This window comes from Oncorhynchus mykiss, chromosome 11 (assembly GCF_013265735.2).
Source record: "Oncorhynchus mykiss isolate Arlee chromosome 11, USDA_OmykA_1.1, whole genome shotgun sequence".
NCBI lineage: Eukaryota > Metazoa > Chordata > Actinopteri > Salmoniformes > Salmonidae > Oncorhynchus > Oncorhynchus mykiss.
In genome coordinates this window covers 84,501,094-84,789,451 of record NC_048575.1, presented here as the reverse complement: position 1 = coordinate 84,789,451, position 288,358 = coordinate 84,501,094, and the positions used below count along the sequence as shown (strand labels likewise).

Genomic DNA, 288,358 nt, shown 5'->3' with positions numbered 1-288,358 from the left:
GTTGGAGTAGCCAGGCGGAAGGCATGGCCAGCCGTTGAGAAATGCTTGTTGAAGTTTTCGATAATCATGGATTTATCGGTGGTGATACCCTAATACTATAGGGTTACTGTAGGGTTACTATAGAGTTACTGTAGAGTTACTATAGAGTTACTATAGAGTTACTGTAGGGTTACTATAGGGTTACGTGAACACAAAGGAACTTGAAACTCTCATCCCGCTCCACTGCAGCCCCGTCGATGTGAATGGGGGACCTCCTTTTTCTGTAGTCCACGATCAGCTCCTTTATCTTGCTCACATTGAGGGAGAGGTTGTTGTCCTGGCACCACACCTCCAGGTCTCTGACCTCCTCCCAATAGGCTGTCTCATCGTTGTTGGTGATCAGGCCTACCACTGTTGTGTCATCAGCATACTTAATGACGGTGTTGGAGTTGTGCTTGGCCACGCAGTCGTGGGTGAATGAACAGTATTCTCACGTATGTGTTCCTTTTGTCCAGGTGGGAAAGGGCAGTGTGGAATGAGATTGAGATTGCGTCATCTGTGGATCTGTTGTGGCAGTATACGAATTGGAGTGGGTCTAGGGTTCCCGGGATGACGGTGTTTATGTGAGCCATGACCAGCCTTTCAAAGCACTTTATTACGGACTCTGTTAGGGAAGTTTGAAAATGTCAGTGAAGACACTTGCCAGTTGGTTGCGCATGCTCTGTGAATACGTCCTGGTAATCCGTGTGAATGTTGACCTGTTTAAAGGTCTTGCTCACATCGTCTGCAGAGAGCGTGATCACACAGTCATCCGAAACAGCTGGTGCTCTCATGCGTGCTTGTTTATTGCCTCGAAGCGAACATAAAAGTTATTTTGCTCATCTGGTAGGCTCGCGTCCCTGGGCAGCTCGCGGCTGGGTTTCCCTTCGTAGTTCGTAATGGTTTACAAGCCCTAACACATCGGACAAGCGTAATAGTTTCCATCCCCATGTAGGGTTATGTGCATGTTAGTTTCCATCTCCCATGTTGGGTTTTCCACAAACACTTCCAAATTAAAGTCCATTGATATGTGTGTTTGATATGTGTGTTTATGCAACTTAAAAAATGATTCCACCAATCTTTTAACCCCTCGAGTTTATAAGTGAAAGAAACTCTTCTATGAAAGTGTGTTTTGAACACTCAAATATCTCGGAACAGCAGATCTTCAAAGTACGTGACTAGAGCAACGACCACACTCATGGGAAATTAGATCTCGAACGAGCCCCCTTTTTAGTTGCGTTCCCGAGCAAGAAAACCTAAATTGTCGCTAAAACTGGTGTGGGAACTAACAAAGAGTCACTGACAACAACCAAAATGAAACAGGTGAGGTTTTAGGAGGGGTTCTGAAAGACACTCATTGGTGTGTCCACTGAAAGTTAAATATCAACAACAAGTGGGACCTAAAAGACACACACCATGAACTTCCACTAAATTTACTTACTAAGAGGAAAACAAAAGAGAAACCCACACCAAACTTAAAGACAGGAAGCAAATCAAAAAGTTGAGCACAACAAAAACAGGGAAGATCAGACAAAATAATGTTTCCTGAAATCTAAATACGGAGAGACAACTAACATGCGTGCTAATGTGTTATACGTGCTAAAGTCCAACCTTAAAAAATAAATGGAAAAACCAAATACTGAACACAGCACCATACCACTGGAACGGCCTTTACCTGAACAAAGCACCACACCACTGAAATTACCTTTACCTAAACACACTTTACCTGAACACAGCACCACACCACTAGAACGACCTTTACCTGAACACAGCACCACACCACTGGAACAAACTTTACCTGAACAAACTTTACCTGAACAACCTTTACCTGAACACAGCACCACACCACTAGAACGACCTTTACCTGAACACAGCACTACACCACTAGAACAACCTTTACCTGAACAAACTTTACCTGAACACAGCACCACACCACAGGAACAAACTTTACCTGAACACACTTTACCTGAACACAGCACCACACCACTGAACAACCTTTACCTGAACACAGCACCACACCACTAGAACAACCTTTACCTGAAACCAGCACAACACCACTGGAACAACCTTTACCTGAACAAACTTTACCTGAACACAGCACCACACCACTAGAACATCCTTTACCTGAACACAGCACCACACCACTAGAACAACCTTTACCTGAAACCAGCACAACAGCACTGGAACAACCTTTACCTGAACAAACTTTACCTGAACACAGCACCACACCACTAGAACAACCTTTACCTGAACAAACTTTACCTGAACACAGCACAACAGCACTGGAACAACCTTTACCTGAACACACTTTACCTGAACACAGCACCACACCACTAGAACAACCTTTACCTTAACAAACTTTACCTGAACACAGCACCACACCACTAGAACAACCTTTACCTGAACACAGCACAACACCACTGGAACAACCTTTACCTGAACACAGCACTACACCACTAGAACAACCTTTACCTGAACAAACTTTACCTGAACACAGCACCACACCACTGGAACAACCTTTACCTGAACGACCTGAACACCACACCATTGGCATGCCCCTATACTGACACCACACCATTGGAACAACCCTATACTGACACCACACCATTGGAACGACCCTATACTGACACCACACCATTGGCACGCCCCTATACTGACACCACACCATTGGAACGACCCTATACTGACACCACACCATTGGCACGCCCCTATACTGGCACCACACCACTACCTGCAAAGCCACATTATTGTTTTTGTTCGAGACATAATTTAAATTAATTTTTCTCTAGCTCTTCTCCTTCTCCAAAAGTATCACTTTTAACTGATTGTCATAGCTTTTAGAATGAAACCTGATCAGTCTGTCTGTGAGGTCATGTGTTGATTTATGTCATTGGCTTTTTGCATTATGATGTCATGACTATGTCATCTTCAGAACATGCAGCGTTCTAGAGATGCCAGACTTTATCCCTGTATTAACCCCCTCTTCCTCCTCTCACCTCCCTCCACGTCCCTCCTCTCTCCTCCCCCTCTCCCACCACTCCTCCAAACTCCCTCCTCTCTCCTCCCTTCCCCCTCTCTCCTCTCTCCTCCCTCCCTCCCTTCCTCCTCCTCCCCCCCTCTTCTCCCTCCTCTCTCCTCCCTCCCCCTCTCTTCTTTCCTCTCTCCTCCCTCCTCTCACCTCCCTCCCCCTCTCTTCTCTCCCCTCTCTCTTTCCATCCCCCTCCCTCCTCCTCCCCCCTCTCCTCCCTCCTCTCTCCTCCCTCCAGTCCTCCCTCCCCCTCTCTTCTTTCCTCTCTCCTCCCTACCCCTCTCTCCTCCCTCCTCTCTCCTCCCTCCCCCTCTCTCCTCTCTCTTTCCACACCCCTCCCTCATCCTCTCTCCTTCCTCCCCCTCTCTTCTTTCCTCTCTCCTCCCTACCCCTCTCTCCTCCCTCCTCTCTCCTCCCTCCCCCTCTCTCCTCTCTCTTTCCACACCCCTCCCTCATCCTCTCTCCTTCCTCCCCCTCTCTTCTTTCCTCTCTCCTCCCTCCCCCTCTCTCCTCTCTTTCCACACCCCTCCCTCCTCCTCTCTCCTTCCTCCCTCCTCCTCTCTCCTTCCTCCCCCTCTCTTCTTTCCTCTCTCCACCCTCCCCCTCTCCTCCCTCCCTCCCCCTCCTCCCATTCTCTCCTGTCTCCTCTCTCCTCCCTCCATCCCTCCCTCCTCCTCTCTCCTCCCTCCATCCCCCCTCCCTCCTTCTCTCCTCCCTCCCTCCCTCCCCCCTTTCTCCTCTCTCCTCCTTCCCCCTCTCCCCTCTTTCCTCTCACCTCTCTGCCTGACTGCTTTCCAGATAACCGCAGGGAATACTGTGGTAGAAAGTGTTTTGCCATTCAGGCAAGTATGAACAAATGAAATATCTGTGTATTAATCTGTGTTGTTGTAACAGGACATTGTTGGGCAAATGTCCAAGTGCAATTGTATCAAAGCTTTAATACACAACTCTGCAACCACAGATTGGATTGAGCCATCTGTGTCCTTCTATCTAGCCTTGACACAGTGTATTGTTGTAACAGTGTTATGCTTTACTCATAGATCATGCTATGGTTGGTGAGGTTCAATGGTGGCTTAAATCCTCTTTGGACAGACTGGAATATCAGGTGTTACACTGAGCTGAGGGTTTTAGGCTGGGTTTCTGTACAGCACTTTGAGATATCAGCTGATGCAAGAAGGGCTATATAAACACGTTTGATTTGATTTGATTTACATTGAGCTGAGTATTTTAGGCTGGCCAGCTTCTGTTTCTTTGACAAGGGGAGTGTCGGTGTATGAAAACTATTATCTTTAGAAACACAGGTTGCAGTTGTGTTGATACAACAGTTTCTTTAATTAGGAATGCGTGTTTGCCATCAAACAGAGGAAACTGGTCTGTGTTGGATAGAGGCTATGTTCCTCTATCTTGCTTGTGTATATGTCAATACTGTCTAAGCTTTACAGGTTTTTCCCTCCATGTTTGGCTAACAGTAGGTCTACTCTGTTGCTGCTGCTTGTTGGTAAATACGCATTAATAAAGCCTCCAGCAGATTTCCCTGTATTGGGGTGATGTGGTTAAAAGTGTGTGATTTGAAGTCATACGTATGATATGACATAGATATTTCTGTTTAGAGCTGGTGTGAGTAGCTTCCCGCTCAATATCACTGCTGACACAAGGGCTGATGTCTCGAGGACTGATGTCTCGAGGGCTGATGCGGTAGGAGTGAAAATACTGGTTACACGCTTCTGTGACAGCTTTCATTATTAATACCACAAAACCATTAGGGAAAGCAGGAGGGACGAGGGGGAGGGGTGATGAGGGGGGAGGAGGAGGAAGACAGGAGGAGGGGAAAGAGGAAGATGGGAGGAGGAGGAAGAGGAAGGGAGGAGGAGGAGGAAAGATAAACTCTCTCTCTCCCATCTCATTCATCGTAAACTAAGCCATAGTGAAGGTATCTGCATCATACTTTATAGCAATAAAGCCTCTGAAACCAGAGCTGAGTTCTTGCTAACTTCCCCCATTAGTCAAGGGCCCATTTTTCAGCATTAGCTGAGCAGCCCAGGGGGAGTGATTGTAGCAGGGACTGTAGGGACTGTAAGCCTGCTGGATCACTGCAGCTCTTAACTTTAACAGCGTTTGTTTAGGCATCATTTAGAAGGCGGTGTCATGTCTCTGGATCAGCCTCTACATTCCAGGCTTTGTGTCTGAGGCCCGGATGGCTGAGTGATCTCAGGGTTAGGATTAGACACTAAGACAGGTTTAGAAACGCACAGTGCATTGGAAAGGTTACTGTATGTTTTTAAAGGTCTAATGGTTACCTCCAGAAGTATTTAATTGTTACGTTGATGCTTGTCTATTTTCTCTGTGGGTATAATGCTCTGTGTAGAACTATCCGGTTTCTATGTAACGGAGGGGGTGAGACTCTACAAGGAAACACGTCGCTAGAAGACCACTTAAGATGTGTGGTGATATTTTCTGAAAGCTTAATCGTTATGGTGATATTTGATAGATGCTTAATCGTTATTCGTTAAATGGCGCCTGCTTAAGAACCTGGTTAGATTGGGTTGCATGTCGTTGTGACGACAGTCTGCAGTGGAGTGAACTAATATGGTTTTTGAACGCTAAATCATTTTACATTCATGACTTTTTCAAAACAATCTACATTCGCCACTATGGGACCAGCCCCTCAGGATGGCTGTAAGCCATTATTTGACATTCAACACCACACTTTATTCCCTTCCATGCTGAAAGGGAACCATTCCCATTGCACTTACGTCTGTAAGCTGCTGAGAAACAAGCTAACCATAACATACGGTCCATTTCTCTAGTGTGGTTTTCAACAGAACCTACATAATATCCTGTTAGAGTAAAGCACTGAGGGCTCATAATACATTCCTGTTCAACTGGATGGTAATGTTGCTATTGCTCGTATGTACAGGTACAGTATATGGTATGTCTCGTATGTACAGGTACAGTATATATGGTATGTCTCGTATGTACAGGTACAGTATATATGGTATGTCTCGTATGTACAGGTACAGTATATATGGTATGTCTCGTATGTACAGGTACAGTATATATGGTATGTCTCGTATGTACAGGTACAGTATATATGGTATGTCTCGTATATATGGTATGTCTCGTATGTACAGGTACAGTATATGGTATGTCTCGTATGTACAGGTACAGTATATATGGTATGTCTCATGTACAGGTACAGTATATATGGTATGTCTCGTATGTACAGGTACAGTATATGGTATGTCTCATGTACAGGTACAGTATATATGGTATGTCTCATGTACAGGTACAGTATATATGGTATGTCTCGTATGTACAGGTACAGTATATGGTATGTCTCATATGTACAGGTACAGTATATGGTATGTCTCGTATGTACAGGTACAGTATATATGGTAAGTCTCGTATGTACAGGTACAGTATATATGGTATGTCTCGTATGTACAGGTACAGTATATATGGTATGTCTCATATGTACAGATACAATATATGAGGTATGTTTCGTATATACAGGTACAGTATATATGGTATGTCTCGTATGTACAGGTACAGTATATATGGTATGTCTCTTATGTACAGGTACAGTATATAAGGTATGTCTCGTATATACAGGTACAGTATATATGGTATGTCTCGTATGTACAGGTACAGTATATACTTGGAAGGCAGCCACGGTGTGTCCTTTATTTAAAGGGGGAGATCAAGCTGATCCTAACTGTTATAGGCCTATTTCTATTTTGCCTTTTTATCAATCAATTGACTGGCTTTCTTGATGTCTATAGTATTCTCTCTGCTATCCAATCTGGTTTCCACTCAGGTTATGGATATGTCACTGCAACCTTAAAGGTCCTCAATGATGTCACCTTTGCCCTTGATTCTAAGCAATGTTGTGCTGCTATTTTTATTGACTTGGCCAAAGTTTTTGATACGGTAGACCATTCCATTCTTGTGGGTCGGCTAAGGAGTATTTGTGTCTCTGAGGGGTCTTTGGCCTGGTTTGCTAACTACGTCTCTCAATAAAGTGAAGTGTATAAAGTCAGAACATCTGCTGTCTCAGCCACTGCCTGTCACCAAGGGAGTACCCCAAGGCTCGAACCTAGGCCCCTCGCTCTTCTCAATTTACATAAACAACATAGCTGAGGCAGTAGGAAGCTCTCTCTCATCCATTTATATGTAGATGATACAGTCTTATACTCAGCTGGCCCCTCCCAGGATTTTGTCTTAAATGCTCTACTACAACAAAGCTTTCTTAGTGTCCAACCAGCTTTCTCTACCCTTAACCTTGTTCTGAACACCTCCAAAACAAAGGAAATGTGGTTTAGTAAGAAGAATGCCCCTCTCCCCACGGGTGTGATTACTACCTCTGAGGGTTTAGAGCTTGAGGTAGTCACCTCACACAAGTACTAGACGGTACACTGAATGGCTTGACGGTACACTGTCCTTTTCCCAGCACATATCAAATCTGCAGGTTAAAGTTAAATTTAGACTTGGTTTCCTGTATTGTAATCGCTCTTCTTTCACCCAAGCTGCAAATCTCACCCTGAACAGTCTATGAATTTAGTGACTGGAGTCTTTGACCATTTTTTGGGCCTTCCTCTGACACCGCCTGGTATATAGGTCCTGGATGTCAGGAAGATTGGCCACAATGATGTACTGGGCCTTATGCACTACCCTGTGTAGCGTCTTATGGTCGGATGCCGAGCAGTTGCCATACAAGGCTGTGATGCAACCAGATGGTGCAGCTGTAGAACTTTTTGAGGATTTGGGCACCCATGCCAAATCTTTTCAGTCTCTTGAGGGAGAAAATGTGTTGTTGGGCACTCTTTACGACTGTCTTGGTGTGTTTGCACCATGATAGTTTGTTGGTGTGGAAACTCTCGATCCGCTCCACTACAGCCCCATCGATGTGAATGGGGGTGTGTTCGGCCCTCCGTTTCCTGTAGTCCACGATCAGCTCCTTTGTCTTGCTCACGTTGAGGGAGAGGTTGTTGTCGTGGAACCACACAACCAGGTCTCTGACCACCTCCCTATAGGCTGTCTCATCATTGTCGGTGATCAGGCCTACCACTGTTGTGTCATCAGCAAACTTAATGATGGTGTTGGAGTCGTGCTTGGCTATGCAGTAGTGAGTGAACAGGGTGTACAGCAGGGGACTAAGCCGCACCCCTGAGGGGACCTAGCGTTGAGGATTAGCGTGGCAGATGTGTTGTTGCCTACCCTTACCACCTGGGGGGTGGCCCGTCAGGAAGTCCAGGATCCAGTTGCAGAGGGAGGTGTTGAAATTGTGTCGTCTGTGGATCTGTGGGGTAGTATGCGAATTGGAGTGGGTCTAGCGTTTCCGGTTTGATGCAAGCCATGACCAACCTTTCAAATCACTTTATCAGCTGTCACGGCCGTCGTCGTGGAAATGACCAGACCAAGGTGAGCGCCGTGAGCATACATTTTCCTTTATTTATGTAAATGTCGCCAACAAAACAAGAAACAAAGAAACAACCGTGAAGCTTCCTAGGGCAAGAGTGCCACTAACCAAGATAATTACCCACAAAATACAAAGGCAAAGAGGCTGCCTAAGTATGATTCCCAATCAGACACAACGATAGACAGCTGTCCCTGATTGAGAACCATATCCGGCCAAAACATAGAAACAGAAAACATAGAAATTAAGAAACTAGAATGCCCACCCTAGTCACACCCTGGCCTACCCAAAATAGAGAATAAAAGCCTCTCTATGGCCAGGGCATGACACTACCGACATGTGTGCTACGGGGCAGTAGTCATTTAGGCAGGTTACCTTCACTTTCTTGGGCACAGGGACTATGGTGGCCTGCTTGAAACATGTTGGCATTACACACATGCTCAGGGAGAGGTTAAAAATGTCGATGAAGACACTTGCCAGTTGTTCCACGAATGCTCTGAGTACATTTATTATTTTTTGTTATTTCAACTTTATTTAACCAGGTAGGCTGGTTGAGAACAACAGTCATGTGTGGCCTTTTCCAGGCCTTTTCCAGGCCTTTCCCACAATCTAAGGACCCTCTCTGGTTGAATGTTTACTTCTAGATTTGAATAATTTTTATTCAGATAAAGGTTACCCACATTACAATGATTTGATGATCTTATAATATATGTATACTACAGTGCCTTGCGAAAGTATTCGGCCCCCTTGAACTTTGCAACCTTTTGCCACATTTCAGGCTTCAAACATAAAGATATAAAACTGTATTTTTTGGTGAAGAATCAACAACAAGTGGGACACAATCATGAAGTGGAACTACATTTATTGGATATTTCAAACTTTTTTAACAAATCAAAAACTGAAAAATTGGGCGTGCAAAATTATTCAGCAAACTCTCTCCAGAAGTTCAGTGAGGATCTCTGAATGATCCAATGTTGACCTAAATGACTAATGATGATAAATACAATCCACCTGTGTGTAATCAAGTCTCCGTATAAATGCACCTGCACTGTGATAGTCTCAGAGGTCCGTCAAAAGCGCAGAGAGCATCATGAAGAACAAGGAACACACCAGGCAGGTCCGAGATACTGTTGTGAAGAAGTTTAAAGCCGGATTTGGATACAAAAAGATTTCCCAAGCTTTAAACATCCCAAGGTGCACTGTGCAAGCGATAATATTGAAATGGAAGGAGTATCAGACCACTGCAAATCTACCATGACCTGGCCGTCCCTCTAAACTTTCAGCTCATACAAGTAGAAGACTGATCAGAGATGCAGCCAAGAGGCCCATGATCACTCTGGATGAACTGCAGAGATCTACAGCTGAGGTGGGAGACTCTGTCCGTAGGACAACAATCAGTCGTATATTGCACAAATCTGGCCTTTATGGAAGAGTGGCAAGAAGAAAGCCATTTCTTAAAGATATCCATAAAAAGTGTAGTTTAAAGTTTGCCACAAGCCACCTGGGAGACACACCAAACATGTGGAAGAAGGTGCTCTGGTCAGATGAAACCAAAATTGAACTTTTTGGCAACAATGCAAAACTTTATGTTTGGCATAAAAGTAACACAGCTGAACACACCATCCCCACTGTCAAACATGGTGGTGGCAGCATCATGGTTTGGGCCTGCTTTTCTTCAGCAGGGACAGGGAAGATGGTTAAAAATGAATGGGAAGATGGATGGAGCCAAATACAGGACCATTCTGGAAGAAAACCTGATGGAGTCTGCAAAAGACCTGAGACTGGGACGGAGATTTGTCTTCCAACAAGACAATGATCCAAAACATAAAGCAAAATCTACAATGGAATGGTTCAAAAATAAACATATCCAGGTGTTAGAATGGCCAAGTCAAAGTCCAGACCTGAATCCAATCGAGAATCTGTGGAAAGAACTGAAAACTGCTGTTCACAAATGCTCTCCATCCAACCTCACTGAGCTCGAGCTGTTTTGCAAGGAGGAATGGGAAAAAATGTCAGTCTCTCGATGTGCAAAACTGATAGAGACATACCCCAAGCGACTTACAGCTGTAATCGCAGCAAAAGGTGGCGCTACAAAAAATAAAAATTCAGGGGCTGAATAATTTTGCACGCCCAATTTTTCAGTTTTTGATTTGTTAAAAAAGTTTGAAATATCCAATAAATGTCGTTCCACTTCATGATTGTGTCCCACTTGTTGTTGATTCTTCACAAAAAAATACAGTTTTAGATCTTTATGTTTGAAGCCTGAAATGTGGCAAACGGTCACAAAGTTCAAGGGGGCCGAATACTTTCGCAAGGCACTGTATTCCTAACTTCCTTGAAAAGTTGCACATCACGGGGGCTATTCGATGCTAATGCAGAACGCCACAGGATGTTTTTGTGCTGGTCAAGGGCAGTCAGGTCTGGAGTGAACAAAGGACTATGTGTATTCCTAGTTCTACATTGTTTTGAATGGGGCATGCTTTTTAAGATGGCAAAGAAGGCACTTTTAAAGAATTACCAGGCATCATTTACTGACGGGATGAGGTCAATGTCATTCCAGGATACCCCGGCCAGGTCGATTACAAAGGTTCACAGAAGTGTTAGAAGTGTTAGTGTGTAAGTATGGAGTAATTCTCTCTATTCTAGTGTTAGTGTGTAAGTATGGAGTAATTCTCTCTATTCTAGTGTTAGTGTGTAAGTATGGAGTAATTCTCTCTATTCTAGTGTTAGTGTGTAAGTATGGAGTCATTTAAATCAAGTAAAATTTTATTTGTTACATGCACTGAAGAAGGTGTGTAGGTGTGTCCACATTTTTTGGCTGGTACTATATATATGTATATATTTCTTTTTACCAGGATTTTGGAAATTCTCCACGACCCCATTTTCATATCAGGCACCGAAGGCCTTGAGGCCGATACGTAAAGCTTAATAAAGAGCGGGTTTCTTATTTTTTTTCAAATCAGGCAATCCCACATGGGGTCGCAACAACTAGATTGGGAACCGCTGGTTTAGAGAGTTAGTGTTAGGAATCTTTATATGGTTACAGGTAACCAGAAAGAGAGAGACAGCACTACAGAGGAAAAAAAAGAGAGAGAGAGAGAGAGAGAGAGAGAAACAAGGCTTGTAGTTTGGCAGATGCTCTGTCCTGTGGGATGAGGGAACAATGTCGACAGTGTTAAAGTAAGTGAATACCTTTCAACAAGGCTGGAACGGGAAAATATGAACATTAAAACATTGCTACTCAGGTCAGAGAGCGAGAGAGAGATAGAGAGAGTAGTGATTGTGTAGGAGGCTGATGTGAATGAAGCGTTGCTCTCCCTCCCTCCACCCGGCCAGCTAGTAGCAGCTTGTTGATGGGCAGCAGGAGAAGAGGTGAGGTTGAGGGCGAAGTGTGAAGATGGGGGGTGTGAAAGAGTAATCAATGTGACAGGAACAAAAGATTAATGTTAAGAGTAAACTTTGCTTTTCCTTTCAGCAGGTAGCCACCTGTGTAGAGGGTTATGTTTAGACAGGGTAGTGTAGAGGGTTAGGGTTAGACAGGATAGTGTAGAGGGTTATGTTTAGACAGGGTAGTGTAGAGGGTTAGGGATAGACAGGATAGTGTAGAGGGTTATGTTTAGACAGGGTAGTGTAGAGGGTTAGGGATAGACAGGATAGTGTAGAGGGTTATGTTTAGACAGGGTAGTGTAGAGGGTTATGTTTAGACAGGGTAGTGTAGAGGGTTAGGGTTAGACAGGATAGTGTAGAGGGTTAGGGTTAGACAGGATAGTGTAGAGGGTTATGTTTAGACAGGGTAGTGTAGAGGGTTAGGGTTAGACAGGGTAGTGTAGAGGGTTAGGGTTAGACAGGGTAGTGTAGAGGGTTAGGGTTAGACAGGATAGTGTAGAGGGTTATGTTTAGACAGGGTAGTGTAGAGGGTTATGTTTAGACAGGGTAGTGTAGAGGGTTAGGGTTAGACAGGATAGTGTAGAGGGTTAGGGTTAGACAGGATAGTGTAGAGGGTTTTGTTTAGACAGGATAGTGTAGAGGGTTTTGTTTAGACAGGGTAGTGTAGAGGGTTAGGGTTAGACAGGATAGTGTAGAGGGTTAGGGTTAGACAGGATAGTGTAGAGGGTTAGGGTTAGACAGGATAGTGTAGAGGGTTATGTTTAGACAGGGTAGTGTAGAGGGTTATGTTTAGACAGGGTAGTGTAGAGGGTTAGACAGGATAGTGTAGAGGGTTAGGGTTAGACAGGATAGTGTAGAGGGTTAGGGTTAGACAGGATAGTGTAGAAGGTTAGGGTTAGACAGGATAGTGTAAAGGGTTAGGGCTAGACAGGATAGTGTAGAGGGTTAGACAGGATAGTGTAAAGGGTTAGGTTTAGACAGGATAGTGTAGCGGGTTAGGGTTAGACAGGATAGTGTAGAGGGTTAGACAGGATAGTGTAGAGGGTTAGGTTTAGACAGGATAGTGTAAAGGGTTAGGGCTAGACAGGATAGTGTAGCGGGTTAGACAGGATAGTGTAGAGGGTTAGACAGGATAGTGTAGAGGGTTAGGGTTAGACAGAATAGTGTAGAGGGTTAGACAGGATAGTGTAGAAGGTTAGGGTTAGACAGGATAGTGTAGAGGGTTAGGGTTAGACAGGATAGTGTAGAGGGTTAGGTTTAGACAGGATAGTGTAAAGGGTTAGGGCTAGACAGGATAGTGTAGCGGGTTAGGGTTAGACAGGATAGTGTAGAGGGTTAGACAGGATAGTGTAGAGGGTTAGGTTTAGACAGGATAGTGTAGAGGGTTAGGTTTAGACAGGATAGTGTAGCGGGTTAGGGTTAGACAGGATAGTGTAGAGGGTTAGACAGGATAGTGTAGAGGGTTAGGGCTAGACAGGATAGTGTAGCGGGTTAGACAGGATAGTGTAGAGGGTTAGACAGGATAGTGTAGAGGGTTAGGGTTAGACAGAATAGTGTAGAGGGTTAGACAGGATAGTGTAGAAGGTTAGGGTTAGACAGAATAGTGTAGAGGGTTAGACAGGATAGTGTAGAGGGTTAGGGTTAGACAGAATAGTGTAGAGGGTTAGACAGGATAGTGTAGAAGGTTAGGGTTAGACAGGATAGTGTAGAGGGTTAGGGTTAGACAGGATAGTGTAGATGGTTAGGGCTAGACAGGATATTGTAAAGGGTTAGGGTTAGACAGGATAGTGTAGAGGGTCAGGATTAGACAGGATAGTGTAGATGGTTAGACAGAATATTGTAAAGGGTTAGGGTTAGACAGGATAGTGTAGCGGTTTAGGGTTAGACAGGATAGTGTAGATGGTTAGGGTTAGACAGGATATTGTAAAGGGTTAGGGTTAGACAGGATAGTGTAGAGGGTCAGGATTAGACAGGATAGTGTAAAGGGTTAGGGTTAGACAGGATCGTGCAGATGGTTAGACAGGATAGTGTAGATGGTTAGACAGGATATTGTAGCGGGTTAGGGTTAGACAGGATATTGTAGCGGGTTAGACAGGATAGTGTAGAGGGTTAGACAGGATAGTGTAGAAGGTTGGAGTTAGACAGGATAGTGTAGAGGGTTAGGGTTAGACAGGATAGTGTAGAGGGTTATGTTTAGACAGGGTAGTGTAGAGGGTTAGGGTTAGACAGGGTAGTGTAGAGGGTTATGTTTAGACAGGGTAGTGTAGAGGGTTAGACAGGATAGTGTAGAGGGTTAGGGTTAGACAGGATAGTGTAGAGGGTTAGGGTTAGACAGGATAGTGTAGAGGGTTATGTTTAGACAGGGTAGTGTAGAGGGTTATGTTTAGACAGGGTAGTGTAGAGGGTTATGTTTAGACAGGGTAGTGTAGAGGGTTATGTTAAGACAGGGTAGTGTAGAGGGTTGTGTTTAGACAGGGTAGTGTAGAGGGTTATGTTAAGACAGGGTAGTGTAGAGGGTTAGGGTTAGACAGGATAGTGTAGAGGGTTTTGTTTAGACAGGGTAGTGTAGAGGGTTATGTTTAGACAGGGTAGTGTAGAGGGTTATGTTTAGACAGGGTAGTGTAGAGGGTTATGTTTAGACAGGGTAGTGTAGAGGGTTAGGGTTAGACAGGATAGTGTAGAGGGTTATGTTTAGACAGGGTAGTGTAGAGGGTTATGTTTAGACAGGGTAGTGTAGAGGGTTAGACAGGGTAGTGTAGAGGGTTAGACAGGATAGTGTAGAGGGTTATGTTTAGACAGGGTAGTGTAGAGGGTTATGTTTAGACAGGGTAGTGTAGAGGGTTAGACAGGGTAGTGTAGAGGGTTAGACAGGATAGTGTAGAGGGTTAGGGTTAGACAGGATAGTGTAGAGGGTTAGGGTTAGACAGGATAGTGTAGAAGGTTAGGGTTAGACAGGATAGTGTAAAGGGTTAGGGCTAGACAGGATAGTGTAGAGGGTTAGACAGGATAGTGTAGAGGGTTAGACAGGATAGTGTAAAGGGTTAGGTTTAGACAGGATAGTGTAGAGGGTTAGACAGGATAGTGTAGAGGGTTAGGTTTAGACAGGATAGTGTAAAGGGTTAGGGCTAGACAGGATAGTGTAGCGGGTTAGGGTTAGACAGGATAGTGTAGAGGGTTAGACAGGATAGTGTAGAGGGTTAGGTTTAGACAGGATAGTGTAAAGGGTTAGGGCTAGATAGGATAGTGTAGCGGGTTAGGGTTAGACAGGATAGTGTCGAGGGTTAGACAGGATAGTGTAGAGGGTTAGGGTTAGACAGAATAGTGTAGAGGGTTAGACAGGATAGTGTAGAAGGTTAGGGTTAGACAGGATAGTGTAGAGGGTTAGGGTTAGACAGAATAGTGTAGAGGGTTAGACAGGATAGTGTAGAGGGTTAGGGTTAGACAGAATAGTGTAGAGGGTTAGACAGGATAGTTTAGAAGGTTAGGGTTAGACAGGATAGTGTAGAGGGTTAGGGTTAGACAGAATAGTGTAGAGGGTTAGACAGGATAGTGTAGAGGGTTATAGTTAGACAGGATAGTGTAGATGGTTAGGGCTAGACAGGATATTGTAAAGGGTTAGGGTTAGACAGGATAGTGTAGAGGGTCAGGATTAGACAGGATAGTGTAGATGGTTAGACAGGATAGTGTAGAAGGTTAGGGTTAGACAGGATAGTGTAGAAGGTTGGGGTTAGACAGGATAGTGTAGAAGGTTAGGGTTAGACAGGATATTGTAAAGGGTTAGACAGGATATTGTAGCGGGTTAGGGTTAGACAGGATAGTGTAGAGGGTTAGACAGGATAGTGTAGAGGGTTAGACAGGATAGTGTAGAGGGTTAGACAGGATAGTGTAGAGGGTTAGACAGGATAGTGTAGAGGGTTAGACAGGATAGTGTAGAGGGTTAGACAGGATAGTGTAGAAGGTTAGGGTTAGACAGGATAGTGTAGAAGGTTAGGGTTAGACAGGATAGTGTAAAGGGTTAGGGCTAGACAGGATAGTGTAGATAGTTAGGGTTAGACAGGATAGTGTAAAGGGTTAGGGTTAGGGTTAGACAGGATAGTGTAGATAGTTAGGGTTAGACAGGATAGTGTAAAGGGTTAGGGTTAGACAGGATAGTGTAGATAGTTAGGGTTAGACAGGATATTGTAAAGGGTTAGGGTTAGGGTTAGACAGGATAGTGTAGAGGGTTATGTTTAGACAGGGTAGTGTAGAGGGTTATGTTTAGACAGGGTAGTGTAGAGGGTTAGGGTTAGACAGGATATTGTAAAGGGTTAGACAGGATAGTGTAGAGGGTTAGGGTTAGACAGGATATTGTAGAGGGTTAGGGCTAGACAGGATAGTGTAGAGGGTTAGGGTTAGACAGCATAGTGTAGAGGGTTAGGGTTAGACAGGATAGTGTAGAGGGTTAGGGTTAGACAGGATATTGTAAAGGGTTAGACAGGATAGTGTAGAGGGTTAGGGTTAGACAGGATATTGTAAAGGGTTAGGCAGGATAGTGTAGAGGGTTGGGGTTAGACAGGATAGTGTAGAGGGTTAGACAGGATAGTGTAGATGGTTAGACAGGATAGTGTAAAGGGTTAGGTTTAGACAGGATAGTGTAGCGGGTTAGGGTTAGACAGGATAGTGTAGAGGGTTAGACAGGATAGTGTAGAGGGTTAGGGTTAGACAGAATAGTGTAGATGGTTAGACAGGATAGTGTAGATGGTTAGACAGGATAGTGTAAAGGGTTAGGTTTAGACAGGATAGTGTAGCGGGTTAGGGTTAGACAGGATAGTGTAGAGGGTTAGACAGGATAGTGTAGAGTGTTAGGGTTAGACAGAATAGTGTAGAGGGTTAGACAGGATTGTGTAGAGGGTTAGACAGGATAGTGAAGCAGGTTAAGGTTAGACAGGATAGTGTAGAAGGTTAGGGTTAGACAGGATAGTGTAGAAGGTTAGGGCTAGACAGGATAGTGTAGAGTGTTAGACAGGATAGTGTAGCGGGTTAGGGTTAGACAGGATAGTGTAGAGGGTTAGGGTTAGACAGAATAGTGTAGAGGGTTAGACAGGATAGTGTAGAGGGTTAGGGTTAGACAGAATAGTGTAGAGGGTTAGACAGGATAGTTTAGAAGGTTAGGGTTAGACAGGATAGTGTAGAGGGTTAGGGTTAGACAGAATAGTGTAGAGGGTTAGACAGGATAGTGTAGAGGGTTATAGTTAGACAGGATAGTGTAGATGGTTAGGGCTAGACAGGATATTGTAAAGGGTTAGGGTTAGACAGGATAGTGTAGAGGGTCAGGATTAGACAGGATAGTGTAGATGGTTAGACAGAATATTGTAAAGGGTTAGGGTTAGACAGGATAGTGTAGCGGGTTAGGGTTAGACAGGATAGTGTAGATGGTTAGGGTTAGACAGGATATTGAAAAGGGTTAGGGTTAGACAGGATAGTGTAGAGGGTCAGGATTAGACAGGATAGTGTAAAGGGTTAGGGTTAGACAGGATCGTGCAGATGGTTAGACAGGATAGTGTAGATGGTTAGACAGGATAGTGTAGAAGGTTAGGGTTAGACAGGATAGTGTAGAAGGTTGGGGTTAGACAGGATAGTGTAGAAGGTTAGGGTTAGACAGGATATTGTAAAGGGTTAGACAGGATATTGTAGCGGGTTAGGGTTAGACAGGATAGTGTAGAGGGTTAGACAGGATAGTGTAGAGGGTTAGACAGGATAGTGTAGAGGGTTAGACAGGATAGTGTAGAGGGTTAGACAGGATAGTGTAGAGGGTTAGACAGGATAGTGTAGAGGGTTAGACAGGATAGTGTAGAAGGTTAGGGTTAGACAGGATAGTGTAGAAGGTTAGGGTTAGACAGGATAGTGTAAAGGGTTAGGGCTAGACAGGATAGTGTAGATAGTTAGGGTTAGACAGGATAGTGTAAAGGGTTAGGGTTAGGGTTAGACAGGATAGTGTAGATAGTTAGGGTTAGACAGGATAGTGTAAAGGGTTAGGGTTAGGGTTAGACAGGATAGTGTAGATAGTTAGGGTTAGACAGGATATTGTAAAGGGTTAGGGTTAGGGTTAGACAGGATAGTGTAGAGGGTTATGTTTAGACAGGGTAGTGTAGAGGGTTATGTTTAGACAGGGTAGTGTAGAGGGTTAGGGTTAGACAGGATATTGTAAAGGGTTAGACAGGATAGTGTAGAGGGTTAGGGTTAGACAGGATATTGTAGAGGGTTAGGGCTAGACAGGATAGTGTAGAGGGTTAGGGTTAGACAGCATAGTGTAGAGGGTTAGGGTTAGACAGGATAGTGTAGAGGGTTAGGGTTAGACAGGATATTGTAAAGGGTTAGACAGGATAGTGTAGAGGGTTAGGGTTAGACAGGATATTGTAAAGGGTTAGGCAGGATAGTGTAGAGGGTTGGGGTTAGACAGGATAGTGTAGAGGGTTAGACAGGATAGTGTAGATGGTTAGACAGGATAGTGTAAAGGGTTAGGTTTAGACAGGATAGTGTAGCGGGTTAGGGTTAGACAGGATAGTGTAGAGGGTTAGACAGGATAGTGTAGAGGGTTAGGGTTAGACAGAATAGTGTAGATGGTTAGACAGGATAGTGTAGATGGTTAGACAGGATAGTGTAAAGGGTTAGGTTTAGACAGGATAGTGTAGCGGGTTAGGGTTAGACAGGATAGTGTAGAGGGTTAGACAGGATAGTGTAGAGTGTTAGGGTTAGACAGAATAGTGTAGAGGGTTAGACAGGATTGTGTAGAGGGTTAGACAGGATAGTGAAGCAGGTTAAGGTTAGACAGGATAGTGTAGAAGGTTAGGGTTAGACAGGATAGTGTAGAAGGTTAGGGCTAGACAGGATAGTGTAGAGTGTTAGACAGGATAGTGTAGCGGGTTAGAGTTAGACAGGTATAGTGTAGAGGGTTTGACAGGATAGTGTAGAGGGTTAGGGTTAGACAGGATCGTGCAGATGGTTAGATAGGATAGTGTAGATGGTTAGACAGGATAGTGTAGATGGTTAGACAGGATAGTGTAAAGGGTTAGGGTTAGACAGGATATTGTAGCGGGTTAGGGTTAGACAGGATAGTGTAGAGGGTTAGACAGGATTGTGTAGAGGGTTAGACAGGATTGTGTAGAGGGTTAGACAGGATAGTGTAGAAGGTTAGGGTTAGACAGGATAGTGTAAAGGGTTAGGGCTAGACAGGATAGTGTAGATGGTTGGGGTTAGACAGGATATTGTAAAGGGTTAGGGTTAGGGTTAGACAGGAAAGTGTAGATAGTTAGGGTTAGACAGGATATTGTAAAGGGTTAGGGTTAGGGTTAGACAGGATAGTGTAGATGGTTAGACAGGATAGTGTAGATGGTTAGACAGGATAGTGTAAAGGGTTTGACAGGATAATGTAGAGGGTTAGGGTTAGACAGGATCGTGTAGATGGTTAGACAGGATAGTGTAGATGGTTAGACAGGATAGTGTAGAGGGTTAGGTTTAGACAGGATAGTGTAGAGTGTTAGACATGATAGTGTAGAGGGTTAGGGTTAGACAGTGTAGCGGGTTAGACAGGATAGTGTAGAGGGTTAGACAGGATAGTGTAGAGGGTTAGACAGGATAGTGTAGAGGGTTAGACAGGATAGTGTAGAGGGTTAGACAGGATAGTGTAGAGGGTTAGACAGGATAGTGTAGAAGGTTAGGGTTAGACAGGATAGTGTAGTAGGTTAGGGTTAGACAGGATAGTGTAGAGGGTTAGACAGAATAGTGTAGAGGTTTAGATAGTATGGTGTAGAGCGTTAGGGTTAGACAGTATGGTGTAGAGGGTTAGACAGGATTGTGTAGAGGATTAGACAGGATATTGTAGAGGGTTAGGGCTAGACAGGATAGTGTAGAGGGTTAGACAGCATTGTGTAGAGGGTTAGACAGGATAGTGTAGAGGGTTAGACAGAATAGTGTAGAGCGTTAGACAGGATATTGTAAAGGGTTAGACAGGATAGTGTAGAGGGTTAGGGTTAGACAGGATATTGTAAAGGGTTAGACAGGATTGTGTAGAGGGTTAGGGTTAGACAGGATAGTGTAGAAGGTTAGGGTTAGACAGGATATTGTAAAGGGTTAGGCAGGATAGTGTAGAGGGTTGGGGTTAGACAGGATAGTGTAGAGGGTTAGACAGGATAGTGTAGAAGGTTAGGGTTAGACAGGATAGTGTAGAGGGTTAGGGTTAGACAGAATAGTGTAGATGGTTAGACAGGATAGTGTAGATGGTTAGACAGGATAGTGTAAAGGGTTAGGTTTAGACAGGATAGTGTAGCGGGTTAGGGTTAGACAGGATAGTGTAGAGGGTTAGACAGGATAGTGTAGAGGGTTAGGGTTAGACAGAATAGTGTAGAGGGTTAGACAGGATTGTGTAGAGGGTTAGACAGGATAGTGAAGCAGGTTAAGGTTAGACAGGATAGTGTAGAAGGTTAGGGTTAGACAGGATAGTGTAGAAGGTTAGGGCTAGACATGATAGTGTAGCGGGTTAGAGTTAGACAGGTATAGTGTAGAGGGTTTGACAGGATAGTGTAGAGGGTTAGGGTTAGACAGGATCGTGCAGATGGTTAGATAGGATAGTGTAGATGGTTAGACAGGATAGTGTAAAGGGTTAGGGTTAGACAGGATATTGTAGCGGGTTAGGGTTAGACAGGATAGTGTAGAGGGTTAGACAGGATTGTGTAGAGGGTTAGACAGGATTGTGTAGAGGGTTAGACAGGATAGTGTAGAAGGTTAGGGTTAGACAGGATAGTGTAGAAGGTTAGGGTTAGACAGGATAGTGTAAAGGGTTAGGGCTAGACAGGATAGTGTAGATGGTTGGGGTTAGACAGGATATTGTAAAGGGTTAGGGTTAGACAGGAAAGTGTAGATAGTTAGGGTTAGACAGGATATTGTAAAGGGTTAGGGTTAGGGTTAGACAGGATAGTGTAGATGGTTAGACAGGATAGTGTAGATGGTTAGACAGGATAGTGTAAAGGGTTTGACAGGATAATGTAGAGGGTTAGGGTTAGACAGGATCGTGTAGATGGTTAGACAGGATAGTGTAGATGGTTAGACAGGATAGTGTAGAGGGTTAGGTTTAGACAGGATAGTGTAGAGTGTTAGACATGATAGTGTAGAGGGTTAGGGTTAGACAGTGTAGCGGGTTAGACAGGATAGTGTAGAGGGTTAGACAGGATAGTGTAGAGGGTTAGACAGGATAGTGTAGAGGGTTAGACAGGATAGTGTAGAGGGTTAGACAGGATAGTGTAGAAGGTTAGGGTTAGACAGGATAGTGTAGTAGGTTAGGGTTAGACAGGATAGTGTAGAGGGTTAGACAGAATAGTGTAGAGGTTTAGATAGTATGGTGTAGAGCGTTAGGGTTAGACAGTATGGTGTAGAGGGTTAGACAGGATTGTGTAGAGGATTAGACAGGATATTGTAGAGGGTTAGGGCTAGACAGGATAGTGTAGAGGGTTAGACAGCATTGTGTAGAGGGTTAGACAGGATAGTGTAGAGGGTTAGACAGAATAGTGTAGAGCGTTAGACAGGATATTGTAAAGGGTTAGGGTTAGACAGGATAGTGTAGAGGGTTAGACAGGATAGTGTAGAGGGTTAGGTTTAGACAGGATCGTGCAGATGGTTAGACAGGATAGTGTAGAGGGTCAGGAGTAGACAGGATAGTGTAGAAGGTAAGGGTTAGACAGGATAGTGTAAAGGGTTAGGGTTAGACAGGATATTGTAGCGGGTTAGGGTTAGACAGGATAGTGTAGAAGGTTAGGGTTAGACAGGATAGTGTAGAAGGTTAGGGTTAGACAGGATAGTGTAGATGGTTAGGGTTAGACAGGATAGTGTAAAGGGTTAGGGCTAGACAGGATAGTGTAGATGGTTGGGGTTAGACAGGATATTGTAAAGGGTTAGGGTTAGGGTTAGACAGGATAGTGTAGATGGTTGGCGTTAGACAGGATATTGTAAAGGGTTAGGGTTAGACAGGATAGTGTAGATGGTTAGACAGGATTGTGTAGATGGTTAGACAGGATAGTGTAGATTGTTAGGGTTAGACAGGATAGTGTAGAGGGTTAGACATGATAGTGTAGAGGGTTAGGGTTAGACAGGATAGTGTAGAGGGTCAGGATTAGACAGGATAGTGTAGCGGGTTAGGGTTAGACAGGATAGTGTAGAGGGTTAGACAGGATAGTGTAGAGGGTTAGGGTTAGACAGGATAGTGTAGAGGGTCAGGATTAGACAGGATAGTGTAAAGGGTTAGGGCTAGACAGGATAGTGTAGCGGGTTTGTCAGGATAGTGTAGAGGGTTAGGTTTAGACAGGATCGTGCAGATGGTTAGACAGGATAGTGTAAAGGGTTAGGGTTAGACAGGATATTGTAGCGGGTTAGGGTTAGACAGGATTGTGTAGAGGGTTAGACAGGATAGTGTAGAAGGTTAGAGTTAGACAGGATAGTGTAGAAGGTTAGGGTTAGACAGGATAGTGTAAAGGGTTAGGGCTAGACAGGATAGTGTAGATGGTTGGGGTTAGACAGGATATTGTAAAGGGCTAGTGTTAGGGTTAGACAGGATCGTGCAGATGGTTAGACAGGATCGTGCAGATGGTTAGACAGGATAGTGTAAAGGGTTAGGGTTAGACAGGATAGTGTAGCGGGTTAGGGTTAGACAGGATAGTGTAGAGGGTTAGACATGATAGTGTAGAGGGTTAGACAGGATTGTGTAGAAGGTTAGGGTTAGACAGGATAGTGTAGAAGGTTAGGGTTAGACAGGATAGTGTAGCGGGTTAGACAGGATAGTGTAGAGGGTTAGACAGGATTGTGTAGAGGGTTAGACAGGATTGTGTAGAAGGTTAGGGTTAGACAGGATAGTGTAGAAGGTTAGGGTTAGACAGGATAGTGTAAAGGGTTAGGGTTAGACAGGATAGTGTAGAAGGTTAGGGTTAGACAGGATAGTGTAGAGGGTTAGACAGGATAGTGTAGAGGTTTGGACAGGATATTGTAGAGGGTTAGGGCTAGACAGGATAGTGTAGAGGGTTAGACATCATTGTGTAGAGGGTTAGACAGGATAGTGTAGAGCGTTAGACAGTATGGTATAGAGTGTTGGGGTTAGACAGAATAGTGTAGAGCGTTAGACAGGATAGTGTAAAGGGTTAGGGCTAGACAGGATAGTGTAAAGGGTTAGGGTTAGACAGGATAGTGTAGAGGGTTAGACAGGATAGTGTAGAGGGTTAGGGTTGGACAGGATAATGTACAAGGTTAGGGTTAGACAGGATATTGTAAAGGGTTAGACAGGATAGTGTAGAGGGTTAGGGTTAGACAGGATAGTGTAGAGGGTTAGACAGGATAGTGTAAAGGGTTAGGGCTAGACAGGATAGTGTAGCGGGTTAGACAGGATAGTGTAGATGGTTAGACAGGATAGTGTAGATGGTTAGACAGGATAGTGTAAAGGGTTAGGGTTAGACAGGATAGTGTAGCGGGTTAGGGTTAGACAGGATAGTTTAGAGGGTTAGGGTTAGACAGGATTGTGTAGAGGGTTAGACAGGATAGTGTTGAAGGTTAGGGTTAGAAAAGGATAGTGTTGAAGGTTAGGGTTAGACAGGATAGTGTAAATGGTTAGGGCTAGACAGGATAGTGTAGATGGTTAGGGTTAGACAGGATATTGTAAAGGGTTAGGGTTAGGATTAGACAGGATAGTGTAGAGGGTTAGGGTTAGACAGGATAGTGTAGAAGGTTAGGGTTAGACAGGATATTGTAAAGGGTTAGACAGGATAGTGTAGAGGATTAGGGTTAGACAGGATAGTGTAGAGGGTTAGACAGGATTGTGTAGAGGGTTAGACAGGATAGTGTAGCAGGTTAAGGTTAGACAGGATAGTGTAGAAGGTTAGGGCTAGACAGAATATTGTAAAGGGTTAGGGTTAGGGTTAGACAGGATAGTGTAGATGGTTAGGGTTAGACAGGATAATGTAAAGGGTTAGACAGGATAGTGTAAAGGGTTAGGGCTAGACAGGATAGTGTAGAGGGTTAGGGCTAGACAGGATAGTGTAGAGGGTCAGGATTAGACAGGATAGTGTAAAGGGTTAGTGCTAGACAGGATAGTGTAGCGGGTTAATTTTAAACAGGATAGTATAGAGGGTTAGGGTTAGACAGGATTGTGTAGATGATTAGACAGGATTGTGTAGATGATTAGACAGGATAGTGTACATGGTTAGACAGGATAGTGTAGAGGGTTTGACAGGATAGTGTAGAGGGTTAGGGTTAGACAGGATCGTGTAGATGATTAGACAGGACAGTGTAGATGGTTAGACAGGATAGTGTAAAGGGTTAGGGTTAGACAGGATATTGTAGCGGGTTAATTTTAGACAGGATAGTGTAGAGGGTTAGGGTTAGACAGGATAGTGTAGAGGGTTAGACAGGATAGTGTAGAGGGTTAGACAGGATAGTGTAGAAGGTTAGGGTTAGACAGGATAGTGTAGAGGGTTAGGGCTAGACAGGATAGTGTAAAGGGTTAGGGTTAGACAGGATAGTGTAAAGGGTTAGGGTTAGACAGGATAGTGTAGAGGGTTAGACAGGATAGTGTAGAGGGTTAGGGTTGGACAGGATAGTGTACAAGGTTAGGGTTAGACAGGATATTGTAAAGGGTTAGACAGGATAGTGTAGAGGGTTAGGGTTAGACAGGATAGTGTAGAGGGTTAGACAGGATAGTGTAAAGGGTTAGGGCTAGACAGGATAGTGTAGCGGGTTAGACAGGATAGTGTAGATGGTTAGACAGGATAGTGTAGATGGTTACACAGGATAGTGTAAAGGGTTAGGGTTAGACAGGATAGTGTAGCGGGTTAGGGTTAGACAGGATAGTGTAGAGGGTTAGGGTTAGACAGGATTGTGTAGAGGGTTAGACAGGATAGTGTTGAAGGTTAGGGTTAGAAAAGGATAGTGTTGAAGGTTAGGGTTAGACAGGATAGTGTAAATGGTTAGGTCTAGACAGGATAGTGTAGATGGTTAGGGTTAGACAGGATATTGTAAAGGGTTAGGGTTAGGATTAGACAGGATAGTGTAGAGGGTTAGGGTTAGACAGGATAGTGTAGAAGGTTAGGGTTAGACAGGATATTGTAAAGGGTTAGACAGGATAGTGTAGAGGATTAGGGTTAGACAGGACAGTGTAGAGGGTTAGACAGGATTGTGTAGAGGGTTAGACAGGATAGTGTAGCAGGTTAAGGTTAGACAGGATAGTGTAGAAGGTTAGGGCTAGACAGAATATTGTAAAGGGTTAGGGTTAGGGTTAGACAGGATAGTGTAGATGGTTAGGGTTAGACAGGATATTGTAAAGGGTTAGACAGGATAGTGTAAAGGGTTAGGGCTAGACAGGATAGTGTAGAGGGTTAGGGCTAGACAGGATAGTGTAGAGGGTCAGGATTAGACAGGATAGTGTAAAGGGTTAGTGCTAGACAGGATAGTGTAGCGGGTTAATTTTAAACATGATAGTGTAGAGGGTTAGGGTTAGACAGGATTGTGTAGATGATTAGACAGGATTGTGTAGATGATTAGACAGGATAGTGTAGATGGTTAGACAGGATAGTGTAGAGGGTTTGACAGGATAGTGTAGAGGGTTAGGGTTAGACAGGATCGTGTAGATGATTAGACAGGACAGTGTAGATGGTTAGACAGGATAGTGTAAAGGGTTAGGGTTAGACAGGATATTGTAGCGGGTTAATTTTAGACAGGATAGTGTAGAGGGTTAGTGTTAGACAGGATTGTGTAGAGGGTTAGACAGGATAGTGTAGAGGGTTAGACAGGATAGTGTAGAAGGTTAGGGTTAGACAGGATAGTGTAGAGGGTTAGGGCTAGACAGGATAGTGTAAAGGGTTAGGGTTAGACAGGATAGTGTAGATGGTTAGACAGGATAGTGTAGAGGGTTAGGTTTAGACAGGATCGCGTAGATGGTTAGACAGGATCGTGTAGATGGTTAGACAGGATAGTGTAGAGTGTTATGGTTAGACAGGATAGTGTAGAGGGTTAGGGTTAGACAGGGTAGTGTAGAGGGTTAGGGTTAGACAGGATCGTGTAGATGGTTAGACAGGATCGTGTAGATGGTTAGACAGGAGAGTGTTAGGGTTAGACAGGATAGTGTAGAGGGTTAGACAGGATAGTGTAGAGGGTTAGGTTTAGACAGGATCGCGTAGATGGTTAGACAGGATCGTGTAGATGGTTAGACAGGATAGTGTAGATTGTTAGGGTTAGACAGGATAGTGTAGAGGTTTAGGGTTAGACAGGGTAGTGTAGAGGGTTAGGGTTAGACAGGATTGTGTAGATGGTTAGACAGGATCGTGTAGATGGTTAGACAGGATAGTGTAGAGTGTTAGGGTTAGACAGGATAGTGTGGAGGGTTAGGGTTAGACAGGATAGTGTAGATGGTTAGACAGGATAGTGTAGAGTGTTAGGGTTAGACAGGATAGTGTAGAGGGTTAGGGTTAGACAGGGTAGTGTAGAGGGTTAGGGTTAGACAGGATCGTGTAGATGGTTAGACAGGATCGTGTAGATGGTTAGACAGGATAGTGTAGAGTGTTAGGGTTAGACAGGATAGTGTGGAGGGTTAGGGTTAGACAGGATAGTGTAGATGGTTAGGGTTAGAGAGGATCGTGTTAAGGGTTAGGGCTAGACAGGATAGTGTAGAGGGTCAGGATTAGACAGGATAGTGTAAAGGGTTAGGGCTAGACAGGATAGTGTAAAGGGTTAGGGCTAGACAGGATAGTGTAAAGGGTTAGGGTTAGACAGGATAGTGTAGAGGGTTAGGATTAGACAGGATAGTGTAAAGGGTTAGGATTAGACAGGATAGTGTAAAGGGTTAGGGTTAGACAGGATAGTGTAGCGGGTTAGGATTAGACAGGATAGTGTAGAGGGTTAGGATTAGACAGGATAGTGTAAAGGGTTAGGGTTAGACAGGATAGTGTAAAGGGTTAGGATTAGACAGGATAGTGTAAAGGGTTAGGGTTAGACAGGATAGTGTAAAGGGTTAGGATTAGACAGGATAGTGTAAAGGGTTAGGATTAGACAGGATAGTGTAGAGGGTTTGACAGGATAGTGTAGAGGGTTAGGGTTAGACAGGATCGTGTAGATGATTAGACAGGATAGTGTAGATGGTTAGACAGGATAGTGTAAAGGGTTAGGGTTAGACAGGATATTGTAGCGGGTTAGGTTTAGACAGGATAGTGTAGAGGGTTAGGGTTAGACAGGATAGTGTAGAGTGTTAGACAGGATAGTGTAGAGGGTTAGACAGGATAGTGTAGAGGGTTAGACAGGATAGTGTAGAAGGTTAGGGTTAGACAGGATAGTGTAGAAGGTTAGGGTTAGACAGGATAGTGTAAAGGGTTAGGCCAAACAGGATAGTGTAGATGTTTGGGGTTAGACAGGATATTGTAAAGGGTTAGGGTTAGGGTTTGACAGGATAGTGTAGAGGGTCAGGATTAGACAGGATAGTGTAAAGGGTTAGGGCTAGACAGGATTGTTTAGAGGGTTAGGGTTAGAAAGGATAGTGTAAAGGGTTAGGGTTAGACAGGATAGTTTAGAGGGTTAGACAGGATAGTGTAGAGGGTTAGGGTTAGACAGGATCGCGTAGATGGTTAGACAGGATCGTGTAGATGGTTAGACAGGATAGTGTAGAGTGTTAGGGTTAGACAGGATAGTGTAGAGGGTTAGGGTTAGACAGGGTAGTGTAGATGGTTAGACAGGATCGTGTAGATGGTTAGACAGGATAGTGTAGAGTGTTAGGGTTAGACAGAATAGTGTGGAGGGTTAGGGTTAGACAGGATAGTGTAGATGGTTAGGGTTAGAGAGGATCGTGTAGAGGGTTAGGGTTAGACAGGATAGTGTAGATGGTTAGGGTTAGAGAGGATCGTATAGAGGGTTAGACAGGATAGTGTAGAGGGCTATGGTTAGTCTGGATAGTGTAGAGGGCTATGGTTAGTCTGGATAGTGTAGAGGGTTAGACAGGATAGTGTAGAGGGTTAGGGTTAGACAGGATAGTGTAGATGGTTAGGATTAGAGAGGATCGTGTAGAGGGTTAGACAGGATAGTGTAGATGGTTAGGGTTAGAGAGGATCGTGTTAAGGGTTAGGGTTAGACAGGATAGTGTAGAGGGTCAGGATTAGACAGGATAGTGTAAAGGGTTAGGGCTAGACAGGATAGTGTAAAGGGTTAGGGCTAGACAGGATAGTGTAAAGGGTTAGGGTTAGACAGGATAGTGTAGAGGGTTAGGATTAGACAGGATAGTGTAAAGGGTTAGGATTAGACAGGATAGTGTAAAGGGTTAGGGTTAGACAGGATAGTGTAAAGGGTTAGGATTAGACAGGATAGTGTAAAGGGTTAGGGTTAGACAGGATAGTGTAAAGGGTTAGGATTAGACAGGATAGTGTAAAGGGTTAGGATTAGACAGGATAGTGTAGAGGGTTAGGGTTAGACAGGATCGTGTAGATGATTAGACAGGATAGTGTAGATGGTTAGACAGGATAGTGTAAAGGGTTAGGGTTAGACAGGATATTGTAGCGGGTTAGGTTTAGACAGGATAGTGTAGAGGGTTAGGGTTAGACAGGATAGTGTAGAGTGTTAGACAGGATTGTGTAGAGGGTTAGACAGGATAGTGTAGAGGGTTAGACAGGATAGTGTAGAAGGTTAGGGTTAGACAGGATAGTGTAGAAGGTTAGGGTTAGACAGGATAGTGTAAAGGGTTAGGGCTAGACAGGATAGTGTAGATGTTTGGGGTTAGACAGGATATTGTAAAGGGTTAGGGTTAGGGTTAGACAGGATAGTGTAGAGGGTCAGGATTAGACAGGATAGTGTAAAGGGTTAGGGCTAGACAGGATTGTTTAGAGGGTTAGGGTTAGACAGGATAGTGTAAAGGGTTAGGGTTAGACAGGATAGTTTAGAGGGTTATACAGGATAGTGTAGAGGGTTAGGGTTAGACAGGATCGCGTAGATGGTTAGACAGGATCGTGTAGATGGTTAGACAGGATAGTGTAGAGTGTTAGGGTTAGACAGGATAGTGTAGAGGGTTAGGGTTAGACAGGGTAGTGTAGATGGTTAGACAGGATCGTGTAGATGGTTAGACAGGATAGTGTAGAGTGTTAGGGTTAGACAGAATAGTGTGGAGGGTTAGGGTGAGACAGGATAGTGTAGATGGTTAGGGTTAGAGAGGATCGTGTAGAGGGTTAGGGTTAGACAGGATAGTGTAGATGGTTAGGGTTAGAGAGGATCGTATAGAGGGTTAGACAGGATAGTGTAGAGGGCTATGGTTAGTCTGGATAGTGTAGAGGGCTATGGTTAGTCTGGATAGTGTAGAGGGTTAGACAGGATAGTGTAGAGGGTTAGGGTTAGACAGGATAGTGTAGATGGTTAGGATTAGAGAGGATCGTGTAGAGGGTTAGACAGGATAGTGTAGATGGTTAGGGTTAGAGAGGATCGTGTTAAGGGTTAGGGCTAGACAGGATAGTGTAGAGGGTCAGGATTAGACAGGATAGTGTAAAGGGTTAGGGCTAGACAGGATAGTGTAAAGGGTTAGGGCTAGACAGGATAGTGTAAAGGGTTAGGGTTAGACAGGATAGTGTAGAGGGTTAGGATTAGACAGGATAGTGTAAAGGGTTAGGATTAGACAGGATAGTGTAAAGGGTTAGAGTTAGACAGGATAGTGTAAAGGGTTAGGATTAGACAGGATAGTGTAAAGGGTTAGGGTTAGACAGGATAGTGTAAAGGGTTAGGATTAGACAGGATGGTGTAAAGGGTTAGGATTAGACAGGATAGTGTAGAGGTTTTGACAGGATAGTGTAGAGGGTTAGGGTTAGACAGGATCGTGTAGATGATTAGACAGGATAGTGTAGATGGTTAGACAGGATAGTGTAAAGGGTTAGGGTTAGACAGGATATTGTAGCGGGTTAGGTTTAGACAGGATAGTGTAGAGGGTTAGGGTTAGACAGGATAGTGTAGAGTGTTAGACAGGATTGTGTAGAGGGTTAGACAGGATAGTGTAGAGGGTTAGACAGGATAGTGTAGAAGGTTAGGGTTAGACAGGATAGTGTAGAAGGTTAGGGTTAGACAGGATAGTGTAAAGGGTTAGGGCTAGACAGGATAGTGTAGATGTTTGGGGTTAGACAGGATATTGTAAAGGGTTAGGGTTAGGGTTAGACAGGATAGTGTAGAGGGTCAGGATTAGACAGGATAGTGTAAAGGGTTAGGGCTAGACAGGATTGTTTAGAGGGTTAGGGTTAGACAGGATAGTGTAAAGGGTTAGGGTTAGACAGGATAGTTTAGAGGGTTATACAGGATAGTGTAGAGGGTTAGGGTTAGACAGGATCGCGTAGATGGTTAGACAGGATCGTGTAGATGGTTAGACAGGATAGTGTAGAGTGTTAGGGTTAGACAGGATAGTGTAGAGGGTTAGGGTTAGACAGGGTAGTGTAGATGGTTAGACAGGATCGTGTAGATGGTTAGACAGGATAGTGTAGAGTGTTAGGGTTAGACAGAATAGTGTGGAGGGTTAGGGTTAGACAGGATAGTGTAGATGGTTAGGGTTAGAGAGGATCGTGTAGAGGGTTAGGGTTAGACAGGATAGTGTAGATGGTTAGGGTTAGAGAGGATCGTATAGAGGGTTAGACAGGATAGTGTAGAGGGCTATGGTTAGTCTGGATGGTGTAGAGGGTTAGGGTTAGACAGGATAGTGTAGAGGGTTAGGGTTAGACAGGATAGTGTAGAGGGTTAGGGTCAGGGTTAAACCTCATAGTGTAAATATCCGAAATATCGGGGTACACCAGGCCTGTTTTTCATAGCGGATTTTGAAATGCTTTTGATAAAGTACTATTGGAGTCTATATATAAATCCCTAGAATATTTCAATTTTGGGGAATCTCTTATAAAATGGGTTTAAGTTTTGCATAGTATCCCTAAGTGTAAAATAATAAATAATGGCTACATCTCTGAAAGTTTTAAACTCTCTAGACGAGTAAAATAAGGTTGTCCACTATCGGCATGTCTATTTATTATTGCCATCGAAATGTTAGCTGTTAAGATTAGATCAACCAATAATATTAAGGGATTAGAAATCCTTGGCTTTAAAACTAAGGTGTCATTTTACCCTGATTCATGTTTTCTTTTAAAACCACAATTAGAGTCTCTCCAATAAATGTTTATAGAAAGTTAGCAAAAATAGATAAGATCTTGCTACCATGGAAAGGAAAATACCTGTGTATTTGTGGAAAAATCACCCTGATTAACTCTTTAGTCATAACAAAGTTTACCTATTTGCTTATGGTTTTGTCTACAGCTAGTGACCTGCTTTTTAAATTATATGAACATAAAATATTCAATTTTATTTGGAACGGCAAACCAGATAAGATTAAAAGGGCCTATTTATATAACGAATATGAATTCAGAGGGCAGAAATTATGAAATATTAAAGCATTAGACCTCTCACAAAAGGCATCAGTCATACAAAAGTTATACTTAAATCCAAACTGGTTCTCCAGTAAATTGGTACGAATGTCTCATCCTATGTTCAAGAATGGCCTTTTTCCCTTTATTCAGATTACACCTGCCCACTTTCGATTGTTTGAAAAGGAAATAATCTCCAAAATATCTTTAGTTTTTAAACAAGCCTTAGAAAGTTGGTTGCAATTTCAGTTTAGTCCACCTGAAAAGACAGAACAAATAATACAACAAATATTGTGGTAAAATTCAAATATACTAATTGATAAAAAAAAAACTGTATTTGTCGAAGAAATTTTAAAAAAGGTATAATTTTTGTGAATGATATCATAAATAGGACTGGTGGAGTTATGTCACACATGCAGCTAACACAGACATATGGAAATGTCTGCTCTACCCAAAATTCCAACCAATTAATTGCAGCATTACCACAAAAATGGAAGAGGCAAGTAGAAGGGGAAAAAAGTAAGGAACTTGTATGTCGGCCCTGTATTATAGAACATAAATGGTTAAAGAAAAGTGTGATAAATAAAAACATATACCAATTTCATTTAAGGACCAAAAAACTGACAGCTGTGCCATATAAATTGCAAAATAGTTGGGAAGAGATTTTCGATGTACCCATTCCATGGCACGTGGTTTATGAATTGATACGCAAAACAACGCAGGATTCAAAACTTCAACTTTTTCAATATAAATTACTATACAAAAATATCCAAAATGGATGATGTTGAGAGAGATGGGAGGGGTTGAATGGAGCTGAAGGGTGGGACTGGATGATGTTGAGCGATAGATGGGAGGGGTTGAATGGAGGTGAAGGGTGGGACTGGATGATGTTGAGAGATAGATGGGAGGGGTTGAATGGAGCTGAAGGGTGGGACTGGATGATGTTGAGAGATAGATGGGAGGGGTTGAATGGAGCTGAAGGGTGGGACTGGATGATGTTGAGAGATAGATGGGAGGGGTTGAATGGAGCTGAAGGGTGGGACTGGATGATGTTGAGAGATAGATGGGAGGGGTTGAATGGAGCTGAAGGGTGGGACTGGATGATGTTGAGAGATAGATGGGAGGGGTTGAATGGAGCTGAAGGGTGGGACTGGATGATGTTGAGAGATAGATGGGAGGGGTTGAATGGAGGTGAAAGGTGGGACTGGATGATGTTGAGAGATAGATGGGAGGGGTTGAATGGAGCTGAAGGGTGGGACTGGATGATGTTGAGAGATAGATGGGAGGGGTTGAATGGAGCTGAAGGGTGGGACTGGATGATGTTGAGAGATAGATGGGAGGGGTTGAATGGAGCTGAAGGGTGGGACTGGATGATGTTGAGAGATAGATGGGAGGGGTTGAATGGAGTTGAAGGGTGGGACTGGATGATGTTGAGAGATAGATGGGAGGGGTTGAATGGAGCTGAAGGGTGGGACTGGATGATGTTGAGAGATAGATGGGAGGGGTTGAATGGAGCTGAAGGGTGGGACTGGATGATGTTGAGAGATAGATGGGAGGGGTTGAATGGAGCTGAAGGGTGGGACTGGATGATGTTGAGAGATAGATGGGAGGGGTTGAATGGAGCTGAAGGGTGGGACTGGATGATGTTGAGAGATAGATGGGAGGGGTTGAATGGAGCTGAAGGGTGGGACTGGATGGTGTTGAGAGATAGATGGGAGGGGTTGAATGGAGCTGAAGGGTGGGACTGGATGATGTTGAGAGATAGATGGGAGGGGTTGAATGGAGCTGAAGGGTGGGACTGGATGATGTTGAGAGATAGATGGGAGGGGTTGAATGGAGCTGAAGGGTGGGACTGGATGATGTTGAGAGATAGATGGGAGGGGTTGAATGGAGCTGAAGGGTGGGACTGGATGATGTTGAGAGATAGATGGGAGGGGTTGAATGGAGCTGAAGGGTGGGACTGGATGATGTTGAGAGATAGATGGGAGGGGTTGAATGGAGCTGAAGGGTGGGACTGGATGATGTTGAGAGATAGATGGGAGGGGTTGAATGGAGCTGAAGGGTGGGACTGGATGATGTTGAGAGATAGATGGGAGGGGTTGAATGGAGCTGAAGGGTGGGACTGGATGATGTTGAGAGATAGATGGGAGGGGTTGAATGGAGCTGAAGGGTGGGACTGGATGATGTTGAGAGATAGATGGGAGGGGTTGAATGGAGCTGAAGGGTGGGACTGGATGATGTTGAGAGATAGATGGGAGGGGTTGAATGGAGCTGAAGGGTGGGACTGGATGATGTTGAGAGATAGATGGGAGGGGTTGAATGGAGCTGAAGGGTGGGACTGGATGATGTTGAGAGATAGATGGGAGGGGTTGAATGGAGCTGAAGGGTGGGACTGGATGATGTTGAGAGATAGATGGGAGGGGTTGAATGGAGCTGAAGGGTGGGACTGGATGATGTTGAGAGATAGATGGGAGGGGTTGAATGGAGCTGAAGGGTGGGACTGGATGATGTTGAGAGATAGATGGGAGGGGTTGAATGGAGCTGAAGGGTGGGACTGGATGATGTTGAGAGATAGATGGGAGGGGTTGAATGGAGCTGAAGGGTGGGACTGGATGATGTTGAGAGATAGATGGGAGGGGTTGAATGGAGCTGAAGGGTGGGACTGGATGGTGTTGAGAGATAGATGGGAGGGGTTGAATGGAGCTGAAGGGTGGGACTGGATGATGTTGAGAGATAGATGGGAGGGGTTGAATGGAGCTGAAGGGTGGGACTGGATGATGTCGAGAGATAGATGGGAGGGGTTGAATGGAGCTGAAGGGTGGGACTGGATGATGTCGAGAGATAGATGGGAGGGGTTGAATGGAGCTGAAGGGTGGGACTGGATGGTGTCGAGAGATAGATGGGAGGGGTTGAATGGAGCTGAAGGGTGGGACTGGATGATGTCGAGAGATAGATGGGAGGGGTTGAATGGAGCTGAAGGGTGGGACTGGATGATGTCGAGAGATAGATGGGAGGGGTTGAATGGAGCTGAAGGGTGGGACTGGATGATGTCGAGAGATAGATGGGAGGGGTTGAATGGAGCTGAAGGGTGGGACTGGATGATGTCGAGAGATAGATGGGAGGGGTTGAATGGAGCTGAAGGGTGGGACTGGATGGTGTCGAGAGATAGATGGGAGGGGTTGAATGGAGCTGAAGGGTGGGACTGGATGATGTCGAGAGATAGATGGGAGGGGTTGAATGGAGCTGAAGGGTGGGACTGGATGATGTTGAGAGATAGATGGGAGGGGTTGAATGGAGCTGAAGGGTGGGACTGGATGTTGAGAGATAGATGGGAGGGGTTGAATGGAGCTGAAGGGTGGGACTGGATGATGTTGAGAGATAGATGGGAGGGGTTGAATGGAGCTGAAGGGTGGGACTGGATGATGTTGAGAGATAGATGGGAGGGGTTGAATGGAGCTGAAGGGTGGGACTGGATGATGTTGAGAGATAGATGGGAGGGGTTGAATGGAGCTGAAGGGTGGGACTGGATGATGTTGAGAGATAGATGGGCGGGGTTGAATGGAGCTGAAGGGTGGGACTGGATGATGTTGAGAGATAGATGGGAGGGGTTGAATGGAGCTGAAGGGTGGGACTGGATGATGTTGAGAGATAGATGGGAGGGGTTGAATGGAGCTGAAGGGTGGGACTGGATGATGTTGAGAGATAGATGGGAGGGGTTGAATGGAGCTGAAGGGTGGGACTGGATGATGTTGAGAGATAGATGGGAGGGGTTGAATGGAGCTGAAGGGTGGGACTGGATGATGTTGAGAGATAGATGGGAGGGGTTGAATGGAGCTGAAGGGTGGGACTGGATGATGTTGAGAGATAGATGGGAGGGGTTGAATGGAGCTGAAGGGTGGGACTGGATGATGTTGAGAGATAGATGGGAGGGGTTGAATGGAGCTGAAGGGTGGGACTGGATGGTGTTGAGAGATAGATGGGAGGGGTTGAATGGAGCTGAAGGGTGGGACTGGATGATGTTGAGAGATAGATGGGAGGGGTTGAATGGAGCTGAAGGGTGGGACTGGATGATGTTGAGAGATAGATGGGAGGGGTTGAATGGAGCTGAAGGGTGGGACTGGATGATGTTGAGAGATAGATGGGAGGGGTTGAATGGAGCTGAAGGGTGGGACTGGATGATGTTGAGAGATAGATGGGAGGGGTTGAATGGAGCTGAAGGGTGGGACTGGATGATGTTGAGAGATAGATGGGAGGGGTTGAATGGAGCTGAAGGGTGGGACTGGATGATGTTGAGAGATAGATGGGAGGGGTTGAATGGAGCTGAAGGGTGGGACTGGATGATGTTGAGAGATAGATGGGAGGGGTTGAATGGAGCTGAAGGGTGGGACTGGATGATGTTGAGAGATAGATGGGAGGGGTTGAATGGAGCTGAAGGGTGGGACTGGATGATGTTGAGAGATAGATGGGAGGGGTTGAATGGAGCTGAAGGGTGGGACTGGATGATGTTGAGAGATAGATGGGAGGGGTTGAATGGAGCTGAAGGGTGGGACTGGATGATGTTGAGAGATAGATGGGAGGGGTTGAATGGAGCTGAAGGGTGGGACTGGATGATGTTGAGAGATAGATGGGAGGGGTTGAATGGAGCTGAAGGGTGGGACTGGATGATGTTGAGAGATAGATGGGAGGGGTTGAATGGAGCTGAAGGGTGGGACTGGATGATGTTGAGAGATAGATGGGAGGGGTTGAATGGAGCTGAAGGGTGGGACTGGATGATGTTGAGAGATAGATGGGAGGGGTTGAATGGAGCTGAAGGGTGGGACTGGATGATGTTGAGAGATAGATGGGAGGGGTTGAATGGAGCTGAAGGGTGGGACTGGATGATGTTGAGAGATAGATGGGAGGGGTTGAATGGAGCTGAAGGGTGGGACTGGATGGTGTTGAGAGATAGATGGGAGGGGTTGAATGGAGCTGAAGGGTGGGACTGGATGATGTTGAGAGATAGATGGGAGGGGTTGAATGGAGCTGAAGGGTGGGACTGGATGATGTCGAGAGATAGATGGGAGGGGTTGAATGGAGCTGAAGGGTGGGACTGGATGATGTCGAGAGATAGATGGGAGGGGTTGAATGGAGCTGAAGGGTGGGACTGGATGGTGTCGAGAGATAGATGGGAGGGGTTGAATGGAGCTGAAGGGTGGGACTGGATGATGTCGAGAGATAGATGGGAGGGGTTGAATGGAGCTGAAGGGTGGGACTGGATGATGTCGAGAGATAGATGGGAGGGGTTGAATGGAGCTGAAGGGTGGGACTGGATGATGTCGAGAGATAGATGGGAGGGGTTGAATGGAGCTGAAGGGTGGGACTGGATGATGTCGAGAGATAGATGGGAGGGGTTGAATGGAGCTGAAGGGTGGGACTGGATGGTGTCGAGAGATAGATGGGAGGGGTTGAATGGAGCTGAAGGGTGGGACTGGATGATGTCGAGAGATAGATGGGAGGGGTTGAATGGAGCTGAAGGGTGGGACTGGATGATGTCGAGAGATAGATGGGAGGGGTTGAATGGAGCTGAAGGGTGGGACTGGATGATGTCGAGAGATAGATGGGAGGGGTTGAATGGAGCTGAAGGGTGGGACTGGATGATGTCGAGAGATAGATGGGAGGGGTTGAATGGAGCTGAAGGGTGGGACTGGATGGTGTCGAGAGATAGATGGGAGGGGTTGAATGGAGCTGAAGGGTGGGACTGGATGATGTCGAGAGATAGATGGGAGGGGTTGAATGGAGCTGAAGGGTGGGACTGGATGATGTTGAGAGATAGATGGGAGGGGTTGAATGGAGCTGAAGGGTGGGACTGGATGTTGAGAGATAGATGGGAGGGGTTGAATGGAGCTGAAGGGTGGGACTGGATGATGTTGAGAGATAGATGGGAGGGGTTGAATGGAGCTGAAGGGTGGGACTGGATGATGTTGAGAGATAGATGGGAGGGGTTGAATGGAGCTGAAGGGTGGGACTGGATGATGTTGAGAGATAGATGGGAGGGGTTGAATGGAGCTGAAGGGTGGGACTGGATGATGTTGAGAGATAGATGGGCGGGGTTGAATGGAGCTGAAGGGTGGGACTGGATGATGTTGAGAGATAGATGGGAGGGGTTGAATGGAGCTGAAGGGTGGGACTGGATGATGTTGAGAGATAGATGGGAGGGGTTGAATGGAGCTGAAGGGTGGGACTGGATGATGTTGAGAGATAGATGGGAGGGGTTGAATGGAGCTGAAGGGTGGGACTGGATGATGTTGAGAGATAGATGGGAGGGGTTGAATGGAGCTGAAGGGTGGGACTGGATGGTGTTGAGAGATAGATGGGAGGGGTTGAATGGAGCTGAAGGGTGGGACTGGATGATGTTGAGAGATAGATGGGAGGGGTTGAATGGAGCTGAAGGGTGGGACTGGATGATGTTGAGAGATAGATGGGAGGGGTTGAATGGAGCTGAAGGGTGGGACTGGATGATGTTGAGAGATAGATGGGAGGGGTTGAATGGAGCTGAAGGGTGGGACTGGATGATGTTGAGAGATAGATGGGAGGGGTTGAATGGAGCTGAAGGGTGGGACTGGATGATGTTGAGAGATAGATGGGAGGGGTTGAATGGAGCTGAAGGGTGGGACTGGATGATGTTGAGAGATAGATGGGAGGGGTTGAATGGAGCTGAAGGGTGGGACTGGATGATGTTGAGAGATAGATGGGAGGGGTTGAATGGAGCTGAAGGGTGGGACTGGATGATGTTGAGAGATAGATGGGAGGGGTTGAATGGAGCTGAAGGGTGGGACTGGATGATGTTGAGAGATAGATGGGAGGGGTTGAATGGAGCTGAAGGGTGGGACTGGATGATGTTGAGAGATAGATGGGAGGGGTTGAATGGAGCTGAAGGGTGGGACTGGATGGTGTTGGGAGATAGATGGGAGGGGTTGAATGGAGCTGAAGGGTGGGACTGGATGGTGTTGAGAGATAGATGGGAGGGGTTGAATGGAGCTGAAGGGTGGGACTGGATGGTGTTGAGAGATAGATGGGAGGGGTTGAATGGAGCTGAAGGGTGGGACTGGATGATGTTGAGAGATAGATGGGAGGGGTTGAATGGAGCTGAAGGGTGGGACTGGATGATGTTGAGAGATAGATGGGAGGGGTTGAATGGAGCTGAAGGGTGGGACTGGATGATGTTGAGAGATAGATGGGAGGGGTTGAATGGAGCTGAAGGGTGGGACTGGATGATGTTGAGAGATAGATGGGAGGGGTTGAATGGAGCTGAAGGGTGGGACTGGATGGTGTTGAGAGATAGATGGGAGGGGTTGAATGGAGCTGAAGGGTGGGACTGGATGATGTTGAGAGATAGATGGGAGGGGTTGAATGGAGCTGAAGGGTGGGACTGGATGTTGAGAGATAGATGGGAGGGGTTGAATGGAGCTGAAGGGTGGGACTGGATGATGTTGAGAGATAGATGGGAGGGGTTGAATGGAGCTGAAGGGTGGGACTGGATGATGTTGAGAGATAGATGGGAGGGGTTGAATGGAGCTGAAGGGTGGGACTGGATGATGTTGAGAGATAGATGGGAGGGGTTGAATGGAGCTGAAGGGTGGGACTGGATGATGTTGAGAGATAGATGGGAGGGGTTGAATGGAGCTGAAGGGTGGGACTGGATGATGTTGAGAGATAGATGGGAGGGGTTGAATGGAGCTGAAGGGTGGGACTGGATGATGTTGAGAGATAGATGGGAGGGGTTGAATGGAGCTGAAGGGTGGGACTGGATGATGTTGAGAGATAGATGGGAGGGGTTGAATGGAGCTGAAGGGTGGGACTGGATGATGTTGAGAGATAGATGGGAGGGGTTGAATGGAGCTGAAGGGTGGGACTGGATGATGTTGAGAGATAGATGGGAGGGGTTGAATGGAGCTGAAGGGTGGGACTGGATGATGTTGAGAGATAGATGGGAGGGGTTGAATGGAGCTGAAGGGTGGGACTGGATGATGTTGAGAGATAGATGGGAGGGGTTGAATGGAGCTGAAGGGTGGGACTGGATGATGTTGAGAGATAGATGGGAGGGGTTGAATGGAGCTGAAGGGTGGGACTGGATGATGTTGAGAGATAGATGGGAGGGGTTGAATGGAGCTGAAGGGTGGGACTGGATGATGTTGAGAGATAGATGGGAGGGGTTGAATGGAGCTGAAGGGTGGGACTGGATGATGTTGAGAGATAGATGGGAGGGGTTGAATGGAGCTGAAGGGTGGGACTGGATGATGTTGAGAGATAGATGGGAGGGGTTGAATGGAGCTGAAGGGTGGGACTGGATGATGTTGAGAGATAGATGGGAGGGGTTGAATGGAGCTGAAGGGTGGGGCTGGATGGTGTTGAGAGATAGATGGGAGGGGTTGAATGGAGCTGAAGGGTGGGGCTGGATGATGTTGAGAGATAGATGGGAGGGGTTGAATGGAGCTGAAGGGTGGGACTGGATGATGTTGAGAGATAGATGGGAGGGGTTGAATGGAGCTGAAGGGTGGGACTGGATGATGTTGAGAGATAGATGGGAGGGGTTGAATGGAGCTGAAGGGTGGGACTGGATGATGTTGAGAGATAGATGGGAGGGGTTGAATGGAGCTGAAGGGTGGGACTGGATGATGTTGAGAGATAGATGGGAGGGGTTGAATGGAGCTGAAGGGTGGGACTGGATGATGTTGAGAGATAGATGGGAGGGGTTGAATGGAGCTGAAGGGTGGGACTGGATGATGTTGAGAGATAGATGGGAGGGGTTGAATGGAGCTGAAGGGTGGGACTGGATGATGTTGAGAGATAGATGGGAGGGGTTGAATGGAGCTGAAGGGTGGGACTGGATGATGTTGAGAGATAGATGGGAGGGGTTGAATGGAGCTGAAGGGTGGGACTGGATGATGTTGAGAGATAGATGGGAGGGGTTGAATGGAGCTGAAGGGTGGGACTGGATGATGTTGAGAGATAGATGGGAGGGGTTGAATGGAGCTGAAGGGTGGGACTGGATGATGTTGAGAGAAAGATGGGAGGGGTTGAATGGAGCTGAAGGGTGGGACTGGATGATGTTGAGAGATAGATGGGAGGGGTTGAATGGAGCTGAAGGGTGGGACTGGATGGTGTTGAGAGATAGATGGGAGGGGTTGAATGGAGCTGAAGGGTGGGACTGGATGATGTTGAGAGATAGATGGGAGGGGTTGAATGGAGCTGAAGGGTGGGACTGGATGATGTTGAGAGATAGATGGGAGGGGTTGAATGGAGCTGAAGGGTGGGACTGGATGATGTTGAGAGATAGATGGGAGAGGTTGAATGGAGCTGAAGGGTGGGACTGGATGATGTTGAGAGATAGATGGGAGGGGTTGAATGGAGCTGAAGGGTGGGCCTGGATGATGTTGAGAGATAGATGGGAGGGGTTGAATGGAGCTGAAGGGTGGGACTGGATGATGTTGAGAGATAGATGGGAGGGGTTGAATGGAGCTGAAGGGTGGGACTGGATGATGTTGAGAGATAGATGGGAGGGGTTGAATGGAGCTGAAGGGTGGGACTGGATGGTGTCGAGAGATAGATGGGAGGGGTTGAATGGAGCTGAAGGGTGGGACTGGATGATGTCGAGAGATAGATGGGAGGGGTTGAATGGAGCTGAAGGGTGGGACTGGATGGTGTCGAGAGATAGATGGGAGGGGTTGAATGGAGCTGAAGGGTGGGACTGGATGATGTCGAGAGATAGATGGGAGGGGTTGAATGGAGCTGAAGGGTGGGACTGGATGATGTCGAGAGATAGATGGGAGGGGTTGAATGGAGCTGAAGGGTGGGACTGGATGATGTCGAGAGATAGATGGGAGGGGTTGAATGGAGCTGAAGGGTGGGACTGGATGATGTCGAGAGATAGATGGGAGGGGTTGAATGGAGCTGAAGGGTGGGACTGGATGATGTCGAGAGATAGATGGGAGGGGTTGAATGGAGCTGAAGGGTGGGACTGGATGTTGAGAGATAGATGGGAGGGGTTGAATGGAGCTGAAGGGTGGGACTGGATGATGTTGAGAGATAGATGGGAGGGGTTGAATGGAGCTGAAGGGTGGGACTGGATGATGTTGAGAGATAGATGGGAGGGGTTGAATGGAGCTGAAGGGTGGGACTGGATGATGTTGAGAGATAGATGGGAGGGGTTGAATGGAGCTGAAGGGTGGGACTGGATGATGTTGAGAGATAGATGGGAGGGGTTGAATGGAGCTGAAGGGTGGGACTGGATGATGTTGAGAGATAGATGGGAGGGGTTGAATGGAGCTGAAGGGTGGGACTGGATGGTGTTGAGAGATAGATGGGAGGGGTTGAATGGAGCTGAAGGGTGGGACTGGATGATGTTGAGAGATAGATGGGAGGGGTTGAATGGAGCTGAAGGGTGGGACTGGATGATGTCGAGAGATAGATGGGAGGGGTTGAATGGAGCTGAAGGGTGGGACTGGATGATGTCGAGAGATAGATGGGAGGGGTTGAATGGAGCTGAAGGGTGGGACTGGATGATGTCGAGAGATAGATGGGAGGGGTTGAATGGAGCTGAAGGGTGGGACTGGATGGTGTCGAGAGATAGATGGGAGGGGTTGAATGGAGCTGAAGGGTGGGACTGGATGATGTCGAGAGATAGATGGGAGGGGTTGAATGGAGCTGAAGGGTGGGACTGGATGATGTCGAGAGATAGATGGGAGGGGTTGAATGGAGCTGAAGGGTGGGACTGGATGATGTCGAGAGATAGATGGGAGGGGTTGAATGGAGCTGAAGGGTGGGACTGGATGATGTCGAGAGATAGATGGGAGGGGTTGAATGGAGCTGAAGGGTGGGACTGGATGATGTCGAGAGATAGATGGGAGGGGTTGAATGGAGCTGAAGGGTGGGACTGGATGATGTCGAGAGATAGATGGGAGGGGTTGAATGGAGCTGAAGGGTGGGACTGGATGATGTCGAGAGATAGATGGGAGGGGTTGAATGGAGCTGAAGGGTGGGACTGGATGATGTTGAGAGATAGATGGGAGGGGTTGAATGGAGCTGAAGGGTGGGACTGGATGATGTTGAGAGATAGATGGGAGGGGTTGAATGGAGCTGAAGGGTGGGACTGGATGATGTTGAGAGATAGATGGGAGGGGTTGAATGGAGCTGAAGGGTGGGACTGGATGATGTTGAGAGATAGATGGGAGGGGTTGAATGGAGCTGAAGGGTGGGACTGGATGATGTTGAGAGATAGATGGGAGGGGTTGAATGGAGCTGAAGGGTGGGACTGGATGATGTTGAGAGATAGATGGGAGGGGTTGAATGGAGCTGAAGGGTGGGACTGGATGATGTTGAGAGATAGATGGGAGGGGTTGAATGGAGCTGAAGGGTGGGACTGGATGGTGTTGAGAGATAGATGGGAGGGGTTGAATGGAGCTGAAGGGTGGGACTGGATGATGTTGAGAGATAGATGGGAGGGGTTGAATGGAGCTGAAGGGTGGGACTGGATGATGTTGAGAGATAGATGGGAGGGGTTGAATGGAGCTGAAGGGTGGGACTGGATGATGTTGAGAGATAGATGGGAGGGGTTGAATGGAGCTGAAGGGTGGGACTGGATGATGTTGAGAGATAGATGGGAGGGGTTGAATGGAGCTGACGGGTGGGACTGGATGATGTTGAGAGATAGATGGGAGGGGTTGAATGGAGCTGAAGGGTGGGACTGGATGATGTTGAGAGATAGATGGGAGGGGTTGAATGGAGCTGAAGGGTGGGACTGGATGATGTTGAGAGATAGATGGGAGGGGTTGAATGGAGCTGAAGGGTGGGACTGGATGATGTTGAGAGATAGATGGGAGGGGTTGAATGGAGCTGAAGGGTGGGACTGGATGATGTTGAGAGATAGATGGGAGGGGTTGAATGGAGCTGAAGGGTGGGACTGGATGATGTTGAGAGATAGATGGGAAGGGTTGAATGGAGCTGAAGGGTGGGACTGGATGATGTTGAGAGATAGATGGGGGGGGGTTGAATGGAGCTGAAGGGTGGGACTGGATGATGTTGAGAGATAGATGGGAGGGGTTGAATGGAGCTGAAGGGTGGGACTGGATGATGTTGAGAGATAGATGGGAGGGGTTGAATGGAGCTGAAGGGTGGGACTGGATGATGTTGAGAGATAGATGGGAGGGGTTGAATGGAGCTGAAGGGTGGGACTGGATGATGTTGAGAGATAGATGGGAGGGGTTGAATGGAGCTGAAGGGTGGGACTGGATGATGTTGAGAGATAGATGGGAGGGGTTGAATGGAGCTGAAGGGTGGGACTGGATGATGTTGAGAGATAGATGGGAGGGGTTGAATGGAGCTGAAGGGTGGGACTGGATGGTGTTGAGAGATAGATGGGAGGGGTTGAATGGAGCTGAAGGGTGGGACTGGATGATGTTGAGAGATAGATGGGAGGGGTTGAATGGAGCTGAAGGGTGGGACTGGATGGTGTTGAGAGATAGATGGGAGGGGTTGAATGGAGCTGAAGGGTGGGACTGGATGATGTTGAGAGATAGATGGGAGGGGTTGAATGGAGCTGAAGGGTGGGACTGGATGATGTTGAGAGATAGATGGGAGGGGTTGAATGGAGCTGAAGGGTGGGACTGGATGATGTTGAGAGATAGATGGGAGGGGTTGAATGGAGCTGAAGGGTGGGACTGGATGGTGTTGAGAGATAGATGGGAGGGGTTGAATGGAGCTGAAGGGTGGGACTGGATGATGTTGAGAGATAGATGGGAGGGGTTGAATGGAGCTGAAGGGTGGGACTGGATGATGTTGAGAGATAGATGGGAGGGGTTGAATGGAGCTGAAGGGTGGGACTGGATGATGTTGAGAGATAGATGGGAGGGGTTGAATGGAGCTGAAGGGTGGGACTGGATGATGTTGAGAGATAGATGGGAGGGGTTGAATGGAGCTGAAGGGTGGGACTGGATGGTGTTGAGAGATAGATGGGAGGGGTTGAATGGAGCTGAAGGGTGGGACTGGATGATGAGAGATAGATGGGAGGGGTTGAATGGAGCTGAAGGGTGGGACTGGATGTTGAGAGATAGATGGGAGGGGTTGAATGGAGCTGAAGGGTGGGACTGGATGATGTTGAGAGATAGATGGGAGGGGTTGAATGGAGCTGAAGGGTGGGACTGGATGATGTTGAGAGATAGATGGGAGGGGTTGAATGGAGCTGAAGGGTGGGACTGGATGATGTTGAGAGATAGATGGGAGGGGTTGAATGGAGCTGAAGGGTGGGACTGGATGATGTTGAGAGATAGATGGGAGGGGTTGAATGGAGCTGAAGGGTGGGACTGGATGATGTTGAGAGATAGATGGGAGGGGTTGAATGGAGCTGAAGGGTGGGACTGGATGATGTTGAGAGATAGATGGGAGGGGTTGAATGGAGCTGAAGGGTGGGACTGGATGATGTTGAGAGATAGATGGGAGGGGTTGAATGGAGCTGAAGGGTGGGACTGGATGATGTTGAGAGATAGATGGGAGGGGTTGAATGGAGCTGAAGGGTGGGACTGGATGATGTTGAGAGATAGATGGGAGGGGTTGAATGGAGCTGAAGGGTGGGACTGGATGATGTTGAGAGATAGATGGGAGGGGTTGAATGGAGCTGAAGGGTGGGACTGGATGATGTTGAGAGATAGATGGGAGGGGTTGAATGGAGCTGAAGGGTGGGACTGGATGATGTTGAGAGATAGATGGGAGGGGTTGAATGGAGCTGAAGGGTGGGACTGGATGATGTTGAGAGATAGATGGGAGAGGTTGAATGGAGCTGAAGGGTGGGACTGGATGATGTTGAGAGATAGATGGGAGAGGTTGAATGGAGGTGAAGGGTGGGACTGGATGATGTTGAGAGATAGATGGGAGGGGTTGAATGGAGGTGAAGGGTGGGACTGGATGATGTTGAGAGATAGATGGGAGGGGTTGAATGGAGGTGAAGGGTCTAATAGCAAGATAAAACATGTAGAATATACGGGGTCTGTAAAATGTATATATTTTCAGAACTTTTGTGAAATAGCACAGTTACAAATAGAAATCAAACTGGATGGACATCAGAAATAGAGGAAGGACTAAAAACAAACAAGAGAGAACTATTGTAAAATATACTGTGTCTGTAAAATGTGTATAAGATGTATAAATTGAAGGTAGAAGCCTAAGTGTTTATTAGTTTACTCCAATTGGGGGATTGTAGGGTTTGGGGAATAATAATAAAGGTATATTCTTTTTAAAAAGTATGTAAGTCTATATAGGTATGTGTATGTATATATGTGTACATGTATGCATGTGTGTATGGATATATATATTTACCCAAAAAATATATGGGGGATTGGAAATGATGCAGACAATTACATTGATGGAACCAATATTCTTTCCGCAATATTTAGCTGATCCAACCCTTACATTTTTATTTATTTTCCTTTGCGGTACCTCAAACTGACGTGATTACCAGCGGAAATAAACTTTTATGAGTATATTTTACTCCTGGCTCAGAGTTTGTCTGGGCAATGTATCCAAGCTGTATCACAACCGGCTGTGATTGGGAGTCACATAGGGCGGCGCACAATTGGCCCAGCGCCGTCCAGGTTTGGCCGGTGTAGGCTGTTATTGTAAATAATAATTTGTTCTAAACTGACTTGCCGAGTTAAATAATGAAGAATTAAAGAGTCTTAACATCATCCTAAAACTTAAACTGGGAGTCTTAGTTCTGTTTAAACTGGGAGTCTTAGTCCTGTCTAAACTGGGAGTCTTAGTCCTGTCTAAACTGGGAGTCGTAGTCCTGTCTAAACTGGGAGTCTAAGTCCTGTCTAAACTGGGAGTCTTAGTCCTGTCTAAACTGGGAGTCTTAGTTCTGTTTAAACTGGGAGTCTTAGTCCTGTCTAAACTGGGAGTCTTAGTCCTGTCTAAACTGGGAGTCTTAGTCCTGTCTAAACTGGGAGTCTTAGTCCTGTCTAAACTGGGAGTCTTAGTCCTGTCTAAACTATCTTCATATATACTTCCATACATTTTTTAAACTGGTACCGGGGACCTTCAGATGAGTCTTGTGAGGAGCAAAACAGAGAACACCAGCGTGTTCGTGAGTACTTCAGCTTTCAATAGAGTGGACATAATAGTTTGTAGGACAAACCGTTCTCACAACTCAATCGTTGGTTGAAAACTGTTTTCTGCCCCTCCCAAAATATAGAATTTGTAGATAATTGGCCCAATTTCTGGGACTCATCCAAAAATAGGACTAAGCCTGGCCTGCTGAGGAGTGAATGACTCCATCCTAGCTGGAAGGGTGCTCTCATCTTATCTATGAACATAGACAGGGCTATAACTATAACTATAGCTAGCAGGCCAGCTTGCCAGCTTAGTGGAGTCTGCCACTAGCAGTCTGTGTAGTCAGCTCAGCTATTCCCATTGAAACCGTGTCTATGCCTTGATCTAGGCTGAGCAAAACTTAACATGGTGGTGTTAGTACCAACCCCGACATGTGGCTACAGCCGCAGGACGACGCCGGCGAGGGCGATGAGAGGGCCAGTCTGGACGGAGAAGGTGGAAATAATGTTTGATGTTGATCCAGAATGTCCTCCACCGGAACCCAACACTGCTTCTCTGGACCGTACACCTCCCAGTCCACCAGGTACTGGAGCCGACCCCCACGACATCGGGAGCCCAGTAGGGATCCGATGGCATAGGCGGGACCACTCTTGACGTCCAGGGGAGGTGGTGGACTGTTATGATTCACCAACTACTTTGCAGACAGAGTTCAGTGTGTCAAATCGGATGGCATGTTGTCCGGTCCTCTGGCAGTCTCTATGGGGGTGCCACAGGGTTCAATTCTCGGACCGACTCTTTTCTCTGTATATATCAATGATGTTGCTCTTGTTGCGGGCGATTCCCTGATCCACCTCTATGCAGACGACACCATTCTGTATACTTCTGGCCCTACCTTGGACACTGTGCTATCTAACCTCCAAATGAGCTTCAATGACATACAACACTCCTTCCGTGGCCTCCAACTGCTCTTAAACGCTAGTAAAACCAAAGGCATGCTTTTCAACCGTTCACTGCCTGCACCCGCACCCCCGACTAGCATCACCACCCTGGATGGTTCCGACCTAGAATATGTGGACATCTATAAGTACCTAGGTATCTTGCAAGACTGTAAACTCTCCTTCCAGACTCATATCAAACATCTCCAATCTAAAATCAAATCTAGAGTCTATTCTATTATGCAACAAAGCCTCCTTCACTCATGCCGCCAAACTTACCCTAGTAAAACTGACTATCATACCGATCCTCGACTTCGGCAATGTCATCTACAAAATAGCTTCCAATACTTTACTCAGCAAACTGGATGCAGTTTATCCCAGTGCCATCCGTTTTGTTACTAAAGCACCTTATACCACCCACCACTGCGACCTGTATGCTCTCGTCGGCTGGTCCTAGCTACATATTGGTCGCCAGACCCACTGGCTCCAGGTCATCAATCAAATCAAATGTATTTATATAGCCCTTCGTACATCAGCTGATATCTCAAAGTGCTGTACAGAAACCCAGCCTAAAACCCCAAACAGCAAGCAATGCAGGTGTAGAAGCACGGTGGCTAGGAAAAACTCCCTAGAAAGGCCAAAACCTAGGAAGAAACCTAGAGAGGAACCAGGCTATGTGGGGTGGCCAGTCCTCTTCTGGCTGTGCCGGGTGGAGATTATAACAGAACATGGCCAAGATGTTCAAATGTTCATAAAGGACCAGCATGGTCAAATAATAATAAGGCAGAACAGTTGAAACTGGAGCAGCAGCACAGCCAGGTGGACTGGGGACAGCAAGGAGTCAACATGTCAGGTAGTCCTGAGGCATGGTCCTAACACTAGCACTAACTGAAGTTTTTGGGGCTTTACCATATTTCATTGAAATGTACAGCTGTGTGTCATCCGCATAGCAGTGAAAGTTAACATTATGTTTTCGATTGACATCCCCAAGAGGTAAAATATATAGTGAAAACAATAGTGGTCCTAAAACGGAACCTTGAGGAACACCGAAATTTACAGTTGATTTGTCAGAGGACAAACCATTCACAGAGACAAACTGATATTTTTCCGACAGATAAGATCTAAACCACGCCAAAACTTGTCTGTGTAGACCAATTTGGGTTTCCAATCTCTCCAAAAGAATGTGGTGATCGATGGTATCAAAAGCAGCACTAAGGTCTAGGAGCACGAGGACAGATGCAGAGCCTCGGTCTGATGCCATTAAAAGGTAATTTACAAGTCCATGCTAGGTAAAGCTCCGCCTTATCTCAGTTCACTGGTCATGATGGCAACACGCACGCGCTCCAGCAGGTGTCATCCCTAAAGCCAATACCTCATTTGGCCGCCTTTCCTTCCAGTTCTCTGCTGCCTGTGACTGGAACGAATTGCAAAAATTGCTGAAGTTGGAGACTTTTATCTCCCTCACCAACTTTAAACATCTGCTATCTGAGCAGCTAACCGATCGCTGCAGCTGTACATTGTCCATCGGTAAATAGCCCACCCAATTTACCTACCTCATCCCCACACTGTTTTTATTTATTTACTTTTCTGCTCTTTTGCACACCAGTATCTCTACCTGCATATGACCATCTGATCATTTATCACTCCACTGTTAAGGAGTGTTGTAAATTGTAATTATTCGCCTACCTCCTCATGCCTTTTGCACACAATGTATATTGACTCTTTTTTTTCTTTGTTTCCTACTGTGTTATTGACTTGTTAATTGTTTACTCCATGTGTAACTCTGTGTTGTTGTCTGTTCACACTGCTATGCTTTATCTTGGCCAGGTCGCAGTTGTAAATGAGAACTTGTTCTCAACTTGCCTACCTGGTTAAATAAGGTGAAATAAAAAATTAATAAATGGGGCACAGCCTCAGCCAGGGGACCAGGAACCACCGGCCTGGGAAGAGAGACATGAAAGGAAGGTGAGATACGGTAGTCACCAGGGAACTGTACTCTATACGTCACCTCGTTGACCCTCCGGAGAACCTTGAACGGCCCCACAAACCGGGGACAGGCAGAGGAGTGGGACAGGTAGGCGGAGTGGGAGGTTCCTGGTGGAGAGCCAGACGCGATCACCAGGATGGAACACGGTGGACGGAGTGCTGGAGTCTCACATGGACATCGCTCCACACTTCTGCGCGCCTGAACCCATCCACCACTGGAGCTTCGTTCTGGCCCGGGGTCCACGGAGCCAGGGCCGACTGATTACCTAGAAGACACTGGAAGGATTCAGCCCAGTGGAGGAGTGACTTAATGAATTCTGGGCGTATTCTGGGCGTACTCCACCCCTGGAAGGAATCAGGCCCACTTTCCCTGCTGGTCCTCCCCAGCTCATGGTTCATCCTCTCCACCTGCCCGTTGGACTGAGGTCTATACCCGGTAGTGAGGCTGACCATGACCCCGAGCTTCTCCATAAAGGCTCTCCATACCCGTGATGTGAATTGGGGGCCATGGTCAGAGACGATGTCCTCCAGAAGACCATAATGCCAGAAGACCAGCTGGAACAGTGCCTCTGTGACCTGGAGAGCAGTAGGGAGACCAGAGAGAGGGATTAAACAACAGGTTTTTGAAAATCTATCCACAACCACCAAAATGGTGGTGAAACCATCAGAGGAGGGGAGATCAGTGACAAAATCAATGGATAGATGAGACCAGGGACGCTGAGGCACGGGACGGGGAAGGAGTTTCCCTGCTGGAGCGTGCCGCAGGGACTTAGTTTGGGCACACACAGAACAGGAGTTGATGTAGTAATGACCTGTGCCACGGTGGACCACCAATAGTTTTCGGAGAGAGACTCGAGAGGGAGCGGGAAAGCAGGTCCTCCGGCATTCGGGTGACCAGTGACCATTCGGGTGACCAGTGACCATTCGGGTGATTCTCATCCTCGACCATGAGATGGTGGGGTTATGGTGTTGGAGCCATGGGAGGCCGAAGATGATCTTGTGAGCTGGTGCACTAGTGATGAAGAAGAGACTGTTTTCCTGATGAATGGACTACACGGTGAGGGTGGTGTGGTGTGGTAATATGTGTGATGGTTCCGGCTCTTAGCGGCATCCGCTGGATGCTGCTACTGTCTGGAAGGTGAGCGTATACTCGCCAGCGGTCTGGTCATCCTGCCCAGTTGGAATAGATACTCACCCCTCTCTCTGCCCCCCAGTGGATGATCGAAGATACCTCTGAACAGAGCCATGAACCCCTCAGACGAAACCAGATCCTCCTCACCTCTCTCCCAGACAGCTGTAGCCCACTCCAACTCCTGTCCAGTCAGCAGAGAAACAACCGTGGCAACCTTGGACCTCTCGGTGGTGGGGGCTCCCATCGTGTGTGCAAAATAGAGGGAACGCTGGAGTAGGAAGCCACAGCATTTAGATGGTGTTCCGTCATATTTATCCAGGAGTGACAAACGGGTATCACTGACCTGGGCGGACTGTTGAATGGACTGGTGTGCTGGGTTGACTGGTGGCAGAGTATCCTCCGCTAGTTGAAGGTAATGCCTCTCAGGTATGTTCGAGACATTGAAGACTGCTAAGAACCTCTTCCATTGCTGTCCCGAGTTGCGTCAGCTGGTCGTGGTGTTGACGAAGCAGGAATCCCTGTTCATCGACCGCCTGGAGATGTCCTGATTTCCTGCTGCTTCCATTTTTCGAGGCAGTATGCTGTAACGGAGACGCTGGGAGTCGAGAAGCAGGGCAGGTGGTGAGTTTAATAATATAATGAACATGGATATCGGGGAGGTAATCAGTGAAGTGATGGAGTCCAGGTGGGTCTCATAATGAGGATCATATTCTTCCAGTGCTAGTCTCTCTACACTGGCTTCCTGTTAAGGCTTGGGCTGATTTCAAGGTTTTACTGCTAACCTACAAAGCACTACATGGGCTTGCTCCTACCAATCTCTCTGATTTGGTCCTGCCGTACCAACCTACACTACAGTCACAAACCCCAGGCCTCCTTATTGTCCCTAGAACTTCTAAGCAAACAGCTGGAGGCAGGGCTTTCTCCTACAGAGCTACATTTTTATGGAATGATCTGCCTATCCATGTGAGAGACGCAGACTCGGTCTCGATCTTTAAGTCTACTAAGGACTCATCACTTCAGTAGGTCCTATGATTGAGTGTAGTCTGGCCAAGGGGTGCGAAGGTGAATGGCAAGGCACTGGAGCATTGAACGGCCGGCTCCCCTCTCTCCACTGGGATTTTCTGCCTATGACCCAACTACAGGGGTTGAGTCGCTTGTTTATTAGTGCTCTTCCATGCCGTCTCCATGAAGGGTGCGTCACTTGAGTGGGTTGAGTCACAGACGTGGTCTTCCTGTCCGGTGTTGCACCCCCTCGGGCTTCTGCGGTGGAGGAGATCTTCGTGGGCTATACTCAGCCTTGTCTCAGGCTAGTAAATTGGTGGTCTGTTGATATCCCTCTAGGGGTGTGGGGGCTGTGCTTTGGCAAAGTGGGTGGGGTTATATCCTGTCTGGATGGCCCTGTCCAGTGTCCACAGTGTCCCCGTCTCAGTCTCCAGTATCTATGCTGCAATAGTCTATGTGCTGGGGGGCTACGGTCAGTCCGTTATATTCTCCTGTCTTATCTGGAGTCCTGTGTGAATTTAAGTATGCTCCTTCTAATTCTCCCTCTCTCCCTTCCCTCCCGGAGGACCTGAGTCCTAGGACCATGCCTCATTACTACCTGGCCTGTTGACTCCTGGCTGTCCCCAGTCCACCTGGTCGTGCTGCTGCTCCAGTTTCAACCGGACAGGAAGACCACGTCTGTGACTAACCTGTTGCAACCTCTACAACCACTGTGATTATTATTTGACCCTGCTGGTCATCTATGAACGTTTGAACATCTTGAAGACCAATATAGCCTTAAATGGCCATGTTCTGTTATAATCTCCACCCAGCACAGCCAGAAGATGTCACCCCTCAGAGCCTGGTTCCTCTCTAGGTTTCTTCCTAGGTTCCTGCCTTTCTAGGGAGTTTGTCCTAGCCACTGTGCTTCAACACCTGCATTGCTTGCTGTTTGGGGTTTTAGGCTGGGTTTCTGTATAGCGCTTTGCGACATCTGCTGATGTAAAAATGGCTTTAGAAATAAATGTGATTGATTGATTTCATCTACCTAGTCCTAGTATAATAGCCCTACCTCTATACTCATACTATAATAGTCCTATGCCTATCTAGTCATACTATAATAGTCCTATCTCTATCTAGTCACACTATAATAGTCCTATCCCATTCTAGTCATACTATAATAGTCCTATCTCTATACTCATACTATAATAGTCCTATCTCTACCTAGTCATACTATAATAGTCCTATCTCTACGTAGTCCTACTATAATAGCCCTACCTCTATACTCATACTATAATAGTCCTATCTAGTCATACTATAATAGTCCTATCTCTACCTAGTCCTACTATAATAGCCCTACCTCTATACTCATACTATAATAGTCCTATCTCTACCTAGTCCTACTATAATAGCCCTACCTCTATACTCATACTATAATATTCCTATCTCTATCTAGTCCTACTATAATAGTACTATCTCCACCCTGTCCTTCTATAATAGTACTATCTCCACCTAGTCCTTCTATAATAGCACTATCTCCACCTAGTCCTACTATAATAGTCCTATGTCTACCTAGTCCTACTATAATAGTCCTACCTCTAGCTAGTCATACTATAATAGTACTATCTCCACCTAGTTCTACTATAATAGTACTATCTCCAACTAGTCCTACTATAATAGTCCTATCTCCACCTAGTCATACTATAATAGTACTATCTCCACCCTGTCCTACTATAATAGTACTATATCCACCTAGTCTTACTACAATAGTACTATCTCCACCTAGTCCTACTATGATAGCCCTACCTCTATACTCATACTATAATAGTCCTATCCCTATCTAGTCATACTATAATAGTCCTATCTCTATTTAGTCATACTATAATAGTCCTATCTCTACCTAGTCCTTCTATAATAGTACTATCTCCACCTAGTCCTACTATAATAGCCCTACCTCTATACTCATACTATAATAGTCCTATCCCTATCTAGTCATACTATAATAGTCCTATCTCTAGCTAGTCATACTATAATAGTACTATCTCCACCTAGTTCTACTATAATAGTACTATCTCCAACTAGTCCTACTATAATAGTCCTATCTCCACCTAGTCATACTATAATAGTACTATCTCCACCCTGTCCTACTATAATAGTACTATATCCACCTAGTCTTACGACAATAGTACTATCTCCACCTAGTCCTACTATAATAGCCCTACCTCTATACTCATACTATAATAGTCCTATCCCTATCTAGTCATACTATAATAGTCCTATCTCTATTTAGTCATACTATAATAGTCCTATCTCTACCTAGTCCTTCTATACTAGTACTATCTCTACCCTGTCCTTCTATAATAGTACTATCTCCACCTAGTCCTTCTATAATAGCACTATCTCCACCTAGTCCTACTATAATAGCCCTACCTCTATACTCATACTATAATAGTCCTATCCCTATCTAGTCATACTATAATAGTCCTATCCCTATCTAGTCATACTATAATAGTCCTATCTCTATTTAGTCATACTATAATAGTCCTATCCCTATCTAGTCATACTATAATAGTCCTATCTCTACGTAGTCCTACTATAATAGTCCTATCTCTATCTAGTCATACTATAATAGTCCTATCTCCACCTAGTCCTTCTATAATAGTCCTATCCCTATCTAGTCATACTATAATAGTCCTATCCCTATCTAGTCATACTATAATAGTCCTATCTCTATCTAGTCATACTATAATAGTCCTATCTCTACCTAGTCCTTCTATAATAGTACTATCTCCACCTAGTCCTACTATAATAGTACAATCTCCACCTAGTCCTACTATAATAGCCCTACCTCTATACTCATACTATAATAGTCCTATCCCTATCTAGTCATACTATAATAGTCCTATCCCTATCTAGTCATACTATAATAGTCCTATCCCTATCTAGTCATACTATAATAGTCCTATCCCTATCTAGTCATACTATAATAGTCCTATCCCTATCTAGTCATACTATAATAGTCCTATCTCTATCTAGTCATACTATAATAGTACTATCTCCACCTAGTCCTTCTATAATAGTACTATCTCCACCTAGTCCTTCTATAATAGCACTATCTCCACCTAGTCCTACTATAATAGTCCTATGTCTACCTAGTCCTACTATAATAGTCCTATCTCTAGCTAGTCATACTATAATAGTACTATCTCCACCTAGTCCAACTATAATAGTCCTACCTCCAATTAGTCCTACTATAATAGTCCTATCTCCACCCTGTCCTACTATAATAGTACTATCTCCACCTAGTCCTACTATAATAGTCCTATCTCTACTTAGTCCTACTATAATAGTACAATCTCTTCCTAGTCCTACTATAATAGTACTATCTCCACCTAGTCCTACTATAATAGTACTATCTCTACTTAGTCCTACTATAATAGTACTATCTCCACCTAGTCCTACTATAATAGTACTATCTCCACCTAGTCCTACTATAATAGTACTATCTCTACTTAGTCCTACTATAATAGTACTATCTCCACCTAGTCCTACTATAATAGTCCTATCTCCACCTAGTCATACTATAATAGTACTATCTCTACATAGTCCTACATTATAGTGCTACTCTCTCTACCTTGAACTACATTATTGTTTTACCATCTCTACCTAGTACAAATACACTACCTATAAAAAATTGGTCTAGTTATACCCTCCCTATAGATCCTAACTATAACTCTGGTCTAGTTATATCCTCCCTATAGATCCTAACTATAACTCTGGTCTAGTTATATCCTCCCTATAGATCCTAACTATAACTCTGGTCTAGTTATATCCTCCCTATAGATCCTAACTATAACTCTGGTCCTGGTCTAGTTATATCCTCCCTATAGATCCTAACTATAACTCTGGCTCTTTGGTCGTGGGCTACCAGATATCAGGTTGGTAGTAATATTGAGCGGAGAGAGCAGCTCCAGTCCTGTTTCCTATTGGCCTAGCTATAGCTATAGTAATATTGAGCGGAGAGAGCAGCTCCAGTCCTGTTTCCTATAGGCCTAGCTATAGCTATAGTAATATTGAGCAGAGAGAGCAGCTCCGATCCTGTTTCCTATTGGCCTAGCTATAGCTATAGTAATATTGAGCGGAGAGAGCAGCTCCGATCCTGTTTCCTATTGGCCTAGCTATAGCTATAGTAATATTGAGCGGAGAGAGCAGCTCCGATCCTGTTTCCTATTGGCCTAGCTATAGCTATAGTAATATTGAGCGGAGAGAGCAGCTCCGATCCTGTTTCCTATTGGCCTAGCTATAGCTATAGTAATATTGAGCAGAGAGCAGCTCCGATCCTGTTTCCTATTGGCCTAGCTATAGTAATATTGAGCGGAGAGAGCAGCTCCGATCCTGTTTCCTATTGGCCTAGCTATAGCTATAGTAATATTGAGCGGAGAGAGCAGCTCCAGTCCTGTTTCCTATAGGCCTAGCTATAGCTATAGTAATATTGAGCAGAGAGAGCAGCGAGTTTAACAATGAGTGGCAGAGCACCTGCAACAAAGAGAACTACAAAGCGGCTCTCTGACAGCGCTTCCTCTCCCACCCGTTCCCCCAGCCTCCTCCGTGACCCCGCACCATCTTGGAAAAAGATTCCGTGCTGCTTGTCTCGATCAGATGGCGCTCCCGGGAGACCAGTGAAAAGAGCCTCTTGCAAATTGAGCATCAGCGGGTCAAGTGATGGAGGGTATGGTGCACCTGCCCGTAAATCAAAACGAGTTCCCCTTTCATGAGGAAGACTTGAAGAGCGGAAATAAATAATAAACAGCGGTCAGGGGGCCATGAGGTGAAACGGGATGAGAGGTGCAGGGAGCAGCGGATTGGCCATCAGGGATGTTTAGGAAACTGTTTATTGGGACGAGGAGGCCAAGCGGACACCTCGGAGATCACAGTCACCGTCCAGCAGCATACATACTGAACAGGTGACATTGTGGCTTTGGTTTCCTTTATAAGCTCCAATAGCTTATTGCATTATAACCTATAATGATTGTCTTAAAATAGTATAATTTCAAGATAATTCAAATGAATAATGCCGGGCTGTTCAATAGGCTATAAGATAAAGACTGGCCTGCTTGTTTTTGTCATATGTTATATATACACTGTATATAATAAAGGCTGGTGAATGATCTTGTTATTAGTAGGTCCTATTATTTTTATTATTATTGTTATTTTTATTATTATTATTATTATTATTATGCATTGTGATACTTATTGTTATTATTGTGATTGTTATTGACTTATTATCTGAACTGCAAAAAACATCTAGTTAGTTTATTCAACTTCTTAGTCAAAGTGTTACCGCTTAGCTCCAACGTGAGAAAACGTTGTCAAAAATTCAGTCAATTGAAAATGATGTGTTTGCTCAACTTGTCTCATATATTCCTTCAACTATAGATGATTATTTGGGCATCTTAACTAAAGAAAAGGCTGTGCAATTGGTTACAGTGTTTAAGGATCAGCCCCTTTTTTTCAAAATTACATGCCCAAATCTAACTGCTCAGGCCCTGAAGGAAGGATATGCATATTCTTGGTACCATTTAAAAGGAAACACTTTGAAGTTTATGGAAATGTGAAAGGAATGTAGTACAATATAACACAATAGATCTAGTAAAAGATAATACAAAGAAAAAAACAACTGTTTGTCACGGTCGTCGTAAGGAGCGGACCAAAATGCAGCGTGGTATCTGTTCATGATGATTTTTTTATTTAAAGAAAACACTGAACACTGAATACAAACTATACAAAACAATAAATGAATAACGACCGTGAAGCTATAATGAGAACTGTGCTGACACAAGCAACTAACATAGACAATCACCCACAAACAAACAGTGAAACCCAGGCTACCTAAGTATGATTCTCAATCAGAGACAACTAATGACACCTGCCTCTGATTGAGAACCATACTAGGACGAAACATAGAAATCCCCAAATCATAGAAAAACAAACATAGACTGCCCACCCCAACTCACGCCCTGACCATACTAAATAACGACAAAACAAAGGAAGTAAAGGTCAGAACGTAACACCGTTCTTTTGTATTTTTTTTGTACCATTCTCTTTGAAATGCAAGAGACAGGACATAATGTATTATTCCAGCCCAGGTCCAATTTAGATTTTGGCCACGAGATGGCATCAGTGTATGTGCTGATGCCGGACTGATCCAATGAACCATTGCATTTCTGTTCAAAATGTATCAAGACAACCCAAATGTGCCTAATTTGTTTATTAATCATTTTTCATGTTCAAAATTGTGCACTCTCCTCAAACAATAGCATGGTGTTCTTTCACTGTAATAGCTACTGTAAATTGGAAAGTGCAGTTAGATTAACAAGAAGTTAAGCTTTCTGCCAATATCAGATATGTCTATGTCCTGGGACATTTTCTTGTTACTTACAACCATGTACTAATCGCATTAGCCTACGTTAGCTCAACCGTCCCGTGGAAGGGACATCCCGAAGAAGTTTTTAACTGACTTGCATAGTTAAATAAAGGTCACATATTTTGTTTAAAGTTCAATCACATAGGCTGGTCTGAGTGCATCTCCTCAGTTTCATTCAGTATTATGACACAATTCATACTACATTTTCAACCTTCAAAGCCATACAGCACTCCTTCCGTGGCCTCCAATTGCTCTTAAACCCTATAAAACCAAAAGCATGCTTTTGACCCGTTCGCTGCCCCACTGCATCACTACTCTGGACGGTTCTGACATGTGGACAACTACAAATACCTAGGTGTCTGGTTAGACTGTAAACTCTCCTTCCAGACTCATACTAAACATCTCCAATCCAAAATGAAATCTTGAATCAGCTTCCTATTTCGAAACAAAGCCTCCTTCACTCATGCTGCCAAACATACCCTCATAAAACTGACTATCCCACCAATCCTCAACTTCGCCGATGTCATTTACAAAATAGCTTCCAATACTCTACTCAGCAAACTGGATGCAGTCTATCACAGTGCCATCCGTTTTGTCACCAAAGCCCCTTATACCACCCACCACTGCGACCTGTATGCTCTCGTTGTCTGGCCCTCGCTACATATTCGTCGCCAGACCCACTGGCTCCGGGTCATCTATAAGTCTTTGCTAGGTAATGCTCCGCCTTATCTCAGCTCACTGGCACGCACTCCAGCAGGTATATCTCACTGGTCATCCCCAAAGCCAACTCCTCGTTTGGCCGCCTTTCCTTCCAGTTCTCTGCTGCCAATGACTGGAACGAATTGCAAAAATCACTGAAGCTGGAGACTTATATTTCCCTCACTAACTTCAAAACATCAGCTGTCTGAGCAGCTAACTGATCGCTGCAGCTGTACATAGCCCATCTGTAAATAGCCCACCCAATCTACCTACCTCATCCCCATGTTGTTTTTATTTACTTTTCTGCTCTTTTTCACAACAGTATTTCTACTTGCACATCATCTGCTCATCTATCACTCCAGTGTTAATTTGCTAAATTGTAATTATTTTGCTACTATGGCCTATTTATTGCCTTACCTCTTTACTCCATTTCCACACACTGTATAGACATTTTTTTGTATTGTGTTATTGACTGTACGTTTGTTTATTCCATGTGTAACTCTGTGTTGTTGTTTGTGTCGCACTGCTTTGCTTTATCTTGGCCAGGTCGCAGTTGTAAATGAGAACTTGTTCTCAACTAGCCTACCTGGTTAAATAAAGGTGAAATAATGTTTTTTTTTAAAATATTTTTATTTTTATTTTTATCATGGGCACAGTGGGAATTTATATCTGTAATGTTTAAAGGTTGTCATACCCCCAGACATCACTTCCAGCAGATCTCCTGGCTGAGGGTGGTGTTACTCCTACTGCTTCTCGTGGAGTGATACTGATGTTCTGCATGTCAGCCAGTGGTTAGAGCGTTGGACTAGTAACCGGAAGGTTGCAAGTTCAAACCCCCGAGCTGACAAGGGACAGATCTGTTGTTCTTCCCCTGAACAGGCAGTTAACCCACTGTTCCTAGACCAGTTAACCCACTGTTCCTAGACCAGTTAACCCACTGTTCCTAGGCCAGTTAACCCACTGTTCCTAGACCAGTTAACCCACTGTTCCTAGGCCAGTTAACCCACTGTTCCTAGGCCAGTCAACCCACTGTTCCTAGACCAGTTAACCCACTGTTCCTAACCCACTGTTCCTAGACCAGTTAACCCACTGTTCCTAGACCAGTTAACCCACTGTTCCTAGACCAGTTAACCCACTGTTCCTAACCCACTGTTCCTAGACCAGTTAACCCACTGTTCCTAGACCAGTTAACCCACTGTTCCTAGACCAGTTAACCCACTGTTCCTAGACCAGTTAACCCACTGTTCCTAGACCATCATTGAAAATAACTGACTTGCCTGGTTAAATAAAGGTAAAATAAAAGGCCTCTTGTCTATAAATGGGAGAAAGGGGACATGAAGTAAAAATGTCAAAGCATCTACAAATTCTATGACAACCTTTAAACATATTATATTTAATGAGTTACTGACCGTCCACAGGCTCGTCCACTGAAACCTTTTGTAATTTCCACGACAGGTTCCAAGCGATATTACAATGTCTGTCATTTTGATATTAATCCGATTATTTAAACCTTTGGTAAGCCAAACACCATACACATACAGTAGCACTGTAGACAAACTAACTTTTCTGAAAGAAGCAGATTTTCGTCTCACCTTAGTTATTTTACCATTCAAATATATATTATTGTTACCCTTTCTTTTAATGTCCTGTTTTGTTAAATTTGTGTCTTTATTGATGCTTTACCTCAACTGACTGTTATGATGCAATATGGTGTACCGTTTTGTTGTGATTATATGATATTTGAAAAAATATTTAGATTATATAATACTATCATATGCTCAATGTATAGTAGCAGTCATCTGGCCTCATCAATCTACACACAAAAACCCATGTTGTTGATGTAAAGAATATTTGCTGGTCTGTGGTGTGTAATGAGGAGCAACCAGACGCTGCACTTATCACATTTATGAAATGCTTATTGCAGTTACTGATTAACTGAATATAAAGAAGAAGAATCTATACTATGAAACAAAGATAACGATATGGAGAATGATAGTAAAAAGTTCTGGAGCACCTGATATTGATTTTGCCAACTACTTTAATGATTTTTTCATTGGACAGATTAGCAAACTGAGGCATGACATGCCAGCAACAAACACTGACACTACACATCCAAGTATATCTGACCACATTATGGAAGACTAGCACTGTTATTTAGAATTCTGTAAAGTGAGTGTGGAAGAGGTAAAGAAATGATTGTTGTCTATCAACAATAACAAGCCTCTGAGGTCTGACAATTTGGATGGAAAATCACTGAGGATAATAGCGGACGATTTTGCCACATCTTCATTCTAAGACTACTAGAGAGCGTCCCCTCAGGCCTGGAGGGAAGCTAAAGTAATTCTGCTACCTAAGAATAGTAAAGCCCCGGCTCAAACTGGCTCAAATATCTGACCAATCAGCCTGTTACCAACCCTTAGTAAACTTCTGGAAAAAATTGTGTTTGACCAGATACAGTGCTATTTTACAGTAAACAAATTGACCGCTGACTTTCAGCATGCTTATAGGGAAGGACTTTCAACATGCACCGCACTTACACAAATGACTGATGACTGACTGAGGTACATTTTTGTTACTTTACAGCTTTATTCTAAAATTGATTCAATAGTTTCTTACCCTCATCAATCGCCACACAATACCCCATAACGAAGCAAAAACAAGCTTTTAGACATTTTTGCAAATAAGGTATTTCTGATTACTTATTTTAATAAATTAGCAGAAAATTCTAAAACCAGTCTTCGCTTTGTTATTATTGTGGGTATTGTGTGTAGATTGCTGAACAATGTACAAATGTAATTCATTTTAGAATAAGGCTGTAATGTAACAACATTTTGAAAAAGTCAAGGGGTTTGAATACTTTCAGAAAGCACTGGAGGTTTATAGGTCTATAGGTCTAGTAACCTGCAAGTCTATAAGTCTAGTAGCCTGTAGGTCTATAGGTCTAGTATACTGTAAGTATATAGGTCTATAGGTCTAGTAGCCTGTAGGTCTATAGGTCTAGTATACTGCAAGTCTATAGGTCTATAGGTCTAGTAGCCTGTAGGTCTATAGGTCTAGTATATCGTAAGTCTATAGGTCTATAGGTCTAGTAGCCTGGAAGTCTATAGGTCTATAATCCTGTAGGTCTATAGGTCTAGTAGCCTGTAAGTCTATAGGTCTAGTAGCCTGTAAATCTATAGGTTTAAAGGGCTAGTATACTGTAAGTCTATAGGTCTATAGGTCTAGTAGCCTGTAAGTCTATAGGTCTATAGGTCTCGTAGCCTGTAAGTCTATAGGTCTATAGGTCTAGTAGCCTGTAAGTCTATAGGTCTGTAGGTCTAGTAAGCCTGTAAGTCTATAGGTCTATAATCCTGTAGGTCTATAGGTCTAGTAGCCTGTAAGTCTAAAGGTCTAGTAGCCTGTAAGTCTAAAGGTCTAGTAGCCTGTAAGTCTATAGGTCTATAGGTCTAGTAGCCTGTAAGTATATAGGTCTATAATCCTGTAGGTCTATAGGTCTAGTAGCCTGTAAGTCTATAGGTCTAGTAGCCTGTAAATCTATAGGTCTAGTAGCCTGTAAGTCTATATGTCTAGTAGCCTGTAAGTCTATAGGTCTAGTAGCCTGTAGGTCTATAGGTCTATAAGCCTGTAGGTCTATAGGTCTATAGGTCTAGAAGCCTGTAAGTATATAGGTCTAGTAGCCTGTAAGTCTATAGGTCTATAAGCCTGTAAGTATATAGGTCTAGTAGCCTGTAAGTCTATAGGTCTAGAAGCCTGTAAGTCTATAGGTCTATAGGTCTAGTATACTGTAAGTCTATAGGTCTAGTAGCCTGTAGGTCTATAGGTCTAGATGCCTGTAGGTCTATAGGTCTAGTATACTGTAAGTCTATAGGTCTATAGGTCTAGTAGCCTGTAAGTCTATAGGTCTAGTATACTGTAAGTCTATAGGTCTATAGGTCTAGTTGCCTGTAAGTCTATAGGTCTAGTAGCCTGTAAGTTTATAGGTCTAGTAGCCTGTAGGTCTATAGGTCTTAATGATAGTTGTGACTGCTTTTCATTATGTATTGTTGTCTCTACCTTCTTGCCATTTGTGCTGTTGTCTGTGCCCAATAATGTTTGGACCATGTTTTCTGCTGCTACCATGTTGTGCTGCTACCATGTTGTTGTCATGTTGTGTTGCTACCATGTTGTGATTCTACCATGTTGTGCTGATACCATGTTGTTGTCATGTTGTGTTGCTACCATGTTATGTTGCTACCATGTTGTGGTCATGTTGTTTTGCTACCATGATGTGCTGCTACCATGTTGTTGTCATGTTGTATTGCTACCATGTTGTGTTGCTACCATGTTGTTGTCATGTTGTGTTGCTACCATGTGGTGATGCTACCATGTTGTTGTCATGTTGTGTTGCTACCATGTTGTTGTCATGTTGTGTTGCTACCATGTTGTGCTACTGCCATGTTGTGTTGCTACCATGTTGTTGTCATGTTGTGTTGCTACCATGTTGTGTTGCTACCACGTTGTGTTGCTACCATGCTGTGTTGCTACCATGTTGTGCTACTGCCATTTTGTGCTGCTACCCTGTTGCTGTAGTGTTGTGTTGTTACCATGCTATTTGGTTGTCTTAGGTCTCTCTTTATGTAGTGTTATGGTGTCTCTCTTGTTGTGATGTGTGTTTTGTCCTATATTTATATATTTTTAATTTTTAATCCCAGCCCCTGTCTCCGCAGGAGGCCCTTTGCCTTCTGGTAGGCCGTCGTTGTAAATAAGAATTTGTTCTGAACTGACTTACCTAGTTAAATAAAGGTTAAATAAAATAAATAAAAAATAAAGAAGTCTGTAGGTATGTAGGTCAATAGGTCTGTCATGTTTAATGTGCCATCGCTTGCCCAATTAATTTTAATAGGGTCAATGGACTTTGAATAATTTCATGGAAGAGTCCTTAGCCCTTCACCGGGTTTCAAGGTGAATGGGAACCACAACCATTAATCTTTTTACTGTCAAAGGACTGTGGGCTAGACTCTTCCTGGTCGGTCCTGGACCAAACCTCTGAAGCAGTGGATTAACATTTTCACAAGGCTGTTTATTTGATTGCATTTACATTCAGGAACCTGGAGTACATCCTGGTCTATTAGATCAATATATAAAAGGATGAGGTTAGGGTTAGATATGAGAAAGGGTGTTGTCAGACAGGGATGTCCTAGTAAGTTTAGCCATGGGTTTTGCTTATTTACTTGTCTGGTTTATTATTCAAATGTTCGTAGATGCCCTGAGTGTCTGGGGTGTGATGGGATTCTTAAGGTCAACGGAGTAGTTATAGTAGTACTCTATATAATATATATCGATGTCATTATCTTGCTGAGTCCTCCATCATAAACTAAGAAAATCAAGAAAGTTAGGCTCGGCTATACATCTAAGCACCATTCTTTAATTTGTTTAATTCTACTCAAAATATCCCAGCAGAGATTGCTGTGTATTGTAGTCTAAATACATGAACACTGTATAACAGGAAATCTGTTACTAGGATTATAACCTACTGCTAAATGAAAACTACCTTTATTCATGATGAGCCATGTGATAGCATTTGTTTTGTGTATTTCTTCATCCATAATCTCATCTGAAATCATATTTATAAAGCTCAGATATCCATAGATAAATAATGAAGAATGAAAGCAAGACTGAGCACCTGTTCTTTTCTGGTTTAACTGATATGGAAATTGTGAAAGCTTAATTCTCACTTCAAAGTGATTAAAATAAAGAGATTCGGAGATAAGTACAAGGGACAGATTTATTCAAGTGTGTCTCGTTCACTACTCCCAAGAAGAGCATTGGATTAGTATTGGCATGGGATAGCTAGACTAGAAGAAGTTTCCATGTACCAATAATTTCCTTTCAGGTCCATGAAGGAAAGTGAACAAGAGATCACTGGGACACATTCCAGATCATATTATGACTCAAGTTTGATCACAATTTCTGGTGATGTCAGACAGCCCCGCCCTTTCCTCCTGCTGTACGCGGGACTTTAGAAAACAGATGACAAAAGCTCAAGTGGAGGAAGAATGGCGCCAAGCTCAAACTTATGACTCCCAAATATAGAATATAATTTTTTTATTTGACCTTTATTTAACTAGGAAAGTCAGTTAAAAACAAATTCTTATTTTCAATGACAGCCTTGTAAGAGTGGGTTAACTGTTACAGAGGGAGGTGTTTAGTCCAGGATCCTTAGCTCAGCGTTCAACACTATGGTGATGAAAGCTGAGCTGTAGTCAATGGACAGCATTCTAACGTGCTGCTTTAGTGGGGCAGTAGGTAGCCTAGTGGTTAGAGTGGTGGACTTCCCTGAGCTGACAAGGTACAAATCTGTTCTGCCTCTGAACAAGGCAGTTAACCCACTGTTCCTAAACTGTCATTTAAAATAAGAATTTGTTCTTAACTGACTTGTTAAATAAAAAAAATTAGTCCAGGTGGGAAAGGGCAGTGTGGAGTGCAATAGAGAGTGTGTCATCTGTGGTTCTAGGGTATCCGGGAGGATGCTGTTGATGTGAGCCATGACAAGCACTTCATTGCTACTGATGTGAGTGCTACGAGGCAGTAATCATTTAGGCAGGTTACCTTTGCTTTCTTGGGCACAGGGGGTCTGTTTGCAAAAAGTAGGTATTACAGACTTGGTCAGTCAGAGCATGAAAATGTCAGTGAAGACCCAGTTGGTACGCGCATGCTTTGAGTCCTGGTAACCCATCTGGTCCCACAGCTAAGTGAATGCTGACCTTGCTTCAGTGTTGCTTGCCTCCAAGCGAGCCTAAAAAGCATTTCACTTGTCTGGTAGGCTCACGTCACTGGGCAGCTCGCCGTTACATTTCCCTTTGTAGTCTGTAATAGTTTTTAAACCCATTTCCTGAAGTCCACAATCATCTCCTTTGTTTTGTTGACGTTAAGTGTGAGGTTATTTTCCTGACACCACACTCTGAGGGCCCTCACCTCCTCCCTGTAGGCAGACTCATCGTTGTTGGTAATCCAGCCTACCACTGTTGTGCCGTTTGCAAAATTGATGATTGAGTTGGAGGCGTGCATGGCCACGCAGTCATGGGTGAACAGGGAATACAGGAGGGGGCTGAGAGCCCACCTGGGGGCGGCCCGTCAGAAAGTCCAGGACCCAGTTGCACAGGGCGGGGTCGAGACCCAGGGTCTCGAGTTTAATGACGAGTTTGGAGGGTACTATGGTGTTAAATGCTGAGCTGTAGTCAATGAACATCATTCTTACATAGGTATTCCTCTGGTCCAGATGGGTTAGGGCAGTGTGCAGCGTGATGGTGATTTTGTCGTCTGTTGACCTATTGGGGTGGTAAGCAAATTGGAGTGGGTCTAGGGTGTCAGGTAGGGTGGAGGTGATATGGTCCTTGACTAGTCTCTCAAAGCACTTCATGATGACGGAAGTGAGTGCTATGGGGCGATAGTCGTTTAGCTCAGTTACCTTAGCTTTCTTAGGGTGGTCCTCTTGAAGCATGTAGGAACAGCAGACTGGGATAGGGATTGATCGAATATGTCCGTAAACACACCAGCCAGCTGTTCTACGCATGCTCTGATGGACGCGGATAGGGAACCATCTGGGCCAGCAGACTGGCGAGGGTTAATACGTTTAAATTAATTAGGGTCAGATTTGCCAAATGGAGGGTGAGGGAGAGCTTTGAATGTGTGTCTGTGTGTCTGTGTGTGAAATAAAGGTGGTCTAGAGTTTTTTTCCTCTGGTTGCACATGTGACATGCAGGTAGAAATGAGGTAAAATGCATTTAAGTTTTCCTGCATTAAAGTCCCCAGCCACTAGGAGAGCAGCTTCTGGATGAGCATTTTCTTGTTTGCTTATGACCTTATACAGCTCATTGAGTGTGGTCAAAAATCGGTTTTTGGTGGTAAATAGATGGCTATGAAAAATATTGATGAGAACTCTCTTGGTAGATAGTCTACAGGTCTACAGATGGTCTACAGGTTATTATGAGGTACTCTACCTCAGGTGAGCAATACCTCGAGACTTCTTAATATTAGACATTGCGCACCAGCAGTTATTGACAAATAGACACACACCCCCTCCCCTCGTTTTACCAGACGTAGCTGGTAAACTCTGCTCTGTCCTGCCGATGCACGGAGAAGCAAGCCAGCTCTATATTATCTGTGTCGTCGTTCAGCCACGTCACGGTGAAACATAAGATACTACAGTTTTTAATGTCCCGTTGGTAGGATAGTCTTAATTGTAGATCGTTCAGTTTGTTTTCCAATGATTGCACGTTGGCCAATAATACGGTGGGAAGTGGTGGCTTATCTACTCGTCTGCAACACCACCCTCCTTCCCCTTTTCATTCTTCTTCTCTTCACGGAGAAGACAGGGATTTTGGCCTTGTTTTGACAAAACAGTACATAATTCCCGTTGGACTCATTAAACAAAAAATCTTTGTCCAGTTTGAGGTGAGTAATTGCTGTTCTGATGTCCAGAAGCTATTTTCCATCATAAGAGATTATGAACAAAATGAGTTACAAACAATTCGACACAACAAACAAAATAGCACAGTTGGTTAGGAGCCCATTAAATGGCAGCCATCCCCTCCGGCACAATTATAATAGATCTGAGCCAAGGAAAGCCTCCCGGCCAAACCCTCCCCTAACCTGGACGGTGCTGGGCCAATTGTGCGCCGCCCTTTGGGGCTCCCGGTCACGGCAGGTTGTGACACAGCCTGTGATGCAGTGCCTTAGACCACTGCACTATTCAGGAGGCCTGTCATATTGTACTGTTTCAACATTTTCGGGTATGTGGACCAAATATTAAACCACAGTAAAAAGGTGAGAATCTGTTGTTTATCTTCTGAGACATGGACAATACTGCAAACTTGAAGTATTTTTTACTCTGTTAAATATCTGTAATATATAATAATATCTATAATATATTTCAATGTGGGCATGGTCAAGTAAATGTAAAACTGCATATTTAATAAAGATAGGTACATTTTTTTGTTTGCTTTTCAAGTTTAACCATATAAATCACCTGTGAAGACAGCTGTGTGTTTGTGTGACATCATCAACAAAGTTTCTGATGTCAGGGAATGCAAATGTGAGCGACCCTGTTGATGGGCTATTTGCATCTCCTGCCTTTTAGCTTCTCATTAGGCTGAATGAGATTTAAATGGTCGTTTCAATGCATCACTCTAAACATGACATGTTGGTTTAGAGCTTACAGTTCTCTGGTTGCTCTCTCTACTGTCCAACATGGCAGGCAGGTAGGTAGGGAGGAGGGGAAGGTAGGTTGGCAAGTAGGTAGGGAGACAGGGAGGGAGGTAGGTAGGGAGGGAGGCAGGGATAGAGGTAGGGAGGCAGGTAGGCAGGGAAGCAGGTGAGGAGGGAGGAAGACAGGCAGGTAGGTAGGGAGGCAAGTAGGTAGGTAGGTAGGTAGGTAGGTAGGTAGGTAGGTAGGTCAATAGGCAGGCAGGTAGGGAGGGAGGGAGGCAGGTAGGAAGGGAAGCAGGCAGGCAGACACAGGTGGGAAGGTAGTTAGGGAGGCAGCAGATGGACTAACTTACAGGCTGGAAGGGAGGCAGGTAGGTAGGGGGATAGGGAGGGAGGGAAGGAGGAAGGTAGGTTGGTAGGTTGGGAGGCAGGTAGGGAGGGAGGCAGGGATAGAGGTAGGGAGGCAGGTAGGCAGACACAGGTGGGAAGGTAGTTAGGGAGGCAGCAGCTGGACTAACTTACAGGCTGTTTATGGTGTGGTGGCTACTTGTTGTAATTGGTGAAATTCCCTCCTAGCCTGCTGTAGCCTCGTGTGTGCCCAACTCTGATGCTAAAGTTCCAGGTAAATGTTAGCCAATGTTGCCCTCTAGTGGTTTTATGTGGTAGAGCAGCTATATTGTAATTTCACTTCTAACAAATTTGTGCTCATCTACAGATGGTCACTGGTTTGCTCTCTATAGCAGGCCTATCTATCCAGGAGTTAACCCTCATCAGGTCTACAGACCTTCACTCTATAGCAGGCCTATCTATCCAGGAGTTAACCCTCATCAGGTCTACAGACCTTCACTCTATAGCAGGCCTATCTATCCAGGAGTTAACCCTCATCAGGTCTACAGACCGTCACTCTATTACAGGCCTATCTATCCAGGAGTTAACCCTCATCAGGATCTACAGACCTTCACTCTATAGCAGGCCTATCTATCCAGGAGTTAACCCTCATCAGGTCTACAGACCTTCACTCTATAGCAGGCCTATCTATCCAGGAGTTAACCCTCATCAGGTCTACAGACTGTCACTCTACAGCAGGCCTATCTATCCAGGAGTTAACCCTCATCAGGTCTACAGACCGTCACTCTATAGCAGGCCTATCTATCCAGGAGTTAACCCTCATCAGGTCTACAGACCGTCACTCTATAGCAGGCCTATCTATCCAGGAGTTAACTCTCATCAGGTCTACAGACCTTCACTCTATAGCAGGCCTATCTATCCAGGAGTTAACCCTCATCAGGTCTATAGACCATCACTCTATAACAGGCCTATCTATCCAGGAGTTAACCCTCATCAGGTCATGTGGTTAGGAAAAACTCCTGGCTCTAGATATTCTATCAGATGTTTTGTTTATATTAACGAAAACTAAACACCAGATAATCACAGTAGGCCTACTATAATGCTGTTCTGGCATGTTCACCATTTGCCACATAATCACATTAATTTCCTATTTAATCAAATATTTGAATGTTGGGAAATGTAGTTTTACAACAAGAAACAACAACAGAAAGATGTCTAGACTTACATATAATTATCAGTGGCTTTTGTAATGGTACATATGCACACAGCACAGCTCCTTCGGGAAAGTCAAGGAATAGACAAAGCTACACAGCCTTTGTGAATAGTGAATGATGTGGTTCGAGAGGAGCACGTTTTCAATTTAATTTCGATGTATTTATTTGGCATGTTTTGTAACATTACGTTGGAAACTTTGTCAGAGCGGGCACTGTAATAACGAGTTTTCCACACGCACGAAGACACTTTTTTTCTCAGTGATTTCTGAACATTAGTCCCGCCTTAGAACGGAGAAAGTAATAACTGATGTATTCTTTAACCAATCATTTTACAGTTTAGTGGTATTTTCATGCGGTCTCGGCAAATCAAAAGAGCCTGAACTTGAGACGTCAAAAAAACAGAGAGGGAGGGACCGTACAGATAGCAGTCATATTTTAAAGCAGAAATATATATATATATATATATATATTTTAGACTGAATTCCGTTTAGTCTACCGTAAGGTAAATAGAGTTCAAGTTTACTGTATTTGACAAATAGTTATACCGAATGTTTATTGGCCGTTACGTTGCTAGCTAGCTTGTTATTAGTAGGTTACAGTACATTTGATTTGAAGTTGGTGGCATGCTTTTGCTAGCTAGCTAACTTAGCTAGCTACTGTTAACTACCGTTAGCCACTATTCGTTCTGTTGAATTATCCGTTTTTTATATCATGAGTTGGGGTGTTAAAAAAAACTGCTTAGTAAATCCTAATAAATGTCATTTATTCTGCGTGATCACATTTCACATGTCAACTTTTATTTCCCGTCCCTGACGGTTTATTTTGGTTGATAGCAACGGCCACCATATTAGAAGTTAAGCAGAGAAACGGTCGTTCAGGGAAGGAGTGATCCAATCAGCGCTGCTCGTCCCCCAACATCTGTACACGATTTGATCAATTTTTTAGCAAGAACGTAAATGCTTTGCCATCATTTCATGCATCCACGTATTAACATAGACACTTTTTTTTAGCGAGTTGAGATGACAAATGTTTATGAAATAAATAGCTACTTTGCAACAGCGTTGACAGACCTGCAAAAGTTGAGGCCTGCTTTCAGATTACATTTTTGGTCAGGAAGTGACAGCTCAGCTCGACCGTCCTCGTTTTCAACTGTGATAAATAACATGCCAAACCGTTATCTTCGCCATTTGTATTGTCTTGTGTAAAGCCTCTACGTTGTTTAAGTGATTTAGACGTATGCGTACTCTGGTTTGCTTCACTAAGCTACTAAACAAAACATTTTTGGTTGGAATTGACGAAACTATGCGCCATTAAAGCTCACACATTCGATAATCCAGTTATGCGGGTAATATGCGTAGCTACAGTAAATTAAATAAAGATATTTATCTAACTACACCTTCCCTTGATCCTAATGAAACACTTCGCATATGCACGTGTTGACAGGTCAGTCAGCTGGGAGGAGGCGTGTTGGGTTAAATCAGGACATTTTTATGCAAATGTAGACGCTCCGCTGCTCTGCTTCGGCTGTTTCAAACCCTGTTTTCCTTCCCGTTTTTTATCACAGGGACATTCCACGATAACAGAATGATGTAAACAAAACCAATGATTGCAAAGTTAAACAAACTATACCAGTGTATGCACAAGGACTACTTTTAACAGTTTCCAGTGCACATTTTCCAAAAACACATTTACTTGAACACCGCTCGGGGCTTAGTCTGACCCCAAACTACTACATGGGGTCAGTTCACTTCCATGAAACGTTTGCTATGTTGTGTTACGGTTTGTACTGAACTGAACTCGTTTCCCTAAAATGTTGTTCAACGTTCTTGAACAGACTTTGAGTTACATTTGCTCCATTTGGAAACAGAATTATGGCACTACTTTTACAGTGGAAATTGTTAAATGTAATCCTTGTGCATAGAGTTGTATGGTTTGTTTAACGTTGCAATTGTTTGACATACATTTAAAGTGAAAAATCTGAGTTTCAGCATCATTCTGTTACTGTGGAATTGCCCCACACTGTTTAGTCGTATCATCTAAAAATTCACACTTATTTTATTAGAAATACTCATCCTATGATGTGTAGTGACCTATTTTGATGTATAGCCTATTATTTGATGTCTATTCGCAATTACCAATAATGATTAGTGTCTGAAATATCAAGCTGACTTACAAAAAGTAAAAAACATTTATATGTGGTTTATCAATAATAAACAAATCAATAACAACAAAATGATGAAATAAATGTAATGACTAAACTTCCTCCTCTCCGGTGTAGTACAGTCAGTCAGCCAGCCAGTAGATCAGTAGATGTCCACTCCTACGGAGCATGCGGGTGGTATGTCCCAGCCCCACCCGGGTCCCTCTCCGTGCCCAGGCCGGTCCCCAGGACCAGGCCCCTCCCCTAGCTCCGGACCCCCCAGCGGACCCCCCAGCCTACAGGGGCAGGGGGCTGGGGACTACCTTCAGGACACCATGCTCCCCATGCACCAGGTAACCCTCAACACTACAACACACCCACAGTGCTGAAGTTGCTGTATGATACAGTATATAAAATATGCCACAGATATCCTATTGAATGACTATATGTAATTGTATAATATGTGCGCTATGCACTTCACTAAAGGCGAGCCACAGTATCCCAGGTTGATGTGAATGTGTTTCCAGCCGATGGAGGGCGTTGATGAGAAGGGGATGGGAGATGAGACGAACTATGGCCAGATGAAGGGAGTTGGGATGAGGGCGCTACACAGCGGAATGGGCCCTTCACAGAGCCCTCTGGACCAGCACATCAACCAAGGTAACACAGCGACAAAACACAGCACAGCAAATACAGTAATGTAGAAAGCTATATACACTGAGCGTACAAAGCATTAGGAACACCTTCCTAATATGGAGTTGCACCCCCTTTTGCCCTCAGAACAGCATCAATTTGTTCTACAAGGTGTCGAAAGCATTTCATATGGATGCTGACCCATGTTGACTCCAATGCTTCCCACAGTTGTCAAGTTTACTGTATGTCATTTGGGTGGTGGACCATTCTTGATACACAAAGGAAACTGTTGAGAGTGAAAAACCCAGCAGCGTTGCAGTTCTTGACACACTCAAACCGGTGCGCCCCCCTTTTGCCGTTCAAAGGCAGGTACATCTTTTTTCTTGCCCATTCTCTGAATGGCACACAAACAATCCATGTTGTTTTATCTGTGTGTTTGTTTTTAGGATTTTACTGCTAGCTTGGGTTATCTTATGTGGAAGACAGTTCCATGTAGTCATGGCTCTGTGTAGTACTGATTTTACTGCTATCTTGGGTAACTGATGTGGAAGAGACTTCTATGTAGTCATGGCGCTGTGTAGTACTGTGTGCTTCCCAAAGTCTGTTCTGGACTTGGGGACTGTGAAGAGACATCTAGTGGCATGTCTTGGGTGTCTGAGTGTGTGTTAGCTGTTTGAACAGAGAGTTTGGTGTTTTCAACACATCAATACCTCTCAAAGACAAGTCATGATGCAGTCAATCTCTCGACTTTGAGTCAGGTAGATTTATCCCATGTAGAAACCTTTTTCGTGACTTTGAGTCAGGAGAGATTGACATGCATGCTATTGATATTAGCCCTCTGTGTACATTTAAGGGTCAGCTGTGCTGCTCTGTTCTGGTCCAACTGTAATTTACCTATGTTTATCTTTATGTCCCTGGGCAGTAGTCCAGGTGTGATGAAACTAAGGCCTATAGGACTTATTTAATTGATTGTGATGTCAAGAAAGCAGAGCAGCACTTTATTACAGACAGACTTCTCCCTATTTTAGCTACCATTGCATCAATATGTTTTGACAATTTACAGTCCAGTGTTACACCAAGCAGTTTAGTCTCCTCTATTTGCTCTGTTGCCTCATTTACTATCACCAACACATTGATCCACGTCCTTATTTATATTTTCTAATATTTAGCTCACATATCTGAGGTCTAATGTTTAACACACATATAGCACACATACCTGATGTATGACACACATACCTGATGTATAATCTACGGTTTAAAACACATACCTGATGTATAACACACATACCTGATGTATAATCTACGGTTTAAAACACATACCTGATGTATAACACACATACCTGATGTATAATCTACAGTATAAAACACATACCTGATGTATAATCTACAGTACAAAACACATACCTGATGTATAACACACATACCTGATGTATAATCTACAGTATAAAACACATACCTGATGTATAATCTACAGTACAAAACACATACCTGATGTATAACACACATACCTGATGTATAATCTACAGTACAAAACACATACCTGATGTATAATCTACAGTACAAAACACATACCTGATGTATAATCTACAGTTTAAAACACATACCTGCTGTATAATCTATAAAACACATACCTGATGTATAACACACATACCTGATGTATAATCTACAGTACAAAACACATACCTGATGTATAATCTATAAAACACATACCTGATGTATAATCTACAGTACAAAACACATACCTGATGTATAATCTATAAAACACATACCTGATGTATAATCTACAGTTTAAACACATACCAGATGTATAATCTACAGTTTAAAACACGTACCTGATGTATAATCTATTAAACACATACCTGATGTATAATCTACAGTACAAAACACATACCTGATGTATAATCTATAAAACACATACCTGATGTATAATCTACAGTACAAAACACATACCTGATGTATAATCTATAAAACACATACCTGATGTATAATCTACAGTTTAAACACATACCAGATGTATAATCTACAGTTTAAAACACGTACCTGATGTATAATCTATTAAACACATACCTGATGTATAATCTACAGTATAAAACACATACCTGATGTATAATCTACGGTTTAAAACACATACCTGATGTATAACACACATACCTGATGTATAATCTACAGTACAAAACGCATACCTGATGTATAATCTATAAAACACATACCTGATGTATAATCTACAGTTTAAAACACGTACCTGATGTATAATCTATAAAATACATACCTGATGTATAATCTACAGTATAAAACACATACCTGATGTATAATCTACGGTTTAAAACACATACCTGATGTATAACACACATACCTGATGTATAATCTACAGTACAAAACGCATACCTGATGTATAATCTACAGTACAAAACACATACCTGATGTATAACACACATACCTGATGTATAACACACATACCTGATGTATAATCTACGGTTTAAAACACATACCTGATGTATAACACACATACCTGATGTATAATCTACAGTACAAAACACATACCTGATGTATAATCTACAGTTTAAAAGACATACCTGATGTATAATCTATAAAACACATACCTGATGTATAATCTACAGTATAAAACACATACCTGATGTATAACACACATACCTGATGTATAATCTACAGTACAAAACACATACCTGATATATAATCTACAGTACAAAACACATACCTGATGTATAATCTATAAAACACATACCTGATGTATAATCTACAGTACAAAACACATACCTGATGTATAATCTATAAAACACATACCTGATGTATAATCTACAGTTTAAAACACATACCTGATGCATAATCTATAAAACACATACCTGATGTATAATCTACAGTACAAAACACATACCTGATGTATAACACACATACCTGATGTATAATCTACAGTACAAAACACATACCTGATGTATAATCTACGGTTTAAAACACATACCTGATGTATAACACACATACCTGATGTATAATCTACAGTACAAAACACATACCTGATGTATAATCTACAGTTTAAAACACATACCTGATGTATAATCTATAAAACACATACCTGATGTATAATCTACAGTACAAAACACATACCTGATGTATAACACACATACCTGATGTATAATCTACAGTACAAAACACATACCTGATGTATAATCTATAAAACACATACCTGATGTATAATCTACAGTATAAAACACATACCTGATGTATAATCTACAGTACAAAACACATACCTGATGTATAACACACATACCTGATGTATAATCTACAGTACAAAACACATACCTGATATATAATCTACAGTACAAAACACATACCTGATGTATAATCTACGGTTTAAAACACATACCTGATGTATAACACACATACCTGATGTATAATCTACAGTACAAAACACATACCTGATGTATAATCTACGGTTTAAAACACATACCTGATGTATAACACACATACCTGATGTATAATCTACAGTACAAAACACATACCTGATGTATAATCTACAGTACAAAACACATACCTGATGTATAATCTACGGTTTAAAACACATACCTGATGTATAACACACATACCTGATGTATAATCTACAGTACAAAACACATACCTGATATATAATCTACAGTACAAAACACATACCTGATGTATAATCTACAGTACAAAACACATACCTGATGTATAATCTACAGTACAAAACACATACCTGATGTATAATCTACAGTACAAAACACATACCTGATGTATAATCTACAGTACAAAACACATACCTGATGTATAATCTACATACTGTTGTCTCTCCTGTAGGCTACATGCCCCCACAACCCTCCCCCCTGGGTGTCCCAGAGCACGCTTCCAGCCCCCTATCCAGGGGCGGCCCTACGCCTCCCATGCCCCCTCAGATGTCCCCCGTCCCGTCGGGCTCCATGATACCCCAGATGGACCCCCAGTCAGCCATGGGTCCACAGGGGCCTCTTGGTCGTGGCTGCTCCTCCTTCAGCCCTGTCCAATTACAGCAACTCCGGGCCCAGATCCTGGCCTATAAGATTCTGGGGCGGGGCCAACCGCTTCCTGAAAACCTCCAGCTGGCGGTCCAGGGCAAGAGGAGTCTGCCCACCATGCAGCAACAACAGCAGCAGCAGCCGAGCACTGGCAGCCCCTACAGCAGGCCTCCTGGTAGGTGACACTTAGGGCCAATTCCAAATGGAGCCCTAGACCCTATGCACTTGTGGAGATCTGAGAGGTATTGACAGGTGTTCGTAATATAGCAACAGCTCCACCTAGACCTCTTGACAGGCTAGGTGGAAGTTTCACCATATTGCTTAGGCTAATCAAATCCACTCAGATCATCACAAGGGGTCCTACTAATCACCCCAAACAACCCTAAACAACACCAAACAGGTACCCCAAAGTAGCCAACACAACCTCAAACAGGTACCCCAAACAGGTACCCCAAAGTACTCCAAACAGGTACCCAAACAACCCCAAACAGGTACCCAAACAACCCCAAAGCACCCCAAACAACCCCGAACAGGTACTCCAAACAGGTATCCAAACAGGTACCCAAACAACCTCAAATCACCCCAAACAGGTACCCAAACAACCCCAAAACTCCCCAAACAGGGTACCCAAACAACCCCAAAGCACCCCAAACAGGTACCCAAACAACCCCAAAGCACCCCAAACAGGTACCCAAACAACCTCAAAGCACCCCAAACAGGTACCCAAACAACCCCAAAGCACCCCAAACAGGTACCCAAACAACCTCAAAGCACCCCAAACAGGTACCCAAACAACCCCAAAGCACCCCAAACAGGTACCCAAACAACCTCAAAGCACCCCAAACAGGTACCCAAACAACCCCAAAGCACCCCAAACAGGTACCCAAACAACCCCAAAGCACTCCAAACAGGTACTCCAAACAGGTACCCAAACAGGTACCCAAACAACCCTAAAGTACTCCAAACAGGTACACCAGACAACCCCAAAGCACCCCAAACAGGTACCCAAACAACCCCAAAGCACCCTAAACAGGTACTCCAAACAGGTACCCAAACAACCCCAAAGCACCCCAAACAGGTACTCCAAACAGGTACCCAAACAACCCCAAAGCACCCTAAACAGGTACTCCAAACAGGTACCCAAACAGGTACCCAGACAACCCCAAAGTACTCCAAACAGGTACACCAGACAACCCCAAAGTACTCCAAACAGGTACCCAAACAACCCCAAACAGGTACTCTAAACAGGTACACCAGACAACCCCAAAGTACTCCAAACAGGTACCCAAACAACCCCAAAGTACTCCAAACAGGTACACCAGACAACCCCAAAAAGGTACCCCAAAGGGGAAGCCTGGCTTGCAACCTTTTGGTTAGTTACTCCAGGTAGTGGTGGAAAACACTGCCAAAGTACCCCAAACAGGTACCCGAATGTACCCCAAACTTTTAAAGATCTGACCCAGGAGAATGCAGCCCAGTAGTGAAAATACAGGTTGGATTCACATAGTTGGCAGAATATAATCTTAAAGGGGAAGTTCACCTAAAACCACTTCTGGGCCCTTTTGATCACTAAATTATTCCATGTGTTATTTCATAGTTTTGATGTCTTCACTATTATTCTACAATGTAGAAAATAGTAAAAATAAAGAAAAACCCTTGAAAAACCCTTGGTGTTCTAAAACTTTTGACTGGTGGTGTATATAAAAACGTATGTGGACACACCTTTAAATTAGTCGGTTCTGCTGTTTCAGCCACACCCATTGCTGACAGGTCTATACAATCTAGCACCCAGCCATGCAATCTCCATAGAAAAACATTGGCTGTAGAATGACCTTACTGAAAAGCTCAGTGACTTTTTTTACTCTGTTTAAGTTTTGAACATACACACACACAGACAAGACAAAGAAATATAAATAATATACTCAACTAGAAAAAAAAAATAATAATAAAAAATAGCTTTAAACATACCATACTTTAGACAAGTTAAACACACCAGGCAGAAGGCTACAGAGGTTAAAGGGCAATCTATAGTACAGGGACAGAGCAAACACCTCACCATTGTTCCTGTAAACAGTCAAGGGATAAGGGTGGAGAAATGCAACCACTCACAGAGAGTCATGGCCACAGACCGACCAGCCACTGGACAAAAAAAAAGTTTACAATGCTTTAAAATAAAAAAATAAAATGATTATTCATGTAGGCGTGAACAAAATGTAAAAATAACTGGGAAAAACAAGCTCACACTTCAGTCTCTGCCTGGGCAAGATGAACAAGGCATCTGCGGACCACAATCAATAAGCACATGGACCTTAATGCCCCCCCCAGCAAAAACACAGAGAGGAGCTCCTCCAACCCTTAAGTCACAGACTTATTTTAGTATTAATTGGAATGCCATCAGAGGATGGACTGTTTAAAGTAAGACAGGAATGGAGCCCAAGCCTCATCAAACAGTTTGGGGTTCCCACGTGAATTGAATTGAATTTTTTCTAGTTTCAGAGAGCACAACACATCCCTCACCCAATATTTCTAAGATGGGGGAGCTGCCATCTTCCAGTTCTGTAGTATTAGCCGTCTAGCTAAAAGAGTTGTATAAGCAACAGTGTCCGACTGGATTCTTGATAGGGGGGTACCCATGGGCAGTACTCCAAAAAGGGCTGTAAGGGGAGACGGATCTATAACAGTGTCATATATATCAGAGAAACATTTAAATATTATTTCCCAGAAACCTGACAGTTTATGACAGCCCCAAAACATATGCAACAGTATGGCTGGTTCCACCTTACATCTGACACAGGTAGGATCAAAATCAGAGAATATTCTTTCAAGTTTGGTCCCCGACCAGTGGATACGGTGAACCACCTTGAATTGAATGAGGCTGTGTCTAGTGCTAAAAGAGGACGAGTGCACCCCGTGCAGCACAGATTCCCAGGCGTCTTCCCCAAGTTCCTCCCCCAAATCCTTTTCCCATCGAGTCTTTAAAGGCACCAAAGAAGGGTTCTGTAAGTCATGAATGATTGCATATACATCTGAAATTGCGCCCCTAGGATGCTTGTTCAGCTCCAAGATGCTCTCTATAGCTGTATTCGCAGGCCTATTGGGAAATCCAGGTGGTTTAGCCCTGACAAAGTTTCTAGTCTGGAGATAGCGGAAAAAGTGGGATTGGGGGAGATTGAACTTTTCCTGCAGCTGAGAAAAAGAGGCAAATGTATCATCAAATAATAATTGGGCTAGCGAGGAAAGGCCTAGTGAGTGCCAAATGCCAAAAGCCCCGTCATTCAAAGATGGAGGAAATAAAATGTTCTGATTGATTGGGCCTGATAGAGAAAAGCCTCGGAGGCTAAAGGCTAAACGGAACTGATTCCAAATTTTAAGAGACTGCTTTACAATTGGGTTGGCACACCTTTTGCCTAGGGACACTGGGAGAGACGAGCACAGCACAGAGGAAAGTGCTGCAGGTTTACACGATTCAGACTCCATCTGGACCCAGAGTGGTCTAGGGCCAGTAGGATCAGTCCAGTAGTATGTCTGAAAATTTGGTAGAGCTAAACCCCCCAATGACCTAGGCTTCTGTAAATGTTTTCTACCAATCCGTGGTACCTTGCCATCCCAAATAAAATGCATGAATGTTTGATCCAGTGAAATAAAAAAAGATTTTGGAATAAAAATGGGTAAACATTGAAATAAATATAAAAATTTGGGCAACACATTCATTTTAATGACATTAATCCTTCCGATAAGAGAAAGGGGTAGCGAATTCCAAAAAGTAAAAGATTGTTTCAATCTGTCTGCTAGAGCAACAAAGTTTTCCTGAAATGAATATTTCCTTGTCACTTTTACTCCCAAGTAAGTGAATTGATCCCGGACAATCCTAAACTGAGAACTTGTGAAAGAGCACATTAAAGCAGCCTTGTTTACCGGAAAAAGCTCACTCTTGCCTAGATTCAGCTTGTACCCTGAGATAGATCCAAACTTTTTAAGAACAGATAGGGCACGTGGCAATGAGGGGTTGGAGATAAACAAAAGGAGGTCGTCAGCATATAGCGAGACTTTCTGCTCCCAGCCCGCCCTGATTATGCCTTGAATGGCATCATTAGAGCGTAGTGCAATGGCGAGAGGCTCGATTGCCAAAGCAAACAACAAGGGGGAGAGTGGGCAACCCTGTCTGGATCCACGGTGCAAGTCCGTACCGAAGCCATGGGGGAAAAATAAAGAATCTTTATCCACGCAATGAATTTGGGGCCAAAGCCAAATCTATAAAGGGCAGCTGTTAGGTAATCCCACTCAACGCGGTCAAACGCTTTTTCGGCATCAAGTGAGACCACCACCTCCGGGTCCTCCGACGCTGGGGAGTACAGTATATTCATAAGGCGCCTAATATTGAAAAATAAATGCCTATTTCTCACAAAGCCAGTCTGGTCAGAGTGTATTACTTGGTGCAGCAAGCCTTCCATACGGATGGCTAAAAGCTTAGCTAGGATTTTGTAATCACAGTTTAAAAGCGAGATTGGGCGATAGGATCCACATTCCAGGGGTCTTTGTTTTTCTTTAGTAGTAATGAAATTGAAGCCTGATAAAGACTAGGCGGTAGCTTTGAAGTATTGAGGCACTCTGCAAATAGTCGAGACAAGAATGGGCAAAGCAGACCAGAAAACGTCCTGTAAAATTTGTTTGGAAAACCGTCCGGACCCGGTGATTTACCACTTTTCATTGCGGACACTGCTGTTGCAATCTCCTCAAGCGTAAATTCTTCTTCTAGACAGTCATGGGAGTCTGTATCAATTGAAGGCATATTCAAGCCATTAAAGAAGGAGTCAATCAACAAGGGGTCTTGAGGGGATTCAGAGGTGTATAGCGCAGAGTAAAATTGTTTAAATTGATCATTGATCTCTTTATATATAACTGTGGTGGCACCAGACGGGGTCCTTATTTGTGGGATTAAACGTGAGGCCTCAGATTTACGGATCTGATACGCAAGGAGTTGTTCATAGACTTTGTATCGAGCTCGCAAGAGTATCAGTTCAGCTTGCCTGGTAGAAAGCTCATCAAATTCAGATTGGAGTAGTTGGCGCTCTTTATGCAGATCAGAGGAAGGATCCGTAGCATACTTCTCATCCAATGTGGCTATGGACTCGCTCAGGTCCCGAAGTCGCTGGGAGCGAACTCTGTTTTGGTTGGCTGTATAAGAAATCATTTGGCCACGTATGTATGCTTTGAGAGACTCCCATATGGTAGAGCAGGACATACCTGGTGTTGAATTAGTTTCTAGGAATAAGGTAATTTCAGAAGAAATTAAATTGACAAACTCCTTATCTGAGAGTAAAATGGGGTTGAGACGCCATTGATAACACCTAGGAGGTCGCTGGCGAAACTCTAGTTCAAGCACTAATAGTGAATGGTCAGAGATAACAATACTCTCGTAAGTACACTGCCGAAGGTTAGGCAGAAGTTTTTTGTCCAAAAAGAAGTAATCAATCCGGGAGTATGTTTGATGAACATGAGAATAAAAGGAATACTGTCTATCTGTAGGATGTAGGAAACGCCAGGCCTCAAACATAGCATATTTCTGAAGAAAGGATTGAATAAGTAGGGCACATTTAGATGGGCCTGTATTTGTTTGTGAGGACTTGTCAAGAACTGGGGACATTTTACAGTTGAAATCCCCCCCTAAAATCAACAAATGAGAATCTAAATTGGGAATAGCAGACAGAAAGGAAGAAATGAAACTTGTGTCATCCCAATTGGGAGCATAAACACTAGCCAAAACAAGAGGGGTAGAAAACAGTTCACCGGTTACTATGACGTATCGTCCCTTAGGATCAGCAATAACCTCAGAAGCTACAAAGGGAGTAGCTTTATCAACCAGAATAGCAGCACCTCTTGATTTACTATGAAAGTTTGAGTGGAACACTTGACTAACCCAGTCCTTACGCATCCTAGAAATGCTCACCAGTCCTCAAGTGAGTCTCTTGTAGAAATGCAATATTTGCATTCAAACCCTTTAAGTGTGTCAACACCCTCTTACGCTTCACCGGGTTGTTAACTCCTTTGGTATTCCAAGAAATGTACTTGATCGTATTATTTCGGCCCCTCTGGGCATTCCCGTTATTCAACCCTGTCATTAGAGCATAGAATGGAAAAGCAATGAGCGCCCAAAACCACCCGAGAATAACTTGTCTCAGAGTAATAATGTACGGTGGTAAAAAAAATCAGAAAAAAAACTAAAAAGACAGAATGACAACATTAGAACTGAACAATTCAACCTGCCCCCCCACCCCCTCCCCCCATCCCAGACAATACCTCCCCAAACGAGGTACAAGCCTAAATAGAACATGTTCTCTTCGCACAGTATGTCTGTGAGAGTGCGGTCTTAAACCTAAACCCACAGTCCCGCTCTTTAAAGTCGTGTTTTGTTAGTGGATCAAGCAGCAAAAAGAAAGATTTGTATGTATTTTTTCAAATAAAAAAAAGGCGAATCCCCTGTGCAAACGGAATGACAAAAGCACCACTTGTAGATGTATATAATTGTATTCCCAGTCTTATAACAGGCATTGAGAGAGCAAATAAATAAAATGTATAAAGGCTCTCAGCCAAAAATCTAATTTGAAGTAAGGAAATCGTAGTAAGACAATCAAAAATAATAGTAATTATAATAGTAGTCTAGTTGAAGCTGAGACAGCTTACAACCAATACCAAAAAACTACGTGTGCGCAACGTTGAACGTTTGCTGGGCATAAATGACGTTCAAAACTTTTAAAATTAAAGTGAGGCCCCAGGGTCAATGCAAACGGATGCAGTAAACAAATAACCAAAAATATTTTGAGTCACTGAGACAATGTGTAAACAAACTAAATAGGTGAGCGAGATAAGGCACGCACACTAGATGATCAAAACATTAGATCACATCAAATAAGCCTGAATAGTTTCACCAACTATACAAGACTAGCCTGTTATATCTAAACATAATTGTACCACAAGTGGGGTACTTACTATCCACAGTTCGCAAGCAACAGTTGCTGAACTGTGAGCAAATTCAAGACTTCTTGATGTGACGTTGAATGTGAGCCATAGCCTCATCCGGAGATTCAAATGTGTAGTCTTTACCCTCATGAGATATCCATAAACGGGCCGGGAATCGCAGTCCATACTTCACACTTGGATGGTCCCGAAGTACTCGTTTGGCCTGTCCGAAAGCTGCGCGCTGCCTGGAAACAGTGGGGGAGTAGTCCTGGTAGATTGAAAAGCTCTGTCCTTGAAAGCTCAGACTGGTATTGCGGGCTCGTCGGAGGATCTCCATCTTCTCATGAAAAAAGTGCACTCGAAGAATTATGTCACGGGGCCTCTACCCATCCCGGGGCTTTGGGCGCAACGACCGGTGGGCTCGATCAATCAGGGGCTTTTCATCTAAGGCAAGAACATCCTTCAGCAGCCCTGAAACGAAATCCGTGGCGCGATGCATTTCCGCGGACTCTGGGACTGATACAAGTCTCAGATTATTGCGGCGAGAGAATCCCTCTAAACTCACACAGCTCTCCCTCACCTTTTTCAAATCCGCAGCTAGGCGTTTAACTTCAGCCTCCAGGGATGTAGTTAAATCGGAGACATTAGTAGCGGAGGTCTCCAGTGCTGCAATCGTTGTAGTGTGTGACGCAGTTGTTGTTTTGAGTAATGTGATTGCTCGCACAGTCTCGTTCCGCAGGATGGTTAAATCTGCTTTTAAAGTATCAGAAACCTCCTGTTTTCATTTCAACTATCTCAGAGCGTAGTAGTTTGATGGCCTCGAGAATGTTCATTTCAGCGCCGCCAGGCCAAGCCGCGCCCCCGGGTAAAGTGTGCGTCCCCGGGCCCTCAGACTCAGGAGAGGGCGGTGATGAGAGCGGGTCTTGTAGGCCGGGTTTTCTCAAAGTCATGCTCTTGGCCTTATGTTTGGTCGACATGCTGACATTCGGAAGCAAAGTAGTCTTGGTTTTTATGGAAAGGGATCACCAAATTAATATTTGAAAATAAATACGGTTCTGCTGCAGAATTCACATAAACTTTAAGAATACCACGGGAGCAAACGGAGAACACGTCAGTCGCACATGGCGTCCCCTACCATCCCTGAAAAGCTCAGTGACTTTCAACGTGGCACCGTCATAGGATGCCACCTTTCCAACAACTCAGTTCTTCACATTTCTGCTCTGCTAGAGATGCCCCGGTCAACTGTAAGTGCTGTTATTGGGAAATGGATACGTCTAGGAGCAACAATGCCTCAGCCATGAAGTGGTAGACCACACAAACTCACAGAACAGGACCGCCGAGTGTTGAAGCACATAGTGCGGAAAAATCATCTGTCCTCGGTTGCAACACTCACTACCGAGTTCCAAACTGCCTCTGGAAGCAATGTTAGCACAAGAACTGTTAGTCACACAGCCATTGAACTCTGGAGCAGTGAAAACGCATTCTCTGGAGTGATGAATCACGCTTCACCATCTGGCAGTTCGAAGGAAGAATCTGCATTTGGTGGATTTTAGGAGAACACTACCTGTCCCAATGCATAGTGCCAACTGTAAAGTCTGGTGGAGGAGGAATAATGGTCTGGGGCTGTTTTGTCATGGTTCGGGCCCCTTAATTCCAGTGAAGGGAAATCTTAACGCTACAGCATACAATGACATTCTGGACAATTCTGTGCTTCCAACTTTGTGGCAACAGTTTGTGGAAGACCCTTTCTGTTTCAGCATGACAATGCCCCTGTGCCCAAAGCGATGTCCATACAGAAATGGTTTGTCGAGATTGGTGTGAAAGAACTTGACTGGCCTGCACAGAGCTCTGACCTCAACCCCATCGAACACCTTTGGGATGAATTGGATGCCGACTGGGAGCCAGGCCTAATCATCAAAAAAGCTCCTGCAGGATTTTTTTGTTGCTATAAATCACAACTCACACGTGCTCATAATTAACTTTTCAGTTCATACAGATCTGTTTTTAGGCACAAATGTGAGTAAAATGGTCACACTGTCGAGCCCTGAAACTCACTCACAGAGACAGTGAAGGAGCATCATACTCTCCCTTTCCGCTGTGTAAAGAAATTAACCAACCACACTGCCCACAGGTTCCTGGGAGGCGGAACAACAGAAGACTGTCAAACCAGCAGTTTCCCTGTCATCGCTCGCTTTGTGACTGACAGGTGCCTGAAGAGTAGCCTAGTTATTTTAAGTGGAAAAAGTTGCCGGTTTAATATTAGTCCGTAATCTGCTGTTGCGCTAGTGGAAAACATTGTTTGGGGTGATTATGAGGATCCATCACAAGTGCATAGGGCGTAGGATCTAGGGGACTGGTCGATGATCTAGGGGACTGGTTGATGATCTAAGTGACTGGTCGATGATCTAGGGGACTGGTCGATGATCTAGTGGACTGGTCGATGATCTAGGGGACTGGTCGATGGTCTAAGTGACTGGTCGATGATCTAGGGGACTGGTCGATGATCTAGGGGACTGGTCGATGATCTAGGGGACTGGTCGATGATCTAGGGGACTGGTCGATGATCTAAGTGACTGGTCGATGATCTAAGTGACTGGTCGATGATCTAAGTGACTGGTTGATGATCTAAGTGACTGGTCGATGATCTAGTGGACTGGTCGATGATCTAGGGGACTGGTCGATGATCTAAGTGATTGGTCGATTTTGTATTGGGCCTTGGAATCTATTTACTTGTCATCCATCATCTTAACTGTTTTTACAAGTGGTACCAGGTGTTGACACAATGACATTGTCAAACTCTGACTTGCAAGTTATACCCATTATTTAACTGTTGTGTTGCCAGTTATGCTCATTATTTAACTGTGTTGTGTTGTCAGGTATGTCATCTATGTCTGGCCCTCAGTCAGGCCCTGGTCCCACCATCACTATGCCAGGACAAAATCAGACACACGGACCCAAACCCTGGCCTGAAGGTTAGTCTGACTCAGTTAATCTTAAACCAGACCCTGGTCTGAAGGTTAGTCTGGCACATCTGACTCAATTCCTCATCAATGTAGCCTTAACAGTTCTAACAGTCAGTTTCTTAACAGGTGCATGTTTATCCATAACTGGAAGAAGAAATGTAATAAATGATTTAAGTGCAGCGTCTGGATGCTCCTCATTAATCACATAAAACCAACAAATATTTTTAACATCATCTGCAGAGTCACAACAAAATCTGTTATTTGATCTCTTATACACTATTTTAGGCCCAGCTGTTGGAACTTTGTCTTTCCTGGATATAGCCACTATTTTGTGATCACTGCATCCAATGGGTTCTGCAGTCAGTATTAGTAAAAATGTGATCAATACATGTGGATTATCTTGTTCCTGTATAGTTTGTAAACACCCTGTTAGGTTGATTGATAACCTGAACCAGATTACAGGCACTGGTTACAGTTGGAAGCTTCCTCTTGAGTGGACAGCTTGAAAACCAGTCAATATTCAGGCCCCCAAGAAAGTAGACTTATCTGTTTACATCACATACACTATCAAACATTTCACACATTACTTACAGTGCATTCGGAAAGTATTCAGACCCCTTGACTTTTTCCACATTTTGCTACGTTCTAGCCTTATTCTAAAATGTATTAAATAGTTTGATTCCCTCGTCAATCTACACACAAAACCCTATAATGACAAAGCAAAAATCAAATACAATTAAAAAATCGAAATATGACATTTACGTAAGTATTCAGACGTTTTACTCAGCACTTTGTTGAAGCACCTTTGGCAGTGATTACAGCCTCGAATCTTCTTGGGTGTGACGCTACAAGCTTGGCACACCTGTATTTGGGGAGTTTCTCCCATTCTTCTGCAGATCCTCTCAAGCTCTGTCAGGTTGGATGGGAAGTGTCGCTGCACAGCTATTTTCAGGTCTATCCAGAGATGTTAAATCGGGATCATGTCCGGGCCACTCAAGGACATTCAGAGACTTGTTCCGAAGCCACTCCTGCTTTCTCTTGGCTGTGTGCTTAGGGTCGTTGTCCTGTTGGAAGGTGAACCTTCACCCCATTCTGAGGTCCTGAGTGCTCTGGAGAGGATTTTCATCAAGGATCTCGCTGTACTTTGCTCCACTGAGGAGTGGCTTCCATCTGGCCACTCTACCATAAAGGCTTGATTGGTGGAGTGCTGCAGAGATGGTTGTCCTTCTGGAAGGTTCTCCCATCTCCACAGAGAAACTCTGAAGCTCTGTCAGAGTGACCATTGGGTTCTTGGTCACCTTTGTGACCAAGGCCCTTCTCCCCCGATTTCTCAGTTTAGCCGGATGGCCAGCTCTAGGAAGAGTCTTGGTGGTTCCCAACTTCATCCATTTAAGAATGATTGAGCCACTCTGTTCTTGGGGACCGTTAATGCTGCAGACATTTTTTGGTACCCATCTCCAGATCTGTGTCTCGACACAATCCTGTCTCTGAGCTCTTAATCAAATAAAATTGTATTTGTCACATGCCCCGAATACAGGTAATACCTTACAGTGAAATGCTTACTTACAAGCCCTTAACCAACGATGCAGTTTTAAGATACCTAAATACAGAGAAAAAAGAAGAAGAAATAGAGTAACAATAATTAAAGAGCAGCAGTAAAATACCAAGCGACGCTATATACAGGGTGTTACGGTACAGAGTCAATGTGGAGGCTATATACAGGGTGTTACGGTACAGAGTCAATGTGGAGGCTATATACAGGGTGTTACGGTACAGAGTCAATGTGGAGGCTATATACAGGGTGTTACGGTACAGAGTCAATGTGGAGGCTATATACAGGGTGTTACGGTACAGAGTCAATGTGGAGGCTATATACAGGGTGTTACGGTACAGAGTCAATGTGGAGGCTATATACAGGGTGTTACGGTACAGAGTCAATGTGGAGGCTATATACAGGGTGTTACGGTACAGAGTCAATGTGGAGGCTATATACAGGGTGTTACGGTACAGAGTCAATGTGGAGGCTATATACAGGGTGTTACGGTACAGAGTCAATGTGGAGGCTATATACAGGGTGTTACGGTACAGAGTCAATGTGGAGGCTATATACAGGGTATTAAGGTACAGAGTCAATGTGCAGGTATATACAGGGTATTACGGTACAGAGTCAATGTGGAGGGTATATGCACGGGGTACCGGTACAGAGTCAATGTGGAGGCTATATACAGGGGGTACTGGTACAGAGTCAATGTGGAGGCTATATACAGGGGGTTCTGGTACAGAGTCAATGTGGAGGCTATATACAGGGGGTGCCGGTACAGAGTCAATGTGGAGGCTATATACAGGGGGTACCGGTACAGAGTCAGTGTGGAGGCTATATACAGGGGGTACCGGTACAGAGTCAGTGTGCGGGGGCACCGGTTAGTCAAGGTAATTGAGGTAATATATACAGTTGAAGTCATACATTTACATACACTTAGGTTGAAGTTATTAAAACTCGTTTTTCAACCACTCCACAAATTTATTGTTACCAAACTATAGTTTTGGCAAGTACTTTGTGCATGACACAAGTCATTTTTCCAACAATAGTTTACATACAGATTATTTCACTTATAATTCACTGTATCACAATTCCAGTGGGTCAAAAGTTTACATACACTAAGTTGACTGTGCCTTTAAACAGCTTGGACAATTCCAGAAAATTATGTAATGGCTTTAGAAGCTTCTGATAGCCTAATTGACAACATTTGAGTCAATTGGAGTGGTACCTGTGGATGCATTTCAAAGCCTACCTTCAAACTCAGTGCCTTTTTGCTTGACATCATGGGAAAATCAAAAGAAATCAGCCAAGAACTCAGAAAAAAAATTGTAGACCTCCACATGTCTGGTTCAACCTTGGGAGCAAATTCCAAACGTCTAAAGGTACCACGTCCATCTGTACAAACAATAGTACGCAAGTCTAAACACCATGGGACCACGCAGCTGTCATACGCATTCTGTATCCTAGAGACTTACATACTTTGGTGGGAAAGTGCAAATCAATCCCAGAACAACAGCAAATGACCTTGTGTAGATGCTGGAGGAAACGGGTACAAAAGTATCTATATCCACAGTAAAACGAGTCCTATATCGACATAACCTGAAAGGCCGCTCAGCAAGGAAGAAGCCACTGCTCCAAAACTGCCATAAAAAAACCAGACTACGGTTTGCAACTGCACATGGGGACAAAGATCGTACTTTTTGGAGAAATGTCCTCTGGTCTGATGAAACAAAAATAAAACTGTTTGGCCATAATGACCATCGTTATGTTAGGAGGAGAAACGGGGAGGCTTGCGAGCCGAAAAACACCATCCCGACTGTGAAGCTTGGGGGTGGCAGCATCATGTTGTGGGGGCAACATCTCAAAACATCAGTCAGGAAGTTAAAGTTTGGTCGCAAATGGGTCTTCCAAATGGACAATGACCCCAAGCATACTTCCAAACTTGTGGCAAAATGGACAACAAAGTCAAGGTATTGGACAACTTCCTGACCTCAATCCTATAGAAAATTTGTGGGCAGAACTGAAAAGGCGTGTGCGAGCAAGGAGGCCTACAAACCTGACTCAGTTACACCAGCTCTGTCAGGAGGAATGGTTCAAAATTCAACCAATTTATTGTGGGAATCTTGTGGAAGGCCAACTGAAACGTTTGACCCAAGTTAAACAATGTAAAGGCAATGCTACCAAATACTAATTGAGTGTATATAAACTTCTGACCCGCTGTGAATGTGATGAAAGAAAGAAAAGCTGAAATAAATCATTCTCTCTACTATTATTCTGACATTTCACATTCTTAAAATAAAGTGGTGATCCTAACTGATTTAAGACAGGAATTTTTACTAGGATTAAATGTCAGGAATTGTGAAAAACTGAGTTTAAATGTATTTGGCTCAGGTATGTAAACTTCTGACCTCAACTGAACATGTGGGTAGAGTTATTAAAATGAGTTATGCATAGATAATAAGAGAGTAGCAGCAGTGTAAAAGTTGGGGGGCCAATGCAAGTAATCTGGGTAGCCATTATTTTATCAGTTTAACTTGTCAAAATAAAGTTTACTTAAACTCTAATCTTACAATTGTTTATTCTCTCTCTCATTTTTACTACACTGTGTTTTTATTTAAGCTATTTGCAAACTTTCTGAGATGGTACATCTTTACGCCTATACATTCATTCGATTGTTGATCATGAGTAGGCTGTGCCTAGGCCAACAAATTACCTTCAAATTCAAATGGGCATTAGGGAGATTAAAGGGAAATTAAGATATTAAAATAATGAGAGGGGAGGGGAAAAAACATGACATTTGTTGCTTTCCACTCTTTCTACAATCTTAATTGTTATCTTACACTATGTTAATAGTCTAACTACCACATATGCATAGAAAAATCTTGCAATGGCGATTAGAGAAAAGGCCATTTGGCATGTCGCCGTGCTGTGTGCTCTGTTGTGCACTGCTAGATTCCAGCGATGCAGTTAAGTTAAAATATGCTAAACCATCGTTTGGGACATCGACGATGGCTGTCAACAATCGTCGATAGATGATGCAATCGTAAAATCGCCCAATCCTACCATGGCCTTAAGTTTAACCTGGGTGTACACACTAGGCACAGCCTAACCTGGGACCATGCCTCAGGACTGCCTGGCCTGATGACTCTTTGCTATTCCCAGTCCACCTGGTTGTGCCTGCGCTCCCGTTTCAACTGTTCTGCCTGCCGCTGTGGAACCCTGACCTGTTCACCGGACATGCTACTTTGTCCCAGACCTGCTGTTTTCAACTCTCTAGAGACAGCAGGAGTGGTAGAGATACTCTGAATGATCGGCTATGAAAAGCCAACTGACATTTACTCCTGAGGTGCTGACTTGTTGCACCCTCGACAACTACTGTGATTATTATTATTTGACCATGCTGGTCATCTATAAACGTTTGAACATCTTGGCCATGTACTCTTATAATCTCCACCCGGCACAGCCAGAAGAGGACTGGCCACCCCTCAGAGCCTGGTTCCTCTCTAGGTTTCTTACTAGGTTCCTGCCTTTCTAGGGAGTTTTTCCTAGCCACCGTGATTCTACATCTGCATTGCTTGCTGTTTGGGGATTTAGTCTGGGTTTCTGTACAGCACTTTGTGACATCGGCTGATGTAAAAAGGGCTTCATAAATACATTTGATTGATTGATACACTACACAATTTTGGCCTCAATTTAGATGTCCCAGACAAGTTTTTGAGATCGGAAACAAAATCCTCATGTGAGCGGGTCCGACGCAATCTGAGGGCTACCGATCCTGTCTTTGAGCAGTACCAGACATCCCAACTTTTTTTCAAGTATGTTTTATTTAATCGGCACAAAATCTGCAATGTACTTTTATTGTGAGATGTGCAACGACAAGTTTTTAGATCGGTGATCAGCATTAGCCAATGAGAGCTCACAAGAGAAAAAGCCAGTGAGATGATGACGTTGTTTCGCACAGAATGTGTAGACTGTCGAACAGGAGCCATGACTACTACTAGTGTGCATTTGTACTTGCCTTTAACCAAAGCCAATGTGTTCAATTATTACAGGTCTGAAGTTCACAATCAATGTTATTCAATTAAAAATGTTGGCTAGATATTTTAGCTCTGAATGGCAGGTGTGAATGTCTGACTGTTAGCTTTTGAGGCTACTTTGTTCTAGCTATGTTAACAATCTAATCACATCATTGTTTTCGCCAGACAGCGTGATGGCATGGAAAATCCTCACGACCAAGTGAAGAATCTTGTGGTGTGTAACCTCCGTCTGTGCCACATCGTTTTAGTTGTGTTTACCACTATGTTGGCAATACAGAAAAACTACAGGAAAGACAGTCGTTTAATGTGAGAGGCTCAGCGATTTTGAAAGTCGTGCAATGTATACCCTTTAGTCTGGCTCAATTAATCCTAACCCAGACCTTGGCCTGAAGGTTAGTCTGGCTCAGTTAATCCTAACCCAGACCCTGGCCTGAAGGTTAGTCTGGCTCAGTTAATCCTAACCCAGACCCTGGCCTAAAGGTTAGTCTAGCTCAGTTAATCCTAACCCAGACCCTGGCCTGAAGGTTAGTCTGGCTCAGTTAATCCTAACCCAGACCCTGGCCTGAAGGTTAGTCTGGCTCAGTTAATCCTAACCCAGACCCTGGTTTGAAGGTTAGTCTGGCTCAATTAATCCTAACCCAGACACTTGTTTGAAGGTTAGTCTGGCTCAGTTAATCCTAACCCAGACCCTGGTTTGAAGGTTAGTCTGGTTCAGTTAATCCTAACCCAGACCCTGGTTTGAAGGTTAGTCTGGTTCAGTTAATCCTAACCCAGACCCTGGCCTGAAGGTTAGTCTGGCTCAGTTAATCCTAACCCAGACCCTGGTTTGAAGGTTAGTCTGGCTCAGTTAATCCTAACCCAGGCCCTGGCTCAGTTTAATTTGGATAGTCTAATTGGTTGATTTATGTAATGTGATTGACCACAGATATTTGTGCTCTTCCTGTTTCAGGCCAAGGTGGTGATACTCCCAGCAACCCCCAGAAGCTTCTAGCTCCGCCCCCCAGTGGTAGACCCTCACCTGCCCCACCCCAGGCCCCTCCTCCTGGACCCATGTCCGGCCCCTCTATTACCCATCAGCCCCAGGGACAGCAGCCGTCGCCCGTCATCACACTGCAACAGAAACAGAACCGCGTTACGCCCATCCAGAAACCACAGGGCCTGGACCCCACAGAGATACTGCAGGAGAGAGAGTACAGGTAACCCTTGACCTCTAACCCCTGACCTCTAATCGTGACCTGTTTAGAATCCACAGGGCCTGGACCCAACAGAGATACTGCAGGAGAGAGAGTACAGGTAACCCCAAACCAATCCAGAAACCACAGGGCCTGGACCCCACAGAGATCCTGCAGGATACCAACAACACGAGTGACCGACACAACACAAATGATGTCATCAGAGTGCCAGCTAAACACTATGCTGAAAACACTTGGTTTGCTGTTTTTGATTTAAACATAACCAATATTCGCCAGAGTGGGGCTGCGTTCTAAGGCACTGCATCTCAGTGCTAAAGGCATCACTACAGACCCTGGTTCGATTCCAGGCTGTATCACAACCGGCCGTGACTGAATAACCATAGGGCGGTGCACAATTGGCCCAGCGTTGTCCGGGTTACACAAAACTCAAACCGGCTGCGTGTGTACGCCATACATTTATTTTGTCCCCCCACACCAAACGCGATCACAACACGCAGGTTAAAATATCAAAACAAACTCTGAACCAATTACATTAATTTGGGGACAGGTTGAAAAGCATTAAACATTCATGGCAATTTAGCTAGCACTTGTTAGCTAATTTGTCCTATTTATCTAGCTTGCTGTTGCCAGCTAATTTGTCCTGGGATATAAACATTGAGTTGTAATTTTACCTGAAATGCACAAGGTCCTCTACTCTGACAATTAATCCACAAATAAAACGGTCAACCGAAACGTTTCTAGTCATCTCTCCTCCTTCTAGGCTTTTTCTTCTCTGGACTTTATATTGCGATTGGCAACTTTCATAAATTAGGTGCATTACCGCCACTGACCTTGTTCGTTCGTTCTTTCAGTCACCCACGTGGGTATAACCAATGAGGAGATGGAGGAGGCAGGACTTGCACCGCGATCTGCGTCAGAAATAGAACTGACTTCTATTTTAGCCCTTGGCAACGTAGACGCTCATTGGCGCGCGCAATAATTGAATAACATAAATTTCTACATTTATTTTGGTGTAGTCAGCCTGTTAGCAGTAGGCCGTCATTGTATATAAAAAATGTGTTCTTAACTGACTTGCCTAGTTAAATAAAGGTTAAATAATTTTTTTAAATAAAAGTCCCTGATGAGTTTTGCAATGGAGCACTCTTTGGAGAAATGAATGAACAGTTCAAAACGCTGTAGGAGCTGTATCTACTACGCTTTGTTTCGGGACAAACAGGATCACTTTGAGTTCCAATGCGGCAATTGTTTGCTTGCCGAGGATTATAGGCTTGAGGTGGCTTCCTTGATCACACAGGTCGCCAGCCTACTGGGGAAAATGCAGAGTGGAATGTTTTCTAAACCGGTGGCTGGACGGCGTTCGTGCATTTTGGATCCGTCCAATCTGGTGGATTCCTGATGGATTCCTGAAGTCTTGTCGTTTGTCTGACTGGCCCATGTTTCCCGGAGTTCGCCCATCTCGTAGCTGAGTTGAAGGAGCACAGCAAGAGGAGCATGGCAATCAATGATGGTCAAATGTCACGAGCCGTGGAAGCTGAAGACCACGGCCTCCCGCAAGGCAGTCTACACTCCCAGCGGGAGGCCCGGAGAGGACACAAACAATGTATAGTTTCGCCATCCTGGAGCCTGATCTTCCTGCATCTTCGTCTATGGGGGAACTTGTGTCTTCAGCCGCAGTGTCTACTCTTACGATTTCAAAGTGGACGTCTGCAACCTTCTTTCCCTGCTCTGGATCGAGAGGGACTTCAACATCTGTCGGAGGCCTGCACCAGGCGCCCCGGGAGCAACGGGCTCAGGTTATCCTGCCTCTCGCTCGTCCATAAAGGGTTCTCCAAATCCTGTGAAGCGTGGGAGTGGTCCTTCTCGCCAGCCATGATTTTGGGCAGCTCGATGGTAAGAAATGTGACCGTTCCTGGTGCAAAAACCACATCCTATCCCAGAGTTCGAGTAAATGACATCCCTAAGCTGCTCCTGAATGTACTACAACAGGACATGGACATTGATTCTATTGTAGTCTATGTGGGGTTTAATGACATTATGAATGACAGCTCTGAACAGTTGAAACTGGATTTCAAAGAGCTGATTGACTCTGCTAGACACTAATAAAATACCCATCACATCTGACCCTGTGCCCTTCTCTGAATCGTGGCATTGAACGCTTTAGCAGGATTCTTTCTCTTCACAACTGGCTACGTGATTATTGCAGCTCAATGGGTAAAACTTTTGTTGACAATTTTGATACCTTTTGGAAAAAGGTACACGTTTTATAAGGATGGGATCCACTCAAATCACTTGGGTTCCTGGATCCTTTCACAGTATTATAAGGAGGATGGGATCCACCCAAATCACTTGGGTTCCTGGATCCTTTCACAGTATTATAAGGAGCATGGGATTCACCCAAATCACTTGGGTTCCTGGATCCTTTCACAGTATTATAAGGAGGATGGGATCCACCCAAATCACTTGGGTTCCTGGATCCTTTCACAGTATTATAACGAGGATGGGATCCACCCAAATCACTTGGGTTCCTGGATCCTTACACAGTATTGTAAGGAGGATGGGATCCACCCAAATCACTTGGGTTCCTGGATCCTTACACAGTATTGTAAGGAGGATGGGATCCACCCAAATCACTTGGGTTCCTGGATTCTTTCACAGCATTATAAGGCTGCGTTGATGACTTATCAATGACCCAAGTCTAGCTCATTTAATCAAATCAAATTTTATTGGTCACATACACATGTTTAGCAGATGCTATTGCGGGTGTAGCGAAATGCGTGCGCTTCTAGTTCCTACAGTGCAGCAATATGTTGCAATTCTCGGGCCGACTCTTTTCTCTGTATACATGAATGATGTCGCTCTTGCTGCTGGTGATTCTCCGATCCACCTCTACGCAGACGACACCATTTTGTAGACTTTGGCCCTTTTTTGGACACTGTGTTAACTAACCTCCAGACGAGCTTCAATGCTCAGTGGCCTCCAACTGCTCTTAAATGCAAGTAAAACTAAATGCATGCCCTTCAACCGATCGCTACCAGCACCTGCCCGCCTGTCCAGCATCACTACTTTGGACGGTTCTGACATAGAATATGTGGACAACTACAAATACCTAGGTGTCTGGCTGGACTGTAAACTCTCCTTCCAGACTCATACTAAACATCTCCAATCCAAAATTAAATCTAGAATCGGCTTCCTATTTCACAACAAAGCATCCTTCACTCATGCTGCCAAACATACCCTCGTAAAACTGATTATCCTACAGATCCTCGACTTCAGCGATGTAATTTACAAAATAGCCTCCAACACTAATCAGCAAATTGGATGCAGTATATTACAGTGCCATCAGTTTTCTCACCAAAGGCCCATATACTATCCACCACTGCGACCTGTATGCTCTCGTTGGCTGGCCCTCGCTTCATATTCGTTGCCAAACCCACTTGCTCCAGGTCATCGATAAGTCTTTGCTAGGTAAAGCTCCGCCTTCTCTCAGCTCACTGGTCACCATAGGAGCACCCACCCGTAGCACGCGCTCCTGCAGGTTTATTTCGCTGTTCACCCCCAAAGCCAATTCCTCTTTGGCAGCCTTTCCTTCCAGTTCCCTGCTGCCAATGACTGGAACGAATTGCAAAAATCACTGAAGCTGGAGACTCATATTTCCCTCACTATCTTTAAGCACCAGCTGTCAGAGCAGCTCACATATCACTGCACCTGTACATAGCCCATCTGTAAATAGCCCATCCAACTACCTCATCCCCATACTGTTATTATTATTTATTTTTTTGCTCCTTTGCACCCCAGTATATCTCCTTACACATTCATCATCTGCTCATCTATCATTCCAGTGTTTAATTGCTATATTGTAATTATTTTGCCACTATGGCCTATTTATTGTCTTACCTCCCTTATCTTACCTCATTTGTGCACACTGTTATTTATTTATTTGTATTGTGTTATTGACTGTTCGCTGTGTTCCATGTGTAACTCTGTGTTATTGTGTGTGTCGCACTGCTTTGCTTTATTAAGAATTAAGAATATATAAATAAATGGATGAGCAATGTCAGAGCGGCATAGACTAAGATACTGTAGATAGTATACAATACAGTATATACATATGAGATGAGTCGTGCAAGATATGTAATTATTATTAAAGTGGCCAATGATTTCAAGTCGCTGTATGTAGGCAGCAGCTTCTTTGTGCTGGTGGTGGCTGTTTAACAGTCTGATGGCCTTGATAGTAGCTGTTTTTCAGTCTCTCTGTCTCAGCTTCGATGCACCTGTACTGACCTCGCCTTCTGGATGATAGCGGGGTGAACAGGCAGTGGCTCGGGTGGTTGTTGTCCTTGATGATCTTTTTGGCCTTCCTGTGACATCGGGTGGTGTAGGTGTCCTGGACTGGAGGGCAGGTAGTTTGCCCCCGGTGATGCGTTGTGCAGACCGCACTACCCTCTGGAGACCCCTGCGGTTGTGAGCGGTGCATTTGCCGTACCAGGCTGTGATACAGCCCGACAGGATGCTCTCAATTGTGCGTCTGTAAAAGTTTGTGAAGGTTTTAGCTGACAAGGCAAATTTCTTCAACCTCCTGAGGTGTGCCTTCTTCACCACGCTGTCTGTGTGGGTGGACCATTTCAGTTTGTTAGTGATATGTACACAGCGGAACTTAAAACTTACTACCCTCTCCACTGCTGTCCTGTCGATGGGGGGGTGCGCCCTCTGCTGTTTCCTGAAGTCCAAGCTCCTTTGTTTTTGTAATCAAGCCTACTACTACTGCAAACTTGATGTTTGAGTTGGAGGCGTGCATGGCCACTAAGTCATGGGTGAACAGGGAGTACAGGAGGGGGCTGAGCACGCAAACTTGTGGGGCACCAGTGTTGAGAGGTGTTGTTTCCTACTTTCACCACCTGGGGGCGGCCCGTCAGGAAGTCCAGGACCCAGTTGCACAGGGTGTGGTTTTTGACCCAGGTCCCTGAGTGTGATGACCTCATCCTACCAATCTCCCCATGTGCACTACCTCATCATCATCCTACCACTTTCCTCATGGGCACTACCTCATTATCATCCTACCACATTCCTCATGGACACTACCTCATCATTCTCTCTTCCCCAGGCTGCAGGCTCGTATCGCTCACCGGATCCGGGAGCTGGAGAGTCTACCTGGAGCTCTGCCTCCGGACCTGAGGAGTAAAGCCACGGTGGAACTCAAGGCTTTGAGACTTCTCAACTTCCAACGACAGGTATGACGTCATCTCAGCATAAACTGTACGCTTCATGAACACTTCTAACGACATGTAGGCTACACTAACATCTAGACCCAGACAAACAACACTATCATCACCCAATTGAAAGACACCAGCCCATCATTGACATGTATTGGATAGTTATTGTAGCTGGTTACCGTTTTCCTAATTTCATACATATTCCACCTCTCCTCCTATAGCTGCGTCAGGATGTGGTCCAGTGTATGCGTAGAGACACCACCCTGGAGACAGCCCTGAACTCCAAGGCTTACAAGAGGAGCAAGCGCCAGACGCTGAGGGAGGCTCGCATGACAGAGAAACTGGAGAAACAGCAGAAGATGGAACAGGAGAGGAAACGCAGACAGAAACACCAGGTGAGTGAACTCTCTGGACCATTACCTGTTCCATCTTCTGCTTAACAAACTCTGTTCAAACAGCTAACACACACAGACACACAAGACATGCCACCAGAGGTCTCTTCACAGTCCCCAAGTCCAGAACAGACTCTGGGAAGCACACAGTACTACAAGTCTCTTTCACATCAGATAACCCAAGATAGCAGTCAAATCTGATTAATACCACACACACACACTCCTCAATGCCATAGGATGAATCTCGGAACATATTCCAGTTGGTGCAAAACAGAAGTACAGCGGCAGTGGTTTGGGCCCATCGCTTCTGCAGGAATTCCTTTTCTTGGCAGATGGTGGTGGACTCACTCCATCGTTCCAGTCATCTTCTCCCCCATTTGCAGTAGCACGACCACCCCAGCCTCCCCATGCCACCATACATTTCTTGTCTCCTTCAAATCATCCTCTTGCCTCTGTATCTCGAATCCAGGAGAGAAAACCTGCACAAAAAGGTATTTTATTGTCGGTAGGCTGTAATTGTCCTTGTGCACACTGGACATCTTCTTTTTGAGGCTTTGTGTTAGGTCGGTGTTGTTGATGAAGTCGGGCTTTAGCAGATCTCCCATCAGTAACTGGAGCCCAGAAGTGACGAGACGGTGATGTAACTCTCACCAGAGAGAACATCAGTGGAGTCAGCCATAGGCTTCACTGAGGAGACGGTGATGTAACTCTCACCAGAGAGAACATCAGTGGAGTCAGCCATAGGCTTCACTGACGAGACGGTGATGTAACTCTCACCAGAGAGAACATCAGTGGAGTCAGCCATAGGCTTCTGACGAGACAGTGATGTAACTCTCACCAGAGACAGGGTTCGCACAAAGTGCTTGAGGTGCTTAAAGTCCTTGAATTTGGCACTCAAAAGTCGTGGAATACCTTGAAAATCTGGAAATGAGCTCATTCCACCCACACTGCCACGCAGCCAGGCAAGTACAGAACTGACTGATTAGGCGCTGTGGAACGTCACATTGATAGCAAAAATTCTGGGCAAATGTATATTCCATCCTGCTTTTTGTGCATATGGAAAATGTCTAGGATCTTTTATTTCAGCTCATGAAACATGGGACCAACACTTTTTAAATGTTGCATTTTATAATTTTGTTCAGTACAGTTTACCCACCTTTTTACCGCTACATCTCTGGACCCAACCAACCCACACCAACCCCTAAAAAATGCATCAGACTTTGACATTTTGAGCATGGGTGAATCGGCCCTGAAGAGCCACATGAAGGGAGAAAGACCCAACTATGGATCCTGATGGCACCAGTTCTACATTATGAAGGGGGAAAGACCCAACTCTGGATCCTGATTGCACCAGTTCTACATTATGAAGGGAGAAAGACCCAACGCTGGATCCTGATGGCACCAGTTCTACATTATGAAGGGAGAAAGACCCAACGCTGGATCCTGATGGCACCAGTTCTACATTATGAAGGGAGAAAGACCCAACTCTGGATCCTGATGGCACCAGTTCTACATTATGAAGGGAGAAAGACCCAACGCTGGATCCTGATGGCACCAGTTCTACATTATGAAGGGAGAAAGACCCAACGCTGGATCCTGATGGCACCAGTTCTACATTATGAAGAGAGAAAGACCCAATGCTGGATCCTGATGGCACCAGTTCTACATTATGAAGGGAGAAAGACCCAACGCTGGATCCTGATGGCACCAGTTCTACATTATGAAAGGAGAAAGACCCAACGCTGGATCCTGATGGCACCAGTTTTACATTATGAAGGGAGAAAGACCCAACGCTGGATCCTGATGGCACCAGTTCTACATTATGAAGGGAGAAAGACCCAACGCTGGATCCTGATGGCACCAGTTCTACATTATGAAGGGAGAAAGACCCAACGCTGGATCCTGATGGCACCAGTTCTACATTATGAAGGGAGAAAGACCCAACGCTGGATCCTGATGGCACCAGTTCTACATTATGAAGGGAGAAAGACCCAACGCTTGATCCTGATAGCACCAGTTCTACATTATGAAGGGAGAAAGACCCAACTCTGGATCCTGATGGCACCAGTTCTACATTATGAAGGGAGAAAGACCCAACGCTGGATCCTGATGGCACCAGTTCTACATTATGAAGGGAGAAAGACCCAATGCTCGATCCTGATGGCACCAGTTCTACATTATGAAGGGAGAAAGACCCAACTCTGGATCCTGATGGCACCAGTTCTACATTATGAAGGGAGAAAGACCCAACTCTGGATCCTGATGGCACCAGTTCTACATAATGAAGGGAGAAAGACCCAACTCTGGATCCTGATGTCACCAGTTCTACATTATGAAGGGAGAAAGACCCAATGCTGGATCCTGATGGCACCAATTCTACATTATGAAGAGAGAAAGACCCAACTCTGGATCCTGATGGCACCAGTTCTACATTATGAAGGGAGAAAGACCCAACGCTGGATCCTGATGGCACCAGTTCTACATTATGAAGGGAGAAAGACCCAACGCTGGATCCTGATGGCACCAGTTCTACATTATGAAGGGAGAAAGACCCAACGCTGGATCCTGATGGCACCAGTTCTACATTATGAAGGGAGAAAGACCCAACTCTGGATCCTGATGGCACCAGTTCTACATTATGAAGGGAGAAAGACCCAACTCTGGATCCTGATTGCTCCAGTTCTACATTATGAAGGGAGAAAGACCCAACGCTGGATCCTGATGGCACCAGTTCTACATTATGAAGGGAGAAAGACCCAATGCTGGATCCTGATGGCACCAGTTCTACATTATGAAGGGAGAAAGACCCAACTCTGGATCCTGATGGCACCAGTTCTATATTATGAAGGGAGAAAGACCCAACTCTGGATCCTGATGGCACCAGTTCTACATTATGAAGGGAGAAAGACCCAACGCTGGATCCTGATGGCACCAGTTTTACATTATGAAGGGAGAAAGACCCAACGCTGGATCCTGATGGCACCAGTTCTACATTATGAAGGGAGAAAGACCCAACGCTGGATCCTGATGGCACCAGTTCTACATTATGAACGGAGAAAGACCCAACGCTGGATCCTGATGGCACCAGTTCTACATTATGAAGGGAGAAAGACCCAACGCTGGATCCTGATGGCACCAGTTCTACATTATGAAGGGAGAAAGACCCAACGCTTGATCCTGATAGCACCAGTTCTACATTATGAAGGGAGAAAGACCCAACTCTGGATCCTGATGGCACCAGTTCTACATTATGAAGGGAGAAAGACCCAATGCTGGATCCTGATGGCACCAATTCTACATTATGAAGAGAGAAAGACCCAACTCTGGATCCTGATGGCACCAGTTCTACATTATGAAGGGAGAAAGACCCAACGCTGGATCCTGATGGCACCAGTTCTACATTATGAAGGGAGAAAGACCCAACGCTGGATCCTGATGGCACCAGTTCTACATTATGAAGGGAGAAAGACCCAACGCTGGATCCTGATGGCACCAGTTCTACATTATGAAGGGAGAAAGACCCAACTCTGGATCCTGATGGCACCAGTTCTACATTATGAAGGGAGAAAGACCCAACTCTGGATCCTGATTGCTCCAGTTCTACATTATGAAGGGAGAAAGACCCAACGCTGGATCCTGATGGCACCAGTTCTACATTATGAAGGGAGAAAGACCCAATGCTGGATCCTGATGGCACCAGTTCTACATTATGAAGGGAGAAAGACCCAACTCTGGATCCTGATGGCACCAGTTCTATATTATGAAGGGAGAAAGACCCAACTCTGGATCCTGATGGCACCAGTTCTACATTATGAAGGGAGAAAGACCCAACGCTGGATCCTGATGGCACCAGTTCTACATTATGAAGGGAGAAAGTCCCAATGCTGGATCCTGATGGCACCAGTTCTACATTATGAAGGGAGAAAGACCCAACGCTGGATCCTGATGGCACCAGTTCTACATTATGAAGGGAGAAAGACCCAACGCTGGATCCTGATGGCACCAGTTCTACATTATGAAGGGAGAAAGACCCAACGCTGGATCCTGATGGCACCAGTTCTACATTATGAAGGGAGAAAGACCCAACGCTTGATCCTGATAGCACCAGTTCTACATTATGAAGGGAGAAAGACCCAACTCTGGATCCTGATGGCACCAGTTCTACATTATGAAGGGAGAAAGACCCAACGCTGGATCCTGATGGCACCAGTTCTACATTATGAAGGGAGAAAGACCCAATGCTCGATCCTGATGGCACCAGTTCTACATTATGAAGGGAGAAAGACCCAACGCTGGATCCTGATGGCACCAGTTCTACATTATGAAGGGAGAAAGACCCAACTCTGGATCCTGATGGCACCAGTTCTACATTATGAAGGGAGAAAGACCCAACTCTGGATCCTGATGTCACCAGTTCTACATTATGAAGGGAGAAAGACCCAACGCTGGATCCTGATGGCACCAGTTCTACATTATGAAGAGAGAAAGACCCAACTCTGGATCCTGATGGCACCAGTTCTACATTATGAAGGGAGAAAGACCCAACGCTGGATCCTGATGGCACCAGTTCTACATTATGAAGGGAGAAAGACCCAACGCTGGATCCTGATGGCACCAGTTCTACATTATGAAGGGAGAAAGACCCAACGCTGGATCCTGATGGCACCAGTTCTACATTATGAAGGGAGAAAGACCCAACTCTGGATCCTGATGGCACCAGTTCTACATTATGAAGGGAGAAAGACCCAACTCTGGATCCTGATGGCTCCAGTTCTACATTATGAAGGGAGAAAGACCCAACGCTGGATCCTGATGGCACCAGTTCTACATTATGAAGGGAGAAAGACCCAATGCTGGATCCTGATGGCACCAGTTCTATATTATGAAGGGAGAAAGACCCAACTCTGGATCCTGATGGCACCAGTTCTACATTATGAAGGGAGAAAGACCCAACGCTGGATCCTGATGGCACCAGTTCTACATTATGAAAGGAGAAAGACCCAACGCTGGATCCTGATGGCACCAGTTCTACATTATGAAGGGAGAAAGACCCAACTTATGAAGGGAGAAAGACCCAACGCTGGATCCTGATGGCACCAGTTCTACATTATGAAGGGAGAAAGACCCAATGCTGGATCCTGATGGCACCAGTTCTACATTATGAAAGGAGAAAGACCCAACGCTGGATCCTGATGGTACCAGTTCTACATTATGAAGGGAGAAAGACCCAACGCTGGATCCTGATGGCACCAGCTCTACACTATGAAAGGAGAAAGACCCAACGCTGGATCCTGATGGCACCAGTTCTACATTATGAAGGGAGAAAGACCCAACGCTGGATCCTGATGGCACCAGTTTTACATTATGAAGGGAGAAAGACCCAACGCTGGATCCTGATGGCACCAGTTCTACATTATGAATGGAGAAAGTCCCAATGCTGGATCCTGATGGCACCAGTTCTACATTATGAAGGGAGAAAGACCCAACGCTGGATCCTGATGGCACCAGTTCTATATTATGAAGGGAGAAAGACCCAACTCTGGATCCTGATGGCACCAGTTCTACATTATGAAGGGAGAAAGACCCAACGCTGGATCCTGATGGCACCAGTTCTACATTATGAAGGGAGAAAGTCCCAATGCTGGATCCTGATGGCACCAGTTCTACATTATGAAGGGAGAAAGACCCAACGCTGGATCCTGATGGCACCAGTTCTACATTATGAAGGGAGAAAGACCCAACGCTGGATCCTGATGGCACCAGTTCTACATTATGAAGGGAGAAAGACCCAACGCTGGATCCTGATGGCACCAGTTCTACATTATGAAGGGAGAAAGACCCAACGCTTGATCCTGATAGCACCAGTTCTACATTATGAAGGGAGAAAGACCCAACTCTGGATCCTGATGGCACCAGTTCTACATTATGAAGGGAGAAAGACCCAACGCTGGATCCTGATGGCACCAGTTCTACATTATGAAGGGAGAAAGACCCAATGCTCGATCCTGATGGCACCAGTTCTACATTATGAAGGGAGAAAGACCCAACGCTGGATCCTGATGGCACCAGTTCTAAATTATGAAGGGAGAAAGACCCAACTCTGGATCCTGATGGCACCAGTTCTACATTATGAAGGGAGAAAGACCCAACTCTGGATCCTGATGTCACCAGTTCTACATTATGAAGGGAGAAAGACCCAACGCTGGATCCTGATGGCACCAGTTCTACATTATGAAGAGAGAAAGACCCAACTCTGGATCCTGATGGCACCAGTTCTACATTATGAAGGGAGAAAGACCCAACGCTGGATCCTGATGGCACCAGTTCTACATTATGAAGGGAGAAAGACCCAACGCTGGATCCTGATGGCACCAGTTCTACATTATGAAGGGAGAAAGACCCAACGCTGGATCCTGATGGCACCAGTTCTACATTATGAAGGGAGAAAGACCCAACTCTGGATCCTGATGGCACCAGTTCTACATTATGAAGGGAGAAAGACCCAACTCTGGATCCTGATGGCTCCAGTTCTACATTATGAAGGGAGAAAGACCCAACGCTGGATCCTGATGGCACCAGTTCTACATTATGAAGGGAGAAAGACCCAATGCTGGATCCTGATGGCACCAGTTCTATATTATGAAGGGAGAAAGACCCAACTCTGGATCCTGATGGCACCAGTTCTACATTATGAAGGGAGAAAGACCCAACGCTGGATCCTGATGGCACCAGTTCTACATTATGAAAGGAGAAAGACCCAACGCTGGATCCTGATGGCACCAGTTCTACATTATGAAGGGAGAAAGACCCAACTTATGAAGGGAGAAAGACCCAACGCTGGATCCTGATGGCACCAGTTCTACATTATGAAGGGAGAAAGACCCAATGCTGGATCCTGATGGCACCAGTTCTACATTATGAAAGGAGAAAGACCCAACGCTGGATCCTGATGGTACCAGTTCTACATTATGAAGGGAGAAAGACCCAACGCTGGATCCTGATGGCACCAGTTCTACACTATGAAAGGAGAAAGACCCAACGCTGGATCCTGATGGCACCAGTTCTACATTATGAAGGGAGAAAGACCCAACGCTGGATCCTGATGGCACCAGTTTTACATTATGAAGGGAGAAAGACCCAACGCTGGATCCTGATGGCACCAGTTCTACATTATGAAGGGAGAAAGTCCCAATGCTGGATCCTGATGGCACCAGTTCTACATTATGAAGGGAGAAAGACCCAACGCTGGATCCTGATGGCACCAGTTCTACATTATGAAGGGAGAAAGACCCAACTCTGGATCCTGATGGCACCAGTTCTACATTATGAAGGGAGAAAGACCCAACGCTGGATCCTGATGGCACCAGTTCTACATTATGAAGGGAGAAAGACCCAACTCTGGATCCTGATGGCACCAGTTCTACATTATGAAGGGAGAAAGACCCAACGCTGGATCCTGATGGCACCAGTTCTACATTATGAAAGGAGAAAGACCCAACGCTGGATCCTGATGGCACCAGTTCTACATTATGAAGGGAGAAAGACCCAACTCATGAAGGGAGAAAGACCCAACGCTGGATCCTGATGGCACCAGTTCTACATTATGAAGGGAGAAAGACCCAATGCTGGATCCTGATGGCACCAGTTCTACATTATGAAAGGAGAAAGACCCAACGCTGGATCCTGATGGTACCAGTTCTACATTATGAAGGGAGAAAGACCCAACGCTGGATCCTGATGGCACCAGTTCTACACTATGAAAGGAGAAAGACCCAACGCTGGATCCTGATGGCACCAGTTCTACATTATGAAGGGAGAAAGACCCAACGTTGGATCCTGATGGCACCAGTTTTACATTATGAAGGGAGAAAGACCCAACGCTGGATCCTGATGGCACCAGTTCTACATTATGAAGGGAGAAAGTCCCAATGCTGGATCCTGATGGCACCAGTTCTACATTATGAAGGGAGAAAGACCCAACGCTGGATCCTGATGGCACCAGTTCTACATTATGAAGGGAGAAAGACCCAACTCTGGATCCTGATGGCACCAGTTCTACATTATGAAGGGAGAAAGACCCAACGCTGGATCCTGATGGCACCAGTTCTACATTATGAAGGGAGAAAGACCCAACTCTGGATCCTGATGGCACCAGTTCTACATTATGAAGGGAGAAAGACCCAACTCTGGATCCTGATGGCACCAGTTCTACATTATGAAGGGAGAAAGACCCAACGCTGGATCCTGATGGCACCAGTTCTACATTATGAAGGGAGAAAGACCCAATGCTGGATCCTGATGGCACCAGTTCTACATTATGAAGGGAGAAAGACCCAACGCTGGACCCTGATGGCACCAGTTCTACATTATGAAGGGAGAAAGACCCAACTCTGGATCCTGATGGCACCAGTTCTACATTATGAAGGGAGAAAGACTGTGACTTTTTCTCTACATTGTGACTTTTTCTCTGCAACAACCTTTTTTGCCAATCCCTTCATTCAAGGCTCGCCCGCTTCGTCTGGGCCTTCACTAGGTCCCTCTTATTTAGCCAGCTCTGGAAAACAAAATGCCCACCAGAGTTCTGCATAGGCCTACAGCCCGGTCTGTGCGTGAGCTCTAGCTATTTACACTGTTGGTGACGGCGAGATGGAGATTGTGGCCAAAGCAATTTAGTTGCCTCACTGCAGCCACAATATTGGCCCCGTTGTCTTTGGTGATACAGGACAGTTTATTTTCATCAAGGTCCCAGTCAAGCAATCCCAAACGCAGGTCTTCGGTCAGGTTTTTCGGCTGTGCAGGATTCCGGCATGTAGGATGTTTCAGTGTCCAGGCTTTCATGAGATAGTGCCCTGTCAGGCTCACGTAAGGAGTCATATTTACACTTGACCACATCTCCGTGGTCAGTGTAACAAAATCCACTTCCTTTAGCTCTGTCTGAACCTTCACCTTGTTGAACAAGGTAGGGACCGCTGTTTCAGATAAATACTTTCTGCCTGGTAACTCGTATAGTTTGTCAAATTTATGGAGGATTTCTTTGAAGGGCACCATTCCTACAGCTACGTAACACGTTAAACTGTTTGTTAGTGCTTGCCATTTATCCGTGTCCTGTTTTGTATTTTGTGCCTCGGGCAAAGGCTGCCACACTGAGCTGCCGCTGGCCAGATGTGGTTGGCGAGGCAGCCAAGTCGGGCGTATAGTGCATTCGGAAAGTATTCAGACCCCTTCCCTTTTCCCTTTTCTTTAACGTTACAGCCTTATTCTAAAATGGATTAAATCGTTTTTCCCCACATCAATCTCCACATAATACCCTATAATAACAAAGTGAAAACACATTTTTAGATATGTTTGCAAATGTATATCAAATTTAAAACATACCTTATTTACACAAGTATTCAGACCCTTTACTCAGTACTTTGTTGAAGCACCTTTGGCAGCGATTACAGCCTAATGTCTTGTTGGGTATGACGCTACCAGCTCGGCACACCTGTATTTGGGGAGTTTCTCCCATTCTTCTCTGCAGATCTTGTCAAGCTTTGTCAGGTTGGCTGGGGAGCGTTGCTGCACAGCTATTTTCAGGTCTCTCCAGAGATCGTGTTCAAGTCCGGGCTCTGGCTGGGCCACTCAAGGACATTCAGAGACTTGTCCTGAAGCCACTCCTGCGTTGTCTTGGCTGTGTGCTTATGGTCGGGGCGGCAGGGTAGCCTAGTGGTTAGAGCGTTGGACTAGTAACCGGAAGGTTGCGAGTTCAAACCCCCGAGCTGACAAGGTACAAATCTGTCGTTCTGCCCCTGAACAGGCAGTTAACCCACTGTTCCCAGGCCGTCATTGAAAATAAGAATTTGTTCTTAACTGACTTGCCTGGTTAAATAAAGGTTAAAAAAATAAAAAAAATAAAAAATAAAAAAATGGTCGTTGTCTTGTTGGAAGGTGAACCTTCACCCCAGTCTGAGGTCCTGAGAGCTCTGGAGCAGGTTTCCATCAAGGATCTCTGTACTTTGCTCCGTTCATCTTTCCCTTGATCCTGACTAATGTCCCAGTCCCCAACGCTGAAAAACATCCCCACAGCATGATGCTGTTGCCATAGGGATGGTGCCAGGATTCATCCAGATGCAGCATTCAGGCCAAAGAGTTCAATCTTGGTTTCATCAGACCAGATACCAGTTTCTCATGGTCTGAGAGTCCTTTAGGTGCCTTTTGGCCAACTCCAAGCTGGTTGTCATGTACCTTTTGGCAAACTCCAAGCTGGTTGTCATGTGCCTTTTGGCAAACTCCAAGCTGGTTGTCATGTGCCTTTTGGCAAACTCCAAGCTAGTTGTCATGTGCCTTTTGGCGAACTACAAGCAGGTTGTCATGTGCCTTTTGGCAAACTCCAAGCTGGTTGTCATGTGCCTTTTGGCAAACTCCAAGCTGGTTGTCATGTGCCTTTTGGCAAACTCCAAGCGGGCTGTCATGTGCCTTTTGGCAAACTCCAAGCAGGTTGTCATGTGCCTTTTGCACCCCACCTGTCTGAACCTGTTTTCACTTTGTCATTATGGGGTATTATGTGTATATTTTGTTTCATCCATTTTACAATGGGGCTGTAACGTAACGAAATGTGGAAGTAGGGAAGGGGTCTGAATACTTTCTGAGTGCACTGTAGGCCGTAGGATGGTTAATCCACAGGTGGTTACGAAGATTTGTGGTGCTGGAATTCATACAGTGCCTTGCGAAAGTATTCGGCCCCCTTGAACTTTGCGACCTTTTGCCACTTTTCAGGCTTCAAACATAAAGATATAAAACTGTATTTTTTTGTGAAGAATCAACAACAAGTGGGACACAATCATGAAGTGGAACGACATTTATTGGATATTTCAAACTTTTTTAACAAATCAAAAACTGAAAAATTGGGCGTGCAAAATTATTCAGCCCCTTTACTTTTAGTGCAGCAAACTCTCTCCAGAAGTTCAGTGAGGATCTCTGAATGATCCAATGTTGACCTAAATGACTAATGATGATAAATACAATCCACCTGTGTGTAATCAAGTCTCCGTATAAATGCACCTGCACTGTGATAGTCTCAGAGGTCCGTTAAAAGCGCAGAGAGCATCATGAAGAACAAGGAACACACCAGGCAGGTCCGAGATACTGTTGTGAAGAAGTTTAAAGCCGGATTTGGATACAAAAAGATTTCCCAAGCTTTAAACATCCCAAGGAGCACTGTGCAAGCGATAATATTGAAATGGAAGGAGTATCAGACCACTGCAAATCTACCAAGACCTGGCCGTCCCTCTAAACTTTCAGCTCATACAAGGAGAAGACTGATCAGAGATGCAGCCAAGAGGCCCATGATCACTCTGGATGAACTGCAGAGATCTACAGCTGAGGTGGGAGACTCTGTCCATAGGACAACAATCAGTCGTATATTGCACAAATCTGGCCTTTATGGAAGAGTGGCAAGAAGAAAGCCATTTCTTAAAGATATCCAGAAAAAAAATGGTTAAAATTGATGGGAAGATGGATGGAGCCAAATACAGGACCATTCTGGAAGAAAACCTGATGGAGTCTGCAAAAGACCTGAGACTGGGACGGAGATTTGTCTTCCAACAAGACAATGATCCAAAACATAAAGCAAAATCTACAATGGAATGGTTCAAAAATAAACATATCCAGGTGTTAGAATGGTCAAGTCAAAGTCCAGACCTGAATTCAATCGAGAATCTGTGGAAAGAACTGAAAACTGCTGTTCACAAATGCTCTCCATCCAACCTCACTGAGCTCGAGCTGTTTTGCAAGGAGGAATGGGAAAAAATGTCAGTCTCTCGATGTGCAAAACTGATAGAGACATACCCCAAGCGACTTACAGCTGTAATCGCAGCAAAAGGTGGCGCTACAAAGTATTAACTTAAGGGGGCTGAATAATTTTGCACGCCCAATTTTTCAGTTTTTGATTTGTTAAAAAAGTTTGAAATATCCAATAAATGTCGTTCCACTTCATGATTGTGTCCCACTTGTTGTTGATTCTTCACAAAAAAATACAGTTTTATATCTTTATGTTTGAAGCCTGAAATGTGGCAAAAGGTCGCAAAGTTCAAGGGGGCCGAATACTTTCGCAAGGCACTGTAGTTATGTTTTTGCGCTTATTCTGCAAACAGACTGGTGCAAGTCATCTGGTTCTCCATCTTCATTAGGTTTGAAACCCAAATGTGCTCAAATTGTCGATGCTATGTATTTTGTTGCTCCGAGAGCCATCTTTTTCACCTGACTCCTCCGATCTATTGAACAATGAAGAAGACCAGAGGTGAAGGGCAGAGGCTACCCATGTACCCCCACCCTATCAGCTATAATATATATAGGTACCCCCCAGTCCCCACTTTTCATCCCACCCCTATTCAATGAACTGAATTGATCTTCACCCCACCCAGCGCATATAGCGGATTTTGGCACAGATAGTTGGAAAAGTGGCACAGATAGTTGGAAAAGTGACACAGATAGTTGGAAAAGGGGGACAGATAGTTGGAAAAGTGACACAGATAGTTGGAAAAGTGACACAGATAGTTGGAAAAGGGGGACAGATAGTTTGAAAAGTGACACAGATAGTTGGAAAAGTGACACAGATAGTTGGAAAAGGGGGACAGATAGTTGGAAAAGTAACACAGATAGTTGGAAAAGTGACACAGATAGTTGGAAAGTGACACAGATAGTTGGAAAAGGGGGACAGATAGTTGGAAAAGGGGTACAGATAGTTGGAAAAGGGGTACAGATAGTTGGAAAAGGGGGACAGATAGTTGGAAAAGGGGGACAGATAGTTGGAAAAGGGGGACAGATAGTTGGAAAAGTGACACAGATAGTTGGAAAAGGGGGACAGATAGTTGGAAAAGTGGGACAGATAGTTGGAAAAGTGGGACAGATAGTTGGAAAAGTGGGACAGATAGTTGGAAAAGTGACACAGATAGTTGGAAAAGGGGGACAGATAGTTGGAAAAGGGGGACAGATAGTTGGAAAAGTGACACAGATAGTTGGAAAAGGGGGACAGATAGTTGGAAAAGGGGGACAGATAGTTGGAAAAGGGGGACAGATAGTTGGAAAAGGGGGACAGATAGTTGGAAAAGTGGGACAGATAGTTGGAAAAGTGGGACAGATAGTTGGAAAAGGGGGACAGATAGTTGGAAAAGGGGGACAGATAGTTGGAAAAGGGGGACAGATAGTTGGAAAAGGGGGACAGATAGTTGGAAAAGTGGGACAGATAGTTGGAAAAGGGGGACAGATAGTTGGAAAAGGGGGACAGATAGTTGGAAAAGTGGGACAGATAGTTGGAAAAGGGGGACAGATAGTTGGAAAAGTGGGACAGATAGTTGGAAAAGGGGGACAGATAGTTGGAAAAGGGGGACAGATAGTTGGAAAAGTGGGACAGATAGTTGGAAAAGGGGGACAGATAGTTGGAAAAGGGGGACAGATAGTTTGAAAAGTGACACAGATAGTTGGAAAAGTGGGACAGATAGTTGGAAAAGGGGGACAGATAGTTGGAAAAGTGGGACAGATAGTTGGAAAAGTGACACAGATAGTTGGAAAAGGGGGACAGATAGTTGGAAAAGTGGGACAGATAGTTGGAAAAAGGGGACAGATAGTTGGAAAAGGGTGACAGATAGTTGGAAAAGTGGGACAGATAGTTGGAAAAGGGGGACAGATAGTTGGAAAAGGGGGACAGATAGTTGGAAAAGGGGGACAGATAGTTGGAAAAGTGGGATAGATAGTTGGAAAAGGGGGACAGATAGTTGGAAAAGGGGGACAGATAGTTGGAAAAGGGGGACAGATAGTTGGAAAAGTGGGACATGTGTCCATTTTAATAGACAGACTAAGTTAGCAAAATAATATCAATAGTAACACACCTCCTATGGGTAACAATAATCTACATTAAATAAAGTTGCTGAAACATTTTATTTATGGTTTTGACGGTTATTTTATTTTCATCTAACATCCCCAATGTCACAGTTAACAAATTACTGTCACAGCCCTAATAATGTTCCCCCTCTGTTTCACAGCCCTAATAATGTTTCCCCCTCTGTTTCACAGCCCTAATAATGTGTTCCCCTCTGTTTCACAGCCCTAATAATGTGTTCCCCTCTGTTTCACAGCCCTAATAATGTTCCCCCTCTGTTTCACAGCCCTAATAATGTTTCCCCCTCTGTTTCACAGCCCTAATAATGTTCCCCCTCTGTTTCACAGCCCTAATAATGTTCCCCCTCTGTTTCACAGCCCTAATAATGTGTTCCCCTCTGTTTCACAGCCCTAATAATGTTCCCCCTCTGTTTCACAGCCCTAATAATGTTCCCCCTCTGTTTCACAGCCCTAATAATGTGTTCCCCCTCTGTTTCACAGCCCTAATAATGTTCCCCCTCTGTTTCACAGCCCTAATAATGTTTCTCTGTTTCATAGCCCTAATAATGTTTCCCCTCTGTTTCACAGCCCTAATAATGTTTCACAGCCCTAATAATGTTTCACAGCCCTAATAATGTTTCACAGCCCTAATAATGTTCCCCCTCTGTTTCACAGCCCTAATAATGAGTTCCCCTCTGTTTCACAGCCCTAATAATGTGTTCCCCCTCTGTTTCACAGCCCTAACAATGTTCCCCCTCTGTTTCACAGCGCTAATAATGTTTCTCTGTTTCACAGCCCTAATAATGTGTTCCCCCCTGTTTCACAGCCCTAATAATATTTCTCTGTTTCACAGCCCTAATAATGTTTCCCCCCTGTTTCACAGCCCTAATAATGTCTTCCCCTCTGTTTTCACAGCCCTAATAATGTTCCCCCTCTGTTTTACAGCCCTAATAATGTTTCCCCCTCTGTTTCACAGCCCTAATAATGTTTCACAGCACTAATAATGTCTTCCCCTCTGTTTCACAGCCCTAATAATGTTCCCCCTCTGTTTCACAGCCCTAATAATATTTCCCCCTCTGTTTCACAGCCCTAATAATGTTTCACAGCACTAATAATGTGTTCCCCTCTGTTTCACAGCCCTAATAATGTTCCCCCTCTGTTTCACAGCCCTAATAATGTTCCCCCTCTGTTTCACAGCCTTAATAATGTGTTCCCCTCTGTTTCACAGCCCTAATAATGTTCCCCCTCTGTTTCACAGCCCTAATAATGTCCCCCCTCTGTTTCACAGCCCTAATAATGTGTTCCCCCTCTGTTTCACAGCCCTAATAATGTTCCGCCTCTGTTTCACAGCCCTAATAATGTTTCTCTGTTTCATAGCCCTAATAATGTGTTCCCCCTCTGTTTCACAGCCCTAATAATGTTCCGCCTCTGTTTCACAGCCCTAATAATGTTTCTCTGTTTCACAGCCCTAATAATGTTCCGCCTCTGTTTCACAGCCCTAATAATGTTTCTCTGTTTCACAGCCCTAATAATGTGTTCCCCCTCTGTTTCACAGCACTAATAATGTTCCGCCTCTGTTTCACAGCCCTAATAATGTTTCTCTGTTTCATAGCCCTAATAATGTTTCTCTGTTTCATAGCCCTAATAATGTTTCCCCTCTGTTTCACAGCCCTAATAATGTTTCACAGCCCTAATAATGTTTCACAGCCCTAATAATGTTTCACAGCCCTAATAATGTTCCCCCTCTGTTTCACAGGCCTAATAATGTGTTCCCCTCTGTTTCACAGCCCTAATAATGTGTTCCCCCTCTGTTTCACAGCCCTAATAATGTTCCCCCTCTGTTTCACAGCCCTAATAATGTTCCCCCTCTGTTTCACAGCCCTAATAATGTCCCCCCTCTGTTTCACAGCCCTAATAATGTGTTCCCCTCTGTTTCACAGCCCTAATAATGTTCCCCCTCTGTTTCACAGCCCTAATAATGTTTCCCCCTCTGTTTCACAGCCCTAATAATGTTCCCCCTCTGTTTCACAGCCCTAATAATGTCCCCCCTCTGTTTCACAGCCCTAATAATGTTCCCCCTCTGTTTCACAGCCCTAATAATGTGTTCCCCTCTGTTTCACAGCCCTAATAATGTGTTCCCCCTCTGTTTCACAGCCCTAATAATGTTCCCCCTCTGTTTCACAGCCCTAATAATGTTCCCCCTCTGTTTCACAGCCCTAATAATGTCCCCCCTCTGTTTCACAGCCCTAATAATGTGTTCCCCTCTGTTTCACAGCCCTAATAATGTTCCCCCTCTGTTTCACAGCCCTAATAATGTTTCCCCCTCTGTTTCACAGCCCTAATAATGTTCCCCCTCTGTTTCACAGCCCTAATAATGTCCCCCCTCTGTTTCACAGCCCTAATAATGTGTTCCCCCCTGTTTCACAGCCCTAATAATGTTCCCCCTCTGTTTCACAGCCCTAATAATGTTCCCCCCTGTTTCACAGCCCTAATAATGTGTTCCCCCCTGTTTCACAGCCCTAATAATGTGTTCCCCCTGTTTCACAGCCCTAATAATGTTCCCCCTCTGTTTCACAGCCCTAATAATGTTTCACAGCCCTAATAATGTTCCCCCTCTGTTTCACAGCCCTAATAATGTTTCACAGCCCTAATAATGTGTTCCCCTCTGTTTCACAGCCCTAATAATGTTTCCCCTCTGTTTCACAGCCCTAATAATGTGTTCCCCCTCAGTTTCACAGCCCTAATAATGTTTCCCCTCTGTTTCACAGCCCTAATAATGTGTTCCCCCCTGTTTCACAGCCCTAATAATGTTTCCCCTCTGTTTCACAGCCCTAATAATGTGTTCCCCTCTGTTTCACAGCCCTAATAATTTTTCCCCTCTGTTTCACAGCCCTAATAATGTGTCCCCCCTCTGTTTCACAGCCCTAATAATGTTTCCCCCTCTGTTTCACAGCCCTAATAATGTGTTCCCCTCTGTTTCACAGCCCTAATAATGTTTCACAGCACTAATAATGTTTCCCCCTCTGTTTCACAGCCCTAATAATGTTTCCCCCTCTGTTTCACAGCTCTAATAATGTGTTCCCCCTTTGTTTCACAGCCCTAATAATGTTTCCCCTCTGTTTCACAGCCCTAATAATGTTTCCCCCTCTGTTTCACAGCCCTAATAATGTTTCCCCTCTGTTTCACAGCCCTAATAATGTGTTCCCCTCTGTTTCACAGCCCTAATAATGTTTCCCCTCTGTTTCACAGCCCTAATAATGTGTTCCCCCTCTGTTTCACAGCCCTAATAATGTGTTCCCCTCTGTTTCACAGCCCTAATAATGTTTTCCCCTCTGTTTCACAGCCCTAATAATGTTCCCCTCTGTTTCACAGCCCTAATAATGTGTTCCCCCTCTGTTTCACAGCCCTAATAATGTTTCCCCCTCTGTTCCACAGCCCTAATAATGTGTTCCCCTCTGTTTCACAGCCCTAATAATGTTTCCCCTCTGTTTCACAGCCCTAATAATGTGTTCCCCTCTGTTTCACAGCCCTAATAATGTTTCCCCTCTGTTTCACAGCCCTAATAATGTTTCCCCCTCTGTTTCACAGCCCTAATAATATGTTTGGTAACATGTTCTCCCTTTGTCTCACTCTCAGGAGTATCTGAACAGCATCCTGCAGCATGCCAAGGACTTTAAGGACTACCACCGCTCTATCACTGCCAAGATGCAGAAGCAGAACAAGGCCATCACCACCTGGCACACTAACACAGAGAGAGAACAGAAGAAAGAGACAGAGAGGATCGAGAAGGAGAGGATGAGGAGACTCATGGTGAGTTAGAGGAGAGGATGAAGAGGGGAGGAGACTCATGGTGAGTTAGAGGAGAGGATGAAGAGGGGAAGAGACTCATGGTGAGTTAGAGGAGAAGATGATGAGGAGGAGACTCATGGTGAGTTAGAGGAGAGGATGATGAGGAGAGGATGAAGGGGGGGAGACTCACGGTGAGTTAGAGGAGAGGATGAAGAGGGGAGGATGAAGGGGGGGAGAGGATGAAGAGGATGAGGAGACTCATGGTGAGTTAGAGGATGAAGAGGGGAGGAGACTCATGGTGAGTTAGAGGAGAGGATGAGGAGGAGAGGATGAAGAGGGGAGGAGACTCATGGTGAGTTAGAGGAGAGGATGAAGAGGGGAGGAGATTCATGGTGAGTTAGAGGAGAGGATGAAGAGGAGGAGAGGATGAAGAGGATGAGGAGACTCATGGTGAGTTAGAGGATGAAGAGGGGAGGAGACTCATGGTGAGTTAGAGGAGAGGATGAGGAGGAGAGGATGAAGAGGGGAGGAGACTCATGGTGAGTTAGAGGAGAGGATGAAGAGGGGAGGAGATTCATGGTGAGTTAGAGGAGAGGATGATGAGGAGGAGAGGATGAAGAGGGGAGGAGACTCATGGTGAGTTAGAGGAGAGGATGATGAGGAGGAGAGACTCATGGTGAGTTAGAGGAAAGGATGAAGAGGGGAAGAGACTCATGGTGAGTTAGAGGAGAGGATGAAGAGGGGAGGAGACTCATGGTGAGTTAGAGGATTGGATGAAGAGGGGAGGAGACTCATGGTGAGTTAGAGGAGAGGATGATGAGGAGAGGATGAAGAGGGGAGGAGACGCATGGTGAGTTAGAGGAGAGGATGAAGAGGGGAAGAGACTCATGGTGTGTTAGAGGAGAGGATGATGAGGAGGAGAGGATGAAGAGTGGAAGAGACTCATGGTGAGTTAGAGGAGAAGATGAAGAGGGGAAGAGACTCATGGTGAGTTAGAGAAGAGGATGATGAGGAGGAGGAGAGGATGAAGAGGATGAGGAGGGGAGGATGATGAGGAGAGGATGAGGGAAGGATGCGGAGGGCTACAGGAAGCTTTTAAAGTTAATCCCTTTTGTTTCCCCTGTTGACCTCTAACCTTTAAACCCCCTGTCTGTGCAGGCGGAAGATGAGGAGGGCTACAGGAAGCTGATTGACCAGAAGAAGGACAAGCGTCTGGCGTATCTGCTGCAGCAGACTGACGAGTACGTAGCTAACCTCACTGACCTAGTCTACGAACACAAGGCTGCACAAGCAGCCAACATGAAGAAGAAGAAGAAGAAGCAGAAGAAGAAGGTGAGAGTTCTACACAGGTCACAGTTCAAATCTGGAGACCCAATGATATCTGTCTGGGGAAGCACTGATACCATGTTAGCAACATCATTATAGATCTGTGATATTTAGTGCTGTGTCACTAGCAACTTCCTGTTAATGTACCTGTGCTCACCTGTCCTGTCCTATCTGACCCATAGAATATTGATGAGAGCGGGGAAGGGATGAGTGGCATCGGGCCTGACGGGGAGGTAAGATTATAACACAACTCTATAGACTGAATGTTGATGGTCCTGAAACATCTCTTTGTACCAGATTGATTGACTTCTGTAGTGGCTAAATAAGTGTGTTTCCCCTCCAGTCCATGGATGATGTCTATAGTAGTAGTGTGTTGTCCCTCCAGCCCATGGATGATGTCTGTAGTAATAGTGTGTTGTCCCTACAGCCCATGGATGATGTCTGTAGTAATAGTGTTTTGTCCCTCCAGCCCATTGATGATGTCTGTAGTAATAGTGTGTTGTCCCTCCAGCCCATGGATGATGTCTGTAGTAGTAGTGTGTTGTCCCTCCAGTCCATGGATGATGTCTGTAGTAATAGTGTGTTGTCCCTCCAGCCCATGGATGATGTCTGTAGTAATAGTGTGTTGTCCCTCCAGTCCATGGATGATGTCTGTAGTAATAGTGTGTTGTCCCTCCAGCCCATGGATGATGTCTGTAGTAATAGTGTGTTGTCCCTCCAGCCCATGGATGATGTCTGTAGTAATAGTGTGTTGTCCCTCCAGCCCATGGATGATGTCTGTAGTAATAGTGTGTTGTCCCTCCAGTCCATGGATGATGTCTGTAGTAATAGTGTGTTGTCCCTCCAGTCCATGGATGACGTCTGTAGTAATAGTGTGTTGTCCCTCCAGCCCATGGATGACGTCTGTAGTAATAGTGTGTTGTCCCTCCAGTCCATGGATGATGTCTGTAGTAATAGTGTGTTGTCCCTCCAGTCCATGGATGATGTCTGTAGTAATAGTGTGTTGTCCCTCCAGTCCATGGATGATGTCTGTAGTAATAGTGTGTTGACCCTCCAGCCCATGGATGATGTCTGTAGTAATAGTGTGTTGTCCCTCCAGCCCATGGATGATGTCTGTAGTAATAGTGTGTTGTCCCTCCAGTCCATGGATGATGTCTGTAGTAATAGTGTGTTGTCCCTCCAGTCCATGGATGATGTCTGTAGTAATAGTGTGTTGTCCCTCCAGCCCATGGATGATGTCTGTAGTAATAGTGTGTTGTCCCTCCAGTCCATGGATGATGTCTGTAGTAATAGTGTGTTGTCCCTCCAGTCCATGGATGATGTCTGTAGTAATAGTGTGTTGTCCCTCCAGCCCATGGATGATGTCTGTAGTAATAGTGTGTTGTCCCTCCAGCCCATGGATGATGTCTGTAGTAATAGTGTGTTGTCCCTCCAGCCCATGGATGATGTCTGTAGTAATAGTGTGTTGTCCCTCCAGTCCATGGATGATGTCTGTAGTAATAGTGTGTTGTCCCTCCAGTCCATGGATGATGTCTGTAGTAATAGTGTGTTGTCCCTCCAGCCCATGGATGATGTCTGTAGTAATAGTGTGTTGTCCCTCCAGTCCATGGATGATGTCTGTAGTAATAGTGTGTTGTCCCTCCAGCCCATGGATGATGTCTGTAGTAATAGTGTGTTGTCCCTCCAGTCCATGGATGATGTCTGTAGTAATAGTGTGTTGTCCCTCCAGTCCATGGATGACGTCTGTAGTACTAGTGTGTTGTCCCTCCAGTCCATGGATGATGTCTGTAGTAATAGTGTGTTGACCCTCCAGCCCATGGATGATGTCTGTAGTAATAGTGTGTTGTCCCTCCAGCCCATGGATGATGTCTGTAGTAATAGTGTGTTGTCCCTCCAGTCCATGGATGATGTCTGTAGTAATAGTATGTTGTCCCTCCAGTCCATGGATGATGTCTGTAGTAATAGTGTGTTGTCCCTCCAGCCCATGGATGATGTCTGTAGTAATAGTGTGTTGTCCCTCCAGTCCATGGATGATGTCTGTAGTAATAGTGTGTTGTCCCTCCAGCCCATGGATGATGTCTGTAGTAATAGTGTGTTGTCCCTCCAGTCCATGGATGATGTCTGTAGTAATAGTGTGTTGTCCCTCCAGTCCATGGATGATGTCTGTAGTAATAGTGTGTTGTCCCTACAGCCCATGGATGATGTCTGTAGTAATAGTGTGTTGTCCCTCCAGTCCATGGATGATGTCTGTAGTAATAGTGTGTTGTCCCTCCAGCCCATGGATGATGTCTGTAGTAATAGTGTGTTGTCCCTCCAGCCCATGGATGATGTCTGTAGTAATAGTGTGTTGTCCCTCCAGCCCATGGATGATGTCTGTAGTAATAGTGTGTTGTCCCTCCAGCCCATGGATGATGTCTGTAGTAATAGTGTGTTGTCCCTCCAGCCCATGGATGATGTCTGTAGTAATAGTGTGTTGTCCCTCCAGCCCATGGATGATGTCTGTAGTAATAGTGTGTTGTCCCTCCAGTCCATGGATGATGTCTGTAGTAATAGTGTGTTGTCCCTCCAGCCCATGGATGATGTCTGTAGTAATAGTGTGTTGTCCCTCCAGCCCATGGATGATGTCTGTAGTAATAGTGTGTTGTCCTTCCAGCCCATGGATGATGTCTGTAGTAATAGTGTGTTGTCCCTCCAGTCCATGGATGATGTCTGTAGTAATAGTGTGTTGTCCCTCCAGTCCATGGATGACGTCTGTAGTAATAGTGTGTTGTCCCTCCAGCCCATGGATGATGTCTGTAGTAATAGTGTGTTGTCCCTCCAGTCCATGGATGATGTCTGTAGTAATAGTGTGTTGTCCCTCCAGCCCATGGATGATGTCTGTAGTAATAGTGTGTTGTCCCTCCAGTCCATGGATGATGTCTGTAGTAATAGTGTGTTGTCCCTCCAGTCCATGGATGACGTCTGTAGTAATAGTGTGTTGTCCCTCCAGTCCATGGATGATGTCTGTAGTAATAGTGTGTTGACCCTCCAGCCCATGGATGATGTCTGTAGTAATAGTGTGTTGTCCCTCCAGCCCATGGATGATGTCTGTAGTAATAGTGTGTTGTCCCTCCAGTCCATGGATGATGTCTGTAGTAATAGTATGTTGTCCCTCCAGTCCATGGATGATGTCTGTAGTAATAGTGTGTTGTCCCTCCAGCCCATGGATGATGTCTGTAGTAATAGTGTGTTGTCCCTCCAGTCCATGGATGATGTCTGTAGTAATAGTGTGTTGTCCCTCCAGCCCATGGATGATGTCTGTAGTAATAGTGTGTTGTCCCTCCAGTCCATGGATGATGTCTGTAGTAATAGTGTGTTGTCCCTCCAGTCCATGGATGATGTCTGTAGTAATAGTGTGTTGTCCCTACAGCCCATGGATGATGTCTGTAGTAATAGTGTGTTGTCCCTCCAGTCCATGGATGATGTCTGTAGTAATAGTGTGTTGTCCCTCCAGCCCATGGATGATGTCTGTAGTAATAGTGTGTTGTCCCTCCAGCCCATGGATGATGTCTGTAGTAATAGTGTGTTGTCCCTCCAGCCCATGGATGATGTCTGTAGTAATAGTGTGTTGTCCCTCCAGCCCATGGATGATGTCTGTAGTAATAGTGTGTTGTCCCTCCAGCCCATGGATGATGTCTGTAGTAATAGTGTGTTGTCCCTCCAGCCCATGGATGATGTCTGTAGTAATAGTGTGTTGTCCCTCCAGTCCATGGATGATGTCTGTAGTAATAGTGTGTTGTCCCTCCAGCCCATGGATGATGTCTGTAGTAATAGTGTGTTGTCCCTCCAGCCCATGGATGATGTCTGTAGTAATAGTGTGTTGTCCCTACAGCCCATTGATGAGAGCAGTCAGATGAGTGAGCTGCCAGTCAAAGTGATCCAGACAGAAACAGGGAAGGTTCTGCAGGGGCTCGACGCCCCCAAGTCCTCACAGTTGGAGGCCTGGCTAGAGATGAACCCTGGGTAAGACACATGAGAAAGTCCTGCATTATTGATATTTTCTAGTTTGTTGTATCATTTTGTTTGACTGGTAACCCGTCATTTTCCTTCTTTTGAACTCAGATATGAAGTTGCCCCAAGGTCAGACAGTGAGGAGAGCGGCTCAGAGTTTGAGGACGAGGTGAGTCTCATCTCTGTAAAGCTGACAGCCCATAGAGTTTAGAGGTCGACCGATTAATCGAAATGGCCGATTAATTAGGGCCGATTTCAAGTTTTCATAACAATCGGAAATCGGTATTTTTGGGCGCCGATTTCCGATTATAAAAAAAATAAAATAAAATATTTTTACATTTTTTTTAAATACCTTTTATTTACCTATGCAAGTCAGTTAAGAACACATTATTATTTTCAATGACAGCCTAGGAACTGTGGGTTAACTGCCTTGTTCAGGGGAAGAACGACAGATTTTCACCTTGTCAGCTCAGGGGTTCCAATCTTGCAACCGCACAGTTAACTAGTCCAACGCTCTAACCATTACACTCCACAAGTAGCCTGCCTGTTACGGAAATGCAGTAGAAGCCAAGGTAAATTGCTATCAAGCATTAAACTTATCTTATAAAAAACAATCAATCATAATCACTAGTTATAACTACTAATCCAGGTTAGCAGGCAATATTAACCAGGTGAAATTGTGTCACTTCTCTTGCGTTCATTGCACGCAGAGTCAGGGTATATGCAACAGTTTGGGCTGCCTGGCTCATTGCAAACTAATTTGCCAGAATTTTACGTAATTATGACATAACATTGAAGGTTGTGCAATGTAACAAGAATATTTAGATTTAGGGATGCCACCCGTTAGATAAAATACCGAACGGTTCCGTATTTCACTGAAATAATTAACGTTTTGTTTTCTAAATGATAATTTCCGGATTCGATCATATTAATGACCAAAGGCTCGTATTTCTGTGTGTTATTATGTTATAATTAAGTCTGATTTGATAGAGCAGTCTGACTGAGCAGCAGCAGGCCCGTAATCATCCATTCAAACAGCACTTTCGTGCGTTTTGCCAGCAGCTCTTCGCAAGCACAGCGCTGTTTATGACTTCAAGCCTATCAGCCTTATGGTGTAACCAATGTGAAATGGCTAGCTAGTTAGCTGGGTGTGCGCTAATACTGTTTCAAACGTCACTCGCTTTTAAATTTGGAGTAATTATTCCCCTTGCGCTGCAAGGGCCGCGGCTTTTGTGGAGCGATGGGTAACGATGCTTCGAGTGTGGCTGTTGTCAATGTGTTCCTGGTTCGAGCCCAGGTAGGGGCGAGGAGAGGGACGGAAGCTATACTGTTACACTGGCAATAATAAAGTGCCTATAAGAACATCCAATAGTCAAAGGTATATGAAATACAAATGGTATAGAGAGAAATAGTCCTATAATTCCTATAATAACTACAACCTAAAACTTCTTACCTGGGAATATTGAAGTCTCATGTTAAAAGGAACCACCAACTTTCATATGTTCTCATGTTCTGAGCAAGGAACTTAAACGTTAGCTTTTTTACATGGCACATATTTTACATGGCACACATTGTTTTTGCATAATTTAAACCAAATTGAAACCAAAACCAAATTGAACATGTTTAATTATTTATTTGAGGCTAAATTGATTTTATTTATGTTTTATATTAAGTTAAAATAAGTGTTAATTCAGTATTGTTGTAATTGTCATTATTACAAATAAAAACAATCGGCCGATTAATCGGTATCGGCTTTTTTGGTCCTCCAATAATCGGTATCAGCGTTGAAAAATTATAATCGGTCGACCTCTAATAGAGTTATATTGAGTCAAACCCTACTACACCAGACCTCTACACAATGACAGCCCACTACCACCACCATGCTGGACCACAAACCATCACACTACCACCACCATGCTGGACCCCAAACCATCACACTACCACCACCATGCTGGACCCCAAACCATCACACTACCACCACCATACTGACCCCAAACCATCACACTACCACCACCATGCTGGTCCCCAAACCATCACACTACCACCACCATGCTGACCCCAAACCATCACACTACCACCACCATGCTGGACCACAAACCATCACACTACCTCCACCATGCTGGACCCCAAACCATCACACTACCACCACCATGCTGGACCCCAAACCATCACACTACCACCACCATGCTGGACCCCAAACCATCACACTACCACCACCATGCTGGACCCCAAACCATCACACTACCACCACCATGCTGGACCACAAACCATCACATTACCACCACCATGCTGGACCCCAAACCATCACACTACCACCACCATGCTGGACCCCAAACCATCACACTACCACCACCATGCTGGACCCCAAACCATCACACTACCACCACCATGCTGGACCCCAAACCATCACACTACCACCACCATGCTGGACCCCAAACCATCACACTACCACCACCATGCTGGACCCCAAACCATCATAATACCACCACCATGCTGGACCCCAAACCATCACACTACCACCACCATGCTGGACCCCAAACCATCACACTACCACCACCATGCTGGACCCCAAACCATCACACTACCACCACCATGCTGGACCCCAAACCATCACACTACCACCACCATGCTGGACCCCAAACCATCACACTACCACCACCATGCTGGACCCCAAACCATCACACTACCACCACCATGCTGGACCCCAAACCATCACACTACCACCACCATGCTGACCCCAAACCATCACACTACCACCACCATGCTGGACCCCAAACCATCACACTACCACCACCATGCTGGACACCAAACCATCACACTACCACCACCATGCTGGACCCCAAACCATCACACTACCACCACCATGCTGGACCCGAAAACCATCACTCTACCAACATCACACTTGACCTTTGAAATGAGGTTCTTACTGTGGAGTGTTTGGTTTTAGGCCAGGCATATTGGGACCTATCTGTCCATAGAACATTCTACCAAGAGCAAATTTGAGTCAACGTTTTGGACGAGATGGGTCCCATTATTCCTGGTAAAAACTAAACACAGCATTCCACAGTAACTTTGTTTATGAAATAAATTAAATAAGTATGTAATTGTTGTGTTAGTTGTTCACTCAGGTTCCCTTTATCTAATATTAGGTTTTGGTTGAAGAGCTGATAACATTCAGTATCAAAAATATGCAAAAGTAGTGAAAATTTGAAAGGGGCAAATACTTTTTCACTGCACTGTAGTAAAACCCTTTCTGTGTGTTTCAGGATGAAGAGGAGGTCCCAGGAGTGTCCAGCCGGCCAGACTCTCAGTCTGAGGAGAAGAAGATCATCGATCCCAACAGTGACGAGTTCCCAGAGAAAGTAACCAAGCACATCATCGAGTAGGTCTCCCTTTCATACCCTAACCCTAACCTCTGACCCCTAATCCCTAGCCCATGCACATCATCAAGTAGGTCTCCCTTTCATACCCTAACCTCTGACCCCTAACCCATGCACATCATCGAGTAGGTCTCCTTTTTACACCCTAACCTCTGAACTCTAACCCTTAAACCATGCACATCATTGAGTAGGTCTCCCTTTCATACCCTAACCCTAATCTCTGACCCTTAACCCAAGCACATCATTGAGTAGGTCTCCCTTTCACACCCTACCCTCTGACCCCTAATCCATGCACATCATCGAGTAGGTCTCCCTTTCACACCCTAACCTCTGACCCCTAACCCATGCACATCATCGAGTAGGTCTCCCTTTCACACCCTAACCTCTGACCCCTAACCCAAGCACATCATCGAGTAGGTCTCCCTTTCACACCCTAACCTCTGACCCCTAACCCAAACACATCATTGAGTAGGTCTCCTTTTCACACCCTCATTTCTAACCTCTAACCCATGCACATCATCGAGTAGGTCTCCTTTTTACACCCTAACCTCTGAACCCTAACCCTTAACCCAAGCACATCATCGAGTAGGTCTCCCATTCACATGCTAACCTCTGACCCCTTACCCAAACACATCATTGAGTAGGTCTCCTTTTCCATCCCTAACCTCTGAACTTTAACCCCTAACCCAAGCACATGATCGAGTAGGTCTCCCATTCACACGTTAACCCCTAACCCAAGCACATCATCAAATAGGTCTCTCTTTCATACCCTAACCTCTGACCCCTAACCCATGCACATCATCGAGTAGGTCTCCTTTTTACAACCCAACCACTGAACTCTAACCCCTAAACCAAGCACATCATCGAGTAGGTCTCCTTTTTACACCCCAACCTCTGAACTCTAACCCCTAAACCAAGCACATCATCGAGTAGGTCTCCTTTTTACACCCCAACCTCTGAACTCTAACCCCTAAACCAAGCACATCATCGAGTAGGTCTCCTTTTTACACCCCAACCTCTGAACTCTAACCCCTAAACCAAGCACATCGAGTAGGTCTCCCTTTCATACCCTAACCCTAACCTCTGACCCCAAATCCCTAACCCATACACATCATTGAGTAGGTCTCCCTTTCATAACCTAACCTCTGACCCCTAACCCATGCACATCATCGAGTAGGTCTCCCTTTCAAACCCTAACATCTGAACCCTAACCCGTAACCTAAGCACATTATCGAGTATGTCTCCTTTTCAAACCCTAACCTCTGACCCCTAACCTAAGCACATTATCGAGTAGGTCTCTCCTTCAACTCTAACCTTTGAACCCTAACCCCTAATCGATACATATAATCAAGTAGGTCTTCCTTCACACCAGGGTTTCCGAAGTCCAAAAAAAGCCGATAGCGATTAATCGGACGATTTTCTATATATATTTGTAATAATGACAATTACTACCATACTGAATTAACTTTTATTTTAACTTAATGTAATACATAAATAAAATATATTTATTCTCAAATAAATATTGAAACATGCTCAATTTGGTTTAAATTATGCAAAAACAAAGTGTTGGAGAAGAAAGTAAAAGTGCAATATGTGCCATGTGAAAAAGCTAACGTTTCAGTTCCTTGCTCAGAACATGAGAACATATGAAAGCTGGTGGTTCCTTTTTAACATGAGTCTTCAATATTCCCAGGTAAGAGGTTTTAGTATGTAGTTATTATAGAAATTATAGGACTATTTCCCTCTATACCATTTGTTTTTCATATACATTTGACTATTGGATGTTCTTATAGGCACTTTAGTATTGCCTGTTACGATCTACTAGGTGTGGTGGGTGGAATCAGGCGCAGAGAGCAGGGTTCAGTCGTTTTCCTCAGATTTATTCCCCAGCGCAACAAAAACAGTCACGCCAACACACAGGGCGTAAATACGTTGCTAGTCCAAAACAACAACAGGACTAAACAGTCCGGAGAATAAATACAATAATAAATCACACCAACAAAACACAGAGTAACAAAAACAAGCCCGCACAAATACCCAGCGGGCCTAGTGCCCTTAAATACCCTACAAACAAATCCTAATACAAAACAGGTGTACCCAATTAACCAATAACCCAAAACAAACGGAAAGGGAATCGATGGCAGCTAATAGGCCGGCGACGACGACCGCCGAGCACCGCCCGAACAGGAAGAGGCACCATCCTCGGCGAGGTTCGTGACATTGCCAGTGTAACAGTATAGCTTCCGTCCCTCTCCTCGCCCCTACCTGTTGACCCGCGCTAACTAGCTAGCCATTTCACTTCGGTTACACCAGTCTAATCTCGGGAGTTGATAGGCTTGAAGTCATAAACAGCGCAATGCTTGAAGCACAGCGAAGAGCTGCTGGCAAATGCAAGAAAGTGCTGTCTTCACTGATATTTTCAACCTCTCCCTGATCCCATATGTAATAAGGCCAGCATCCCTGAGTTGCCTCTTCACTGTTGACATTGAGACTGGTGTTTTGTGGGTACTATTTAATGAAGCTGCCAGTTGAGGACTTGTGAAGCGTCTGTTTCTCAAACTAGACACGAATGTACTTGTGCTCAGTTGTGCACCGGGGCCTCCCACTTCTCTTTCTATTCTGGTTAGGGCCAGTTTGCGCTGTTCTGTGAAGGGAATAGTACACAGCGTTGTACGAGATCTTCAGTTTCTTGGCAATTTATTGCATGTAATAGCCTTCATTTCTCAGAACAAGAATAGACTGACGAATTTCAGAAGAAAGTTCTTTGTTTCTGCCCATGTTGAGCCTGAAATCGAACCCACAAATGCTGATGCTCCAGATACTCGACTAGTCTAAAGAAGGACAGTTTTATTGCTTCTTTAATCAGAACAACAGTTTTCAGCTGTGCTAACATAATTGCAAAAGTGTTTTCTAATGATCAATTAGTCTTTTAAAATTATCAACTTGGATTAGCTAACACAACGTGCCAGTAGAACACAGGAGTGATAAAAAATCAGCCGTTTGCTGCTACAATAGTCACTTACAACATTAACAATGTCTACACTGTATTTCTGATCACTTTGATGTTATTTTAATGGACAAAAAGGTGCTTTTCTTTAAAAAACAAGGACATTTCTAAGTGACCCCAAACACGGTAGTGTACATACTTTGACTTAGACTTAAAGCATTGTGCAACCTCATGGGTAAGCTATAGGCATTGTCTTTCAGCTGAAAGAAAGTGAATTTCCGCTCTTTTGGGCGTTAAAAATAGGTCATTAACATATGTTTTATACATCTTAGGTCTGCAAAGCAGGATGTTGATGATGAGTACACGGTGCCAGAGACTGAACTGACCATCTTCCAGCAGTCCTACTACGGTGTGGCTCACGCCATCATTGAGAGGGTCGACAAACAGTCTTCGCTGCTCATCAACGGCATGCTCAAACACTACCAGGTAAACCTAGCTCAAACACTACCAGGTAAACCTAGCTCAAACACTAACAGGTAAACCTACCTCAAACACTACCAGGTAAACCTAACTCAAACACTACCAGGTAAACCTAGCTCAAACACTACCAGGTAAACCTAGCTCAAACACTACCAGGTAAACCTAACTCAAACACTACCAGGTAAACCTAGCTCAAACACTACCAGGTAAACCTAACTCAAACACTACCAGGTAAACCTAGCTCAAACACTACCAGGTAAACCTAGCTCAAACACTACCAGGTAAACCTAGCTCAAACACTACCAGGTAAACCTAGCTCAAACACTAACAGGTAAACCTACCTCAAACACTACCAGGTAAACCTAACTCAAACACTACCAGGTAAACCTAGCTCAAACACTACCAGGTAAACCTAGCTCAAACACTACCAGGTAAACCTAGCTCAAACACTACCAGGTAAACCTAGCTCAAACACTACCAGGTAAACCTAGCTCAAACACTACCAGGTAAACCTAGCTCAAACACTACCAGGCAAACCTAGCTCAAACACTACCAGGTAAACCTAACTCAAACACTACCAGGTAAACCTAGCTCAAACACTACCAGGTAAACCTAGCTCAAACACTACCAGGTAAACCTAGCTCAAACACTACCAGGTAAACCTAGCTCAAACACTACCAGGTAAACCTAGCTCAAACACTACCAGGTAAACCTAGCTCAAACACTACCAGGTAAATCTAGCTCAAACACTACCAGGTAAACCTAACTCAAACACTACCAGGTAAACCTAGCTCAAACACTACCAGGTAAACCTAGCTCAAACACTACCAGGTAAACCTAGCTCAAACACTACCAGGTAAACCTAGCTCAAACACTACCAGGTAAACCTAGCTCAAACACTACCAGGTAAACCTAGCTCAAACACTACCAGGTAAATCTAGCTCAAACACTACCAGGTAAACCTAACTCAAACACTACCAGGTAAACCTAGCTCAAACACTACCAGGTAAACCTAGCTCAAACACTACCAGGTAAACCTAGCTGAAATACTACCAGGTAAACCTAGCTCAAACACTACCAGGTAAACCTAGCTCAAACACTACCAGGTAAACCTAGCTCAAACACTACCAGGTAAACCTAGCTCAAACACTACCAGGTAAACCTAGCTGAAATACTACCAGGTAAACCTAGCTCAAACACTACCAGGTAAACCTAGCTCAAACACTACCAGGTAAACCTAGCTCAAACACTACCAGGTAAACCTAACTCAAACACTACCAGGTAAACCTAGCTCAAACACTACCAGGTAAACCTAACTCAAACACTACCAGGTAAACCTAGCTCAAACACTACCAGGTAAACCTAGCTGAAATACTACCAGGTAAACCTAGCTCAAACACTACCAGGTAAACCTAGCTCAAACACTACCAGGTAAACCTAGCTCAAACACTACCAGGTAAACCTTCCTCAAACAATACCAGGTAAACCTAGCTCAAACACTACCAGGTAAACCTAACTCAAACACTACCAGGTAAACCTAGCTCAAACACTACCAGGTAAACCTAACTCAAACACTACCAGGTAAACCTAGCTCAAACACTACCAGGTAAACCTAGCTGAAATACTACCAGGTAAACCTAGCTCAAACACTACCAGGTAAACCTAGCTCAAACACTACCAGGTAAACCTAGCTCAAACACTACCAGGTAAACCTAGCTCAAACACTACCAGGTAAACCTACCTCAAACAATACCAGGTAAACCTAGCTCAAACACTACCAGGTAAACCTAACAGGTGCATGGTCTGGAGTGGAGGGTGTCTCTGTTAACCTCTTCTTCTCTCTGTGTTTTAGGTTGAGGGTGTCTCTGTTAACTTCTTCTTCTCTCTATGTTTTAGGTGCAGGGTCTGGAGTGGAGGGTGTCTCTGTTAACCTCTTCTTCTCTCTATGTTTTAGGTGCAGGGTCTGGAGTGGAGGGTGTCTCTGTTAACCTCTTCTTCTCTCTGGGTTGCAGGGTCTGGAGTGGAGGGTGTCTCTGTTAACCTCTTCTTCTCTCTGGGTTACAGGTGCTGGGTCTAGAGTGGAGGGTGTCTCTGTTAACCTCTTCTTCTCTCTATATTTTAGGTGCAGGGTCTGGAGTGTAGGGTGTCTCTGTTAACCTCTTCTTCTCTCTATGTTTCAGGTGCAGGGTCTGGAGTGGAGGGTGTCTCTGTTAACTTCTTCTTCTCTCTGTGTTTTAGGTGGAGGGTGTCTGTTAACCTCTTCTTCTCTCTGGGTTGCAGGTGCAGGGTCTAGAGTGGAGGGTGTCTCTTTTAACCTCTTCTTCTCTATGTTTTAGGTGCAGGGTCTGGAGTGGAGGGTGTCTCTGTTAACCTCTTCTTCTCTCTATGTTTTAGGTGCAGGGTCTGGAGTGGAGGGTGTCTCTGTTAACCTCTTCTTCTCTCTGGGTTACAGGTGCAGGGTCTAGAGTGGAGGGTGTCTCTGTTAACCTCTTCCTCTCTATGTTTTAGGTGCAGGGTCTGGAGTGGAGGGTGTCTCTGTTAACCTCTTCTTCTCTCTGGGTTACAGGTGCAGGGTCTGGAGTGGAGGGTGTCTCTGTTAACCTCTTCCTCTCTATGTTTTAGGTGCAGGGTCTGGAGTGGAGGGTGTCTCTGTTAACCTCTTCTTCTCTCTGGGTTACAGGTGCAGGGTCTAGAGTGGAGGGTGTCTCTGTTAACCTCTTCCTCTCTATGTTTTAGGTGCAGGGTCTGGAGTGGAGGGTGTCTCTGTTAACCTCTTCTTCTCTCTGGGTTACAGGTGCAGGGTCTGGAGTGGAGGGTGTCTCTGTTAACCTCTTCTTCTCTCTATGTTTTAGGTGCAGGGTCTGGAGTGGAGGGTGCCTCTGTTAACCTCTTCCTCTCTATGTTTTAGGTACAGGGTCTGGAGTGGAGGGTGTCTCTGTTAACCTCTTCTTCTCTCTATGTTTTAGGTGCAGGGTCTGGAGTGGAGGGCGTCTCTGTTAACCTCTTCTTCTCTCTGGGTTACAGGTGCAGGGTCTGGAGTGGAGGGTGTCTCTGTTAACCTCTTCTTCTCTCTATGTTTTAGGTGCAGGGTCTGGAGTGGAGGGTGTCTCTGTTAACCTCTTCTTCTCTCTATGTTTTAGGTGCAGGGTCTGGAGTGGAGGGTGTCTCTGTTAACCTCTTCTTCTCTCTGGGTTACAGGTGCAGGGTCTGGAGTGGTAGGTGTCTCTGTTAACCTCTTCTTCTCTCTGTGTTTTAGGTGCAGGGTCTGGAGTGGAGGGTGTCTCTGTTAACCTCTTCTTCTCTCTATGTTTTAGGTGCAGGGTCTGGAGTGGAGGGTGTCTCTGTTAACTTCTTCTTCTCTCTATGTTTTAGGTGCAAGGTCTGGAGTGGAGGGTGTCTCTGTTAACCTCTTCTTCTCTCTATGTTTTAGGTGCAGGGTCTGGAGTGGAGGGTGTCTCTGTTAACCTCTTCTTCTCTCTATGTTTTAGGTGCAGGGTCTGGAGTGGAGGGTGTCTCTGTTAACCTCTTCCTCTCTCTGGGTTACAGGTGGAGGGTGTCTCTGTTAACCTCTTCTTCTTTCTATGTTTTAGGTGCAGGGTCTGGAGTGGAGGGTGTCTCTGTTAACCTCTTCTTCTCTCTATGTTTTAGGTGCAGGGTCTGGAGTGGAGTGTGTCTCTGTTAACCTCTTCTTCTCTCTGTGTTTTAGGTGGAGGGTGTCTCTGTTAACCTCTTCTTCTTTCTATGTTTTAGGTGCAGGGTCTGGAGTGGAGGGTGTCTCTGTTAACCTCTTCTTCTCTCTATGTTTTAGGTGCAGGGTCTGGAGTGGAGGGTGTCTCTGTTAACCTCTTCTTCTCTCTATGTTTCAGGTGCAGGGTCTGGAGTGGAGGGTGTCTCTGTTAACCTCTTCTTCTCTCTATGTTTCAGGTGCAGGGTCTGGAGTGGAGGGTGTCTCTGTTAACTTCTTCTTCTCTCTATGTTTTAGGTGCAGGGTCTGGAGTGGATGGTGTCTCTGTACAACAATAATCTGAATGGTATCCTGGCTGATGAGATGGGGCTGGGCAAGACCATCCAGACCATCGCCCTCATTACATACCTCATGGAACACAAGAGACTCAACGGACCCTACCTCATCATCGTTCCACTATCGTATGTTTCCTCCTTATTATAACCCTGCACACTAACCCCTGACCCTACCTCACCATCATTCCACCATCGTATGTTTCCTCCTTATTATAACCCTGCCCACTAACCCCTGACCCTACCTCACCATCATTCCACCATCGTATGTTTCCTCCTTATTATAACCCTGCCCACTAACCCCTGACCCTACCTCACCATCATTACACTATCGTATGTTACCTCCCTGCTTCTTTCATGAGTCTCAGCTAAAGAAGAACATTGCTTTTATATTACAAACAGTTTTATCATCAGTCTGTTTACTGAAACTAGTCATGGCTCTTAAAGGCCCAGTGCATTCAAAAATGTGATTTTTCTGTGTTTTATATATATATTTTTCCACACTGAAGTTGGAATAATACTGTGAAATTGTGAAAATGATGCTAGTTCTGTTTTAGTGTTAGGTAATTTTTTGTGTTTGATGGCTCCATCCCTCAACCCACCAGCAGAGCAGACCACGTTAGCTGTGTCTTTTGTCTTGTTGTTTATTAGGATCCCCATTAGCTGTTGCAGTACCTACTCTTCCTGGGGTCCACACAAAGCATGAAGCATGACATAATACAGAACATTAATAGACAAGAAGAGCTCAAGGAAAGAACTACTTAAATGTAAAACAATAAGAATATAACTAAAAGGTTCTGTACTGACTCAATACATAGAAAGAAAACACAAAGGCCTATTAAAACAGAAATACCTGAAATATGGCCTCCTATTACATATTTTTTATTTTATTTCACCTTTATTTAACCAGGTAGGCAAGTTGAGAACAAGTTCTCATTTACAATTGCGACCTGGCCAAGATAAAGCAAAGCAGTTCGACACATACAACGACACAGAGTTACACATGGAGTAAAACAAACATACAGTCAATAATACAGTATAAACAAGTCTGTATACGATGTGAGCAAATGAGGTGAGATAAGGGAGGTAAAGGCAAAAAGGCCATGGTGGCAAAGTAAATACAATATAGCAAGTAAAACACTGGAATGGCAGATTTGCAATGGGAGAATGTGCAAAGTAGAAATAAAAATAATGGGGTGCAAAGGAGCAAAATAAATAAATAAATTAAATACAGTAGGGAAAGAGGTAGTTGTTTGGGCTAAATTATAGGTGGGCTATGTACAGGTGCAGTAATCTGTGAGCTGCTCTGACAGTTGGTGCTTAAAGCTAGCGAGGGAGATGTGTTTCCAGTTTCAGAGATTTTTGTAGTTCGTTCCAGTCATTGGCAGCAGAGAACTGGAAGGAGAGGCGGCCAAAGAAATAATTGGTTTTGGGGGTGACTAGAGAGATATACCTGCTGGAGCGAGTGCTACAGGTGGGAGATGCAATGGTGACCAGCGAGCTGAGATAAGGGGGGACTTTACCTAGCAGGGTCTTGTAGATGACATGGAGCCAGTGGGTTTGGCGACGAGTATGAAGCGAGGGCCAGCCAACGAGAGCGTACAGGTCGCAATGGTGGGTAGTATATGGGGCTTTGGTGACAAAACGGATTGCACTGTGATAGACTGCATCCAATTTGTTGAGTAGGGTATTGGAGGCTATTTTGTAAATGACATCGCCAAAGTCGAGGATTGGTAGGATGGTCAGTATTACAAGGGTATGTTTGGCAGCATGAGTGAAGGATGCTTTGTTGCGAAATAGGAAGCCAATTCTAGATTTAACTTTGGATTGGAGATGTTTGATATGGGTCTGGAAGGAGAGTTTACAGTCTAGCCAGACACCTAAGTATTTGTAGTTGTCCACGTATTCTAAGTCAGAGCCGTCCAGAGTAGTAATGTTGGACAGGCGGGTAGGTACAGGTAGCGATCGGTTGAAGAGCATGCATTTAGTTTTACTTGTATTTAAGAGCAATTGGAGGCCACGGAAGGAGAGTTGTACATAGTGTCCAAAGAAGGGCCAGAAGTATACAGAATGGTGTCGTCTGCGTAGAGGTGGATCAGAGACTCACCAGCAGCAAGAGCGACCTCATTGATGTATACAGAGAAGAGAGTCGGTCCAAGAATTGAACCCTGTGGCACCCCCATAGAGACTGCCAGAGGTCCGGACAGCAGACCCTCCGATTTGACACACTGAACTCTATCAGAGAAGTAGTTGGTGAACCAGGCGAGGCAATCATTTGAGAAACCAGAGCTGTCGAGTCTGCCGATGAGGATGTGGTGATTGACAGAGTCAAAAGCCTTGGCCAGATCAATGAATACGGCTGCACAGTAATGTTTCTTATCGATGGCGGTTAAGATATAATTTAGGACCTTGAGCGTGGCTGAGGTGCACCCATGACCAGCTCTGAAACCAGATTGCATAGCGGAGAAGGTATGGTGAGATTCGAAATGGTCGGCTTTCGAAGGCTTTCGAAGACCTTAGAAAGGCATGGTAGGATAGATATAGGTCTGTAGCAGTTTGGGTCAAGAGTGTCACCCCCTTTGAAGAGGGGGATGACCGCAGCTGCTTTCCAATCTTTGGGAATCTCAGACGACACGAAAGAGAGGTTGAACAGGCTAGTAATAGGGGTGGCAACAATTTTGGCAGATAATTTTAGAAAGAAAGGGTCCAGATTGTCTAGCCCGGCTGATTTGTAGGGGTCCAGATTTTGCAGCTCATTCAGAACATCAGCTGAGCAGATTTGGGAGAAGGAGAAATGGGGAAGGCTTGGGCGAGTTGTTGTGGGGGGTGCAGTGCTGTTGACCGGGGTATGAGTAGCCAGGTGGAAAGCATGGCCAGCCGTAGAAAAATGCTTATTGAAATTCTCAATTATGGTGGATTTATCAGTGGTGACAGTGTTTCCTATCTTCAGTGCAGTGGGCAGCTGGGAGGAGGTGTTCTTATTCTCCATAGACTTTACAGTGTCCCAGAACTTTTTTGAGTTAGTGTTGCAGGAAGCAAATTTCTGCTTGAAAAAGCTAGCCTTGGCTTTTCTAACTGCCTGTGTATAATGGTTTCTAGCTTCCCTGAACAGCTGCATATCACGGGGGCTGTTCGATGCTAATGCAGAACGCCATAGGATGTTTTTGTGTTGGTTAAGGGCAGTCAGGTCTGGGGAGAACCAAGGGCTATATCTGTTCCTGGTTCTAAATTTCTTGAATGGGGCATGTTTATTTAAGATGGTTAGGAAGGCATTTTAAAAGAATATCCAGGCATCCTCTACTGACGGGATGAGATCAATATCCTTCCAGGATACCCCGGCCAGGTCGATTAGAAAGGCCTGCTCGCTGAAGTGTTTCAGGGAGCGTTTTACAGTGATGAGTGGAGGTCGTTTGACCGCTGACCCATTACGGATGCAGGCAATGAGGCAGTGATCGCTGAGATCTTGGTTGAAAACAGCAGAGGTGTATTTAGAGGGCAAGTTGGTTAGGATGATATCTATGAGGGTGCCCGTGTTTAAGGCTTTGGGGAGGTACCTGGTAGGTTCATTGATAATTTGTGTGAGGTTGAGGGCATCAAGTTTAGATTGTAGGATTGCTGGGGTGTTAAGCATGTTCCAGTTTAGGTCGCCTAGCAGCACAAGCTCTGAAGATAGATGGGGGGCAATCAGTTCACATATGGTGTCCAGAGCACAGCTGGGGGCAGAGGGTGGTCTATAGCAGGCGGCAACAGTGAGAGACTTGTTTTTAGAGAGGTGGATTTTTAAAAGTAGAAGTTCAAATTGTTTGGGTACAGACCTGGATAGTAGGACAGAACTCTGTAGGCTATCTTTGCAGTAGATTGCAACACCGCCCCCTTTGGCAGTTCTATCTTGTCTGAAAATGTTGTAGTTTGGAATTAAAATGTCTGAATTTTTGGTGGTCTTCCTAAGCCAGGATTCAGACACAGCTAGAACATCCGGGTTGGCAGAGTGTGCTAAAGCAGTGAATAGAACAAACTTAGGGAGGAGGCTTCTAATGTTAACATGCATGAAACCAAGGCTATTACGGTTACAGAAGTCGTCAAAAGAGAGCGCCTGGGGAATAGGAGTGGAGCTAGGCACTGCAGGGCCTGGATTCACCTCTACATCGCCAGAGGAACAGAGTAGGAGTAGAATAAGGGTGCGGCTAAAAGCAATAAGAATTGGTCGTTTAGAACGTCTGGAACAGAGAGTAAAAGGAGGTTTCTGGGGGCGATAAAATAGCATCAAGGTATAATGTACAGACAAAGGTATGGTAGGATGTGAATACAGTGGAGGTAAACCTAGGTATTGAGTGATGAAGAGAGAGATATTGTCTCTAGAAACATCATTGAAACCAGGAGATGTCATTGCATGTGTGGGTTGTGGAACTAATAGGTTGGATAAGGTATAATGAGCAGGACTAGAGGCTCTACAGTGAAATAAGCCAATAAACACTAACCAGAACAGCAATGGACAAGGCATATTGACATTAAGGAGAGGCATGCTCAGTCGAGTGATCAAAAGGGTCCAGTGAGTGGAGAGGTTGGTTGGGGGTCACGGCGATTTAGACAGCTAAATCGGTAGCAAGCTAGCATAGGCGCAAGCTAGCATAGAATGGAGGTCTGTTATTAGCCAACTCTTGCGTTCCGTCAGTAGATTAGTGGGTTTCCGTGTGGTAGAGGGGATTAATCCAAATCACACAACAACAACAAAAATAAAAACAATAGATATAGTTATAGAGGCCCAAGAAGAAAAATAAATAAATAAATAAAAATAAAATAAAAATTGTCCGATTGTCTATTCAGATAGCAGCCGATAAGATAGCCAACGGCTAGCAGGCCGCAGATGGGCGCCCAGGCAACGTTGCGCCGGAGGAGCCAGCCGGACAATTCCCTCGGGTAGACAACGTCGGCAGTCCAACTGTGAAGGCCCGGTGGGGCTCCGCGTAGGCAGCAAAACGGGTCCGGATAGGTGACTGCAGCCCAGGAGTGATTGATGGAACTCTTCAGCTGGCTAGCTCCGGAACAATTGATGTTAGCTCCGGAATCGACGAAAGCCGATAGTCACACGGATAGCAGCTAGCTAGCTGTGAGATCCAGGTATGGATGTCCAGAGCCAGCGGCCGAAATCCGGTATGTTCCCTTCCGAGCCGCGCTGCGCTGCACCGCGCCGTACAAAACTGGCGATAGATTCTCGAGAGCCGATGACCACAAACCGTGGTTAGCTGAGTACTAACGATTAGCCAGTAAATAAGCTAACTAGCTTCTGAACCAGCTTCAGAGTAGCTTCTAGAGTAGCTTCTGGACCAGCTTCTGGCTAGCTCCCGGCTAGCTTCTGGCTAATTTCTGGCTAGCCTCTCGGAGGATTACAGATCTGAGGTAAATAATACTTTTTTATATAAATATAAATTGGTGAAGCGGATTGCAGGAGAGTGTTCTGAAGATGAGTTTTTGGAAAATTAAAAATGTATGTGAAAAAAAAGTTGTAAATATATCTATATATTTATATACACGACAGGACGAGGACAAAAATACGTCTGAACTGCTATGCCATCTTGGGACATATGACACATATATATAATGTAAACTCTAATTTCAAATTAAACCAAATATTTTGCACTGAAACGACACTGTTTCAATCTAATTTTCAGCCAATTTACAAGCAACTACTTTATAAATGAATTGTTACAAATCAGCTAGTCAACTAGCCTACTATTATTAGCCCTAGTAGCCTGCTAACGTTACGTTGACACTGCATGAGTCAGCCAGTTGCGATCAACACCTAGCTTGCAGCTACATTGAAGTACACCAACATTTTGGAAATACCGAATGCCATCTAACCAGTTATCAAGTAATGGTACCAGTATATGCAGTTATCTTAGCCAGCAAGCCAGCCAACAACCACAGACGGGTTAGTTAAGAGAGCGGAGACTTACTGATTGAAGGCAGAGTTAGCTACCAAAGAAGAGCCAAAGAAGAGCCAAAGAGAAACCTTCAGAGGGACAGTCAGATAGCTAATCCAATAACCATAGTGAGGTAATTCCACATTGAATTTAACTGGTTTATCTCCATCACTGCGGACACTCTGTGTACAGGTATGTCAGTAGGAAATATAGGTTGCAGGTCTTCACATTCAGTTATACTCAGTCATCTAAGTCCTCTAGGGTGAAATGAGCACTGCATACAGTAGACATGTGCATGGTTCCCATTCTCCAATCCGCTGGCTTCAACCTGACAAACCGTTTTTAGGCCACAAATGAGTCGTAACCCCATCCTTGTGGGTATTACTACACTAGCTACAAACAACGGAAAACTACTACAACATGGCACAATAACAGATAGTGCACGAAATCTAATATTAAGGAAGTCTTGAGGTTTTGCTCGCCTGAGGTAGAGTATCTAATGATAAGATGTAGACCACACTATTTTCCAAGAAAGACTTAATCAATATTTTTCTAGTTGTCTATTTACCACCACAAACCGATGCTGGCACTAAGACGGCACTCAACCAGCTGTATAAGGCCATAAGCAAACAAGAAAATGCTCATCTAGAGGCGGCGCTCCTTGTGGCCGGGGACTTTAATGCAGGGAAACTTAAATCCGTTTTACCTGATTTCTACTAGCATGTTAAATGTGCAACCAGAGGAGAAATAACTCGAGACCACCTTTACTACACACACAGATACGTACAAAGCTCTCCCTTGCCCTCCATTTGGCAAATCTGACCATAACTCTTATCTTACTGATTCCTGCTTACAAGCAAAAACTAAAGCAGGAAGTAGTGTCCAACAAGCTTTCTCTGCCGTTAACCTTGTTCTGAACACCTCCAAAACAAATGTCATGTGGTTTAGTAAGAAGAATGCCCCTCTCGCCACAGGTGTGATTACTACCTCTGAGGGTTAAGAGCTTGAGGTTGTCACCTCATACATGGTATGCTAGATGCTACAAAATCAAATCAAATCAAACTTTATTTGTCACATGCGCCGAATACATCAATTGTAGACCGCCGAATACATCAATTGTAGACCTTACCGTGAAATGCTTACTTACAAGCCCTTAACCAACAGTGCAGTTCAAGAAGAGTTAAGAAAATATTTATAAATAAACAAATTTTTTGTTATTTTTTTAAATAAATAATAAATAAAGAGGCTATATACAGGGGATACTGGTACCGAGTCAATGTGCGGCGGTACAGGTTAGAGTTAATTTGTAAATGTAGGTAGGGATGAAGTGTCTGCATAGATAATAAAAAGCAAGTAGCAGCAGTGTACAGAACAAATGGGGGGGGGTTAATGTAATAGTCCGGTGGCCATTTGATTAATTGTCCAGCAGTCTAATGGCTTGGGGGTAGAAGCTGTTAACCTCTCTTGGGTAGGGGGCAGTATTTTCACATCCGGATGAAAAGCGTGCCCAAAGTAAACTGCCTGTTACTCGGGCCCAGAAGCGAGGATATGCATATAATCGGTAGATTTGGATAGAAAACACTCGAAAACAGTCTGACTGGGGTGGCTGGAGTCTCTTGACAATTTTATGGGCTTTCCTCTGACACTGCCAATTATATAGGGCCTGGATGGCAGGGAGCTTGGCCCCAGTGATGTACTGGGATGTACGCACTACCCTCTGTCGCGCCTTACGGTCAAAGGCCGAGCAGTTGCCGTACCAGGCGGTGATGCAACCGGTAAGGATGCTCTCGATGGTGCAGCTGTAGAACTTTTTGAGGATCTGCCCTTCTCTCAGCATATATCAAAGCTGCAGGCTAAGGTTAAATCTTAACTCGGTTTCCTCCATCGTAATCGCTCCTCTTTCACCACAGCTGCCAACTAACCCTGTTTCAGATGACCATCCTACCCAGAGATGTAATTTATAGATCTGCAGGTAAGGGTGGTGTCGAGCGGCTAGATGTTCTTTACCATCGGCCATCAGATTTGCCACCAACGCTCCTTATAGGACACAAACGCAGCACCGTTTGATTCCCCTCATGTAAAACAACAGAACTAGTAGAGAGTAGACGAGTCAGTCCGCAGCACCGTTGGATTCCCCTCATGTAAAACAACAGAACTAGTAGAGAGTAGACGAGTCAGTCCGCAGCACCGTTTGATTCCCCTCATGTAAAACAACAGAACTAGTAGAGAGTAGACGAGTCAGTCCGCAGCACCGTTGGATTCCCCTCATGTAAAACAACAGAACTAGTAGAGAGTAGACGAGTCAGTCCGCAGCACCGTTGGATTCCCCTCATGTAAAACAACAGAACTAGTAGAGAGTAGACGAGTCAGTCCGCAGCACCGTTGGATTCCCCTCATGTAAAACAACAGAACTAGTAGAGAGTAGACGAGTCAGTCCGCAGCACCGTTGGATTCCCCTCATGTAAAACAACAGAACTAGTAGAGAGTAGACGAGTCAGTCCGCAGCACCGTTGGATTCCCCTCATGTAAAACAACAGAACTAGTAGAGAGTAGACGAGTCAGTCCGCAGCACCGTTGGATTCCCCTCATGTAAAACAACAGAACTAGTAGAGAGTAGACGAGTCAGTCCGCAGCACCGTTGGATTCCCCTCATGTAAAACAACAGAACTAGTAGAGAGTAGACGAGTCAGTCCGCAGCACCGTTGGATTCCCCTCATGTAAAACAACAGAACTAGTAGAGAGTAGACGAGTCAGTCCGCAGCACCGTTGGATTCCCCTCATGTAAAACAACAGAACTAGTAGAGAGTAGACGAGTCAGTCCGCAGCACCGTTGGATTCCCCTCATGTAAAACAACAGAACTAGTAGAGAGTAGACGAGTCAGTCCGCAGCACCGTTGGATTCCCCTCATGTAAAACAACAGAACTAGTAGAGAGTAGACGAGTCAGTCCGCAGCACCGTTGGATTCCCCTCATGTAAAACAACAGAACTAGTAGAGAGTAGACGAGTCAGTCCGCAGCACCGTTGGATTCCCCTCATGTAAAACAACAGAACTAGTAGAGAGTAGACGAGTCAGTCCGCAGCACCGTTGGATTCCCCTCATGTAAAACAACAGAACTAGTAGAGAGTAGACGAGTCAGTCCGCAGCACCGTTGGATTCCCCTCATGTAAAACAACAGAACTAGTAGAGAGTAGACGAGTCAGTCCGCAGCACCGTTGGATTCCCCTCATGTAAAACAACAGAACTAGTAGAGAGTAGACGAGTCAGTCCGCAGCACCGTTGGATTCCCCTCATGTAAAACAACAGAACTAGTAGAGAGTAGACGAGTCAGTCCGCAGCACCGTTGGATTCCCCTCATGTAAAACAACAGAACTAGTAGAGAGTAGACGAGTCAGTCCGCAGCACCGTTGGATTCCCCTCATGTAAAACAACAGAACTAGTAGAGAGTAGACGAGTCAGTCCGCAGCACCGTTGGATTCCCCTCATGTAAAACAACAGAACTAGTAGAGAGTAGACGAGTCAGTCCGCAGCACCGTTTGATTCCCCTCATGTAAAACAACAGAACTAGTAGAGAGTAGACGAGTCAGTCCGCAGCACCGTTGGATTCCCCTCATGTAAAACAACAGAACTAGTAGAGAGTAGACGAGTCAGTCCGCAGCACCGTTTGATTCCCCTCATGTAAAACAACAGAACTAGTAGAGAGTAGACGAGTCAGTCCGCAGCACCGTTGGATTCCCCTCATGTAAAACAACAGAACTAGTAGAGAGTAGACGAGTCAGTCCGCAGCACCGTTTGATTCCCCTCATGTAAAACAACAGAACTAGTAGAGAGTAGACGAGTCAGTCCGCAGCACCGTTGGATTCCCCTCATGTAAAACAACAGAACTAGTAGAGAGTAGACGAGTCAGTCCGCAGCACCGTTTGATTCCCCTCATGTAAAACAACAGAACTAGTAGAGAGTAGACGAGTCAGTCCGCAGCACCGTTGGATTCCCCTCATGTAAAACAACAGAACTAGTAGAGAGTAGACGAGTCAGTCCGCAGCACCGTTTGATTCCCCTCATGTAAAACAACAGAACTAGTAGAGAGTAGACGAGTCAGTCCGCAGCACCGTTGGATTCCCCTCATGTAAAACAACAGAACTAGTAGAGAGTAGACGAGTCAGTCCGCAGCACCGTTTGATTCCCCTCATGTAAAACAACAGAACTAGTAGAGAGTAGACGAGTCAGTCCGCAGCACCGTTGGATTCCCCTCATGTAAAACAACAGAACTAGTAGAGAGTAGACGAGTCAGTCCGCAGCACCGTTTGATTCCCCTCATGTAAAACAACAGAACTAGTAGAGAGTAGACGAGTCAGTCCGCAGCACCGTTGGATTCCCCTCATGTAAAACAACAGAACTAGTAGAGAGTAGACGAGTCAGTCCGCAGCACCGTTTGATTCCCCTCATGTAAAACAACAGAACTAGTAGAGAGTAGACGAGTCAGTCCGCAGCACCGTTGGATTCCCCTCATGTAAAACAACAGAACTAGTAGAGAGTAGACGAGTCAGTCCGCAGCACCGTTTGATTCCCCTCATGTAAAACAACAGAACTAGTAGAGAGTAGACGAGTCAGTCCGCAGCACCGTTGGATTCCCCTCATGTAAAACAACAGAACTAGTAGAGAGTAGACGAGTCAGTCCGCAGCACCGTTTGATTCCCCTCATGTAAAACAACAGAACTAGTAGAGAGTAGACGAGTCAGTCCGCAGCACCGTTGGATTCCCCTCATGTAAAACAACAGAACTAGTAGAGAGTAGACGAGTCAGTCCGCAGCACCGTTGGATTCCCCTCATGTAAAACAACAGAACTAGTAGAGAGTAGACGAGTCAGTCCGCAGCACCGTTGGATTCCCCTCATGTAAAACAACAGAACTAGTAGAGAGTAGACGAGTCAGTCCGCAGCACCGTTGGATTCCCCTCATGTAAAACAACAGAACTAGTAGAGAGTAGACGAGTCAGTCCGCAGCACCGTTGGATTCCCCTCATGTAAAACAACAGAACTAGTAGAGAGTAGACGAGTCAGTCCGCAGCACCGTTGGATTCCCCTCATGTAAAACAACAGAACTAGTAGAGAGTAGACGAGTCAGTCCGCAGCACCGTTGGATTCCCCTCATGTAAAACAACAGAACTAGTAGAGAGTAGACGAGTCAGTCCGCAGCACCGTTTGATTCCCCTCATGTAAAACAACAGAACTAGTAGAGAGTAGACGAGTCAGTCCGCAGCACCGTTGGATTCCCCTCATGTAAAACAACAGAACTAGTAGAGAGTAGACGAGTCAGTCCGCAGCACCGTTGGATTCCCCTCATGTAAAACAACAGAACTAGTAGAGAGTAGACGAGTCAGTCCGCAGCACCGTTTGATTCCCCTCATGTAAAACAACAGAACTAGTAGAGAGTAGACGAGTCAGTCCGCAGCACCGTTGGATTCCCCTCATGTAAAACAACAGAACTAGTAGAGAGTAGACGAGTCAGTCCGCAGCACCGTTTGATTCCCCTCATGTAAAACAACAGAACTAGTAGAGAGTAGACGAGTCAGTCCGCAGCACCGTTGGATTCCCCTCATGTAAAACAACAGAACTAGTAGAGAGTAGACGAGTCAGTCCGCAGCACCGTTTGATTCCCCTCATGTAAAACAACAGAACTAGTAGAGAGTAGACGAGTCAGTCCGCAGCACCGTTGGATTCCCCTCATGTAAAACAACAGAACTAGTAGAGAGTAGACGAGTCAGTCCGCAGCACCGTTTGATTCCCCTCATGTAAAACAACAGAACTAGTAGAGAGTAGACGAGTCAGTCCGCAGCACCGTTGGATTCCCCTCATGTAAAACAACAGAACTAGTAGAGAGTAGACGAGTCAGTCCGCAGCACCGTTTGATTCCCCTCATGTAAAACAACAGAACTAGTAGAGAGTAGACGAGTCAGTCCGCAGCACCGTTGGATTCCCCTCATGTAAAACAACAGAACTAGTAGAGAGTAGACGAGTCAGTCCGCAGCACCGTTTGATTCCCCTCATGTAAAACAACAGAACTAGTAGAGAGTAGACGAGTCAGTCCGCAGCACCGTTGGATTCCCCTCATGTAAAACAACAGAACTAGTAGAGAGTAGACGAGTCAGTCCGCAGCACCGTTTGATTCCCCTCATGTAAAACAACAGAACTAGTAGAGAGTAGACGAGTCAGTCCGCAGCACCGTTGGATTCCCCTCATGTAAAACAACAGAACTAGTAGAGAGTAGACGAGTCAGTCCGCAGCACCGTTTGATTCCCCTCATGTAAAACAACAGAACTAGTAGAGAGTAGACGAGTCAGTCCGCAGCACCGTTGGATTCCCCTCATGTAAAACAACAGAACTAGTAGAGAGTAGACGAGTCAGTCCGCAGCACCGTTTGATTCCCCTCATGTAAAACAACAGAACTAGTAGAGAGTAGACGAGTCAGTCCGCAGCACCGTTGGATTCCCCTCATGTAAAACAACAGAACTAGTAGAGAGTAGACGAGTCAGTCCGCAGCACCGTTGGATTCCCCTCATGTAAAACAACAGAACTAGTAGAGAGTAGACGAGTCAGTCCGCAGCACCGTTGGATTCCCCTCATGTAAAACAACAGAACTAGTAGAGAGTAGACGAGTCAGTCCGCAGCACCGTTGGATTCCCCTCATGTAAAACAACAGAACTAGTAGAGAGTAGACGAGTCAGTCCGCAGCACCGTTGGATTCCCCTCATGTAAAACAACAGAACTAGTAGAGAGTAGACGAGTCAGTCCGCAGCACCGTTTGATTCCCCTCATGTAAAACAACAGAACTAGTAGAGAGTAGACGAGTCAGTCCGCAGCACCGTTGGATTCCCCTCATGTAAAACAACAGAACTAGTAGAGAGTAGACGAGTCAGTCCGCAGCACCGTTGGATTCCCCTCATGTAAAACAACAGAACTAGTAGAGAGTAGACGAGTCAGTCCGCAGCACCGTTGGATTCCCCTCATGTAAAACAACAGAACTAGTAGAGAGTAGACGAGTCAGTCCGCAGCACCGTTGGATTCCCCTCATGTAAAACAACAGAACTAGTAGAGAGTAGACGAGTCAGTCCGCAGCACCGTTGGATTCCCCTCATGTAAAACAACAGAACTAGTAGAGAGTAGACGAGTCAGTCCGCAGCACCGTTGGATTCCCCTCATGTAAAACAACAGAACTAGTAGAGAGTAGACGAGTCAGTCCGCAGCACCGTTGGATTCCCCTCATGTAAAACAACAGAACTAGTAGAGAGTAGACGAGTCAGTCCGCAGCACCGTTGGATTCCCCTCATGTAAAACAACAGAACTAGTAGAGAGTAGACGAGTCAGTCCGCAGCACCGTTTGATTCCCCTCATGTAAAACAACAGAACTAGTAGAGAGTAGACGAGTCAGTCCGCAGCACCGTTGGATTCCCCTCATGTAAAACAACAGAACTAGTAGAGAGTAGACGAGTCAGTCCGCAGCACCGTTGGATTCCCCTCATGTAAAACAACAGAACTAGTAGAGAGTAGACGAGTCAGTCCGCAGCACCGTTGGATTCCCCTCATGTAAAACAACAGAACTAGTAGAGAGTAGACGAGTCAGTCCGCAGCACCGTTAGTCATTTCTTGTCCCTGGGGGGATTTTCAAACTTTCAGTAAACAATGTAAAAGTGGATTACACACTGCAGTACTGTCTATGGATGTTATGCTTTCTGTCACCTCTGTTTAGGCAATGTCCTGTTTCTTCAGTTCACTGTGGTGTTCTGTGAGGAGAATGTTGATTATGTAGATTAGTGTGATGTGTTTCTTCAATCTTTAAGTTTATAACATCCCAGGCTAAGTTGTTCCTACATTTCAGAGTGTCTCTGATCTCTCTGTCCTCCAGGACTCTGTCCAACTGGGTCTATGAGCTGGATAAATGGTCTCCGTCCGTTGTGAAGATTTCCTACAAGGTGAGAGTCATCATTTTCCTTTTCATCAGTCCTTTCTTCTTCCCCTCCACGGGTAGCGTACTCTGGGTGCATCCCAAGAATATCTCCTTTCACCTGAAGTGTGCACTCGTTCATTAGCCTATGTCTTCTGTCTGTCTGACTCTCCTGTGTTACAGGGGACCCCTGCTATGAGACGAGGCCTGGTGGCTCAGCTCCGCAGCGGGAAGTTCAATGTCCTCCTCACCACCTACGAGTACATAATTAAGGACAAACAGATCCTGGCCAAGGTATCCATTCCTTCTCTCCCTCACACCCCTCCTTCCTTCACTTTCCTCTCTCCCTCCCCCTAAGGTAGGACAGAAATACTCTCCTCCTCCCTAACCTCTACATGTGACTCTACTGCAGGGTCAGGTCCTCCTCCTCCTCCCTAACCCTCTACATGTGACTCTACAGCAGGGTCAGGTCCTCCTCCTCCTCCCTAACCCTCTACATGTGACTCTACAGCAGGGTCAGGTCCTCCTCCTCCCTAACCCTCTACATGTGACTCTACAGCAGGGTCAGGTCCTCCTCCCTAACCTCTACATGTGACTCTACAGCAGGGTGAGGTCCTCCTCCTCCCTAACCCTCTACATGTTACTCTACAGCAGGGTCAGGTCCTCTTCCTCCTCCCTAACCCTCTACATGTTACTCTACAGCAGGGTCAGGTCCTCTTCCTCCTCCTCCCTAACCCTCTACATGTGACTCTACAGCAGGGTCAGGTCCTCCTCCTCCTCCCTAAGCATCTACATGTTACTCTACAGCAGGGTCAGGTCCTCCTCCTCCTCCCTAAGCCTCTACATGTTACTCTACAGCAGGGTCAGGTCCTCTTCCTCCTCCTCCCTAACCCTCTACATGTGACTCTACAGCAGGGTCAGGTCCTCCTCCTCCTCCCTAACCCTCTACATGTGACTCTACAGCAGGGTCAGGTCCTCCTCCTCCTCCCTAAGCCTCTACATGTTACTCTACAGCAGGGCCAGGTCCTCCTCCTCCCTAACCCTCTACATGTTACTCTACAGCAGGGTCAGGTCCGCTTCCTCCTTCCTAACCCTATACATGTTACTCTACTGCAGGGTCAGGTCCTCCTCCTCCTCCCTAAGCCTCTACATGTTACTCTACAGCAGGGTCAGGTCCTCTTCCTCCTTCCTAACCCTATACATGTTACTCTACAGCAGGGTCAGGTCCTCTTCCTCCTCCTCCCTAACCCTCTCCATGTTACTCTACAGCAGGGTCAGGTCATCCTCCTCCTCCCTAACCCTCTACATGTTACTCTACAGCAGGGTCAGGTCCTCTTCCTCCTCCCTAACCCTCTACATGTGACTCTACAGCAGGGTCAGGTCCTCCTCCTCCTCCCTAAGCCTCTACATGTTACTCTACAGCAGGGTCAGGTCCTCTTCCTCCTCCCTAACCCTATACATGTTACTCTACAGCAGGGTCAGGTCCTCTTCCTCCTCCTCCCTAACCCTCTACATGTGACTCTACAGCAGGGTCACGTCCTCCTCCCTAACCCTCTACGTGTGACTTCTACAACAGGGTCAGGTCCTCCTCCCTAACCCTCTACATGTTACTCTACAGCAGGGTCAGGTCCTCCTCCTCCTCCTCCCTAACCCTCTACGAGAGAGTTCTACAGCAGGGTCAGGTCCTCCTCCTCCCCCCTAACCATCTACATGTGACTCTACTGCAGGGTCAGGTCCTCCTCCTCCTCCCTAACCCTCTACATGTTACTCTACAGCAGGGTCAGGTCCTCCTCCTCCTCCCTAACCCTCTACATGTGACTCTACAGCAGGGTCAGGTCCTCTTCCTCATCCTCCCTAACCCTCTACATGTTACTCTACAGCAGGGTCAGGTCCTCCTCCCTAACCCTCTACATGTGACTCTACAGCAGGGTCAAGTCCTCTTCCTCCTCCTCCCTAACCCTCTACATGTTACTCTACTGCAGGGTCAAGTCCTCCTCCTCCCTAACCCTCTACATGTGACTCTAATGCAGGGTCAGGTCCTCCTCCTCCCTAACTCTCTACATGTGACTCTACTGCAGGGTCAGATCCTCCTCCCTAACCCTCTACATGTGACTCTACAGCAGGGTCAGGTCCTCCTCCTCCCTAACCCTCTACATGTTACTCTACTGCAGGGTCAGGTCCTCCTCCTCCTCCTCCCTAACCCTCTACATTTTACTCTACTGCAGGGTCAGGTCCTCCTCCTCCCTAACCCTCTACATGTTACTCTACTGCAGGGTCAGGTCCTCCTCCTCCTCCCTAACCCTCTACATGTTACTCTACTGCAGGGTCAGGTCCTCTTCCTCCTCCTCCCTAACCCTCTACATGTGACTCTACAGCAGGGTCAGGTCCTCCTCCCTAACCCTCTACATGTTACTCTACTGCAGGGTCAGGTCCTCCTCCTCCCTAACCCTCTACATGTGACTCTACAGCAGGGTCAGGTCCTCCTCCCTAACCCTCTACATGTTACTCTACAGCAGGGTCAGGTCCTCTTCCTCCTTCCTAACCCTATACATGTTACTCTACAGCAGGGTCAGGTCCTCCTCCTCCCTAACCCTCTACATGTTACTCTACTGCAGGGTCAGGTCCTCCTCCTCCTCCCTAACCCTCTACATGTTACTCTACAGCAGGGTCAGGTCCTCCTCCTCCTCCCTAACCCTCTACATGTTACTCTACAGCGGGGTCAGGTCCTCCTCCTCCTCCTCCCTAACCCTCTACATGTGACTCTAGAGCAGGGTCAGGTCCTCCTCCTCCCTAACCCTCTACATGTGACTCTACTGCAGGGTCAGGTCCTCCTCCCTAACCCTCTACATGTGACTCTACAGCAGGGTCAGGTCCTCTTCCTCCTCCTCCCTAACCCTCTACATGTGACTCTACAGCAGGGTCAGGTCCTCCTCCTCCTCCCTAACCCTTTACATGTGACGCTACAGCAGGGTCAGGTCCTCCTCCTCCTCCCTAACCCTCTACATGTGACTCTACAGCAGGGTCAGGTCCTCCTCCCTAACCCTCTACATGTGACTCTACAGAAGGGTCAGGTCCTCCTCCTCCTCCCTAACCCTCTACATGTGACTCTACATCAGGGTCAGGTCCTCCTCCTCCTCCCTAAGCCTCTACATGTGACTCTACAACAGGGTCAGGTCCTCCTCCTCCCTAACCCTATACATGTTACTCTACAGCAGGGTCAGGTCCTCCTCCCTAACCCTCTACATGTGACTCTACAGCAGGGTCAGGTCCTCCTCCTCCTCCCTAACCCTCTACATGTTACTCTACAGCAGGGTCAGGTCCTCCTCCCTAACCCTCTACATGTGACTCTACAGCAGGGTCAGGTCCTCCTCCTCCTCCTCCCTAATCCTCTACATGTGACTCTACAGCAGGGTCAGGTCCTCCTCCTCCTCCCTAACCCTTTACATGTGACTCTACAGCAGGTTCAGGTCCTCCTCGTCCTCCCTAACCCTCTACATGTGACTCTACTGCAGGGTCAGGTCCTCCTCCTCCTCCCTAACCCTCTACATGTGACTCTACAGCAGGGTCAGGTCCTCCTCCCTAACCCTCTACATGTGACTCTACAGCAGGGTCAGGTCCTCCTCCTCCTCCCTAACCCTCTACATGTGACTCTACTGCAGGGGCAGGGTCCTCCTCCTCCTCCCTAACCCTCTACATGTGACTCTACAGCAGGGTCAGGTCCTCCTCCCTAAGCCTCTGCATGTGACTCTACAGCAGGGTCAGGTCCTCCTCCTCCTCCCTAACCCTCTACATGTGACTCTACAGCAGGGTCAGGTCCTCCTCCTCCTCCCTAAGCCTCTACATGTGACTCTACAGCAGGGTCAGGTCCTCCTCCTCCTCCCTAACCCTATACATGTTACTCTACAGCAGGGTCAGGTCCTCCTCCTCGTCCTCCCTAACCCTCTACGAGAGAGTTCTACAGCAGGGTCAGGTCCTCCTCCTCCCCCCTAACCATCTACATGTGACTCTACAGCAGGGTCAGGTCCTCCTCCCTAACCCTCTACATGTGACTCTACAGCAGGGTCAGGTCCTCCTCCTCCTCCTCCTCCCTAACCCTTTACATGTGACTCTACAGCAGGGTCAGGTCCTCCTCCTCCTCCCTAACCCTCTACATGTGACTCTACAGCAGGGTCAGGTCCTCCTCCTCCTCCCTAAGCCTCTACATGTGACTCTACAGCAGGGTCAGGTCCTCCTCCTCCTCCCTAACCCTATACATGTTACTCTACAGCAGGGTCAGGTCCTCCTCCTCCCTAACCCTCTACGAGAGAGTTCTACAGCAGGGTCAGGTCCTCCTCCTCCTCCCTAACCATCTACATTTGACTCTACAGCAGGGTCAGGTCCTCCTCCTCCTCCCTAACCCTCTACATGTTACTCTACAGCAGGGTCAGGTCCTCCTCCTCCTCCCTAACCCTCTACATGTGACTCTACAGCAGGGTCAGGTCCTCTTCCTCATCCTCCCTAACCCTCTACATGTTACTCTACAGCAGGGTCAGGTCCTCCTCCCTAACCCTCTACATGTGACTCTACTGCAGGGTCAGGTCCTCCTCCTCCCTAACCCTCTACATGTGACTCTACTGCAGGGTCAGATCCTCCTCCCTAACCCTCTACATGTGACTCTACAGAAGGGTCAGGTCCTCCTCCTCCCTAACCCTCTACATGTTACTCTACAGCAGGGTCAGGTCCTCCTCCTCCTCCTCCCTAACCCTCTACGAGAGAGTTCTACAGCAGGGTCAGGTCCTCCTCCTCCCCCCTAACCATCTACATGTGACTCTACTGCAGGGTCAGGTCCTCCTCCTCCTCCCTAACCCTCTACATGTTACTCTACAGCAGGGTCAGGTCCTCCTCCTCCTCCTCCCTAACCCTCTACGAGAGAGTTCTACAGCAGGGTCAGGTCCTCCTCCTCCCCCCTAACCATCTACATGTGACTCTACTGCAGGGTCAGGTCCTCCTCCTCCTCCCTAACCCTCTACATGTGACTCTACAGCAGGGTCAGGTCCTCTTCCTCATCCTCCCTAACCCTCTACATGTTACTCTACAGCAGGGTCAGGTCCTCCTCCCTAACCCTCTACATGTGACTCTACAGCAGGGTCAAGTCCTCTTCCTCCTCCTCCCTAACCCTCTACATGTTACTCTACTGCAGGGTCAAGTCCTCCTCCTCCCTAACCCTCTACATGTGACTCTAATGCAGGGTCAGGTCCTCCTCCTCCCTAACCCTCTACATGTGACTCTACTGCAGGGTCAGATCCTCCTCCCTAACCCTCTACATGTGACTCTACAGCAGGGTCAGGTCCTCCTCCTCCCTAACCCTCTACATGTTACTCTACTGCAGGGTCAGGTCCTCCTCCTCCTCCTCCCTAACCCTCTACATTTTACTCTACTGCAGGGTCAGGTCCTCCTCCTCCCTAACCCTCTACATGTTACTCTACTGCAGGGTCAGGTCCTCCTCCTCCTCCCTAACCCTCTACATGTTACTCTACTGCAGGGTCAGGTCCTCTTCCTCCTCCTCCCTAACCCTCTACATGTGACTCTACAGCAGGGTCAGGTCCTCCTCCCTAACCCTCTACATGTTACTCTACTGCAGGGTCAGGTCCTCCTCCTCCCTAACCCTCTACATGTGACTCTACAGCAGGGTCAGGTCCTCCTCCCTAACCCTCTACATGTTACTCTACAGCAGGGTCAGGTCCTCTTCCTCCTTCCTAACCCTATACATGTTACTCTACAGCAGGGTCAGGTCCTCCTCCTCCCTAACCCTCTACATGTTACTCTACTGCAGGGTCAGGTCCTCCTCCTCCTCCCTAACCCTCTACATGTTACTCTACAGCAGGGTCAGGTCCTCCTCCTCCTCCCTAACCCTCTACATGTTACTCTACAGCGGGGTCAGGTCCTCCTCCTCCTCCTCCCTAACCCTCTACATGTGACTCTAGAGCAGGGTCAGGTCCTCCTCCTCCCTAACCCTCTACATGTGACTCTACTGCAGGGTCAGGTCCTCCTCCCTAACCCTCTACATGTGACTCTACAGCAGGGTCAGGTCCTCTTCCTCCTCCTCCCTAACCCTCTACATGTGACTCTACAGCAGGGTCAGGTCCTCCTCCTCCTCCCTAACCCTTTACATGTGACGCTACAGCAGGGTCAGGTCCTCCTCCTCCTCCCTAACCCTCTACATGTGACTCTACAGCAGGGTCAGGTCCTCCTCCCTAACCCTCTACATGTGACTCTACAGCAGGGTCAGGTCCTCCTCCTCCTCCTCCCTAATCCTCTACATGTGACTCTACAGCAGGGTCAGGTCCTCCTCCTCCTCCCTAACCCTTTACATGTGACTCTACAGCAGGTTCAGGTCCTCCTCCTCCTCCCTAACCCTCTACATGTGACTCTACTGCAGGGTCAGGTCCTCCTCCTCCTCCCTAACCCTCTACATGTGACTCTACAGCAGGGTCAGGTCCTCCTCCCTAACCCTCTACATGTGACTCTACAGCAGGGTCAGGTCCTCCTCCTCCTCCCTAACCCTCTACATGTGACTCTACTGCAGGGTCAGGGTCCTCCTCCTCCTCCCTAACCCTCTACATGTGACTCTACAGCAGGGTCAGGTCCTCCTCCCTAAGCCTCTGCATGTGACTCTACAGCAGGGTCAGGTCCTCCTCCTCCTCCCTAACCCTATACATGTTACTCTACAGCAGGGTCAGGTCCTCCTCCTCGTCCTCCCTAACCCTCTACGAGAGAGTTCTACAGCAGGGTCAGGTCCTCCTCCTCCCCCCTAACCATCTACATGTGACTCTACAGCAGGGTCAGGTCCTCCTCCCTAACCCTCTACATGTGACTCTACAGCAGGGTCAGGTCCTCCTCCTCCTCCTCCCTAACCCTTTACATGTGACTCTACAGCAGGGTCAGGTCCTCCTCCTCCTCCCTAACCCTCTACATGTGACTCTACAGCAGGGTCAGGTCCTCCTCCTCCTCCCTAAGCCTCTACATGTGACTCTACAGCAGGGTCAGGTCCTCCTCCTCCTCCCTAACCCTATACATGTTACTCTACAGCAGGGTCAGGTCCTCCTCCTCCTCCTCCCTAACCCTCTACGAGAGAGTTCTACAGCAGGGTCAGGTCCTCCTCCTCCTCCCTAACCATCTACATTTGACTCTACAGCAGGGTCAGGTCCTCCTCCTCCTCCCTAACCCTCTACATGTTACTCTACAGCAGGGTCAGGTCCTCCTCCTCCTCCCTAACCCTCTACATGTGACTCTACAGCAGGGTCAGGTCCTCTTCCTCATCCTCCCTAACCCTCTACATGTTACTCTACAGCAGGGTCAGGTCCTCCTCCCTAACCCTCTACATGTGACTCTACTGCAGGGTCAGGTCCTCCTCCTCCCTAACCCTCTACATGTGACTCTACTGCAGGGTCAGATCCTCCTCCCTAACCCTCTACATGTGACTCTACAGAAGGGTCAGGTCCTCCTCCTCCCTAACCCTCTACATGTTACTCTACTGCAGGGTCAGGTCCTCCTCCTCCCTAACCCTCTACATGTTACTCTACTGCAGGGTCAGGTCCTCCTCCTCCCTAACCCTCTACATGTTACTCTACTGCAGGGTCAGGTCCTCCTCCTCCTCCCTAACCCTCTACATGTTACTCTACAGCAGGGTCAGGTCCTCCTCCTCCTCCCTAACCCTCTACATGTTACTCTACTGCAGGGTCAGGTCCTCCTCCTCCTCCCTAACCCTCTACATGTTACTCTACAGCAGGGTCAGGTCCTCCTCCTCCTCCCTAACCCTCTACATGTTACTCTACAGCGGGGTCAGGTCCTCCTCCTCCTCCTCCCTAACCCTCTACATGTGACTCTAGAGCAGGGTCAGGTCCTCCTCCTCCCTAACCCTCTACATGTGACTCTACTGCAGGGTCAGGTCCTCCTCCCTAACCCTCTACATGTGACTCTACAGCAGGGTCAGGTCCTCTTCCTCCTCCTCCCTAACCCTCTACATGTGACTCTACAGCAGGGTCAGGTCCTCCTCCTCCTCCCTAACCCTTTACATGTGACGCTACAGCAGGGTCAGGTCCTCCTCCTCCTCCCTAACCCTCTACATGTGACTCTACAGCAGGGTCAGGTCCTCCTCCCTAACCCTCTACATGTGACTCTACAGCAGGGTCAGGTCCTCCTCCTCCTCCCTAACCCTATACATGTGACTCTACTGCAGGGTCAGGGTCCTCCTCCTCCTCCCTAACCCTCTACATGTGACTCTACAGCAGGGTCAGGTCCTCCTCCCTAAGCCTCTGCATGTGACTCTACAGCAGGGTCAGGTCCTCCTCCTCCTCCCTAACCCTATACATGTTACTCTACAGCAGGGTCAGGTCCTCCTCCTCGTCCTCCCTAACCCTCTACGAGAGAGTTCTACAGCAGGGTCAGGTCCTCCTCCTCCCCCCTAACCATCTACATGTGACTCTACAGCACGGTCAGGTCCTCCTCCTCCTCCCTAACCCTCTACATGTTACTCTACAGCAGGGTCAGGTCCTCCTCCCTAACCCTCTACATGTGACTCTACAGCAGGGTCAGGTCCTCCTCCTCCTCCTCCCTAATCCTCTACATGTGACTCTACAGCAGGGTCAGGTCCTCCTCCTCCTCCCTAACCCTTTACATGTGACTCTACAGCAGGGTCAGGTCCTCCTCCTCCCTAACCCTATACATGTTACTCTACAGCAGGGTCAGGTCCTCCTCCTCCTCCCTAACCCTTTACATGTGACTCTACAGCAGGGTCAGGTCCTCCTCCTCCTCCCTAACCCTCTACATGTGACTCTACAGCAGGGTCAGGTCCTCCTCCTCCTCCCTAAACCTCTACATGTGACTCTACAGCAGGGTCAGGTCCTCCTCCCTAACCCTCTACATGTGACTCTACAGCAGGGTCAGGTCCTCCTCCTCCTCCTCCCTAACCCTCTACGAGTGTCTTCTACAGCAGGGTCAGGTCCTCCTCCTCCCCCCTAACCATCTACATGTGACTCTACAGCAGGGTCAGGTCCTCCTCCTCCTCCCTAACCCTCTACATGTGACTCTACAGCAGGGTCAGGTCCTCCTCCTCCTCCCTAACCCTCTACATGTGACTCTACAGCAGGGCCAGGTTCTCCTCCTCCCTAACCCTCTACATGTTACTCTACAGCAGGGCCAGGTCCTCCTCCTCCCTAACCCTGTACATGCTACTCTACAGCAGGGTCAGGTCCTCCTCCTCCTCCTCCCTAACCCTCTACGAGTGTCTTCTACAGCAGGGTCAGGTCCTCCTCCTCCCCCCTAACCATCTACATGTGACTCTACAGCAGGGTCAGGTCCTCCTCCTCCTCCCTAACCCTCTACATGTGACTCTACAGCAGGGTCAGGTCCTCCTCCTCCTCCCTAACCCTCTACATGTGACTCTACAGCAGGGTCAGGTCCTCCTCCTCCTCCCTAACCCTATACATGTTACTCTACAGCAGGGTCAGGTCCTCCTCCTCCTCCTCCCTAACCCTCTACGAGAGAGTTCTACAGCAGGGTCAGGTCCTCCTCCTCCCCCCTAACCATCTACATGTGACTCTACAGCAGGATCAGGTCCTCCTCCCTAACCCTCTACATGTGACTCTACAGCAGGGTCAGGTCCTCCTCCTCCTCCTCCCTAATCCTCTACATGTGACTCTACAGCAGGGTCAGGTCCTCCTCCTCCTCCCTAACCCTTTACATGTGACTCTACAGCAGGTTCAGGTCCTCCTCCTCCTCCCTAACCCTCTACATGTGACTCTACTGCAGGGTCAGGTCCTCCTCCTCCTCCCTAACCCTCTACATGTGACTCTACAGCAGGGTCAGGTCCTCCTCCCTAACCCTCTACATGTGACTCTACAGCAGGGTCAGGTCCTCCTCCTCCTCCCTAACCCTCTACATGTGACTCTACTGCAGGGTCAGGGTCCTCCTCCTCCTCCCTAACCCTCTACATGTGACTCTACAGCAGGGTCAGGTCCTCCTCCCTAAGCCTCTGCATGTGACTCTACAGCAGGGTCAGGTCCTCCTCCTCCTCCCTAACCCTATACATGTTACTCTACAGCAGGGTCAGGTCCTCCTCCTCGTCCTCCCTAACCCTCTACGAGAGAGTTCTACAGCAGGGTCAGGTCCTCCTCCTCCCCCCTAACCATCTACATGTGACTCTACAGCAGGGTCAGGTCCTCCTCCCTAACCCTCTACATGTGACTCTACAGCAGGGTCAGGTCCTCCTCCTCCTCCTCCCTAACCCTTTACATGTGACTCTACAGCAGGGTCAGGTCCTCCTCCTCCTCCCTAACCCTCTACATGTGACTCTACAGCAGGGTCAGGTCCTCCTCCTCCTCCCTAAGCCTCTACATGTGACTCTACAGCAGGGTCAGGTCCTCCTCCTCCTCCCTAACCCTATACATGTTACTCTACAGCAGGGTCAGGTCCTCCTCCTCCTCCTCCCTAACCCTCTACGAGAGAGTTCTACAGCAGGGTCAGGTCCTCCTCCTCCTCCCTAACCATCTACATTTGACTCTACAGCAGGGTCAGGTCCTCCTCCTCCTCCCTAACCCTCTACATGTTACTCTACAGCAGGGTCAGGTCCTCCTCCTCCTCCCTAACCCTCTACATGTGACTCTACAGCAGGGTCAGGTCCTCTTCCTCATCCTCCCTAACCCTCTACATGTTACTCTACAGCAGGGTCAGGTCCTCCTCCCTAACCCTCTACATGTGACTCTACTGCAGGGTCAGGTCCTCCTCCTCCCTAACCCTCTACATGTGACTCTACTGCAGGGTCAGATCCTCCTCCCTAACCCTCTACATGTGACTCTACAGAAGGGTCAGGTCCTCCTCCTCCCTAACCCTCTACATGTTACTCTACTGCAGGGTCAGGTCCTCCTCCTCCCTAACCCTCTACATGTTACTCTACTGCAGGGTCAGGTCCTCCTCCTCCCTAACCCTCTACATGTTACTCTACTGCAGGGTCAGGTCCTCCTCCTCCTCCCTAACCCTCTACATGTTACTCTACAGCAGGGTCAGGTCCTCCTCCTCCTCCCTAACCCTCTACATGTTACTCTACTGCAGGGTCAGGTCCTCCTCCTCCTCCCTAACCCTCTACATGTTACTCTACAGCAGGGTCAGGTCCTCCTCCTCCTCCCTAACCCTCTACATGTTACTCTACAGCGGGGTCAGGTCCTCCTCCTCCTCCTCCCTAACCCTCTACATGTGACTCTAGAGCAGGGTCAGTTCCTCCTCCTCCCTAACCCTCTACATGTGACTCTACTGCAGGGTCAGGTCCTCCTCCCTAACCCTCTACATGTGACTCTACAGCAGGGTCAGGTCCTCTTCCTCCTCCTCCCTAACCCTCTACATGTGACTCTACAGCAGGGTCAGGTCCTCCTCCTCCTCCCTAACCCTTTACATGTGACGCTACAGCAGGGTCAGGTCCTCCTCCTCCTCCCTAACCCTCTACATGTGACTCTACAGCAGGGTCAGGTCCTCCTCCCTAACCCTCTACATGTGACTCTACAGCAGGGTCAGGTCCTCCTCCTCCTCCCTAACCCTATACATGTGACTCTACTGCAGGGTCAGGGTCCTCCTCCTCCTCCCTAACCCTCTACATGTGACTCTACAGCAGGGTCAGGTCCTCCTCCCTAAGCCTCTGCATGTGACTCTACAGCAGGGTCAGGTCCTCCTCCTCCTCCCTAACCCTATACATGTTACTCTACAGCAGGGTCAGGTCCTCCTCCTCGTCCTCCCTAACCCTCTACGAGAGAGTTCTACAGCAGGGTCAGGTCCTCCTCCTCCCCCCTAACCATCTACATGTGACTCTACAGCACGGTCAGGTCCTCCTCCTCCTCCCTAACCCTCTACATGTTACTCTACAGCAGGGTCAGGTCCTCCTCCCTAACCCTCTACATGTGACTCTACAGCAGGGTCAGGTCCTCCTCCTCCTCCTCCCTAATCCTCTACATGTGACTCTACAGCAGGGTCAGGTCCTCCTCCTCCTCCCTAACCCTTTACATGTGACTCTACAGCAGGGTCAGGTCCTCCTCCTCCCTAACCCTATACATGTTACTCTACAGCAGGGTCAGGTCCTCCTCCTCCTCCCTAACCCTTTACATGTGACTCTACAGCAGGGTCAGGTCCTCCTCCTCCTCCCTAACCCTCTACATGTGACTCTACAGCAGGGTCAGGTCCTCCTCCTCCTCCCTAAACCTCTACATGTGACTCTACAGCAGGGTCAGGTCCTCCTCCCTAACCCTCTACATGTGACTCTACAGCAGGGTCAGGTCCTCCTCCTCCTCCTCCCTAACCCTCTACGAGTGTCTTCTACAGCAGGGTCAGGTCCTCCTCCTCCCCCCTAACCATCTACATGTGACTCTACAGCAGGGTCAGGTCCTCCTCCTCCTCCCTAACCCTCTACATGTGACTCTACAGCAGGGTCAGGTCCTCCTCCTCCTCCCTAACCCTCTACATGTGACTCTACAGCAGGGCCAGGTTCTCCTCCTCCCTAACCCTCTACATGTTACTCTACAGCAGGGCCAGGTCCTCCTCCTCCCTAACCCTGTACATGCTACTCTACAGCAGGGTCAGGTCCTCCTCCTCCTCCTCCCTAACCCTCTACGAGTGTCTTCTACAGCAGGGTCAGGTCCTCCTCCTCCCCCCTAACCATCTACATGTGACTCTACAGCAGGGTCAGGTCCTCCTCCTCCTCCCTAACCCTCTACATGTGACTCTACAGCAGGGTCAGGTCCTCCTCCTCCTCCCTAACCCTCTACATGTGACTCTACAGCAGGGTCAGGTCCTCCTCCTCCTCCCTAACCCTATACATGTTACTCTACAGCAGGGTCAGGTCCTCCTCCTCCTCCTCCCTAACCCTCTACGAGAGAGTTCTACAGCAGGGTCAGGTCCTCCTCCTCCCCCCTAACCATCTACATGTGACTCTACAGCAGGGTCAGGTCCTCCTCCTCCTCCCTAACCCTCTACATGTTACTCTACAGCAGGGTCAGGTCCTCCTCCTCCTCCCTAACCCTCTACATGTGACTCTACAGCAGGGTCAGATCCTCCTCCTCCTCCCTAACCATCTACATGTGACTCTACAGCAGGGTCAGGTCCTCTTCCTCCTCCTCCCTTACCCTCTACATGTGACTCTACAGCAGGGTCAGGTCCTCTTCCTCATCCTCCCTAACCCTCTACATGTTACTCTACAGCAGGGTCAGGTCCTCCTCCCTAACCCTCTACATGTGACTCTACAGCAGGGTCAGGTCCTCCTCCTCCTCCCTAACCCTCTACATGTGACTCTACAGCAGGGTCAGGTCCTCCTCCTCCTCCTCCCTAACCCTCTACATGTGACTCTACAGCAGGGTCAGGTCCTCTTCCTCCTCCTCCCTAAGCCTCTACATGTGACTCTACAGCAGGGTCAGGTCCTCCTCCTCCTCCCTAACCCTATACATGTTACTCTACAGCAGGGTCAGGTCATCCTCCTCCTCCCTAACCCTTTACATGTGACTCTACAGCAGGGTCAGGTCCTCCTCCTCCTCCCTAACCCTCTACATGTGACTCTACAGCAGGGTCAGGTCCTCCTCCTCCTCCCTAACCCTCTACATGTGACTCTACAGCAGGGTCAGGTCCTCCTCCCTAACCCTCTACATGTGACTCTACAGCAGGGTCAGGTCCTCCTCCTCCTCCTCCCTAACCCTCTACATGTGACTCTACAGCAGGGTCAGATCCTCCTCCTCCTCCCTAACCATCTACATGTGACTCTACAGCAGGGTCAGGTCCTCTTCCTCCTCCTCCCTTACCCTCTACATGTTACTCTACAGCAGGGTCAGATCCTCCTCCTCCTCCCTAACCCTCTACATGTGACTCTACAGCAGGGTCAGGTCCTCTTCCTCATCCTCCCTAACCCTCTACATGTTACTCTACAGCAGGGTCAGGTCCTCCTCCCTAACCCTCTACATGTGACTCTACAGCAGGGTCAGGTCCTCCTCCTCCTCCCTAACCCTCTACATGTGACTCTACAGCAGGGTCAGGTCCTCCTCCTCCTCCTCCCTAACCCTCTACATGTGACTCTACAGCAGGGTCAGGTCCTCTTCCTCCTCCTCCCTAAGCCTCTACATGTGACTCTACAGCAGGGTCAGGTCCTCCTCCTCCTCCCTAACCCTATACATGTTACTCTACAGCAGGGTCAGGTCATCCTCCTCCTCCCTAACCCTTTACATGTGACTCTACAGCAGGGTCAGGTCCTCCTCCTCCTCCCTAACCCTCTACATGTGACTCTACAGCAGGGTCAGGTCCTCCTCCTCCTCCCTAACCCTCTACATGTGACTCTACAGCAGGGTCAGGTCCTCCTCCTCCTCCTCCCTAACCCTCTACGATTGACTTCTACAGCAGGTTCAGGTCCTCCTCCTCCCCCCTAACCATCTACATGTGACTCTACAGCAGGGTCAGGTCCTCCTCCTCCTCCCTAACCATCTACATGTGACTCTACAGCAGGGTCAGGTCCTCCTCCTCCTCCCTAACCCTCTACATGTTACTCTACAGCAGGGTCAGGTCCTCTTCCTCATCCTCCCTAACCCTCTACATGTTACTCTACAGCAGGGTCAGGTCCTCCTCCCTAACCCTCTACATGTGACTCTACAGCAGGGTCAGGTCCTCTTCCTCCTCCTCCCTAACCCTCTACATGTTACTCTACTGCAGGGTCAGGTCCTCCTCCTCCCTAACCCTCTACATGTGACTCTACTGCAGGGTCAGGTCCTTCTCCTCCCTAACCCTCTACATGTTACTCTACAGCAGGGTCAGGTCCTCCTCCCTAACCCTCTACATGTGACTCTACAGCAGGGTCAGGTCCTCTTCCTCCTCCTCCCTAACCCTCTACATGTTACTCTACTGCAGGGTCAGGTCCTCCTCCTCCCTAACCCTCTACATGTGACTCTACTGCAGGGTCAGGTCCTCCTCCTCCCTAACCCTCTACATGTGACTCTACTGCAGGGTCAGATCCTCCTCCCCAACCCTCTACATGTTACTCTACTGCAGGGTCAGGTCCTCCTCCTCCTCCCTAACCCTCTACATGTGACTCTAGAGCAGGGTCAGGTCCTCCTCCTCCCTAACCCTCTACATGTTACTCTACAGCAGGGTCAGGTCCTCCTCCTCCTCCCTAACCCTCTACATTTGACTCTACAGCAGGGTCAGGTCCTCCTCCTCCTCCCTAAACCTCTACATGTGACTCTACAGCAGGGTCAGGTCCTCCTCCCTAACCCTCTACATGTGACTCTACAGCAGGGTCAGGTCCTCCTCCTCCTCCCTAACCCTCTACATGTGACTCTACAGCAGGGTCAGGTCCTCCTCCTCCTCCCTAACCCTATACATGTTACTCTACAGCAGGGTCAGGTCCTCCTCCTCCTCCTCCCTAACCCTCTACGAGTGACTTCTACAGCAGGGTCAGGTCCTCCTCCTCCCCCCTAACCATCTACATGTGACTCTACAGCAGGGTCAGGTCCTCCTCCTCCTCCCTAACCCTCTACATGTGACTCTACAGCAGGGTCAGGTCCTCCTCCTCCTCCCTAACCCTCTACATGTGACTCTACAGCAGGGCCAGGTCCTCCTCCTCCCTAACCCTCTACATGTTACTCTACAGCAGGGCCAGGTCCTCCTCCTCCCTAACCCTCTACATGTTACTCTACAGCAGGGTCAGGTCCTCCTCCTCCTCCCTAACCCTCTACATGTGACTCTACAGCAGGGTCAGGTCCTCCTCCTCCTCCCTAACCCTCTACATGTGACTCTACAGCAGGGTCAGGTCCTCCTCCTCCTCCCTAACCCTCTACATGTTACTCTACAGCAGGGTCAGGTCCTCTTCCTCATCCTCCCTAACCCTCTACATGTTACTCTACAGCAGGGTCAGGTCCTCCTCCCTAACCCTCTACATGTGACTCTACAGCAGGGTCAGGTCCTCTTCCTCCTCCTCCCTAACCCTCTACATGTTACTCTACTGCAGGGTCAGGTCCTCCTCCTCCCTAACCCTCTACATGTGACTCTACTGCAGGGTCAGGTCCTTCTCCTCCCTAACCCTCTACATGTTACTCTACAGCAGGGTCAGGTCCTCCTCCCTAGCCCTCTACATGTGACTCTACAGCAGGGTCAGGTCCTCTTCCTCCTCCTCCCTAACCCTCTACATGTTACTCTACTGCAGGGTCAGGTCCTCCTCCTCCCTAACCCTCTACATGTGACTCTACTGCAGGGTCAGGTCCTCCTCCTCCCTAACCCTCTACATGTGACTCTACTGCAGGGTCAGATCCTCCTCCCCAACCCTCTACATGTTACTCTACTGCAGGGTCAGGTCCTCCTCCTCCTCCCTAACCCTCTACATGTGACTCTAGAGCAGGGTCAGGTCCTCCTCCTCCCTAACCCTCTACATGTTACTCTACAGCAGGGTCAGGTCCTCCTCCTCCTCCCTAACCCTCTACATTTGACTCTACAGCAGGGTCAGGTCCTCCTCCTCCTCCCTAAACCTCTACATGTGACTCTACAGCAGGGTCAGGTCCTCCTCCCTAACCCTCTACATGTGACTCTACAGCAGGGTCAGGTCCTCCTCCTCCTCCCTAAGCCTCTACATGTGACTCTACAGCAGGGTCAGGTCCTCCTCCTCCTCCCTAACCCTATACATGTTACTCTACAGCAGGGTCAGGTCCTCCTCCTCCTCCTCCCTAACCCTCTACGAGTGACTTCTACAGCAGGGTCAGGTCCTCCTCCTCCCCCCTAACCATCTACATGTGACTCTACAGCAGGGTCAGGTCCTCCTCCTCCTCCCTAACCCTCTACATGTGACTCTACAGCAGGGTCAGGTCCTCCTCCTCCTCCCTAACCCTCTACATGTGACTCTACAGCAGGGCCAGGTCCTCCTCCTCCCTAACCCTCTACATGTTACTCTACAGCAGGGCCAGGTCCTCCTCCTCCCTAACCCTCTACATGTTACTCTACAGCAGGGTCAGGTCCTCCTCCTCCTCCCTAACCCTCTACATGTGACTGTACAGCAGGGTCAGGTCCTCCTCCTCCTCCCTAACCCTCTACATGTGACTCTACAGCAGGGTCAGGTCCTCCTCCTCCTCCCTAACCCTATACATGTTACTCTACAGCAGGGTCAGGTCCTCCTCCTCCTCCTCCCTAACCCTCTACGAGTGTCTTCTACAGCAGGGTCAGGTCCTCCTCCTCCCCCCTAACCATCTACATGTGACTCTACAGCAGGGTCAGGTCCTCCTCCTCCTCCCTAACCCTCTACATGTGACTCTACAGCAGGGTCAGGTCCTCCTCCTCCTCCCTAACCCTCTACATGTGACTCTACAGCAGGGCCAGGTTCTCCTCCTCCCTAACCCTCTACATGTTACTCTACAGCAGGGCCAGGTCCTCCTCCTCCCTAACCCTGTACATGCTACTCTACAGCAGGGTCAGGTCCTCCTCCTCCTCCTCCCTAACCCTCTACGAGTGTCTTCTACAGCAGGGTCAGGTCCTCCTCCTCCCCCCTAACCATCTACATGTGACTCTACAGCAGGGTCAGGTCCTCCTCCTCCTCCCTAACCCTCTACATGTGACTCTACAGCAGGGTCAGGTCCTCCTCCTCCTCCCTAACCCTCTACATGTGACTCTACAGCAGGGTCAGGTCCTCCTCCTCCTCCCTAACCCTATACATGTTACTCTACAGCAGGGTCAGGTCCTCCTCCTCCTCCTCCCTAACCCTCTACGAGAGAGTTCTACAGCAGGGTCAGGTCCTCCTCCTCCCCCCTAACCATCTACATGTGACTCTACAGCAGGGTCAGGTCCTCCTCCTCCTCCCTAACCCTCTACATGTTACTCTACAGCAGGGTCAGGTCCTCCTCCTCCTCCCTAACCCTCTACATGTGACTCTACAGCAGGGTCAGATCCTCCTCCTCCTCCCTAACCATCTACATGTGACTCTACAGCAGGGTCAGGTCCTCTTCCTCCTCCTCCCTTACCCTCTACATGTGACTCTACAGCAGGGTCAGGTCCTCTTCCTCATCCTCCCTAACCCTCTACATGTTACTCTACAGCAGGGTCAGGTCCTCCTCCCTAACCCTCTACATGTGACTCTACAGCAGGGTCAGGTCCTCCTCCTCCTCCCTAACCCTCTACATGTGACTCTACAGCAGGGTCAGGTCCTCCTCCTCCTCCTCCCTAACCCTCTACATGTGACTCTACAGCAGGGTCAGGTCCTCTTCCTCCTCCTCCCTAAGCCTCTACATGTGACTCTACAGCAGGGTCAGGTCCTCCTCCTCCTCCCTAACCCTATACATGTTACTCTACAGCAGGGTCAGGTCATCCTCCTCCTCCCTAACCCTTTACATGTGACTCTACAGCAGGGTCAGGTCCTCCTCCTCCTCCCTAACCCTCTACATGTGACTCTACAGCAGGGTCAGGTCCTCCTCCTCCTCCCTAACCCTCTACATGTGACTCTACAGCAGGGTCAGGTCCTCCTCCCTAACCCTCTACATGTGACTCTACAGCAGGGTCAGGTCCTCCTCCTCCTCCTCCCTAACCCTCTACATGTGACTCTACAGCAGGGTCAGATCCTCCTCCTCCTCCCTAACCATCTACATGTGACTCTACAGCAGGGTCAGGTCCTCTTCCTCCTCCTCCCTTACCCTCTACATGTTACTCTACAGCAGGGTCAGATCCTCCTCCTCCTCCCTAACCCTCTACATGTGACTCTACAGCAGGGTCAGGTCCTCTTCCTCATCCTCCCTAACCCTCTACATGTTACTCTACAGCAGGGTCAGGTCCTCCTCCCTAACCCTCTACATGTGACTCTACAGCAGGGTCAGGTCCTCCTCCTCCTCCCTAACCCTCTACATGTGACTCTACAGCAGGGTCAGGTCCTCCTCCTCCTCCTCCCTAACCCTCTACATGTGACTCTACAGCAGGGTCAGGTCCTCTTCCTCCTCCTCCCTAAGCCTCTACATGTGACTCTACAGCAGGGTCAGGTCCTCCTCCTCCTCCCTAACCCTATACATGTTACTCTACAGCAGGGTCAGGTCATCCTCCTCCTCCCTAACCCTTTACATGTGACTCTACAGCAGGGTCAGGTCCTCCTCCTCCTCCCTAACCCTCTACATGTGACTCTACAGCAGGGTCAGGTCCTCCTCCTCCTCCCTAACCCTCTACATGTGACTCTACAGCAGGGTCAGGTCCTCCTCCTCCTCCTCCCTAACCCTCTACGATTGACTTCTACAGCAGGTTCAGGTCCTCCTCCTCCCCCCTAACCATCTACATGTGACTCTACAGCAGGGTCAGGTCCTCCTCCTCCTCCCTAACCATCTACATGTGACTCTACAGCAGGGTCAGGTCCTCCTCCTCCTCCCTAACCCTCTACATGTTACTCTACAGCAGGGTCAGGTCCTCTTCCTCATCCTCCCTAACCCTCTACATGTTACTCTACAGCAGGGTCAGGTCCTCCTCCCTAACCCTCTACATGTGACTCTACAGCAGGGTCAGGTCCTCTTCCTCCTCCTCCCTAACCCTCTACATGTTACTCTACTGCAGGGTCAGGTCCTCCTCCTCCCTAACCCTCTACATGTGACTCTACTGCAGGGTCAGGTCCTTCTCCTCCCTAACCCTCTACATGTTACTCTACAGCAGGGTCAGGTCCTCCTCCCTAACCCTCTACATGTGACTCTACAGCAGGGTCAGGTCCTCTTCCTCCTCCTCCCTAACCCTCTACATGTTACTCTACTGCAGGGTCAGGTCCTCCTCCTCCCTAACCCTCTACATGTGACTCTACTGCAGGGTCAGGTCCTCCTCCTCCCTAACCCTCTACATGTGACTCTACTGCAGGGTCAGATCCTCCTCCCTAACCCTATACATGTTACTCTACAGCAGGGTCAGGTCCTCCTCCTCCTCCCTAACCCTCTACATGTGACTCTAGAGCAGGGTCAGGTCCTCCTCCTCCCTAACCCTCTACATGTTACTCTACAGCAGGGTCAGGTCCTCCTCCTCCTCCCTAACCCTCTACATTTGACTCTACAGCAGGGTCAGGTCCTCCTCCTCCTCCCTAAACCTCTACATGTGACTCTACAGCAGGGTCAGGTCCTCCTCCCTAACCCTCTACATGTGACTCTACAGCAGGGTCAGGTCCTCCTCCTCCTCCCTAAGCCTCTACATGTGACTCTACAGCAGGGTCAGGTCCTCCTCCTCCTCCCTAACCCTATACATGTTACTCTACAGCAGGGTCAGGTCCTCCTCCTCCTCCTCCCTAACCCTCTACGAGTGACTTCTACAGCAGGGTCAGGTCCTCCTCCTCCCCCCTAACCATCTACATGTGACTCTACAGCAGGGTCAGGTCCTCCTCCTCCTCCCTAACCCTCTACATGTGACTCTACAGCAGGGTCAGGTCCTCCTCCTCCTCCCTAACCCTCTACATGTGACTCTACAGCAGGGCCAGGTCCTCCTCCTCCCTAACCCTCTACATGTTACTCTACAGCAGGGCCAGGTCCTCCTCCTCCCTAACCCTCTACATGTTACTCTACAGCAGGGTCAGGTCCTCCTCCTCCTCCCTAACCCTCTACATGTGACTCTACAGCAGGGTCAGGTCCTCCTCCTCCTCCCTAACCCTCTACATGTGACTCTACAGCAGGGTCAGGTCCTCCTCCTCCTCCCTAACCCTCTACATGTTACTCTACAGCAGGGTCAGGTCCTCTTCCTCATCCTCCCTAACCCTCTACATGTTACTCTACAGCAGGGTCAGGTCCTCCTCCCTAACCCTCTACATGTGACTCTACAGCAGGGTCAGGTCCTCTTCCTCCTCCTCCCTAACCCTCTACATGTTACTCTACTGCAGGGTCAGGTCCTCCTCCTCCCTAACCCTCTACATGTGACTCTACTGCAGGGTCAGGTCCTTCTCCTCCCTAACCCTCTACATGTTACTCTACAGCAGGGTCAGGTCCTCCTCCCTAACCCTCTACATGTGACTCTACAGCAGGGTCAGGTCCTCTTCCTCCTCCTCCCTAACCCTCTACATGTTACTCTACTGCAGGGTCAGGTCCTCCTCCTCCCTAACCCTCTACATGTGACTCTACTGCAGGGTCAGGTCCTCCTCCTCCCTAACCCTCTACATGTGACTCTACTGCAGGGTCAGATCCTCCTCCCCAACCCTCTACATGTTACTCTACTGCAGGGTCAGGTCCTCCTCCTCCTCCCTAACCCTCTACATGTGACTCTAGAGCAGGGTCAGGTCCTCCTCCTCCCTAACCCTCTACATGTTACTCTACAGCAGGGTCAGGTCCTCCTCCTCCTCCCTAACCCTCTACATTTGACTCTACAGCAGGGTCAGGTCCTCCTCCTCCTCCCTAAACCTCTACATGTGACTCTACAGCAGGGTCAGGTCCTCCTCCCTAACCCTCTACATGTGACTCTACAGCAGGGTCAGGTCCTCCTCCTCCTCCCTAAGCCTCTACATGTGACTCTACAGCAGGGTCAGGTCCTCCTCCTCCTCCCTAACCCTATACATGTTACTCTACAGCAGGGTCAGGTCCTCCTCCTCCTCCTCCCTAACCCTCTACGAGTGACTTCTACAGCAGGGTCAGGTCCTCCTCCTCCCCCCTAACCATCTACATGTGACTCTACAGCAGGGTCAGGTCCTCCTCCTCCTCCCTAACCCTCTACATGTGACTCTACAGCAGGGTCAGGTCCTCCTCCTCCTCCCTAACCCTCTACATGTGACTCTACAGCAGGGCCAGGTCCTCCTCCTCCCTAACCCTCTACATGTTACTCTACAGCAGGGCCAGGTCCTCCTCCTCCCTAACCCTCTACATGTTACTCTACAGCAGGGTCAGGTCCTCCTCCTCCTCCCTAACCCTCTACATGTGACTGTACAGCAGGGTCAGGTCCTCCTCCTCCTCCCTAACCCTCTACATGTGACTCTACAGCAGGGTCAGGTCCTCCTCCTCCTCCCTAACCCTATACATGTTACTCTACAGCAGGGTCAGGTCCTCCTCCTCCTCCTCCCTAACCCTCTACGAGAGAGTTCTACAGCAGGGTCAGGTCCTCCTCCTCCCCCCTAACCATCTACATGTGACTCTACAGCAGGGTCAGATCCTCCTCCTCCTCCCTAACCCTCTACATGTTACTCTACAGCAGGATCAGGTCCTCCTCCTCCTCCCTAACCCTCTACATGTGACTCTACAGCAGGGTCAGATCCTCCTCCTCCTCCCTAACCATCTACATGTGACTCTACAGCAGGGTCAGGTCCTCTTCCTCCTCCTCCCTTACCCTCTACATGTGACTCTACAGCAGGGTCAGGTCCTCCTCCTCCCTAACCCTCTACATGTGACTCTACAGCAGGGTCAGGTCCTCTTCCTCCTCCTCCCTAAGCCTCTACATGTGACTCTACAGCAGGGTCAGGTCCTCCTCCTCCTCCCTAACCCTCTACATGTTACTCTACTGCAGGGTCAGGTCCTCCTCCCTAACCCTCTACATGTTACTCTACAGCAGGGTCAGGTCCTCCTCCTCCTCCCTAACCCTTTACATGTGACTCTACAGCAGGGTCAGGTCCTCCTCCTCCCCCCTAACCATCTACATGTGACTCTACAGCAGGGTCAGATCCTCCTCCTCCTCCCTAACCCTCTACATGTTACTCTACAGCAGGATCAGGTCCTCCTCCTCCTCCCTAACCCTCTACATGTGACTCTACAGCAGGGTCAGATCCTCCTCCTCCTCCCTAACCATCTACATGTGACTCTACAGCAGGGTCAGGTCCTCTTCCTCCTCCTCCCTTACCCTCTACATGTGACTCTACAGCAGGGTCAGGTCCTCCTCCTCCCTAACCCTCTACATGTGACTCTACAGCAGGGTCAGGTCCTCTTCCTCCTCCTCCCTAAGCCTCTACATGTGACTCTACAGCAGGGTCAGGTCCTCCTCCTCCTCCCTAACCCTCTACATGTTACTCTACTGCAGGGTCAGGTCCTCCTCCCTAACCCTCTACATGTTACTCTACAGCAGGGTCAGGTCCTCCTCCTCCTCCCTAACCCTTTACATGTGACTCTACAGCAGGGTCAGGTCCTCCTCCTCCTCCCTAACCCTCTACATGTGACTCTACAGCAGGGTCAGGTCCTCCTCCTCCTCCCTAACCCTCTACATGTGACTCTACAGCAGGGTCAGGTCCTCCTCCCTAACCCTCTACATGTGACTCTACAGCAGGGTTAGGTCCTCCTCCTCCTCCTCCCTAACCCTCTACGAGTGACTTCTACAGCAGGGTCAGGTCCTCCTCCTCCCTAACCCTTTACATGTGACTCTACAGCAGGGTCAGGTCCTCCTCCTCCTCCCTAACCCTCTACATGTGACTCTACAGCAGGGTCAGGTCCTCCTCCTCCTCCCTAAGCCTCTACATGTGACTACAGCAGGGTCAGATCCTCCTCCTCCTCCCTAACCCTATACATGTTACTCTACAGCAGGGTCAGGTCCTCCTCCTCCTCCTCCCTAACCCTCTACGAGAGAGTTCTACAGCAGGGTCAGGTCCTCCTCCTCCCCCCTAACCATCTACATGTGACTCTACAGCAGGGTCAGGTCCTCCTCCTCCTCCCTAACCCTCTACATGTTACTCTACAGCAGGGTCAGGTCATCTTCCTCATCCTCCCTAACCCTCTACATGTTACTCTACAGCAGGGTCAGGTCCTCCTCCCTAACCCTCTACATGTGACTCTACAGCAGGGTCAGGTCCTCTTCCTCCTCCTCCCTAACCCTCTACATGTTACTCTACTGCAGGGTCAGGTCCTCCTCCTCCCTAACCCTCTACATGTGACTCTACTGCAGGGTCAGGTCCTCCTCCTCCCTAACCCTCTACATGTGACTCTACTGCAGGGTCAGATCCTCCTCCCCAACCCTCTACATGTTACTCTACTGCAGGGTCAGGTCCTCCTCCTCCTCCCTAACCCTCTACATGTTACTCTACAGCGGGGTCAGGTCCTCCTCCTCCTCCTCCCTAACCCTCTACATGTGACTCTAGAGCAGGGTCAGGTCCTCCTCCTCCCTAACCCTCTACATGTTACTCTACAGCAGGGTCAGGTCCTCCTCCTCCTCCCTAACCCTCTACATGTTACTCTACAGCAGGGTCAGGTCCTCCTCCTCCCTAACCCTCTACATGTGACTCTACAGCAGGGTCAGGTCCTCCTCCCTAACCCTCTACGTGTGACTTCTACAGCAGGGTCAGGTCCTCCTCCCTAACCCTCTACATGTGACTCTACAGCAGGGTCAGGTCCTCCTCCTCCTCCTCCCTAACCCTCTACGAGTGACTTCTACAGCAGGGTCAGGTCCTCCTCCTCCCCCCTAACCATCTACATGTGACTCTACAGCAGGGTCAGGTCCTCCTCCTCCTCCCTAACCCTCTACATGTGACTCTACAGCAGGGTCAGGTCCTCCTCCTCCTCCCTAAGCCTCTACATGTGACTCTACAGCAGGGTCAGGTCCTCCTCCTCCTCCCTAACCCTCTACATGTGACTCTACAGCAGGGTCAGGTCCTCCTCCTCCTCCTCCCTAACCCTCTACGAGTGACTTCTACAGCAGGGTCAGGTCCTCCTCCTCCCCCCTAACCATCTACATGTGACTCTACAGCAGGGTCAGGTCCTCCTCCTCCTCCCTAACCCTCTACATGTGACTCTACAGCAGGGTCAGGTCCTCCTCCTCCTCCCTAAGCCTCTACATGTGACTCTACAGCAGGGTCAGGTCCTCCTCCTCCTCCCTAACCCTCTACATGTTACTCTACTGCAGGGTCAGGTCCTCCTCCTCCCTAACCCTCTACATGTGACTCTACTGCAGGGTCAGGTCCTTCTCCTCCCTAACCCTCTACATGTTACTCTACAGCAGGGTCAGGTCCTCCTCCCTAACCCTCTACATGTGACTCTACAGCAGGGTCAGGTCCTCTTCCTCCTCCTCCCTAACCCTCTACATGTTACTCTACTGCAGGGTCAGGTCCTCCTCCTCCCTAACCCTCTACATGTGACTCTACTGCAGGGTCAGGTCCTCCTCCTCCCTAACCCTCTACATGTGACTCTACTGCAGGGTCAGATCCTCCTCCCCAACCCTCTACATGTTACTCTACTGCAGGGTCAGGTCCTCCTCCTCCTCCCTAACCCTCTACATGTGACTCTAGAGCAGGGTCAGGTCCTCCTCCTCCCTAACCCTCTACATGTTACTCTACAGCAGGGTCAGGTCCTCCTCCTCCTCCCTAACCCTCTACATTTGACTCTACAGCAGGGTCAGGTCCTCCTCCTCCTCCCAAAACCTCTACATGTGACTCTACAGCAGGGTCAGGTCCTCCTCCCTAACCCTCTACATGTGACTCTACAGCAGGGTCAGGTCCTCCTCCTCCTCCCTAAGCCTCTACATGTGACTCTACAGCAGGGTCAGGTCCTCCTCCTCCTCCTTAACCCTATACATGTTACTCTACAGCAGGGTCAGGTCCTCCTCCTCCTCCTCCCTAACCCTCTACGAGTGACTTCTACAGCAGGGTCAGGTCCTCCTCCTCCCCCCTAACCATCTACATGTGACTCTACAGCAGGGTCAGGTCCTCCTCCTCCTCCCTAACCCTCTACATGTGACTCTACAGCAGGGTCAGGTCCTCCTCCTCCTCCCTAACCCTCTACATGTGACTCTACAGCAGGGCCAGGTCCTCCTCCTCCCTAACCCTCTACATGTTACTCTACAGCAGGGCCAGGTCCTCCTCCTCCCTAACCCTCTACATGTTACTCTACAGCAGGGTCAGGTCCTCCTCCTCCTCCCTAACCCTCTACATGTGACTGTACAGCAGGGTCAGGTCCTCCTCCTCCTCCCTAACCCTCTACATGTGACTCTACAGCAGGGTCAGGTCCTCCTCCTCCTCCCTAACCCTATACATGTTACTCTACAGCAGGGTCAGGTCCTCCTCCTCCTCCTCCCTAACCCTCTACGAGAGAGTTCTACAGCAGGGTCAGGTCCTCCTCCTCCCCCCTAACCATCTACATGTGACTCTACAGCAGGGTCAGATCCTCCTCCTCCTCCCTAACCCTCTACATGTTACTCTACAGCAGGTTCAGGTCCTCCTCCTCCCCCCTAACCATCTACATGTGACTCTACAGCAGGGTCAGGTCCTCCTCCTCCTCCCTAACCATCTACATGTGACTCTACAGCAGGGTCAGGTCCTCCTCCTCCTCCCTAACCCTCTACATGTTACTCTACAGCAGGGTCAGGTCCTCTTCCTCATCCTCCCTAACCCTCTACATGTTACTCTACAGCAGGGTCAGGTCCTCCTCCCTAACCCTCTACATGTGACTCTACAGCAGGGTCAGGTCCTCTTCCTCCTCCTCCCTAACCCTCTACATGTTACTCTACTGCAGGGTCAGGTCCTCCTCCTCCCTAACCCTCTACATGTGACTCTACTGCAGGGTCAGGTCCTTCTCCTCCCTAACCCTCTACATGTTACTCTACAGCAGGGTCAGGTCCTCCTCCCTAACCCTCTACATGTGACTCTACAGCAGGGTCAGGTCCTCTTCCTCCTCCTCCCTAACCCTCTACATGTTACTCTACTGCAGGGTCAGGTCCTCCTCCTCCCTAACCCTCTACATGTGACTCTACTGCAGGGTCAGGTCCTCCTCCTCCCTAACCCTCTACATGTGACTCTACTGCAGGGTCAGATCCTCCTCCCCAACCCTCTACATGTTACTCTACTGCAGGGTCAGGTCCTCCTCCTCCCTGACCCTCTACATGTTACTCTACTGCAGGGTCAGGTCCTCCTCCTCCTCCCTAACCCTCTACATGTTACTCTACAGCGGGGTCAGGTCCTCCTCCTCCTCCTCCCTAACCCTCTACATGTGACTCTAGAGCAGGATCAGGTCCTCCTCCTCCCTAACCCTCTACATGTTACTCTACAGCAGGGTCAGGTCCTCCTCCTCCTCCCTAACCCTCTACATGTTACTCTACAGCAGGGTCAGGTCCTCCTCCTCCCTAACCCTCTACATGTGACTCTACAGCAGGGTCAGGTCCTCCTCCCTAACCCTCTACATGTGACTCTACAGCAGGGTCAGGTCCTCCTCCTCCTCCCTAACCCTATACATGTTACTCTACAGCAGGGTCAGGTCCTCCTCCTCCTCCTCCCTAACCCTCTACGAGAGAGTTCTACAGCAGGGTCAGGTCCTCTTCCTCCCCCCTAACCATCTACATGTGACTCTACAGCAGGGTCAGGTCCTCCTCCTCCTCCCTAACCCTCTACATGTTACTCTACAGCAGGGTCAGGTCCTCTTCCTCATCCTCCCTAACCCTCTACATGTTACTCTACAGCAGGGTCAGGTCCTCCTCCTCCCTAACCCTCTACATGTGACTCTTCAGCAGGGTCAGGTCCTCCTCCCTAACCCTCTACATGTTACTCTACAGCAGGGTCAGGTCCTCCTCCTCCTCCCTAACCCTCTACATGTTACTCTACAGCAGGGTCAGGTCCTCCTCCTCCCTAACCCTCTACATGTGACTCTACTGCAGGGTCAGGGTCCTTCTCCTCCTCCCTAACCCTCTACGTGTGACTTCTACAGCAGGGTCAGGTCCTCCTCCCTAACCCTCTACATGTGACTCTACAGCAGGGTCAGGTCCTCCTCCTCCTCCTCCCTAATCCTCTACATGTGACTCTACAGCAGGGTCAGGTCCTCCTCCTCCTCCCTAACCCTCTACATGTTACTCTACAGCAGGGTCAGGTCCTCCTCCTCCTCCCTAACCCTCTACATGTTACTCTACAGCAGGGTCAGGTCCTCCTCCTCCTCCCTAACCCTTTACATGTGACGCTACAGCAGGGTCAGGTCCTCCTCCTCCTCCCTAACCCTCTACATGTGACTCTACAGCAGGGTCAGGTCCTCCTCCTCCTCCCTAACCCTCTACATGTGACTCTACAGCAGGGTCAGGTCCTCCTCCCTAACCCTCTACATATGACTCTACAGCAGGGTCAGGTCCTCCTCCTCCTCCCTAAGCCTCTACATGTGACTCTACAGCAGGGTCAGGTCCTCCTCCTCCTCCCTAACCCTCTACATGTGACTCTACAGCAGGGTCAGGTCCTCCTCCTCCTCCCTAACCCTATACATGTGACTCTACAGCAGGGTCAGGTCCTCCTCCTCCTCCCTAACCCTCTACATGTTACTCTACAGCAGGGTCAGGTCCTCCTCTTCCTCCTCCCTAACCCTCTACGAGAGAGTTCTACAGCAGGGTCAGGTCCTCCTCCTCCCCCCTAACCATCTACATGTGACTCTACAGCAGGGTCAGGTCCTCCTCCTCCTCCCTAACCCTCTACATGTTACTCTACAGCAGGGTCAGGTCCTCTTCCTCATCCTCCCTAACCCTCTACATGTTACTCTACAGCAGGGTCAGGTCCTCCTCCCTAACCCTCTACATGTGACTCTACAGCAGGGTCAGGTCCTCTTCCTCCTCCTCCCTAACCCTCTACATGTTACTCTACTGCAGGGTCAGGTCCTCCTCCTCCCTAACCCTCTACATGTGACTCTACTGCAGGGTCAGGTCCTCCTCCTCCCTAACCCTCTACATGTGACTCTACTGCAGGGTCAGATCCTCCTCCCCAACCCTCTACATGTTACTCTACTGCAGGGTCAGGTCCTCCTCCTCCCTAACCCTCTACATGTGAGACTCTACAGCAGGGTCAGGTCCTCCTCCTCCTCCTCCCTAATCCTCTACATGTGACTCTACAGCAGGGTCAGGTCCTCCTCCTCCTCCCTAACCCTCTACATGTTACTCTACAGCAGGGTCAGGTCCTCCTCCTCCTCCCTAACCCTTTACATGTGACGCTACAGCAGGGTCAGGTCCTCCGCCTCCTCCCTAACCCTCTACATGTGACTCTACAGCAGGGTCAGGTCCTCCTCCTCCTCCCTAACCCTCTACATGTGACTCTACAGCAGGGTCAGGTCCTCCTCCCTAACCCTCTACATATGACTATACAGCAGGGTCAGGTCCTCCTCCTCCTCCCTAAGCCTCTACATGTGACTCTACAGCAGGGTCAGGTCCTCCTCCTCCTCCCTAACCCTCTACATGTGACTCTACAGCAGGGTCAGGTCCTCCTCCTCCTCCCTAAGCCTCTACATGTGACTCTACAGCAGGGTCAGGTCCTCCTCCTCCTCCCTAACCCTCTACATGTTACTCTACAGCAGGGTCAGGTCCTCCTCTTCCTCCTCCCTAACCCTCTACGAGAGAGTTCTACAGCAGGGTCAGGTCCTCCTCCTCCCTCTAACCATCTACATGTGACTCTACAGCAGGGTCAGGTCCTCCTCCTCCTCCCTAACCCTCTACATGTTACTCTACAGCAGGGTCAGGTCCTCCTCCCTAATCCTCTACATGTGACTCTACAGCAGGGTCAGGTCCTCCTCCTCCTCCCTAACCCTCTACATGTTACTCTACAGCAGGGTCAGGTCCTCCTCCCTAACCCTCTACATATGACTATACAGCAGGGTCAGGTCCTCCTCCTCCTCCCTAAGCCTCTACATGTGACTCTACAGCAGGGTCAGGTCCTCCTCCTCCTCCCTAACCCTCTACATGTGACTCTACAGCAGGGTCAGGTCCTCCTCCTCCTCCCTAAGCCTCTACATGTGACTCTACAGCAGGGTCAGGTCCTCCTCCTCCTCCCTAACCCTCTACATGTTACTCTACAGCAGGGTCAGGTCCTCCTCTTCCTCCTCCCTAACCCTCTACGAGAGAGTTCTACAGCAGGGTCAGGTCCTCCTCCTCCCTCTAACCATCTACATGTGACTCTACAGCAGGGTCAGGTCCTCCTCCTCCTCCCTAACCCTCTACATGTTACTCTACAGCAGGGTCAGGTCCTCTTCCTCATCCTCCCTAACCCTCTACATGTTACTCTACAGCAGGGTCAGGTCCTCCTCCCTAACCCTCTACATGTGACTCTACAGCAGGGTCAGGTCCTCTTCCTCCTCCTCCCTAACCCTCTACATGTTACTCTACTGCAGGGTCAGGTCCTCCTCCTCCCTAACCCTCTACATGTGACTCTACTGCAGGGTCAGGTCCTCCTCCTCCCTAACCCTCTACATGTGACTCTACTGCAGGGTCAGATCCTCCTCTCCAACCCTCTACATGTTACTCTACTGCAGGGTCAGGTCCTCCTCCTCCCTAACCCTCTACATGTGACTCTACAGCAGGGTCAGGTCCTCCTCCTCCTCCTCCCTAATCCTCTACATGTGACTCTACAGCAGGGTCAGGTCCTCCTCCTCCTCCCTAACCCTCTACATGTTACTCTACAGCAGGGTCAGGTCCTCCTCCTCCTCCCTAACCCTCTACATGTGACGCTACAGCAGGGTCAGGTCCTCCTCCTCCTCCCTATCCCTTTACATGTGACGCTACAGCAGGGTCAGGTCCTCCTCCTCCTCCCTAACCTTCTACATGTGACTCTAGAGCAGGGTCAGGTCCTCCTCCTCCTCCCTAATTCTCTACATGTGACTCTACAGCAGGGTCAGGTCCTCCTCCCTAACCCTCTACATGTGACTATACAGCAGGGTCAGGTCCTCCTCCTCCTCCCTAAGCCTCTACATGTGACTCTACAGCAGGGTCAGGTCCTCCTCCTCCTCCCTAACCCTATACATGTTACTCTACAGCAGGGTCAGGTGCTCCTCTTCCTCCTCCCTAACCCTCTACGAGAGAGTTCTACAGCAGGGTCAGGTCCTCCTCCTCCCCCCTAACCATCTACATGTGACTCTACAGCAGGGTCAGGTCCTCCTCCTCCTCCCTAACCCTCTACATGTTACTCTACAGCAGGGTCAGGTCCTCTTCCTCATCCTCCCTAACCCTCTACATGTTACTCTACAGCAGGGTCAGGTCCTCCTCCCTAACCCTCTACATGTGACTCTACAGCAGGGTCAGGTCCTCTTCCTCCTCCTCCCTAACCCTCTACATGTTACTCTACTGCAGGGTCAGGTCCTCCTCCTCCCTAACCCTCTACATGTGACTCTACTGCAGGGTCAGGTCCTCCTCCTCCCTAACCCTCTACATGTGACGCTACAGCAGGGTCAGGTCCTCCTCCTCCTCCCTAACCCTTTACATGTGACGCTACAGCAGGGTCAGGTCCTCCTCCTCCTCCCTAACCTTCTACATGTGACTCTAGAGCAGGGTCAGGTCCTCCTCCTCCTCCCTAATTCTCTACATGTGACTCTACAGCAGGGTCAGGTCCTCCTCCCTAACCCTCTACATGTGACTATACAGCAGGGTCAGGTCCTCCTCCTCCTCCCTAAGCCTCTACATGTGACTCTACAGCAGGGTCAGGTCCTCCTCCTCCTCCCTAACCCTATACATGTTACTCTACAGCAGGGTCAGGTCCTCCTCTTCCTCCTCCCTAACCCTCTACGAGAGAGTTCTACAGCAGGGTCAGGTCCTCCTCCTCCCCCCTAACCATCTACATGTGACTCTACAGCAGGGTCAGGTCCTCCTCCTCCTCCCTAACCCTCTACATGTTACTCTACAGCAGGGTCAGGTCCTCTTCCTCATCCTCCCTAACCCTCTACATGTTACTCTACAGCAGGGTCAGGTCCTCCTCCCTAACCCTCTACATGTGACTCTACAGCAGGGTCAGGTCCTCTTCCTCCTCCTCCCTAACCCTCTACATGTTACTCTACTGCAGGGTCAGGTCCTCCTCCTCCCTAACCCTCTACATGTGACTCTACTGCAGGGTCAGGTCCTCCTCCTCCCTAACCCTCTACATGTGACTCTACTGCAGGGTCAGATCCTCCTCCCCAACCCTCTACATGTTACTCTACTGCAGGGTCAGGTCCTCCTCCTCCCTAACCCTCTACATGTTACTCTACTGCAGGGTCAGGTCCTCCTCCTCCTCCCTAACCCTCTACATGTTACTCTACAGCGGGGTCAGGTCCTCCTCCTCCTCCCTAACCCTCTACATGTGACTCTAGAGCAGGGTCAGGTCCTCCTCCTCCCTAACCCTCTACATGTTACTCTACAGCAGGGTCAGGTCCTCCTCCTCCTCCCTAACCCTCTACATGTTACTCTACAGCAGGGTCAGGTCCTCCTCCTCCCTAACCCTCTACATGTGACTCTACAGCAGGGTCAGGTCCTCCTCCCTAACCCTCTACGTGTGACTTCTACAGCAGGGTCAGGTCCTCCTCCCTAACCCTCTACATGTGACTCTACAGCAGGGTCAGGTCCTCCTCCTCCTCCTCCCCAATCCTCTACATGCGACTCTACAGCAGGGTCAGGTCCTCCTCCTCCTCCCTAACCCTCTACATGTTACTCTACAGCAGGGTCAGGTCCTCCTCCTTCTCCCTAACCCTCTACATGTTACTCTACAGCAGGGTCAGGTCCTCCTCCTCCTCCCTAACCCTTTACATGTGACGCTACAGCAGGGTCAGGTCCTCCTCCTCCTCCCTAACCCTCTACATGTGACTCTACAGCAGGGTCAGGTCCTCCTCCTCCTCCCTAACCCTCTACATGTGACTCTACAGCAGGGTCAGGTCCTCCTCCCTAACCCTCTACATGTGACTATACAGCAGGGTCAGGTCCTCCTCCTCCTCCCTAACCCTCTACATGTGACTCTACAGCAGGGTCAGGTCCTCCTCCCTAACCCTCTACATGTGACTCTACAGCAGGGTCAGGTCCTCCTCCTCCTCCCTAACCCTCTACATGTGACTCTACAGCAGGGTCAGGTCCTCCTCCTCCTCCCTAAGCCTCTACATGTTACTCTACAGCAGGGTCAGGTCCTCCTCCTCCTCCCTAACCCTCTACATGTGACTCTACAGCAGGGTCAGGTCCTCCTCCTCCTCCTCCCTAACCCTCTACATGTGACTATACAGCAGGGTCAGGTCCTCCTCCTCCTCCCTAAGCCTCTACATGTGACTCTACAGCAGGGTCAGGTCCTCCTCCTCCTCCCTAACCCTATACATGTTACTCTACAGCAGGGTCAGGTCCTCCTCTTCCTCCTCCCTAACCCTCTACGAGAGAGTTCTACAGCAGGGTCAGGTCCTCCTCCTCCCCCCTAACCATCTACATGTGACTCTACAGCAGGGTCAGGTCCTCCTCCTCCTCCCTAACCCTCTACATGTTACTCTACAGCAGGGTCAGGTCCTCTTCCTCATCCTCCCTAACCCTCTACATGTTACTCTACAGCAGGGTCAGGTCCTCCTCCCTAACCCTCTACATGTGACTCTACAGCAGGGTCAGGTCCTCTTCCTCCTCCTCCCTAACCCTCTACATGTTACTCTACTGCAGGGTCAGGTCCTCCTCCTCCCTAACCCTCTACATGTGACTCTACTGCAGGGTCAGATCCTCCTCCCCAACCCTCTACATGTTACTCTACTGCAGGGTCAGGTCCTCCTCCTCCCTAACCCTCTACATGTTACTCTACTGCAGGGTCAGGTCCTCCTCCTCCTCCCTAACCCTCTACATGTTACTCTACAGCGGGGTCAGGTCCTCCTCCTCCTCCTCCCTAACCCTCTACATGTGACTCTAGAGCAGGGTCAGGTCCTCCTCCTCCCTAACCCTCTACATGTTACTCTACAGCAGGGTCAGGTCCTCCTCCTCCTCCCTAACCCTCTACATGTTACTCTACAGCAGGGTCAGGTCCTCCTCCTCCCTAACCCTCTACATGTGACTCTACAGCAGGGTCAGGTCCTCCTCCCTAACCCTCTACGTGTGACTTCTACAGCAGGGTCAGGTCCTCCTCCCTAACCCTCTACATGTGACTCTACAGCAGGGTCAGGTCCTCCTCCTCCTCCTCCCTAATCCTCTACATGCGACTCTACAGCAGGGTCAGGTCCTCCTCCTCCTCCCTAACCCTCTACATGTTACTCTACAGCAGGGTCAGGTCCTCCTCCTCCTCCCTAACCCTTTACATGTGACGCTACAGCAGGGTCAGGTCCTCCTCCTCCTCCCTAACCCTTTACATGTGACGCTACAGCAGGGTCAGGTCCTCCTCCTCCTCCCTAACCCTCTACATGTGACTCTACAGCAGGGTCAGGTCCTCCTCCTCCTCCCTAACCCTCTACATGTGACTCTACAGCAGGGTCAGGTCCTCCTCCCTAACCCTCTACATGTGACTATACAGCAGGGTCAGGTCCTCCTCCTCCTCCCTAACCCTCTACATGTGACTCTACAGCAGGGTCAGGTCCTCCTCCCTAACCCTCTACATGTGACTCTACAGCAGGGTCAGGTCCTCCTCCTCCTCCCTAACCCTCTACATGTGACTCTACAGCAGGGTCAGGTCCTCCTCCTCCTCCCTAAGCCTCTACATGTTACTCTACAGCAGGGTCAGGTCCTCCTCCTCCTCCCTAACCCTCTACATGTGACTCTACAGCAGGGTCAGGTCCTCCTCCTCCTCCTCCCTAACCCTCTACATGTGACTCTACAGCAGGGTCAGGTCCTCCTCCCTAACCCTATACATGTGACTCTACAGCAGGGTCAGGTCCTCCTCCTCCTCCCTAACCCTCTACATGTGACTCTACAGCAGGGTCAGGTCCTCCTCCTCCTCCTCCTCCCTAACCCTCTACATGTTACTCTACAGCAGAGTCAGGTCCTCCTCCTCCTCCCTAACCCTCTACATGTGACTCTACAGCAGGGTCAGGTCCTCCTCCTCCCTAACCCTCTACATGTTACTCTACAGCAGGGTCAGGTCCTCCTCGTCCTCCCTAACCCTCTACGAGAGAGTTCTACAGCAGGGTCAGGTCCTCCTCCTCCCCCCTAACCATCTACATGTGACTCTACAGCAGGGTCAGGTCCTCCTCCTCCTCCCTAACCCTCTACATGTGACTCTACAGCAGGGTCAGGTCCTCCTCCCTAACCCTCTACATGTGACTCTACAGCAGGGTCAGGTCCTCCTCCTCCTCCTCCCTAACCCTCTACATGTGACTCTACAGCAGGGTCAGGTCCTCCTCCTCCTCCCTAACCCTCTACATGTTACTCTACAGCAGGGTCAGGTCCTCCTCCTCCTCCCTAACCCTCTACATGTGACTCTACAGCAGGGTCAGGTCCTCCTCCTCCTCCCTAACCCTTTACATGTGACTCTACAGCAGGGTCAGGTCCTCCTCCTCCTCCCTAACCCTCTACATGTGACTCTACAGCAGGGTCAGGTCCTCCTCCTCCTCCCTAACCCTCTACATGTGACTCTACAGCAGGGTCAGGTCCTCCTCCCTAACCCTCTACATGTGACTCTACAGCAGGGTCAGGTCCTCCTCCTCCCTAACCCTCTACATGTTACTCTACAGCAGGGTCAGGTCCTCCTCCTCCTCCCTAACCCTCTACATGTTACTCTACAGCAGGGTCAGGTCCTCCTCCTCCCTAACCCTCTACATGTGACTCTACAGCAGGGTCAGGTCCTCCTCCTCCTCCCTAACCCTCTACGTGTGACTTCTACAGCAGGGTCAGGTCCTCCTCCCTAACCCTCTACATGTGACTCTACAGCAGGGTCAGGTCCTCCTCCTCCTCCTCCCTAATCCTCTACATGCGACTCTACAGCAGGGTCAGGTCCTCCTCCTCCTCCCTTACCCTCTACATGTTACTCTACAGCAGGGTCAGGTCCTCCTCCTTCTCCCTAACCCTCTACATGTTACTCTACAGCAGGGTCAGGTCCTCCTCCTCCTCCCTAACCCTTTACATGTGACGCTACAGCAGGGTCAGGTCCTCCTCCTCCTCCCTAACCCTCTACATGTGACTCTACAGCAGGGTCAGGTCCTCCTCCTCCTCCCTAACCCTCTACATGTGACTCTACAGCAGGGTCAGGTCCTCCTCCCTAACCCTCTACATGTGACTATACAGCAGGGTCAGGTCCTCCTCCTCCTCCCTAACCCTCTACATGTGACTCTACAGCAGGGTCAGGTCCTCCTCCTCCTCCCTAACCCTATACATGTGACTCTACTGCAGGGTCAGGTCCTCCTCCCTAACCCTCTACATGTGACTCTACAGCAGTGTCAGGTCCTCCTCCTCCCTAACCCTCTACGAGTGACTTCTACAGCAGGGTCAGGTCCTCCTCCTCCCCCCTAACCATCTACATGTGACTCTACAGCAGGGTCAGGTGCTCCTCCTCCTCCCTAACCCTCTACATGTGACTCTACAGCAGGGTCAGGTCCTCCTCCTCCCTAACCCTCTACATGTTACTCTACTGCAGGGTCAGGTCCTCCTCCTCCCTAACCCTCTACATGTGACTCTACAGCACGGTCAGGTCCTCCTCCTTCTCCCTAACCCTCTACATGTGACTCTACAGCAGGGTCAGGTCCTCCTCCTCCCTAACCCTCTACATGTGACTCTACAGCAGGGTCAGGTCCTCCTCCTCCTCCTCCCTAACCCTCTACATGTGACTCTACAGCAGGGTCAAGTCCTCCTCCTCCTCCCTAACCCTCTACATGTGACTCTACAGCAGGGTCAGGTCCTCCTCCTCCTCCTCCCTAACCCTCTACATGTGACTCTACAGCAGGGTCAGGTCCTCCTCCTCCTCCCTAACCCTCTACATGTGACTCTACTGCAGGGTCAGGTCCTCCTCCTCCTCCCTAACCCTCTACATGTTACTCTACAGCAGGGTCAGGTCCTCCTCCTCCTCCCTAACCCTCTACATGTGACTCTACAGCAGGGTCAGGTCCTCCTCCTCCTCCCTAACCCTCTACATGTGACTCTACAGCAGGGTCAGGTCCTCCTCCTCCTCCCTAACCCTCTACATGTGACTCTACTGCAGGGTCAGGTCCTCCTCCCTAACCCTCTACATGTGACTCTACAGCAGTGTCAGGTCCTCCTCCTCCCTAACCCTCTACGAGTGACTTCTACAGCAGGGTCAGGTCCTCCTCCTCCCCCCTAACCATCTACATGTGACTCTACAGCAGGGTCAGGTGCTCCTCCTCCTCCCTAACCCTCTACATGTGACTCTACAGCAGGGTCAGGTCCTCCTCCTCCCTAACCCTCTACATGTTACTCTACTGCAGGGTCAGGTCCTCCTCCTCCCTAACCCTCTACATGTGACTCTACAGCACGGTCAGGTCCTCCTCCTCCTCCCTAACCCTCTACATGTGACTCTACAGCAGGGTCAGGTCCTCCTCCTCCCTAACCCTCTACATGTGACTCTACAGCAGGGTCAGGTCCTCCTCCTCCTCCTCCCTAACCCTCTACATGTGACTCTACAGCAGGGTCAAGTCCTCCTCCTCCTCCCTAACCCTCTACATGTGACTCTACAGCAGGGTCAGGTCCTCCTCCTCCTCCTCCCTAACCCTCTACATGTGACTCTACAGCAGGGTCAGGTCCTCCTCCTCCTCCCTAACCCTCTACATGTGACTCTACTGCAGGGTCAGGTCCTCCTCCTCCTCCCTAACCCTCTACATGTTACTCTACAGCAGGGTCAGGTCCTCCTCCTCCTCCCTAACCCTCTACATGTGACTCTACAGCAGGGTCAGGTCCTCCTCCTCCTCCCTAACCCTTTACATGTGACTCTACAGCAGGGTCAGGTCCTCCTCCTCCTCCCTAACCCTCTACATGTGACTCTACAGCAGGGTCAGGTCCTCCTCCTCCTCCCTAACCCTCTACATGTGACTCTACAGCAGGGTCAGGTCCTCCTCCCTAACCCTCTACATGTGACTCTACAGCAGGGTCAGGTCCTCCTCCTCCCTAACCCTCTACATGTTACTCTACAGCAGGGTCAGGTGCTCCTCCTCCTCCCTAACCCTCTACATGTTAACTCTACAGCAGGGTCAGGTCCTCCTCCTCCCTAACCCTCTACATGTGACTCTACAGCAGGGTCAGGTCCTCCTCCCTAACCCTCTACGTGTGACTTCTACAGCAGGGTCAGGTCCTCCTCCCTAACCCTCTACATGTGACTCTACAGCAGGGTCAGGTCCTCCTCCTCCTCCTCCCTAATCCTCTACATGCGACTCTACAGCAGGGTCAGATCCTCCTCCTCCTCCCTAACCCTCTACATGTTACTCTACAGCAGGGTCAGGTCCTCCTCCTTCTCCCTAACCCTCTACATGTTACTCTACAGCAGGGTCAGGTCCTCCTCCTCCTCCCTAACCCTTTACATGTGACGCTACAGCAGGGTCAGGTCCTCCTCCTCCTCCCTAACCCTCTACATGTGACTCTACAGCAGGGTCAGGTCCTCCTCCTCCTCCCTAACCCTCTACATGTGACTCTACAGCAGGGTCAGGTCCTCCTCCCTAACCCTCTACATGTGACTATACAGCAGGGTCAGGTCCTCCTCCTCCTCCCTAACCCTCTACATGTGACTCTACAGCAGGGTCAGGTCCTCCTCCCTAACCCTCTACATGTGACTCTACAGCAGGGTCAGGTCCTCCTCCTCCTCCCTAACCCTCTACATGTGACTCTACAGCAGGGTCAGGTCCTCCTCCTCCTCCCTAAGCCTCTACATGTTACTCTACAGCAGGGTCAGGTCCTCCTCCTCCTCCCTAACCCTCTACATGTGACTCTACAGCAGGGTCAGGTCCTCCTCCTCCTCCTCCCTAACCCTCTACATGTGACTCTACAGCAGGGTCAGGTCCTCCTCCTCCTCCCTAACCCTCTACATGTTACTCTACAGCGGGGTCAGGTCCTCCTCCTCCCTTACCCTCTACATGTGACTCTAGAGCAGGGTCAGGTCCTCCTCCTCCCTAACCCTCTACATGTTACTCTACAGCAGGGTCAGGTCCTCCTCCTCCTCCCTAACCCTCTACATGTTACTCTACAGCAGGGTCAGGTCCTCCTCCTCCCTAACCCTCTACATGTGACTCTACAGCAGGGTCAGGTCCTCCTCCCTAACCCTCTACGTTTGACTTCTACAGCAGGGTCAGGTCCTCCTCCCTAACCCTCTACATGTGACTCTACAGCAGGGTCAGGTCCTCCTCCTCCTCCTCCCTAATCCTCTACATGCAACTCTACAGCATGGTCAGGTCCTCCTCCTCCTCCCTAACCCTCTACATGTTACTCTACAGCAGGGTCAGGTCCTCCTCCTCCTCCCTAACCCTTTACATGTGACGCTACAGCAGGGTCAGGTCCTCCTCCTCCTCCCTAACCCTCTACATGTGACTCTACAGCAGGGTCAGGTCCTCCTCCTCCTCCCTAACCCTCTACATGTTACTCTACAGCAGGGTCAGGTCCTCCTCCTCCTCCCTAACCCTTTACATGTGACGCTACAGCAGGGTCAGGTCCTCCTCCTCCTCCCTAACCCTCTACATGTGACTCTACAGCAGGGTCAGGTCCTCCTCCTCCTCCCTAACCCTCTACATGTGACTCTACAGCAGGGTCAGGTCCTCCTCCCTAACCCTCTACATGTGACTATACAGCAGGGTCAGGTCCTCCTCCTCCCCCCTAACCATCTACATGTGACTCTACAGCAGGGTCAGGTCCTCCTCCTCCTCCCTAACCCTCTACATGTGACTCTACAGCAGGGTCAGGTCCTCCCCCCTAACCCTCTACATGTGACTCTACAGCAGGGTCAGGTCCTCCTCCTCCTCCTCCCTAATCCTCTACATGTGACTCTACAGCAGGGTCAGGTCCTCCTCCTCCTCCCTAACCCTCTACATGTGACTCTACTGCAGGGTCAGGTCCTCCTCCTCCTCCCTAACCCTCTACATGTTACTCTACAGCAGGGTCAGGTCCTCCTCCTCCTCCCTAACCCTCTACATGTGACTCTACAGCAGGGTCAGGTCCTCCTCCTCCTCCCTAACCCTCTACATGTGACTCTACAGCAGGGTCAGGTCCTCCTCCTCCTCCCTAACCCTCTACATGTGACTCTACAGCAGGGTCAGGTCCTCCTCCTCCTCCCTAACCCTCTACATGTGACTCTACAGCAGGGTCAGGTCCTCCTCCCTAACCCTCTACATGTGACTCTACAGCAGGGTCAGGTCCTCCCCCTCCTCCCTAACCCTCTACATGTTACTCTACAGCAGTGTCAGGTCCTCCTCCTCCCTAACCCTCTACATGTTACTCTACAGCAGGGTCAGGTCCTCCTCCTCCCTAACCCTCTACATGTTACTCTACTGCAGGGTCAGGTCCTCCTCCTCCCTAACCCTCTACATGTGACTCTACAGCAGGGTCAGATCCTCCTCCTCCTCCTCCCTAACCCTCTACGAGTGACTTCTACAGCAGGGTCAGGTCCTCCTCCTCCCCCCTAACCATCTACATGTGACTCTACAGCAGGGTCAGGTGCTCCTCCTCCTCCCTAACCCTCTACATGTGACTCTACAGCAGGGTCAGGTCCTCCTCCTCCCTAACCCTCTACATGTTACTCTACTGCAGGGTCAGGTCCTCCTCCTCCCTAACCCTCTACATGTTACTCTACAGCAGGGTCAGGTCCTCCTCCTCCCTAACCCTCTACATGTGACTCTACAGCAGGGTCAGATCCTCCTCCTCCTCCCTAACCCTCTACATGTGACTCTACAGCAGGGTCAGGTCCTCCTCCTCCCTAACCCTCTACATGTGACTCTATAGCAGGGTCAGGTCCTCCTCCTCCTCCCTAACCCTCTACATGTGACTCTACAGCAGGGTCAAGTCCTCCTCCTCCTCCCTAACCCTATACATGTTACTCTACAGCAGGGTCAGGTCCTCCTCCTCCTCCCTAAGCCTCTACATGTTACTCTACAGCAGGGTCAGGTCCTCCTCCTCCTCCCTAACCCTCTACTTGTGACTCTACAGCACGGTCAGGTCCTCCTCCTCCTCCCTAACCCTCTACATGTGACTCTACAGCAGGGTCAGGTCCTCCTCCCTAACCCTCTACATGTGACTCTATAGCAGGGTCAGGTCCTCCTCCTCCTCCCTAACCCTCTACATGTGACTCTACAGCAGGGTCAGGTCCTCCTCCTCCCTAACCCTATACATGTGACTCTACAGCAGGGTCAGGTCCTCCTCCTCCTCCCTAACCCTATACATGTGACTCTACAGCAGGGTCAGGTCCTCCTCCTCCTCCCTAACCCTCTACATGTTACTCTACAGCAGGGTCAGGTCCTCCTCCTCCTCCCTAACCCTCTACATGTGACTCTACAGCAGGGTCAGTTCCTCCTCCTCCTCCCTAACCCTTTACATGTGACTCTACAGCAGGGTCAGGTCCTCCTCCTCCTCCCTAACCCTCTACATGTGACTCTACAGCAGGGTCAGGTCCTCCTCCTCCTCCCTAACCCTGTACATGTGACTCTACAGCAGGGTCAGGTCCTCCTCCTCCTCCCTAACCCTCTACATGTGACTCTACAGCAGGGTCAGGTCCTCCTCCCTAACCCTCTACATGTGACTCTACAGCAGGGTCAGGTCCTCCTCCTCCTCCCTAACCCTCTACATGTGACTCTACAGCAGGGTCAGGTCCTCCCCCTCCTCCTTAACCCTCTACATGTTACTCTACAGCAGTGTCAGGTCCTCCTCCTCCCTAACCCTCTACATGTTACTCTACAGCAGGGTCAGGTCCTCCTCCTCCCTAACCCTCTACATGTTACTCTACTGCAGGGTCAGGTCCTCCTCCTCCCTAACCCTCTACATGTGACTCTACAGCACGGTCAGGTCCTCCTCCTCCTCCCTAACCCTCTACATGTGACTCTACAGCAGGGTCAGATCCTCCTCCTCCTCCTCCCTAACCCTCTACGAGTGACTTCTACAGCAGGGTCAGGTCCTCCTCCTCCCCCCTAACCATCTACATGTGACTCTACAGCAGGGTCAGGTGCTCCTCCTCCTCCCTAACCCTCTACATGTGACTCTACAGCAGGGTCAGGTCCTCCTCCTCCCTAACCCTCTACATGTTACTCTACTGCAGGGTCAGGTCCTCCTCCTCCCTAACCCTCTACATGTTACTCTACAGCAGGGTCAGGTCCTCCTCCTCCCTAACCCTCTACATGTGACTCTACAGCAGGGTCAGGTCCTCCTCCTCCTCCCTAACCCTCTACATGTGACTCTACAGCAGGGTCAGGTCCTCCTCCTCCCTAACCCTCTACATGTGACTCTATAGCAGGGTCAGGTCCTCCTCCTCCTCCCTAACCCTCTACATGTGACTCTACAGCAGGGTCAAGTCCTCCTCCTCCTCCCTAACCCTCTACATGTGACTCTACAGCAGGGTCAGGTCCTCCTCCTCCCCCCTAACCATCTACATGTGACTCTACAGCAGGGTCAGGTCCTCCTCCTCCTCCCTAACCCTCTACATGTTACTCTACAGCAGGGTCAGGTCCTCCTCCTCCTCCTCCCTAACCCTCTACATGTGACTCTACAGCAGGGTCAGGTCCTCCTCCTCCTCCCTAACCCTCTACATGTGACTCTACTGCAGGGTCAGGTCCTCCTCCTCCTCCCTAACCCTCTACATTTTACTCTACAGCAGGGTCAGGTCCTCCTCCTCCTCCCTAACCCTCTACATGTTACTCTACAGCAGGGTCAGGTCCTCCTCCTCCTCCCTAACCCTTTACATGTGACTCTACAGCAGGGTCAGGTCCTCCTCCCTAACCCTCTACATGTGACTCTACAGCAGGGTCAGGTCCTCCTCCTCCTCCCTAACCCTCTACATGTGACTCTACAGCAGGGTCAGGTCCTCCTCCTCCTCCTCCCTAACCCTCTACATGTGACTCTACAGCAGGGTCAGGTCCTCCTCCCTAACCCTCTACATGTGACTCTACAGCAGGGTCAGGTCCTCCTCCTCCTCCCTAACCCTCTACATGTGACTCTACAGCAGGGTCAGGTCCTCCTCCTCCCTAACCCTCTACATGTTACTCTACTGCAGGGTCAGGTCCTCCTCCTCCCTAACCCTCTACATGTGACTCTACAGCACGGTCAGGTCCTCCTCCTCTACCCTAACCCTCTACATGTGACTCTACAGCAGGGTCAGGTCCTCCTCCTCCCTAACCCTCTACATGTGACTCTACAGCAGGGTCAGGTCCTCCTCCTACTCCTCCCTAACCCTCTACGAGTGACTTCTACAGCAGGGTCAGGTCCTCCTCCTCCCCCCTAACCATCTACATGTGACTCTACAGCAGGGTCAGGTCCTCCTCCTCCTCCTCCTCCTCCCTAACCCTCTACATGTTACTCTACTGCAGGGTCAGGTCCTCCTCCTCCCTAACCCTCTACATGTGACTCTACAGCAGGGTCAGGTCCTCCTCCTCCTCCCTAACCCTCTACATGTGACTCTACAGCATGGTCAGGTCCTCCTCCTCCTCCCTAACCCTATACATGTGACTCTACAGCAGTGTCAGGTCCTCCTCCTCCTCCCTAACCCTCTACATGTGACTCTACAGCAGGGTCAGGTCCTCCTCCTCCCCCCTAACCATCTACATGTGACTCTACAGCAGGGTCAGGTCCTCCTCCTCCTCCCTAACCCTCTACATGTTACTCTACAGCAGGGTTAGGTCCTCCTCCTCCTCCTCCCTAATCCTCTACATGTGACTCTACAGCAGGGTCAGGTCCTCCTCCTCCTCCCTAACCCTCTACATGTGACTCTACTGCAGGGTCAGGTCCTCCTCCTCCTCCCTAACCCTCTACATTTTACTCTACAGCAGGGTCAGGTCCTCCTCCTCCTCCCTAACCCTCTACATGTTACTCTACAGCAGGGTCAGGTCCTCCTCCTCCTCCCTAACCCTTTACATGTGACTCTACAGCAGGGTCAGGTCCTCCTCCTCCTCCCTAACCCTCTACATGTGACTCTACAGCAGGGTCAGGTCCTCCTCCTCCTCCCTAACCCTCTACATGTGACTCTACAGCAGGGTCAGGTCCTCCTCCCTAACCCTCTACATGTGACTCTACAGCAGGGTCAGGTCCTCCTCCTCCTCCCTAACCCTCTACATGTGACTCTACAGCAGGGTCAGGTCCTCCCCCTCCTCCCTAACCCTCTACATGTTACTCTACAGCAGGGTCAGGTCCTCCTCCTCCCTAACCCTCTACATGTTACTCTACTGCAGGGTCAGGTCCTCCTCCTCCCTAACCCTCTACATGTTACTCTACATCAGGGTCAGGTCCTCCTCCTCCCTAACCCTCTACATGTTACTCTACTGCAGGGTCAGGTCCTCCTCCTCCCTAACCCTCTACATGTGACTCTACAGCACGGTCAGGTCCTCCCCCTCCTCCCTAACCCTCTACATGTTACTCTACAGCAGTGTCAGGTCCTCCTCCTCCCTAACCCTCTACATGTTACTCTACTGCAGGGTCAGGTCCTCCTCCTCCCTAACCCTCTACATGTTACTCTACAGCAGGGTCAGGTCCTCCTCCTCCCTAACCCTCTACATGTTACTCTACTGCAGGGTCAGGTCCTCCTCCTCCCTAACCCTCTACATGTGACTCTACAGCAGGGTCAGGTCCTCCTCCTCCTCCTCCCTAACCCTCTACGAGTGACTTCTACAGCAGGGTCAGGTCCTCCTCCTCCCCCCTAACCATCTACATGTGACTCTACAGCAGGGTCAGGTCCTCCTCCTCCTCCTCCTCCTCCCTAACCCTCTACATGTTACTCTACTGCAGGGTCAGGTCCTCCTCCTCCCTAACCCTCTACATGTGACTCTACAGCAGGGTCAGGTCCTCCTCCTCCCTAACCCTCTACATGTTACTCTACAGCAGGGTCAGGTCCTCCTCCTCCCTAACCCTCTACATGTGACTCTACAGCAGGGTCAGGTCCTCCTCCTCCTCCCTAACCCTCTACATGTGACTCTACAGCAGGGTCAGGTCCTCCTCCTCCCTAACCCTCTACATGTGACTCTACAGCAGGGTCAGGTCCTCCTCCTCCTCCCTAACCCTCTACATGTGACTCTACAGCAGGGTCAGGTCCTCCTCCTCCTCCCTAAGCCTCTACATGTTACTCTACAGCAGGGTCAGGTCCTCCTCCTCCTCCCTAACCCTCTACATGTGACTCTACAGCAGGGTCAGGTCCTCCTCCCTAACCCTCTACATGTGACTCTACAGCAGGGTCAGGTCCTCCTCCTCCTCCCTAACCCTCTACATGTTACTCTACAGCAGGGTCAGGTCCTCCTCCCTAACCCTCTACATGTTACTCTCCAGCAGGGTCAGGTCATCCTCCTCCTCCCTAACCCTCTACGTATGACTTCTACAGCAGGGTCAGGTCCTCCTCCTCCTCCCTAACCCTCTACGTGTGACTTCTACAGCAGGGTCAGGTCCTCCACCTCCTCCCTAACCCTCTACATGTGACTCTACAGCAGGGTCAGGTCCTCCTCCTCCTCCCTAACCCTCTACTTGTGACTCTACAGCAGGGTCAGGTCCTCCTCCTCCTCCCTAAGCCTCTACATGTGACTCTACAGCAGGGTCAGGTCCTCCTCCCTAACCCTCTACATGTGACTCTACAGCAGGGTCAGGTCCTCCTCCTCCTCCCTAACCCTCTACATGTGACTCTACAGCAGGGTCAGGTCCTCCTCCTCCCTAACCCTCTACATGTGACTCTACAGCAGGGTCAGGTCCTCCTCCTCCTCCTCCCTAACCCTCTACGAGTGACTTCTACAGCAGGGTCAGGTCCTCCTCCTCCCCCCTAACCATCTACATGTGACTCTACAGCAGGGTCAGGTCCTCCTCCTCCTCCTCCTCCTCCCTAACCCTCTACATGTTACTCTACTGCAGGGTCAGGTCCTCCTCCTCCCTAACCCTCTACATGTGACTCTACAGCAGGGTCAGGTCCTCCTCCTCCTCCCTAACCCTCTACATGTGACTCTACAGCATGGTCAGGTCCTCCTCCTCCTCCCTAACCCTATACATGTGACTCTACAGCAGTGTCAGGTCCTCCTCCTCCTCCCTAACCCTCTACATGTGACTCTACAGCAGGGTCAGGTCCTCCTCCTCCCCCCTAACCATCTACATGTGACTCTACAGCAGAGTCAGGTCCTCCTCCTCCTCCCTAACCCTCTACATGTTACTCTACAGCAGGGTTAGGTCCTCCTCCTCCTCCTCCCTAATCCTCTACATGTGACTCTACAGCAGGGTCAGGTCCTCCTCCTCCTCCCTAACCCTCTACATGTGACTCTACTGCAGGGTCAGGTCCTCCTCCTCCTCCCTAACCCTCTACATTTTACTCTACAGCAGGGTCAGGTCCTCCTCCTCCTCCCTAACCCTCTACATGTTACTCTACAGCAGGGTCAGGTCCTCCTCCTCCTCCCTAACCCTTTACATGTGACTCTACAGCAGGGTCAGGTCCTCCTCCTCCTCCCTAACCCTCTACATGTGACTCTACAGCAGGGTCAGGTCCTCCTCCTCCTCCCTAACCCTCTACATGTGACTCTACAGCAGGGTCAGGTCCTCCTCCCTAACCCTCTACATGTGACTCTACAGCAGGGTCAGGTCCTCCTCCTCCTCCCTAACCCTCTACATGTGACTCTACAGCAGGATCAGGTCCTCCCCCTCCTCCCTAACCCTCTACATGTTACTCTACAGCAGGGTCAGGTCCTCCTCCTCCCTAACCCTCTACATGTTACTCTACTGCAGGGTCAGGTCCTCCTCCTCCCTAACCCTCTACATGTTACTCTACAGCAGGGTCAGGTCCTCCTCCTCCCTAACCCTCTACATGTTACTCTACTGCAGGGTCAGGTCCTCCTCCTCCCTAACCCTCTACATGTGACTCTACAGCACGGTCAGGTCCTCCCCCTCCTCCCTAACCCTCTACATGTTACTCTACAGCAGTGTCAGGTCCTCCTCCTCCCTAACCCTCTACATGTTACTCTACTGCAGGGTCAGGTCCTCCTCCTCCCTAACCCTCTACATGTTACTCTACAGCAGGGTCAGGTCCTCCTCCTCCCTAACCCTCTACATGTTACTCTACTGCAGGGTCAGGTCCTCCTCCTCCCTAACCCTCTACATGTGACTCTACAGCAGGGTCAGGTCCTCCTCCTCCTCCTCCCTAACCCTCTACGAGTGACTTCTACAGCAGGGTCAGGTCCTCCTCCTCCCCCCTAACCATCTACATGTGACTCTACAGCAGGGTCAGGTCCTCCTCCTCCTCCTCCTCCTCCCTAACCCTCTACATGTTACTCTACTGCAGGGTCAGGTCCTCCTCCTCCCTAACCCTCTACATGTGACTCTACAGCAGGGTCAGGTCCTCCTCCTCCCTAACCCTCTACATGTTACTCTACAGCAGGGTCAGGTCCTCCTCCTCCCTAACCCTCTACATGTGACTCTACAGCAGGGTCAGGTCCTCCTCCTCCTCCCTAACCCTCTACATGTGACTCTACAGCAGGGTCAGGTCCTCCTCCTCCCTAACCCTCTACATGTGACTCTACAGCAGGGTCAGGTCCTCCTCCTCCTCCCTAACCCTCTACATGTGACTCTACAGCAGGGTCAGGTCCTCCTCCTCCTCCCTAAGCCTCTACATGTTACTCTACAGCAGGGTCAGGTCCTCCTCCTCCTCCCTAACCCTCTACATGTGACTCTACAGCAGGGTCAGGTCCTCCTCCCTAACCCTCTACATGTGACTCTACAGCAGGGTCAGGTCCTCCTCCTCCTCCCTAACCCTCTACATGTTACTCTACAGCAGGGTCAGGTCCTCCTCCCTAACCCTCTACATGTTACTCTCCAGCAGGGTCAGGTCATCCTCCTCCTCCCTAACCCTCTACGTATGACTTCTACAGCAGGGTCAGGTCCTCCTCCTCCTCCCTAACCCTCTACGTGTGACTTCTACAGCAGGGTCAGGTCCTCCACCTCCTCCCTAACCCTCTACATGTGACTCTACAGCTTGGTCAGGTCCTCCTCCTCCTCCCTAACCCTCTACTTGTGACTCTACAGCAGGGTCAGGTCCTCCTCCTCCTCCCTAAGCCTCTACATGTGACTCTACAGCAGGGTCAGGTCCTCCTCCCTAACCCTCTACATGTGACTCTACAGCAGGGTCAGGTCCTCCTCCTCCTCCCTAACCCTCTACATGTTACTCTACAGCAGGGTCAGGTCCTCCACCTCCTCCCTAACCCTCTACATGTGACTCTACAGTAGGGTCAGGTCCTCCTCCTCCTCCCTAACCCTCTACGAGTGACTTCTACAGCAGGGTCAGGTCCTCCTCCTCCCCCCTAACCATCTACATGTGACTCTACAGCAGGGTCAGGTCCTCCTCCTCCTCCTCCTCCTCCCTAACCCTCTACATGTTACTCTACTGCAGGGTCAGGTCCTCCTCCTCCCTAACCCTCTACATGTGACTCTACAGCAGGGTCAGGTCCTCCTCCTCCTCCCTAACCCTCTACATGTGACTCTACAGCAGGGTCAGGTCCTCCTCCTCCTCCCTAACCCTATACATGTGACTCTACAGCAGGGTCAGGTCCTCCTCCTCCTCCCTAACCCTCTACATGTGACTCTACAGCAGGGTCAGGTCCTCCTCCTCCCCCCTAACCATCTACATGTGACTCTACAGCAGGGTCAGGTCCTCGTCCTCCTCCCTAACCCTCTACATGTTACTCTACAGCAGGGTTAGGTCCTCCTCCTCCTCCTCCCTAATCCTCTACATGTGACTCTACAGCAGGGTCAGGTCCTCCTCCTCCTCCCTAACCCTCTACATGTGACTCTACTGCAGGGTCAGGTCCTCCTCCTCCTCCCTAACCCTCTACATTTTACTCTACAGCAGGGTCAGGTCCTCCTCCTCCTCCCTAACCTTCTACATGTTACTCTACAGCAGGGTCAGGTCCTCCTCCTCCTCCCTAACCCTTTACATGTGACTCTACAGCAGGGTCAGGTCCTCCTCCTCCTCCCTAACCCTCTACATGTGACTCTACAGCAGGGTCAGGTCCTCCTCCTCCTCCCTAACCCTCTACATGTGACTCTACAGCAGGGTCAGGTCCTCCTCCTCCCTAACCCTCTACATGTGACTCTACAGCAGGGTCAGGTCCTCCTCCTCCTCCCTAACCCTCTACATGTGACTCTACAGCAGGGTCAGGTCCTCCCCCTCCTCCCTAACCCTCTACATGTTACTCTACAGCAGTGTCAGGTCCTCCTCCTCCCTAACCCTCTACATGTTACTCTACAGCAGGGTCAGGTCCTCCTCCTCCCTAACCCTCTACATGTTACTCTACTGCAGGGTCAGGTCCTCCTCCTCCCTAACCCTCTACATGTGACTCTACAGCAGGGTCAGGTCCTACGAGTGACTTCTACAGCAGGGTCAGGTCCTCCTCCTCCCCCCTAACCATCTACATGTGACTCTACAGCAGGGTCAGGTGCTCCTCCTCCTCCCTAACCCTCTACATGTGACTCTACAGCAGGGTCAGGTCCTCCTCCTCCCTAACCCTCTACATGTTACTCTACTGCAGGGTCAGGTCCTCCTCCTCCCTAACCCTCTACATGTTACTCTACAGCAGGGTCAGGTCCTCCTCCTCCCTAACCCTCTACATGTGACTCTACAGCAGGGTCAGGTCCTCCTCCTCCTCCCTAACCCTCTACATGTGACTCTACAGCAGGGTCAGGTCCTCCTCCTCCCTAACCCTCTACATGTTACTCTATAGCAGGGTCAGGTCCTCCTCCTCCTCCCTAACCCTCTACATGTGACTCTACAGCAGGGTCAAGTCCTCCTCCTCCTCCCTAACCCTATACATGTTACTCTACAGCAGGGTCAGGTCCTCCTCCTCCTCCCTAAGCCTCTACATGTTACTCTACAGCAGGGTCAGATCCTCCTCCTCCTCCCTAACCCTCTACTTGTGACTCTACAGCACGGTCAGGTCCTCCTCCTCCTCCTCCCTAACCCTCTACATGTGACTCTACAGCAGGGTCAGGTCCTCCTCCCTAACCCTCTACATGTGACTCTATAGCAGGGTCAGGTCCTCCTCCTCCTCCCTAACCCTCTACATGTGACTCTACAGCAGGGTCAGGTCCTCCTCCTCCTCCTCCCTAATCCTCTACATGTGACTCTACAGCAGGGTCAGGTCCTCCTCCTCCTCCCTAACCCTCTACATGTGACTCTACTGCAGGGTCAGGTCCTCCTCCTCCTCCCTAACCCTCTACATTTTACTCTACAGCAGGGTCAGGTCCTCCTCCTCCTCCCTAACCCTCTACATGTTACTCTACAGCAGGGTCAGGTCCTCCTCCTCCTCCCTAACCCTCTACATGTGACTCTACAGCAGGGTCAGGTCCTACGAGTGACTTCTACAGCAGGGTCAGGTCCTCCTCCTCCCCCCTAACCATCTACATGTGACTCTACAGCAGGGTCAGGTGCTCCTCCTCCTCCCTAACCCTCTACATGTGACTCTACAGCAGGGTCAGGTCCTCCTCCTCCCTAACCCTCTACATGTTACTCTACTGCAGGGTCAGGTCCTCCTCCTCCCTAACCCTCTACATGTTACTCTACAGCAGGGTCAGGTCCTCCTCCTCCCTAACCCTCTACATGTGACTCTACAGCAGGGTCAGGTCCTCCTCCTCCTCCCTAACCCTCTACATGTGACTCTACAGCAGGGTCAGGTCCTCCTCCTCCCTAACCCTCTACATGTTACTCTATAGCAGGGTCAGGTCCTCCTCCTCCTCCCTAACCCTCTACATGTGACTCTACAGCAGGGTCAAGTCCTCCTCCTCCTCCCTAACCCTATACATGTTACTCTACAGCAGGGTCAGGTCCTCCTCCTCCTCCCTAAGCCTCTACATGTTACTCTACAGCAGGGTCAGGTCCTCCTCCTCCTCCCTAACCCTCTACTTGTGACTCTACAGCACGGTCAGGTCCTCCTCCTCCTCCTCCCTAACCCTCTACATGTGACTCTACAGCAGGGTCAGGTCCTCCTCCCTAACCCTCTACATGTGACTCTATAGCAGGGTCAGGTCCTCCTCCTCCTCCCTAACCCTCTACATGTGACTCTACAGCAGGGTCAGGTCCTCCTCCTCCTCCTCCCTAATCCTCTACATGTGACTCTACAGCAGGGTCAGGTCCTCCTCCTCCTCCCTAACCCTCTACATGTTACTCTACAGCAGGGTCAGGTCCTCCTCCTCCTCCCTAACCCTTTACATGTGACTCTACAGCAGGGTCAGGTCCTCCTCCTCCTCCCTAACCCTCTACATGTGACTCTACAGCAGGGTCAGGTCCTCCTCCCTAACCCTCTACATGTGACTCTACAGCAGGGTCAGGTCCTCCTCCTCCTCCCTAACCCTCTACATGTGACTCTACAGCAGGGTCAGGTCCTCCTCCTCCCTAACCCTCTACATGTGACTCTACAGCAGGGTCAGGTCTTCCTCCTCCCTAACCCTCTACATGTGACTCTACAGCAGGGTCAGGTCCTCCTCCTCCTCCCTAACCCTCTACATGTGACTCTACAGCAGGGTCAGGTCCTCCTCCCTAACCCTCTGCATGTGACTCTACAGCAGGGTCAGGTCCTCCTCCTCCTCCCTAACCCTCTACATGTTACTCTACAGCAGGGTCAGGTCCTCCTCCCTAACCCTCTACATGTTACTCTCCAGCAGGGTCAGGTCATCCTCCTCCTCCCTAACCCTCTACGTATGACTTCTACAGCAGGGTCAGGTCCTCCTCCTCCTCCCTAACCCTCTACGTGTGACTTCTACAGCAGGGTCAGGTCCTCCTCCTCCTCCCTAACCCTCTACATGTGACTCTACAGCAGGGTCAGGTCCTCCTCCTCCTCCCTAACCCTCTACATGTGACTCTACAGCAGGGTCAGGTCCTCCTCCTCCTCCCTAACCCTCTACTTGTGACTCTACAGCAGGGTCAGGTCCTCCTCCTCCTCCCTAACCCTCTACATGTGACTCTACAGCAGGGTCAGGTCCTCCTCCCTAACCCTCTACATGTGACTCTACAGCAGGGTCAGGTCCTCCTCCTCCTCCCTAACCCTCTACATGTTACTCTACAGCAGGGTCAGGTCCTCCACCTCCTCCCTAACCCTCTACATGTGACTCTACAGCAGGGTCAGGTCCTCCTCCTCCTCCCTAACCCTCTACATGTTACTCTACAGCAGGGTCAGGTGCTTAACCCAAAGCCACAAATGCAATAAAACCCATTTTCTTTTCTCTTTTATCCCCTATACACACACACACCATCCCCACTCCCCAGATCCGTTGGAAGTACATGATTGTAGATGAGGGTCACCGTATGAAGAACCACCATTGTAAGCTGACCCAGGTGTTGAATACCCATTACGTGGCCCCACGGCGCCTCCTCCTGACGGGCACGCCACTGCAGAACAAGCTCCCTGAGCTCTGGGCCCTGCTCAACTTCCTGCTGCCGACCATCTTCAAGTCCTGCAACACTTTCGAGCAGTGGTTCAATGCCCCCTTTGCCATGACCGGGGAGAGGGTGAGTGTCAAATGCATATCTACTTTACAAGGTCAAGTTAGTTGACAAACACGGTCCAAAACATACATAAAAATGCATCAATATCCTAAAAAGATATATCCTAGCCAGATAGGGTAAAGGATATATCCTAGCCAGATAGGGTTATATCCTAGCCAGATAGGGTAAGGGTTATATCCTAGCCAGATAGGGTTATATTCTAGCCATATAGGGTTATATCCTAGCCAGATAGGGTTATGGTAAAGGTTATATCCTAGCCAGATAGGGTAAGGGTTATATCTAACCCTATCTGGCTAGGATATAACCCTATCTGGCTAGGATATAACCCTATCTGGCTAGGATATAACCCTATCTGGCTAGGATATAACCCTATCTGGCTAGGATTTAAGGTCAACGTTATATCCTAGCCAGATAGGCGTACGTCTGCATGACCAGTTCTCTTTCTAAATCTCTATCAATTGAAGATTTGACTGAATGACAAAAAAGGTGCAGACTGCAATATAATGTGAATAGTGATCCCCATGTGAATAACTCTATAGATAATAATATGTGAATAGTGATCACCATGTGAATAACTCTAGATAATAATATGTGAATAGTGATCACCATGTGAATAACTCTAGATAATAAATAATATGTGAATAGTGATCACCATGTGAATAACTCTAGATAATAATATGTGAATAGTGATCACCATGTGAATAACTCTATAGATAATAATATGTGAATAGTGATCACCATGTGAATAACTCTATAGATAATAATATGTGAATAGTGATCACCATGTGAATAACTCTAGATAATAATATGTGAATAGTGATCACCATGTGAATAACTATAGATAATAATATGTGAATAGTGATCACCATGTGAATAACTCTAGATAATAATATGTGAATAGTGATCACCATGTGAATAACTCTAGATAATAATATGTGAATAGTGATCACCATGTGAATAACTCTAGATAATAATATGTGAATAGTGATCACCATGTGAATAACTCTAGATAATAATATGTGAATAGTGATCACCATGTGAATAACTATAGATAATAATATGTGAATAGTGATCACCATGTGAATAACTATAGATAATAATATGTGAATAGTGATCACCATGTGAATAACTCTAGATAATAATATGTGAATAATGATCACCATGTGAATAACTCTAGATAATAATATGTGAATAGTGATCACCATGTGAATAACTCTAGATAATAATATGTGAATAGTGATCACCATGTGAATAACTCTAGATAATAATATGTGAATAGTGATCACCATGTGAATAACTCTAGATAATAATATGTGAATAGTGATCACCATGTGAATAACTCTAGATAATAATATGTGAATAGTGATCACCATGTGAATAACTCTAGATAATAATATGTGAATAGTGATCACCATGTGAATAACTCTATAGATAATAATATGTGAATAGTGATCACCATGTGAATAACTCTAGATAATAATATGTGAATAGTGATCACCATGTGAAAAGCTCTATATCTAAATACATTGTTTCTCTATGCTCCTCTTTTGAAATAATATTTATAATGCGCCACTGTGAAATGCATGCCGTTCATCCCTTACATTTTCAAGAAGGAACATCTGTCCAGCTGTGAAACGGAAATAATGAAATAAATACTTGTGAAAGTGGTGCAACGCTTTAGAGATGAGAGATGGTGACAACATTCAGCACTTTGGGCCATATTCAGTCAGACGGGTCTGGTGTAGTGACTTTGTCCATGACCATACATAACAGTTCATAAACCCTAGAGTAACTACACGAGTAACTACCCTAGTAACTACACAAGTAACTACACTAGAGTACCTACACTAGTAACTACCCTAGAGTAACTACACTAGAGTAACTACACAAGAGTAACTACACGAGTAACTGCACTAGAGTAACTACACTAGAGTAACTACACTAGTAACTACACTAGAGTAACTACACTGGAGTAACTACACAAGTAAATGCACTAGAGTAACTACACTAGTAACTAGCTTGTTAGTAGATTAAGTTAATGGAGGACCCTGATTGATCCCCAGGTGGACTTGAATGAGGAAGAGACAATCCTGATTATCCGCCGTCTCCACAAGGTGCTCCGCCCCTTCCTGCTCAGACGACTCAAGAAGGAGGTGGAGTCCCAGCTTCCAGAGAAGGTGAGAGGGCTTATACTATAGAAACGTTACAGTATGTAAACCACAGATACTTGGTACTGAATGATACTTGATGTAAACAAACCACAGATACTTGATGTTGTAGGTGGAGTATGTCATCAAGTGTGATATGTCGGCCATCCAGAGGGTTCTGTACCGTCACATGCAGGGCAGAGGAATCCTCCTCACCGATGGATCAGAGAAAGACAAGAAGGTAGGAAGCAGAGATCCTGTTAACTCATTTTGTGACGGTCAGTTCTCTTTCTAACTATTGACCCTAATCAAGCAGCTCAGATATGTGACATTGTTATTGTGGTCCTCAGGGTAGAGGAGCAAAGACCCTTATGAGCTCAGATATGTGACATTGTTATTGTGGACCTCAGGGTAAAGGAGGAGCGAAGACCCTGATCAAGCAGCTCAGATATGTGACATTGTTATTGTGGTCCTCAGGGTAAAGGAGGAGCGAAGACCCTGATGAACACCATCATGCAGCTGAAGAAGATCTGCAACCACCCCTACATGTTCCCACACATTGAGGTACGTTACATGTTCCCACACATTGAGGTACGTTACATGTTCCCACACATTGAGGTACGTTAGATGTTCTCACACATTGATGTACATTACGTGTTCACACACATTGAGGTATGTTAGTTCTAGAACCACCCCTACATGTTCACACACATTGATGTACATTACGTGTTCACACACATTGAGGTATGTTAGTTCTAGAACCACCCCTACATGTTCACACACATTGATGTACATTACGTGTTCACACACATTGAGGTATGTTAGTTCTAGAACCACCCCTACATGTTCACACACATTGATGTACATTACGTGTTCACACACATTGAGGTATGTTAGTTCTAGAACCACCCCTACATGTTCACACACATTGATGTACATTACGTGTTCACACACATTGAGGTATGTTAGTTCTAGAACCACCCCTACATGTTCACACACATTGATGTACATTACGTGTTCACACACATTGAGGTACGTTACATGTTCCTACACATTGAGGTACGTTACGTTTCCTCACATTGAGGTATGTTAGTTCTAGAACCACCCGTACATGTTCCCACACATTGAGGTACGTTACATGTTCCCACACATTGAGGTATGTTCGTTCTAGAACCACCCCTACAGTTAGAATAATCTCAAGTATTAAATGTATTTTGATTTGTTTAACACTTTTTTGCTTACTACATGATTCCATGTTTTGTTTCATAGTTTTGATGTCATCACGATTCTACAATGTAGAACATAGTAAAAATAAAGAAGAACCCTTGAATGAGTAGGTCTTCTACAACTTTTGACCGGTAGTTTACATGTTCTAGCACATTAAGGTACATGACATGTTCCAACACATTGAGTAACAGTAGATCTAGAATCACTCCTACATGTTCCATCCAACACATTGAGGTACATTAGATCTAGAACCACTCCTACATGTTCCAACACGTTGAGGTACATTAGATCTAGAACCACTCCTACATGTTCCAACACGTTGAGGTACATTCCACTCAGAACCACCTTTACATGTTCACACACATTGAGGTAGGTTACATGTTCTAACACATTGAGGTAAGTTAGTTCTAGAACCACCCCTACATGTTCCAACACATTGAGGTATGTTACATGTTCAAACACGTTGAGGTGCATTAGATCTAGAACCACCCCTACATGTTCCAACATGTTGAGGTGCATTAGATCTAGAACCACCCCTACATGTTCCTGCAGATTGAAGTACATGACATGTTCCAACACATTGAGGTACATTCGATCTAGACACCTCTACATGTTCCAATATAGAGGTACATTAGATCTAGAACCACTCCTACATGTTCCACTACATTGAGGTATGTTAGATCTAGAACCACTCCTACGTGTTCCAGCACATTGAGGTATGTTAGATCTAGAACCACTCCTACGTGTTCCAGCACATTGGGGTATGTTAGATCTAGAACCACTCCTACGTGTTCCAGCACATTGGGGTATGTTAGATCTAGAACCACTCCTACATGTTCCAGCACTTTGAGGTATGTTAGATCTAGAACCATTCCTACGTGTTCCAGCACATTGAGGTATGTTAGATCTAGACCCACTCCTACGTGTTCCAGCACATTGAGGTATGTTAGATCTAGAACCACTCCTACATGTTCCAATGTAGAGATATGTTACAATGTTCCAACACATTGAGGAACGCTAGCTTACATGCCGTAACACCCCTGATTCAAGTTACCAACGAATCAGTGTTCTGCTATGTCTAGACTTCACAGTTACTGCAGTTTTTCTATTCTGATTATGGAGTTCTGGTCATGGAATTCTGAACGCATCATGTGTCTACAGCTATTTAAATGTGTCCACATTGAATCCGGATTCCCTTTTCCTGCGCTATATTAAATTGTCAGTATGCATCCTGCAAACTGTGGAATAGGCAAAATATGATAACACAGCAACAACTTGATGGCAGTAGCTAACTACTGTAGCTAACTAGCAAGCTAACCTATGTAGTTAGCCAGCAAGCTAGCAGACACAGCTAAAGTGATTGCAAACAGGTTACCATAACTCTAGCCAAACAAAAAAATAGTTTTTTTCTAAATATTAGCTAGCTGGCTAGCATTTATGAGGCCATCAAACATATTCCTCACACGCTAGGAATGTATTTCCTCCCAACGTTATTATGAAAAGGTGCCTCTCTGTCTCAAAGTACAAGTTTTCTGAAGGCTGGTGGGCAGAGTGCTGATGACTTTGCCCACTGTATGCACTTTCCGTAGCCTGATTATGCCCAGACTGAGGAGAAATCCACACACAGTGAGAAGTAGCAGAAGTTTCATGTAAGTGTCAAGCTTAGACACGGCCTTCAACACAGACATATAAGTTGAATCAGCAGTGTTACTGCTTTTTCTGGAGCATAAAACCTGACCCCACAGTCTGGCAGGGTAAGACTTGCCTGGAGGGTAGACGTCTGTCTGGCAGGGTAAGACTAGCCACCCCAGGCCTGTCTGAGATGTGACACCCAGCCACAGCCCACCATCATGGTCTTGTTTTATTGTCTCGGCAGTGAAACCTTTAATGAGTTGTTTACTAGAAGAATTCGGCAACATTTTAGTTGGTCCCAGACTGCATGCAGATGTTTCATTTGTGTCTGTTTTAATTCACACAATTCAATCTATATATATATATACATTATTTACTTAGTGGAGTTAGGATTTGTTATCTGATAACTATGTAGATGTGCCGGCTAATCACAAATAAACTCTAAGAAAATAGATTTTTAATTCAATTCTGATTTTCCACTATCTGTCTTGTCTCACAGGAGTCCTTTGCTGAGCACTTAGGCTTCCCGAACGGCGTTATAAGCGGGTAAGATATTAAGATACTCAACATTGCCCATTCAGTTATTAAACAAAACATGACTTTCCTTCAAAAGCCGAACGCTAAACACCCCAGACAACACTTTTCCCTTCTGGGACCAGATGGTTATTTATTCTCCTTGCCCTCCACCCCAGACACGAGCTGTACCGTGCATCAGGGAAGTTTGAGCTGCTGGACCGGATCCTTCCCAAGCTGCATGTCACCAACCACAGAGTTCTGCTGTTCTGTCAGATGACATCACTCATGACCATCATGGAGGACTACTTTGCTTACCGCAATTTCCTCTACTTGCGCCTCGACGGTATGTATCTCTGACCCTAACCATACCTCAATTTCCCCTACTTCAAGTCAAATCAAAGTTTATTTGTCACGTGCGCTGAACCAATAGTGCAAAAAAGGTATTAGGTTTACAATAGGTAGGTAAAGAAATAAAACAGTAAAAAGACAGGCTATATACAGTAGAGAGGCTATATACAGTAGAGGCTATATACAGTAGAGAGGCTATATACAGTAGAGGCTATATACAGTAGAGAGGCTATATAGGGTAGAGAGGCTATAAAAGTAGCGAGGCTACATACAGACACCGGTTAGTCAGACTGATAGAGGTAGGATGTACATGTAGATATGGTTAAAGTGACTATGCATATATGATAAACAGAGAGTAGCAGCAGCGTAAAAAGAAGGGTTGGGGGGGAACACAATGCAAATAGTCCGGGTAGCCATTTGATTACCTGTTCAGGAGTCTTATGGCTTGGGGGTAAAAACTGTTGAGAAGCCTTTTTGTCCAAGACTTGGCACTCCGGTACCGCTTGCCATGCGGTAGCAGAGAGAACAGTCTATGACTGGGGTGGCTGGGGTCTTTGACAATTTTTAGGGCCTTCCTCTGACACCGCCTGGTGTAGATGGCAGGAGGCTTGGCCCCAGTGATGTGCTGGGCCGTACGCATTACCCTCTGCGGTGCCTTGCGGTCAGAGGCCGAGCAATTGCCGTACCAGGCAGTGATGCAACCAGTCAGGATGCTCTCGATGTTGCAGCTGTAGAACCTTTTGAGGATCTCAGGACCCATGCCAAATCTTTTTAGTTTCTTGAGTGAGAATAGGCTTTGTCGTGCCCTCTTCACGACTGTCTTGGTGTGTGTACCATTCTAGTTTGTTGTTGATGTGGACACCAATGAACTTGAAGCTCTCAACCTCTCAACCTGCTCCACTACAGCCCTGTCGATGTGAATGGGGGTGTGCTCGGTCCTCTTTTTCCTCTAGTCCACAATCATCTCCTTAGTCTTGATCACGTTGAGGGAGAGGTTGTTATTCTGGCTCCACCCGGCCTGGTCTCTGACCTCCTCCCTATAGGCTGTCTCGTCGTTGTCGGTGATCAGGCCTACCACTGTCGTCTGCAAACTTAATGATGGTTTTGGAGTCGTGCCTGGCCATTCAGTCGTGGGTGAACAGGGAGTACAGAAGGGGACTGAGCATGCACCCCTGGGGAGCTCCAGTGTTGAGGATCAACGTGCAGATGTGTTGTTACCTACCCTCACCACCAGGGGGCGGCCCGTCAGGAAGTCCCGGATGGGAGGTAGGTGTTTAGTCCCAGGATCCTTTGCTTAGTGATGAGCTTTGATGGCACTATGGTGTTGAACGCTGAGCTGTAGTCAATAAATAGCATTCTCATATAAGTGTTCCTTTTGTCCATCTGTGGATCTGTTTGGGCGGTATGCAAATTGAGTGGGTCTAGGGTTTCTAGGATAATGGTGTTGATGTGAGCCATTACCAACCTTTCAAAGCACTTCATGGCTACGGATGTGAGTGCTACGGGTCTGTAATCATTCACACACACAAGCCTAGTGCGTACAAAAACATGTATCACACAAACAATCTTACATGAAGACATGATGGGGAACAGAGGAATAAATACATGTAGATTGATTGGGGAATGAAAAGCAGGTGTGCAGGGAACAAGACAAAACAAATGGATACATGAAAAATGGAGCGGCGATGGCTAGAAAACCGGTGACGTCAACCGCCGAACGCCACCCGAACAAGGAGAGGAGCCGACTTCGGCGGAAGCCGTGACAATCCGGCTCATTGTCCTCTACCTGCGTCGCTTCCTCTTGCAAATAACGGGGATGTCAGCCCTGTCGGGTGTTTGGAGAATGTCCTGTGCTTCTTACTTGTTGTAGATAAAATCTTTGTTTAATCCGAGGTGAGTGATCGCTGTCCTGAAATCCAGAAGCTATTTTCTGCCGTAAGATACGGTTGCAGAAACATTATGTACAAAATAAGTTACAAATATCGCAGAAAAAAACACATAGTAGCACAATTGGTTGGGCGCCCGTAACGGCTTTCTTCCTGGGAAGGAGAGGACCAAAGCGCAGCGTGGTAAGTGTCCATGGTTATTTAATGACAGAAACTCAACATGAACACACTACAAAACAATAAACGTGGCAAAACCCGAAACAGTCCAACCTGGTGCAGAGAACACAGAGACAGGAAACAATCACCCACACATCCCAACACAAAACAGTCCTATCTGGTGCAGAGAACACAAATACAGGAAACAACCACCCACACATCCCAACACAAAACAGTCCTATCTGGTGCAGAGAACACAAAGACAGGAAACAACCACCCACACATCCCAACACAAAACAGGCTACCTAAATATGGTTCCCAATCAGAGACAATTATTAACACCTGCCTCTGAATGAGAACCATATCAGGCCAAACATAGAAATAGACAAACTAGACACACAACATAGAATGCCCACCCAGCTCACGTCCTGACCAACACTAAAACAAGGAAAACACACAAGAACTATGGTCAGAACGTGACAACTGCTGCCATTTCTTCCAGCGCCATTTTAGATTGACTTGCGCCTCGACTGTATGCATCTCTGACCCTAAACTTTAACCATACCTCAACTTCCACTACCTATGCCTATACGGTATGAAATTGTCTTAACTTTAACCTAATCCAAATGCAGCCTCCTTTACCTGCGCCTCAACAATGTTTTCACCTGTTTTCATCAGTTTATGACAGGTGTATTGAAGTACGGTGCTTGTGGTATGTGTTGCTGTGTGTTGTAGGCACCACCAAGTCTGAGGACCGTGCGGCGCTGCTGAAGAAGTTCAATGAGAAAGGTTCCCAGTACTTTGTGTTCCTACTGAGCACCAGAGCCGGGGGACTGGGCCTCAACCTGCAGGCTGCGGACACTGTGGTCATCTTTGACTCTGACTGGAACCCTCACCAGGTACACACACACACACACACACACACACAAACATTCTAGTTACCCCTGGCTAACCCTGTAGTTTCTCTGTTCTGATTGGCTCCCAGGACCTCCAAGCCCAGGACAGGGCTCATCGTATTGGTCAGAAGAACGAGGTGCGTGTTCTGCGTCTGTGTACGGTCAACAGTGTGGAGGAGAAGATCCTAGCGGCTGCTAAGTACAAACTGAACGTGGACCAGAAGGTGATTCAAGCCGGGATGTTTGACCAGAAGTCCTCCAGCCACGAGAGGAGAGCCTTTTTACAGGCCATACTGGAAACAGAAGAGCAGAATGAGGTTGGTCACGGTGGCGTGGGAATAAAGATTAAATGCAGTTCCTTGCAGGTATGTTGGAGATGTTCACACATTCACCTAGATCCATGTAACACAACTGATCTAGAGGGTTGAGCCATGTAACACAACTGATCTAGAGGGTTGAGCCATGTAACACAACTGATCTAGTGAGGACCATAAAACCAAAGTGCCCAGATACAAAAACTATTCAACAATGTTAAAACTCACCTAGCCTCATTCAACCATGCTAAAACTCACCTAGCCTCATTCAACCATGCTAAAACTCACCTAGCCTCATTCAACCATGCTAAAACAACACCTAGCCTCGTTCAACCATGCTAAAACTCACCTAGCCTCATTCAACAATGTTAAAACTCACCTAGCCTCATTCAACAATGTTAAAACTCACCTAGCCTCATTCAACCATGCTAAAACTCACCTAGCCTCATTCAACCATGCTAAAACAACACCTAGCCTCGTTCAACCATGCTAAAACTCACTTAGCCTCGTTCAACCATGCTAAAACTAATTTAGCCTCGTTTAACCATGCTAAAACTGACTTAGCCTCGTTCAACCATGCTGAAATGACTTATTATCATTCAACCATGTTAAAACTCACATAGCCTCGTTCAACCATGCTAAAACTCACTGACCGTATATGGAAAACGTAGATGACATGAAACCAGTTAGTTTAGGTGAGATCAGTACTGAGGAAATTCCTAAGCACACAGAATGCATACCATACAATGTTATACTATATGCATCTACAATGTGCAGCTTATGCTTGATCCATTATCCTCAACATGGTAGAAGCCTTAACAAAGCCATATAATGTGAATGTTTCTTGTGTTCTTGTGTTTTTCCTTCTAAATGAAGGAGGAAGAGAAAAGTCAGGTGGCTATGGTAATTAACAACTGTTATTTTCATCATATTGTGGCTATGGTAATTAACAACTGTTATTTTCATCATATTGTGGCTATAGTAATTAACAACTGTTATTATCATCATATTGTGGCTATAGTAATTAACAACTATTATCATCATATTGTCATCTACGCTTTCCGGCGTAACATCAGCCTGTATGAATGGCTGGCTGGCTGGCTGGCTGGCTGGCTGGCTGACTGACTGGCTGGCTTCCTGGCTGGACAGGAATAGGAGTAGGTCGGCCCCAGAGGCTGATCTAGGATCAGTTTTATATATTTTATTAAGGTTCAGGTTAAAAAAGGTTTGGACTGGGGGAGGGTAAGCTGATCTTAGATCAGTGCCCACAGCCAATTTCTATCTCGAATGGCTGGCTGACTACTGCATGGCTTTGTGAAGCCCAGTAGGGAATGCATGGAGGACGGATCGGTGTTCAATACAATGCAATACACTACAGGTACAGCATACAATACACTACAGGTACACCATACAATACTGGTCCATCATACAATACAAATATATTATACCATACAATACAATTCAGGTGCAGCATACTATTCCAGTACAGGTACAGTATACAATATACTACAGGTACAGCATACAATACATTACAGGTACAGCATACAATACAGGTACAGCATACAATATACTACAGGTGCAGCATACAATACAATTCAGGTACAGCATACAATACAATTCAGGTGCAGCATACAATATACTACAGGTACAGCATACAATACATTACAGGTACAGCATACAATACAGGTACAGCATACAATATACTACAGGTGCAGCATACAATACAATTCAGGCACAGCATACAATATACTACAGGTACAGCATACAATACATTACAGGTACAGCATACAATACAGGTACAGCATACAATACACTACAGGTACAGCATACAATACAATACAGGTACAGCATACAATACACTACAGGTACAGCATACAATACAATACAGGTACAGCATACAATACACTACAGGTACAGCATACAATACAATACAGGTACAGCATACAATATACTACAGGTACAGCATACAATACATTACAGGTACAGCATACAATATACTACAGGTACAGCATACAATACATTACAGGTACAGCATACAATACAGGTACAGCATACAATACACTACAGGTACAGCATACAATACAATACAGATGCAGCATACAATACAGGTACAGCATACAATACAGGTACAACATACAATACAATACAGGTCCAGCATACAATACAGGTACAGCATACAATACAATATAATACAGGTTCAACAGACAATACAGTTATAAAATACAATACAGGTGCAGCATACAATACAATACAGGTGCAGCATACAATACAATACAGGTACAGTATACGGTACAATACAGTTACAGCATACAATGCAATACAATACAGCATACACTACAGGTACAGCAAACAATAAAATACAGGTACAGCATATAATAAAATACAGATACAGCATACAATACAGGTCCAGCAAACAATACAATACAGGTACAGCACACAATGCAATAGAATACCCTGGTACAGCATACTACAATGCAATATAATACCATGGTACAGCATACTACAATGCAGTAGAATACCCTGGTAGAGCACACAATGCAATAGAATACCCTGGTACAGCATACTACAATGCAACAGAATACCCTGGTACAGCATACTACAATGCAGTAGAATACCCTGGTACAGCATACTACAATGCAATAGAATACCCTGGTACAGCATACTACAATGCAGTAGAATACCCTGGTACAGCATATTACAATGCAGTAGAATACCCTGGTACAGCACACTACAATGCAGTAGATTACCCTGGTACAGCATACTACAATGCAGTAGAATACCCTGGTACAGCATACTACAATGGAATAGAATACCCTGGTACAGCATACAATACAGTAGAATACCGTGGTACAGCATACAATGCAGTAGAATACCCTGGTACAGCATACTACAATGCAGTAGAATACCCTGGTACAGCACACTACAATGCAGTAGAATACCCTGGTACAGCATACATTGCAATAGAATACCCTGGTACAGCATACAATACAGTAGAATACCGTGGTACAGCATACAATGCAGTAGAATACCCTGGTACAGCATACTCAATTGCAGTAGAATACCCTGGTACAGCATACTACAATGCAGTAGAATACCCTGGTACAGCATAGTACAATGCAATAGAATACCCTGGTACAGCATACAATGCAATATAATACCCTGGTACAGCATACAATGCAATAGAATACCCTGGTACAGCATACTACAATGCAGTAGAATACCCTGGTACAGCATACTACAATGCAGTAGAATACCCTGGTACAGCATACAATGCAATAGAATACCCTGGTACAGTGTACAATGCAGTAGAATACCCTGGTACAGCATACTACAATGCAATAGAATACCCTGGTACAGCATACAATGCAGTAGAATACCCTGGTACAGCATATTACAATGCAGTAGAATACCCTGGTACAGCACACTACAATGCAGTAGATTACCCTGGTACAGCATACTACAATGCAGTAGAATACCCTGGTACAGCATACTACAATGGAATATAATACCCTGGTACAGCATACAATGCAATAGAATACCCTGGTACAGCATACAATGCAGTAGAATACCCTGGTACAGCATACTACAATGCAGTAGAATACCCTGGTACAGCACACTACAATGCAGTAGAATACCCTGGTACAGCATACATTGTAATAGAATACCCTGGTACAGCATACAATGCAGTAGAATACCCTGGTACAGCATACTAAATTGCAGTAGAATACCCAGGTACAGCATACTACAATGCAGTAGAATACCCTTGTAAAGCATACTACAATGCAATAGAATACCCTGGTACAGCATACAATGCAGTAGAATACCCTGGTACAGCATACTACAATGCAGTAGAATACCCTGGTACAGCACACTACAATGCAGTAGAATACCCTGGTACAGCATACTACAATGCAGTAGAATACCCTGGTACAGCATACTACAATGCAGTAGAATACCCTGGTACAGCATACTACAATACAGTAGAATACCCTGCAATACAGGTATAAAATACAATATAGGTACATCATACAATACAATGCAGGTACAGCACAAAACACAGGTACAGTATACGGTACAATACAGTTACGGCATACAATGCAGAAACAGCATACATCTGTACTGTCTGATGTCTCGTTCTGTACTGTCTGATGTCTGTCTTTTTGTATTGTGTGTCTGTAGGAGGAAGACGAGGTGCCTGATGATGAGACTCTGAACCAGATGATCGCCCGTAATGAGGATGAGTTTGAGCTGTTCATGGTGTGAAGCACATTACATTAACAGTAGCCTTTGGTATGGTGCTTTCGAGACATTAATATGAGTTTGAATACTGACACAATAAGATCACTATAGCGTAAAGGTTAGGATTAAGGTAAAGGTTAGGGAAAGGGTAAAGGTTAAGGAAAGGGTAAAGGTTAGGGTAAAGGTTAGGATTAAGGTAAAGGTTAGGGAAAGGGTAAAGGTTAAGGTAAAGGTTAGGATTAAGGTAAAGGTTAGGGAAAGGGTAAGGTTAGGATTAAGGTAAAGGTTAGGGTAAAGGTTAGCATTAAGGTAAAGGTTAGGATTAAGGTAAAGGTTAGGGAAAGGGTTAAGGTAAAGGTTAGGGTAAAGGCTGGGATAAAGGTTAGGGAAATGGAAAGGGTAAAGGTTAGGGGTAAAGGTTAGTTTAAAGGCTGGGATAAAGGTTAGGGAAAGGTTAGGGTAAAGGCTGGGATAAAGGTTAGGGAAATGGAAAGGGTAAATGTTAGGGGTAAAGGCTGGGGGAAAGGTTAGGGGAAAGGTTAGGGTAAAGGCTGGGATAAAGGTTAGGGAAAGGGTAAATGTTAGGGTAAAGGTTAGGGGTAAGGTTAGGATTAAGGTAAAGGTTGGGATTAAGGTAAAGGTTAGGGAAAGGGTTAAGGTAAAGGTTAGGGTAAAGGCTGGGATAAAGGTTAGGGAAATGGAAAGGGTAAAGGTTAGGGTAAAGGCTGGGATAAAGGTTAGGGAAAGGGTAAAGGTTAGGGTAAAGGTTAGGGTAAAGGCTGGGATAAAGGTTAGGGAAAGGGTAAAGGTTAGGGTAAAGGTTAAGGTTTGGGATAGGGTAAAGGTTAGGGTAAAGATTAGGATTAAGGTAAAGGTTAAAGTTTGGGATAGGGTGAAGTTTAAGGGTTAGGCTAAAGGTTAGGGTTAGAAATCAATAAAGAGTTGTTTCCTCTTTAGAGTATGGACCTGGACCGGCGGCGGGAGGACGCCAGGAACCCTAAAAGGAAGCCACGTCTGATGGAGGAGGATGAGCTGCCATCTTGGATCGTCAAGGATGACGCAGAGGTGGAGCGGCTCACCTGCGAGGAAGAGGAGGAGAAGATCTTCGGCAGAGGATCACGCAGGAGAGGCGACGTTGACTACAGCGACGCCCTGACAGAGAAACAGTGGCTCAGGGTAGGCTGGAACATATTATTTTATTCTCAATAATAACTTAATTATTTATAAAGATGAAACAAAACATAGAAACAATGACTCAGGGTTTGCCAGAATCTAATTCTTAATCCCATCAACCCCCTAGTGCTAGGGAGAGCTAAATAACCCTAAGGAATGGGACAATATTACATCACTTGCGCGCGCACCATCCACCGCTTCCGAGTGTATTACTCGCTAATGTTCAGTTTCTGGATAATAAAGTAGATGAGTTCAGGGCGAGGATCTCCTTCCAGAGAGACATCAGGGATTGTAACATACTCTGTTTCACAGAAACATGCTCTCTCGGGATATACTGTCTTTGTCCATACAGCCAGCTCGGTTCTCAGTATATCATGCAGACTGGAATAAAAAACTATCCAGGAAGAAGAAAGGCGGGGGTGTATGTTTCATGATTAACTACTCATGGTGTGATTGTGATAACATACATAAACTCAAGTCCTTTTTTTCAGCCGACCGAGAAAACCTCACAATCAAATGTTGACCTTACTACCTACCAAGAGAATTCTCTTTGGTTATAGTCATAGCCGTGTATATTTCCCCTCAAACCGATACCACAACAGCCCACAAAGTACTACACTGGACTTTATGCAAACTGGATTACACATATCCTGAGGCCACATTTGTTGTAGCTGGGGATTTTAATAAAGCAAATTTAAGAAAAAACACTATCGAAGTTCTATCAACTTATTGACTGTAGTACTCACGCTGCTAAAACACTCGACCACTGCTACTCCAACTTCTGGGATGCATACAATGTCCTCCCCCGCCCTCCCTTCAGCAATCACATCTCCATTTTGCTCCGTGCTAATGCTCGTCTGAATCCACGCTGCAAGATTGTTTTGATCACGCAGACTGGGATATGTTCCGGGTAGCCTCTGAGAATAACATTGACAAATGCACTGATTTGGTAACTGAGTTTATCAGGAAGTGTATAGGGGATGTTGTACCCACTGTGATTGTTAAAACCTACCCTAACTAGAAACTGTGGAAATCGCATTTCACCATGGCAAGGTGACTGGGAATATGGCCGAATACAAACAGGGTAGTTTTTCACTCTGTAGGCAATCAAACAGGAAACACGTCATTCTAGATACTAAGTGGAGTCACAATTCAACGGCTCAGACACGAGACGTATGTGGCGGGGTCTACAGACAATCACGGACTACAAAACAAAAACCAGCCACTTCGCGGAAACCGACATCTTCCTTCCAGGCAAGCTAAACACCTTTGCCCGCTTTGAGGATAACACACTGCCACTGACGTGGCCTGCTACCAAGGATTGTGGGCTCTCCTTCTCCGTGGCCGACGTGAGTAAGACATTTAAATGTGTTAACCCTCGCAAGGCTGCCGGACCAGACCGCATCCTTAGCCGCGTCCTCAGTGCATGCACAGACCAGCTGGCTGGAGTGTTTACGGACATATTCAATCTCTCCCTATCCCAGTCTGCTGTCCCCACGCTCCGTATCACTCACTTCTGTCATCATGAAGAGCTTTGAAAGACTATTTAATGATCATATCACCCTACCTGGCATCCTATACCCACTTAAATTTGCTTACCACCCCAATAGATCCACAGACGATGCAATCACACTGCACACTAGCCATATCCCATCTGGACAAGAGGAATACCTATGTAAGAATGCTGTTCATTGACTACAGCTCAGCATTCAACACCATAGTACCCTCCAAGCTCATAATTTAGCTTGTGGCCCTGGGTCTGAACCGCGCCCTGTGCAACTGGGTCATGGACTTCCTGATGGGCCGCCCCCATCAGGTTGGAAACAACACCTCCACTTTGCTGATCCTCAACACTGGGGACCCCAAGGGTGCGTTCTGAGCCCTCTCCTGTACTCCATGTCCACCTGCGTGGGTGAACAGGGAGTACAGGAGAGGGCTCAGAACGCCTCCAACTCAATCATCAAGTTTGCAGACGACACAACAGTAGTAGGCCTGATTACCAACAATGATGAGACGGCCTACAGAGAGGAGATGAGGGTATAGGGAGTGTGGTGCCAGGAAGGAAAAAAAATCGACAAAACAAAGGAGCTCATCGTGGACATCAGGAAACTGCAGAGGGAGCACGCCCCTGTCCACATCGACGGGACCGCAGTGGAGCAGGTGGAAAGTTTTAAGTTTCTCTGCGTGATGCCCAAAGCATCATCAGTGGCAAACTACCTACCCTCCAGGACACCTACAGCACCCAATGTCACAGGAAGGCCAAAAAGATAATCAAGGACAACAACTACCCGAGCCACTGCCTGTTCACCCCGCTATCATCTAGAAGGTGAGGTCAGTACAGGTGCATCGAAGCTGGTACCGAAGCTGTTTTTCAGTCTATCTCAAGGCCATCAGACTGTTAAATAGCAATGACTAGGCGGGTATCACCTGGTTACTTAACCCTGCACGTTAGAGGATGCTGCCCCATATACAAAGACTTGAAATCACTGGCCACTTTAACTTCTTGACGCTACCCATCCCGTTAGCGGGATCATTTTCGTCAGCAACCGCTGAATAGCATAGCGCAACAGTCAAATAATATTACTAAAAAATAATATATATTCATGAAATCACAAGTGCAATATTGCAAAACACAGCTCAGCCTTTTGTTAATCCACCTGTCGTCTCAGATTTAGAAATAATGCTTTACAGCGAAAGCATTCCAAACGTTTGTGTAAGTTTATCGATAGCATAACATAACATTATGTACACTAAGCATTAAGTAGCTAGGTCACGAAAATCAGAAAAGCAATCAAATTAATCGTTTACCTTTGATGATCTTCGGATGTTTTCACTCACGAGACTCCCAGTTACACAACAAATGTTCCTTTTGTTCCATAAAGATTATTTTATACCCAAAATACCTCCGTTTGTTTGTCGCGTTATGTTCAGAAATCCACAGGAAAGAGCGGTCACGACAACGCAGACGTATATTCCAAATAATATCCATAATGTCCACAGACGCATGTCAAACGTTTTTTTATAATCAATCCTCAGGTATGTTTTAAAATATATATTTGATAATATATCAACCGGGTGTGTAGGTTTTACAATAACACCAGGAGAAACAATGGCCGCTTTACTCTGTAGCGCAAAACTCACTCTGAGAGCCCCCACCCATCCACTTACGCAATGTGATCTTTCACGCTCATTCTTCAAAATAAAAGCCTGAAACTATGTCTAAAGACTGTTGACACCTTAGGGAAGCCATAGAAAAAGGAATCTGGTTGATATCCCTTTAAATGGAGGATAGGCATGCATAGGAACAGAGAGGTTTCGAAATAAGAGGCACTTCCTGATTGGATTTTCCTCAGGTTTTCGCCTGCAATATCAGTTCTGTTATACTCACGGACAATATTTTTACAGTTTTGGAAACTTTAGAGTGTTTTCAATCCTAATCTGACAATTATATGCATATTCTAGTTTCTGGGGCTGAGAAATAGGCAGTTTCAAATGGGTACGTTTTTTAGCCAAAAACGAAGGTACTGCCCCCTACACGCAAAAGGTTAATAATGGAACACTAGTCACTAATAATGTTTACATTGTGGCAGACCAGGGGATTGGGTCAAAACGTTTACACAGATCAGACAAAGTAGGATTAGCTCAGTTTCAAAGGTGTTTATTCAAATAATAGTCCAAAAGAAAATAATAGGTCTCCCCCAAGAGACCTTCTCCGGGATACCTTCTGCTGGGCTTCGGGTCCCCAACTATACAGGAGTCCTTTCCTCCCCCAGTCTCTTCCCTGTGTGCTGCTCTTCTGGCAGCTTCATGGGAGTTGTATAGCTGGTGAGCAATCAGCCCTTGATTACTCCCCAATCAGCCCCAATTAGTCCTGGCCGGAGAGCCCGTCGAGACCTGGCACATCCAGCAGATGGAGCCATCACCTCGTGATGTATACTCCGTCTGTCACCAGGCCTCGACGAGTCTCCCCCTGGTGGCTGACCTGCTGTACGCCACAACATATTTTTGCTTTACTCATCTCATATGTATATACTTTATTCTATTATACTGTATTTTAGTCAATGCCACTCCAAAATTTCTCATCTAATATTTATATATTCATTTATTATTTTACTTTTAGGTTGTTTGTATTGTTGTGAAAATGGTTAGATATTACTGCACTATTTCTGCACAGCTAGAAACCCAAGCGTTTCGCTTCACCCGCAATATCATCTGCTAAACATGTTTGTGGCAAATACAATTTGATTTGATTTGAAGCAGGACTTTAATTTCAAAATACCAGTTTGACAGGTTTAATTTTCTGCCATTTCTTGGGGATTAATTATTAATCAGTGGAAGCAAATAAAACCACTGTTCTGAACTAATATTTATACCAAATGTTTTAGGGTCTGTACTCAGGTCAGCTACATAGCTGTACGTCCATAGTACATGTCTTTTACCAAATGTTTTAGGGTCTGTACTCAGGTCAGCTACATAGCTGTACGTCCATAGTACATGTCTTTTACATGTCTTTTACCAAATGTGTTAGAGTCTATACGCAGGTCAAATATATAGCTGTACATCCCTACTACAGGTCTTTTAGCAAATGTGTTAGGGTCTATACACAGGTCAAATATATAGCTGTACATCCATACTACAGGTATTTTACCAAATGTGTTAGGGTCTATACACAGGTCAAATATATAGCTGTACATCCATACTACAGGTATTTTACCAAATGTGTTAGAGTCTATACGCAGGTCAAATATATAGCTGTACATCCCTACTACAGGTCTTTTAGCAAATGTGTTAGGGTCTATACGCAGGTCAAATATATAGCTGTACATCCATACTACAGGTCTTTTAGCAAATGTGTTAGGGTCTATACGCAGGTCAAATATATAGCTGTACATCCATACTACAGGTCTTTTAGCAAATGTGTTAGGGTCTATACACAGGTCAAATATATAGCTGTACATCCCTACTACAGGTATTTTACCAAATGTGTTAGGGTCTATACACAGATCAGCTACATAGCTGTACAACTCTTGCGTTGTATTGGCTGTGTACTTAGGGTCGTTGTCCTGTTGGAAGGTGAACCTTCACCCCAGTCTGAGGTCCTGAGCGCTCTGGAGCAGGTTTTCATCAACAATCTCTCTGTACTTTGCTCTGTTCATCTTTCCCTTGATACTGACTAGTTTCCCAGTCCCTGCCGCTGAAAAAGATCCCCACAGCATGATGCTGCCACTTCCATGCTTCAACGTAGGGATGGTGACAGGTTTCCTCCAGACATGACGCTTAGTATTCAGGTCAAAGAGAGCAATCTTGGTTTCATCAGATCAGAGAATATTGTTTCTCATGGTCTGAGAGTCGCCTTACATGCCTTTTGGCAAACTCCAAGCGAGCTGTCATGTTTATTTTACCGAGGGGTGGCTTCCGGTTGTCCTTCTGGAAGGTTCTACCATCTCCACAGAGGAACTCTGGAGCTATGTCAGAGTGACCATCAGGTTCTTGGTCACCTCCCTGACCAATGCCCTTTGCCCCCGATTACTCAGTTTGGCTGGGCGGCCAGCTCTAGGAAGAGTCTTGGTGGTTCCAAACTTCTTCCATTTAATAATGATGGAGGCCGCTGTGTTTTTGGGGACCTTCAATGCTGCAGAATTGTTTTGGTACCCTTCCCCAGATCTGTGCCCCGACACAATCCTGTCTTGGAGCTCTACGGACAATTAATTCGACCTCATGGCCTGTTTTTTGCTCTGACTTGCCCTGTTAACTGTGGGACCTTATATAGACAGGTGTATGCCTTTCCAAATCATGTCAGATCAATTGAATTTACCACAAGTGGTAGACACATTTCAAGTTTGATCATTGGAAACTCAATACCAAACAGGCCCCCATTAACATCGACAGGGCTGAAGTGGAGTTTCTTGGTTTCCAAATCACCAAAGTCCAAACACACCAAGACAGTTGTGAAGAGGGCACGACAACACCTTTTTCCCCTCAGGAGACTTAAAGGATTCGGCATGGGTCCCCAGATCCTCAAACAATTCTACAGCTGCACCATTGAGAGCATCCTGACCGGTTGATTCACCGCCTGGTATGGCAACTGCAGAGGGTAGTGCATAAGGCCCAATACATCACTGGGGCCAAGTTTCATAGCATCCAGGACCTATATACTAGGCAGTGTCAAAGGAAGGCCCAAAAAATTGTCAAAGACACCAGTCACCCAAGTCACAGACTGGTCTCTCTGCTACCGCACGGTATGTGGTACTGGAACGCCAAGTCTTGGACCAAAAAGCTCCTTAACAGCTTTTACCCCCAAGCCATAAGACTGCAGAACAATTGATCAAATGGCCACCCGGACTATTTATATTGACCCCCCCCCCCCCTTTGTTTTTACACTGCTGCTACTCGCTGTTTATTATCTATGTATAGTCACTTTACAAATTACCTCAACTAACTGGTGCCCCCTTCACATTGAATCGGTACCGGTACCCCCTGTCTATAGCCTCGTTATTGTTATGTCATTTTATTGTGTTACTTTTTGATTTTATAAAAAAATATATACTTTCGTTTATTTCGTAAATATTTTCTTAAATCTATTTCTTGAACTGCATTGTTGGTTGTTGCAACGAGCAGTCCCGTATCCGGGAGCGTAATTATAGCCTCAAGCTCATTAGCATAACGCAACGTTAACTATTCATGAAAATCGCAAATGAAATGAAATAAATATATTGGCTCACAAGCTTAGCCTTTTGTTAACAACACTGTCATCTCAGATTTTCAAAAAATGCTTTTCAACCATAGCTACACAAGCATTTGTGTAAGAGTATTGATAGCTAGCATAGCATTAAGCCTAGCATTCAGCAGGCAACATTTTCACAAAAACAAGAAAAGCATTCAAATAAAATAATTTACCTTTGAAGAACTTCGGATGTTTTCAATGAGGAGACTCTCAATTAGATAGCAAATGTTCAGTTTTTCCCAAAATATTATTTGTGTAGGAGAAATCACTCCGTTTTGTTCATCACGTTTGGCTAAGAAAAAAACCTGAAAATTCAGTCATTACAACGGCAAACTTTTTTCCAAATTAACTCCATAATATCGACAGAAACATGGCAAACGTTGTTTAGAATCAATCCTCAAGGTGTTTTTCACATATCTATTGGATGATAAATCACTCGTGGCAGTTTGGTTTCTCCTTCAAAATGAAAAAATGCACGCACCTGGAGATTACGCAATAGTTTCGACGGAGGACACCGAGCGGACACCTGGTAAATGTAGTCTCTTATGGTCAATTTTCCAATGATATGCCTACAAATACGTCACAATGCTGCAAACACCTTGGGGAAACGACAGAAAGTGTAGGCTCATTCCTTGCGCATTCACAGCCATATAAGGAGACATTGGAACACAGCGCATTCAAAATCTGGCTCACTTCCTGTATGAAATTTCATCTTGGTTTCGCCTGTAGCAGGCGAAACCAAGATAATATCTTTGCAGTTTTGGAAACGTCAGAGTGTTTTCTTTCCAAAGCTGTCAATTATATGCATAGTCGAGCATCTTTTCGTGACAAAATATCTTGTTTAAAACGGGAACGTTTTTCATCCAAAAATGAAATACTGCCCCCAGAGGTTCAAGAGGTTAAGGGCTTGTAAGTAACTATTTCATGGTAAGGTGTATACTTGTTGTATTCGGCGCATGTGACAAATACAATTTGATTTGATTTGAGTCTCATAGCAAAGGTGCTGAATAATTATGTAAATAAGTTATTTGTTTCTTATTTAAAATACATTTACAAAAAGGTCTAACCTGTTTTTGCTTTGTCATTATTGGGTATTGTGTTTAGATTGATGAGGAAAACATTTAATTTAATACATTTTAGAATAAGGCTGTACCGTAAAACAAAATGTGGAAAAAGTCAAGGGGTCTGAATACTTTCAGTTTCATAACTAGAAGTCCTACGAACACATGCTTAATACTGTTAGACAGGTAAGAATTGTGGGATTCTGAAACAATGTGACTACTACAGCTGCACATTTGTTCTTAGCTCATTAGTTCAGTCTGTAACCAGAACAATGGGAAGGACAGCTACAGTATATGAGTGCATTTTTATCTGTGTGTCGCCCTCTACAGGCAGTAGAGGATGGTAACCTGGAGGAAATGGAGGAAGAGATCCGTCTGAAGAAGTCGAGGAAGAGGAGGAGACGAGGGGAGAAGGACGGGGGGAGGGAAGAGGGAGGAGAGAAGGCAAAGAAGAGGCGTGGACGTCCCCCTGCCGAGAAGCTGTCCCCCAACCCCCCCAAACTCACTAAACAGATGAACGCCATCATCGACACCGTCATCAACTACAGAGACAGGTAAGAGAACCATAGCAGGAGAGAGTGGTGATACCCCCAACCAGTCCTCTAGTACCTGGGTTGCAGCAATAGTATCCCTGATTCAATTATTGAGAGTTGTGATAGTGTTTAGCCAGTATTCCTCTGAGGTTCCTATATCATTATCATCCTCTCGGGTTCCCATTTCAGTATCATGCTCTGTCCTCTGGGGTTCCTATATCAGTATCATGCTCTGTCCTCTGGGGTTCCTATATCAGTATCATGCTCTGTCCTCTGGGGTTCCTATATCAGTATCGTCCTCTGGGGTTCCTATATCAGTATTGTCCTCTGGGGTTCCTATAACAGTATCATGCTCTGTCCTCTGGGGTTCCTATATCAGTATCGTCCTCTGAGGTTCCTATATCAGTATCATGCTCTGGGGTTCCTATATCAGTATCGTCCTCTGGGGTTCCTATATCAGTATCATCCTCTGGGGTTCCTATATCAGTATCATGCTCTGTCCTCTGGGGTTCCTATATCAGTATCGTCCTCTGGGGTTCCTATATCAGTATCATGCTCTGTCCTCTGGGGTTCCTATATCAGTATCATGCTCTGTCCTCTGGGGTTCCTATATCAGTATCATGCTCTGTCCTCTGGGGTTCCTATATCAGTACCATACTCTGTCCTCTGGGGTTCCTATATCAGTATCATGCTCTGTCCTCTGGGGTTCCTATATCAGTATCATTCTCTGGGGTTCCTATATCAGTATCATTCTCTGTCCTCTGGGGTTCCTATATCAGTATCATCCTCTGGGGTTCCTGTATCAGTATCATGCTCTGTCCTCTGGGGTTCCTATATCAGTATCGTCCTCTGGGGTTCCTATATCAGTATCATGCTCTGTCCTCTGGGGTTCCTATATCAGTATCATGCTCTGTCCTCTGGGGTTCCTATATCAGTATCATGCTCTGTCCTCTGGGGTTCCTATATCAGTATCATTCTCTGGGGTTCCTATATCAGTATCATTCTCTGTCCTCTGGGGTTCCTATATCAGTATCATGCTCTGGGGTTCCTATATCAGTATCATGCTCTGGGGTTCCTATATCAGTATCATACTCTGGGGTTCCTATATCAGTATCATGCTCTGTGCTCTGGGGTTCCTATATCAGTATCATGCTCTGTCCTCTGGGGTTCCTATATCAGTATCGTCCTCTGGGGTTCCTATATCAGTATCGTCCTCTGGGGTTCCTATATCAGTATCATGCTCTGGGGTTCCAATATCAGTATCGTCCTCTGGGGTTCTTATATCAGTATTGTCCTCTGGGGTTCCTATATCAGTATCATGCTCTGGGGTTCCTATATCGGTATCATGCTCTGGGGTTCCTATATCAGTATCATGCTCTGGGGTTCCTATATCAGTATCGTCCTCTGGGGTTCCTATATCAGTATTGTCCTCTGGGGTTCCTATATCAGTATCATGCTCTGGGGTTCTTATATCGGTATCATGCTCTGGGGTTCCTATATCAGTATCGTCCTCTGGGGTTCCTATATCAGTATCGTCCTCTGGGGTTCCTATATCAGTATCATGCTCTGTCCTCTGGGGTTCCTATATCAGTATCATTCTCTGTCCTCTGGGGTTCCTATATCAGTATCATGCTCTGGGGTTCCTATATCAGTATCATGCTCTGGGGTTCCTATATCAGTATCATACTCTGGGGTTCCTATATCAGTATCATGCTCTGTGCTCTGGGGTTCCTATATCAGTATCATGCTCTGTCCTCTGGGGTTCCTATATCAGTATTGTCCTCTGGGGTTCCTATATCAGTATCATGCTCTGGGGTTCCTATATCAGTATCATACTCTGGGGTTCCTATATCAGTATCATGCTCTGTGCTCTGGGGTTCCTATATCAGTATCATGCTCTGTCCTCTGGGGTTCCTATATCAGTATCGTCCTCTGGGGTTCCTATATCAGTATCGTCCTCTGGGGTTCCTATATCAGTATCATGCTCTGGGGTTCCTATATCAGTATCGTCCTCTGGGGTTCCTATATCAGTATTGTCCTCTGGGGTTCCTATATCAGTATCATGCTCTGGGGTTCCTATATCGGTATCATGCTCTGGGGTTCCTATATCAGTATCATGCTCTGGGGTTCCTATATCAGTATCGTCCTCTGGGGTTCCTATATCAGTATTGTCCTCTGGGGTTCCTATATCAGTATCATGCTCTGGGGTTCCTATATCGGTATCATGCTCTGGGGTTCCTATATCAGTATCGTCCTCTGGGGTTCCTATATCAGTATCGTCCTCTGGGGTTCCTATATCAGTATCGTCATCTGGGGTTCCTATGTCAGTATCGTCCTCTGGGGTTCCTCTACCAGTATCGTCCTCTGGGGTTCCTATATCAGTATCGTCCTCTGTCCTCTGGGGCTCCTATATCAGTATTGTCCTCTGGGGTTCCTATATCAGTATCGTCCTCTGGGGTTCCTATATCAGTATTGTCCTCTGCCCCCTGGTGCTCCTATATCAGTAGTGTCCTCTGGGGTTCCTATATCAGTATTGTCCTCTGTCCTCTGGGGCTCCTATATCAGTATTGTCCTCTGTCCTCTGGGGCTCCTATATCAGTAGTGTCCTCTGTCCTCTGGGGTTCCTATGTCAGTATTGTCCTCTGGGGATCCTATGTCAGTATCGTCCTCTGGGGTTCCTATGTCAGTATCGTCCTCTGGGGTTCCTATATCAGTATTGTCCTCTGGGGCTCCTATATCAGTAGTGTCCTCTGGGGTTCCTATGTCAGTATTGTCCTCTGGGGTTCCTATGTCAGTATCGTCCTCTGGGGTTCCTATATCAGTATTGTCCTCTGGGGCTCCTATATCAGTAGTGTCCTCTGGGGTTCCTATATCAGTATTGTCCTCTGTCCTCTGGGGCTCCTATATCAGTAGTGTCCTCTGTCCTCTGGGGCTCCTATATCAGTAGTGTCCTCTGGGGTTCCTATGTCAGTATTGTCCTCTGTCCTCTGGGGCTCCTATATCAGTTTTGTCCTCTGGGTTCCTATATCAGTATCATCCTCTGGGGTTCCTGTATCAGTATCATGCTCTGTCCTCTGGGGTTCCTATATCAGTATCGTCCTCTGGGGTTCCTATATCAGTATCATGCTCTGTCCTCTGGGGTTCCTATGTCAGTATCATGCTCTGTCCTCTGGGGTTCCTATATCAGTATCATGCTCTGTCCTCTGGGGTTCCTATATCAGTATCATTCTCTGGGGTTCCTATATCAGTATCATTCTCTGTCCTCTGGGGTTCCTATATCAGTATCATGCTCTGGGGTTCCTATATCAGTATCATGCTCTGGGGTTCCTATATCAGTATCATACTCTGGGGTTCCTATATCAGTATCATGCTCTGTGCTCTGGGGTTCCTATATCAGTATCATGCTCTGTCCTCTGGGGTTCCTATATCAGTATCGTCCTCTGGGGTTCCTATATCAGTATCGTCCTCTGGGGTTCCTATATCAGTATCATGCTCTGGGGTTCCAATATCAGTATCGTCCTCTGGGGTTCTTATATCAGTATTGTCCTCTGGGGTTCCTATATCAGTATCATGCTCTGGGGTTCCTATATCGGTATCATGCTCTGGGGTTCCTATATCAGTATCATGCTCTGGGGTTCCTATATCAGTATCGTCCTCTGGGGTTCCTATATCAGTATTGTCCTCTGGGGTTCCTATATCAGTATCATGCTCTGGGGTTCTTATATCGGTATCATGCTCTGGGGTTCCTATATCAGTATCGTCCTCTGGGGTTCCTATATCAGTATCGTCCTCTGGGGTTCCTATATCAGTATCATGCTCTGTCCTCTGGGGTTCCTATATCAGTATCATTCTCTGTCCTCTGGGGTTCCTATATCAGTATCATGCTCTGGGGTTCCTATATCAGTATCATGCTCTGGGGTTCCTATATCAGTATCATACTCTGGGGTTCCTATATCAGTATCATGCTCTGTGCTCTGGGGTTCCTATATCAGTATCATGCTCTGTCCTCTGGGGTTCCTATATCAGTATTGTCCTCTGGGGTTCCTATATCAGTATCATGCTCTGGGGTTCCTATATCAGTATCATACTCTGGGGTTCCTATATCAGTATCATGCTCTGTGCTCTGGGGTTCCTATATCAGTATCATGCTCTGTCCTCTGGGGTTCCTATATCAGTATCGTCCTCTGGGGTTCCTATATCAGTATCGTCCTCTGGGGTTCCTATATCAGTATCATGCTCTGGGGTTCCTATATCAGTATCGTCCTCTGGGGTTCCTATATCAGTATTGTCCTCTGGGGTTCCTATATCAGTATCATGCTCTGGGGTTCCTATATCGGTATCATGCTCTGGGGTTCCTATATCAGTATCATGCTCTGGGGTTCCTATATCAGTATCGTCCTCTGGGGTTCCTATATCAGTATTGTCCTCTGGGGTTCCTATATCAGTATCATGCTCTGGGGTTCCTATATCGGTATCATGCTCTGGGGTTCCTATATCAGTATCGTCCTCTGGGGTTCCTATATCAGTATCGTCCTCTGGGGTTCCTATATCAGTATCGTCATCTGGGGTTCCTATGTCAGTATCGTCCTCTGGGGTTCCTCTACCAGTATCGTCCTCTGGGGTTCCTATATCAGTATCGTCCTCTGTCCTCTGGGGCTCCTATATCAGTATTGTCCTCTGGGGTTCCTATATCAGTATCGTCCTCTGGGGTTCCTATATCAGTATTGTCCTCTGCCCCCTGGTGCTCCTATATCAGTAGTGTCCTCTGGGGTTCCTATATCAGTATTGTCCTCTGTCCTCTGGGGCTCCTATATCAGTATTGTCCTCTGTCCTCTGGGGCTCCTATATCAGTAGTGTCCTCTGTCCTCTGGGGTTCCTATGTCAGTATTGTCCTCTGGGGATCCTATGTCAGTATCGTCCTCTGGGGTTCCTATGTCAGTATCGTCCTCTGGGGTTCCTATATCAGTATTGTCCTCTGGGGCTCCTATATCAGTAGTGTCCTCTGGGGTTCCTATGTCAGTATTGTCCTCTGGGGTTCCTATGTCAGTATCGTCCTCTGGGGTTCCTATATCAGTATTGTCCTCTGGGGCTCCTATATCAGTAGTGTCCTCTGGGGTTCCTATATCAGTATTGTCCTCTGTCCTCTGGGGCTCCTATATCAGTAGTGTCCTCTGTCCTCTGGGGCTCCTATATCAGTAGTGTCCTCTGGGGTTCCTATGTCAGTATTGTCCTCTGTCCTCTGGGGCTCCTATATCAGTATTGTCCTCTGGGTTCCTATATCAGTATTGTCCTCTGGGGTTCCTATATCAGTATTGTCCTCTGTCCTTTGGGGCTCCTATATCAGTAGTGTCCTCTGTCCTCTGGGGCTCCTATATCAGTATTTTCCTCTGGGGTTCCTATATCAGTATTGTCCTCTGTGGCTTCTATATCAGTATTGTTCTCTGTCCTCTGGGGTTCCTATATCAGTATCGTCATTTGGGGTTTATATCAGTAGTGTCCTCTGGGGTTCCTTTTTCAGTGCCGTGCTCTGTCTGTAGCTGGAGTGTTTGACAGGCACATGTTTGGAGCTACAAATGGAAACATTCCTCCCCTACTCCCCAGTCAGCCTAACCCTAACCCGCTGAACACCAGGATGATTTAATGGATGAAGTCATCTTTGAGCAACAAAACATCATGCTTTGTGGCTTGAAAAACCTTTTTCCTCACCTCCCCTCTCCTCTCTTCTCCTCCCATCTCCTCTCCTCTCTTCTGCTCCCATCTCCTCTCTTCTCCTCTCTTCTCCTCCCATCTCCTCTCTTCTCCTCCCAGCTCTTGGGCTCCCGAGTAGTGCAGTGGTCTAAGGCACTGCATCTTAGTGCAAAGCTGTCATCAAGGCAAAGGGTGGCTACTTTGAAGAATCAAAAATGTGTTTAACACTTTTTTGGTTACGACATGGTTCCATATGTGTTATTTCATAGTTTTGATGTATTCACTATTATTCTACAATGTAGAATGTTTGACTGGTACTGTATGTATGTATGTATGTATGTATGTATGTATGTATGTATGTATGTATGTATGTATGTATGTATGTATGTATGTATATATGTATGTATATGTGTATGTATATGTATGTATATATATGTATATGTATATGTATATATGTATATGTGTATATATGTATATGTATATATATGTATATATATATATATATATGTGTGTGTGTATAAGCTTTGTAGTTCTTGACACAAACCAGTGAGCTTGGCACCTACTACCATACCTCGTATTTTAAAGTCTGTTTGTTAACAGGTCTAACAGACAGCTGTCAGAGGTGTTTGTCCAGCTGCCGTCCAGGAAAGAGCTGCCAGAGTACTACGAGCTGATCAGAAAACCTGTTGACTTCAAGAAAATCAAGGTACCAAACCACAGATAATACATATTAAACATAACACCTATAGTAGTAAGGACAGACAGAGGAACCTACCAAGTGTGACAGACTGATTGTGTGCGTGTTTGTTTGTTTGTTTCCAGGAGCGTGTGCGGAGCCACAAGTTCAGGAGTGTGTCTGACCTGGAGAAGGATGTGATGCTGCTCTGTCACAACGCTCAGACTTTTAACCTGGAGGGGTCACAGGTCAGTCACCTCTAACCCCTAACCCTGAACTATATTGCTCACCCTGTCTGTGTTGTATATCTATGATGTTGCGCCTGTCTATGTGCTGTAGTTCTATAACATGGAGTGGTTTGTCTATGTGTTGTATATCTATGATAGGTATGTTTATCTATGGTGGGTATTTCCATGTTTTGTATATCTATGATAGGTCTGTCTATGTGTTGTAGATCTATGATGTTGGTATTTTCATTGTGTTGTAGGTCTACAATGTTACCTCTGTCTATGTGTTGTAAATCTATGATGTTATGCTTGTCTATGTGTTGTAGTGCTATGATGGTCTGTATGTCTATGTGCTGTGTATCTATAATGTTATGTCTGCCTATGTGTTGAAGATCTTTGATGTTGTCTGTCTGTATATCTATCATGTTTTGTCTATGTGTTGTGTATGTATCTATGACATGGTGTCCATGTGTTGTAGATCTATGACATTGTGCCTGTCTATATGATGTAGATCAAATCAAACTTTATTTGTCACATGTGCCGAATACAACAAGTGTAGACCTTACCGTGAAATGCAGTCTTATGGCTTGGGGGTAGAAGCTGTTAAGGAGCCTTTTGGTCCTAGACATGGTGCTCCGGTACCGCTTGCCGTGCGGTAGCAGAGAAAACAGTCTATGTCTTGGGCGACTGGAGTCTATGACAATTTAAGGGCCTTCCTCTGACACCGCCTACTACATAGGTCCTGGATGGCGGGAAGCTTGGCCCCAGTGATGTACTGGGCCGTACGCACTACTCTCTATAGTGCCTTACGGTCAGATGCCGAGCAGTTGCCATGCCAAGGTGATGTAACCGGTCAGGATGCTCTCAATTGTGCAGCTGTAGAACCTTTTGAGAATCTGGGGACCCATGCCAAATCTTTTCAGTCTCTTGAGGAGGAAAAGGTTTTGTCGTCACGACTGTCTTGATGTGTTTGGACCATGGTAGTTCGTTGGTGATGTGGACACTAAGGAACTTGAAACTCTCGACCCGCTCTACTACAGCCCCGTCGATGTGAATGGGGGCCTGTTCGGCCTGCCTTTTTCTGAAGTCCACGATCAGCTCCTTTGTCTTGCTCAGACTGAGGGAGAGATTGTTGTCCTGGTACCACATTGCCAGTTCTCTGACCTCCTCCCAGTTGGCTGTCTCATCGTTGTCGGTGATCAGACTGTTGTGTCGTCAGCAAACTTAATGATGGTGTTGGAGTCATACCTGGCCGTGCAGTCATGAGTGAACAGGGAGTACAGGAGGGGACTAAGTACATACCCCTGAGGTGCCCCAGTTTTGAGGATCAGTGTGGTAGACGTGTTGTTACCTACCCTTACCACCTGGGGGCGGCCCGTCAGAAAGTCGAGGATCCAGTTGCAGAGGGAGGCGTTTAGTCCCAGGGTCCTTAGCTTAGTGATGAGCTTCGTGGCCACTATGGTGTTGAATGCTGAGCTGTAGTCAATTAACAGCATTCTCACATACAGTTGAAGTCGGAAGTTTACGTCCACTTAGGTTGGAGTCATTAAAACTTGTTTTTCAACCACTCCACAAATTTCTTGTTAACAAACTAGTTTTTCCAAGTTTATTAGGACATCTACTTTGTGCATGACGCAAGTAATATTTCCAACAATTGTTTGCAGACAGATTATTTAACTTATAATTCACTGTATCACAATTCCAGTGGGTCAGACGTTTACATACACCAAGTTGACTGTGCCTTTAAACAGCTTGGAAAATTCCAGAAAATTATGTCATGGCTTTAGTAGCTTCTGATAGGCTAATTGACATCATTTGAGTCAATTGGAGGTGTACCTGTTGATGTATTTCAAGGCCTACCTTCAAACTCAGTGCCTTTTTGCTTGACATCATGGGAAAATCAAAAGAAATCAGCCAAGACCTCAGAAAAAAATTGTAGACCTCCACAAGTCTGGTTCATCTTTGGGAGCAATTTCCAAACGCCTGAAGATAGGTACCACATTCATCTGTACAAGCAATGCTGTGGGGGTGCTTTGCTGCAGGAGGGATGGTGCACTTCACAAAATAAATGGCATCATGAGGGAGGAAAATCTCAATCTCTCAAGACATCAGTCAGAAAGTGTTTTAGCTTGGTCGCAAATGGGTCTTCCAAATGGAACAATGACCCCAAGCATACTTCCAAAGTTGTGGCAAAAGGCCTTAAGGACAACAAAGTCAAGGTATTAATGTGGCCATCACAAAGCCCTGACCTCAGTCACATAGAACATTTGTGGGCAGAACTGAAAAAGCGTGTGCGAGCAAGGAGGCCTACAAACCTGACTCAGTTACACCAGCTCTGTCAGGAGGAATGGGACAAAATCCACCCAATTTATTGTGGGAAGCTTGTGGAAGGCTACCTGAAACATTTGTCCCAAGTTAAACAATTTAAAGGCATTGCTACCAAATACTAATTGAGTGTATGTAAACTTCTGACCCACTAGGAATGTGATAAAATAATAAAAAGCTGAAATAAATCAGTCTCTCTACTATTATTCTGACATTTCACATTCTTACAATAAAGTGGTGTTCCTAACTGACCTAAGACAGGGAATTTTTACTGGGATTAAATGTCAGGAATTGTGAAAAACTGAGTTTAAATGTATTTGGCTAAGGTGTATGTCAACTTCTGACTTCAACTGTAGGTGTTCCTTTCGTCCAGGTGGGAAAGGGCAGTGTGGAGTGCTATTGAGATTGCGTCATCTGTGGATCTGTTGGGGCGGTATGCAAATTGGTGTGGGTCTAGGGTATCCGGGAGGATGCTGTTGATGTGAGCCATGACCAGCCTTTCAATACACTTCATGGCTACCGATGTGAGTGCTACGGGGCGGTAATCATTTAGGCAGGTTACCTTTGTTTTCTTGGGCACAGGGAATATGGTGGTCTGCTTGAAACATGTAGGTATTCCAGACTCAGACAGGGAGAGGTTGAAAATGTCAGTGAAGACACTTGCCAGTTGGTCAGCGCATGCTTTGAGTACACGTCAAATCAAATCAAATCAAATTTTATTTGTCACATACACATGGTTAGCAGATGTTAATGCGAGTGTAGCGAAATGCTTGTGCTTCTAGTTCCGACAATGCAGTAATAACCAACAAGTAATCTAACTAACAATTCCAAAACTACTGTCTTGTACACAGTGTAAGGGGATAAAGAATATGTACATACGGATATATGAATGAGTGATGGTACAGAGCAGCATAGGCAAGATACAGTAGATGGTATAGAGTACAGTATATACATATGAAATGAGTATGTAAACAAAGTGGCATAGTTAAAGTGGCTAGTGATACATGTATTACATAAGGATACAGTCGATATAGAGTACAGTATATACGTATGCATATGAGATGAATAATGTAGGGTAAGTAACATTATATAAGGTAGCATTGTTTAAAGTGGCTAGTGATATATTTACATCATTTCCCATCAATTCCCATTATTAAAGTGGCTGGAGTTGAGTCAGTGTCAGTGTGTTGGCAGCAGCCACTCAATGTTAGTGGTGGCTGTTTAACAGTCTGATGGCCTTGAGATAGAAGCTGTTTTTCAGTCTCTCGGTCCCAGCTTTGATGCACCTGTACTGACCTCGCCTTCTGGATGATAGCGGGGTGAACAGGCAGTGGCTCGGGTGGTTGATGTCCTTGATGATCTTTATGGCCTTCCTGTGACATCGGGTAGTGTAGGTGTCCTGGAGGGCAGGTAGTTTGCCCCCGGTGATGCGTTGTGCAGACCTCACCACCCTCTGGAGAGCCTTACGGTTGAGGGCGGAGCAGTTGCCGTACCAGACGGTGATACAGCCCGCCAGGATGCTCTTGATTGTGCATCTGTAGAAGTTTGTGAGTGCTTTTGGTGACAAGCCGAATTTCTTCAGCCTCCTGAGGTTGAAGAGGCGCTGCTGCGCCTTCTTCACAATGCTGTCTGTGTGAGTGGACCAATTCAGTTTGTCTGTGATGTGTATGCCGAGGAACTTAAAACTTGCTACCCTCTCCACTACTGTTCCATCGATGTGGATAGGGGGGTGTTCCCTCTGCTGTTTCCTGAAGTCCACAATCATCTCCTTAGTTTTGTTGACGTTGAGTGTGAGGTTATTTTCCTGACACCACACTCCGAGGGCCCTCACCTCCTCCCTGTAGGCCGTCTCGTCGTTGTTGGTAATCAAGCCTACCACTGTTGTGTCGTCCGCAAACTTGATGATTGAGTTGGAGGCGTGCGTGGCCACGCAGTCGTGGGTGAACAGGGAGTACAGGAGAGGGCTCAGAACGCACCCTTGTGGGGCCCCAGTGTTGAGGATCAGCGGGGAGGAGATGTTGTTGCCTACCCTCACCACCTGGGGGCGGCCCGTCAGGAAGTCCAGTACCCAGTTGCACAGGGCGGGGTCGAGACCCAGGGTCTCGAGCTTGATGACGAGCTTGGAGGGTACTATGGTGTTAAATGCTGAGCTGTAGTCAATGAACAGCATTCTCACATAGGTATTCCTCTTGTCCAGATGGGTTAGGGCGGTGTGCAGTGTGGTTGAGATTGCATCGTCTGTGGACCTATTTGGGCGGTAAGCAAATTGGAGTGGGTCTAGGGTGTCAGGTAGGGTGGAGGTGATATGGTCCTTGACTAGTCTCTCAAAGCACTTCATGATGACGGAAGTGAGTGCTACGGGGCGGTAGTCGTTTAGCTCAGTTACCTTAGCTTTCTTGGGAACAGGAACAATGGTGGCCCTCTTGAAGCATGTGGGAACAGCAGACTGGTATAGGGATTGATTGAATATGTCCGTAAACTCACCGGCCAGCTGGTCTGCGCATGCTCTGAGGGCGCGGCTGGGGATGCCGTCTGGGCCTGCAGCCTTGCGAGGGTTAACACGTTTAAATGTCTTACTCACCTCGGCTGCAGTGAAGGAGAGACCGCATGTTTTCGTTGCAGGCCGTGTCAGTGGCACTGTATTGTCCTCAAAGCGGGCAAAAAAGTTATTTAGTCTGCCTGGGAGCAGGACATCCTGGTCCGTGACTGGGCTGGATTTCTTCCTGTAGTCCGTGATTGACTGTAGACCCTGCCACATGCCTCTTGTGTCTGAGCCGTTGAATTGAGATTCTACTTTGTCTCTGTACTGACGCTTAGCTTGTTTGATAGCCTTGCGGAGGGAATAGCTGCACTGTTTGTATTCGGTACCAGACACCTTGCCCTGATTAAAAGCAGTGGTTCGCGCTTTCAGTTTCACGCGAATGCTGCCATCAATCCACGGTTTCTGGTTAGGGAATGTTTTAATCGTTGCTATGGGAACGACATCTTCAACGCACGTTCTAATGAACTCACACACCGAATCAGCGTATTCGTCAATGTTGTTGTCTGACGCAATACGAAACATGTCCCAGTCCACGTGGTGGAAGCAGTCTTGGAGTGTGGAGTCAGCTTGGTCGGACCAGCGTTGGACAGACCTCAGCGTGGGAGCCTCTTGTTTTAGTTTCTGTCTGTAGGCAGGGATCAACAAAATGGAGTCGTGGTCAGCTTTTCCGAAAGGGGGGCGGGGCAGGGCCTTATATGCGTTGCGGAAGTTAGAGTAACAATGATCCAAGGTCTTTCCACCCCTGGTTGCGCAATCGATATGCTGATAAAATTTAGGGAGTCTTGTTTTCAGATTAGCCTTGTTAAAATCCCCAGCTACAATGAATGCAGCCTCCGGATGAATGGTTTCCAGTTTGCAAAGAGTTAAATAAAGTTTGTTCAGAGCCATCGATGTGTCTGCTTGGGGGGGGATATATACGGCTGTGATTATAATCGAAGAGAATTCTCTTGGTAGATAATGCGGTCTACATTTGATTGTGAGGAATTCTAAATCAGGTGAACAGAAGGATTTGAGTTCCTGTATGTTTCTTTCATCACACCATGTCACGTTAGTCATAAGGCATACGCCCCCGCCCCTCTTCTTACCAGAAAGATGTTTGTTTCTGTCTGCGCGATGCGTGGAGAAACCCGTTGGCTGCACCGCTTCGGATAGAGTCTCTCCAGTGAGCCACGTTTCCGTGAAGCAAAGAACATTACAGTCTCTGATGTCCCTCTGGAATGCTACCCTTGCTCGGATTTCATCAACCTTGTTGTCAAGAGACTGGACATTGGCAAGAAGAATGCTAGGGAGTGGTGCACGGTGTGCCCGTCTCCGGAGTCTGACCAGAAGACCGCCTCGTTTCCCTCTTTTTCGGAGTTGTTTTTTTTGGGGGTCGCTGCATGGAATCCACTCCGTTGTCCTGTTTGTAAGGCAGAACACAGGATCCGCGTCGCGAAAAACATATTCTTGGTAGTACTGATGGTGAGTTGATGCTGATCTTATATTCAGTAGTTCTTCTCGACTGTATGTAATGAAACCTAAGATGACCTGGGGTACTAATGTAAGAAATAACACGTAAAAAAACAAAAAACTGCATAGTTTCCTAGGAACGCGAAGCGAGGCGGCCATCTCTGTCGGCGCCGGAAGTAAGAGAGGTAATCCTGGTCCTGGTAATCCATCTGGTCCCGCGGCTTTGTGAATTTTGACCTGTTTAGAGGTCTTGCTCAAATCGGCTACCGAGAGCATTATCACACAGTCATCCAGAACAGCTGGTGCTCTCGTGCATGCTTCAGTGTTGCTTGCTTCAAAGCGTGCATAAACGGCATTTAGCTCATCTGGTAGGCTCACGTCACTGGGCAGCTTGTGTCTGGGTTTCTGTAATAGTATCTATAATGTTATGTCTGTCTATGTGTTGTAGATCTATGATGTTATGTCTGTCTGTGTCGTAGATCTGTTGTCTGTTTTAAGTGAGAATAGGTATTGGTCTAAAGCTGAAAAAGAAAGGAAATTCATATGAGCACCATAATGCCTAATTCACCCATGCACTACCATGCTTTTCCAGAACACAGCTTTGACCTACTACTAGGGATGCACGATATATCGGTGAACATATCGGAATCGGACGATATTAGCTAAAAATGCCCACATCGGTATCGGCCCGATGTCTAGTTTAACGCCAATGTTAAAAACCTATGTCAAAGCTGCTGTGCGTACCTATATAACGTGCTCGATCCACACAGCAGACATTGTGACGTAATTACGCCACGTAAAATGTTGCGCTACACGTGCAATACAGCATTCCTAACCTAGTCCACAATGTCTGCTGTGTGGATTGAGCATTCAACAAGTTGAGCAGACATTTGAAAGAGTAAGAAAATTTAAGCGAGACAACTCAAACGGCGAAATCCATTAAAGCCAAGATAATGGAATTCATTCCTCTTGACAATCAACCGTTCTCTGTCGTGGATGATGTTGGCTTTCGCCAACTGGTTGATCACCAGTACACACTACCAACCTCGCTATTTTTCAGATGTTTCCCTACCGGAGTTACACAGTAGCAACGTCACTGCTATTAGCTTCATGACATACATGCTATGGAACGCCGTTTGGGTCTTTGCGTGTCAAAAAGATACAGTAGCACTGTCAAAGCTGTACAAAAATGTCTGCAAACAAGCAAACACAGGCCACGAACGATGTGTTTACAATACTATGTTGGTAATAAAGCATAATTTGTTCGACCGCAACTTCTGGGTTAGCTAGCTTTAGCTTGGTGCCTAGCTAGCATGAATACAACCAGCCTGAAAACAATAACCAGTAGAAACTGCAGTCATTTTCATTATTCTTAGCAATGATTTAGGAATCCTTGAGTGAGTATTAGCTAGGTTTCCACTTGTTGTTCGACTATTGATATTGAACTTCAGTTCATGAAAATAAATAGCTAGTCAGATACTTAACCCTGTTGCCCAAAGTTAACGTTATAAGCAGCAAGCTAGCTTCATCTGGCTAGTGAGGCTCGACTGGACCGGGTTATGTGATGTGAAGCTAGCCACAATAAGCATTACTAGGGGGCAGTATTTTCATTTTTGGGAAAAAAACGTTCCCGTTTTAAACAGGATATTTTGTCAGGAAAAGATGCTAGAATATGCATATAATTGACAGCTTTGGATAGAAAACACTCTAACGTTTCCAAAACTGTAAAGATATTGTCTGTGAGTATAACAGAACTGATGTTGCAGGCGAAAGCCTGAGAAAAATCCAATCCGGAAGTGCCCCAGGTTTTGAAAGCGCTGCGTTCCAATGACTCCCTATTCAGCTGTAAATGTGCCATCAACGAGCTTACGCTTTCTACGTATTCCCCAAGGTGTCTACAGCATTGTGACGTAGTTTTACGCATTTCTGTTGAAGAATAGCTGTAGGCGGCCACATTACGTAAGTGGTCACATGGTGGCTCCAAGAGAGATTCTCGCGTAAAATACAGAGGTAGCCATTACTCCAATCGGTCCTCCTGAAAAACTAATTGTCCCGACGGATATATTATCGAATAGATATTAGAAAAACACCTTGAGGATTGATTATAAACAACGTTTGCCATGTTTCTGTCGATATTATGGAGCTAATTTGGAATCTTTTTTGGCGTTGTAGTGAGTGAAAACATCGTGAGTGAAAACATCTGAAGTTCATCAAAGGTAAACGATTTAATTTGATTGCTTTTCTGATTTCCGTGACAAGGTTGCCTGCTGCTAGCAAGGCATAATGCTATGCTAGGCTATGATAAACTTACACAAATGCTTGTCTAGCGTTGGCTGTAAAGCATATTTAGAAAATCTGAGATGACAGGGTGATTAACAAAAGGCTAAGCTGTGTTCCAATATATTTCACTTGTGATTTTCATGAATAGGAATATTTTCTAGGAAGATTTATGTCCGTTGCGTTATGCTAATTAGTGTCAGGTGATGATTACGTTCCCGGATCCGGGTTTGAGAGTCACAAGAAGTTTTAAGCACAATAGTGAAATTTGCGGTTTGCCTTCAAAATAAAAGTATGTCATTGATAGTGATGCAAATTAATTCAAATAGTAGAATTATGCCATACTTTTATTTTGAAGGCTAACCGCAAAGTCCACTATTGTCGCTAATCCTTATTGTGGCTAGCTTCACATAAATGGGTCCGACCACCATTAATCAAATAAGAACTTCTATCCCATCATAAGAGGATTTTTATAACTCTAAATATTTGGATGAAAATATGTTAGCGTTGTCAGAAATGCTACAAAAAGGTTGGACATTGTTGGTTCTTAATGGACGGCAATGTGCACGTGAGAGCAATAAATTGTGAATTTTATTTTAAAAAACTGTTGCACCTACAAGCGTATTCAGTCCAAATGAATCTAAATGTAATTGTCACATTATGGATGCTGTAGCCTCGTTTTAATATGTAGTCTAGAATTTGAACTAGGTTTGGGCAAGACATTGATTGTCTGACGACCCTAATGCTAACGACCCTGTCAACAATCCGGTATGTGGTTCTTGGTAACGGCCGGACAGATCATGACGACAGGCAGGGAGTGTGTTGTGTACCTCCAATCAAGTTGATTTGCGAACTTTCATCGACATTGGTGTTACATTGACTTAGATATGATGGTTGTGAGATTTCAATTTAACATTGAGCTTCAACCAATCCCATACTATAATGTCTGTCTGTGTTGTAGAGCTATGACATGGTGTCTGTCTTTGTTGTAGAGCTATGACATGGTGTCTGTCTGTGTTGTAGATCTATGACATGGTGTATGTCTGTGTTGTAGAGCTATGACATGGTGTCTGTCTGTGTTGTAGATCTATGACATGGTGTCTGTCTGTGTTGTAGAGCTATGACATGGTGTCTGTCTGTGTTGTAGAGCTATGACATGGTGTCTGTCTGTGTTATTGGCAGTTAATTAGAAACATTTATGGAATCATTCTTCTAAAACTGGCTAGCTAGCTAACACACATACAGGGCAGATAAATTCTTCAAATTCATTATTTTACACAATATCTTGGTTTGCACTGGCAAACCATCGTTGACCACCTCCCTGACCAACATGGCTGACCTTTATACCATCATAAGAGGGTTCATGACCATTCTAGTATTCTAACTCCTAATTCTGTGGTTGTGTCTGTGTATGTGTTGTAGACCTATGATGTTAATCCTGTCTATGTGTTGTAGATCTATAACGTGGTGTGGTGTGTCTGTGTTGTAGATCTATAATGTGGTGTGGTGTATCTGTATTGTAGACCTATGGTGTTATGTCTGTGTTGTAGATCTATAACGTGGTGTGGTGTGTCTGTGTTGTAGACCTATGATGTTAAGTCTGTGTTGTAGGTCTATGGTGTTATGTCTGTGTTGTAGATCTATAACGTGGTGTGGTGTGTCTGTGTTGTAGACCTATGGTGTTATGTCTGTGTTGTAGATCTATAACGTGGTGTGGTGTCTGTGTTGTAGATCTATGATGTTATGTCTGGTGTAGATCTATGATGTTGTGTCTATGTGTTGTAGATCTATAACGTGGTGTGGTGTCTGTGTTGTAGACCTATGATGTTATGTCTGGTGTAGATCTATGGTGTTATGTCTGTGTTGTAGATCTATAACGTGGTGTGGTGTCTGTTGTAGACCTATGATGTCTTGTCTATGTGTTGTAGATCTATAACGTGGTGTGGTGTCTGTGTTGTAGACCTATGGTGTTATGTCTGTGTTGTAGATCTATAACGTGGTGTCTGTGTTGTAGACCTATGGTGTTATGTCTGTGTTGTAGATCTATAATGTGGTGTGGTGTCTGTTGTAGACCTATGATGTTATGTCTATGTGTTGTAGATCTATAACGTGGTGTGGTGTGTCTGTGTTGTAGACCTATGGTGTTATGTCTGTGTTGTATATCTATAATGTGGTGTGGTGTCTGTTGTAGACCTATGATGTTGTGTCTATGTGTTGTAGATCTATAACGTGGTGTGTCTGTGTTGTAGACCTATGATGTTATGTCTATGTGTTGTAGATCTATAACGTGGTGTGGTGTCTGTGTTGTAGACCTATGATGTTAATCCTGTCTATGTGCTGTAGATCTATGAGGACTCCATCGTGCTCCAGTCTGTGTTTAAGAGTGCCAGACAGAGAATCGTAAAGGAGGAGGAGAGTGAAGAGGACAGCGATGATGACGATGATGATGATGATGATGAGGAAGAGTCGGAGGCAGAGTGTAAGATAAAGGATTCTCTCTTTCTCTCCCTCTCCCCTCCCTCTCTCTTGACAATAAATCATATATAATGTAATGTAAAATCAATGCAAGGTACTCAACTCATCCAACTGAAAAATATACCTACTGTATCTCTGTGGATGTGTACTTGACTTGTCTGTCATGTGGTCCTCTAGAGCTCAGTTGGTAGAGCATGGCTCTTGCAATGCCAGGATAATGGGTTTGATTCCCTGGACCACCCATACAGTACCAGTCAAAAGTTTGGACACACCTACACATTCCAGGGTTTTTCTTTATTTTTACTATTTTCTACATTGTATAATGATAGTAAGACATCAAAACAATGAAATAACACATGGGATCATGTAGTAACCAAAAAAGTATTAAACAAATCAAAATATATTTTATATTTGAGATTCTTCAAAGTAGCCCCCCTTTGCCTTGATGACAGCTTTGCACACTTTTGGCATTCTCTCAACCAGCCACCTGGAATGCATTTCAAGTAACAGGTGTGCCTTGTTAATTTGTGGAATTTATGTTCTTCTTAATGTGTTTGAGCCAATCAGTTGTGTTGTGACAAGGCTTTTAAAATATTTATTTGTATTATTTCTTTAAACAGGGAGTCACATTGAGATTAAAAATCTATTTTACAAGTGAGCCCTGTATACATTACAATAAAAACAGAATAATAAAACATACACATGTGTATAAAACAATATAATGCAGCACACAATAACAAAATAAACACATTTAATAAAAGCAATCTCATTCAACAGCACATCTAACTGCAGTGAACTCTGCAGATTGTTCCACAAATTAGGGGCAAAAACACAGATTTTCCCAAATCTTTGTGGACTGAAGGGATCTCTATTGTTATCCATTCCTGAGAACGGGTTTGGTAACTTATGATTCTTAAATGAATAAATTAAGTTACGTATGGAGGGAGTTTCTGTCAGGTTGCTTTGTAAATAAATCAAAGGGAATGCAGCGCTCTTCTTACAGATCGAGAGGTCCATCCCACATTTATATACAGACTACAATGTCCTAAAATGGTCCCCTGTGATAAAACGTATTGCTGAATGGTAGACTGTGTCCAAGGGTCTTAAAACAGGTTGCCCCATCTTTCTCCAATTTTCAATCCAGAGGCATGATTTATTCAGATGTAAAAAAAACAATCTAGGATCTTAGCTTCTTAGTCAGATGTTCTATATGCGTTAGGAAGGACAACTTGTCATCAATCCAGACACTCAGGTACTTATATTGAGAAACCAGCTCAATTTGGGCTCCATTTGTAGGGCAAATATGCAGGTCCTCAGGATCAACATTTCATGACCTAGAGAACAGCAGGAGCTTGGTTTGACTTATATTTAACACTAATTTAAGATCTGTAAGTGATTTCAGAAATGGATCAAAGTCATGCCGAAGTTCACGACTGGCCTGCTGCACTGAGGTGGCACAGGAACACAACACTGTGTCATCTGCATAGAGATGAATGTTAAAAGTATTAACAGTGTTTCCTATGTCATTAATATACAAAGTGAACAATAATGGACCCAAAGTAGAACCCTGAGGAACACCTTTTTGAATCTCAAGAAATTCAGATTAAACCCCATCTATCAAGATGGCTTGAGTTCTGTCACTAAAATAATTCAGATTTAACCCCATCTATCAAGATGGCTTGTGTTCTGTCGCTGAGATAATTCTGATTTAACCCCATCTATCAAGATGGCCTGAGTTCTGTCGCTGAGATAATTCAGATTTATCCCCATCTATCAAGATGGCCTGAGTCCTGTCACTAAGATAATTCAGATTTAACCCCATCTATCAAGATGGCCTGAGTTCAGTCGCTGAGATAATTCAGATTTAACCCCATCTATCAAGATGGCCTGAGTTCAGTCGCTGAGATAATTCTGATTTAACCCCATCTATCAAGATGGCCTGAGTTCTGTCACTAAGATAATTCTGATTTAACCCCATCTATCAAGATGGCCTGAGTTCTGTCGCTGACATAATTCAGATTTAACCACATCTATCAAGATGGCCTGAGTTCTGTCACTGAGAGAATTCAGATTTAACCCCATCTATCAAGATGGCCTGAGTTCTGTCGCTGAGATAATTCTGATTTAACCCCATCTATCAAGATGGCCTGAGTTCTGTCGCTGAGATAATTCTGATTTAACCCCATCTATCAAGATGGCCTGAGTTCTGTCGCTGAGATAATCAATAAACAATGATCAATAAACAAAGCAGCACAGCTCTTTCTAGCATCCAAGGCATTGACAAGATCATTAACAACTAGCGTGGTTGCTGTGGTAGTACTATGCCCAGGTTGGTGTATATTAAGAAAAAAAATATCAGATAAAAAGGAACAAAGTTGTACATTAACCAAGGATTCAAGAATCTTAGCTAAACAAGGTAGTCTTGAAATGGGGCGATAGTTGTCAAGATCATTTGTATCCCCACCCTATTGGAGTGATAGATGTCCAGATCATTTGTATCCCCACCCTAATGGAGTGATAGATGTCTACATCATTTGTATCCCCACCCTAATGGAGTGATAGATGTCCAGATCATTTGTATCCCCACCCTAATGGAGTGATAGATGTCCACATCATTTGTATCCCCACCCTAATGGAGTGATAGATGTCTACATCATTTGTATCCCCACCCTAATGGAGTGATAGATGTCCAGATCATTTGTATCCCCACCCTAATGGAGTGATAGATGTCCAGATCATTTGTATCCCCACCCTAATGGAGTGACAGCTCATATGCAGATGTCCATGCTTTTGGAATACTTCCTAACTATGTTAATATAAAATGTGGGCCACTGAGCCAGTAATAAGGGGCGCTGCACACTAACGCAGACCAGGCTCCAAATGATCAGCCCCTGAGGATTTGATGTTGTCTAATGTTAACAAAGCATCCCTGAACTTCTTTATCAGTGAATTTCAGAAAAGAAAACTCCTGACCAACATTTTCAGAATCATTCAATAGATTTTCACCATCAACATCCAAACTACTCTTTTCAAGAGCTGGCTTTGAACTGCATTCAAATATAAAGCCTGCAGAGATAAAATGGTGATTAAATGCATTAAATATATTCATTTTGTCAGTAATAGGGCCAGAATTTAAATACATTTATTTGGGGAGAGAAGAGGAGACACAACCCTTCAGTGATGAAACAACTTTACAAAATGTAGCTGGGTTCCCTGTACATGCAGATAGTGTATTAACATAGTAATCAGATTGAGCTTTTTTAACTAGTTTACACAGATTTCTCAAATCGCCTGATTGACTGCCAGTCTGGGCCCGAGTCTGAATCTAGCTTTGGCTCAGGCAGCATCTCTGTTGTGAACGACTTCAGATAGCTCTGGACTGAACCAAGGGCAAGACAGATTTTTTTATTCAATTTTTTGGGAGCATGTTTATCTACAATACAATTGAAAACATTTCATAAGTGGTTCAGAGCCCACTCTGGGTCGGGTATAGATGCAATGCAATCAAAGTCACCAAAATTAAGGTCACATTGAAATGTTTAAAATTCTTCTTGTTGATAAAACAAGGTTTAAAACTAGGCATTTGTAAATCCCTCACACATTCATTGGGACAATGGTCACTAATATCCAAAGCAAATTCCCTACTCCCAGCATATTTCTCTGGAGTATTTGTACCTAAACTCAGCAAAAAAAGAAACATCCCTTTTTCAGGACCCTATCATTCAAAGATAATTACTAAAAATCCAAATAACTTCACAGATCTAAATTGTAAAGGGTTTCAAATGCAGGAAGCTCCCGACGAACAGTTATTGTGCTGATGTTGCTTCCAGAAGTTAGGGGTGGTATACAGAAGATAGCTCTATTTGGTAAAAGACCAGGTCCATATTATTGCAAGAACAGCTGAAATAAGCATAGAGAAACAGCAGTCCATCATTACTTTAATACATGAATGTCAGTCAATCTGGAAAACTTCAAGAACTTTGAAAGTTTCTTCAAGTACAGTCGCAAAAACCATTAAGCGCTATGATGAAACTGGTTCTCATGAGAACCGCCACAGGAAAGGAAGACCCAGAGTTACCTCTGCTGCAGAGGATAAGTTCATTAGAGTTACCAGCCTCAGATTGCAGCCCAAATAAATGCTTCATAGAGTTCAAGTAACAAGACGCATCTCAAAATCAACTGTTCAGAGGAGACTGCATGAATCAGGCCTTCATGGTCGAAATGCTGCAAAGAAACCACTACAAAAGGACACCAATAAGAAGAAGAGACTTGCTTAGGCCGAGAAACATAAGCAATGGACATTAGACCGGTGGAAATGGTCTGAGTCCAAATTTGAGATCATTGGTTCCAACTGCTGTGTCTTTGTGAGACACAGAGTAGGTGAACGGATGATCTCCGCATATGTGGTTCCCACCATGAAGCATGGAGGAGGAGTTGTGATGGTGTGGGGGTGCTTTGCTGGTGACACAGTCAGTGATTTATTTAGAGTTCAAGGCAAACTTAACCAGCATGGCTACCACAGCATTCTGCAGCGATACTCCATCCCATCTGGTTTGCGCTTAGTGGGACTATAATTTGTTTTTCAACAGGACAATGACCCAACACACCTCCAGGCTGTGTAAGAGCTATTTGACCAAGGAGAGTGATGGAGTGCTGCATCAGATGACCTGGCCTCCACAATCACCCGACCTCAAACCAACTGAGATGGTTTGGGATGAGTTGGACTGCAGAGTGATGGAAAAACAGCCAACAGGTGCTCAGAATATGTGGAAACTCCTTCAAGACTTTTGGAAAAGCATTCCATTCCATTGAAGAATGTCAAATAATAAATATATTTTTATTTGTTTAACACTTTTTTGGTTACTACATGATTCCATACAGTATGTGTCATTTCATCATTTTGATGTTTTCACTGTCATTCTACAATGTAGAAAATAGTACAAATAAAGAACAACCCTTGAAATAGTAGGTGTGTCCAAACTTTTGACTGGTACTGTAGTAAAAAATGTATGCACACATGACTGTAAGTCGCTTTGGATAGAAGTGTCTGCTAAGTGGCATCTGTAGTGAACACTCTGCTTTCTCACTACCATCTATTGTCTATAGTGAATACTCTGCTGTCTCACTACCATCTATTGTCTGTAGTGAATACTCTGCTGTCTCACTACCATCTATTGTCTGTAGTGAATACTCTGCTGTCTCACTACCATCTATTGTCTGTAGTGAACACTGCTGTCTCACTACCATCTATTGTCTGTAGTGAACACTCTGCTGTCTCACTACCATCTATTGTCTGTAGTGAACACTGCTGTCTCATTACCATCTATTGTCTATAGTGAACACTCTGCTGTCTCACTACCATCTATTGTCTATAGTGAATACTCTGCTGTCTCACTACCATCTATTGTCTGTAGTGAATACTCTGCTGTCTCACTACCATCTATTGTCTGTAGTGAACACTGCTGTCACACTACCATCTATTGTCTGTAGTGAATACTCTGCTGTCTCACTACCATCTATTGTCTGTAGTGAACACTGCTGTCACACTACCATCTATTGTCTGTAGTGAACACTGCTGTCACACTACCATCTATTGTCTGTAGTGAACACTCTGCTGTCTCACTACCATCTATTGTCTGTAGTGAATACTCTGCTGTCTCACTACCATCTATTGTCTGTAGTGAAAGCTCTGCTGTCTCACTACCATCTATTGTCTGTAGTGAACACTGCTGTCACACTACCATCTATTGTCTGTAGTGAACACTCTGCTGTCTCACTACCAACTATTGTCTGTAGTGAATACTCTGCTGTCTCATTACCATCCATTGTCTGTAGTGAATACTCTGCTGTCTCATTACCATCAATTTTCTGTAGTGAATACTCTGCTGTCTCATTACCATCCATTGTCTGTAGTGAACACTCTGCTGTCTCACTACCATATATATACTCTAGTCTATTCCGTAAACTTTATTATACTGTACCTATTTAATTAGGTTTCTCTCTCCTCATCATCCCCCTCTCTCTCCTCCTCACCCCTCTCTCCCCACCCCTCTCTCTCCCCACCCCTCTCTCTCCTCACCCCTCTCTCTCCTCACCCCTCTCTCTCCTCACCCCTCTCTCTCCTCACCCCCTCTCTCTCCTTACCCCCTCTCTCTCCTCATCCCCTTTCTCTCTCCTTATCTCTCTCTCCTCACCCCCTCTCTCTCCTCATCTCTCTCACTCCTCATCTCTCTCTCTCTCATCTCTCTCACTCCTCATCTCTCTCACTCCTCACACTATCTCTCTCCTCATCCCCCTCTCTCTCTCCTCATCCCCATCTCTCTCTCCTCATCCCCCTCTCTCTCTCCTCATCCCCCTCTCTCTCTCTCCTCATCCCCCTCTCTCTCTCTCTCTCCTCATCCCCTTCTCTCTCTCCACACCCCCTCTCTCTCTCCTCATCCCCTCTCTCTCCTTATCTTTCTCTCTCTCCTCACCCACTCTCTCTCTCCTCACCCCATCTCTCTCCTCACCACTCTCTCTCTCCTCATTCCCCTCTCCTCATCCCCCTCTCTCTCCTCATTTATTGACATAGCAAGTTAAATTACTTACATTGTCAAAGTTTACATAAGTAACAGCAATAATAATAGTAGTAGTGGAAATGGGATTACCATTAACAGCAACTACAACAACAATATTAATGAGAATAATAATACATTAAAGCAATAGTAGTGGACCAGTCTCAACCTGACTGAGAAGACACATGACCTGGTAGTAGATCAGTCTCAACCTGACTGAGAAGACACATGACCTGGTAGTGGACCTGTCTCAACCTGACTGAGAAGACCCATGACCTGGTAGTAGATCAGTCTCAACCTGACTGAGAAGACCCATGACCTGGTAGTAGATCAGTCTCAACCTGACTGAGAAGACCCATGACCTGGTAGTAGATCAGTCTCAACCTGACTGAGAAGACACATGACATGGTATGAAAACCAAAACTAAATGGAAAATATTATTGACATTACATTGCACTTTTCACAGGCTGTCCCTCAGGTTGTGGCAGGAGGACACATATTTGGCTGCCTGAGCATTTAGGCTTTTTACCCAATAAATATTAGATTTTTTTCTTAATCTTTTATAGTTTCAAATTCGTTGTACTGAATGATAATTTGGGGAAATACATTTTATCTTAGGTCTGAGTATATGTCACAGTGTAATAGGAAATGTAGGTATGTCTCTACCTCTCCCCTGGAGCAGAGTTAACACAGCCTGCCCTCTCTGGACAGCCAGGTTTGTATGTGACGACCGGTCTCTATAGCCAGACTGTCCTCTCTGGACAGCCAGGTTTGTCTGTGATGACCGGTCTCTACAACCAGACTGTCCTCTCTGGGCAGCCAGGTTTGTCTGTGACGACCGGTCTCTACAACCAGACTGTCCTCTCTGGGCAGCCAGGTTTGTCTGTGACGACCGGTCTCTACAACCAGACTGTCCTCTCTGGGCAGCCAGGTTTGTCTGTGACGACCGGTCTCTATAACCAGACTGTCCTCTCTGGACAGCCAGGTTTGTCTGTGACGACCGGTCTCTGTTGCCAGACTGTCCTCTCTGAGTCTGTACCTAGTCAATGTTTTCCTCAGTTTTCTATCAGTCACAGTGGTCAGATAGTCTGCCACCATGTACTGTCTGTTTAGAGACAAATAGCATTGAAGTTTACTTAGATTTTTTGTGATGCCTTTCCAGTAGGTGATTTATTTTTGACTGACTGCTGTCCTGAGGCTTTATGGGGTTGGTTTGGGTTAGTGAACTGAGCCTCAGAACCAGGTGGCTGAGTGTTGTCCTGAGGCTCTATGGGGTTGGTGAACTGAGCCTCAGAACCAGCTGGCTGACTGCTGTCCTGAGGCTCAATGGGGTTGGTTTGGGTTAGTTAACTGAGCCTCAGAACCAGCTGGCTGATTGCTGTCCTGAGGCTCTATGGGATTGGTTTGGGTTAGTGAACTGAGCCTCAGAACCAGGTGGCTGAGTGTTGTCCTGAGGCTCTATGGGGTTGGTTTGGGTTAGTGAACTGAGCCTCAGAGCCAGCTGGCTGAGGGGACTCTTCTCTTGTTTCATCTCTTGACATTGTAGAGCTGTGTGATGGAATGTTTTGGGGTCACTTGTTTTTAGATGGTTGTAAAATGTGATGGCTCTTTTTTCTATTTGAATGAGGAGAGGGTTTTGCTGTACATGCCTTATTTAGAGTTTTTCTTTGAATTTACAATGCAGTCTTAGCAAAACTCTGCATGCAGTATTTCGATTGGATGTTTGTCCCATTTGGTAAATTCATTAATAGACAGTGGACCCCCATACTTCACTGACATATAAAGCAACTGGTTCTAGAACTGATTGGAACATTTTGAGCCAGATTCTAATTGGAATTTCGATTTTAATGTTCCTTTTAATGGCATAGAATGCTCTTCTTGCTTTGTCTCTCAGCTCATTCACAGCCCTGTGAAAGCTACCTGAGTTGCTGATATTAGGTTCTAGATACGTGTAGTGTCTGGTGTGTTCTAATAGAAATGTGTCCAAATATAATTTATATTTGTCATCCTGATTTCCAGACCTCTTTTGGAATATCATTATATTCATATTTTTTTTTTTTGATTAACGGTCAGAGCCCAGGTCTGATTGAACCTGTAATTAACGGTCAGAGCCCAGGTCTGATTGAACCTGTGATTAACGGTCAGAGCCCAGGTCTGATTGAACCTGTAATTAACGGTCAGAGCCCAGGTCTGATTGAACCTGTGATTAACGGTCAGAGCCCAGGTCTGACAGAACCTGTGGTTAACAGTCACAGCCCAGGTCTGATTGAACCTGTGGTTAACGGTCAGAGCCCAGGTCTGATTGAACCTGTGATTAACGGTCAGAGCCCAGGTCTGATTGAACCTGTAATTAACGGTCAGAGCCCAGGTCTGATTGAACCTGCGATTAACGGTCAGAGCCCAGGTCTGACAGAACCTGTAATTAACGGTCAGAGCCCAGGTCTGACAGAACCTGTGATTAACGGTCAGAGCCCAGGTCTGACAGAACCTGTAATTAACAGTCAGAGCCCAGGTCTGACAGAACCTGTGATTAACGGTCAGAGCCCAGGTCTGACAGAACCTGTAATTAACGGTCAGAGCCCAGGTCTGACAGAACCTGTAATTAACGGTCAGAGCCCAGGTCTGATTGAACCTGTAATTAACGGTCAGAGCTCAGGTCTGACAGAACCTGTGATTAACAGTCAGAGCCCAGGTCTGATTGAACCTGTGATTAACGGTCAGAGCCCAGGTCTGATTGAACCTGCGATTAACGGTCAGAGCTCAGGTCTGATTGAACCTGTGGTTAACGGTCAGAGCCCAGGTCTGACAGAACCTGTGGTTAACGGTCAGAGCCCAGGTCTGACAGAACCTGTGGTTAACGGTCAGAGCCCAGGTCTGACAGAACCTGTAATTAACGGTCAGAGCCCAGGTCTGATTGAACCTGTAATTAACGGTCAGAGCCCAGGTCTGACAGAACCTGTGATTAACGGTCAGAGCCCAGGTCTGATTGAAGCTGTGATTAACGGTCAGAGCCCAGGTCTGATTGAACCTGTAATTAACGGTCAGAGCCCAGGTCTGACAGAACCTGTAATTAACGGTCAGAGCCCAGGTCTGATTGAACCTGTGATTAACGGTCAGAGCCCAGGTCTGATTGAACCTGTAATTAACGGTCAGAGCCCAGGTCTGACAGAACCTGTAATTAACGGTCAGAGCCCAGGTCTGATTGAACCTGTAATTAACGGTCAGAGCCCAGGTCTGATTGAACCTGTGATTAACGGTCAGAGCCCAGGTCTGACAGAACCTGTGGTTAATGGTCAGAGCCCAGGTCTGACAGAACCTGTGGTTAACGGTCAGAGCCCAGGTCTGACAGAACCTGTGGTTAATGGTCAGAGCCCAGGTCTGATTGAACCTGTGATTAACGGTCAGAGCCCAGGTCTGACAGAACCTGTAATTAACGGTCAGAGCCCAGGTCTTACTGAACCTGTGATTAACGGTCAGAGCCCAGGTCTGATTGAACCTGTAATTAACGGTCAGAGCCCAGGTCTGATTGAACCTGTGATTAACGGTCAGAGCCCAGGTCTGACAGAACCTGTGGTTAATGGTCAGAGCCCAGGTCTGACAGAACCTGTGGTTAACGGTCAGAGCCCAGGTCTGACAGAACCTGTGGTTAATGGTCAGAGCCCAGGTCTGATTGAACCTGTAATTAACGGTCAGAGCCCAGGTCTGATTGAACCTGTGGTTAACGGTCAGAGCCCAGGTCTGACAGAACCTGTGGTTAACGGTCAGAGCCCAGGTCTGACAGAACCTGTGGTTAATGGTCAGAGCCCAGGTCTGACAGAACCTGTGGTTAACGGTCAGAGCCCAGGTCTGACAGAACCTGTAATTAACGGTCAGAGCCCAGGTCTGATTGAACCTGTAATTAACGGTCAGAGCCCAGGTCTGACAGAACCTGTGATTAACGGTCAGAGCCCAGGTCTGACAGAACCTGTGATTAACGGTCAGAGCCCAGGTCTGACAGAACCTGTGGTTAACGGTCAGAGCCCAGGTCTGACAGAACCTGTAATTAACGGTCAGAGCCCAGGTCTGATTGAACCTGTGATTAACGGTCAGAGCCCAGGTCTGATTGAACCTGTAATTAACGGTCAGATCCCAGGTCTGATTGAACCTGTGGTTAACGGTCAGAGCCCAGGTCTGACAGAACCTGTAATTAACGGTCAGAGCCCAGGTCTGACAGAACCTGTGGTTAACGGTCAGAGCCCAGGTCTGACAGAACCTGTAGTTAACGGTCAGAGCCCAGGTCTGATTGAACCTGTGGTTAACGGTCAGAGCCCAGGTCTGACAGAACCTGTGGTTAACGGTCAGAGCCCAGGTCTGACAGAACCTGTAATTAACGGTCAGAGCCCAGGTCTGACAGAACCTGTAATTAACGGTCAGAGCCCAGGTCTGACAGAACCTGTAATTAACGGTCAGAGCCCAGGTCTGATTGAACCTGTGGTTAACGGTCAGAGCCCAGGTCTGACAGAACCTGTGATTAACGGTCAGAGCCCAGGTCTGACAGAACCTGTGATTAACGGTCAGCGCCCAGGTCTGATTGAACCTGTGATTAACGGTCAGAGCTCAGGTCTGACAGAACCTGTGATTAACGGTCAGAGCCCAGGTCTGACAGAACCTGTGATTAACGGTCAGAGCCCAGGTCTGAATGAACCTGTGATTAACGGTCAGAGCCCAGGTCTGACAGAACCTGTGATTAACGGTCAGAGCCCAGGTCTGATTGAACCTGTGATTAACGGTCAGAGCCCAGGTCTGACAGAACCTGTGATTAACGGTCAGAGCCCAGGTCTGACAGAACCTGTGATTAACGGTCAGAGCCCAGGTCTGACAGAACCTGTGATTAACGGTCAGAGCCCAGGTCTGATTGAACCTGTGATTAACGGTCAGAGCCCAGGTCTGACAGAACCTGTGGTTAACGGTCAGAGCCCAGGTCTGATTGAACCTGTGATTAACGGTCAGAGCTCAGGTCTGACAGAACCTGTGGTTAACGGTCAGAGCCCAGGTCTGACAGAACCTGTGATTAACGGTCAGAGCCCAGGTCTGACAGAACCTGTGGTTAACGGTCAGAGCCCAGGTCTGACAGAACCTGTGATTAACGGTCAGAGCCCAGGTCTGATTGAACCTGTGATTAACGGTCAGAGCCCAGGTCTGATTGAAGCTGTGATTAACGGTCAGAGCCCAGGTCTGATTGAACCTGTAATTAACGGTCAGAGCCCAGGTCTGACAGAACCTGTGATTAACGGTCAGATCCCAGGTCTGATTGAACCTGCGATTAACGGTCAGAGCTCAGGTCTGATTGAACCTGTGGTTAACGGTCAGAGCCTAGGTCTGACAGAACCTGTGGTTAACGGTCAGAGCCCAGGTCTGACAGAACCTGTGGTTAACGGTCAGAGCCCAGGTCTGACAGAACCTGTAATTAACGGTCAGAGCCCAGGTCTGATTGAACCTGTAATTAACGGTCAGAGCCCAGGTCTGACAGAACCTGTAATTAACGGTCAGAGCCCAGGTCTGATTGAACCTGTGATTAACGGTCAGAGCCCAGGTCTGATTGAACCTGTAATTAACGGTCAGAGCCCAGGTCTGACAGAACCTGTAATTAACGGTCAGAGCCCAGGTCTGATTGAACCTGTAATTAACGGTCAGAGCCCAGGTCTGATTGAACCTGTGATTAACGGTCAGAGCCCAGGTCTGACAGAACCTGTGGTTAATGGTCAGAGCCCAGGTCTGACAGAACCTGTGGTTAACGGTCAGAGCCCAGGTCTGACAGAACCTGTGGTTAATGGTCAGAGCCCAGGTCTGATTGAACCTGTGATTAACGGTCAGAGCCCAGGTCTGACAGAACCTGTAATTAACGGTCAGAGCCCAGGTCTTACTGAACCTGTGATTAACGGTCAGAGCCCAGGTCTGATTGAACCTGTAATTAACGGTCAGAGCCCAGGTCTGATTGAACCTGTGATTAACGGTCAGAGCCCAGGTCTGACAGAACCTGTGGTTAATGGTCAGAGCCCAGGTCTGACAGAACCTGTGGTTAACGGTCAGAGCCCAGGTCTGACAGAACCTGTGGTTAATGGTCAGAGCCCAGGTCTGATTGAACCTGTAATTAACGGTCAGAGCCCAGGTCTGATTGAACCTGTGGTTAACGGTCAGAGCCCAGGTCTGACAGAACCTGTGGTTAACGGTCAGAGCCCAGGTCTGACAGAACCTGTGGTTAATGGTCAGAGCCCAGGTCTGACAGAACCTGTGGTTAACGGTCAGAGCCCAGGTCTGACAGAACCTGTAATTAACGGTCAGAGCCCAGGTCTGATTGAACCTGTAATTAACGGTCAGAGCCCAGGTCTGACAGAACCTGTGATTAACGGTCAGAGCCCAGGTCTGACAGAACCTGTGATTAACGGTCAGAGCCCAGGTCTGACAGAACCTGTGGTTAACGGTCAGAGCCCAGGTCTGACAGAACCTGTAATTAACGGTCAGAGCCCAGGTCTGATTGAACCTGTGATTAACGGTCAGAGCCCAGGTCTGATTGAACCTGTAATTAACGGTCAGATCCCAGGTCTGATTGAACCTGCGGTTAACGGTCAGAGCCCAGGTCTGACAGAACCTGTAATTAACGGTCAGAGCCCAGGTCTGACAGAACCTGTGGTTAACGGTCAGAGCCCAGGTCTGACAGAACCTGTAATTAACGGTCAGAGCCCAGGTCTGATTGAACCTGTGGTTAACGGTCAGAGCCCAGGTCTGACAGAACCTGTGGTTAACGGTCAGAGCCCAGGTCTGACAGAACCTGTAATTAACGGTCAGAGCCCAGGTCTGACAGAACCTGTAATTAACGGTCAGAGCCCAGGTCTGACAGAACCTGTAATTAACGGTCAGAGCCCAGGTCTGATTGAACCTGTGGTTAACGGTCAGAGCCCAGGTCTGACAGAACCTGTGATTAACGGTCAGAGCCCAGGTCTGACAGAACCTGTGATTAACGGTCAGCGCCCAGGTCTGATTGAACCTGTGATTAACGGTCAGAGCTCAGGTCTGACAGAACCTGTGATTAACGGTCAGAGCCCAGGTCTGACAGAACCTGTGATTAACGGTCAGAGCTCAGGTCTGATTGAACCTGTGGTTAACGGTCAGAGCCTAGGTCTGACAGAACCTGTGGTTAACGGTCAGAGCCCAGGTCTGACAGAACCTGTGGTTAACGGTCAGAGCCCAGGTCTGACAGAACCTGTAATTAACGGTCAGAGCCCAGGTCTGATTGAACCTGTAATTAACGGTCAGAGCCCAGGTCTGACAGAACCTGTGATTAACGGTCAGAGCCCAGGTCTGATTGAACCTGTGATTAACGGTCAGAGCCCAGGTCTGATTGAACCTGTAATTAACGGTCAGAGCCCAGGTCTGACAGAACCTGTAATTAACGGTCAGAGCCCAGGTCTGATTGAACCTGTGATTAACGGTCAGAGCCCAGGTCTGATTGAACCTGTAATTAACGGTCAGAGCCCAGGTCTGACAGAACCTGTAATTAACGGTCAGAGCCCAGGTCTGATTGAACCTGTAATTAACGGTCAGAGCCCAGGTCTGATTGAACCTGTGATTAACGGTCAGAGCCCAGGTCTGACAGAACCTGTGGTTAATGGTCAGAGCCCAGGTCTGACAGAACCTGTGGTTAACGGTCAGAGCCCAGGTCTGACAGAACCTGTGGTTAATGGTCAGAGCCCAGGTCTGATTGAACCTGTGATTAACGGTCAGAGCCCAGGTCTGACAGAACCTGTAATTAACGGTCAGAGCCCAGGTCTTACTGAACCTGTGATTAACGGTCAGAGCCCAGGTCTGATTGAACCTGTAATTAACGGTCAGAGCCCAGGTCTGATTGAACCTGTGATTAACGGTCAGAGCCCAGGTCTGACAGAACCTGTGGTTAATGGTCAGAGCCCAGGTCTGACAGAACCTGTGGTTAACGGTCAGAGCCCAGGTCTGACAGAACCTGTGGTTAATGGTCAGAGCCCAGGTCTGATTGAACCTGTAATTAACGGTCAGAGCCCAGGTCTGATTGAACCTGTGGTTAACGGTCAGAGCCCAGGTCTGACAGAACCTGTGGTTAACGGTCAGAGCCCAGGTCTGACAGAACCTGTGGTTAATGGTCAGAGCCCAGGTCTGACAGAACCTGTGGTTAACGGTCAGAGCCCAGGTCTGACAGAACCTGTAATTAACGGTCAGAGCCCAGGTCTGATTGAACCTGTAATTAACGGTCAGAGCCCAGGTCTGACAGAACCTGTGATTAACGGTCAGAGCCCAGGTCTGACAGAACCTGTGATTAACGGTCAGAGCCCAGGTCTGACAGAACCTGTGGTTAACGGTCAGAGCCCAGGTCTGACAGAACCTGTAATTAACGGTCAGAGCCCAGGTCTGATTGAACCTGTGATTAACGGTCAGAGCCCAGGTCTGATTGAACCTGTAATTAACGGTCAGATCCCAGGTCTGATTGAACCTGCGGTTAACGGTCAGAGCCCAGGTCTGACAGAACCTGTAATTAACGGTCAGAGCCCAGGTCTGACAGAACCTGTGGTTAACGGTCAGAGCCCAGGTCTGACAGAACCTGTAATTAACGGTCAGAGCCCAGGTCTGATTGAACCTGTGGTTAACGGTCAGAGCCCAGGTCTGACAGAACCTGTGGTTAACGGTCAGAGCCCAGGTCTGACAGAACCTGTAATTAACGGTCAGAGCCCAGGTCTGACAGAACCTGTAATTAACGGTCAGAGCCCAGGTCTGACAGAACCTGTAATTAACGGTCAGAGCCCAGGTCTGATTGAACCTGTGGTTAACAGTCAGAGCCCAGGTCTGACAGAACCTGTGATTAACGGTCAGAGCCCAGGTCTGACAGAACCTGTGATTAACGGTCAGCGCCCAGGTCTGATTGAACCTGTGATTAACGGTCAGAGCTCAGGTCTGACAGAACCTGTGATTAACGGTCAGAGCCCAGGTCTGACAGAACCTGTGATTAACGGTCAGAGCCCAGGTCTGAATGAACCTGTGATTAACGGTCAGAGCCCAGGTCTGACAGAACCTGTGATTAACGGTCAGAGCCCAGGTCTGATTGAACCTGTGATTAACGGTCAGAGCCCAGGTCTGACAGAACCTGTGATTAACGGTCAGAGCCCAGGTCTGACAGAACCTGTGATTAACGGTCAGAGCCCAGGTCTGACAGAACCTGTGATTAACGGTCAGAGCCCAGGTCTGAATGAACCTGTGATTAACGGTCAGAGCCCAGGTCTGACAGAACCTGTGGTTAACGGTCAGAGCCCAGGTCTGATTGAACCTGTGATTAACGGTCAGAGCTCAGGTCTGACAGAACCTGTGGTTAACGGTCAGAGCCCAGGTCTGACAGAACCTGTGATTAACGGTCAGAGCCCAGGTCTGACAGAACCTGTGGTTAACGGTCAGAGCCCAGGTCTGACAGAACCTGTGATTAACGGTCAGAGCCCAGGTCTGATTGAACCTGTGATTAACGGTCAGAGCCCAGGTCTGATTGAAGCTGTGATTAACGGTCAGAGCCCAGGTCTGATTGAACCTGTAATTAACGGTCAGAGCCCAGGTCTGACAGAACCTGTGATTAACGGTCAGATCCCAGGTCTGATTGAACCTGTAATTAACGGTCAGAGCCCAGGTCTGATTGAACCTGCGATTAACGGTCAGAGCCCAGGTCTGACAGAACCTGTAATTAACGGTCAGAGCCCAGGTCTGATTGAACCTGTGATTAACGGTCAGAGCTCAGGTCTGACAGAACCTGTGGTTAACGGTCAGCGCCCAGGTCTGATTGAACCTGTGATTAACGGTCAGAGCCCAGGTCTGACAGAACCTGTGGTTAACGGTCAGCGCCCAGGTCTGATTGAACCTGTGATTAACGGTCAGAGCTCAGGTCTGACAGAACCTGTGATTAACGGTCAGAGCCCAGGTCTGACAGAACCTGTGGTTAACGGTCAGAGCCCAGGTCTGATTGAACCTGTGATTAACGGTCAGAGCTCAGGTCTGAAAGAACCTGTGATTAACGGTCAGAGCCCAGGTCTGATTGAACCTGTGATTAACGGTCAGAGCCCAGGTCTGACAGAACCTGTGATTAACGGTCAGAGCCCAGGTCTGATTGAAGCTGTGATTAACGGTCAGAGCCCAGGTCTGATTGAACCTGTAATTAACGGTCAGAGCCCAGGTCTGACAGAACCTGTAATTAACGGTCAGAGCCCAGGTCTGACAGAACCTGTGATTAACGGTCAGAGCCCAGGTCTGACAGAACCTGTGATTAACGGTCAGAGCCCAGGTCTGACAGAACCTGTGATTAACGGTCAGAGCCCAGGTCTGATTGAACCTGTAATTAACGGTCAGAGCCCAGGTCTGACAGAACCTGTGATTAACGGTCAGAGCCCAGGTCTGACAGAACCTGTGATTAACAGTCAGAGCCCAGGTCTGATTGAACCTGTAATTAACGGTCAGAGCCCAGGTCTGACAGAACCTGTGATTAACGGTCAGAGCCCAGGTCTGAATGAACCTGTGATTAACGGTCAGAGCCCAGGTCTGACAGAACCTGTGGTTAACGGTCAGAGCCCAGGTCTGATTGAACCTGTGATTAACGGTCAGAGCCCAGGTCTGACAGAACCTGTGATTAACGGTCAGAGCCCAGGTCTGACAGAACCTGTGATTAACGGTCAGAGCCCAGGTCTGACAGAACCTGTGATTAACGGTCAGAGCCCAGGTCTGATTGAACCTGTGATTAACGGTCAGAGCCCAGGTCTGACAGAACCTGTGATTAACGGTCAGAGCCCAGATCTGATTGAACCTGCAATTAACGGTCAGAGCCCAGGTCTGATTGAACCTGTAATTAACGGTCAGAGCCCAGGTCTGACAGAACCTGTGATTAACGGTCAGAGCCCAGGTCTGAAATAACCTGTGATTAACGGTCAGAGCCCAGATCTGATTGAACCTGCAATTAACGGTCAGAGCCCAGGTCTGATTGAACCTGTGATTAACGGTCAGAGCCCAGGTCTGACAGAACCTGTGATTAACGGTCAGAGCCCAGGTCTGATTGAACCTGTAATTAACAGTCAGAGCCCAGGTCTGACAGAACCTGTGATTAACGGTCAGAGCCCAAGTCTGATTGAACCTGTGATTAACGGTCAGAGCCCAGGTCTGACAGAACCTGTGATTAACGGTCAGAGCCCAGGTCTGACAGAACCTGTGATTAACGGTCAGAGCCCAGGTCTGACAGAACCTGTGATTAACGGTCAGAGCCCAGGTCTGACAGAACCTGTAATTAACGGTCAGAGCCCAGGTCTGACAGAACCTGTGGTTAACGGTCAGAGCCCAGGTCTGACAGAACCTGTGATTAACGGTCAGAGCCCAGGTCTGACAGAACCTGTGATTAACGGTCAGAGCCCAGGTCTGATTGAACCTGTGATTAACGGTCAGAGCCCAGGTCTGACAGAACCTGTGATTAACGGTCAGAGCCCAGGTCTGATTGAACCTGTAATTAACAGTCAGAGCCCAGGTCTGACAGAACCTGTGATTAACGGTCAGAGCCCAGGTCTGATTGAACCTGCGATTAACGGTCAGAGCCCAGGTCTGACTGAACCTGCGATTAACGGTCAGATCCCAGGTCTGACAGAACCTGCGATTAACGGTCAGAGACCAGGTCTGATTGAACCTGCGATTAACGGTCAGAGCCCAGGTCTGACAGAACCTGTGATTAACGGTCAGAGCCCAGGTCTTACTGAACCTGCGATTAACGGTCAGAGCCCAGGTCTGACAGAACCTGTGATTAACGGTCAGAGCCCAGGTCTGATTGAACCTGCGATTAACGGTCAGAGCCCAGGTCTGACAGAACCTGTGATTAACGGTCAGAGCTCAGGTCTGAAAGAACCTGTAATTAACAGTCAGAGCCCAGGTCTGATTGAACCTGTAATTAACGGTCAGAGCCCAGGTCTGATTGAACCTGTAATTAACGGTCAGAGCCCAGGTCTGACAGAACCTGTGATTAACGGTCAGTCCCCAGGTCTGATTGAACCTGTAATTAACGGTCAGAGCCCAGGTCTGATTGAACCTGTGATTAACGGTCAGAGCCCAGGTCTGACAGAACCTGTGATTAACGGTCAGAGCCCAGGTCTGACAGAACCTGTGATTAACGGTCAGAGCCCAGGTCTGATTGAACCTGTAATTAACGGTCAGAGCCCAGGTCTGACAGAACCTGTGATTAACGGTCAGAGCCCAGGTCTGACAGAACCTGTGATTAACAGTCAGAGCCCAGGTCTGATTGAACCTGTAATTAACGGTCAGAGCCCAGGTCTGACAGAACCTGTGATTAACGGTCAGAGCCCAGGTCTGAATGAACCTGTGATTAACGGTCAGAGCCCAGGTCTGACAGAACCTGTGGTTAACGGTCAGAGCCCAGGTCTGATTGAACCTGTGATTAACGGTCAGAGCCCAGGTCTGACAGAACCTGTGATTAACGGTCAGAGCCCAGGTCTGACAGAACCTGTGATTAACGGTCAGAGCCCAGGTCTGACAGAACCTGTGATTAACGGTCAGAGCCCAGGTCTGATTGAACCTGTGATTAACGGTCAGAGCCCAGGTCTGACAGAACCTGTGATTAACGGTCAGAGCCCAGATCTGATTGAACCTGCAATTAACGGTCAGAGCCCAGGTCTGATTGAACCTGTAATTAACGGTCAGAGCCCAGGTCTGACAGAACCTGTGATTAACGGTCAGAGCCCAGGTCTGAAATAACCTGTGATTAACGGTCAGAGCCCAGATCTGATTGAACCTGCAATTAACGGTCAGAGCCCAGGTCTGATTGAACCTGTGATTAACGGTCAGAGCCCAGGTCTGACAGAACCTGTGATTAACGGTCAGAGCCCAGGTCTGATTGAACCTGTAATTAACAGTCAGAGCCCAGGTCTGACAGAACCTGTGATTAACGGTCAGAGCCCAAGTCTGATTGAACCTGTGATTAACGGTCAGAGCCCAGGTCTGACAGAACCTGTGATTAACGGTCAGAGCCCAGGTCTGACAGAACCTGTGATTAACGGTCAGAGCCCAGGTCTGACAGAACCTGTGATTAACGGTCAGAGCCCAGGTCTGACAGAACCTGTAATTAACGGTCAGAGCCCAGGTCTGACAGAACCTGTGGTTAACGGTCAGAGCCCAGGTCTGACAGAACCTGTGATTAACGGTCAGAGCCCAGGTCTGACAGAACCTGTGATTAACGGTCAGAGCCCAGGTCTGATTGAACCTGTGATTAACGGTCAGAGCCCAGGTCTGACAGAACCTGTGATTAACGGTCAGAGCCCAGGTCTGATTGAACCTGTAATTAACAGTCAGAGCCCAGGTCTGACAGAACCTGTGATTAACGGTCAGAGCCCAGGTCTGATTGAACCTGCGATTAACGGTCAGAGCCCAGGTCTGACTGAACCTGCGATTAACGGTCAGATCCCAGGTCTGACAGAACCTGCGATTAACGGTCAGAGACCAGGTCTGATTGAACCTGCGATTAACGGTCAGAGCCCAGGTCTGACAGAACCTGTGATTAACGGTCAGAGCCCAGGTCTTACTGAACCTGCGATTAACGGTCAGAGCCCAGGTCTGACAGAACCTGTGATTAACGGTCAGAGCCCAGGTCTGATTGAACCTGCGATTAACGGTCAGAGCCCAGGTCTGACAGAACTTGTGATTAACGGTCAGAGCTCAGGTCTGAAAGAACCTGTAATTAACAGTCAGAGCCCAGGTCTGATTGAACCTGTAATTAACGGTCAGAGCCCAGGTCTGATTGAACCTGTAATTAACGGTCAGAGCCCAGGTCTGACAGAACCTGTGATTAACGGTCAGTCCCCAGGTCTGATTGAACCTGTAATTAACGGTCAGAGCCCAGGTCTGATTGAACCTGTGATTAATGGTCAGAGCCCAGGTCTGATTGAACCTGCGATTAACGGTCAGAGCCCAGGTCTGACTGAACCTGCGATTAACGGTCAGAGCCCAGGTCTGACAGAACCTGCGATTAACGGTCAGAGCCCAGGTCTGATTGAACCTGCGATTAACGGTCAGAGCCCAGGTCTGATTGAACCTGTGATTAACGGTCAGAGCCCAGGTCTGACAGAACCTTTAATTAACGGTCAGAGCCCAGGTCTGACAGAACCTGTGGTTAACGGTCAGAGCCCAGGTCTGATTGAACCTGTGATTAACGGTCAGAGCTCAGGTCTGACAGAACCTGTGGTTAACGGTCAGAGCCCAGGTCTGACAGAACCTGTGATTAACGGTCAGAGCCCAGGTCTGACAGAACCTGTGGTTAACGGTCAGAGCCCAGGTCTGACAGAACCTGTGATTAACGGTCAGAGCCCAGGTCTGATTGAACCTGTGATTAACGGTCAGAGCCCAGGTCTGATTGAAGCTGTGATTAACGGTCAGAGCCCAGGTCTGATTGAACCTGTAATTAACGGTCAGAGCCCAGGTCTGACAGAACCTGTGATTAACGGTCAGATCCCAGGTCTGATTGAACCTGTAATTAACGGTCAGAGCCCAGGTCTGATTGAACCTGCGATTAACGGTCAGAGCCCAGGTCTGACAGAACCTGTAATTAACGGTCAGAGCCCAGGTCTGATTGAACCTGTGATTAACGGTCAGAGCTCAGGTCTGACAGAACCTGTGGTTAACGGTCAGCGCCCAGGTCTGATTGAACCTGTGATTAACGGTCAGAGCCCAGGTCTGACAGAACCTGTGGTTAACGGTCAGCGCCCAGGTCTGATTGAACCTGTGATTAACGGTCAGAGCTCAGGTCTGACAGAACCTGTGATTAACGGTCAGAGCCCAGGTCTGACAGAACCTGTGGTTAACGGTCAGAGCCCAGGTCTGATTGAACCTGTGATTAACGGTCAGAGCTCAGGTCTGAAAGAACCTGTGATTAACGGTCAGAGCCCAGGTCTGATTGAACCTGTGATTAACGGTCAGAGCCCAGGTCTGACAGAACCTGTGATTAACGGTCAGAGCCCAGGTCTGATTGAAGCTGTGATTAACGGTCAGAGCCCAGGTCTGATTGAACCTGTAATTAACGGTCAGAGCCCAGGTCTGACAGAACCTGTAATTAACGGTCAGAGCCCAGGTCTGACAGAACCTGTGATTAACGGTCAGAGCCCAGGTCTGACAGAACCTGTGATTAACGGTCAGAGCCCAGGTCTGACAGAACCTGTGATTAACGGTCAGAGCCCAGGTCTGATTGAACCTGTAATTAACGGTCAGAGCCCAGGTCTGACAGAACCTGTGATTAACGGTCAGAGCCCAGGTCTGACAGAACCTGTGATTAACGGTCAGAGCCCAGGTCTGATTGAACCTGTAATTAACGGTCAGAGCCCAGGTCTGACAGAACCTGTGATTAACGGTCAGAGCCCAGGTCTGAATGAACCTGTGATTAACGGTCAGAGCCCAGGTCTGACAGAACCTGTGGTTAACGGTCAGAGCCCAGGTCTGATTGAACCTGTGATTAACGGTCAGAGCCCAGGTCTGACAGAACCTGTGATTAACGGTCAGAGCCCAGGTCTGACAGAACCTGTGATTAACGGTCAGAGCCCAGGTCTGACAGAACCTGTGATTAACGGTCAGAGCCCAGGTCTGATTGAACCTGTGATTAACGGTCAGAGCCCAGGTCTGACAGAACCTGTGATTAACGGTCAGAGCCCAGATCTGATTGAACCTGCAATTAACGGTCAGAGCCCAGGTCTGATTGAACCTGTAATTAACGGTCAGAGCCCAGGTCTGACAGAACCTGTGATTAACGGTCAGAGCCCAGGTCTGAAATAACCTGTGATTAACGGTCAGAGCCCAGATCTGATTGAACCTGCAATTAACGGTCAGAGCCCAGGTCTGATTGAACCTGTGATTAACGGTCAGAGCCCAGGTCTGACAGAACCTGTGATTAACGGTCAGAGCCCAGGTCTGATTGAACCTGTAATTAACAGTCAGAGCCCAGGTCTGACAGAACCTGTGATTAACGGTCAGAGCCCAAGTCTGATTGAACCTGTGATTAACGGTCAGAGCCCAGGTCTGACAGAACCTGTGATTAACGGTCAGAGCCCAGGTCTGACAGAACCTGTGATTAACGGTCAGAGCCCAGGTCTGACAGAACCTGTGATTAACGGTCAGAGCCCAGGTCTGACAGAACCTGTAATTAACGGTCAGAGCCCAGGTCTGACAGAACCTGTGGTTAACGGTCAGAGCCCAGGTCTGACAGAACCTGTGATTAACGGTCAGAGCCCAGGTCTGACAGAACCTGTGATTAACGGTCAGAGCCCAGGTCTGATTGAACCTGTGATTAACGGTCAGAGCCCAGGTCTGACAGAACCTGTGATTAACGGTCAGAGCCCAGGTCTGATTGAACCTGTAATTAACAGTCAGAGCCCAGGTCTGACAGAACCTGTGATTAACGGTCAGAGCCCAGGTCTGATTGAACCTGCGATTAACGGTCAGAGCCCAGGTCTGACTGAACCTGCGATTAACGGTCAGATCCCAGGTCTGACAGAACCTGCGATTAACGGTCAGAGACCAGGTCTGATTGAACCTGCGATTAACGGTCAGAGCCCAGGTCTGACAGAACCTGTGATTAACGGTCAGAGCCCAGGTCTTACTGAACCTGCGATTAACGGTCAGAGCCCAGGTCTGACAGAACCTGTGATTAACGGTCAGAGCCCAGGTCTGATTGAACCTGCGATTAACGGTCAGAGCCCAGGTCTGACAGAACCTGTGATTAACGGTCAGAGCTCAGGTCTGAAAGAACCTGTAATTAACAGTCAGAGCCCAGGTCTGATTGAACCTGTAATTAACGGTCAGAGCCCAGGTCTGATTGAACCTGTAATTAACGGTCAGAGCCCAGGTCTGACAGAACCTGTGATTAACGGTCAGTCCCCAGGTCTGATTGAACCTGTAATTAACGGTCAGAGCCCAGGTCTGATTGAACCTGTGATTAACGGTCAGAGCCCAGGTCTGATTGAACCTGCGATTAACGGTCAGAGCCCAGGTCTGACTGAACCTGCGATTAACGGTCAGAGCCCAGGTCTGACAGAACCTGCGATTAACGGTCAGAGCCCAGGTCTGATTGAACCTGCGATTAACGGTCAGAGCCCAGGTCTGATTGAACCTGTGATTAACGGTCAGAGCCCAGGTCTGACAGAACCTTTAATTAACGGTCAGAGCCCAGGTCTGACAGAACCTGTGGTTAACGGTCAGAGCCCAGGTCTGACAGAACCTGTGATTAACGGTCAGAGCCCAGGTCTGACAGAACCTGTGATTAACGGTCAGAGCCCAGGTCTGATTGAACCTGTGATTAACGGTCAGAGCCCAGGTCTGACAGAACCTGTGATTAACGGTCAGAGCCCAGGTCTGACAGAACCTGTGATTAGCGGTCAGAGCCCAGGTCTGATTGAACCTGTAATTAACAGTCAGAGCCCAGGTCTGACAGAACCTGTGATTAACGGTCAGAGCCCAGGTCTGATTGAACCTGCGATTAACGGTCAGAGCCCAGGTCTGACTGAACCTGCGATTAACGGTCAGATCCCAGGTCTGACAGAACCTGCGATTAACGGTCAGAGACCAGGTCTGATTGAACCTGCGATTAACGGTCAGAGCCCAGGTCTGACAGAACCTGTGATTAACGGTCAGAGCCCAGGTCTGACTGAACCTGCGATTAACGGTCAGAGCCCAGGTCTGACAGAACCTGTGATTAACGGTCAGAGCCCAGGTCTGATTGAACCTGTGATTAACGGTCAGAGCCCAGGTCTGACAGAACCTGTGATTAACGGTCAGAGCCCAGGTCTGATTGAACCTGTGATTAACGGTCAGAGCCCAGGTCTGATTGAACCTGCGATTAACGGTCAGAGCCCAGGTCTGACAGAACCTGTGATTAACGGTCAGAGCCCAGGTCTGACAGAACCTGTGATTAACGGTCAGAGCTCAGGTCTGAAAGAACCTGTAATTAACAGTCAGAGCCCAGGTCTGATTGAACCTGTAATTAACGGTCAGAGCCCAGGTCTGATTGAACCTGTAATTAACGGTCAGAGCCCAGGTCTGACAGAACCTGTGATTAACGGTCAGTCCCCAGGTCTGATTGAACCTGTAATTAACGGTCAGAGCCCAGGTCTGATTGAACCTGTGATTAACGGTCAGAGCCCAGGTCTGATTGAACCTGCGATTAACGGTCAGAGCCCAGGTCTGACTGAACCTGCGATTAACGGTCAGAGCCCAGGTCTGACAGAACCTGCGCTTAACGGTCAGAGCCCAGGTCTGATTGAACCTGCGATTAACGGTCAGAGCCCAGGTCTGATTGAACCTGTGATTAACGGTCAGAGCCCAGGTCTGATTGAACCTGTAATTAACAGTCAGAGCCCAGGTCTGACAGAACCTGTGATTAACGGTCAGAGCCCAGGTCTGATTGAACCTGCGATTAACGGTCAGAGCCCAGGTCTGACTGAACCTGCGATTAACGGTCAGATCCCATGTCTGACAGAACCTGCGATTAACGGTCAGAGACCAGGTCTGATTGAGCCTGCGATTAACGGTCAGAGCCCAGGTCTGACAGAACCTGTGATTAACGGTCAGAGCCCAGGTCTGACTGAACCTGTGATTAACGGTCAGAGCCCAGGTCTTACTGATCCTGCGATTAACGGTCAGAGCCCAGGTCTGACAGAACCTGTGATTAACGGTCAGAGCCCAGGTCTTACTGAACCTGCGATTAACGGTCAGAGCCCAGGTCTGACAGAACCTGTGATTAACGGTCAGAGCCCAGGTCTGATTGAACCTGCAATTAACGGTCAGAGCCCAGGTCTGACAGAACCTGTGATTAACGGTCAGAGCTCAGGTCTGAAAGAACCTGTAATTAACAGTCAGAGCCCAGGTCTGATTGAACCTGTAATTAACGGTCAGAGCCCAGGTCTGATTGAACCTGTAATTAACGGTCAGAGCCCAGGTCTGACAGAACCTGTGATTAACGGTCAGTCCCCAGGTCTGATTGAACCTGTAATTAACGGTCAGAGCCCAGGTCTGATTGAACCTGTGATTAACGGTCAGAGCCCAGGTCTGATTGAACCTGCGATTAACGGTCAGAGCCCAGGTCTGACTGAACCTGCGATTAACGGTCAGAGCCCAGGTCTGACAGAACCTGCGATTAACGGTCAGAGCCCAGGTCTGATTGAACCTGCGATTAACGGTCAGAGCCCAGGTCTGATTGAACCTGTGATTAACGGTCAGAGCCCAGGTCTGACAGAACCTGTAATTAACGGTCAGAGCCCAGGTCTGACAGAACCTGTGGTTAACGGTCAGAGCCCAGGTCTGACAGAACCTGTGATTAACGGTCAGAGCCCAGGTCTGACAGAACCTGTGATTAACGGTCAGAGCCCAGGTCTGATTGAACCTGTGATTAACGGTCAGAGCCCAGGTCTGACAGAACCTGTGATTAACGGTCAGAGCCCAGGTCTGACAGAACCTGTGATTAGCGGTCAGAGCCCAGGTCTGATTGAACCTGTAATTAACAGTCAGAGCCCAGTTCTGACAGAACCTGTGATTAACGGTCAGAGCCCAGGTCTGATTGAACCTGCGATTAACGGTCAGAGCCCAGGTCTGACTGAACCTGCGATTAACGGTCAGATCCCAGGTCTGACAGAACCTGCGATTAACGGTCAGAGACCAGGTCTGATTGAACCTGCGATTAACGGTCAGAGCCCAGGTCTGACAGAACCTGTGATTAACGGTCAGAGCCCAGGTCTGACTGAACCTGCGATTAACGGTCAGAGCCCAGGTCTGACAGAACCTGTGATTAACGGTCAGAGCACAGGTCTGATTGAACCTGTGATTAACGGTCAGAGCCCAGGTCTGACAGAACCTGTGATTAACGGTCAGAGCCCAGGTCTGATTGAACCTGTGATTAACGGTCAGAGCCCAGGTCTGATTGAACCTGCGATTAACGGTCAGAGCCCAGGTCTGACAGAACCTGTGATTAACGGTCAGAGCCCAGGTCTGACAGAACCTGTGATTAACGGTCAGAGCTCAGGTCTGAAAGAACCTGTAATTAACAGTCAGAGCCCAGGTCTGATTGAACCTGTAATTAACGGTCAGAGCCCAGGTCTGATTGAACCTGTAATTAACGGTCAGAGCCCAGGTCTGACAGAACCTGTGATTAACGGTCAGTCCCCAGGTCTGATTGAACCTGTAATTAACGGTCAGAGCCCAGGTCTGATTGAACCTGTGATTAACGGTCAGAGCCCAGGTCTGATTGAACCTGCGATTAACGGTCAGAGCCCAGGTCTGATTGAACCTGCGATTAAAGGTCAGAGCCCAGGTCTGACTGAACCTGCGATTAACGGTCAGAGCCCAGGTCTGACAGAACCTGCGCTTAACGGTCAGAGCCCAGGTCTGATTGAACCTGCGATTAACGGTCAGAGCCCAGGTCTGATTGAACCTGTGATTAACGGTCAGAGCCCAGGTCTGATTGAACCTGTAATTAACAGTCAGAGCCCAGGTCTGACAGAACCTGTGATTAACGGTCAGAGCCCAGGTCTGATTGAACCTGCGATTAACGGTCAGAGCCCAGGTCTGACTGAACCTGCGATTAACGGTCAGATCCCAGGTCTGACAGAACCTGCGATTAACGGTCAGAGACCAGGTCTGATTGAGCCTGCGATTAACGGTCAGAGCCCAGGTCTGACAGAACCTGTGATTAACGGTCAGAGCCCAGGTCTGACTGAACCTGCGATTAACGGTCAGAGCCCAGGTCTGACAGAACCTGTGATTAACGGTCAGAGCCCAGGTCTGACAGAACCTGTGATTAACGGTCAGAGCCCAGGTCTGACAGAACCTGTGATTAACGGTCAGAGCCCAGGTCTGATTGAACCTGCGATTAACGGTCAGAGCCCAGGTCTGACAGAACCTGTGATTAACGGTCAGAGCTCAGGTCTGAAAGAACCTGTAATTAACAGTCAGAGCCCAGGTCTGATTGAACCTGTAATTAACGGTCAGAGCCCAGGTCTGATTGAACCTGTAATTAACGGTCAGAGCCCAGGTCTGACAGAACCTGTGATTAACGGTCAGTCCCCAGGTCTGATTGAACCTGTAATTAACGGTCAGAGCCCAGGTCTGATTGAACCTGTGATTAACGGTCAGAGCCCAGGTCTGATTGAACCTGCGATTAACGGTCAGAGCCCAGGTCTGACTGAACCTGCGATTAACGGTCAGAGCCCAGGTCTGACAGAACCTGCGATTAACGGTCAGAGCCCAGGTCTGATTGAACCTGCGATTAACGGTCAGAGCCCAGGTCTGACAGAACCTGTGATTAACGGTCAGAGCTCAGGTCTGAAAGAACCTGTAATTAACAGTCAGAGCCCAGGTCTGATTGAACCTGTAATTAACGGTCAGAGCCCAGGTCTGATTGAACCTGTAATTAACGGTCAGAGCCCAGGTCTGACAGAACCTGTGATTAACGGTCAGTCCCCAGGTCTGATTGAACCTGTAATTAACGGTCAGAGCCCAGGTCTGATTGAACCTGTGATTAACGGTCAGAGCCCAGGTCTGATTGAACCTGCGATTAACGGTCAGAGCCCAGGTCTGACTGAACCTGCGATTAACGGTCAGAGCCCAGGTCTGACAGAACCTGCGATTAACGGTCAGAGCCCAGGTCTGATTGAACCTGCGATTAACGGTCAGAGCCCAGGTCTGATTGAACCTGTGATTAACGGTCAGACAGAACCTGTGATTAACGGTCAGAGCCCAGGTCTGACAGAACCTGTGATTAACGGTCAGAGCCCAGGTCTGATTGAACCTGCGATTAACGGTCAGAGCCCAGGTTTGATTGAACCTGTAATTAACGGTCAGAGCCCAGGTCTGATTGAACCTGCGATTAACGGTCAGAGCCCAGGTCTGACAGAACCTGTGATTAACGGTCAGAGCTCAGGTCTGAAAGAACCTGTAATTAACAGTCAGAGCCCAGGTCTGATTGAACCTGTAATTAACGGTCAGAGCCCAGGTCTGATTGAACCTGTAATTAACGGTCAGAGCCCAGGTCTGACAGAACCTGCGATTAACAGTCAGAGCCCAGGTCTGATTGAACCTGCGATTAACGGTCAGAGCCCAGGTCTGATTGAACCTGTGATTAACAGTCAGACAGAACCTGTGATTAACGGTCAGAGCCCAGGTCTGACAGAACCTGTGATTAACGGTCAGAGCCCAGGTCTGATTGAACCTGCGATTAACGGTCAGAGCCCAGGTCTGATTGAACCTGTAATTAACGGTCAGAGCCCAGGTCTGATTGAATCTGCGATTAACGGTCAGAGCCCAGGTCTGACAGAACCTGTGATTAACGGTCAGAGCTCAGGTCTGAAAGAACCTGTAATTAACAGTCAGAGCCCAGGTCTGATTGAACCTGTAATTAACGGTCAGAGCCCAGGTCTGATTGAACCTGTAATTAACGGTCAGAGCCCTGGTCCGACAGAACCTGTGATTAACGGTCAGTCCCCAGGTCTGATTGAACCTGCGATTAACGGTCAGAGACCAGGTCTGATTGAACCTGCGATTAACGGTCAGAGCCCAGGTCTGACAGAACCTGTGATTAACGGTCAGAGCCCAGGTCTGACTGAACCTGCGATTAACGGTCAGAGCCCAGGTCTGATTGAACCTGTGATTAACGGTCAGAGCCCAGGTCTGACAGAACCTGTGATTAACGGTCAGAGCCCAGGTCTGATTGAACCTGCGATTAACGGTCAGAGCCCAGGTTTGATTGAACCTGTAATTAACGGTCAGAGCCCAGGTCTGATTGAACCTGCGATTAACGGTCAGAGCCCAGGTCTGACAGAACCTGTGATTAACGGTCAGAGCTCAGGTCTGAAAGAACCTGTAATTAACAGTCAGAGCCCAGGTCTGATTGAACCTGTAATTAACGGTCAGAGCCCAGGTCTGATTGAACCTGTAATTAACGGTCAGAGCCCAGGTCTGACAGAACCTGCGATTAACGGTCAGAGCCCAGGTCTGATTGAACCTGCGATTAACGGTCAGAGCCCAGGTCTGATTGAACCTGTGATTAACAGTCAGACAGAACCTGTGATTAACGGTCAGAGCCCAGGTCTGACAGAACCTGTGATTAACGGTCAGAGCCCAGGTCTGATTGAACCTGTGATTAACGGTCAGAGCCCAGGTCTGATTGAACCTGTAATTAACGGTCAGAGCCCAGGTCTGATTGAACCTGCGATTAACGGTCAGAGCCCAGGTCTGACAGAACCTGTGATTAACGGTCAGAGCTCAGGTCTGAAAGAACCTGTAATTAACAGTCAGAGCCCAGGTCTGATTGAACCTGTAATTAACGGTCAGAGCCCAGGTCTGATTGAACCTGTAATTAACGGTCAGAGCCCTGGTCCGACAGAACCTGTGATTAACGGTCAGTCCCCAGGTCTGATTGAACCTGCGATTAACGGTCAGAGACCAGGTCTGATTGAACCTGCGATTAACGGTCAGAGCCCAGGTCTGACAGAACCTGTGATTAACGGTCAGAGCCCAGGTCTGACTGAACCTGCGATTAACGGTCAGAGCCCAGGTCTGATTGAACCTGTGATTAACGGTCAGAGCCCAGGTCTGACAGAACCTGTGATTAACGGTCAGAGCCCAGGTCTGATTGAACCTGTGATTAACGGTCAGAGCCCAGGTCTGATTGAACCTGTGATTAACGGTCAGAGCCCAGGTCTGACAGAACCTGTGATTAACGGTCAGAGCCCAGGTCTGATTGAACCTGTGATTAACGGTCAGAGCCCAGGTCTGATTGAACCTGCGATTAACGGTCAGAGCCCAGGTCTGACAGAACCTGTGATTAACGGTCAGAGCCCAGGTCTGACAGAACCTGTGATTAACGGTCAGAGCCCAGGTCTGACAGAACCTGTGATTAACGGTCAGAGCCCAGGTCAGATTGAACCTGCGATTAACGGTCAGAGCCCAGGTCTGACAGAACCTGTGATTAACGGTCAGAGCTCAGGTCTGAAAGAACCTGTAATTAACAGTCAGAGCCCAGGTCTGATTGAACCTGTAATTAACGGTCAGAGCCCAGGTCTGATTGAACCTGTAATTAACGGTCAGAGCCCAGGTCTGACAGAACCTGTGATTAACGGTCAGTCCCCAGGTCTGATTGAACCTGTAATTAACGGTCAGAGCCCAGGTCTGATTGAACCTGTGATTAACGGTCAGACAGAACCTGTGATTAACGGTCAGAGCCCAGGTCTGACAGAACCTGTGATTAACGGTCAGAGCCCAGGTCTGATTGAACCTGCGATTAACGGTCAGAGCCCAGGTCTGACTGAACCTGCGATTAACGGTCAGAGCCCAGGTCTGACAGAACCTGCGATTAACGGTCAGAGCCCAGGTCTGATTGAACCTGCGATTAACGGTCAGAGCCCAGGTCTGATTGAACCTGTGATTAACGGTCAGACAGAACCTGTGATTAACGGTCAGAGCCCAGGTCTGACAGAACCTGTGATTAACGGTCAGAGCCCAGGTCTGATTGAACCTGCGATTAACGGTCAGAGCCCAGGTCTGATTGAACCTGTAATTAACGGTCAGAGCCCAGGTCTGATTGAACCTGCGATTAACGGTCAGAGCCCAGGTCTGACAGAACCTGTGATTAACGGTCAGAGCTCAGGTCTGAAATAACCTGTAATTAACAGTCAGAGCCCAGGTCTGATTGAACCTGTAATTAACGGTCAGAGCCCAGGTCTGATTGAACCTGCGATTAACGGTCAGAGCCCAGGTCTGATTGAACCTGTAATTAACGGTCAGAGCCCAGGTCTGATTGAACCTGTAATTAACGGTCAGAGCCCAGGTCTGACAGAACCTGCGATTAACGGTCAGAGCCCAGGTCTGATTGAACCTGCGATTAACGGTCAGAGCCCAGGTCTGATTGAACCTGTGATTAACGGTCAGACAGAACCTGTGATTAACGGTCAGAGCCCAGGTATGACAGAACCTGTGATTAACGGTCAGTCCCCAGGTCTGTTTGAACCTGTAATTAACGGTCAGAGCCCAGGTCTGACAGAACCTGTGATTAACGGTCAAAGCCCAGGTCTGATTGAACCTGCGATTAACGGTCAGAGCCCAGGTCTGACAGAACCTGTAATTAACGGTCAGAGCCCAGGTCTGATTGAACCTGTGATTAACGGTCAGAACCCAGGTCTGATTGAACCTGTGATTAACGGTCAGAGCCCAGGTCTGACAGAACCTGTAATTAACGGTCAGAGCCCAGGTCTGACAGAACCTGTGATTAACGGTCAGAGCCCAGGTCTGATTGAACCTGCGATTAACGGTCAGAGCCCAGGTCTGACAGAACCTGTTATTAACGGTCAGAGCCCAGGTCTGATTGAACCTGTGGTTAACGGTCAGAGCCCAGGTCTGACAGAACCTGTGATTAACGGTCAGAGCCCAGGTCTGATTGAACCTGCGATTAACGGTCAGAGCCCAGGTCTGACAGAACCTGTTATTAACGGTCAGAGCCCAGGTCTGATTGAACCTGTGGTTAACGGTCAGAGCCCAGGTCCGACAGAACCTGTAATTAACGGTCAGAGCCCAGGTCTGATTGAACCTGCGATTAACGGTCAGAGCCCAGGTCTGACAGAACCTGTGATTAACGGTCAGAGCCCAGGTCTGATTGAACCTGTGGTTAACGGTCAGAGCCCAGGTCTGATAGAACCTGTAATTAACGGTCAGAGCCCAGGTCTGATTGAACCTGCGATTAACGGTCAGAGCCCAGGTCTGACAGAACCTGTGATTAATGGTCAGAGCCCAGGTCTGATTGAACCTGTGATTAACGGTCAGAGCCCAGGTCTGACAGAACCTGTGATTAACGGTCAGAGCCCAGGTCTGACAGAACCTGTGATTAACGGTCAAAGCCCAGGTCTGATTAAACCTGCGATTAACGGTCAGAGCCCAGGTTTGATTGAACCTGTAATTAACGGTCAGAGCCCAGGTCTGATTGAACCTGCGATTAACGGTCAGAGCCCAGGTCTGACAGAACCTGTGATTAACGGTCAGAGCTCAGGTCTGAAAGAACCTGTAATTAACAGTCAGAGCCCAGGTCTGATTGAACCTGTAATTAACGGTCAGAGCCCAGGTCTGATTGAACCTGTAATTAACGGTCAGAGCCCAGGTCTGACAGAACCTGCGATTAACGGTCAGAGCCCAGGTCTGATTGAACCTGCGATTAACGGTCAGAGCCCAGGTCTGATTGAACCTGTGATTAACAGTCAGACAGAACCTGTGATTAACGGTCAGAGCCCAGGTCTGACAGAACCTGTGATTAACGGTCAGAGCCCAGGTCTGATTGAACCTGTGATTAACGGTCAGAGCCCAGGTCTGATTGAACCTGTAATTAACGGTCAGAGCCCAGGTCTGATTGAACCTGCGATTAACGGTCAGAGCCCAGGTCTGACAGAACCTGTGATTAACGGTCAGAGCTCAGGTCTGAAAGAACCTGTAATTAACAGTCAGAGCCCAGGTCTGATTGAACCTGTAATTAACGGTCAGAGCCCAGGTCTGATTGAACCTGTAATTAACGGTCAGAGCCCTGGTCCGACAGAACCTGTGATTAACGGTCAGTCCCCAGGTCTGATTGAACCTGCGATTAACGGTCAGAGACCAGGTCTGATTGAACCTGCGATTAACGGTCAGAGCCCAGGTCTGACAGAACCTGTGATTAACGGTCAGAGCCCAGGTCTGACTGAACCTGCGATTAACGGTCAGAGCCCAGGTCTGATTGAACCTGTGATTAACGGTCAGAGCCCAGGTCTGACAGAACCTGTGATTAACGGTCAGAGCCCAGGTCTGATTGAACCTGTGATTAACGGTCAGAGCCCAGGTCTGATTGAACCTGTGATTAACGGTCAGAGCCCAGGTCTGACAGAACCTGTGATTAACGGTCAGAGCCCAGGTCTGATTGAACCTGTGATTAACGGTCAGAGCCCAGGTCTGATTGAACCTGCGATTAACGGTCAGAGCCCAGGTCTGACAGAACCTGTGATTAACGGTCAGAGCCCAGGTCTGACAGAACCTGTGATTAACGGTCAGAGCCCAGGTCTGACAGAACCTGTGATTAACGGTCAGAGCCCAGGTCAGATTGAACCTGCGATTAACGGTCAGAGCCCAGGTCTGACAGAACCTGTGATTAACGGTCAGAGCTCAGGTCTGAAAGAACCTGTAATTAACAGTCAGAGCCCAGGTCTGATTGAACCTGTAATTAACGGTCAGAGCCCAGGTCTGATTGAACCTGTAATTAACGGTCAGAGCCCAGGTCTGACAGAACCTGTGATTAACGGTCAGTCCCCAGGTCTGATTGAACCTGTAATTAACGGTCAGAGCCCAGGTCTGATTGAACCTGTGATTAACGGTCAGACAGAACCTGTGATTAACGGTCAGAGCCCAGGTCTGACAGAACCTGTGATTAACGGTCAGAGCCCAGGTCTGATTGAACCTGCGATTAACGGTCAGAGCCCAGGTCTGACTGAACCTGCGATTAACGGTCAGAGCCCAGGTCTGACAGAACCTGCGATTAACGGTCAGAGCCCAGGTCTGATTGAACCTGCGATTAACGGTCAGAGCCCAGGTCTGATTGAACCTGTGATTAACGGTCAGACAGAACCTGTGATTAACGGTCAGAGCCCAGGTCTGACAGAACCTGTGATTAACGGTCAGAGCCCAGGTCTGATTGAACCTGCGATTAACGGTCAGAGCCCAGGTCTGATTGAACCTGTAATTAACGGTCAGAGCCCAGGTCTGATTGAACCTGCGATTAACGGTCAGAGCCCAGGTCTGACAGAACCTGTGATTAACGGTCAGAGCTCAGGTCTGAAATAACCTGTAATTAACAGTCAGAGCCCAGGTCTGATTGAACCTGTAATTAACGGTCAGAGCCCAGGTCTGATTGAACCTGCGATTAACGGTCAGAGCCCAGGTCTGATTGAACCTGTAATTAACGGTCAGAGCCCAGGTCTGATTGAACCTGTAATTAACGGTCAGAGCCCAGGTCTGACAGAACCTGCGATTAACGGTCAGAGCCCAGGTCTGATTGAACCTGCGATTAACGGTCAGAGCCCAGGTCTGATTGAACCTGTGATTAACGGTCAGACAGAACCTGTGATTAACGGTCAGAGCCCAGGTATGACAGAACCTGTGATTAACGGTCAGTCCCCAGGTCTGTTTGAACCTGTAATTAACGGTCAGAGCCCAGGTCTGACAGAACCTGTGATTAACGGTCAAAGCCCAGGTCTGATTGAACCTGCGATTAACGGTCAGAGCCCAGGTCTGACAGAACCTGTAATTAACGGTCAGAGCCCAGGTCTGATTGAACCTGTGATTAACGGTCAGAACCCAGGTCTGATTGAACCTGTGATTAACGGTCAGAGCCCAGGTCTGACAGAACCTGTAATTAACGGTCAGAGCCCAGGTCTGACAGAACCTGTGATTAACGGTCAGAGCCCAGGTCTGATTGAACCTGCGATTAACGGTCAGAGCCCAGGTCTGACAGAACCTGTTATTAACGGTCAGAGCCCAGGTCTGATTGAACCTGTGGTTAACGGTCAGAGCCCAGGTCTGACAGAACCTGTGATTAACGGTCAGAGCCCAGGTCTGATTGAACCTGCGATTAACGGTCAGAGCCCAGGTCTGACAGAACCTGTTATTAACGGTCAGAGCCCAGGTCTGATTGAACCTGTGGTTAACGGTCAGAGCCCAGGTCCGACAGAACCTGTAATTAACGGTCAGAGCCCAGGTCTGATTGAACCTGCGATTAACGGTCAGAGCCCAGGTCTGACAGAACCTGTGATTAACGGTCAGAGCCCAGGTCTGATTGAACCTGTGGTTAACGGTCAGAGCCCAGGTCTGATAGAACCTGTAATTAACGGTCAGAGCCCAGGTCTGATTGAACCTGCGATTAACGGTCAGAGCCCAGGTCTGACAGAACCTGTGATTAATGGTCAGAGCCCAGGTCTGATTGAACCTGTGATTAACGGTCAGAGCCCAGGTCTGACAGAACCTGTGATTAACGGTCAGAGCCCAGGTCTGACAGAACCTGTGATTAACGGTCAAAGCCCAGGTCTGATTAAACCTGCGATTAACGGTCAGAGCCCAGGTCTGATTGAACCTGCGATTAACGGTCAGAGCCCATGTCTGATTGAACCTGTGATTAACGGTCAGAGCCCAGGTCTGATTGAACCTGCGATTAACGGTCAGAGCCCAGGTCTGACAGAACCTGTGATTAACAGTCAGAGCCCAGGTCTGATTGAACCTGCGATTAACGGTCAGAGCCCAGGTTTGACAGAACCTGTGGTTAACGCTCAGAGCCCAGGTCAGACAGAAGCTGTGGTTAACGGTCAGGGCCCAGGTCTGGCAGAACCTGTGGTTAACGGTCAGAGCCCAGGTCTGACAGAACCTGCAATTAACGTTCAGAGCCCAGGTCTGACAGAACCTGTGGTTAACGGTCAGAGCCCAGGTCTGATAGAACCTGTGATTAACGGTCAGAGCCCAGGTCTGATTCAGCCCAGGTCTGATTGAACCTGTGATTAACGGTCAGAGCCCAGGTCTGAAATAACCTGTGGTTAACGGTCAGAGCCCAGGTCTGATTGAACCTGTGATTAACAGTCAGAGCCCAGGTCTGACAGAACCTGTGATTAACGGTCAGAGCCCAGGTCTGATTGAACCTGTGATTAACGGTCAGAGCCCAGGTCTGATTGAACCTGCGATTAGCGGTCAGAGCCCAGGTCTGACAGAACCTGTGATTAACAGTCAGAGCCCAGGTCTGACAGAACCTGTGGTTAATGGTCAGAGCCCAGGTCTGATTGAACCTGTGATTAGCGGTCAGAGCCCAGGTCTGACAGAACCTGTGGTTAACGGTCAAAGCCCAGGTCTGGCAGAACCTGTGGTTAACGCTCAGAGCCCAGGTCAGACAGAAGCTGTGGTTAACGGTCAGTGCCCAGGTCTGGCAGAACCTGTGGTTAACGGTCAGAGCCCAGGTCTGACAGAACCTGTGGTTAACGGTCAGGTTCCAGGTCTGACAGAACCTGTACAGATGATCTAGGTGCTGCTGAAACTCCTCCTTAGTGGGAGACAGCAGCACCAGGTCATCTGTGTACAGTAGACACTCCTTAGTGGGAGACAGCAGCACCAGGTCATCTGTGTACAGCAGACACTCCTTAGTGGGAGACAGCAGCACCAGGTCATCTGTGTACAGCAGAGACTCCTTAGTGGGAGACAGCTGCACCAGGTCATCTGGCCAATGCGGGAATTATCTTCAGTTATGGCCACTGCTATGTCATTCATTCCCCCTCAAGCGAACACCAAAACGTCCCTCAAGGAACTTCACTGGACTCTTTGTAAACTGGAAACATAATATCTGGAGGCTGCATTTATTGTCGCTGGGGATTTTAACAAAGCAAATTTGAGAGCAATGCTACATAAATTCTATCAGCACATTGATTGCACTAATACTCTCGAGCTCTGCTACTCTAACTTCCGCATACAAATCCCTCTCCTGACCTTCCTTTGGCAAATCTGACCACAACTCCATCTTGCTCCTACCGTCTTATAGTCAGAAACTCAAACAGGATGTACCAGTGACGAGAACCATTCAACGCTGGTCTGACCAATCGGAAGCCACGCTTCAAGATTGTTTTAATCAGGCGGACTGGAATATGTTCCGGTCAGCCTCAGAGAACAACATTGACCTATACGCTGACTCAGTGAGTGTGTTTATTAAGAAGTGCATCGGAGATGTCATACCCACTGTGACTATTAAAACCTACCCTAACCAGAAACCGTGAATGGATGGATTGTGCATTCGCACAAAACTGAAAGCGCGATCCACCGCATTTAACCATGGAAAGAGATCTGGTAATATAGCTGAATTTAAACAGTGTAGTTATTCCCTCCACAAGGTAATCAAACAAGCAAAATGCCGGTACAGGTACAAGGTGGAGTCGCAATTCAACGGCTCAAATACGTATGTTGTATGTTTATTTTTTTATTTTACTAGGCAAGTCAGTTAAGAACAAATTCTTATTTTCAATGACGGCCTAGGAACAGTGGGTTAACTGCCTTGTTCAGGGGCAGAACGACAGATTTGTACCTTGTCAGCTCGGGGTTTTGAACTTGCAACCTTCCGGTTACTAGTCCAACGCTCTAACCACTAGGCTACCCTGCCGCCCCAATGTGGCAGGGTCTACAGGAAATCACGGAATACAAAAGCAGCCGCGTCACGGACACCGACGTGACACTTCCAGACAAACTAAACAACTTCTTTGTCCGCTTTAAGGATAATACAGTGCCACTGTCGAGGCTCGCTAACAAAGACTGCGCCCCTCTCCCCCTTCTCCGTGGCTGAAGTGAGTAAAACATTTAAACTTGTTAACCCTCACAAGGCTGCTGGCCCCGACGGCATCCTTAGCCGCGTCCTCAGAGCATGCGCAGACCAGCTGGCTGGAGTATTTGCGGACATATTCAATCTCTCCCTATCCCTGCTCAACGACAGAACAGCTTACAGGGAGGAGGTGAGGGCACTTGGAGTGTGGTGTCAGAAAAACTACCTCTCACTCAACGTCAACAAAACAAAGGAGAAGATCGTGGACGTCAGGAAACAGCAGAGGGAGCACCCCCTATTCACATCGAAGGCACAGCATTGGAGAAGGTGGAAAGTTTTTCTATTAGTTCCTGGGTGTTCACATCACAAACAAACTGGATTTGTCCACTCACACAGACAGCGTGGTAAAGAAGGAACAACAGCGACTCTTCAACCTCAGGAGGCTGAAAAAATGTGTCTTGTCACCAAAACCCTGACATACCTTTACAGATGCACAATCAAGAGCATCCTGTCGGGCTGTATCACAGCCTGGTACGGCAACTGCTCCACCCACAACCGTAAGGCTCTCCAGAGGGTAGTGAGGTCTGCACAACGCATCACCGGGGACAAACTACCTGCCCTCCAGGACACCTACACCACCCGATGTCACAGGAAGGCCAAAAAGATCATCGAGGACAACAACCAACCGAGCCACTGCCTGTTCACCCCGCTATCATCCAGAAGGCGAGGTCAGTACAGGTGCATCAAAGCTGGGACCGAGAGACTGTTAAACAGCTTCTATCTCAAGGCCATCAGACTGCTAAACAACCATAACTAACACTGAGAGACGTCTGCCTACATTGAGACCCAATCACTGGCCACTTGAATAAATGGACCACTAGCCACTTGAATAAATGGATCACTAGCCACTTGAATAAATGGATCACTGGCCACTTGAATAAATGGATCACTGGTCACTTTAATAAATGGACCACTGGCCACTTTAATAAATGGATCACTAGTCACTTTAATAAATGGATCACTAGCCACTTGAATAAATGGACCACTAGCCACTTCAATAAATGGATCACTGGCCACTTGAATAAATGGATCACTAGCCACTTTAATAAATGGATCACTAGTCACTTTAAATCATGTTTACATATAGCCTGTCTTTTTACTGTTGGTTTATTTCCTTACCTGCCTATTATCCACCTAATACCTTTTTTGCACTATTGTTTAGAGCCTGTAAGTAAGCATTTCACTGTTGTTTTCGGCACACGTGACAAATACACTTTGATTTGATTGGATATCTTACATTACTCATATCACATGTACAGTGGGGAGAACAAGTATTTGATACACTGCCGATTTTGCAGGTTTTCCTACTTACAAAGCATGTAGAGGTCTGTAATTTTTATCATAGGTACACTTCAACTGTGAGAGATGGAATCTAAAAAAAAAAAAATCTAGAAAATCACATTGTATGATTTTTAAGTAATTAATTTGCATTTTATTGCATGACATAAGTATTTGATCACCTACCAACCAGTAAGAATTCCGGCTCTCACAGACCTGTTAGTTTTTCTTTAAAAATCCCTCCTGTTCTCCACTCATTACCTGTATTAACTGCACCTGTTTGAACTCGTTACCTGTATAAAAGACACCTGTCCACACACTCAATCAAACAGACTCCAACCTCTCCACAATGGCCAAGACCAGAGAGCTGTGTAAGGACAGTAGAGATAAAATTGTAGAGCTGCACAAGGCTGGGATGGGCTACAGGTCAATAGGCAACCAGCTTGGTGAGAAGGCAACAACTGTTGGCGCAATTATTAGAAATTGGAAGAAGTTCAAGATGACGGTCAATCACCCTCGGTCTGGGGCTCCATGCAAGATCTCACCTCGTGGGGCATCAATGATCATGAGGAGGGTGAGGGATCAGCCCAGAACTACACGGCAGGACCTGGTCAATGACCTGAAGAGAGCTGGGACCACAGTCTCAAAGAAAACCATTAGAAACACACTACGCCGTCATGGATTAAAATCCTGCAACGCACGCAAGATCCCCCTGCCCCTGCATGTCCAGGCCCGTCTGAAGTTTGCCAATGACCATCTGGATGATCCAGATGAGGAATGGGAGGTCATGTGGTCTGATCAGACAAAAATATAGCTTTTTGTCTAAACTCCACTCGCCGTGTTTGGAGGAAGAAGAAGGATGAGTACAACCCCAAGAACACCATCCCAACCGTGAAGCATGGAGGTGGAAACATCATTCTTTGGGGATGCTTTTCTGCAAAGGGGACATGACGACTGCACCGTATTGAGGGGAGGATGGATGGGGCCATGTATCACGAAATCTTTGCCAACCACCTCCTTCCCTCAGTAAGAGCATTGAAGATGGGTCGTGGCTGGGTCTTCCAGCATGACAACGACCCGAAACACACAGCCAGGGCAACTAAGGAGTGGCTCCGTAAGAAGCATCTTAATGTCCTGGAGTGGCCTAGCCAGTCTCCAGACCTGAACTCAATAGAAAGTCTTTGGAGGGAGCTGAAAGTCTGTATTGCCCAGCGTCAGCCCCGAAACCTGAAGGATCTGGAGAAGGTCTGTATGGAGGAGTGGGCTAAAATCCCTGCTGCTGTGTGTGCAAACCTGGTCACACAGGAAACGTATGATCTCTGTAATTGCAAACAAAGGTTTCTGTACCAAATATTAAGTTCTGCTTTTCTGATGTATCAAATACTTATGAAATGCAAATTAATTACTTAAAAATCATACATACTTTGTAAGTAGGAAAACCTGCAAAATCGGCAGTGTATCAAATACTTGTTCTCCCTACTGTATATACTATATTTGTAAGGGATTTCCTCCTCTTCTTCCGAAGAGGAGAGGCGAAAAGGATCGGAGGACCAATATGCGGCGTGGTAAGTGTCCATGGTTCTTTTAATAAGAAATAGTACACATGAACAACGGAATACAAAAACAATAAACGTGGAATGAACGAAACCCAAAACAGTACCGTGTGGTGAAAAACACAGACACGGAAACAAACACCCACAAACACACAGTGAAACCCCGGCTACCTAAGTATGATTCTTAATCAGAGACAACTAATGACACCTGCCTCTGATTGAGAACCATACTAGGCCGAAACATAGAAATCCCCAAATCATAGAAAAACAAACATAGACTGCCCACCCCAACTCACGCCCTGACCATACTAAATAATGACAAAACAAAGGAAATAAAGGTCAGAACGTGACAGTCGTTACAGAACTAACACCACAGCAGGACCAAGCGGCGTGGTGACAGGCAGCGGCAGCAGGAGCAGCGCGAGGAGTACTGGACATGGGAGGATGAGTTGGATGGAAAAGGACCCTGGGCACAGCCTGGAGAATATCGTCGCCCCAAAGAAGAGCTGGAGGCGGCGAAGGCGAAGAGGCGCTGGTATGAGGAGGCAGCACAGCGGCGTGCATGGAAGCCCGAGAGTCAGCCCCAAACATTTATTGGGGGGGGACACACAGGAAGTGTGGCGAAGCCAGGTAGGAGACCTGCGCCAACTTCCTGTGCTTACCGGGGGGCTAGAGAGACCGGGCAGTCACCGTGTTATGCTGTGAAGCGCACGGTGTCCCCAGTGCGGGTGCATAGCCCGGTGCGGTACATACCAGCTCCGCGTATCAGCCGGGCTAGAGTGGGCATCGAGCCAAGTGCCATGAAGCCGGCTCTACGCATCTGGTCTCCAGTGCGTCTCCTTACATGGCACCAGCCTTGCGCATGGTATCCCCGGTTCGCCTGCATAGCCCAGTGCGGGCTATTCCACCTCGCCGCACTGGCAGGGCGACCGGGAGCATTCAACCAGGTAAGGTTGGGTGCTCGGTGCTCAAGAGCTCCAGTGCGCCTGCACGGTCCGGTCCGGTCCGGCAAGGAGCTGCCAGTCTGCAAGGAGCTGCCAGAGCTGCAAGGAGCTGCCAGTCTGCAAGGAGCTGCCAGAGCTGCCAGTCTGCAAGGAGCAGCCAGAGCCGCCAGTCTGCATGGAGCAGCCGGAGCCGCCAGTCAGCATGGAGCAGCCTGAGCCGCCAGTCTGCATGGAGCAGTCAGAGCCGCCAGTCTGCATGGAGCAGTCAGAGCCGCCGGTCTGCATGGAGCAGTCAGAGCCTCCAGTCTGCATGGAGCAGTCAGAGCCGCCAGTCTGCATGGAGCAGTCAGAGCCTCCAGTCTGCATGGATCCGCCAGTCAGCCAGGATCCGCCAGAGCCGCCAGAGCCGCCAGTCAGCCAGGATCCGCCAGAGCCGCCAGTCAGCCAGGATCCGCCAGGATCCGCCAGAGCCGCCAGTCAGCCAGGATCCGCCAGAGCCGCCAGTCAGCCAGGATCTGCCAGAGCCAGTACGGAGCTACCCCTCTGTCCCGAGCTACCCCTCTGTCCCGAGCTGCCCCTCTGTCCCGAGCTGTCCCTCTGTCCCGAGCTGCCCCTCTGTCCCGAGCTGCCCCTCTGTCCCGAGCTGCCCCTCTGTCCCGAGCTGCCCCTCTGTCCCGAGCTGCCCCTCAGTCCAGTGGGGTCATTTAGACGGGTCGCTGTGGTTAGGAGGCCACGGAAGCGGACAATGTGGCGGACTAAGACTATGGTGAAGTGGGGGCCACGTCCAGCACCAGAGCCGCCACCGCGGACACACCCAGACCCTCTCCAATAGGTTCAGGTTTTGCGGCCGGAGTCCGCACCTTGGGGGGGGGGGGTACTGTCACACCCTGACCATAGTTTGCTTTGTATGTTTCTATGTTTTGTTTGGTCAGGGTGTGATCTGAGCGGGCATTCTATGTTGTGTGTCTAGTTTGTCTGTTTCTGTGTTTGGCCTGATATGGTTCTCAATCAGAGGCAGGTGTTAGTCATTCTCTCTGATTGGAAACCATATTTAGGTAGCCTGTTTGGTGTTGGGGTTTGTGGGTGATTTTTCCTGTCTTTGTTACACCAGGGCTGTTTTCGGTTTTTCACGGTTCTTGTTTTTGTATAGTGTTCTATTTTCATTTTTTATTAAAGATGTATCTAAATAACCACGCTGCGTTTTGGTCCGCCTCTCCTTCCCAGGAAGTATCCCATTACAATATTTTATACCATCTACTGCATCCTGCCGATGACCCTCGGCCAACACTCATCCATATATTTATATGTACATATTCTTATTCATTCCTTTAATTAGATGTGTTTGTATAAGGTAGTTGTTGTGAAATTGTTAGTTTTCTTGTTTGATATCACTGCACTGTCGGAACTAGAAGCACAAGCATTTCACTACACTCACATTAACATCTGCTAACATTGTGTACAGTGCCTTGCGAAAGTATTCGGCCCCCTTGAACTTTGCGACCTTTTGCCACATTTCAGGCTTCAAACATAAAGATATAAAACTGTATTTTTTTGTGAAGAATCAACAACAAGTTGGACACAATCATGAAGTGGAACGACATTTATTGGATATTTCAATTTTTTTTAACAAATCAAAAACTGAAAAATTGGGCGTGCAAAATTATTATTAAATTATATTATATTATATTATTGAAATATCCAATAAATGTCGTTCCACTTCATGATTGTGTCCCACTTGTTGTTGATTCTTCACAAAAAAATACAGTTTTATATCTTTATGTTTGAAGCATGAAATGTGGCAAAAGGTCGCAAAGTTCAAGGGGGCCGAATACTTTCGCAAGGCACTGTATGTGACCAATACAATTTGATTTGATTTATTGCAGTAGAGGTTTGCTAAGTGATTTTTCCACGTTTCCCCATTTTGGATAGCCAATCCCTCATGATGAGGTTTAATGTTTTCCAATTCTCCCAGAAGTGGTTTGATTCTATGGATTCCTCATTTCCAACTGTTTATTGTCTGTTGTTAGTGTGTTTGTATTGTGTTTCCCCATATTGAAGGTCTATATTTTTGTTGTCTGGTTCTCTTCCTTTTTGTATTAGCCACGTTTGGCAACCTTCATTGCTGCAGATGTACACCTTCATTGCTGCAGGAGAATGTTAAGGCTAAAAAGTTGTCCAGGAGAGATTGTATTGTTTGGCTACTGGTAGATGTCTGTACTGTTCGCACGCCATCTATAGGCCTGTTTAGTACCATGTCATTTATTGGGCTGTAATGCTTTCTCTCTCTCTCTCCTCATCCCCCTTTATCCTCATCCCTCTCTCTCTCCTCATCCCTCTCTCTCCCTCTCTCTCTCCTCATCCTTCTCTCTCTCCTCATCCCTCTCTCTCCCTCTCTCTCTCCTCATCCCTCTCTCTCCTCATCCCTCTCTCTCTCCTCACCCTTCTCTCTCTCCTCATCCCTCTCTCTCTCCTCATCCATCTCTCTCTCCTCATCTCTCTCTCTCCCTCTCTCCTCATCCCTCTCTCTCTCCTCATCCCTCTCTCTCTCCTCGTCCCTCTCTCTCTCCTCATCCCCCTGTCTCTCCTCTACAGCTAATTCAGTGAGGGTGAAGATAATGCTAGGTAAGGAGTGTGGCGGTAGCAGCATCGGAGCCCGTCACCATAACAAGGACAAAGGCAAGAAGAGACTGAGTCGCTCCAAGGCCAAACCCGTCGTCAGTGACGATGACAGCGACGAAGATCAGGATGACAACGTAAGTCAGCATGACAACCTGCTGGGGTTCAGGGATGTTTTCAGACTAACAGGGTAAAGGTGTTTGACCTGCTGTTTTCTTATGATGCTATCTCTCTCCATGTCTCTTTCTCTCTCTCTCTCTTTCCCTCTTACCATGCTTCTCTCTCTCCATATGTCTCTCTCTTTCTCTCAATTTAATTCAAGGGCTTTATTGGCATGGGAAACAAACTCAGCAAAAGGACCCTGTCTTTCAAAGATAATTCGTAAAACTCCAAATAACTTCATAGATCTTAATTGTAATTGTTTCCCATGCTTGTTCAATGAACCATAAACAATTAATGAACATGCACCTGTGGAACAGTCGTTAAGACACTAACAGCTTACAGACGGTAGGCAATTAAGGTCACAGTTATGAAAAGTTAGGACACTAAAGAGTCCTTTCTACTGACTCTGAAAAACACCAACGTTCAGGCTCATCTGCGTGAACGTTCCGTAGGCATGCTGCAAGGAGGCATGAGGACTGCAGATGTGGCCAGGACAATAAATTGCAATGTCCGTACTGTGAGACGCCTAAGATAGCGCTACAGGGAGACAGAACGGACAGCTGATCGTCCTCGCAGTGGCAGACCACGTGTAACAACACCTGCACAGGATCGGTACATCCGAACATCACACCTGCGGGACACCGAGTTATACCAGGAACACACAATCCCTCCATCAGTGCTCAGACTGTCCTCAATAGGCTGAGAGAGGCTGGCATGGCCAGCGAAAAGCCCGGATCTCAATCCCAGCACGTCTGGGAACTGTTGAAACGGAGGGTGCGGGCTTGGGCCATTCCCGCCAAAAATGTCTGGGCACTTGCAGGTGCCTTGGTGGAAGAGTGGGATAACATCTCACAGGAAAAACTGGCACATCTGGTGCAGTCCATGGGGAGGAGATGCACTTCAGTACTTAATGCAGCTGGTGGCCACACCAGATACTGACTGTTACTTTAGATTTTTGACCCCCCCCCCCCCCCCCCCTTTGTTCAGGGACACATTACATTTCTGTTAGTCACATGTCTGTGGAACTTGTTCAGTTTATGTCTCAGTTGTTGAATATTGTTATGTTCATACAAATATTTACACATGTTTGCTGAAAATAAACCCAGTTGACAGTGAGAGGACGTTCCTTTTTTGCTGAGTTTATGTTAACATTGACAAAGCAAGTGAGGTAGATAATAAACAAAAGTGAAATAAACAATACAAATGATCAGTAAACATTACACTCACAGAAGACTCTCAATGTCTCTCTTTCCCACTCTCCATCTCTCTCCATGTCTCTCTGTCTCTCTCTCTCCATCCCCATGTTTCTCTCTCTCTCCAAGTCTCTCTCCATCCCCATGTTTCTCTCTCTCTCCATGTCTCTCTCCATCCCCATGTTTCTATCTCTCTCCATGTCTCTCCATCCCCATGTTTCTCTCTCTCTTCATGTCTCTTTCCATCCCCATGTTTCTCTCTCTCTCAATGTCTTTCTCTCTCTCTCTCTCCACTCATGTCTCTCTTTCTCTCTCTCCACTCATGTCTCTCTTTCTTTCTTTCTCTCCATGTTTATCTCTCCATGTCTCTTTCTCTTCATGTTTCTCTCCATGTCTCTTTCTCTCTCTCTCTCCACTCATCTCTCTCTCTTTCTTTCTCTCCATGTTTATCTCTCCAAGTTTATCTCTCTCCATTTCTCTCTTTCTTTCTCTCTTTCTCTGCTCTTCTGCAGTTCAGGAGGAAAAGGTAAGTTATGCTTCTCTCTCCTCTTCTCTCTTATCTTTGTTCTCTGAGCTATTCGAGAGTTGGTTGTTAGGTTGTTAATTCCTGTGGTCTGGTGAAGTCTCAGCCCAGCAGGTCCACTGTTGATGACCTCATAGTGTTGTTTTCCTCTGCAGAATCAGTCTGAGGAGAGCAGAAGTGAAGATGAGTGAAGAAGAGGAAGGCTGATCCTTTGGACTTTCTTTTATTTTCTACAGTATGGCACTTCTTCAATAATTTTGGTTTTGTTTGTTCTTTCTACTATATGGCTGTTTTCTGTCAGAGCTGTCCCCATGTTATTAGTACAGTACAGACAGGATGACAGACAGACAGGGTTTTCTATGGCAATATTCTTATTAGTTTACCCTACAGGAATATTTTAAAGATCAAACGTTGTGGAGAATCTATATTTTATGCGTGTTTGTACATTTTATATATTTATGCTTCAATGGGATTAAAAACAAATTCAGAATCAACAACATTTGGTTACAAACAACACATATGCTTGAAAATGCTTAGTTTATATAATTGCTTTTTTTAAAGTGTTTATATCATGGCAGTATAGATATATCGTATCTAATGTTATATTTCCCACTACTCAGTCCCATCAGCATTAGTCTCCTATAGCGCTCCCCAGCTTGTAGTCCTAACAACAGGAAATGATTTGCCTCTGGTTCGTCCAGCCGTTCCTATGGGGAAAATGAATAAGGAAAGAATGGGGTTTTGGAATAAAGGCAGAAACTAAGGTCTAAGGTTAACACAGGCTTAGGAGGTCTTATATGTTGTGTTTTATGATATAATATCAGTCAGTTAACATGACCTTTATTAAACTTTATGTTGTGTGTTTTTTTATTACATAAATGCTTCAAAATTCCCAAGAAGTGATGTTAGCTAGTGAAGATGATCTCATAGAACAAAACGACGATCTCCTGAGCCTTTGTTTACCACAGACCTTATTTCTCTGTTTATCCAAAAACCCTACAAAAGCATTCATTTTCCCATAGGTTTTGTCCAACAAACCATGGTGGAGTGAGTGCCTACAAAAAGACGCAATTACGATTTCTCTATATTATCCTAGGCAATATCTTAATCTTCCCATACTGCAGTTTAACAGTTAGTACTCCTAGCTGCTGCCATTATCTTAATCTCTTCATACTGCAGTTTAACAGTTAGTAGTCCTAGCTGCTGCCATTATCTTAATCTCACCATACTGCAGTTTAACAGTTAGTAGTCCTAGCTGCTGCCATTATCTTAATCTTCCCATACTGCAGTTTAACAGTTAGTAGTCCTAGCTGCTGCCATTATCTTAATCTCTCCATACTGCAGTTTAACAGTTAGTAGTCCTAGCTGCTGCCATTATCTTAATCTCACCATACTGCAGTTTAACAGTTAGTAGTCCTAGCTGCTGCCATTATCTTAATCTCACCATACTGCAGTTTAACAGTTAGTAGTCCTAGCTGCTGCCATTATCTTAATCTCACCATACTGCAGTTTAACAGTTAGTAGTCCTAGCTGCTGCCATTATCTTAATCTCACCATACTGCAGTTTAACAGTCCTAGCTGCTGCCATTATCTTAATCTCTCCTTACTGCAGTTTAACAGTTAGTAGTCCTAGCTGCTGCCATTATCTTAATCTTACCATACTGCAGTTTAACAGTTAGTAGTCCTAGCTGCTGCCATTATCTTAATCTCTCCATACTGCAGTTTAACAGTTAGTAGTCCTAGCTGCTGCCATTATCTTAATCTCACCATACTGCAGTTTAACAGTTAGTAGTCCTAGCTGCTGCCATTATCTTAATCTCTCCATACTGCAGTTTAACAGTTAGTAGTCCTAGCTGCTGCCATTATCTTAATCTCACCATACTGCAGTTTAACAGTTAGTAGTCCTAGCTGCTGCCATTATCTTAATCTCTCCATACTGCAGTTTAACAGTTAGTAGTCCTAGCTGCTGCCATTATCTTAATCTCACCATACTGCAGTTTAACAGTTAGTAGTCCTAGCTGCTGCCATTATCTTAATCTCTCCATACTGCAGTTTAACAGTTAGTAGACCTAGCTGCTGCCATTATCTTAATCTCACCATACTGCAGTTTAACAGTTATTAGTCCTAGCTGCTGCCATTATCTTAATCTCACCATACTGCAGTTTAACAGTTAGTAGTCCTAGCTACTGCCATTATCTTAATCTCACCATACTGCAGTTTAACAGTTAGTAGTCCTAGCTGCTGCCATTATCTTAATCTCACCATACTGCAGTTTAACAGTTATTAGTCCTAGCTGCTGCCATTATCTTAATCTTCCCATACTGCAGTTTAACAGTTAGTAGTCCTAGCTGCTGCCATTATCTTAATCTCTCCATACTGCAGTTTAACAGTTAGTAGTCCTAGCTGCTGCCATTATCTTAATCTCCCCATACTGCAGTTTAACAGTTAGTAGTCCTAGCTGCTGCCATTATCTTAATCTCCCCATACTGCAGTTTAACAGTTAGTAGTCCTAGCTGCTGCCATTATCTTAATCTCCCCATACTGCAGTTTAACAGTTAGTAGTCCTAGCTGCTGCCATTATCTTAATCTCACCATACTGCAGTTTAACAGTTAGTAGTCCTAGCTGCTGCCATTATCTTAATCTCACCATACTGCAGTTTAACAGTTAGTAGTCCTAGCTGCTGCTCATGTAGAGAGAGACCACATTCTGCAGTATATTGATATAATTCTTTATGGATTGAAGTGCTCTGTTTTGATTTACTCATTTAGATATTAGATATCAGTTAGATATGAGTCATTAATCTAGTAGTGATCTCTCTCTGTTACCCTGCAGTGTTGTTTTGTGGTGGTGTTGTGTGGTTGACTAGATAGACAGACAGGCAGACAGGAAAACAGGATGACAGATAGACATACAGGAAGACAGACAGAGAGACAGGCTGACATGAAAACAGACATACAGACAGGAAGAAAGACAGACAGGAAGACAGTAGGGCAGACAGAGACAGGCTGACATGAAAACAGACAGACAGACAGGAAGAAAGACAGACAGGAAGACAGTAGGACAGACAGAGACAGGCTGGCATGAAAACAGACAGACAGACAGGAAGAAAGACAGACAGGAAGACAGTAGGACAGACAGAGACAGGCTGACATGAAAACAGACAGAGAGGAAGACAGCATGGTAGAGAGACAAGCAAAGAGACAGGCAGGAAGAAAGACAGACAGACGGGCAGAGAGAGGCAGACAGACAGGAAGAAAGACTGACATGCAGACAGGCAGAGAGAGAGGCAGGCAGACAGGAAGACTTACTGGCTGTATCTCTCTGAATGGTCTGTTCTGGTCTCTTCTGTTCTTGTCATCTTTGTGAGAGTAAAATAAACAGAGCAAAATAAAATGAATGAACTGAGTATTACCTCTGGTTCTACCATTGTATTTCTTCAACGTCTG

The 288,358-nt window shown here is 47.0% G+C and overlaps 1 protein-coding gene across 9 annotated transcripts; it reads left to right on the top strand.

Moving 5' to 3' along the window:
* Positions 1–69,645: 69,645 nt before the first annotated feature.
* smarca2 (SWI/SNF related, matrix associated, actin dependent regulator of chromatin, subfamily a, member 2) lies at positions 69,646–287,567 on the top strand. 9 transcript variants are annotated; one of them, XM_036936588.1, is made up of 36 exons: positions 69,646–69,752; positions 71,529–71,743; positions 71,918–72,050; positions 75,852–76,220; positions 85,879–85,974; positions 92,492–92,738; positions 97,837–97,963; positions 98,167–98,340; positions 115,828–116,001; positions 117,139–117,312; positions 117,489–117,539; positions 121,178–121,308; positions 121,408–121,465; positions 124,563–124,678; positions 127,956–128,109; positions 132,086–132,249; positions 145,942–146,008; positions 146,164–146,274; positions 197,879–198,121; positions 200,182–200,295; positions 200,399–200,506; positions 200,743–200,829; positions 203,624–203,670; positions 203,817–203,983; positions 206,766–206,929; positions 207,016–207,243; positions 208,117–208,143; positions 211,420–211,497; positions 212,437–212,655; positions 220,768–220,991; positions 227,259–227,364; positions 227,481–227,582; positions 238,498–238,633; positions 283,010–283,170; positions 284,901–284,914; positions 285,067–287,567. In XM_036936588.1, exons 2-36 carry the CDS (start codon positions 71,561–71,563, stop codon positions 285,116–285,118), a joined length of 4,806 nt encoding a protein of 1,601 aa, XP_036792483.1. In that variant the 5' UTR covers positions 69,646–69,752; positions 71,529–71,560; the 3' UTR covers positions 285,119–287,567. The 9 variants fall into 9 exon arrangements, 8 of the variants coding, with proteins under 8 accessions (XP_036792483.1, XP_036792480.1, XP_036792486.1 ...); XM_036936585.1 differs by having other exon boundaries at positions 207,016–207,291; XM_036936591.1 differs by lacking the exon at positions 85,879–85,974 and having other exon boundaries at positions 207,016–207,291.
* The last annotated feature ends 791 nt before the right edge of the window (positions 287,568–288,358 follow it).

Excerpts from the sequence above, each read along its gene's own strand:
- smarca2 (XM_036936585.1), top strand. The coding sequence starts at position 71,561 with ATGTCCACTCCTACGGAGCATGCGGGTGGTATGTCCCAGCCCCACCCG. Across the intron at positions 72,051-75,851 it reads GGACCAGCACATCAACCAAG|GCTACATGCCCCCACAACCC; the intron begins GTAACACAGCGA and ends TCTCTCCTGTAG. Across the intron at positions 98,341-115,827 it reads AACGCAGACAGAAACACCAG|GAGTATCTGAACAGCATCCT; the intron begins GTGAGTGAACTC and ends TCTCACTCTCAG.